The following is a 288,358-nucleotide window of genomic DNA, read 5'->3' as shown; positions in this document are numbered from 1 at the left end:
CACTCTCTGGGCTTTCATTCCTCCTTCCTAATTGCCATCCATAGATACTCTTCCCTTCACCTCTTTCCATCTCTACTTTAATTACTGTCCTCCCCCATTATAAGAGAAGTTCTCTGAGGTTTAAACTGCCTTGTTTGCTTGTGTGTTTATCCCAAATGCTTAGAATTTGGCAGCTAGATGGTTTAATGAATAAGAGTGCTGGCCTGGTCAGGAAGACTTAAGGAAATTTTCAGCCTCAGACACTTAATTATTAATTGTGTGACCCTGCTTAAGTCACATAATCAGTTCTGCCTCAGTTTCTTCATCTATAAAATAGGAACAGAAATAGCACTTATTTCCATGGTTGTCATGAGGATAAAATGAGATAATATTTATAAGGCACCTTTCATACCTTAAAAACTATTAGATTATTATTAATTATTATCATAATACTTGAAACACAATAGTTTCAGCTGTTCTATTTATTATTTATCCAAAATTTTAAAATGTATTGTTATTATTACTATAATCTACATATTTATATGATGGGTCAAGGTTTCATATATATGTGTATATAATACCATTATTATGAAACACACACATACACACACATATATATGTAGACACATGTGTGTTTTATAAAGACACATGAAATATTTCATATATTAATCCTCTATCAATAACAATTGATGACACTATTAACAATTATGTGAAGAAATGTATTAACCATTATATGAAGATACATTAATAATAGTGAATACATTATTAATAATTTTTTAAAGTTCTTGATTTGTTAGCTGAAGTCCTAGAGGAAAGAGAACAATAGTATTGGGGAGATGAAATATAAAAAGTACTAACTGAATAAAGATGTGGTTTCAAAGGAAAAGGTGAAATGGAAAAAAAATTAATATGATGTATGGTCTTCCTCCCTAATTGGATATATTCAATGAATATCTTCATTCTCTAAGGGTTCTGAGAGGTAGAATGAAGACTTGGAAGTTAGGCCAAAGATCTTGCTTCAATAGAGAAAAATTGGATAGATTATGAAGGGAATCCTTTAATCAAACTTTACAATTTGCCAGTTTGACCTCTGGTTCATAATAAATTTAGGTTAGGGAAAATATACTGTTTTAGATTGCTAGAATGTCAATAGTTCCATGTTTCATATTCTTGCTCCAATGCTTTACAAGGATTTTTCTATCCATTAATGACTGATGGTCCTACTATCTTCTAAGCTCTATTCACATTGTGGTGATTGCTTAGAACAAAGTACTATATGACTATGCTATACGGAATAGTATACACATTTATTATCTTTTTCCCTCTTTGGGGGGAAAAACAATTTATGTATCTCTTAGTAAAAATCAGATATTTAACTTCATTCTTAGCAAAGTACATTTGGTCCTCATTCATAATTGTTTGTTTTGGGGAATATAAAGTTATCATGGGAAAAGCAAAACATTGGCAAAGTGACTGAGACAGCAGTCAGAATAAAAGATTGCAATCTATTGTTCATTCTATCCCACCCTATTACATAATAGAATGGGATATCAGATAAATATATACAGTGACTTTATTATGAAATACATTGACATTTTTCTTTGTTAGTTTGATTTACTTGAATGTCTCAATTTGTAAACAAGAAGCATTCATTTTTATTCAACCAGATGAAACTGAATAAGTAGGCTAAGATAAATGAAAGAAAAGTTCTGTTTTATTTGAAATGATTCAATAAGCCAAATTTCATCAGAATATCTTTTTGCCTGAAGCAAAAAAGAGATCTATATAGTTACTAAATAGAGGCTATGTTACTGGTTTTCTGAAAGACCATGTATTGTCAGTGCCATTAATGAAATCTTTTTTTTTTTACTTTTTGTCTGAAGTATAGTATAAAGGGGAGATACTGTCCTTCTCAGTAAGCAGTGATGAGTAGATTGAGTAGTGACATTTGTCTAAGCATCTTTGACTTTGAGGTCATTGGCTAATTGTTTCATAATCCTCTTCATTTAAACCAGCAAAGAGGAAACTATCAGTAATATTTCTAGCTTTCTGAAGGTAACTATTAAAAGGGAGTTTTTTGGTAATATACTGTCTTTGTTTTAATATTTTTAATAATTTCATGATACATTCTATTAAATAAAAAAATTAAGCTTCTAATTTTCTGAAAGGAATTGCTGAAGAGAATTTATTTTTGTATGTTCTCTTCTAAGATTTTACTATTTTGTTTGTCTTCAAAATAATCGTATAGTGTTGCAGATTGTGATATAGTTTCACTGTTGTAAAACTTAAAATGTTTTTAAAATTAAAAATGTTAATTTCAAATTTTCTATCTTTAAATGTATATAATATCCCATAACATATAGGCTATTTTCCCAAAGTAAGAATTCTCTACCATAATCATAGATTATGACTAGAAAAGATCTTAAAGAGAATTAGGTCAATCCTAAGTCTCATCCTTTACCATTGAGAGAATTTAGTTAAGCCTATCAAAGGAATGATTTGAACATAGGGCCTCTGGCTCCAAATCTAGCCCCTATCTAATGATGAATTATTTTTATGGATTTTATATATATTTTATCTATATGATATCTGTATTGCTTGCCTCAGTTGATGGATTCCCTACTATTATGGTTTTCAAAAAAGAGAGAGGGGGGAGAGGAAGGGAAGAGAGATGATAAATACTGGCCAAATGCATTATATTAGTGAGTTAGGCTAATGGCTGCAGAAGTCCCTTCGAATTTTAAAAATTCTCTTATTCTTTGAAATAAAATTTGAAAGAGCTAATATGAAAAATTTGGAGGATTTTTCAAATATTTCAAGGTTGACGGATATGCAATACTATGTGACATTAAATATAATGAAAAAGAATAAGAGCAACATGTTTATGTAGGTGATCATTATTTTTCTTGATCTAATCCTTCTTAAATTTCTATGTACTACATATATTTGTTATAGTTCTATGTAGTATATACATTTGTTAGTTCCCGCTCAGAGAATTTAAGAATTATATAGTGCCTGGTGGTCACCATGTCAATTATCACTCAGTTACTAAGCATTTATTAAATGCTTACTATGTGCCAGGCACATAGGAGGATATAAAAAGAAACAAAAGACAATCTCTGCCATCAAAGAGCTTACAATCTAATAAGAAGAATAACAAATGAATAGATATAAGCTAAAGAAGAAATAAGAAATAATTAATACAAGGAAGAACTAATAAGGGTTTAGAAAGGATTGTTGTACACTAAGGGATTTTGATAGAGATTTAATTCAGAAAAAAACAATATATGGAGTTGGGAATAGATGGTGTTCCAGACCGTGAGGCAAAACAGAAAAAAAATTCTCTCATCTAAGAAATGGAGTTCCTTGCTTGTGGAATAGCAAGGAGAGCTATGTCATTGGGACAAAGAGCACATATTGGAGAGTAAGGTATAAGAAGAAAAGGAAAGTAGTAGGGAGGTAAATTATGAAGAGTTCTGAATTCCAAGCAGATGATTTTGCATTTCATCTTGGAGGTGATATCATTAAAGTTTATTAATTATTGGGGCGACAGTTGATATTTCATTTCAGGAAAATCACTTTGGTGACTAAATGGAAGATGGATTAGAGTGGAGAGAGACTTCAAGCAGGCAGGCTCATCAGTAGGCTGTGCAATAATATAGACATAAGTGCCTGCATCAGAGGCATTGTCAGAGGAGAGAAATAGGCTTATTTGAGAGATGTTGCAAAGGCAAAAATCAATAGATCTTGGCAACATAATGGGTATGAAGTAGGATGAGATATAGTTGAGAACTGATGACACCAAGGTTGCAAGCTAACTTAGAAGATAATGTTTCTTCCACAAAAGGAAGGTAGGAACAGAGTAGGATTTAGAGGGGAATATAATGAGTTTGCTTTGGGAGAAAGTGGAGAAATAAATTGGTATTCAGCAGAAAAATTAGGGCAGAATAGGTAAATTTGAGAATCCTTGGAATAGAAATCATAATTGAATCCATGGATACTAATGATATCATCAAGTAAATTAGTATAAAGGGAGAAGAGAGAATATAGGATCAAAGCCCTATGATTTTAGGACATGATCTTGATGATAATGCAACAAAGGAACAGTGAGATAGGAAAAGTACAAGGAGAGAGTAGTTTTCCAAAAATTTGAGAGAAGCTGATTATCAAGGAAAATGATCAAGAAAGCCAAGATATAATATACCTTGACTCATATAAAATGATCAAGAAAGTCAAGAATAGTGAGGACTGAGAAATTTGTCAACAAGAGACAATTGGTAACTTTGTAGAGAGGAATTTTGGGGGAATGATGTAGTTGGAAGTCAAATTGTAAGTGTTTAAGAAGAAAATAAGTGTTGTTGGTAGAGTTGTGAACTGATCTAATTGATTAATTGTGAACTGATTCACCCACCATCTTAAAAAACAAAACAAACAAACAAAAAAAAAACCACTGATACAAAGGATTCTATGAGGCAAGCAATCCATATATCATACAGATAAAAATATACCTAACCTCCATACAAATAACTCATTATGGGAAAGGGGCTAAATTTGGAATCAGAGGCCACATGTTCAAATCATGCCTTAATAGCAATCAAACTGTGTGTACCCTTTGATCCAGCAATACCACCACTAAATATGCATCCCAAAGAGAAAACAAAAAAAAAGAGAAAAGAACATATATGTACAAAATATATAGCAATTCTTTTATGGCACCAAAGAAATGAAAACTAAGAGGATGCCCATCAATTGGAGAATGGCTGAACAAGTTGTAGCATATGAGTGCTACATATTGTGTCATTGAGACAAAGAGCACATGTTGGGGAGTAAGGTATAAGAAGAAAGAAAAAGTAGTAGGGAGATAAATTATGAACAGTTCTGAATTCCAAGCAAAGGATTTTGCTTGGAATACTACTGTGGAATAAAAAATGATAAGCAAGTAGATATCAGGGGAAAACAACCTGGAAAGACTTATACTAACTGATGGAAAGTGAAATTAACAGAACCATGAGAACATTGCATACAAAAGCAGAAACATATGGTGATAACCAATGATTGACTTAGTTCTTCTCATCAATAAAAAAGATTTAAGACTATTTTAAAAGATTCATGATGAAAATGATAGAAAAAGAACTGATAGCCTGAATGCAGATTGAAGCATAATATTTTTTTTTACTTTCTTCCTTTTTTCCGGTCTTAAAAACTTTTGTTCTCTTTCTTTTTTCTCAGCATGAATAATATGGAAATATGTTACACGATTGTACATACATACATATTTCAAATTAATTACCGTCTTAGAGAGATGAGAAAAGAATGTGAAAGAAAATTTGAAATTTTATTTTAAAATGAATTGCAAATATCTGTATATTTAATTAGAAAAAGAAACTATTTCAGAATCTCAACAGCAACAACAAAAGGAGTGAGAAAAGAGAAAGTGGAAGCATCTATTATAGAAGGCATTTTCTAGGAGTTAGTTGCAAAGGGTAGAAGAAATAATAAGAAAATAGTGGAGACAGAAACATCAAAAGAGATTTTTTTGAGGAAAGAGATATTTGTAAGAAGCAGAGAATGGATCAGTAAAGAGGGAGAGATTACAAATAAATTATAAAAGGAACAAGTTGTTGGGTGAGAGAAGATGGAATAGGATTACTTAAACAGATACAGTGGTTTAGGATTGGTAAAGAGTAAGATCAATTCACTACATGAGAAAGATATAAAGGAGATAGCAGCAAAAGACACATGAGTAATGTGTAATAAAGAATAGGGAAGAAGTACATAGCAAAGGACTGTGGAAAATTTCTCAGCTAAGAGAGAAAGAGATTTGAGGAGGGGAAGAAAATGTATGGAAGAGTTATTGTGAAAAGTGACATAGTAAAGAGATTAGAGAGGTTTAATAGTATTGCCTAGAAGCAGCAAGGGCTCAATTGAGGTTGTATAACCTAAATGTTCTGTGATTTTCTCAACCATCTTTCAGCACTCTGTGTATAGAAGCAAAGGTAATGAATGCTGTTTAAATGAAAGAAGGTTATGGACTTAAGAGAAGATGACATTGTATAATTGGATGGGTTCATCAAGAAGAGAAGTTGCTAGAAATAAAAGAGAATAGTGAAGGGAAAAGGGAGAGAATTGAAGGATCAAAGGAGTCTAGGTCACAGTGTGGATGAAAAGTAGGATTGATTGGGTAAGAAAAGGCAGTGGAAGAGATTAAGAATCAATACAACATGGCCAGATAAGAGAATTCAGAAAGCATCCACATAGAGGGGTGTGTGTGTGTGTGTGTGTGTGTGTGTGTGTGTGTGTGTGTGTGTGTTTTATTGACATAAGGTGTAAGAGTATGTTAAGGGAAGTGGTTTGAGAAACTTGGAATTAGGGTGTTTGGGTAATTATCTAGGTTTAAAAGTAAAAATGAAGTGTGAGGGAGAAAAATGACCAGATATATATGAGATATCACAAAAAATAGAAGATACAGAAAAGCATAGAAGATTATTTCTTTATCAATAATCAGGGTAAGTAAATCATAGAAAAGTTTGTGTAATAAGCATAGGAATGATAAAGGCCAAGATCCCTATACACAGAAAAATGAGTATAGTAAGCAAACTAGCGATCTTAATGCAAGGAAATAATTGTAACTTAAAACACAATTTAATGGTATGGTTTAATGATATAAGACCCATTTTCTACTATATCTATGTAAGGACAGATCTTATGAAAAGAGAAAAGAAGATATAAAAGAGAAATTGGAAGATACTATATAGCAATACTTTTTTATGTAAAGAAATCTATAAATTAGAGAGGGGAAAGGTAGGAAAAAGCCTTTAAGTGGATATCATTGGAGACCCCTCTGCTCCACATTTTTTAATTATCATCTTTACAGTGAAAATAAAATGAAACAAATGTGGGTATGGTATTCATGAAAAAGAAATATTAATATGCTTTAGTTCATGAATTGGAGTAGGTACATATAATACTGAAACAAACTTTCATTGTGACTAATGGCCTTTGTTCTGTCCCCTTATTTTTCTGAATAGAGTGATTTTTAAAAGTTTCTTTTCTTCTAACCACTCATAAAATTAAAGCATATCACAGAATTCTAGTTGGGGCTCATGTTTTATTATGAAAATATAGTAAATAGTATCAGATACTATAGGTTAGAATAAGCCAAGGTTGAAAATGAATAAGTAACCATTCAACAAAAACAACAAGGCTTTTTTGAAAGGAAGCAAGAAGGGCAAGATTAAGAAATAATCATTTGGTATTATAAGGTAATGAGAACACAAGGGATAATTATACTGGATGACCAAGAGAAGGAAGAACTATCCGATTTTTTCTTTTTTTCTTTTTTAAGCAAAACAACATTTGAACTGGAAAAGATTGTGAAAATGTCTGATAGCAAGTTAAAATCCAGAATATGTGAAGAAAAGGATCAAAAAGACAGGGTAGCCTTCTGTAAATAAAGTGAATAAAATAGACACCCACCCCATAAATCTGTAAATTCCAAGCAATTTTTGTTTCATTTAATGCCTGAAATCTCTGTCCTATTTTAGAATATGCTCTCATAATATGACAAAAGCCAGAAGGAATCCCAATAATTTGTCCCATTGTAAACTGTTGATCCTATTTTGTCATATTATTTAAGATGTCAGAATTCAGTTCAGATACATGGGGAGCCTCTTTTTTTCCCTAATCATCTCCTACAAGAGTACATGTTTCCTCCCATTAAATAGTTTGTATTGTTTTATTCTGCTTCTCCCTTTGCTCTCACTTTGAGTTTTCTTATCTTAATCTCCATTTGTTTCCTTATGATACTGCAAAGCTCAGCTCAGCTCTCCTGATTTCTTGAAAAAAAAATCAAAACATCTCTATTCTACTCTTTCTTTCACATAAAAAATTGGGGACATTGACACTTATCTTATTATTCTGTAAGTTCCTTTCCTGAAATTCAGTGATGTAATTTGTAACAACAATAATGAGATTGTAATAAATTAGTTTTTTTCTATACTTTTACTAGACATTTCAGTAAATAAATGGTTTCTATTATCCTGAAAGTATACAACCCATAGGGAACAATTACACTTTCCTCCTCCACACAGCTTATATACCTATAAAGGTTTAGTTTAAATAATAAATAGAAATATTAAAGTAAAAATTATATACTGTTAGTAGAATACAAATACTCTATCTATGATATATAAAGGATATATTTTGTGTGGGAAAGAAATAATACATTTATTTCCTTGAAAACAGTCACATTGGGAAGCAAGATATACATTTCCATAATGCCACCATGTATTTCTCAAACCATTTTAGAAAGACCTTTTCTGAAATTGCTTTCAGAAGGGTCATTCTTTTGAATGAAATAAATCTTTATCATCAACAATGGGATATTTTCGTCCTTTGAAGGTAGATTTGCTTCTCTGGATATAACCAAATATTATTCAGTCATGCATGTTGAATACTATAGAGGAGGATTATCTCAATGGAGACTTGAGATGGAACAGGTTCATAGTACTAAACAGACTTTCATGTGTGAATCATGGTCTTTGTCTAAAAAGTTGTTTCCTCAAATAATGAGAGTTCATAAATCTCTTGAACAATGATCACAGCATCTGAACAAATACCAAATCTTCAATGAAAGACATGTGGTGAATTATCACTGACTGGAGGTCTTCAAGGAGAGGCAAGATGAGAGATTATTATGATTGAGATAGAATTATTCTTTAGGCATGGATTGAACTAGAAGGACACTGAAATATCTTTCAACTTAGAGATTCTATGACAATAATTTGTAAATTCTGGAATATGTGTCCTATTTTTAAAAATGTGTCTAATTATGTAATTGTTACATTTTGTACTTTGATATCAGATTTCATCATCCCCTAGTTCTAATTGTCACTAATCCTATTTAGTTTTGGTAGTTTACTATGGACAATTCACATAGTAATTTATTCAGTGCCACATCTTCTCACATGAGCCTCATTCAATTCAGCAAGTTATCCTTACACAGCAGCAATAGAACCCCAAACAAACAAACACCACCAATAACCAAAAACACATACATGATTTGTTTTAAGACACGTGTTCAAAGTTTTCCTAGCTTGATTAGCTTAGAGGGCTTAAATTCCATTGGTACCACACAGAATTGTTTCTAGCCCAAGACAAAGTAATTGAGTCAGATGTTACTGGAGTTTGTACCTTAGATGAGTTGAAATTTTATATGACTGAATTTTTTACACTTTCTAACTTATAATTTTAACCCTCCAATGAGATTTTTAGCTACCTATCTAAACTTATATCTTCCTATCTATAATTATATCTTTTAAATGGATTTCCAATTTTAACTGAATTATCGCTATCTTTTGCTGTCTTTCTGTATAACCTGAATAGTCCACATAAGTTCTCCCTGGGCCTTAGTTTCTTCATTAATAAAATGAGAAAGTTGGATACTACAATGTTTTATTTACTCTGCAATGAAGAATTGGATTTGGAATTGTTACAAAAACAAACAAACAAACAAACAAAAACCTCTCTTTTACATCTGACTCAATGAAATGAATAGGACCAGAAGATCATTGTATATTTCAACAACAATACTATTTGATGATCAATTCTGATGGATGTGGCCATTTTCAACAATGAAATGAACCAAATCAGTTCCAATAGAGCAGTAATGAACTGAACCAGCTACACCCAACAAAAGAACTCTGGGAGATGACTATGAATCACTACATAGAATTCCCAATCCTTCTAATTTTGTCTGCCTGTATTTTGGATTTTCTTTCACAGACTAATTGCACACTATTTCAAAGTCCGATTCTTTTTGTACATCAAAACAACTGTTTGGACATGTATACATATATTGTATTTAATTTATACTTTAACATATTGAACATGTATTGGTCAACTTGCCATCTTGGGAGGGAAGGAGGGGAAAAAATCAGAACAAAAGGTTTGGCACTTTGTCAATGTTGTAAAATTACCCATGCATATATCTGGTAAATAAAAACTATTAAAATAAAAAAAATAATAATAATAAAGTAATATAAACAAAAATAAAGATATTTTATTAATTTCACTTAAGAAAATTCAAGGTATAAAGGGTTTGCTAAAATGTTTGATTTGTGGCAAAAAAGACTTCATAGATATGTAAGATCCTTGAATCATAGAGGTTCTCTAATTTTATTCATCTCTTTTATCAGTTCCCTGTCAATTTGTCATCAATCCATGGCATACTTTCTACTTATAGTGAAGTTATATGAGTTTATTATAACTCATTACCGCTATAGGAAGCTGTTCCATTTTTGGACAATAATGAAGATTATCTTTGAGAGTTCCAGTCATGCAGTAGAAACAAAGATTGTCAAAGCAACCAATTCCTCGATCTCTCCACCTCCTAACAAAAGAATGGAGCTAGAAATCCTAAAGGTAAATGAATAAGTACTATGGGGAAGAGAAGAGAAAAAAGGATGGAAAACAAAAATTGAGAATAATATCTTAGATAAAGAAAAACATGATCAGAAGGGAAACAATCCTCATGAAAATAAACAAATATTATGAGTTTAAAATATCTCAAAGCATAATCAATAAAATGGAATTTAATTTAATTAATGTCAAGAAAATGCTGTAGATTAAAATTGGCTAAAATTGCACAAAAAATATCAAATTAAATAAAAAGCACTTTGAAGGTAAGAAAGGAGTTTCAATGTCAACACAGAAAGATCTGACTTTTTTAAAAGTCTATCATTAAAACAGAACAAAGCAATCTAATTAAAAAATCCACAATATTAAAAAGATATACAAAACTTTCATATGTAATAGTCAGAAGTGACAATGTTCTGAAAATCGATCCATCTTATAGGCTTCACTCTTCTATAAGCAAACATGATAAAATTAGAATATAGTGCTCAAAGAAACCTATCAAGTTGTATTTGTGGCTTCTATTTTTTTTAACATAACTGAAATTTGCTGATATGTACTTTTACTGAACCCTCCCTTATAATAAGGTGTTAAGCAAAATCAGAAGTAAAAAATTTGTCCAACAGTCTATTCTCTAATTTTTACTTCCATAGAAGGGAGGCATATTTTACCATATTTCAAGATGATCATTGAAATTAGTCTGAGTTTGGCAAAAATTTTAATGTATTATTATAGGCATAGTGGTAGTTTTGTATCTATTTTTTCTTCTTGCTCTATGTACTTCATTTTGTATTAGTTCATACAAACTCTCTCCTATTTATTGGGATATTACACGTTTGTTGGCTGTTTTTTTTATTTTCTAAAATACCATTTCATCATTCTATCATAATTTATTCAATCATTTCACAAATGTGGATTTCCATCTTTTTCTATTTTAAGACTGTTAAGAATATTTTATTGTATTATGAATGAATTTTCTTCCAAAGAAAGAATATGAATAAAGAACCCCAACCTGTATTTTCTAAAGAATTGCATAATAAAAAAATTTCATAGTAAGACCAGCTGAAAATATGGATTGGTACAATTCATTGGAGTGATAGAATTCACAATAGTCTTTCATGAAGAAATGTCAAATTCAACTCACTTAGAAACAATATTGACAGCTCTAGAGTTTTATTGAACACGACATAATTTTGTAAGCAGTTTAAAAAGAGCAATTATCACATATCAAGAGATCAGAATAAATTGTACAAGATGATTCCTCCAACATGAGGAAAGAGTCAGATATAAAATTATTTGCCAAAAAGAGAAATTGGAATTTACCTCCAATTCATTTAACCATCTCATTTCAGTGCTTCAAATGTATCTATGATTTAAGCATTGTGGATATTCCCTTCTGTTATATGAATTACAATTCTTCTTTGCTCTCCCATCTTGTAAGACTCAATATCTTATTTTTTTTATCAGCACAGAGAGCACACAAAAGAGGCCTTTACAGATGTTCTAACTTAATCCAACCTGACCAAACAATATTTTATACCAATATATAGACAGTATATGGGTATCATTTGGAGAATGCGCAATACATTAGAAACAATAAAAAAGTTAAAGAAAAGCTTCCCATAGGAAATAGGACAAAACCTAACCATAATTATGGATAGATATATCAAAGAGGTAGAGATTAAGATAAAGAATATTTAAAGCATGAAAGACAAAAGATACAGTTTGTGCCAAGATAATAAATTAGGAGATTGAGTGCCAACTTCAAAGACTCAGAAGCAGGCTTATTTGGTTAGAATGTAGAATGCATAAAGGGGAATATAGTACAATTGCCCTGAAAGTGTAGGATTGAGACAGTAAGTAGCAAAAGACCTTGGATGACCATCTGATGAGTTTATTTATTTTATTTTAGACATATTTGAAAGTCAGTGAAGTTCTTGAGCCAAGGGATTACATGAGTAGGCTCAGGCTTTAGGAAGAAGAGTTTAGTGCTTTGTGGAGGAAAGATGGAAGATGGGAAATAATTAAGCCATTTTTTTTCTTTTCTGACACTTTGACTCTTTTGATCACTATACTATCTCTTCCTGAAAACTTCTTCCTGTATTTCCACAGCACTGCTCTCTCCAAGTTCTTTTGGCAATTGTCTGAATATTCTTCATCACACACACACACACACATAGACAGAGAGGAAGAAAAAAGAGCAAGTGTGTGTGAGTGTGTGTGTGTATGTGGGAGAGAGAGAGAGAGAGAGAGAGAGAGAGAGAGAGAGAGAGAGAGAGAGAGAGAGAGAGAGAGAGAGTATATGTGTGTGTGTGTGTGTGTGTGTGTGTGTGTGTGTATTAGAGAGAGTGTGGGAGAGAGTAATCATGTGCATATGATGGTAACTATATCAAGAAGAAGTGATGGATCAACACAAAAGTAAACCTAGTAGAAAAAGAAGAAGAAACCTGGGGATAGAGGCTGAAGAAAAAAGCAACATTTAGAGGGCAGAATTTAAATGATGGTTCAAGAAAGACTGATGAAGAATATTCAGACAATTGCCAAAAGAACTTGGAGAGAGCAGTGCTGTGGAAATACAGGAAGAAGTTTTCAGGAAGAGATAGTATAGTGATCAAAAGAGTCAAAGTGTCAGAAAAGAAAAAAAAATAAAGTATCAAATAAGCCAAAATGATGCCACTTTTCATTAATCTTTGGCTCACCCACACCTTTAATTTTTTAGAGACTAAGATATAAAATTATCTAAAGCAATATAGTAAAACTAAAAATAAATACCAATAATGCTAAAATATATATTTGCATTTTATAGAGAATCTATATAAAAATATCACATAATTTCTCAAATTCAATCTAGGTCAGACACATTTAAATTCTGTCTGTACAAAATATGTGTAAAGCTAGATCAGGTCTATAAGTTGTCTATCAAAATACATTATATTGTCTACTTATTATTCATTCATTTATTTTTTGCTGTGTTACTACTTAAGCCAAATTATTTTTTACTATTAACTATACATCTTAGAATGTCTTGAAATAATCTGGAGCTTCACAAAGTAGGTATCTACATGGCTCAGTGGATAGAGTACTGGACATTGAGTCAGAAGGACCTGGGTTTAAATCTGGCTCATAAACTTACTAACTATGTGATGCTGAGAAAGTCACTTAACCTTTGCCTTAATCCACTGAAGAAGGAAATGGCAAATCACTCCATATCTTTGCCAAGAAAACCCCATAGACACTATGATTCATAAGGTAATGAAGCATGACTGAACAAGTGACCAGCAACTCACAAAATTACCAGATCATCTATAAACTAGAATACTGAAAGAATTTTTCCATCTAAAACAAAAGTTTTTAACTGGTAATCCATTACAAAATTTCAGGAATTCCATGAGTTTGTATGGAACAATATTACATTTTTTATATCCATTAACCTTTTACTGAAATCTAGTATTGACTACAATTGTGAATTAAAAAAACACACACACACATACATACATACAACTAATAATTATTCTGAAAAAAAGTTTTTGTAGTCTTCATCTGTCTGCCAAAGGAGTCCAACACCACCAAAAAATGTTTAAGACTAATCTATTAATCAGGAACTCTGCTTTCATTTATAATTTGCAATGGATCTCCTCCTTATAGATGAGCAAACATCTTCCTCTTTTATACAGTATATAGTTGACAACAATATTTGTTATCTTTTCCAAGAACTTTATAATAATTTAATATAATCATTCAAGTCCTCCTATTTTTAAGATGGTATTTTGCTCTACAGATTCAAATGCTTTTTTGCATTAATAAACAATACGGATGGAAACATTTTCTATTCAATGCAATTCTGTCACTAAAGATTTTCTCTAGGATATCTTTGTGAACAATTTTCTATCTTTTAGGCAAGAGTACCCTCTATGCACATGTGTAATATCTTCATAAGGATTTAAGGCTCAGTGACATCTTGATAGTATTGCAATTATTTTTTGTTAGTAAAAACTCTCATATTTTTTCAGAGGTTTTAATATTCTCTCTTCAGTATCTTGAAAATACATCCCTTAATGCAATATATTTCTCATAAACACTTTTCTTACAGACAGAGTTCCATTACTCTCAGGTGCCACAGTTTGTTTAGATATTTGCCAATTAAAAGGCACTTACTTTATTTTCAGTTTTTAGATATCACCCCCAAAAAGTATAGCTATACATATTTTGGCATATGTGGGATATATTCGGAGTATATTTTTATTATAACTTCTTTGGGAAATAATCTCAGTAATAGCATTTCTAGTTCACAAGGTATGAATATTTGATCACTTTATTTGCATAAGTCCAAACTGCCTTCCAGAATGTTTGTATCATTCACAGCTCTAACACTAGTATGCATATCTTTCTACAACTCCTGCAACATTGACTACATTTTTATGTCATTTTTTGCCAATTTTAAAAATGTGAGGTGAAACCTAAGGATTATTTTGATTTACACTTATATTGTTATCAGCTATTTGAAGCACTTTTCATGTAGTTATGAATACTTTGAAGTATTTTGGGGAGTTTTATTCATATATTTTAATCATTTATTTATTGAAGAATAGCTCTAATAGCTAAATATTTTAAATACACATATATACATGTATATACACTTATATTATCAATTCATACACTCAATTATTTTCTTTATATAGCTTGTGTATATAACACTTATCAGAGAAATGGTATATATATATATTTTTTTTTCCCTATTTGATCACTTCCCTTCTTATCCTATGTGTATCAATGTTGTCTCTACAGAAGCTTTTAATTTTAAAAACACGTAGGCAGAGTATTATGCTCCTTTTCTTATTTCACTTTAATTTTTTTAAGTTAGCCTTGTTATTTCTTGTTCTCTTCAGCTTATTCCCCATTCCCACTTTCCCACTTCTTGTTTTATATTTCCCCATCATCTCCTCACTTAAGCTTGTCCTGTTCCTCAGTTTTTAAATTTCATTTGTATTACTCAAGTTTTTCTATTCTGTTCATTATTTCTTTTTCTGGGAAGGACATAAATTTTGCTCTTAGAATTATTTTTCTCTTTTAAACCACCTAACCTAGAAATAGTCTGTTATATTTCCTCATTCTCACATTCCAGAGGTTCTTCAGTCTCATGAAGTATCGGGTTATTTTCCCTGATTTATTCATAGATGCCCAATCTTGTTTACTAGATCTTGTAGGCTATATTTCTTTCTATTGTTATAGTTGTGTTCAAAGTCTTTAAGTTTTCTTCTTCCTGAAATCTTGGAAACTTTCAGTCGTTTTTTTTTTTTTTTTTGTTTGTTTGTTTTTTTCCTTTTCAACCTTAGCACTTGTACAGGTGTTTTGTTTTGTTCCACTCTATTTGTATGATTTTTTTTTTTTTTTAGTTCTCTAGCCCAGCACTGGAAGTTTAAGGCTGCTTTTCCTGACATGTTCACATCAAAGCCTTATAATACTTTGGGTTGTAGTCCTAGGCTTTTGCACCTGTAGAATTATGGCCAATGTTATCAAAGTCCAAGCAAATTTTAGAAACCTGGAGCCATGATTTCAAAAGCAATGGAAAGAGAAATAGGGCTGTACAAAGATGATGTAAAGCTCTGTCATGACCTTGGATTTGCTAGCACAGCTTTTCTTGCTATTAGTATGGCAGGTCAGGGAAAGATGTTGGGTGGACTTAGGTCCAATGACCATCAGTTTCTGGGGTATTTTTGCCTATTTCCTTTTGCATTTTTGTGTTCTCGACTACAGAGAGAGGTAAGGTTTTCTTTTTAAATCTTTGGAGCATAATTTCTATTTAGGAGAAGCTTTAGAAGTCATAGGGATAAGAGGAAATGTTCACTAATAGCTTGTTTAAATAGGACAGGTAATAGTGATTTTAATTGAATGATAAATATTACTGTCTTTTATTTCTTTTAATTTCATATTGATTATTAATTCTCAGCATAAAAAATTAATGCTCTGTCTATACATAACTAATTCAGAAATAACTTGCATATATGTAATCATTTATTTCCTAAGATAATCAATTTAAGTTTTATACTATTATGTGCTGCTTTCAAAATTGTTTTGCTTGGAGAAAGTATTCATTTCAGGGGCAGCTAGGTGCCGTAGTGATAGAGCACCAGCCCTGAATTCAGGAGGACCAGAGTTCAAATGTGATCTCAGACACTTGGCACTTCCTAGCTGTGTGACCCTGGGCAAGTCACTTAACCCCAGCCTCAGAGGGAAAAAAAAAAAAAAAAAAAAAAAAAAAAAAAATATATATATATATATATATATATATATATATATATATATATATATACACACACTTTATCTAGGTCTGTGTCTCTGGAGTGTTCTGCAAGTTTGAATCTTCTTGTTTCTTATGTCTGAATAACATATTCCAACATCTATTTTGCTATTTTCCCCATTTTCATTTTTGTATTGGCATTTGCCAAGTAAAAAAAGACTTGTTGATTCACTTTAAACAGTTTCATCCAGTTCTTAAAAAATAAGTGTTGTTCTTCAAACAATAATTATTTTGATGCTGGTCTTTTCAAAAAGTTTTGTCATGTGATCGGATATCACTACTGCTTATCTTAAGAAAAAATCAATTCAATCAACTCTTTTTCTGTGTTTTCATAGGGAACCTGTCAATCATTCTTCTACTAAATGGGACTTAATTTTGCCTTTTTGATATCATTCATAGTTGAAATGGCAAGACTGATATGATTACATTCCTCCTATAATTTGTCAACATATTCATTGGCCACTGATCAAGGTAATCATAATTCACACACTGGCAGTTGTTGCTTTAAATAATATTTAAACATTGTTTTGACATTATGCAATTCTTGCATCCATTGTTTCCTTTTCTTTCACCCTCCTACTATCATGAAAAACATAGGAGAGAGATACACAAAACTAAACCTAACTTTATATACTTTTTTTAAACTGAGTGTTTCCATACATACGTACTGATAATTTGTGCCACAGGTAGTTTTTTTTGGACTTTGAAACTTCTTGAAGATGGCAGCATGGAAGCAGACAGCTGCTTGAGCTCCTCGTTTTCTCTCAGAACTTACTTCATGACAAGCCTCTGACTTAATGCTTGACCCAGAAAGAAATCTACAAATAATCACCAAGAGAAGACATCCTTGAAAGTCGCCAGAAAAGGTCTGTGTTTGCTCAGGGGAGGGTCAATCAGACTGGGCACAGACTGAGGGCAGGCAGCCAGAGCAAGACAGGCAGCTCACACAGCTCAGACCAGAGGGGGAGGGGTGTGATCTCTGCCGTTTATGTGAAAGGGCTTTTGCCCCAGTGTGGATGCTCCGTCTTGGCAGCAAGCCAGGAGCAGCGGAGAGGGTATAAACACCGGAGGTGAAGATTAAAACCCCAGAAAGCCAGCGTCTCCCAGAGCTCGGCCACCCCCAACCCCCACCTGGACTGACTCAGTGCGTTCTCAGAGCCTCAGAGTGCAGACTCAGTACAGTCATTGCTGTTCTGTTAGTGGCTCTCTGCTGCCCTACCCCCAGTCTGTAGAGGAAGCCCATTAATACCATCCAGCCCCATCCCCCGCAAAACAGACCAATTGTTTCTCTTGTCAGTTTGTTTTCTTTGATTCCTACTCTGACAAAATGAACAAAAAATTCAAAAGGGCTCTAACCATTGACAGCTTCTGTGTGGAGAGGGAGCAGACTTCAAATGCTGAGGAGACTAGGAACAGACTGTCCCCAGATGTATCCCCTGGGAGGGATACAAGCTGCTCCTCAATGCAAAAGAACCTCATAGAGGAAATCAAAAAGGCTCTCACAAGAGAGCTGGAAGAGAAATGGGAAAAGGAAAGGGAAGCTTGGCAAGAGAGCCTGGAGAAGTCATCCCATGCATTCAAAGACAGAGTGATTAAAGAAATCAAATCATTGAGAAACAAGATTAGTGAGCTGGAAAAGGTAAACAAATCCAAGGAAAACAGGATTAGTGAGCTGGAAAAGGTAAACAACTCCAAGGAAAACAGGATTAGTGAGCTGGAAAAAGAAATCAGCTCTCTAAAAAATAAAATGGATAAAATGGAAAAAAATTCCATAGAAGATAAAAACTCATTTGGACAATTACAAAGAGATATAAAAAAAGTGAGTGAAGAAAATACATCATTGAAAATTAGACTGGAACAAGTAGAAATGAATGACTCAAGGAGAAACCAAGAGTTAGTCAAGCAAAACCAGAGAAATGAAACAATTGAAAAGAATGTCAAGTACCTTACCAGAAAGACAACAGACCTGGAAAACAGATCCAGGAGAGACAATTTGAGAATAATCGGACTCCCTGAAAAATGGGAGGAAAAAAAGAGCTTGGACACCATTTTCGAGGAAATTATCAAAGAGAACTGCCCAGATGTTTTGGAAACAGAGGGTAAAATAGACATTGAGAAAATTCATCGATCACCTACTGAAAGGGACCCTAAAATCAAAACGCCAAGAAATATAGTGGCCAAGTTCAAGAACCATCAGACAAAGGAAAAGATATTGGAAGCTGCTAGAAAAAAAACAATTCAGATATGGAGGATCCACAATAAGGATAACCCAGGATCTAGCAGCATCCACATTAAAAGAACGCAGGGCATGGAACATGATATTCCGAAAGGCTAAGGAACTTGGTATGCAGCCAAGAATAACTTACCCAGCAAGAATGAGCATCGTTTTCCAGGGAAGAAGATGGACATTTAACGAAATAAATGAATTCCATCTATTTTTGATGAAAAAACCAGACCTACATAAAAGGTTTGATCTTCAAATACAGAACTCAAGAGATTTCTAAAAAGGTAAAAAGAAATCTTGAGAACTATACTTCTGTCAAAAAAATATGTAAAGAACATATGTACAATTTGTCTTAGAAACTAGAGGTGGAAAGGAGATTATATCATAAAAACGTGTAAAGTGGTGGTACTACATCTCATGAAGAGGCAAAGGTAACCTAATATATCTGAGAGAAAGAAAGGAGGGAGATGAACATAGCGTGTATCAATAGGCATATTCGATTTATGGTGAAACTTCTTCCACTTCATTGAAAAGTGAAAGGGAAGGAGTAAGCTAAGGGGAAGGGTGTAACGTGCTCTCCTGGCAGTTACAATTACTAGTCTGTCCTAGACCCACCAGAGTACCTTTGACCACTGTCCTTTGCAGTGTGAACTCTACCCGGCTCGCCTCCTCTGAGGCCTTCTAAGGTCTCTGGCCACAATCTCTTGAATCTATAGCTTAATAACCGGTAGCGCACTCAAGAACAACCACGTGTAATCTTAAAAGCCTTTATTATACCTACTCACATAATGCCTTAACTGATGCCCTGACTTGTTGGTTCCCGAGTGAACACCTGGTCAGAAGACCCACGTGTTCACTACCAAAATCCTTACCTCTTTCGGCTACCCATCTTGGCTTGGCCACCCAGGCTGGGGAGCCAGGGTGAACAGCATGAGGTTAAAGAGGGCAGTTGCTGCCTGCAGTGGGCTTATATAGGGCCTGTGAGGTCACACACACAGCCAATCAGCGAGAGAGTCACCCATTACAAAACTATCTCAATATGGCCAGGATCCCGCCCAAGGGCAGTCCTAATATCCACAGAAATTACTTCTGGGCCTCAATCTCCCGATGCACTGTGTCTGCCCATTTAAAGGGCCCTTACAATTCCCTTTCTCTTGTTTTGCGGGAACCGCACATCTCACCAAGCTAAACTTTTAGCACCAGCTATAGTTCACTTGATCCATGAGATGACAGAGTGTTATGCCCAAGGAGGAACAAAGCAGCAGATCAGTAAACAGAAGTATGACAATGAGAATCAGGCTCAACAGTGGCCCAAGTGTTCAACCCATTCATCAAAGTCATACTCGAGATAATAGGCCAAAGAGGTTGGATGCCAATGAGGTAGGATGTCAACACTGAGGTGGGAAGTCAACAAGGTAAAACATCACAATTCTAGTTAACAAATATTAGTAGGTAGGTTGTCACAATTCTAGTTACATTTATCACAGTTCTAGACCAATTCTAGTTTCTTACAATTTTCTGTTGCACTTTTCACACTCCTAGAAAAAATTCTAGCTTATCACAATTCTCAATTGCACTTGTCACAATTCTAGAACAATTCTAGCTTATCACAATTCTCTATTGCACTTTTCACAATTCTAGAACAATTCTAGCTTATCACAATTCTCAATTGCACTTGTCACAATCCTAGAACAATTCTAGTTTATCACAATTCTCAATTGCACTTTTTCACAATTCTAGAACAATTTAGCTTATCACAATTCTCATTGCACTTTTCACAATCCTAGAACAATTCTAGTTTCACAGGTGCACATAAGCAAAGTCATGTCCAGTAACATTGTCTCAATAACAACGGCAGGTGGGTGTGTTGGTTTTTCACCCACTAATTTAAAAGCATAGTCCTTCAATAGAAAGCATAGGGCAAAGCCTCTTCCCAGGCCACCATATGGCAAGTGGCCACGGGAGAAGCAAGCAGGCCCATTGTCCATTTACAGTCTTTATATTGCGTATCACCCAAAACAGTCCATTTCAGCTGCAATACTGGAACTGTGTCTGGTGTCTCTGGTCACGGTCAGGAGGGGCATCGCTGCCATCAGCGTCTGAAGGGCTGCTGACATCTGGCTGGTCTCTCTGGACTGTTGTCTGGTCCTTCTCTTGGATCCCCAGGTTACAAATGTCTCTGGTGGGGATGAACTCTGCTGCTGGATCTGCACCTAGGAAGGAATGTCCCCGGGGCCCAACTTGGGCCTTTCCAAATGCCATCCAGGCCTTTCCACATCACAGTGGAAACAAAGTTGTTGTCAAAAAGATTAACAAAAGTCAGACAAAAGTTAGTCAGTCTGTCACTTAGCTGCACTTTCTGTGTATGCCCGAAGTGCATTGCTAAGGTAAAAGGCAAAGAATTTAAAAATGTAAAACCAAAATAGATTAAAAATATAAAACCAAAATAACTTTAAAATGTAAAATCAAAATACTTTGAAGATGTAAAATCAAAAATGTTTAAAAATGTAAAATCAAAATTTAAAAATTGTAAGCAATCACATATCCCAAAATTCCCTTCTCTTGTTTAGAAGAGAAGATCTTGGGGATAGTCTGTGCAGTAATGACTTTACTAGAACACTCGGCTATATCCCTGAATTCTTTTGCCTAAAAATCAAAGTTTGAGTTTCTGATACCGAATTGTACTCCAGTAGTGTGAATCAATAAATCTGATATTTTCCTCCTGGGTCAAAGATCACACACTGTCTATTTATTCTAGTGATTAAAATAGCAATTTTCCAACCCATTCTAAACATAAACACTGTTTTATAAATACCCGTAGGGGGTTGGGAAATCAAGCTCACCTGTGGAAGTGGAAAATCCACGAGGTAAGAAAAGAGGAGTTCCAACTCTCCAAAGACGATCCTAGCAGTTTTACAAGTATAAAATTCCACTCTCTCTAACTGCAAGATCTTATCCCTGTAAGGTTTCTTAGAAATTAACTGAACTGTATTTTCAAAACTTTTCTGATTATACTCAATACCCCACAATTCCTTTTTGCCTTGGGGCATAAAGCCTACTCCTGTCCTTTGAAATGAAGACACAGGAGTTTTAAATGGATTAATGGGCAGTGCTGATGATATTATCGCCCTTCCTTTTCCTCCTCCCCCTTCTCCCTTGGCCCAAGAAGGTGAGGCAGAGGGAAGAAGAATTGGAAAATTCCCCAAAGGCTGATTTAAAATCAAACCTGAGCTTTGCACATAAAAAGAACTAAACTTCTTCTCAATGAAAGAGTAATCAATAAATTCCTTAAAACAACAATGCACAAGGTAAACCAACAAAACGCTAAGAAGAATTTCTACAACTGAAGTCCATGTGATTCGTTTATTTCCTTCCTTAGTTTCTGCCACTGGTTTGAACTCTTCCTGTTCTATCTGTAGTAACCTAGCTTTTTCTTCTTTCTCTATCTCCATCTGTAGTTTAACCTGCAATTCCAGCAACTCTTGCTGTGGCATTTTATACTCTATACTGTCATACATACGCATTAGCTCTAGGTTGCTCCCTCTCCGAGCTATATCTAATAGGTGTGGGGATAGCCTTTGTGGAGCTTGATTACAAGCTTCCTGCTGTTCTTCAGTGGTGATCTTTGTTAAAAGATCTTCCATCTGGCTCTTTAACCTCTTGATATAAGCATTATGTTCAGCTGTGTCCTTGAGTCTGATCCCAGATTTACCTGGGTCCATATTGCTTCTCTGTCTTCCCTCTTAAGTGGCGTTTCTACCGGATCTTTCAGAATCTTAATTCTGAATATTAAATATTTTCAAAACCTGATAATTCCTGATGCGTCCACGTTGAGCACCATTTGTAACGTGCTCTCCTGGCAGTTACAATTACTAGTCTGTCCTAGACCCACCAGAGTACCTTTGACCACTGTCCTTTGCAGTGTGAACTCTACCCGGCTCGCCTCCTCTGAGGCCTTCTAAGGTCTCTGGCCACAATCTCTTGAATCTATAGCTTAATAACCGGTAGCGCACTCAAGAACAACCACGTGTAATCTTAAAAGCCTTTATTATACCTACTCACATAATGCCTTAACTGATGCCCTGACTTGTTGGTTCCCGAGTGAACACCTGGTCAGAAGACCCACGTGTTCACTACCAAAATCCTTACCTCTTTCGGCTACCCATCTTGGCTTGGCCACCCAGGCTGGGGAGCCAGGGTGAACAGCATGAGGTTAAAGAGGGCAGTTGCTGCCTGCAGTGGGCTTATATAGGGCCTGTGAGGTCACACACACAGCCAATCAGCGAGAGAGTCACCCATTACAAAACTATCTCAATATGGCCAGGATCCCGCCCAAGGGCAGTCCTAATATCCACAGAAATTACTTCTGGGCCTCAATCTCCCGATGCACTGTGTCCGCCCATTTAAAGGGCCCTTACAGAAGGGAATACAGTAATTTCGAGGAAAAGGGGTAAAATAAGGGGAGGATCTTTAAGGTGGGGGAGGGATCCTAAAAAGGGAGGGCTGTGAAAAGCAAGTGGTGTTTACCAGTTTAATACTGGATAGGAGGGTAAAAGGGAAGGAAAGGGGGAAAAGCATAAGCAGGGGTTAATAGGATGGCAAGCAATATAGAATTAGTCCTTCTAACCATAAATGTGAATGGGGCAAACTGCCTCATAAAGAGGAAGCAGTTAGCAGACTGGATTAAAAGTCAGAATCCTACTATATGTTGTTTACAGGAAACACACTTGAAACAGGGTGAGACATTCAAACTAAAAGTAAAAGGGTGGAGCAGAATCTATTATGCTTCAGGCAAAACCAAAAAAGCAGGAGTAGCCATCCTCATCTCAGATCAAGCAAAAACAAAAATTGATCTAATTAAAAGAGATAAGGAACGGCATTATATCCTGCTAAAGGATAGTATTGATAATAAAGCAGTATCAATATTAAACATATATGCACCAAGTGGTGCAGCATCTAAATTCTTAAAAGAGAAATTAAGAGAGCTGCAAGAGGAAATAGATAGCAAAACTATAATAGCAGGAGATCTCAACCTTGCACTCTCAGAATTAGATAAATCAAACCACAAAATAAATAAGAAAGAAGTCAAAGAGGTAAATAGAATACTAGAAAAGTTTGATATGATAGATCTTTGGCAAAAGCTAAATGGAGACAGAAAGGAATATACTTTCTTCTCAGCAGTTCATGGAACCTATACAAAAATTGATCATATACTAGGGCATAAAAACCTCAAAATCAAATGCAGTAAGGCAGAAATAGTAAATGCATCCTTTTCAGACCATAATGCAATCAAAATAACATTTAATAAAATGCCAGGGGAAAATAGACCAAAAAATAATTGGAAACTAAATAATCTTATACTAAAGAATGATTGGGTAAAACAGCAAATCATAGACATAATTAATAACTTCACCCAAGAAAATGACAATAATGAGACATCATACCAAAATGTGTGGGATACAGCCAAAGCAGTAATAAGGGGAAGTTTTATATCTCTACAGGCCTACTTGCATAAAATAGAGAAAGAGAGGGCCAACGAATTGGGCTTACAACTAAAATTGCTAGAAAAGGAACAAATTAAAAACCCCCAGACAAACACAAAACTTGAAATTCAAAAAATAAAAGGTGAGATTAATAAAATTGAAAGTAAAAAAACTATTGAATTAATTAATAAAACTAAGAGTTGGTTTTATGAAAAAACCAACAAAATAGACAAACCCTTAGTAAACCTGATTAAAAAAAGGAAAAAGCAAATTGATAGTCTTGAAAATGAAAAGGGTGAACTCACCACTAATGAAGAGGAAATTAGAACAATAGTTAGGAGCTACTTTGCTCAACTTTATGCCGATAAATTCGATAACTTAAATGAAATGGAAAAATACCTTCAAAAATATAGCTTGCCCAGATTAACAGAGGAAGAAGTAAGTAGTCTAAATAGTCCCATCTCAGAAAAAAAAAATAGACCAAGCTATTAACCAACTTCCTAAGAAAAAGTCCCCAGGACCAGATGGATTTACAGGTGAATTCTACCAAACATTTAAAGAACAACTAACTACAATGCTATGTAAACTATTTGAAAAAATAGATATTGAAGGAGTCCTACCAAATTCCTTCTATGACACAGACATGGTACTGATACCTAAACCAGGTAGATCGAAAACTGAGAAAGAAAACTATAGACCAATTTCCTTAATGAATATTGATGCTAAAATCTTAAATAAGATATTAGCAAATAGATTTCAGAAAATCCTCCCCAGGATAATACACTATGACCAAGTGGGATTTATACCAGGAATGCAGAGCTGGTTTAATATTAGGAAAACTATTAGTATAATTGACCATATTAATAATCAAATTAATAAAAACCATATGATCATCTCAATAGATGCAGAAAAAGCATTTGATAAAATCCAACATCCATTCCTACTAAAAACGCTTGAGAGTATAGGAATAAATGGACTATTCCTTAAAATAATAAAGAGCATATATTTAAAACCTTCAGTAAACATAATATGTAATGGTGATAAACTAGAACCTTTCCCTGTAAGATCAGGAGTGAAACAAGGTTGCCCACTATCACCATTCCTATTCAATATAGTACTAGAAACTCTAGCCTTGGCAATAAGAGCCGAGAAAGAGATTCAAGGAATTAGAGTAGGAAATGAAGAAATCAAATTGTCACTTTTCGCAGATGACATGATGGTATATTTAGAGAACCCCAAAGACTCTGCTAAAAAGCTATTAGAAATAATTCAGAATTTTAGCAAAGTCGCAGGATACAAAATAAATCCACATAAATCCTCAGCATTTTTATACATTACCAACACAATCCAACAGCAAGAGATACAAAGAGAAATTCCATTCAAAATAACAGTTGATAGTATAAAATATTTGGGAATATATCTACCAAAGGAGAGTCAGGAATTATATGAGCAAAATTACAAAACACTTGCCACAAAAATAAAGTCAGATTTAAATAATTGGAAAGACATTCAGTGCTCTTGGATAGGCCGAGCAAATATAATAAAGATGACAATACTCCCCAAACTAATCTATTTATTTAGTGCTATACCAATCAGACTCCCAAGAAACTATTTTAATGACCTAGAAAAATAACAACAAAATTCATATGGAAGAATAAAAGGTCGAGAATTGCAAGGGAACTAATGAAAAAAAAGTCAGAGGAAGGTGGTCTAAGTGTACCTGATTTAAAGCTATATTATAAAGCAACAGTCACCAAAACCATTTGGTATTGGCTAAGAAATAGACTAGTTGATCAGTGGCATAGGTTAGGTTCACAGGGCAAGATAGTGAATAAAAATAGCAATCTAATCTTTGACAAACCCAAAGATCCCAAATTTTGGGATAAGAATTCACTATTTGACAAAAACTGCTGGGAAAACTGGAAATTAGTATGGCAGAAACTAGGCATGGACCCACATTTAACACCACATACTAAGATTAGATCAAAATGGGTCCAAGATTTAGGCATAAAGAACGAAATCATAAATAAATTGGAGGAACATGGGATGGTTTACCTCTCAGACTTGTGGAGGAGGAAGGAGTTTGTGTCCAAGGGAGAACTAGAGACCATTATTGATCACAAAATAGAACATTTTGATTACACCAAATTAAAACGTTTCTGCACAAACAAAACTAATGCAAACAAGATTAGAAGGGAAGTAACAAATTGGGAAAACATTTTTACAGTTAAAGGTTCTGATAAAGGCCTCATCTCCAAAATATACAGAGAATTGACTTTAATTTATAAGAAATCAAGCCATTCTCCAATTGATAAATGGTCAAAGGATATGAACAGACAATTTTCAGATGATGAAATTAAAACCATTTCCACTCATATGAAAGAGTGTTCCAAATCACTATTGATCAGAGAAATGCAAATTAAGACAACTCTGAGGTATCATTACACACCTGTCAGATTGGCTAAGATGACAGGAACAAATAACGATGAATGTTGGAGGGGCTGTGGGAAAACTGGGATACTGATGCATTGTTGGTGGAGTTGTGAAAGAATCCAACCATTCTGGAGAGCAATCTGGAATTATGCCCCAAAAGTTATCAAAATGTGCATACCCTTTGACCCAGCCATACTACTACTGGGCTTATACCCCAAGGAACTACTAAAGAAGGGAAAGGGACCTGTATGTGCCAAAATGTTTGTGGCAGCCCTTTTCATAGTGGCTAGAAGCTGGAAGATGAATGGATGCCCATCAATTGGAGAATGGTTGGGTAAACTATGGTATATGAATGTTATGGAATATTATTGTTCTATAAGAAATGACCAACAGGAGAAATACAGAGAGGCTTGGAGAGACTTACATCAACTGATGCTGAGTGAAACGAGCAGAACCAGAAGATCATTATACACTTCAACAATGATACTGTACGAGGATGTATGCTGATGGAAGTGGATTTCTTCAACATAGAGAAGAGCTAATCCAATTCCAATTGATTAATGATGGACAGAACCAGCTACATCCAGAAAAGGAACACTGGGAAATGAATGTAAACTGTTATTTTTACCTTCTGAATCCAATTCTTCCTGTGCAACAAAAAATTTGGTTCTACACACATATATTGTATCTAGAATATACTGTAATATATTTAACATATATAAGACTGCTTGCCATCTGGGGGAGGGGGTTGGGGGAGGAAGGGGAAAAATCTGAATAGAAGTAAGTGCAAGGGATAATGTTGTAAAAAATTACCCATGCATATGTACTGTCAAAAAATGTTATAATTATAAAATAAAATAAAAATTAAAAAAAAAAAGAAACTTCTGTTACATAATATCTACTTAGCATCAAAATAAATTACCCTTCCAGTGGTATAGTTACCATTCTATCTGGTATAGTTACTCAGAGTGCAATCTCAGAATAAACTACCAGACAGTGCTCTGAGCTTTGTCTATTAGATGTAAGTCTTGATCACACATGTGGAAATTTAAGTTATTAGCCTAGATTTCTGCACATGCGCTCAAAAGTATTCCTCATTTCTCAGTTGATTGCTGGTATTCATGGATCACTCTAATGCCTAAATATAAAATCATTATTATAAAGTAGAACATACATTTATACAAGTTATTATTTTTTCCATATCTCATTTAAAAACATTCCTATTCTTATTCTAAATAACCAATAGGATAATATGTTCATATTAGATATTTTTTGGTATAAAACTAGAAATGAAAAATACAAGATTAAAAATCTTGGCTCCTCCCTTTTTCAATAATGATCTGAAGGACAAACCTATTTTCCTCCACTCACTAGGAGATTACTCAGCTGAGTTCCATTCCCAGTAACCTTTTTTTGGAAACTCATTTTCAACTATACCTTCAAAGATTTTTTTTTTTTTGTATCTAATTATGTCATAGTTCAAAATATTGATGAAAACACTAAAAATGCAGAGACAAGGTATCTGGGAAACTCCACTGGAGAACTTCTAAGAAAATGTTGATACATTAATGACAACGTTTTGGTTCTGGCAAAGTCAGTGATGACAAGGAATAGATAATCTGATTCCACTTCATAGCATTCCAATTACACAGACAATCAGAAGCTTTATTGTTGGTATCTATTTCAGTCTTTTCTCGGGGATCAAAATTTGTCTTCCCTTGGAGTTTCTGCTTAGTTAATTGACATAACATTCCTATTTTCTTGTTTTGCTAGGCTCTTCAAGCTTTTAGGAAGCTGTGACCCTCCAAACCTGTTCATTCATGTAAGACAGAGTTGGTGAGCCTCCAAATGAATAGGGAGACTAATAATTGATTGGCCCACTGTAAACTCTGTCTTTTCAATTTCTATCTGCAGTGTTTCTTATGGTGTTCAAACATGATTATTAAAAACGACAACAACATTAGGGGTATATTTTGATTTTAATCTTCCCCTATGACAATTTCCTCTCAGAAATTTCCTTGGTTTAACATATTGTGCATTTCCTTTCCCTATCTAGCAAATTTCTGAGAGAAAACTCTAGGACAATGTGAAGAGAAAGACAAATCTGTCTTTCTTGTTTCAAAGACTGCAACAGCCATAATATTCATTTCTAAGAGGTAATAAGCTTCAATATACTTAGCTAGACCGCTTCTAAAGAGGCATAGGTTGGTACTAGGACCATTTTCATAGTCTTTTCAGTGTGGTGGAAGCTGCCAGAGATTGTGTTCCAATGGCATGACTTCAAGAATCCAGGGTCATTCCATGTCACAATGAGAAATCAGTTAGACTTTCACAGAGTTCTATCCAACTATACTAGGAACAACATTTGAAGCTTAAAAAAATATACTTCTTATTCCCCAAAATTTTTGGGTGATGCCATCATAAAAACAGAAAACGATGCTTTGATATACAAATATGCCCAGATACTAATCTCTAGGCACTTACCAGTAGGGATATTTGATTTCCAGATTTGATCTTGCAACTTTAAAACTTAGAATCACTAAAAGGGTATTTGAACAAATATTATGAAGTATTAACAAAACAATAATTTGGGTTGGGGTAATATGTAATTATCATAAGAGCTCAAAGTTCAGAGTAGAAAAGGGCCATTATATTTTAAAAGAATGATTAGTGAATATCTCAGAAATGAAGAGGTTATCACACAAAAAAACAATAAGAACATATTAGAATAAGTTATGCTACTATAAATCCCACGCATACCTTTTGAAAGAGTTACTTTATTATTAGATCAAGGAACTACAGTTCTACACATTGTGTAGAATAAATATTTATTGACTGACTATGAATATTATTTATCTGGATGTTACCAAAGTATTTGAAAAATTTTTATCTTTCTAGCCTTATAGAGAAGATAAAGAAACATGGAATAGAAAATTATATAAATTTAGCTGTATTTAAAACTGGTTGAATAGCTATACCAAAACAATAATGATTCAGAGTCAAATTAGAAGGTTTCTAATGCAATGTCTCTGATGTCTGTTCTTGGCCCAGTGCTTTTTAAATATTTTGACCAAAGATTTCAACAGAAATTGTTGACATCATTGTAAGATTTTTTAAATGAGACAAAGATAGAAAAGATAGTTAATATGCTGGTTGAGAGAGATACGATAAAAGAAAAGATCTTTAAAGGTTAAAATTCTGAGTAAAATAAATAAAATAAAATTTAATGGGAAAATGAAAAGTCTTCAATTTGAATTTTTAAAATCACTATAAAAATGGAAATAAAGTAACTAGGCCATGATCACCTGAAAAAAAAAAAAAAAAGGATCTTCAAGCTTTAAAATACTTTGATCTCATTCTAAGTAAAGAATTGGATATCATCTAAGAAAGGGAATGTAATTTTGGACTGCACTAATAAAGATACAAAAGAAGATTCTATGCTCTATCTCTGTCAGGCCACATCTGGAATCTTGTGTTTACTTCTTGACATCACATTTTAACAATGAAATTATACCAGTGAAGGTAAACAGGGTTATTAAGTGCTTTGAGTTCATTTCATGTGATGGCTGATCAAAGGAATTTGGAATATTTTTAATGGAGAAAGAAAAACTTAGAGGGCAATGATATGACACCATCTTAAGTATTTGAACAGTTCTCATGTGAAAGAGATATTAGGCTTAGTCTTTTTTCCCCTGCCAATAAGAATGGCTTTCAAATGGGGAGGATTGTAAAAATGATTCAAAAGGATTTGAAACAGCATAAATAAAGTGATAATTTTAAAAAGGGAGAGGCAGTGTGCAGTGGTGCCAAGAAAGTAGGATTCAGAATCAAGATGACCCAGGTTCAAGTCTGCCTCTGATATTTCATGGGTGAGAGACATTGGGTATATCTCAAATTCTTCTTTCTCCTTTACTCCCATTGGTTACTGATGAAGATACATTTAATAAGAGTTTACATTTTCTTTAGTAGAGGAAATTTCCTTATAGGAATTCACTAAATAGATGAAATCACATAACTAGACCAGAAGCAAAGCAAATCATAGAGGGGAGCATTAAGCTGCTTAACTGCAACCAATTATTGCAAGTTATCAGGTCAAGAGAAACTACTTAGCAGCAAAAGAACTGAGGAAGAACTGGCAGATGTAGTTGTAATAAGTGATGATAAAAAATGACAGAATTGCCATGAATTGGAGAATGGAAAATATTCTAATTTTTAAAAAGACAAGGTGAGGAAATGAAGAAGACAAAATATTTGATACAATCTGCCTGGAATAGATATAATAGTGTAAATAGTTAAGTAGTTTTAAAAGAAGTTGCATGAAGGGTCGTGAAATATAATAGTTGACACATTCTTAAAAAATTGGAACTAGATATATAGTGAAGTACCTCAGGGTACTTTGTATTTTGCCATTAAAATATATTTCTTAAATTAATTATTTGAATGAAAGCTAATGATATTTTTACCAGTTTTTAGATTGCCCAAAGTTATGAGGATAGTAAACCAGCTGAAGTATAAAATTAGAATTTTAAAAATCCAAGGAGATGATAAAGATTAATTCAATACTGTGAGACATAAAACAAAAGATATAAATGTAAAGTAAATTTGGATTTTAAAAATATCAACTTCACTAGTATTAGAGAAGTGAATGGAGAAGTTCCATCAAAAGATCCTGGATTTAAGTTGAATTCAAGTCAATAAATTTAACACAATATCTTGTCAATAAGTGGTTGCTAAACAAATGTTTATTAGGTTGAATTGAGTACTCGTTTTGAATATTCAACAAAGTTAATATGATTTTAGGATTTCTTTTAAAAATATTTAATACAAAACCAAAAATGATTATTTCCATGTACACATTACAACATAAAAATAGGATTCAATGTAAAACCATACATTTCTATTCCACACTGTTTAGTATTTTATAAAAACTGTGTAATAAGTACTACACATTATTTTCAAAGCTACCCTACTTTTCAGTAGCTTCTTTGAAATTTTATTTTGTTCTTTGCTATACATTAATTTTTTTCTCCTCTCCATACTCTGCTCTACAAAAGAAAAAAAGTTAGACTCAAATATGTAAAATTATTGTGCACATATATGTATATACATATAATCTGTATATATGTGTATATTCATATATGTATGTAAAACTATATGATACTTTTTTTTAGCATTTCTTTCTCTGGATATGAATAGCATCTTCATTCATAGGTCATTTTCCTGTTATAAATCCCACTTGGCCATAATGTATATTTTGTTATATATTGTTATAGTCATTTATATAGCTGAAATACTACATCTAATAATTTGTTTAGGATTTTTGCTGCATATTCATTGATGAAATTAGTCTATAATTTTCATTCTGTTTTTGCTCATCCTCTTTATTTATTTTGTGATAGCTTTTTTATTTTTCAAAGTACATGCAAAGTTAGTTTTCAGCATTCACCCCTGCAAAATTTTGTGGTCCAAGACATCACTCCTTCACTCTCTACCATTTTCATCTCTTAGACTGCAAGCTCTTCCTTATTTAGGTATAGATCCATACCATATTTATTTCATAGATAGAGTTTGGTAAAATTCCTTCTTAATGTATTATTCTTAATAATTTATTTAATATTGGGATTAGTGGATCTCTAAATGTTTGGTAGAATTCACTTATAAATCTACTGGGTACTGGTGTTTTGTTTTGTTTTTTTCTTCTCTTGGGAACTCCCTAAAAGGGACTATTGAATTTCTTTTTCTAAAGCATGTTTATTTAGATGTTCTATTTCCTTTTCTGTTAATCAGGTTATATTTCTGTAACATATATTAAATTAAATTTAAATAAAATTAAATTTAATTATTTAAATTGTTAAATTTATTGACATATAATTAGGCAAAATAATTCTTTATAATTGTTTGATGTCATCTTCATTAGTGGTGCATTGTTCCTTTTCATTTTCAGTAATATGGATTTCATTTTCTCTTTTTAAAAAACAATATTAATAATTTATGTACTTCAGCAAAACAACTGTTTGGACATGTATACATATATTGTATTTAATTTCTACTCTAACATATTTAACATGTATTGATCAACCTGCCATCTGGGGGCGAGAGGGAAGGAGGGGACAAATTAGAACAAAAGGTTTGGCAATTGTCACTGTTGTAAAATTACCCATGCATATATTTGGTAAATAAAATTTTTAAAATATTTTTTAAAAATAATACTTTATGTACTCTTTTTTTCATAAACTTAACTCCTAGTTTTATTTGTTAATGCAATGTTTTTGTTTACATTCAAACTTATTAATTTTACCTTTAAGTTTTAATATTCCCTATTTGTTGTTTATTTGGGCACTTTTTTGGTTCATTTTCTAGTTTATTATTTAATAAATTAATGAGTTCTTTTTTCTCTATATCATTTCATGGATTATTATATATTTTTATTTGATATTTATTGATAAAATATTTGCATATATAAATATTCTCTATGCTTTTGCTGTATCCCGTAATTTTTGGTATGTTGTCTCATTATTGATATTCTGTTTTTATCGTTAATATTATTCTTTTGTTTATTATTCTTTTTAATGTAGTATTGATTCTTCTCTGTCATTTAACTGATTCATTTTTTATCCTTAGGTTGTTTAATCTCTAATTTTTAATCTATGTTTTCATGGTCCCTTCATATTTTATTTCATTTTGATCTCAATAAAATGTATATAATATTTCTGTCTATTTGCATAAATATAAATTATAAAGTATAAATTTTTTATGACTTAATAGTCAACTTTGTAAAAGTACCATGTGCTGCTGACATATCAGAAAGTGTCTAGGAATGTAAAATCCCCCACTATTATGGTATTAGTATCTATTTCTACCTGTAATTAATTTAACTTTTTCTTTAAATTTTTAGATGGTATAACTTTGGGGTACATACATTTGGAGTTTTTAATTGATATTATTTCATTTTCTATAATACCTTCTATAATACCTTTTATCATACTTTATTTATCTCTGTTAACCAAGTCTATTTTATCTCCCCCTTTATCTCAAATCATGACAGTTTTTTTTTTTTACTTCATCTAAAGCATAATAAATTCTACTTCAGCATTTGATTTTAACTCTGTGGGTATCTATCCTTTGAAAATGTGTGTGTATATATATATATATATATATTTTTTTTCTTGTAAACAACAAATTGTGAGGTTTTAATTTTTAATCTATTCTGTTATCCATTTGTGTTTTATGGATGAAATCATCTCATTCATATTCAAAATTATAAGGACTAGTTTTACAGTTTCCTTCCATCTTCCCTTCCCCCCTCTTTTGTCCCTCTCATTCACTCTTTTTACCCTATCCTCCTCACAATCTGATTTGTCTTTAACCAATACCTCTTCAATCTGTACCCTTTTTTAAAAATCCTTCCCTTTTTTCTAGCCCAAACTCCGACTTCTTGAATTATCTATTTTATTCAAGTCGCTCCCTTTTCCTGTCTGCTGATTGTCCCATTTCTATTTATTTATTCATTCATTTATCTATCTATCTATCTATCTATCTATCTGTTTGTTTGTTTGTTTGCTGAGGCTATTGGGGTTAAGTGACTTGTCCAAGATCACACAGCTAAGAAGTGTCAAGTCCTCCTGACTTCAAGGCTGGTGCTCCCATTTCTTTATAAATTGAAAATACCAAGTGTCAAGCCAAGATTACAGGGATTAGACAGGTTTTTGTCTGAGATCTTCCTGGCTTCTCTCAGATCAACACCAGATCAAGTCTCTGAATTGGTTTTGGAGTGACAGAACAAACAAATATTTGTAATGTAACAAATATCCAGCATAAGCTATTTTGAAAGAACTTTAGGAATGGTCTGCTTTAATTGGGCATGGGATTGGTGTGGGGAAGACGGTAGAAGGGAAACAGTGGCCCAGTGCAAGTGCAGCCCAGGGAGACCCAGGTCAGCCCAGGGAGGAGAGGACTCCATGCATTGAGAGAATCTACTAGGACACATTTAGCCAAAATATAGAAACCTTGGCTACTCTGTCCTGGTTCAGAAGCCAGTAGATCAGCAGACTAGCTATTAGATATCTCATACAACCATAGAAGCAAATAGTGGGTTCATGAATCCCAGAATACTATGGCATTTAGCCACATATATTCATCACAGGAAGAAGCTAGCAGCACTGCCCCATGACAACATGAAGCCAATGTCACTTGTAGAAGAAGTTAGGGAAAATCACCCCTTTCTCCTAAAAGCAGAAGTCAACCTTTAAGAAATGAGCAAAAAAGCAAAAAAAAGGGGCTATGACTATAGATAATTTTTATGGAGGCAGAAGAATGTCCTCAAACCATGAGGACATTAAAGGCAAATCATTTCCAGATAAAGTTTCAAAGGATGATATGAGTTGTTATCCATCTCAGAAGATCCTCTTGGAAGAAATAAAAAAATAATAATCTTAAAAGAGAGTTAGGAGAAAAGAAATGAGAACTTTGAAGGAGAGTTTGGAAAGGGAAACACAGAAATTATCTGAAGAAAAGTCCTTACTATTAGATTTGATGAAATGGAAAAAGAAAACAACTCCTTGAAAAATAGAATTTGTGAAATGGAAAAAAAAATCAATGAATAAAACAATTCATATGAAAGTTCAATTGGCCAAATGCAAAAGAAGAATTGTAAAAAGCTAACTGAAGAAAACTATTCACTAAAAATTAAAATTGAACAAATGGAAGAGAATGACTCAATAAGACATGAATAATCAAAAGCCAAAAAAATGGGAAAAAAATGAAAATTACCTTATCAGAACAACTGGTATAGAAAATAAATCCAGGAGATATAAGAACCTTAAAATTACTGGACTACCTGAAAACCATGATGAAAAAAACATCCTAGATAACATCTTTCAAGATTTATAGCATTTTTCAATATAAATGTAATATAAATATAAAATGTAATATAAAAATTACTTTTCAAGATTACACTTTTCAAAATATTTTACAAGAGAAACAAGATTAAAAGGGATATAAAACACTTGGAAAACATCTATATAGTATAGTATTTCTGATAAAAGCCTTATTTTTAAAATATATAAAGAACTTTGTCAAATTTATAAGAATGTAAGTCATTCTCTCATTGATAAGTGGTCAAAGAATATGACCACATAATTTTCAGATGATGAAATTAATCATCTATAGTTATATGAAAAATGCTTTAAATCATTGTTGATTAAAGAAGTACAAATTAAAACAACTCAGATACCACCTCATTTCTCAGATTGGCTAAAATGACAGAAAAAGATAATGATAAATGTTAGAGGAGATGTAAAAAAACTAAGACACTAATGCATTATTGGGGGAGTTGTCAAATGATCCAACCATTCTGGAGTGCAATCTGGAATTATGCCTAAAGGGCTATGAAATTGTTCATACACTTTGACTTAGCAATCCTCTTACTGGATCTATATCCCAAAGAACTCATAAAAGATGGCAAAAAATCTTCATATGCAAAAATGTTTTTAACATATTTTTGTGGTAGCAAAGAATTGGATTGCCTAACAATTGGGGAATGGGTGAAAAGTTGTAGTATATTAAGGTAATAGAATATTGCTGTTCTATAAAAAATGATGAACAAGCTGATTATAGAAAGGCCTGGAAAGATTTACATGAACTGATGCTAAGCAAAATAAGCAAAACCAGGAATACATTGTATATAATAATAGCAAGAATATGTGATGATCAACTATTAAAAGCTTGGTTCTTCTCAGCAGTTCGGTGATTCAAAGCAATCCCAAAAGACTTTGTACAGAATATGCCATCTGCAACCAGAAAAAGAACTATGGTGACTGAATGTAAATAAATACATTCTATGTTTACTTTTTTTCTGTTTTTTTTTAATCTCTCCCATAGTTTTTTCCCTTTTGCTCTAATTTCTCTCTTTCACCATGATTCATAAAGCAAAGCATATCAAAAATAAATTTTAAAAACTAAAAAAGAAATTTATTTAAAAGGAATGATAGGCTATTCTTTGCTCTTGCAATTAGCTTATACTATCTCTCAAAACTGGAAAAGTATGGAATTTGTGGCCAAAGAACTAGAATACATTGTGAAAGAAAAATGTATAATTTTTATTATATTAAGTTTAAAAAAAATCTGAACAAGCAAAACCAATGTCAACAACATTAGATGGAAACAGAAAACTGGGGGAAATTTTTAGATCCAAGGATTCTGATTGATAAAGGTCTCATTTCTAAAATATATAGGAAATTGACTTAAATTTATAAGAATTTAAGCCATTTTCCAATTAATACATTGTCAAAGGATATGAACATAGAATTTTCAGATGAAGAAATTGAAATAATTTCTAGTCATATTAAATTGCTCTTAACCACTATTGATCAGAGAAACACAAATTAACACAAATCTGAGGTTCTATTAAACACCTCTCAGGTTGTTTAAGATGACAAAAAACAATAATGACAAGTGTTGGAGGGGGTGTGGGAAAACTGGGACATTAATGCATTGTTTGTGTGTGAGAAAATGATCCAGCCATTCCGGAAAGCAATCTGGAACTATACCCAAAGGGATATAAAATTTTGTGTACCTTTTGACCCAGCAGTACTATGGGGTCTGTATCACAAGAAAATCTTAAAAAAGGAAAAAGTTAATGACCTAGAAAAAATAACAACAAAATTAATGTGGAAGAACAAAAGATCAAGAATTTCAAGGGAAGTAATGAAAAAAAAAATCAAATGAAGGTGGCCTAGCGGTACCTGATCTAAAACTATATTATAAAGCAGCAATCACCAAAACCATTTGCTATTGGCTAAGAAATAGACTAGTTGATCAGTGGAATAGGTTAGGTTCACAGGACAAGATAGTGAATAAAAATAGCAATCTAGTGTTTGACAAACCCAAAGATCCCAACTTTGGGGATAAGAATTCATTATTTGACAAAAGCTGCTGGGAAAACTGGAAATTAGTATGGCATTAGTATGGACCCACACTTAACACCACATACTAAGATAACATCAAAATGGGTCCATGATTTAGGCATAAAGAACGAGATCATAAATAAATTGGAGGAACATAGGATAGTTTACCTCTCAGACTTGTGGAGAAGGAAGGAATTTGTGACCAAAGGAGAATTAGAGATCATTATTGATCACAAAATAGAAATTTTTGATTACATCAAATTAAGAAGCTTTTGTACAAACAAAACTAATGCAAACAAGATTAGAAGGGAAGTAACAAATTGGGAAAACATTTTTACAGTTAAAGCTTCTGATAAAGGCCTCATCTCCAAAATATACAGAGAATTGACTTTAATTTATAAGAAATCAAGCCATTCTCCAATTGGTAAATGGTCAAAGGATATGAACAGACAATTTTCAGATGATGAAATTGAAACTATTTCCACTCATATGAAAGAGTGTTCCAAATCACTATTGATCAGAGAAATGCAAATTAAGACAACTCTGAGATACCACTACATACCTGTCAGATTGGCTAAGATGACAGGAACAAATAATGATGAATGTTGGAGGGGATGTGGGAAAACTGGGACACTGATGCATTGTTGGTGGAGTTGTGAAAAAATCCAACCATTCTGGAGAGCAATCTGGAATTATGCACAAAAAGTTATCAAACTGTGCATATCCTTTGATCCAGCAGTTCTACTTCTGGGCTTATATCCCAAAGAAATATTAAAGAAGGGAAAGGGCCTTTGTAAGGGAAAGGCCTTGTAGCAGCCTTTTTTGTAGTGGTTAGAAACTGGAAAATGAATGGAAGCCCATCAATTGTAGAATGTTTGGGTAAATTATGGTATATGAATGTTATGGAATGTTATTGTTCTGTAAGAAATGACCAACAGGAGGAATACAGAGAGGCTTGGAGAGACTTACATCAACTGATACTGAGTGAAACGAGCAGAACTAGGAGATCATTATACACTTCAACAATGATACTGTATGAGGATGTATTCTAATGGAAGTGGATATCTTCAACATAGAGAAGAGCTAATCCAATGTCAATTGATCAATGATGGACAGAATCAGCTACACCCAGAAAAGGAACACTGGGAAATGAGTGTAAACTGTTAGCATTTTTTGTTTTTCTCCCTAGATTATTTTTACCTTCCGACTCCAATTCTTCCTTTGCAACAACAACAACAACAACAAAATTTGGTTCTGCACATAAATATTGTACCTACAATATAGTATAACATATTTAATATGTATGGGAATGCCTGCCATCTAGGGAAGAGGGTAGAGGGAAGGAGGGGAAAAATTTGGAACAGAAGGGAGTACAAGGGATAATGTTGTAAAAAATTACCTATGCATATGTACTGTCAAAAAAGTTATAATTATAAAATTAATAAAACAAAGAAAAGAAGATATTATATATCTCAAAAAATAAATAAAATGGGTTATATGTAAGAAACTTTATGAAGGTAAATGCAACAGGTTTTAGAAAGATATTAACCATAGGAGCTGAGAGAGAGAGTGAAGAGTACAGGGTGACACTTAGGTTTTTGAACCTAATTTATTGAAAGCATAGTGTTAACCTTGATATATTTTAGGAAGACAGAACAGTTTCAGGAAAAGAATAATGAGTTTAGATATGGATGTGCTGAATTTAAGATGTCTACATGACATCTAATTCAAAGAAGTTTAATAGGAAATTGGAAATATGACACTAGAGATTAACAGAGAATGTAGGACTGGATAAGTAGACTTGAGATCATAAACATAAATTTAATTGAATATATGGGAATAGATGACAACATCAAGTGAAGTTGTATATAACAATAGTGTCGTGTTCAAATAGAAATGAGAATAACAGTGGAATTCTTGGGTTGGAGCCAGGATGACAGAGTAAAGCCAGGAAGCTGCTCCAGCTTTCCCAATACAGGAAACCAAGCCACTGAACAGAATTTGATGGAAGAAAATCACTCTCCCACTCAAGACAGACTGTAAAAACTTCAAGAAAAGTTAGTCTCACTGGGGTAAAAAGGAGGTTTAATCCAGTTCACTCAGATTCTGGAAAAGCTGGTGAAAGGGCCTTAATGAAAGCAAATGAACATCTAAGACCCTTGGTCCTGCATCAGAAAAAGATTCCAGCAGATCAGTGGGCAGCCTGCAATTTCAACTCAGAAAACAAATCCTTCGAAAGCAGACTGTCTTATTACTGGGTCTCTATCCCAAGGAAATCATAAAGAAGGGGAAAAGATCTACATGTGCAAAAATGTTTGTAGCTGCTCTTTTTGTGGTAGCAAAGAGTTCTAAAAGGAGTGGATGACCATCAATTGGGGAATGACTGAACAAGTTGTGGTAAATGAAGGTTTATTGTTCTATAAAAAAAATAATGACTTTGAATTCCATATTCTCTCCTTTCTTTACTCCCTACCCCTCCCCTTTGAAATATAAACAATTCAGTATAGGTTATTCATCTGTAATCATGTAAAACATTTCAATAATAGTCATGTGGTAAAAGAAAATTTACACCCACAAAGAATAAAAAGCTCTCAAGAAAAAGAGTTTTTAAAAATGCTCTAATCTGCATTTAGTCATTATCACTTCTTTCTCTGGGTATGAATAGCATTTTTCATCATAACTCACAGTTGTCTTGGATGATTGTAAAGCTGAGAATTGTTATGTCATTCATATCTGATCATCTTATAATACAGCAGATTCTTTGTATATAGTACATTTCACTTTGCATCAATTCATGGAAGACTTTTTAGGCTTTTCTGAGAACATCCTGCTCACCATTATACAATAATATTCCATCATAATAATATATCATAATTTATTCAACCATTCCTCAATTGATGGGCATTTCCTCAGTTTCCAGATTGTTTCCCTAAAAAAAGAGCAATTTACATATATATATATATATATATATATATATGTGTGTGTGTGTGTGTGTGTGTGTGTGTGTGTGTGTATACATACTTCATAGAGTTGTTTTTTTTTTTTTTTTATTTCATTTGGTGTACTGATCTAGTACTGGCATTTCTAGGTCAAAGGATATGTATGCCTTTATACCCCTTTGGGCATAATTCAAAATTCCTCCACAGAACAGATAAATCAGTTTACAACTCCACCAATAGTGCATTAATGTTTCATTTTTCCCAATCCTCTCCATCATTTGTAATTTTCTTTTTCTGTCCTATAAGCCAATCCAATAGCTATGTGGTAATACTTCAAAGTTGTTTTAATTTGCATGTCTCCAATCAGTACTTTATTAAAACATTTTTATGTGGCAATAGATAGCTATGATTACTTCATCTGAAAACTTCATATATTTGATTATTTATCAATTTGAGAATGGCTCTTAGTTTTATGTTTGATAAATGGAGCCTTTGTTAGGAAAAACTGCTTCCACTTTTTTGTCACAATTGTTCTTGTTAATTTTATTTCCCCACTTTTTATTCTATTCTTTCTCTCCTTTCATCATGTCTCTCCTTCCCTTTTTTCCATCACCAACCATACCCTTTCCCTCCTACTATCCTGTAGGGTAAGATACATTTTTGTATCCCATTGAGTGTGTATATTATTTCCTCTTTTAGCCAGTTCTGACAAAAGTAAGTTTCATTCATTTCCCTTTCACTTTAAAAGTTTGTCTTGACTTTTTTGTGGGAGGTTTTCATTTCATTTGTATCTTTTAGGAGATGATCAGTGGATTCTTTCAAGTTCTATTTTACCATTCTAGTTCCAGAATATCAGCACAGTTTTCCTTGACAATTTCTTAAAAGGTGATGTCTAGGGTGTTTTCTTTAAGATCCTGGCTTTCAGGTAGTTTAAGTATTTTAAAATCATCTCCCCTGGATCTATTTTCAAGATTTGTTGTTTTTCCAATGAAATATTTCACATTGTCTTCTATTTGTTCATTCTTTTGGTTTTAAACATTTCCTAATTTCTTATTAAGTCACTAACTTCTATTTGTTTAATTCTAATTTTTAAAGAATTATTTTCTTCATTGGGCTTTTATACCTTCTTTTCCATTTGACCAATTTTACTTTTTGAATTTTTTTTCTTCAGTAAATTTTTGTGCCTCTCTTCCTATTTGTCTTTCTTTTTGATCAATTCTTCTTTTTTTTAGGTATTTTTCTCATTAGCTTTTTGTACCACTTTTACCATTGGCTTAGTTCATTTTAAAGATATTATTTTCTTCAGTGTTTGTGTGTATGTGTGTCTCCTTTACCAAACTATTAACTTGTTTTTCATAATTTTATTGTATTAGTTTAATTTCTCTTCCAGATCTTTCCTCTACCTCTTTTACTTGATTTTCAAAATCCTTCTTGAGCTTTTCCATGGCCTCAGACTATGGAGACTTTTAATATAGGTGTTTTGACCTTGTTGTCTTTTTTAATGTGTTTTTTTTTTGAGTGTTTTTATCTTTCCTGTTACCATAGTAATTTTCAGTCAGAATTTTTTTCTTTTGTTCATCACTTTTCTAGCCTATTACTTGGCTTTTAACACTTTGTTAAAATAAGGGTGGAAGTTGTATTGTACCAATCTTCAAGATTTTTTACAGCTGTTTTCAGAGATACTTCCAGGATTTGTAAGTTTTCAGTTCTTCATGTGTGTGTTTACACATTATGGAGATGTATTTGCAACTCTCCTGGCCACACATGCACTGATGTGTGCATGATCATAAGCCCTTTGTTTCTGCTTTGGGACTGCTATCCAGAAAATTATATGAGAGTATGAGAAAAGCAAAAGAGTTCTACCTCAGCGCTAGAAAGAGATTCATGTAATCTCCTTTTGACCAATTGTTGTACTGCTTACTCTGTGAAATGGGAGTTCTGGAAGCAGCACTGCTGATTCAGTGGCTCCCAAGACCTGCTCCTGGTTTCTGGGACTGGAGCTGTGTTGGTGGAGTGTGTGCCAGACTGGGCTCCATTCTTACTCAGATGTGACAAACCTGTCCTGTTGACCTTCTAAGTTGTCTATTAAATATGTGAACTACAAGGTTTGAAAATGGCCACTACTATCACTAATTCAATTGTCCCATGGCCTGCTCCTGCTATGCTGGGCAGGTCTGCATTGGCCTGGTCTGTCCTGAACTCCCCTCCACTTTTATTCTGATGAAACAGACCTTTCTTGCTGACCTTTCAGTTGTCTTGTGCTGAAAAAAATTGTTTCACCCCATCTTTTTTGTGCATCATGCTGCTCAAAAAAAATAGAGTAATTATTTAAAGGTATTTGGAGAGGTTTGGGGGAGATTCTGGACAAGTCTTTGCCATCTTGACTCTATACCCCCAATTTTCTTTTTTGAAAGATGTATCTATTTTAAATATTCTTTTTTTCTAAATATTGAGTTCCAAGTTAACTCCTTCCTTTCTTCCCTGCCAATCCTCCCCAAGCTACTGAAAATACATTCAAAATGATATCAGTTATACATGTGAAATCATGCAAAACATATTCCCATGTCAAAATTAAAATCAATATGAATAATGTGAGATGTGAGACATGTGCAGAAAATGTTTGTAGCCGGCCTTTTTTTAGTGGTAAGGAACTGGAAACTCAATGGTTGCCTATCAGTTGTGGAACGGCTGAATAAGTTATGGTATATGAATGTTATAGTATATTATTGCTCTATAAGAAATGATCAGCAGGATAATTGCAAGAAAGGCCTGGAGAGACTTACATGAGCTGATGTTAAGTGAAGTGAGTAGAACCAAGAAATCATTATACAGAGCAACAATAAGTTGTGTGATGATCAATTCTGATGAACCTTTTCAACAATGAGATGATTCAAGCCATTTCCAATAGACTTGTGTTGGAGAGAGCCATCTGCATCCAGAAAGAGGACTGTTGGGACTGAATATGGATCACAATATAGCTTTTTCACTTGTTGTTTGCTTTTTTTTTTCCATTTTTTTTCTTTTTTGATCTGATTTTTTTTTGGTACAACATCATAAATGTGGAAATATGTATAAAATAACAGTACATGTTTAACATATATTGAATTACTTGCTATCTAGGGTGAATGTTCAAATATTCAAATATATATTTTTGTATATATTTTAAAAATAAAAGCTATTATTACAATTTAAATAAAAATTTAGTTGTTAAAATAAAAACAATATGAGAAGACTACACTTCAATTTTTCTTCAGAGTTCATTAATTTTCTTTCTGGGGGGTAGTTAGAATTTTTCATCATGACGCCTTTGGATCATTGTATCAATCAGGGTAATTGTATCTTTCTCAATCAATCATTATTTCAACATTTCTGTTACAAAATTATTTCCTAGTTCTTCGTACTTCACTTTGCATACTTTATATAGGTGTTACCATATTTTCCTACAACCACTCCCCTTGTCTTTTCTTATAACACAAGAGTGTTTTATCACAATTATATGCCAGAACTTGTTCAGCCATTTCCCAATCTATAAATATCTTCTCAATTCAATTATTTGCCAGCATTAAAAGATCTGCTATAAATGTATTTGTACATATGGTACCTTTTTGGTAATATTCTGTGTTAAAAGGTTTTCAAAATTGTATGTCCTATGGGCATAGTTCCAAATTATACTGTGGAATAATTACACCAGCTCACAACTATGCCAATAATTTATTAGTCTACCTAATTTTTTCTCCTCCAGTATTTTTTCATTTCTGAAAGGTACACAGTACTTCATGATGCTTCAGAATAAGTTGCAGATCTCTAATTAGAAGTTGTTTTGAGCATTTTTCTCATATGATTATAGACAGCTTTGGTTTCTTTTAAAACCTGCTTGATTATATCTTTTGACCATTTATCAATTATGGCGTGACTTTCTTTCTTTTTATTTTTGTAACTTTCACTCAGTTCTTATATATTTGAGAGATGACTTTTTTCCCATAGAAATGTACACTCATTTTTTCTTATATTACTTTGTTGCAAATGTTACATTTTGGCAAAAGGCAGATACTTGTTTATCTTTTAAAATTACACACACACACACACACACACACACACACACATTGTTTTTACTTTGTTTGAGATCAAGTTTGATACTTTTTCTTTTTTCATATCAGTTGAAACATAATAGATTCTGCTCTATCCTAAAGTCTTTGTGTTTAGGAGTGTTTCTTGTAAATTGCTTATTGTTGGATTCTGGTTTCTAATCCATTTTGCTTCTACTTTATGTGTGAGCTCATAATATTCACATTCAGTTATGAATGCTAACTTTGTATTTTCCTTTATTATAGTTTCTTCTGTTTATCATTCTCTTTCTTTTTGTCTTGTCTCTCCTCCAAATTCTGTTTTGGTTCTGACTATTGCTTCCATTAATCTATCCTCTCTTTTATCATTCTTCCTGCACCCATATATCTTTCCCTCCTATTCACATAATGGTTAAGAATGATTTCTTCCCCCCTCCTACACACAAACACAAAAGTATTTTATTTGTCTAAAATATATGTAAAGTTAGTTTTTGAATTTAATTTTGTAAGATTTTGTGATCTAGTTTTTTTTTTCTTTGTCTCATCCTTTCCTCTCCCCAAAATAGCAAGCAATCTGATATAGGTTATACATATACACTTATTTTAAACACATTTCTATATTAGTCATATTGCAAAAGAAAAATTAGAATAAAAGGGAAACACCAGGAAAAAACAAATAAACAACAAAAGGTGAAAATGTTAGCTTCAATCCACATTCACTCTCCATAATTCTCTCTCTGGATGCATAAGGCATTTCTCTATTGACATTGTATTGTTGAGAAGAGCTAACTCTATCACAGGTGATCATGACATAATTTTACTGTGTTAATATTACTGTGTAGAATGTTCTCCTGTTTCTGCTCACTTCACTCAGCATTAGTTCATATAAGTCTTTCCAGATTTTTCTAAAATCAGACTACCCATTATTTGTTACAGAACAATAGTATTCCATTACTTTTATGTACCATAACATGTTTAGCAGTTCCCCAATTCATGGATATTCATTCAATTTCCAGTTCCTTGCCACCAAAGAAAGAATTGCTACAAACATTGTGCATATGTAAGTCTTTGGGATATAGAGTCAATAGTGGCACTGCTAGATCAACATTATGTTTTTTGGACACTGTTCAAAATCCAGAATGCTAATACTAAGTAACAACTTCACAAACAATTCATTAGTGTCCCAGTTTTCTCATATGCCTTCCAACATTTATTATTATCTTTTCTTGTCATCTTAGCCAGTCTGAAAAATGTGAGGTGGTACCTCAGAGTTGTAATTTGCATTTCTCTAGTTTATAGTGATTTGAAGCATTTTTTCATATGACTGTAGATGATTTTAATTTCATGTAATGTGTCTGTTCATATCTTTTCATCACTTATCAATTGGAAAATGGCCTGTACTCTTATACATTTGACAAAGTAAGCACCTTTAATCTTGCTCTGTAGAAACAGCAGAAGGGGAACTCTAGGGCTAGTTAGTTCAGAGATATTTACAGCCCAAACCACAGGAACTTTCACCTCCTGAACGGTGTGGGGAGTAAAGGAGTTGAGTCTGGGAAGACTGAGGGAACCTCAGCTGATTAGGAATATCAGTCCCAGCAGTTCTGATGAGTTTTAGCCCTGGGCAAGAAGGAACAAGCACACCTCATGAGTGCAAAAGCAGAAGGATACAAGTTCTTATAGGAGAATGGGGTTCTTTGTTTACCATTACAGACCAGAAGGAAAACTGAAGTGAAGTCAGAAATACCATCTATTCCACCTCAGGACTAGAAGTGGTTACACTGAAAAGATTTTTTTTTTTTTGAGCAGGCAAAGGAGAAAGAACCCAACCACAGAAACTTGTTATGGCAGTATTGAAGATTGGGATTCATCTGAAGCTAAAAAAAAAAAGAGTCTCATACCATAAAGAGAAATATCATATGACTGTCTGCCTAGAGAATTTATAGAATTCAAAAGAGACTTTAAACACTCAATGAGAGAATGATAAAACAAAACAAAAGAAAACAAACAAACAAAAAAAAACTTTAAAAAATTATCCAAGAAAAAGATTAGGAAAAGAACATTACCCTACATGAACTAATGCTGAATGAAGTGAGTAGAAGTAGGAAAAGATTGTACAGAGCAACAGCAAGATTATGTGATGATCAGTTTTGACAAACATGATTCAGAGCAGTCCCAATGGTCTTGTGATGAAGAGAGCCATCTGCACCCAGAAGAAAGATTGTGGGGTGTAGCGAGCTGTCGTCTCCAGAAGCTGCCGGATCGCTCTCTGGGAAGAGATCTGCTGTGTCTACTCAAATCTCTCAGACAGATTCTTCTTCCTGTAGGGAACCATTGTCTCCAGGCAGTTGCTGTTAACTCTTGTCCAGAGAAGTGACTTCCCTTCCTGCAGAGAGCCCCGTCAAGCCTGATGTAATGCAGAGACTTCTTTCATCTCTGGAGTGGTGTCCTCTTTTATCCTCCCAGAGAATGGGCGTGGGATAATGCAAGGGCTTCTGGGAAGAAGTACTCCAACCAATGAGCTTGCTCCTTCTAGGATTCCTAAGGTGTAAACTCCCTTTACAGGTCTGAGCCAGAGAACTGTCAAGTCAACCTGAGTTCTCACCTTGTAATTGTCCAGACAACCTGAGTTCTCACCTAGTAATCCTAACAGTGGGGACTGAGTATGAATAGTATTTTCACTTTTTTATCATAGATTTTTTGCGTTTTTTTCTCATTTTTTTTTCCTTTTTGCGATGGTCCAGTCTAGCTCCTCTGAAGGGCTTGGAATAAGTCCTTGTCAGGATAAGCAAAAGTCCTTGCCCCACGTTGTGGACACCAATTGTAACGTGCTGTTGTCTCCAGAAGCTGCCGATCGCTCCTGGGAGGAAATCTGCTGTGTCAACTCAAATCTCTCAGACAGATTCTTCTTCTTGTAGAGAACTGTTGTCTCCAGACAGTTGCCATGAACTCTGTCCAGAGAAGCGATTTCCCTTCCTGCAGAGAGCAGACTCAACTCTGGCCTAGAGTAGAGACTGACTTTTTTCCTCTAGAACTGCCCTCTTTATCCTCCCAGAGAATGGGCGTGGGATAATGCAAGGGCTTCTGGGAAGAACCACTTCAACCAATGAACTTGCTCCTCCCAAGCACGCAAGCTCTTCCCCAGGAATTCACAAGTCAAACTCCCAGGAAAGACTGCAACTAGAAAATTGTCAAGTACCGACTTAGCACTTAGTAAGAACCTAACATCTCATTATCTCATTAGCACTTAGTAAGAACCTAACACTTTTTGATTTGATTTTTTTGTGTGTGCACAGCATAATTGTGGAAATATGTATAGAAATAATTCACATGTTTAACTTCACCCTGATTAAACCCGATCCTGGGGTCTTTCCTTAGGTCTTTTTGCATTGTCCCAGGAAGACACCTGTTTTACCCCAAGTCATTTTTTTCATCATTCTATGTGTATTTCTCTTCCCCCCATTTCATCAATTCTGTTTTTAAGGAGCTGTTCTTGATTATATACCTATAGCTATCAATATGTATATGTGTGTATGTGTGTATTGCACTTTGCCCAAATGACTTTTTAAAGAGTTAATTCTTTTTGACTTGTTTTGTGTATAACACACACACATACACACATACACACACACACACACACACACACACACACACACACACACACACACACACACATTTTCCCTCATTTCTCCAACTCTATTTTTAAGGAGTTGTTTTCTTCAATATATTTCCCCCCATTTCATTGCCAAACACTAGTCTGTGTGGTGGCTAAGAGTATCCCACTAGATTTCCCATACTACACCTTAATTGGGCTGTGCTCTTCTTTTGCCAAAATGAGACAGACTTTTTCTGAAGTCCTTCCAAAGTATCTTAAGCTAAAAAAAAGTTTTACTACAAATTTTTGTGAGTTCTGTCACTCCAGAATCCACTTAGAGGCTTGATTTATAGTTGTTTCCAAGAGAAAATGGATAGAGCTCAGGCAACTTCCTGGCTTCTCTACACCAAATTGATTCTGCCCTCCCTAAGATGGATTCAATACTCAAATAAGTGTAGAGATATGTGTATGTATGTGCATGTGTGTGCATGTATATATGTATATAACATGTATATTATTTCCACTTTTAAACAATCCTAATGCATGTAAGGTTTGAGCATTAGCTACCACAGTTCCCCCTCCACTGTGAAACTTCTTCCTTTTGGGCCTCTTTCATGTAAAATTTTTTTTTCCCCTAATTTTATCTCTTTTTTTCATCTTCTCCAAGTGACTCTTTCCTATCCCTTTTTTAAAAAAAATATCATCTTAACATAATTAATTCCCTTCTTATAGCCTTTCTCTCTCTCTCTTTGTGTGTATATATATATATATATATATATATATATATATATATATATATATATATATATATATATATATATATTCCTTCTAACTGCATGAAAAATAATATTCTTAGGAGTAACATTGTAGCGAGCTGTCGTCTCCAGAAGCTGCTGGATCGCTCTCTGGGAAGAGATCTGCTGTGTCTTCTACTCAAATCTCTCAGACAGATTCTTCTTCCTGTAACGAACCGTTGTCTCCAGGCAGTTGCTGTTAACTCTTGTCCAGAGAAGTGACTTCCCTTCCTGCAGAGAGCCCCGTCAAGCCTGATGCAATGCAGAGTCTTCTTCTTGAATCCTGGCTCTGAATCTCCTCCAGCTCTTACCCTTCTCCAGGCCGATCTGCTCTCTGGGCCCAATGCTGTCTCTTTTATCCTCCCAGAGAATGGGCATGGGATAATGCAAGGGCTTCTGGGAAGAACCACCCCAGCCAATGAGCTTGCCCCCTCTATCAAGTCAACCTGAGTTCTCACCTTGTAACCGTCCAGAAAACCTGAATTCTCACCTTGTCACTGTCCAGACAACCCGAGTTCTCACCTAGTAATCCTAACATCTCCCCCTTTCTTTTGATTTAGAACACAGGACAGTCATGATCTTGAAACATAAATCCATCAATATGTGAAGTATTACACATAATTACATAAATTACATAAGCACATAGTAACATGCTAGAAGTATATGACAAATAGCATAATCAAATAATCATAAATTGAAAATTTATAAATGTCCATAAGTCCATTGTCCATTAGTCTCATCTTATGTGAGGAAGTCCAATGATTCCTGCTGGTTTTAAAGTTCTTTAACAGTCTTTTAATTAGCCATGCTCTTTCGGTGTAAGATGTTTCTTAGATCTTCTTTATTTTGAGGTCTTTCTCTTTTTCTGTCTCTCTCTGATGGACAAGGCGAATACGACTCGTTGGCACCCATCTGATTCCTTCTCCTGCTGAAGAAATACAAGCAAACCCTCTCCCCCAGGCAGTTAACCTATCTGGTCCCTTCCATTCACCACTTTCTGGATCTCTCCACATCACCTGGCGATTATCTAAGGACAGTGGAGATGCTCGCACTGGACACTGCCCTTCTGGTGGGTTATAAAACCTGTCTGCCGGAGCCAGTGCATCTTTGTCAAAAATTAGAAAATTAATGGTATAGAGAACTAAATTTAGAAGTTCCCTAGGGCTACCTGTGGCTCCCCCTTTCTTTTGTTTTTGGAGGAGTGTCTTAATATCTCTGTTTCTTCTCTCTACTATTGCCTGCCCTTGAGGATTAAAGGGTATGCCCGTGGTATGTAAAATCTTATACTGTGCACAAAAGTGTGTAAAATGTTTGGACATATATACAGGTCCATTGTCTGTTTTTATTGCTTGTGGCACACCCATAATTGCAAAAGCTTGTATAAGGAATTCAGTGACCACTCGGGCTGTCTCTTTTGCTGCTGGCATTGCAAATGTGAATCCTGAAAAGGTGTCTACCACGACATGAATAAAAGATGAATAAAAGATAATCCTAACATAACATGTATTGTCTTACTATATAAGAATATTAACTGTTTAATTTTGTCTTATTTTTACTCGTTCATGTTTACATTTTATGTTTTTCCGAGTCTTGTGTAAGTACCAGATTTTTAGATTTAACATTTTTTTAAAAATCAGGAATGCTTGAAAGTTGTCTATTTCATTAAATAACATTTTATTGGTGAAGGATTATATTTAATTTTGGTACATGGATTATTTTTTGTTTTAATCCTAGCTATTTTGCCATTGATAATTTTGTGTTTGAATTCCTCCAAACCTTTAATGTAGAAGCTGTTAAATCTTGTGTGATCCTGACTATGGCACTATGATATTTGAATTGTTTCTTTTTAGTTGCTTAAAGTATTTTTTTCCTTAAGCTGGATGGCCTGGATTTTAGTTATAATTTTGCAAAATAAAAACTTTGTAATCTCTTTCAGCATGTGGCCAGTGGGTTCTTTCAATTTCTATTTTATCCTCTGAATCTAAAATATTTGAATAGTTTTTCTTAATACTTTCCTGGAAGATTATATCTTGGAGGTTGTTGTTTTTTTAATCATGGCTTTCAGATAATTCAAAAATTTCTAAATTCACTCTCTTTGACATCTTTTATGGATCTTTTTTGCTGATGATTTTTTTTTTCTGTCTCCTCTATTTTATTTTATTCTTTTGACTTTTCTGTTCTTTCATATCTTATGGAGTAATTAGTTTCCACTTCCTCAATTCTATTTTTTAAGGAATTTTATTCTTCAATGAATTTTTGTATCTCTTTTACTAGTTGGACTATTCTGTGTTTAAGGTATTATTTTCTTCAGTATTTTTGTGCCTGTTTTATCATGCCATTAATTCTCTTTTTATAATATTTTTACTCAATTCTCATTTCTCTTCCCAAATTTTCTTCTATTTCTTTAAGGCTCCTATGAATTATTTTTGTATTTGGGTTTAATTAGCATTTTTGAGACTTTGCTTTCAGATGTTCTTACATTATGGTCTTCTTCTGAGTTGATTTTTCTTGTCTTGATTTTTCCTGCTACCATAGTAGCATTTTATGGTCAAGTTTTTTTTTTTGGTGGTTTTTGCTTGCTTGTTTTTTCAATCTATTTCTTGTTTTTAAATGTTATGTTATAGTTGGATTTAGCTCACCTTGAAGGTGGGAAGGCATTGTCCCCAGCTGTAGGCCTTTTTGTGATGGTGTTTTCAGAGCTAATTCTGGGGATTTATAAGCTTTTAGCGTTTTTAGCATTTTCAGAGTATGATCTTGGTAGAGTAGTAGTCACTACTTTTATGGTCTGTAGTTTGAGCTTTACCTTTCTCCATGTAGTCAGTGCTCCTCTAGGCTTTGAAACTGAGAGAAGGTCCATTGTTCTTTTGCAGCCACAAATCCTAGTGCTTTTTTTTTTTTTTTTTTTTCTTTTTGCCGTGCAAATGGAACCACACCTTGACCATAAACTGTCCTCTAAATCCTGGAACTACAACTCAGGATGAGTTGTCTATCTGTGCCATTTGAGCCAATGTCAGTGTTATGTTTTTTTATCAGTTTTCCCATCCTCACTCCCTTATCATCTCTGGGGTAAAAATCTCCTAATTTCTGCTGATTCATAGTTACCCCAAAAACCCTCTACAGGTGCTGCTACTGCAATCTGAGTTGACTCCCACACCAATGTTTCAAACCTTTTCCACCAAACTCCTTAAGTTGGAAAAATGTCTCACTTGTGCCCCTCCAACATTTGATTTGAAGAGTTATTTTAAAGTTATTTGGATGGGAATGTTGGGAAAATTCAGCTACAGTTTCCTTTAGTTTATCATCTTAACATCTACCCTCTTTCTTTCCTTCTCCCCAAATCCCTAAGCATTTTCACTGGTGATATCTTCAAACTTAGAACTCTTTCCCCCTTCATTTCTGCCTCTTGGCTTTTTTGACTTTAAGTCTTATCTAAAATCCCATCTTCTACAGAAATCTTTTCTGCTCCCCTTAAATCTAATGCCTTCCCTCTGTTGATTATTTCCAATTTATATCACATCTATTTTGTTCATAGATCAATAGTTTTGTTTTGTTTTGTTTTCTTTTCTTTTGCATGCTATCTCCCATTAGACTGAGTTCTTGAGAACTTTTCTTTGTTTTTCCAGAGTTTAATATAATACCTGGGCTATAGGTAAATAAATGTTTATTGACTGGTTGACTGATATAGATAACAAATAGTATAATTAGCATATATAGTGACATTCTATATAACAGAGTAAATATTTTCATAATCATAGTTAATTGAAATAATATTGATATTATGCCCACATTTAAACTTGCAGATTATGAATATCTAATAAATGGTAATAACAAAATAATAATAGCATTTGTATAGCATTTTTTAGATTTTTTAAAAAATGGCTTACAAACATTTCATTTTTATACTCACAGGAACCTTTAGAAGAAGGAGCTATTTCCCCCATTTTTTAAATGAGAAAATTGAAGCAGACAGAGGTGGTGACTTGCACAGTGTTATACAGGTAGAAAATGTTTGAGATTTTAACTCAGATCTTCCTTACTCCAGGTCCAGTCCTCTATCACCTTTGGTTTCATTTTGCAGAAAACATTAACCTCTAATATAATTACCAAATGGAATAAATGGTATCCCATTCCCTTTTTTTTTTTTTTGAAGGAAAAACATTTTGAAATAGATCATACAGTGAACCTGGTATACATGTGGTTGAAGCAGTTATGTCATGGATAGCTTTCTTTTTACTTCCTCTTAGAGAAAATTGACTTTGCCTTAGTCATCCCTGTAGAAGAATCCTATGTTGAGGACAGTTTAAATCCTCAGGGTCTCTTCATTGAAGAAAGAAAGAAAAAGGGGGAAATAAGTTATATATGTAATATATATAAGTAATATATATATATGTATATATATATATATGTAATATATATATATATATATATATATATATATAAAAGGCCTTCCTACTACTAGGCTTAGTACTCTATTCCCTGTGCCATCTAACTGCTTCCAGCCAGAATTTGCTTGGGGAGAGTAAAATAGTGAACTACGTACAGAATTCCTTGAGAAAAAAGGGAGAATAATAGAGGGACAGCTTATAACTGCTATAAGTGTCTGGATAGGCTGGACAAGCTAAACTATCTGTATAGAGCAAAACTCAAAAAAAGAAGTTGTTTAGTGATGGTGGAAATAAGACTGTCATGAGGTAAAAACGAGGAGAAAAAACGTATTTACTATTTCTCTCTATCAAGTTTGTCAGGGTCATAAGTGAATATACTTCTAAAACTGGAAAGCATTCCAAGGGATGCAATATTTTCTGAGAAGAGAAATTTTTTCTTTACTATTTTAAGAAGAATAAACTTGAGAAGAATTGGACTAAGAAGGATTTGTTAATAATAGTACAGAGATTTCAGAAAGCATTATAGAAAGGCAAGTTAAAGAGAATCTATAGAAACATGACAGTGATGATGCTGTCATAGATTGGTATAAGGGATCATTGATCTAAAAATTCAAATTATAGATTGCAATTGTGAATCATGGGAATTTTTATTTAGCTACTGGGTAATTGTTGATGGTTATGCCCTTCAAAATAACATTACCATTGATGATCTCAAAGTAGGAAGTAAAATAGAATGGAGTGGGATATTATTTAATGGGAAACTGTTAGTTGAGTCCCATTAGATGGAAAACAAATGCACAGTAAAAAACAAACAAAGAAACAAACATATATTTACCTGCTAACACACATATACATTATTAAACACACATATAGAGACTCACATGTAGGAGACATTGGGGACATAGTTCGCTGTTTTTTTTTTTTTTTCAATGACAGTTGTAATCAATTAAAACAGCATTTAAAAATACTTTTGTGGGAAGAACTATTGCATTCATCTAGTAAATAAAATCCTGACTAGGATAAGGCAAATTGTTCCTTATTCAGAGCTTCTGGTATCCAGTTATTTTCTTAACTGACTCTGGTCATTGTACCCTAAATTTCAAGGGTGTCCAAATTTTTTTTTTTATTTTTGTTGCTTTGTTTGTTTTTTGACCATGTCTCAAAGGGCAGGGTGGGAAATAATAATCTTAAAAGATGAAATCAAGATCTCATGCAACTTTTCAGCTCAAATTTCCTTAATTATTTCTTATCATCAATGACAATTTCTGTCATTTCTGAGTTCTGTAATTGGATTCTTTGAATTTAAAGGTCATGACCTTTTAAAATAGATGGGAGAAGTTAAAAGCTGTACACAGAGGAGTTAAGCTTTTTATGGACTCAGTACAGCTGGGGATTGTTAGCAGTAATCATGGGTCAGATTAAAAGACAGTGGGAATCTCTGGGTGGGGCAAATTTCCATGTTTTCCAGATGGTTTCTACAGTCCCAGTCTGTCATATTTAAAGTCTAATGATGACCATGCTTAAAAACAAAACAAAAAATAAACAAACAAACAAGAAAGATCTTACTAAAAACCATTGATCTCTGAGCATGTGAAAAAATGTTTCCTTAAGTTCCTAAAGTCACTCATTGTACTCACATCCTTTTTTAGAGATCACTTTTACTTATGAAACTGTAGGATGTTGAGAAGAATATTGAATTTGGAATCAGAAGGTGTGATTTTGAATCTTTAGACCATCTGTTTACCAGCTGTGTGATGTCAAGGAATTCACCTAACTTCTCCAAGATAGACTTTATCTATAATATGAGGGAATTATAATTCTGAAATGGAGTGATATTGAGGCCTTACTTTAAAGAGGGAAAGAACAAGGTGATAAGAGTCTTTTTTAGCCAGCATCATTAGTTTGTCCCCATAACTAGTTGTCCATTCCAATGCTAAATAGATTTCTAATCAAAAAAATAAAATTATTCTTCAAAACTCTCACTTGAAATTTACTGTTCTGCCATGATCTCATGCCCAAAAGAAAATCCTGCCAAAGGTGTTAGGAAACTAAGGGAATATAGAGTAAGCAGAACTACTGAATGGTACCTTTGAGTCTAGATCAGCACCCTCATTTCAAGAATTCTGTGTCTTTATGTTTTAATAATGAAATAACTAGATAGAAAATTGAAATAATCTCTCCCTGGCTAGTCTCATGACCATATGAGCTCAGGTTATAATTGATGCCAAAAGTGCAATATCAGAGCCAAAATTATGTCAGTTCTTTTGCCAGGTCTATGAGAAACCAGGGGCCCCAACAAGGCTTTAAAAGCTGTTATAAATTGTCAAAAAACAACAAAAAAACAAAAACAAAAACAAAACACAAACAAACAAAAAAAAATATATTGATTGATAATAAAAATTTAACAAAGACCATGAGAGGTCTTTATGAAAAAAAGAATATATAGAACAAATTAAGGAGCAAATAGATTTCAGCTTTATCCCAGTGGATAAAGGATTGGATCAACAGTCTGGAAGACCTGGGTTCAAATCAGCCTCAGGTCACTAGTTGTGTGACCCTATATGCATGGCACTTTCCTTTCCTGGGTCTCAGTTTCTTCAAAATGGAGATAATAATACCCTAGCTCATTGTATTGTTGTGAGGATCAGATGAGATAATGTGAAGAGCTTAGCAAAGTTTCATTCCCTTGTACCAGGTATACAAATGCTCATTCCCTTTCCCTCAATGAAGATTATATATATATATATATATATATATATATATATATATATATGTGATAATATACCAATCTCTTAAAAAAAAAAAAAAGAAAGAGAGAAAGAAAAACAAAAGAAAAAAAGATTTCTATAATAATAAATAATAGTTCACTCTTATTTGGCTCTTTGGCAACCTGTGAAATGTATGCTATTATTATCCTCATTTGCATATTTGCCCTCTAAGGAGGGAAAATAACTTGCCTAAATCTCGAAGTTATGTATTGAAAGACTAAGGATGCCCAATTGCTAATTAAATACTTTACAGAACATTCTGCTTTTTTCCTTTTCCTTTGTTCTTTTGAAACAGCAAGCTGCCGTGCTAGGTTTTTTAAAACAGATTCATCATTGAGAACTATAATTGAAAAATATGAGAGGGAAACATAATAACAGATTAAAAGGCAAAAAGTTATCTTGCATAAATCTTTTCAGCAACTCCCAGTCTGAAGATTTAATATCTGTTCTTTGTAGCCCTCTTCCAGACTTTTTGGCTGAACCCCAACTTCCACATCATATTCACTGATCCAAATCTACTAGAAGTACCTCAGAGCACATTCTGCAGCCAATATATTCAGTTACCAAAAGCATAGGTGTTTTACTTTAAAACTCATATCTTAGTTCTTTGAATTTGGAAGTCCCTATTGAGATAGTCAACTCTTGAACTCGTGTGTGTGTGTGTGTGTGTGTGTGTGTGTGTGTGTGTGTGTGTGCGTGCGCGCGCACGCGCGCGCGCGCGCGTATTTTCAGCCTGAGGGGTAAGATCTTTCTTAACCACTGAGCCTATCCCAGGGGGAAAAGCCATGCCTGCCCAGTTCGCTGAAATGAGAGAAATTACTTTTTTCTTCTTCTGTACCCAGAATTTCCCATACTTTATTCTTTAGAGTCAGTATATAAATGAAAGTGGAATAATATGATAATACAATTAGAGCTGGAATAGAAAGCTTAAATTTAAATTCTTCCACAGATAAAAATAATTTAAGCAAAATCATTTAAACTTTATAGACCTTTTTACCTCACCTGTAAAATGAGATTATGCTTAATGACTCCTGAGGTTCCTTTTAATTCTAATTCTATGATCTTTATCCAAATGTTTTCTGAACTATTATTCTTTTCTTCTGCATTTATGACAAGATGTTGTCCATCTATGAGAACGCCTCCAATGATAATGAATATATAATCATATGAAATAACATATTCCATTTTTGGAGGTCTCTAGTTTTAACTTGTCAATGTATTTTCCAGACCTGACTACAGTACTCCAAATAGAGTCTGTCAGAGACAATTACATTATTGGACCATTTTCTGGTTTTGGATATTAATAGATCATAATTCTATTCCTGCAATAGCATTTTGCTTTGGCTTTAAAGAGCTATTAGTAGTTAAGGTAAAATTAAAATCCATATCTTTCCCCTTCATTTCCAGTGCTTTTGCAATGCAATCCCAATGTATGATTCTAATAATTTGATGAGTGAAAGCATTTAGTTGATGAGCTATAATGATTGAAAATGAAACAGAGTTGTTTAGATAAAATCATTAGGGAAATTATAATAGAAAACATGGTGATCATCATTCAAAGAACAGAGAAACTCATTAGAAGAAATTATCAGTCACAAAATAATTTCTGGTTACTTACATATGTAGAAGAGGATTTTGCATGAACCATATGAAAATGATTGTCCTACAATAATCAACAAAATTTGCATCTACTTATGCCATGAACATTCAATGATAAAAAAATAAGACAAAACTTGCCCTCAAAGAGCTTACATATAATATGTCTAGGTGTAAGCAGATGTAGGATACAATGTAATTTTAAAAGGGTTCTTATAAGTGGGAAAATGGGGGGAGGACTCTTAAGAAGATGGACATAGAGCCTTTAAAGAAAACTTGGAATTCCAAGAAGCATTAGGAACATTCTAGATTTGGAGAATAATCTTGTAAAGATAAGGAGGTAGGACATGAAATATTTGAGAACAGCAAAAATGTGAGCTTTATTTCTGTTGGCTATCCAGTTTAACAATGAGCATTGAAGTGAATTTATTGAGTCCAAAGAAAAATGATTTGGTAAAATTTGATTATTGATGCTTGACTGTTCAGAGTACTATTATTTTAGATGCAGTTTTCCTAGGTGTAATAGAGGCATTCATAAAAATAAGTAGAAAAGCTCTTGCTTATAATGGAATAAAATCACTGCCTGAAAGTTTTAAGGACATTAAATGGAAGTAGAGGACCATGTGAATGAGTAAATAATGTGCAAGGACAAGGAGAGATTTTCATTTGAATATCTGGGTTTAGAAGTAATTGTAGGGAGTGCCGGGAGTAGAGCCAAGGTGGCACAGTAAAGTCAGGAAGCTCCTCCAGCTTTCCTAGTTTCCCTTGAAAAATACTTGAAACCAAGACTCTGAACAGAATCAGGTGGAATGAAAACACTCTCCTGCCCAAGATAGAGTGAAAAAACTTCAAAAAAGGTCAGTATCACTTGGGTAAAAAAGGTGTTCAGCCCAGCTCAGATTGATGTTGAGAAAGCTAGTGAGAGAGTCTTAATCACAGAAAATCACAAACTAAGAGCCTGATTCAGTAGAAGAGCAAATCAGGAGAGCAGCTTCCAGTCCTAGCTCAGAAGACAAATTTGGGAAACCAGACTGTTTCCTGAAAAGAACAGGCAAAACTATGCCCTTCAAACACAAGGGGCTCCTTTTCTTAAAGCCAAGGCTTAGGATTGCACAGGAAGCTTGGGACAGTGCCACTTTTACCCCAGGAACAGAGTTCCACCTTAAAATTTAAAAGGAGGTAATACCAAAAGAAAAGTAAAGAAAATGAGCAAGAAACAAAAAAGAACCTTGACCATATAAAGCCACTATGGTGGCAAAAAGACCAAAACACAAACTCAGAAGAGGGCAGAATGTCCACAGAAGAAATCTCAGAGTAAGATAAATTGGTCTCAGGGCCAAAGAGGCTTTTTGGAAATGCTCATAAAAAGACTTCAAAAGGCAAATAAGAGATGTAGAAGAAAAAAATGAGGAAAGAAGTGAGAGGTATGCATGAGAAAGTCAACAGTTTGGAAAAAGGAGGGGAAAATTATCTTAAAACAATTCCTTAAAAATGTAGAATAAACCAAATGGAAAAAGAAATACAAAAGATAACTAAAGAAAATCACACATTAAAAACTAGAACAGGGCAAATGGAAGATAATGTTTGTGAGACAGAAAAAATCAATGAAACAAACTAAAAAGAATGCAAACATGGGAGAAAATGTGAAATATCTCATTAGAAAAACAGCCAACCTGGAAAATAGATCCAGAAGAGGTGATTTAAAAATTATTGGCCTACTTGGAAGCCATGACCAAAATAAGAGCCTAGATAGCATTCTATAGGAGATCATTAAGGAAAACTGCCCAATATTCTAGAAATAGAGGGGAAGATAATCATTGAAAGAATACATTGATTATCTCTGCAAGGAGATCCCACAAGGAAAACCCCAAGGAACATTGTTGCAAAACTCCAAAACTATAATCTTAAAGAAAAAAATATAGCAAGCAGCCAGACAAAAACAATTCAAATATCAAATAACAACTATAACAGTTATACCGGATCTGGCAGTTTCTACAATAAAGGATCAGAAGTCCTGGAATAGTGTATTTTGGAAAGCAAAGGACCTGGGATTACAACAAGAATTAACTAAACAGCAAGTTTCAAAATCAACTTTCAAGGGAGAAGATGGATCTTCAATGAAGTAAGAGACTTTCAATCGTTTCTATTGAAAAAAACAGAGCTCAACAGGTAGTTTAATATATAAAAACAAGACTCAAGAGAATCAAGGAAGGTAAACAGGAGGGAAATATATATTTAAAGGGTTAAATTGTTTATATCCCTAAATGGGAAAATGATATCTATAACTTTTGCAAACTGTATTTGACAGTGGGGCAGACAAAGGGGAGCATGACATGGAGTGAGGGTATGGTTGTGAATGGACTCTGATGACATCAAAGAAAAAGACCTTAAGGGGTAGGAAATAGTCTGTACTAGAAAAAGAGGAAAGAGGAGGTATAACAAGACAGTTAGTTCACATGAAGAAGTGCAAAAGACCTATTATGATCAAGATAAAGAAGGGAGGGGGATAAGCATTGTCTGAAGCTTCATCTCATTAGTTTTGGGTTTAAGAGGGATTAGCTTCATCATTCAGTTGAGTATACAAATTCATCTAACTCTGTAAAGAAGTAGAAAGAGGGCGGAGCCAAGATGGCGGAGAAGAAACACACGACTCTGTGAACGTCCTCACTCCCTCACAACCAATTAGATAAATCAGCATCAGAATAAGCCCAGGACTGATAGATACCACAAGGACTGGAAGCACTACTTACCAGCTGAAGAGAATCTGGAGTTTCAACAGACAAGGTCAGTCCCCAGGGGAGGAAGAAGAGAGGCCAGCACAGACAGCTGGGTGCTCGCATACTGCGCCCATTGCGCTGGGAAGGCTCTGGGATCAGAGAAGCCACTGAGGTAAAGGAATCTGGCACAGGCTGTTAGCTCTTCTCTGCTAATTATTTAGCAGTTCAGAAGAGAAAGCCAAAATATTTTAAAATTCAGATTAGATTTTCCCCGGACCCTGGAGGTGATTCAGCAGATCTCGGGAACCAGGGGGCGTGGCCTCAGCTACCACCTGAGAATAGTTAAGAGATTGACAAGTGGGTGGATACGGCCCAAGGCAACAAACACTGCCTAGCTTAGCTGGAGGGAGTGGAACTCAGCTCCAGGAAGTGCCAGAGAAGTGGAACCTTTGAACTAGGGACCGCGGTTTCTGGCAGACACTTCCAGTTTGAGCACAGGGGCTTTTCATGTCACCTGCTGCAGACATCCACTCCCCACCCGGACACATAGGCTGGGCTTTGTGCTGTCTTTACTATTCAACGCCCTCGAAGCACAGCAGTGCTAATCACCTCTGAGGCACCTCCAGGGAGGGGGTGGGGAATTCTCTCCCAGAGCTCTATCTTAGCTGAGGCGCAGGAGCCGCTGCATCCATCTGGTCTGGGAGGAAGCTGGTAAAGAAGTAAATAAATAATTTCCTACCCCAGGGACAGACCCCAAAAGATTTTTTAAATATGAGCAAAAAAGCCAGAAAAACTATAGATTCCTTCTATACAGAGAAAGAGCGGGTATCCAACCCCGAAGAAGTTAACAGCAGGGAGACAGCAGATATCAACCTAAAGGGGAACAATTCCTGCCCCCCATCACATAACTCTCTCCTAGAAGAAACTCTTAAAAAATTAAGGGAGATTGAAGAAAAATGGGGAAAGGAAAGGGAAGCTATGATAGAGAATAACAACGTCCTGAAATTGGAGGTGGAAAAAATAAAGAATTCACAGGAGATGCAGGGAAACAAAATTTATGAATTAGAAAAGGTTAAAAAAACACAGGAAAGTAGGATTTCTGAATTGGAAAAGATAAAAAAGTCTCAAGAAAATAGAATTTCTGAATTGGAAAAAGAAAATAATTCTCAAAAAAAAAATTAGGGAAATGGAAAAAATTCAACAGAGCAAAATAATTCATTTAAAAACGAAATTGGGCATTTACAAAAAGAACTAAAAACTGTGAAAGAAGAAAATAACTACTTAAAAGTCAGGATGGAACAAATAGAAATGAATGATTCACAGAGAACCCAAGAATCAGTCAAACAAAACAAAAAAAAAATGAGAAGCTGGAGAACAACGTCAAATACTTACTGGGAAAATCTATAGACCTGGAAAATAGATCTAGGAGAGATAATCTGCGGATCATTGGACTTCCAGAAAACTATGACCAAAAAAAGAGCCTAGATTCTATTTTACAGGAAATTATCAAAGAGAACTGTCCAGAGATAATAGAAACAGAAGGGAAAGTAGATGTGGAAAGAATTCATCAAACTCCTTCTGAAATAGACCCTAAAAAAAGAACACCACGGAATATAGTGGCTAAGCTGCAGAATTACCACACAAAGGAGAAAATCCTGCAAGCAGCTAGAAAAAAACAATTTAAATACCAAGGTGCCACAATAAGGGTCACCCAAGATCTGGCTGCCTCCACATTAAAAGATAGAAGGGCCTGGAACCTGATATTCCGTAAGGCAAAAGATCAAGGACTGCAACCAAGAATGAACTACCCAGCTAAGTTTAGCATCTTTTTCCATGGAAGAAGAAGGTCATTCAATGAAACAGAGGAATTCTATATGTTTCTAAGAAAAAAACCAGACTTAAACAAAAAATTTGATCTACATCCACAAGACTGAAGAGAAACAGAAAAAGGTACACAGAACCCTTGAGAACTGTAACTCTATTGTGGGTATATAAAAAATACTCAAGGATAATTTGATTTTACTGATATAAAAGAAAAAAAGGGGGGTGTAGTAAAGGGAAGGAGGTCGGTTCAGAAAAAGGGGAAGGAATGATAAAAAGAGGGAAACTACATCCCAGGAAGAGGCATAGAAAATACACCATATCTGAGGGAACTTAGTGAGGGGGAGAATCATTGTGTGAATCTTACTCTCATCAGGAGAGGCTCAAAGAGTAAATAATTAACATATTTGTTTTTCAGAGAATTTTCTCTCACCTCATTAAAAGGGGGGAGAGGAAAAGGGAAAAGGAAAAGGAGAATAAGTGAAGGGACTTGGAGGGAGGGGGGTGGGATCCCAAAAAAAAAAAAAAAAAAAGAGGGAGGGTTGCGCGTCACAAGGGGGGTCTGTAAATTAAATATCGGGGAGGGGGATCAGGGGGGTCAAGGGAAAAAAGCATAATCTGGGGATACAGAATTAGTAATTTTAACTGTAAATGTAAATGGGATGAACGATCCCATCAAACGGAGACGGATAGCAGATTGGATCAAAAAGCAGAACCCTACAATATGTTGTCTACAGGAAACACACTTAAAGCAGGGAGATACATACAGAGTAAAGGTAAATGGTTGGAACAGAGCCTATTATGCTTCAGGTAAAGCCAAAAAAGCAGGGGTAGCTATCCTTATCTCAGATCAAGCAAAAGCAGAAGTAGATCTCGTTAAAAAAGATAAGGAAGGAAACTATATCCTGCTGAAAGGTAGCATAAATAATGAAGCCATATCGATACTAAACATATATGCACCAAGTGGTATAGCATCTAACTTTCTAAAGGAAAAGTTAAGAGAGTTGCAAGAAGAAATAGACAGTAAAACCATAATAGTGGGAGATCTCAACCTTGCACTCTCAGATTTAGACAAATCAAACCACAAAACAAACAAGAAAGAAATTAAAAAAGTAAATAGAACATTAGAAAAACTAGGTATGATAGACCTTTGGAGAAAACTGAATGGCAATAGAAAGGAATATACTTTCTTCTCAGCAGTTCATGGATCCTATACAAAAATAGACCATATATTAGGACATAAAGATCTCAAAATTAAATGTAGGAAGGCAGAAATAATAAATGCCTTCTTCTCAGATCACAATGCAATAAAAGCTACATTCAGTAAAAAGTTAGGGGTAAATAGACCAAAAAGTAATTGGAAACTGAATAATCTCATCTTAAAGAATGACTGGGTGAAAGAGCAAATTATAGATACAATTAACAATTTCACCCAAGATAATGACAATGATAAGACATCATACCAAAATCTTTGGGATGCAGCTAAAGCAGTAATAAGGGGAAATTTTATATCTTTAGAGGCTTATTTGAAGAAAATAGAGAAAGAGAAGATTAACGAATTGGGCTTACAACTTAAAAGGCTAGAAAAAGACCAAATTATAAACCCCCAACCAAAAATTAAACTTGAAATACAAAAATTAAAAGGAGAAATCAATAATATTGAAAGTAAAAAAACTATTGAATTAATAAATAAAACCAAGAGTTGGTTTTATGAAAAAGCCAATAAAATAGATAAACCTTTGGTAAATTTGATCAAAAAAAAAAAGAAAGAGGAAAATCAAATTGATAGTCTTACAAATGAAAAGGGGGATCTTTCCACCAATGAAGAGGAAATTAGAGAAATAATAAGGAGTTACTTTGCCCAACTTTATGCCAATAAATTTGATAACTTAAGTGAAATGGATGACTTCCTCCAAAAATATAGGCTCCCTAGATTAACAGAGGAGGAGATAAATTTTGCTTAAATAGTCCCATTTCAGAAAAAGAAATAGAACAAGCTATTAATCAACTCCCCAGGAAAAAATCCCCAGGGCCAGATGGATTCACATGTGAATTCTACCAAACATTTAAAGAACAATTAGCCCCAATGTTATATAAATTATTTAAAAAATAGGAGATGAAGGAGTCCTACCAAACTCCTTTTATGACACAGACATGGTACTGATACCTATACCAGGTAGATCGAAAACTGAGAAAGAAAATTATAGACCAATCTCCTTAATGAATATTGATGCTAAAATCTTAAATAAGATATTAGCAAAAAGACTTCAGAAAATCATCTCCAAGATAATACACTATGATCAAGTAGGATTTATTCCAGGAATGCAGGGCTGGTTTAATATTAGGAAAACTGTAGCGAGCTGTCGTCTCCAGAAGCTGCTGGATCGCTCTCTGGGAAGAGATCTGCTGTGTCTACTCAAATCTCTCAGACAGATTCTTCTTCCTGTAACGAACCGTTGTCTCCAGGCAGTTGCTGTTAACTCTTGTCCAAAGAAGTGACTTCCCTTCCTGCAGAGAGCCCCGTCAGGCCTGATGTAATGTAGAGAGTCTTCTTCTTTCTCTGAGAGTCCTCTCTTTTATTCTCCCAGAGAATGGGCGTGGGATAATGCAAGGGCTTCTGGGAAGAACCACCCCAGCCAATGAGCTTGCCCCCTCTATCAAGTCAACCTGAGTTCTCACCTTGTAACCGTCCAGAAAACCTGAGTTCTCACCCAGTAATCCTAACATCTCCCCCTTTCTTTTGATTTAGAACATAGGACAGTCATGACCTTGAAACATAAATCCATCAATATGGGAAGTATTACAGATAATTACATAAATGACCTTGAAACATAAATCCATCAATATGGGAAGTATTACAGATAATTACATAAATTACATAAGCACATAGTAACATAGTAACGTAACACATGCTAGAAGTATATAACATAATCATAAATTGAAAATTTATAAATGTCCATAAGTCCATTGTCCATTAGTCTCATCTTGTGTGAGGAAGTCCAATGATTCCTGCTGGTTTTTAAAGTTCTTTAACAGTCTTCTTATTATCCATGCTCTTTCAGTGTCAGATGTTTCTTAGATCTTCTCCTTTATTTTGAGATCTTTCTCTTTTTCTGTCTCTCTCTGATGGACAAGGCGAATATGACTCGTTGGCACCCATCTGATTCCTTCTCCTGCTGAAGAAATACAAGCAAACCCTCTCTCCCAGGCAGTTAACCTATCTAATTTCCTTCTATTTACCACTTTCTAAATCTCTTCTCATCATCTGACAATTACATTGGAGTTGTTTGCACTGGACACAGCCCTGTTGGTTTAAAAGGCCTGTATTCTCCCCAAGTGTAATCCATTTTTGCAATCTGATTGCCTTTTGGTTGACTGATTGGGTAATCCCTTTCTGCCATGTGATTGCTTCTCTGCTGATTGATTAAATCAGAGTCCTGGCCTTCTAAAGGTTCTTTGGGTGCAACATCAGCTGCCATCATGCCCCAAGTCTTTTTTGCCTGGGGCTCTGGACCTGGGCCCCTCATCCCATTTCCCTGAATTATTCTACACTCTGATGCCCAATGGAGTCCTCTGTTGCATTTTGGACATGGGGTTTTAGGTCTTCTCTCACCCTGTCTTCTCACTGTATCTCCATACCTACACTGAGCTCTTAGATGTCCAATTTTTCCACATTGAAAACATCGCCGAGTTTCTCTAGAAGGCCCTTGCCAGGAGGGACCCTGTCTTTCCACATTCATCATTGTCCGGGTGTAAAAAGCATTTGTTCCCACTGTAGCACAGCGTCTTATGATCTCCTCTAAAGGAGCATCTTTGTCTAATCCCCATATAATTCTTTTGCAAATCTCGTTGGCATTTTCCTTAGCCAGATGTCTGGTCATTATTTCTGTAGCTGCATTTTCTCCAATAGTTCTTTTGACAGCAGTTTGCAAACGTCCCACAAAATCTGCAAAAGGTTCATTGGGACCTTGCTGTATTTTAGTGAAAGCCTCTCCACGATCTTTCTGTCCAGGAAGGACACCCCAAGCTTTTATTGCAGCCTTAGCAATTTGTTCATATATTGTCATGGTATAATTAATCTGTTCCGAATTCTCTCCATACTGACCTTCACCAGCTAAGTGCTCAAAAGTGAATTGTGTGTTAACTCCTATTTCCAAATTGCATCTGACTTGAATTTTACATAATTCATGAAATTCCGAAAGCCATAATAAATTTTCTCCAGGTTCCAGGCATATCCTTGCTATGGATTTCCAATCATTTGGGGTTAAGACTTCATAAGACAAACCATCTAGTAACATTTTGACATAAGCTGATGTAGCCCCATAAAGGGTACAACCTTTTTTCAAATCCTTAATTTTATTCAAATCTAAAGGTGCATATCTTCTCCTTTTTTTACCTACAGAGTCAGTATTTTCAATCACAGGATATGCATGTATAAAATCACTTATATCCTGTCCTTCTCTCTTAGCTTTAACCAATGCTTTTTCTAATCTTGTCATAGGCTTAGGCTGCTTCACAGGCAATTCTGTTTGTGTTTCTGCCTCTTCCTCTCCTCCTTCTTGCTCCACCCCTGAAGGGTTAATTGAGGGAGGAGATGGGAGGTGCTCCTGTTGCTGTTGCTCAGAATTGTACTTAACTTCATTGTTATCTGATTCATCCTTTTCACCTAGTTTAGTTGACACTTCCCCATTTTGCTCCTTCATCTCTTCCTTTAGAATAACATTTTTTAAAGCTAAGAGAGAAGGACAGGATATAAGTGATTTTATACATGCATATCCTGTGATTGAAAATACCCCACGTTGGGCGCCAATTGTAGCGAGCTGTCGTCTCCAGAAGCTGCTGGATCGCTCTCTGGGAAGAGATCTGCTGTGTCTACTCAAATCTCTCAGACAGATTCTTCTTCCTGTAACGAACCGTTGTCTCCAGGCAGTTGCTGTTAACTCTTGTCCAAAGAAGTGACTTCCCTTCCTGCAGAGAGCCCCGTCAGGCCTGATGTAATGTAGAGAGTCTTCTTCTTTCTCTGAGAGTCCTCTCTTTTATTCTCCCAGAGAATGGGCGTGGGATAATGCAAGGGCTTCTGGGAAGAACCACCCCAGCCAATGAGCTTGCCCCCTCTATCAAGTCAACCTGAGTTCTCACCTTGTAACCATCCAGAAAACCTGAGTTCTCACCCAGTAATCCTAACAGAAAACTATTAATATAATTGACCATATTAATAATCAAATTAATAAGAACTATATGATCATCTCAATAGATGCAGAAAAAGCATTTGACAAAATCCAACATCCATTCCTACTAAAAACTCTTGAGAGTATAGGAATAAATGGACTATTCCTTAGAATAATCAGGAGCATATATTTAAGACCGTCAGTAAGCATAATATGCAATAGAAATAAACTGCAACCTTTCCCAGTAAGATCAGGAGTGAAACAAGGTTGCCCACTATCACCATTACTATTCAATATAGTACTAGAAACACTAGCCTCGGCAATAAGAGCTGAGAAAGAGATTCAAGGAATTAGAGTAGGAAATGAGGAAATTAAACTATCACTTTTTGCAGATGACATGATGGTTTACTTAGAGAACCCCAAAGACTCTGCTAAAAAGCTACTAGAAATAATTCAAAATTTCAGCAAAGTGGCAGGATACAAAATAAATCCACATAAATCCTCGGCATTTTTATATATCACTAACAAAATGCAACAGCAAGAGATACAAAGAGAAATTCCATTCCAAACAAATGTTGAGAGTATAAAGTATTTGGGAATCCATCTACCAAAGAAAAGTCAGGAATTATATGAGAAAAATTACAAAACACTTGCCACAAAAATAAAGTCAGATTTAAATAATTGGAAAGACATTCAGTGCTCTTGGATAGGCCGAGCGAATATAATAAAGATGACAATACTCCCCAAACTAATCTATTTATTTAGTGCTATACCAATCAGACTCCCAAGAAACTATTTCAATGACCTAGAAAAAATAACAACAAAATTCATATGGAAGAATAAAAGGTCGAGAATTGCAAGGGAACTAATGAAAAAAAACTCAGAGGAAGGTGGTCTAAGTGTACCTGATCTAAAGCTATATTATATAGCAGCAGTCACCAAAACCATTTGGTATTGGCTAAGAAACAGACCGGTAGATCAGTGGAACAGATTAGATACAAAGGACAAAAAAGGATACATATATAGCAACCTAATCTTTGACAAACCCAAAGATCCCAACATTAGGGATAAAAATTTATTATTCGGAAAAAACTGTTGAGAAAACTGGAAATTAGTATGGCAGAAATTAGATATAGATCCACACTTAACACCATATACCAAGATAAGATCAAAATGGATCCATGATTTAGGCATAAAGAGGGAGATAATAAATAGATTAGAGGAACAGAGGATAATCTACCTCTCAGACTTGTGGAGGAGGAAGGAATTTATGACCAGAGGAGAACTAGAGATCATTATTGATCACAAAATAGAAGATTTTGATTACATCAAACTAAAAAGTTTCTGTACAAATAATACTAATGCAAACAAGATTAGAAGGGAAGTAACAAATTGGTAAAATATTTTTAAAAACAAAGGTTCTGACAAAGGTCTCATTTCCAAAATATATAGAGAACTGACCCTAATTTATAAGAAACCGAACCATTCTCCAATTGATAAATGGTCATGGGATATGAACAGACAATTCTCAGATGATGAAATTGAAACTATTTCCACTCATATGAAAGAGTGTTCCAAATCACTACTGATCAGAGAAATGCAAATTAAGACCACTCTGAGATACCACTACACACCTGTCAGATTGGCTAAGATGACAGGAACAAATAATGATGAATGTTGGAGGGGATGTGGGGAAACTGTGACACTAATACATTGCTGTTGGAGTTGCAAAAGAATCCAGCCATTCTGGAGAGCAATCTGGAATTATGCCCAAAAAGTTATCAAACTGTGCATACCCTTTGACCCAGCAGTGCTACTACTGGGATTATATCCCAAAGAAATACTAAAGAGCGGAAAGAGACATATATGTGCCAAAATGTTTGTGGCAGCTCTTTTTGTTGTAGCTAGAAACTGGAAGATGAATGGATGTCCATCAGTTGGAGAATGGTTGGGTAAATTGTGTTATATGAAGGTTATGGAATATTATTGCTCTGTAAGAAATGACCAGCAGGAGGAATACAGAGAGGCCTGGAGAGACTTAAATCAACTGATGCTAAGTGAAATGAGCAGAACCAGAAGATCACTGTACACTTCAACAACAATACTGTATGAGGATGTATTCTGATGGAAGTGGAAATCTTCAACATAAAGAAGATCCAACTCACTTCCAGTTGATCAATGATGGACAGAGGTAGCTACACTCAGAGAAGAAACACTGGGAAGTGAATGTAAATTGTTAGCACTAATATCTGTCTGCCCAGGTTGCATGTACCTTCGGATTCTAATGTTTATTGTGCAACAAGAAAATGATATGCACACACATGTATTGTACCTAGACTATATTGTAACACATGTAAAATGTATGGGATTGCCTGTCATCGGGGGGAGGGAATAGAAGGAGGGGGGGATAATTTGGAAAAATGAATACAAGGATAATATTATAAAAAATATATATATAATAAAAAATTAAAAAAAAAAGAAGTAGAAAGAGAAAGAGGAAAAGAAAAGGGAGGGATAGGATAGAAGGGATGGCCAAAACACTAAGGAAAAGGGTAGGAGAAGGGAGGAAGGGCTGATAGAAGATAAAGTAGTGAGTTGAATGGATTTTAAAAAGAAACAATTAAAAGAAGGGAGGAGGCATAATAGGAGATAAGGTAGTTGGTGGGGTGGGTGGAAAACACTAGTAAGAGAAGGGAGTAGTGGGGTAGGAGATAAGATGATGAGTGGGGTGGGTAAGAAACCATACAACTAAGGACAGGGTGGAAAGAGAGCACACAAGTATATAAAGGAGACAAAATAGAATGGAGAGAAATACAGAGCTAGTATTCATGGCTGTTAATGTGAAGAGGATGAACTCTCCCACAAAATGGAATCAAATAGCAGAGTTGATTAAAAATTAAAATCTTACAATATGTTGTTTACAAGAGACACACTTGACACAGAAAGACACATACAAAGGAAAGGTATTAAAACAGAATTTATCATGCTTCAGGAGAAAAAAAAAGCAGGGATAGAAATTCTTGTCTCAAATAAAGCAAAAGTAAAAATGGATAGTATTAAAAGAGATAAGGAGGGAAAGTACATCTTAATAAAATAAATAGTGAATTAATAATGATACTAAATGTATATGCACTAAATGATAGAGAGGCAAATTTCTAGAGAAGATTTTAAGCCAGTTATAGGAAGAAATAGACAGCAAAACTATTCTAGTGGGGACCTCAACCTTCCCCTCATCTCCAAAATATACAGAGAATTGACTTTAATTTATAAGAAATCAAGCCATTCTCCAATTGATAAATGGTCAAAGGATCTGAACAGACAATTTTCAGATGATGAACTTGAAACTATTTCCATTCATATGAAAGTGTTCCAAATCACTATTGATCAGAGAAATGCAAATTAAGACAATTCTGAGATACCACTACACACCTGTCAGATTAGCAAAGATGACAGGAAAAAATAATGATGAATGTTGGAGGAGCTGTGGGAAAACTGAGACACTGATACATTGTTGGTGGAGTTGTGAAAGAATCCAACCATTCTGGAGAGCAATTTGGAATTATGCTCAAAAAGTTATCAAACTGTGATTCAAGAGTGTTATTACTGGGCTTATATCCCAAAGAAATGCTAAAGAAGGAAAAGGGACCTGTATGTGCCGAAATGTTTGTGGCAACCCTTTTTTAGTGACTAGAAACTATAAATTTTTTTTTTGCTCTTGGATTACTCAGTTTTTAATTATTATTAGTGCAATCATTCCTTTTTTTTCATCTAATATTTTTTTATGATTTCATATTAATATTTTTCAACTGTTATCATTATAAGATTTTGAGTTCCAAAATGTTTTTCTTCCTCCCTCTCCATCTCCCTTGCCCAAAGCACCAAACACCATGTTGATTGATTATGCAGGTACAACCAGGATAAACACTTTCCATATAGCCATGTTGTAAAAGAAGAATCAGAAACAAGGGAAAAGCCATGAAGAAAAAAAAAAACAACAACAAAAAAGTCAAAATAGTCTGCTTTGATCTCTCTTCAGACTGTAGTTCTCTCTATGTATGTGGACAGCATTTTCCATCTAGAGTCTTTTGTAATTGTCTTGGATCATTGTATTGTTTTTTATTTTTTTTTTTTATAATTTAATTTTTATTTTATTTTATAATTATAACTTTTTTTTGACAGTACATATGCATGGGTAATTTTTTACAACATTATCCCTTGCACTTACTTCTATTCAGATTTTTTCCCTTCCTCCCCCAACCCCCTCCCCCAGATGACAGGCAGTCTTATACATGTTAAATATATTACAGTATATTCTAGATACAATATATGTGTGTAGAACCGAAATTTTTGTTGCACAGGAAGAATTGGATTCAGAAGGTAAAAATAACAGTTTACACTCATTTCCCAGTGTTCCTTTTCTGGATGTAGCTGATTCTGTCCATCATTGATCAATTGGAATTGGATTAGTTCTTCTCTATGTTGAAGATATCCACTTCCATCAGCATACATCCTCGTACAGTATCATTGTTGAAGTGTATAATGATCTTCTGGTTCTGCTCGTTTACTTAGCATCAGTTGATGTAAGTCTCTCCAGGCCTCTCTGTATTTCTCCTGTTGGTCATTTCTTATAGAAAAATAATATTCCATAACATTCATATACCATAGTTTACCCAACCATTCTCCAATTGATGGACATCCATTCATCTTCCAGCTTCTAGCCACTATGAAAAGGGCTGCCACAAACATTTTGGCACATACAGGTCCCTTTCCCTTCTTTAGTAGTTCCTTGGGATATAAGCCCAGTGTAGTATGGCTGGGTCAAAGGGTATGCACATTTTGATAACTTTTTGGGCATAATTCCAGATTACTCTCCAGAATGGTTGGATTCTTTCACAACTCCACCAACAATGCATCAGTGTCCCAGTTTTCCCACAGCCCCTCCAACATTCATTGTTATTTGTTCCTGTCATCTTAGCCAATCTGACAGGTGTGTAATGATACCTCAGAGTTGTCTTAATTTGCATTTCTCTGATCAATAGTGATTTGGAATACTCTTTCATATGAGTGGAAATAGTTTTAATTTCATCATCTGAAAATTGTCTGTTCATATCCTTTGACCATTTATCAATTGGAGAATGGCTTGATTTCTTATAAATTAAAGTCAATTCTCTGTATATTTTGGAGATGAGGCCTTTATCAGAACCTTTAACTGTAAAAATGTTTTCCCAATTTGTTACTTCCCTTCTAATCTTGTTTGCATTAGTTTTGTTTGTGCAGAAACGTTTTAATTTGGTGTAATCAAAATGTTCTATTTTGTGATCAATAATGGTCTCTAGTTCTCCCTTGGACACAAACTCCTTCCTCCTCCACAAGTCTGAGAGGTAAACCATCCCATGTTCCTCCAATTTATTTATGATTTCGTTCTTTATGCCTAAATCTTGGACCCATTTTGATCTAATCTTAGTATGTGGTGTTAAATGTGGGTCCATGCCTAGTTTCTGCCATACTAATTTCCAGTTTTCCCAGCAGTTTTTGTCAAATAGTGAATTCTTATCCCAAAATTTGGGATCTTTGAGTTTGTCAAAGATTAGATTGCTATTTTTATTCACTATCTTGCCCTGTGAACCTAACCTATGCCACTGATCAACTAGTCTATTTCTTAGCCAATACCAAATGGTTTTGGTGACTGTTGCTTTATAATATAGCTTTAAATCAGGTACACTTAGACCACCTTCCTCTGACTTTTTTTTCATTAGTTCCCTTGCAATTCTCGACCTTTTATTCTTCCATATGAATTTTGTTGTTATTTTTTCTAGGTCATTAAAATAGTTTCTTGGGAGTCTGATTGGTATAGCACTAAATAAATAGATTAGTTTGGGGAGTATTGTTATCTTTATTATATTTGCTCAGCCTATCCAAGAGCACTGAATGTCTTTCCAATTATTTAAATCTGACTTTATTTTTGTGGCAAGTGTTTTGTAATTTTGCTCATATAATTCCTGACTCTCCTTTGGTAGATATATTCCCAAATATTTTATACTATCAACTGTTATTTTGAATGGAATTTCTCTTTGTATCTCTTGCTGTTGGATTGTGTTGGTAATGTATAAAAATGCTGAGGATTTATGTGGATTTATTTTGTATCCTGCAACTTTGCTAAAATTCTGAATTATTTCTAATAGCTTTTTAGCAGAGTCTTTGGGGTTCTCTAAGTATACCATCATGTCATCTGTGAAAAGTGATAATTTGATTTCCTCATTTCCTACTCTAATTCCTTGAATCTCTTTCTCGGCTCTTATTGCCGAGGCTAGAGTTTCTAGTACTATATTGAATAGTAATGGTGATAGTGGGCAACCTTGTTTCACTCCTGATCTTACAGGGAAAGGTTCTAGTTTATCACCATTACATATGATATTTACTGAAGGTTTTAAATATATGCTCCTTATTATTTTAAGGAATAGTCCATTTATTCCTATACTTTCAAGCGTTTTTAATAGGAATGGATGTTGGATTTTATCAAATGCTTTTTCTGCAGAAACTATAAAATGAATGGATGCCCATCAATTGGAGAATGGTTGGATAGATTTTGGTATATGAATGTTATGGAATATTATTGTTCTGTAAGAAATGACCAGTAGGATGAATACAGAGAGGTTTGGAGAGACTTACATGAACTGATGCTGAGTGAAATGAGCAGAACCAGGAGATCATTACACACTTCAACAACAATACTATATGAGGATATATTCTGATGGAAGTGGATATCTTCAACATAGAGAAGAGGTAATTCAGTTCCAGTTGATCAATGATGGACAGAATCAGCTACACCCAGAGAAGAAACACTGGGAAATTAGTGTAAACTGTTTGTACTTTTGTCTTTCTTCCCAGGTTATTTTTACCTTCTGAATCCAATTCTTCCTGTGAAACAAGAAATTTGCTTCTGCACACATATATTGTACCTAGGATATACTGTAACACATTTAACATGTATGGGACTGCTTGTTATCTAGGGGAGGGAGTGGAGGGAAGGAGGGAAAAATTCAGAATAGAAGTGAATATAAGGGATAATATTGTAAAAAATTACCCATGCATATGTACTGGCAAAATTATAATTATAAAATTAATTTTAAAAAAAGGAAAAAGAAGTTTTACAAGTCATCAATGAATAATGTATACAATGAGGCTCTGTTTACTTCACTTTGCATTAGTTGATATAGCTCTTCACATGCAACTCTAAATCCCCACTCCCCAATATTTCTTGTAGCACAGTATTATTTTACAATTATACACCACAATTTATTTAGCCATTTTTCAATTTAGGAGTATCTCCTCAGTTTCCATTTCTTTGCCACCACACACACACACACACACACACACACACACACAGCTATTGTAAATATTTTTGTACAAGCATGGCCCTTTGTTTTTTCTTTGATCTCTTCAGAATATAGGTCTAGAAACAGCAGTTTTATAGCCCTTTGGGCATAGTCCAAAATTATTCTCCAGAATGGCTGAACCAATTCATAGTTCCACCAACAATAAATGAATATCATTTTCTACAATCTCCAAATTTAAATGTAAGGTAATATTTCAGAGTTGTTTTAATTTGTATTTCTCTAATTGTTAGTGATTTAGAGCATTGTATGTGAATATTGATACTTTTGATTTCTTCTGAAAACTGTCTATTCATAACTTCTCATGTAAATTTAGATCAATTCCCTACATATTTGAGAAATAAGACCGTTATCAAAGAAAATTGATGTAAAAATAATTCTCTTCTGTTTCTTGATTTTCTTCTAATTTTAGTAGCATTAATTATATTTGCATGGAAACATTTTAATTTTATATGATTAAAATTATCCATTTTAGCTCCCATGTTTCTTTACCTTCTCCTTGGTTATGAAATCTTCTCTTATTCATAGATCTGATTTTTATTTTTTTCCATGTTTCTCTGATTTTCTTATTAATTTTTTTGTTTAAATTTTATGTAAGCACTCCTCATTTTATTATGATTTACCTTACTGTGTCTTGTAGATACTGTGCTTTTTACAAACTGAATGTGGCAATCCTGCATCAATCAAGTCTTTTTGTGCCATTTTTCCAACAGTAGATGCTTGCATCATGCTTCTGCATCACATTTTGATAAATCTTGCAATATTTTAAAATTTTTCACTATTATTAAATCATTTATAATGATTTGTAATCTGTGATCTTTGATGTTATTATTGTAATTGTTTTGGGCTACCACAAATTTTGCCTATATAAGACAATGAGATTAATAAATGTTGGGTGTATTCTGATTGCTCTACTAACCAGTTTGTCATTTCTTTTCCTCTGTTTGGCCTTTTTATTCCCTAGGACTCAACAATATAGAAATTAATATAGTTAATTACTCTACAATGTCCTATAATGGAAATAATCAATCAATGAAGAAAATTTCATTGTCTTATTTTAAGAAAGCATCACAGCTGCTTCAGTCTTCAGCAACCACTTCCCTGATTAGTCAACAGCCATCAACATTGAAGACCTTCTAACACCAAAAAGATTGAGATCTGCTGAAGATTCAGATGATGGTTAGAGTTTTTAAGGAATAAGATAAAATATATAAAATATTTTAAATTAAGGTATATGCATTTTTAAGATATAATGCTGTACAATTAATAGACATATTGCATAGTACAAAGACAAATGTTATATGCACTGGGAAAACAAAACAAAATTTGTAACTCATTTTATTGTAAGATTAACTTTATTGTGGTATTCCAGAACTGTACCCATAATATTTCAGGGGCATGCCTATACTCATTATGGAAACTATCTTAGTATATGATATAAAGTGTTAGTCTATGGCCAATGTATTGCACATAGTTTTCTTTTTTTTTTTTTCCCTAGTTGTGAGTTCTTTCCCTTAAAGCTTAGATATTTAAGTTTATCAAGCACTATTTTACCTTTCTATGTTGTATAATCACTCCCACTAACCAATCACTCTTTTTCTTATCTAGTACTAGACTGTTTTGATGATTGCTGATTTCTTACATAATCTGAAATCTGATAGTGTTGGGCTACCTGTATTCATATTTTATTAATTGATTCTCTTGACTAACTTGACTTTTTGTTCTTCCAAATGAAATTTATTGTCACTTTTTCTATTGCTATATAATAACTCTTGGATATTTGATTAGTTTGTCACACACACACACACACACACACACACATATATATATATATATTAATTTAAGTAGGGTGCTCATTTTTATTATATTGATTCAATCTAACCATGAGCCATAAATATTTCTGCAATTTTAAAATCTGTATTTATTGGTATGAAACATATTTTAAATTATGTTCATATAATTCTTGGATGTGTCATGGCAGGTTATCTCCCAAATATGTTATGCTATCTGCAGTTATTATTATCCTTCCTAAACCTAAATGACTCATCTTCTGATCACTGGGAATATAGTAATTATAATAGCAGAAAATAAATGAAAATGGAATCATGAGTAGTCTGCAAACACGTAAACTTAGATGATGGCGCCAACAACTGACCTTACACAAGATATTTCTATGACAAACATTGGTGATTATATTTTTCTTCTGTTTCTTTTTATCATAATCATTAAGGGTTAATCACTGAAGTTGAATCTTTGTTTATAATTTTTACATGGTATTTTATTTCTTCCATGTTATTTATTTTTCCAGGTTCTTCTGAGAGCATCCTGTTCATTATTTCTTGTAACACAATAGTATTTCATCAAAGTTACAAAAAGCAAGTTGATCAATCATTTCCCCACTGAAGAATATAAACGTCCAATTTTTGTCCCCAGAAAAGTGTTAATTATATAAATATTTTTTTTACATAGAGGTCATTTTTCTTTTCTTTTCTTTTTAATCTATTTTTTAAACAGGCCTAGTAATGGTATTGCTAGGTCAAAGAGTAAGAATATTTCCAAATTACTCTACAGAATGTTTGAATCAGTTCATAACTCCACCAACAATGCATTAATGTCTCATTTCCCCATATGCTCTTCATCATTTGTCATTTTCATTTTTTGTGCTATTAGCTGATTTTAATTTGCATTTATCCAACCATAGTGGATTAGAATATTGTTTTCACTTGGTGGTGGTTGTCCTTTATCCTATGAGTGGACCAAAATGGCATTACTATGTGAGATTTGAGTTATAGTATGTTCAACTGTGGCTGATCAGACCAGTATAACTCAGAATGATCTATCATAGGTTGGACACAAATAATCCCTATGAATATTTTGAGTGGTCTTTAACTTTGCACATCTCTCAGTTCTTTTGAGCTAATTCAATTTTGCTTTGCTTATAATACACAGCATCTTCTCTGACGAAGGCATGTCATGCTGGGCAGTCCTGTGCCAATGTCTCCCAGATCATACAATGAATTTTAAAGTTCTTCAGTGAGGCCCTAAGAGTATCCTTTTCTCACTTTGACCACCTTGACCAACTCTGACCACTATTGACCACCTTGTGAGCGCTTGCCCTCTCTGGGTTCTCCACAAAATAATCTTTTTGGCAAGCATACATTTGATATTCACCCAATGTGGCCAGTCCAAGGGAGTTGTGTTCTCTGCAGTAGAGTTGAAATGCTTGGCAATTTAGTTCAAGAAAGGACCTCAGTGTCCAGTGTCTTATTCTGTCAGGTGATCTTCAGAGGCTTCTTAAGACAATTCAAATGAAAGCAATTCAGATTTCTGCCATAGCACTGGTATACTAGATTTCACAGGAATACAAATGAGGTCAGCACAACTGCCCTATAATCCTTCAGTTTGGTAATGAGTCCAATACCTCTCTTCTCCCACCTGTCCTTTGAAACTCCCAAACACTGAACTAGCTCTGGCAATGTGTGTATGTGTGTGAATTTCATTATCAATGTGGACATACCTGGAAAGTATCGTCAAGGTAAGAGATATTATCCACAGCATTCAAACTTCAGCATTTGCTGTTACTGCTAGTTCCACATATGGATGATGTGGTGCAGGGTGATGGAACACATGTGTTTTCTTGATATTAATTGTTATGCCAAAATTAGCACAAACAGCAGAGAATCAATCCATCCTTTGCTGCATCTCAGCTTTAGAGCTGCATTCTGCAAACATAATCTGGAAACAAACAAAAAAAAATTCTACCCACTCTCTTCACTTTGGTTTTGTCTTGTAGCCTTTTCAAATTGAAGAATTTACCATCAGTAATTTCATATTTGTTCTCATTGACATGACAACATGGCTGAAAACATCATGCTAGAGGGCAGACTCTTGCTTTTGCAATCATACATTCCACCATACTTTTCACCATCTTCTTTAGTGCCTAGCCTTACTTTGGAATCACCAAGTATTAGTATTTCTGCAATTGGGAGGATTTTTTCAAGTTCTTTGAATATATACCCTTGCCCTTCATCCTCTCTAATAAATATCAGGATATGCCATTATCTTAATTATGATATGAATTGGCTTATGCTCATCATTAGCCTCACAAAATGAGATGAACAGTGGTTTATGGCAGAACTTATTAAATTTTTTTCCACTCGGGATACCTTTTTACTTAAGAAATTTTGTATGACCCCTGGTAAGTAGGTATATAAAATCGGTTTACAAATCAAACATTTACTGATAATAAGTCATAATTTCACAACCCCTACATTTAGTTATAAGATACCATATGAGGTTATGAACTGTAATTTTAGAAACTAGGGTCTATTATATGATATGTCTTTGCTTTTTTGGAATATAATGGAACCAATTCCTTTCACTCCCTTTCCAGGAATTTCCATTTCTCTCCTGATTTTATTTATCACAAGAATGTTATTATTTATGGGATTTAGTATTTTAAAAAGTATGTTACTTCAATGTCATCAAATAAGGATTCTATATTTACAATAGCTTTAATTACTTAAACATATATAAATAGCTCAAAAATTTCTCCACCATAACCTACTGGCAATGAAGTTATGTTTTTATTTTATTTTACTTTATTTTTTGGTCCTTGGATAATAGGCTTGTTCTAGTGCAGTGATTCTATTCAAAGTTCTAGCACAGTAAAGTTTCCAGGACTTAATCTTCTTTAACATGGCTTTGAGAACCCAGGTTTAGTTTTGTACCACAAGAAATTATGATAGGGCTTTCTAAAGATCTGTGAATACATCTAAAAATGTGACATGCATAATCTATAAGATACTGGCACAAATTTCTAAGGATAAGGTTAATTTCAAATGGTCAAAAGTTATGAAGAGGAATGAGAGAAATAGAACTTGTCAACACTCACTTAAAAAAGTTTATTAATTTATGATCCTTGAACGTTTTGATAACTATTTAACAATCAAATTTATCTCCTTTGTAATATTGTGCATATTATTTAATGCAATGTAAAAACATCTTTTTAGAAGATATCTGTAAGTCCTTTTAGACTGCAAAAAAGATCCATAATACCAAATAATAAAAAAAAAGGTTAAGAATGTCTAACTTAAATGCATTTTTAAAGCTCTCTACTAACCTGAAAAATACAAATTAAAATGACCTGATAGCATCCTATAAATGCTGAATATTTAAAAATAACTTAAAACTATATATTTGATATTGGCATTGCTGGGGATAATTAGTTATATAATTAAAATATTGATGAATCTTTTTGGAAAGCCATCACATCATCAATCAGTCCAGTGGCACCCACTCAGTGGCAGCATATGAAGTACTAACCCCAGCTCCACCCAGGGACAGGTCCAGGGAGAACAGTACAACATGTCCTATAATTGGTATTGAGGCCAACATTTATACTGTAATAACCTTTCTCAACCATGCATTGTCTTAAGCTGTCAATGAGCTACTAAATTTCCCACCCACTTTTGCTCCTCTCTTTTTGCAGCTTAATTGTAAATTTCCTTGTAGTGCTTTATAGTAAATTCCTTTTAGAGTGTTTAAAAGTAGGTTATTTAGGTTGAAGGATGGGGTATAGTCAAGGAAACACCTATGTTCTTCCCCCTTAAGGGAATCTGTAGTAAATAAAACTCCCAGGAAACTTGAGAAACTCAAAGGGGCTTCACAGAGTTGAACCTTGGGCTACTAGGAAACTAGAGATGATGAGTCACAGGATACAGGAAGCATGTTGTATTATTCGACTCCCTAACTACATTTTTAAATGTGAGCACTTCTTGAATCTTATTAATAACATTTTAAATTCTGTATACAGTGTCCAAAGTTAACTAATGAGAATTCTTCAAATGTGGGATTCAATCATCTTTAAAAAGAAAGTTTCTGCGGTCTTACAATGAATGTGTTCCATAGTTACTTAAGCTTGAAGTATAGAGAATTGGAAAGTCAAACAAGCAAATAATTAAATGATTACCTAACTTTTTTCAAGGAATGTTTTTCTCTTTATCCAAGAGTATATAGTTTTAAATTAAATCAGAAAAGTATTGAAAAAGCCAGAATCATACATAAATTCTGAGTGGGCCACTTTCTGGCCCAGTTAAATTCATCAGGCAGCTGTGAGAAAAAAAAAAATTAATAGCTCTTTTGTTTGCTGAATGGGGATCTTGGCTCTGGAGGTATGCATGAGGCACTAATAGGAAAATATGTAGACTCAGAAAATATCTGAGACCAAAAAAAAATTATAGTCAAATACTGTCAGCCAACAACTAAAAAATTTTCTCAGCCAGACTACAAGAGACGTGCCATAGCAGAATGAGCTTCTGTTGCAAGTGTTATTCAAGAATGTAGTAGATGAATATCATGGGAATTGGGAAGACTGTATCCTAAATGGTGTACCAATTTGACTCGATGACCCCCAAGGGCTTTTCTGTTCTTGCATGGGAATGTGCTTCTGTCTTCTTTCTTTAAGGAAGTTCTACAGTCTTTTGTCATAACAAAAAGTTATTGTAGCCATAACTCAAAATCTAAGGAATGACACTGAGAAATGTGAAATCTAATGAAATTTTTAAGTAGAAAAATCATTTTCATTTAAAAAAATGTAGATAAGCAATTATAACTTGCACTTAAATCCCAGTAAATGTATTTATAAAACTGAATGTGTTGCTACATCCCCAAATATTAAAAATGAAGTTGAAGATTTTTTGTTACATACCAATTACATAAAATTGAAACCTCATTCAGCATTATTTTAGTGCATATATTCTCTAACTAATACAACTACTTTTTTAAAAGATTCTAAACATCATTAAGGTCTCCCACAACTTCTCAACATGGTGTAGAAACAGCCCAGATTTGGAAGCAAAAAAAAAACAAAAAACAAAAACAAAACAACAACAACAAAAAACTGTCATTTATCATTGTGTGATCCTGGGCAAATCATTTGAGTATTATGAATCTCAAGTTCCTGACCTGGGAAATTTGGATTGTGATACAGATATTACCAAGTTAAAAGGGATTTAGGGGAGGGATAGGATTTAGTTCAGAAAATGATTCCTAAGCTTTGTGGATGGGTTTAGAAAAATAGTGGTCAATATCTGTCAGGGGCAATGTGACCTTGGGAAAGTATTTTAGCTTTGGAGTACCCTAGGTAATCCTCAAATAGTCTATCAGACAAAAATCATGTATTAAGCATCTATTGTGTCTCAGGAATTGGATCATAAAATAAGTCAAAAGATAGTCTTTGCTAGAGGTTAGATGGAGTAGACAAAATGTGAATAGCTATGTACAAACAATTTATAACTTTGATGAATAAGAAATTATCTGTATGTTGCAGTCAAAATATTGATCTACTGTTTGCCATTCCTTTCCATTATGAATAACATCCAAGGAATAGCAGACAGTTAGGTAACATAATAGATAGATGAATGGAACTACTAGAGTCAGCAAAAAGAGTTTAAATTCTATCCCATTTGTTTGAAACAATTCAGGAATTCATTTAATTGCTACTTAACTCAGTTTCCTCATCTGAAATAAGGGGATAATAATGGCCTTATCTCCCAGGATTGTTGTAAGGCTCAAACAAGATTATAGTGATGGGGGTTGAGGTCCTTTTAAGATTCCTCTCTGACTGCCCAACCCCCATGGCTAACTTTGATTCACAAATCCTGGTCAAAAGCACCCTTTTGAATATCTGGGCCCAGCCCCCACTATCAGCTCAGCTTCCCCCAACCCCCACCAGATCTGAGCTTTCTGAAAAGCCTGCCAAGAACTTGGGGGAACTGCCCACAATCCCCTTCTAGGTATAAAAGAGCCAAGCTGGAGCTCTCTCCTTGCAGGAGCCCTCCCCCCAACACATGGTATCCTTCTGGCCATGTAAGGGTTCCTGTCCGCCCAGCAGCCACCTCTGGCCCTAGCGGCTTTCTACCTGAACTTTACTTCCAAATTCCTACAATAAAACTTATATTTATTAATCTAGGTTTTCGGGCCTGTAAATTCATTTACAGGGGACACTGCGCCTCATGGGATTATCTTACTATCTATGCTCCGACAAATGGGGTTCCCCCTTTCCTTTCCCTCATCATTTGGTGGCGCGTACAAGGACCCTGAAAATTGTTACCCAGAAAACTAATCTTAACCTTTTCAGATCTCTCAGAACCAATCTTCATGCTTAGCAGTTCAAGCAGCTTCTGGGAAGAATATCTGTGTTCCTATCCTTGTCTCACTCTATCTGTAAAACATTGGGCACCTGGATCAGGTTTGGGCTGCAAGCAAAAGTCTCAGGTGGAGACCACTTGCTTTTCAGGCAAAAAAAGTCCTCTTTTTGTCTTACTCTGTCTCTAAAGGCAGCTTCTAGAGACAAAAGACCTTCTTTTCCAAGGCATTTCTAATCCCTTTATCTTGCCAGAAAAGCCTGCCCTCAGGCCGGGACTCCAACACTCAGGAGAAAGTGTCTCTTCTTCACCCCTCCCCTCACCACATGGCCATTCTAAGGACCCCAACTCTCTCAGGTCCCAGGCCAGCAGTCTCCTTGATCTCTTCTAGGGGAGAAATCTATGTTTGAACCCCTCTTGCACTCCACTGTAGTGTCAGGCTGTAGCCACGAGGAGATGGTCAATGGATCGGGGTGAACTTGGAGATGTGTCTCTACCGACCATGTGAGCCTTCACCTTCGCCACCGGAGAAGCACTGGGTAAGATAACATCTCACCCTTCCCCCATCCTCTCTCTTTTCCAACCTCTCCTATTTGGCTTGGCAACCTACCATTCAAATGCTCCCATCCTGTCCCCTTCTTGGGGTACAGTGGGGAGATTTGGGGACTCTTTAAGATCTCTAGAAAAGTCTCCCATTCACTTTTAAAAAGGTTCTCTGCTGCAACTCTGAATGCCCCTCCCATAGCTTTTACCTGGCCCTTAAAGGAGCCAAGTCTTTCAGCCCTCTCAGAGAACTAGCTTGTCCCATACATTTTAAAATGAGACTCAGTTTCCTAATTTAGTCATCCTGCATTAGAACATACTCTCTAGGCTGGATATAGGATTTTCTAAGCCTCAGGGCATACTTATCTGCTCTCTAAAGCCTAGACAGAGAATTTAAACTGCTCAAGCCTTTTTCTGTCTCAGTAGCTCCTAGCTCACTGTCCTATTTTTCTCGATTTGCATTTTATGCCCCATATGCCAACAATTAAAAGATGTCCTTTTTAATTCTAGTCCCGGCCAGCCTAAAACTTCAGAAAGAAGATCTTTGTAATTTTGGCTGGGGAACAAAATTATGAATCCAGGCAAATTAATTGTTAAGAGAGTGAGAATAGTTTCTTTTGATTTCTCCTTTTTTTCCCCCCATACTGACTGCAGACAGACAGAAATGAATTAAAAAGAGAGATTGAAACTATTTAAAACAACACTCCTTAACTACTTTTAATTTGGCGCCTCTCTAGAATCTTTCTCTGTTCTGACAATTCTCTTTTACTGCTTCAGTTTCCTTAAACTGTATGTCTCTTGCCTCAACTTCTATGGCATTTCAATCCACAGAAGTCCAGGGATATAAAATAAGAATAGATTCTCCCTCAAGCTGCCTTTTAGAGAATGGCTAAATTAACACCTGAATTCTATATAGAATTCCAATCTCTCTCTCTACTCACCCAACTCCCAACTTTCTTTTCAGGAGTCCCTTATTTCCAATTAGGGTCTGACTTTTCTAAATGCACCTAATGACCCCACACCCTACTCACTAAAGGGATGGGTGGGATTGGATCTTTTGTCTTCTACTCAACCGCAATTCTCTACATCAAGTACCTCAGCCTGAGGTAAATGCTAGCTGCCTTCCCCTCCCCCTGCCTCTTCTAACAGAGTAGGGAGGGACCACATGGGATTTTTCCATACCCACCTTCCAAAGAGCAGGTTCTGAGATAGGCCCGATTTCAAATTAATCAATCTATTTTTTAAAGACTCGTTAAAACTGGGGGACTTGCTAAAACTGATTATTGCTCTGTATGAGAAAAACTTTAACTATTGTTGTATAAACCTGTTTAACTATTGCTGCATAAAACTGTAACTATTGCTGTTTCAGGAAATTTACTAGTCTATTATGCATGATCTGATAATTTCTGTAAATAGGGGAGGAAGGAAACTGAGATTTCAGCTGGTCAAGAAATTGGGAGAAAGTGACGTCTTATTTCAATAAGTTCAGGCTGAATTGGAAACTATTTTACTCTTTTCTTAAATTTTGCTAAACTATGATTTGCCAAGTTATGTTTTAACTTTGAAATTCCTTATTTAGTCTTTGGGATTATTCTTTAGAAATAACCAAAAATCAGACACCTGTCCTGGGACTGGCAGCCTCTCCGATCTGTTTATCCACTCCTGTTACCCCAGTTCCTTAATATTATTTCAGCATTTCGATATCAGGACTCTAATGATTTGAAGTGGCCTATCTAGGTCTAATTGCATAATTTGCTCTTATTCTATTGAGAGAGAACAGATGGAGCTACTCCAGATCCCATTTTTCCTCTTGGGGAGCCCTCTTAGGGCAGCAGGACTGCCTTGACCACTGCTACACAGCAGAGGCTGAGTTAAATGCACAAATGACCACAGACCTAAAGACTGTCCATCTCTGGCTGAGATGCCCCCCCAATTGCAGAGATTCGAACAGGGAGACTTGTGTCTCTCTGAATAAGAAGTGGTGTTCTATGCTAATAATTCTGGAGTTATCAGGGAGAAACTGGTCCTTGCCACAAGTCCTTGCATTTTCTAGTTTTATTCTGGTTTATTATTGTCCTGACTCAGTTTCCCTAATTATCCTGATTCAGTCCTGCCTCAGTTTCCCTGCCTCTTAGTTCTGCAAAACCTCCCTCTGCCTCTTTATCAGAATATTTGATAAGATCTTATGTTTCAGAATAGCAGAATGTCTCTCCCATCCCAAGATATGGGAATCTCTTATTAAGATGCTGTCTCCACTGATTATGTCATCTCTCTAGAGACCTACTCCAATATTGCTATTGCCTCTATTTCAGTCTTCCTGATTTACTGTTCATGAGGTAACACAAACCACCCACACTCTCTGACTCCTGTCACCCTCCCCCATAAAGAGTGGGGAAACTAGGAAGGAAAAGATTCAGGATCTTTGCTTATTGAATAACCAACTCTCTTCAAGAAAAACAGCACAGTTTTTCCAAGATTTCCAAGACCTCAAACTGTATTCTTATCTTGATCTGCAGCCCTGACAATTGGGGATACATACCCATCCCTAGACCCTGCCTTACAAAAGAGCAGTGGTTCATTAAATCTACTAGATATCAAGGCCTCTTGCTTCCCCTTACTTCTGAGTCCACACTCTTTAATCCCAACCCCAGGAGAAATTAGCTTTCCTGGAAATTAAGGGTAAAAGAGCTAGGCTACAAATAATCTTTTCTCTCAGCATTTTCTCCTATTTCTCTTTGATAATTAGATGGGCCATCAGACAAGCAGCTACAGAAGGGACCTGATACATTTCTTGCTAAAGGCCCTATTCTCCTAAATGCCACCATCTCCACCCTGGATGACACCCCACTTTTAATTTGTTCCTGAGATCTGTTTCCTCTAGGCTTCATACTTTGGATTCTCAGCTGGCCTTTCAGCCTGCCTGGAGACAACTGATTGGGGACAACTGACCGGGACACCCCCTCGATGCCCTGATGCTATCCCCCACACCTCACACCTCACCTCCTGGCATGAAACCCCAAATCTCTACCCTTGTCAGCTCAAAGCAATTAAGAGGAGATTGATGCTCCTTTTCCCACATGCATCTGGAGGTGACGATTTGAGGGAGGAACAAGATGAGGGGACCCCACTACTCTGAAGATCTTTGGAAAAAATCTTCAACCTTGCCTTAAATGAAGGACACTGCCCCAAATTTTTTTCTTAAATGAATTTAATTGTCATCTGTTTAAGGGGGGAAATGATGGAGGTTGAGATCCCTTTAAGATTCCTCTCTGAGGAATCTGACTGCCCACCCCCATGGCTGACCTTGATTCACAAATCCTGGTCAAAACCACACTTTTGAATATCTGGGCCCAGCCCCCACTATCAGCTCAGCTTCCCCCAGCCCCCACCAGATCTGAGCTATCTGAAAAGCCCGCCAAGAACTTGGGGGTATTGCCCATAATCCCCTTCTAGGAATAAAAGAGCCAAGTTGGAGCTCTCCCCTTGCAGGCCCAACACATAGTATCCTTCTGGCTATGTAAAGGTTCCTATCTGCCCAGCAGCCATCTTTGGCCCTGGCATCTTTCTAACTGAACTTTAATTCCAAATTCCTACAATAAACCTTTTATTTATTAATCTAGGTTTTCGGGCCTGTAAATTCATTTACAGGGGACACTGCGCCTCATGGAATTATTTTACTATCTATGCGCCGACAAACAAGGTTCTCCCTTTCCTTTCCCTCATCAATTGGTTTAAAGTGCTTAGCACAGAGGCAGGTACATAGTAAGAATCATATATTTCTGATGAGTTCCTTCTGTTTTTTGGTAGTTTGATGGGTTTTACAGGGAGAAAGCCTCAATTTTATAGCCAAGCTGCTCTTGAGGCAAACAGAGAGGAGCACTAATTATCTTGATCTTTTGATATGAATTAGGCTTTTTGTTATTTGTTATAAATAAGAACCCGCTTGTAACTGAATCCTTTGCTAATTTTTTTTTTTTTTTTTTTTTTTTTTTTTTTTTTTTTTTTTTTTAGGAATTTAGCCTGCCTTATGGCATAGAAAGTTCATTAGAAATTTAACATACTTTAATTGTGAGCCCTGCTAGGGAATTTAGCCCTCTCTTTCCCCTTGTTAATTGGCTAAAAATCCCATATGAATGTAGCCCTTCTTTGGCAGCATAATAAAAATCTTTGCCTCCTGATTTAAAGATAATCTAAGACTTCAAATTCTCTTGAGAGTCCTCAGGATACAAGCCTATAACCCCAATATATTTTTGGGGTCCAACATTCCCTTATTCCAACATTTGGTGTTAATCCTCTCATGGTAGCTTTGGCAAGAACAGAATTTGAACATTAGCCTAGATGCCTGAAAGAGGGTCTTATAATACAAATTGCTTTGAGATAGCTGGGAACTCTCAGCATACTGTGGTGTAATATTAACTTTATTTTTATGCTTGGCTCCAAAACCAGTCTGTTGTAGTCTTCCCTTATTTCCTATTCCTCCATCCATCTCCTCTGTATTTCTTATCTACTCTATAAAATTTCACTGACTGACCTTTTAGAGTGTTTTAGTATTTATAATATTCTATTTGCTAATTGCCTATGCTTTTATTATGCCATTAAATGGCATTCCCAACTACTTCTACAACATAAAGATATTTGCATATTTTAATTATTCCCATCATGTTTATATATTTCTATGTATCAATAGCTCAATCCAGAATAGTTACCTTAGATTATTAAGTATAATGTATGAAAATACTTGACCTTGATAGAGAATAATAAATACTTTCAGATTAGGAAGAGAAAAGGAGGAATTTTTCCTAAAGGAAATTTTACTTGAGGCGTTTTACCCCAAGGAGATGAATTCACTTTTAAATAACCCTCAGAGCATTTTGCCCAATTTAACATTTCCTGTATCTTGTTCATTATCTATCTGGAAGGATAAAACATCTGTCTAATGGACACCAGCCACAGATAGTGAATTTGAACCATTATTATTTAGATGTTCCTCAGCCTACGACATATTTTAAAAACAATTGTGAAACAAAAACAAACCTACTGTGGAAATTGTGAAATAATGCAACTGCAATTTTAAAGAGGATGACTATATAATATTACAGATGAACACATCTTCCCAGGGGAAGATTTTTCTTTGAACTTTTGTGTTGTAACACACAGTCCTCTCCAGAGACTACTAAAAATTGTAATCACTATGGTCTTTTATTCTGAGATTGTTTTTAAATGATTAAAATTGTTTTCAATATTTTAAATTACTGAAAGATACATAATATCTTTTATTATAATTTGGATGAAAGCATTTAAACTTATAATTAGTCAATGCCACAAAACAAAATATCTTCAAGCTCTTATTTTTTCTTAACAGTGACATAAAATTGAGTTGTTAGTCTTGGTTTTCTAAACATTACCAATTTTTGTCTATTATCTTTATCTATTTCTCACCCATTTTATAATTAGATATTGGGGATGTGTAACCATTTCTAATAAAAGTGATTTGCAAAAAGATCACTTTCTTTTTAAATATTGCTCTTATATATAAATAAAAGATTTAAATTTTTAATATTAATATTTTTAATATTAAATTTAAAATATAGTGAATATATGTATATATATTCACTATATTTTTTAAAAAGCACAGTGGAGATCCATTTTGAAAGAAAGGTATTGATTTGAAAAGACAAGATTGGGGGGAAAGGTGGTAAAAATTAATTTTTCTTTCATCTCAACATTTTTCTGATGACAAGAGGCTACTGATAAATTTACTTTAATTTCTTTTTAAGTGGGGCGAATAAAACACCCAAATTTGTTCATCAATATGAAACTAGATACACAAAAACCTATTCTATGCAATCCGATTTACTTTTGGGGTCTTGATCTAGCATGTCCTCTAAATGATTTCCAAAAATAATTTTAAAATTTGTATCTGAACAAGAACTTCACCTTTTAAAGCAAATATAAGCATTGTCCCCATCTAAAGGTTTTTTTCTTTTTGTGCTTTTTTGGGGCAAAAGTTCACAAAAAGCATGACTCTTCCATCTGTTTGCAAGCTGTTGAGCACCAATTCAATTCAGAGTAATTCTATTTTCTTTTGGAAAAGTGAAAAAAATCTGGTAATACTTGAAAAGACTTATGGTGAACCAAAAGCAAATCGGGACATAAGAGAAAACAGCATTATCCTAATCTAATAGCTAAGATTGAAATATTATGACTACTTAAAATAAATGGAAAATTTTGCATACTCATTACCTAAGCAAGTAGTTTGTTGAAGATTTTTTAATATTACCAAAATTTTGACTAGAAAAGATTAAAAAAATTCTCAAAGTAACCTAACAATCCTATCCTGATGCATCATAAAAATTCAATTGCCATACTGATGTATTTTAAAATAGATATTGCTTATTCTATATATTTTTTTCTTTTTTTTTTTTCCATAGTGGAAATACTCTTTTTTTTTAGGGCTGACTTTATTCCATTGTTTATGAATACCAGGATATGAATCACTCTAAAAATAGCTTTTCTCCAGTATAAAGTGTCAGAACAAAAATAGTCTGTTTTTGTGGTGTTCAGGAAAATCTAGAGACCTTGTATGAGTTCTCAAAAAAAAAAAAAAGACCTTACAAGTTTTCAAAGCTTTCTTCTCTATGTATAAATTTTTCTTTTCTTTTGAATGATTATCTATCTTACTATTTTAAGTACTTCATAACATTAATGTATTGTAGTGATATTATATTTATATAATTTTAAATAATGCTTTTATATTGATAAATCATTTCCCCTTGTCACTTTTTGATGTTAAAATGTTTTGATTTGAACAATAAGTATGTGCTGATTGCATCTCCCATCTGAAATTCCTACCACCTAAAATTCCACAGCATACTACAGACACATTTTTTTCTCCATGATCACTGTATATGCTATAAAATTTGAAGTCATACCATTCAATGAATTTTCTATAAAATTGAATGATAATTTGATAGGCAGGAAAGTAATGTAAAACCAAAATGAAATCATGGAAAGATAAATAAAATAGTATTTGTTTTTCTTAATTGCTTTGCTTTTAACAAGATTGTGTAGAATTTTACATTATTTAAAAGAGAGAGAGAGAGACTTTTTAATGTTCTCTTCTGATTCATGACTTTCTTTAGAGATATCATCCATGAACTCACATACCCTCTTACTATCCCTCCCCTCCAGATCTCTCCCCCCCATCCAAAGTTATTCATTATAAATCTTTCGAGAGACTGAATAAGAATGCAAAAGGTTCTGGGACAATTGCTTTTTAAAAATGACTTCTCAACTCCTTATCTTTTAAATGAATTTATTTATGAGTCTCTTTTAAATAAGCAAAATAATTTCATTAAGAGTTGAAATTGCTAGCAATGAATAATATAAATCTACCAGTCGTTAACAAGATAATGGTGTCTTCAAATTATTTTTGAAAGTTTTTTTTCCTCCATAAAGTTTACTTTAGTTTACTTTAAAGTTCCCTAAAGTCATTTTAGTTAAGATGTTGCATGAATGTTAATGCAATAATTCATATTATTGAATGCCAACATGTTGGCATACCAGGAGGAACTTATGTGGAACCCCCTAGATTTATTGGAGGTTAAACGTTATAAAACACTCCTTGAAGACTCATCAATTTATCCCCCACTAATTTCTCTTTCCCTCACCTTCTCAAGGGACTTTCTTTTCATTAATTTACATTAGTGCACAGTGACATGCAAAAACAAAGAGCTACCTTTAGGGGTGGGCCAAGTGTTGTTATATATTAAAAGAACTGAAGATTTCCCCAGCTCCCTTTTCTTTGCCAAGGGTGATGAATATTCATTAAGTGAGGGAAACAGCCAGTTGCAAATCTTTGCAAGGTGCCCTAGTTCCAAAGCCAAAGTTTAAAAAAAAAAAAAAAGTTAAATAAGATCTCTTTTATAGATACATATTATAAAAGTTAAAAAATATATCATTGAAAATATTCTTAATAAGAAGCTTTCTAGATTTCAACATTTATCATTTAGAGGACAGCAGAGATATCTAGCCTTTTTTATTTTACTAGTAAAGAAACTTCAATTTAGAGAGGAGAAGTCACTTGTCTAAGGTCACACAGTAGTAGAGCCAGAATTGAAACCTAAGAACTCTGAATCAGCTGCTAATAAGCCACAGACCTTTCACTTTAGAAGTGCTTTTGTTTTTGTTAATTCTTCATCATGCCTTCCAAAAACACAATATTGTATAGCAAGTGTGCCTGAAAAACATAAGCAATAAATATAAGTAGCTATGAATTATCACCCAAGAGCATTTTTTGGTTCCTAAACATTTAGAGGTATGAGAAATTCCTTGGGTTCAAATTATGAGATGCAAAGTTTGGAAAATTTTAAGTTTTAGAATTATTTCAGTTAATATGATTGGATGCTAGTATCAAATAAGGACACTCAAATTCTTTAAATTTTTTTACTACTTGTCATATTTCAATTCAGTTTACTTTATGCAGTGTCTGAATATTACTCTACATTAAGAGAGTTGGAGCTAGCTCATGCTGTCTTTCTCCTTAGCCCTTCCCCATGCCACATAGTATCTCTCCTTACTCCACTATGCTTCCCAATCCCACTTTTCCTCCTTACAGCTAACTCTATTTTAGAGTTAGTCCCTTTCAGGATTCCTCCTGCCAGCTAAGAACATACCCAACCTCATGGAGTGCTCCCTTTCTACTGGATAATTTTAAGTTCCACTGTGATAAGTACTGGGGATACATAGAAAAGCAAATGACACTTCTTGCCTTTTAAGAAGTCACAATATAATGAGGAGACAACATGTAAATAAATAAGCATGAACAAGCTACATAAAGAATAAATGAGAAATAATAGAAATAAAGCACAGAAATCAAGATGATTTAGGAAAAGTTTCAAATATTCAAAAGGCATAGTAGTTATCAAAACTCTACAAGTTGACTTTCTTTTCTTCTTCTTTTTTTTTTGGCATTAACAATATGTAAGATTATATGTTTTTACAACTTTCCTCTACTTCCCATTATTTTATGAAGTGATCCTTTAGCACCCTCACATTTGTGTCAATTTTAGCATAGATTTTTCTCTTGGTATACTTAATCATATTCAGTTACCTTCCTTATGTTTAGTGCCATCTCTGTAAAGAGATCTAAGAATGTTAGAATAAGGGTTCTATTTTCCCTGTGAATAGAGTTTGTTCTTAATATCTTTGCAGATTTTTTTCACTTTTTTTTCTATTGTACTATTTCCATTTTTATCTATAATTCCCTTTGGGATGACATAGATTAGTTGAACCTCTCACCAACTTTTCCTCTCGTCTCTGTGCTTAATAAAATTGTAACCTTTCATTAAATCCTCTATAGGATTTTGCAAATGAACACATATTTCAAATCAATGTTTCTTTAATTGAATGGAGTGGGCTTCAGTGATTTTTATACTTAGTAGTTAAAAGAGGGGGAAAAAGAAGAAATAGTAAAGGAAATCAAAACAGGGGAACCGTAATAGTAAAGAAGGCACAGATGCAAAAGTATCAATAAATTGTGTATATAACCAGTTCAATTCAATTAAATAAACATTTTAAATATTTATTATTTGGATGGTACCTATCAAAGACTCCATTAAAACCAAGGAGGAGACTGAGAGAAAACTGAAAGACTCAATAATAAGATCATTAATATATTTTGGAGAGCTTAGTTCAATAAAAGAGGCATCAAGTCAAATTGCAAGGGTGAGGAGTGAATAAACAGTGAGAAATAGAAGTAACAAATGCAGAAGAATTGGAAGAGTTGGAATCAGAGATACTTCATCCTCTGAGACAAGGGTTCTTACCTCTGAAAGGATCCTCAAAGAGACTTTGGGGGGAATTCATGAATTCTTACATGAAAAAAAATAATATAATTAATTTTCTTTGTAATCTTGCGCATTTTATTTTATGCATTTAAAAACATTATTCTAAGGAGTCAAAAGACTTTACCAGATTGACAATAGTGTCTATTACATACACACACAAATACAAACACACACACACACACACACACACACACACACACACACACACACACTCACACCAGACTAAAGGGAAAATTAGAAAGAGAAGGGAAGGCATAGAGAGATTTTGAAGTATAGACAATGAAAACATGCATAAATGAATGAACAGCATGAATAGAATGAATAAGCTCTTTCTGTGTGACACAGGAGATACAAATACAAAAGCAAAGCCAGGATTACCTTTAAGGAATTTAATTCCATTAGAGAATACAGAAGAAATAAGTTTTTGATTAATTCCCTTCTCTATGCCAAGGACTTCTATATTGAGGATAACAATACACTTTGAGAAGTGATCAGGGAGGGGCATTTAGGTTATGAAAATTATTAAGATGGTTAATGGGAGTGGTTTGACATACTGCATCCAGCAACAATGGCAGGGATTATTTGAAATTAGTGGCTGGTTCCTGAAATAGTAGAGAAGCAAGGAAAAAAGTCTCCAGGGTTGTGGGCCCTTATATTTATAATCAATTATTGAATTAGGACCAGGGTTTGTTTGTTTTTCCCCCCCAAAAAAAAGTTGAAGGTTGTTCAGTCTCTGAAAAACTTTGTTGTTGGATGAAATTCTCCAAATCCCAGGTACATACTTTTCATTACTGGATGGAAGAACACTCAATTAGAAAACCTTGCAAAGAACTTAAGTTTAAATTCTTCTAAGAAGAATTCTAGTTTATTATTGTATCCCACTTAGTCATATCTGAATAGAAGTGGACCCCTTTATGTCTTGTTTGCTCTAAGTTAATGTAGTCTAGATAAGAGATAGTCTTTTTGTCCAAGACAGTGATCAATCATGTCCCCAGCCCCTTTTTAGAATAAGCCCACCCCTCATAATATTCATTGATTGTTAAGAAACCAATGTTGAGTCCCACTCACTCTTCCAAAGGCATATAAGTATTGAGTGAGTTCCATTTTTTGGAGCCTTTGCAAATTTTCAGTTTCTTAATTTTTCTTTAATGAAATATGTAATTTAATTCTAAAATATTTTTGTGCTTGCTCCTGGCAGATGTGCTACTTTTCTTTCACCTTGAATGCTCACATTTTGTAGTAAGACATTATTTTTTAAAAATCATTGTGTAGTCTCATAGTTAAATTACTAGCACCATGTTTTTATTTGCTGCTTAATTTGCTTATGAGTTTATTGGTCCTAATCATAGCAATTTGAAAGATAGCAGCAAAATCAGTATCACATCTTTTTATTTGGACTAGCATTCTATGTTATGTCTACACTTACTTTTTAAAAAATATATATGAAATTTTGGTGTGATTGATTACAATATTTTTGATTGTATTCACCCCAAATACTGTGATATAGATAATTTAATTTCACAAGCATTAATTAGCTAACCTTTATATGGAAAGCACAATGCCAGCTAATGTATTAACAACAAAAATGAAAATTATTCCCATAGAGCTTACATCCTTCTGATTTTCAACATGGAAGGTTTTAAATAAATACTCAGTTAACAGGGTTTGATTTGAGCGTTAGCAGGAATCTTAGAAACTTTGGCTTCCTGTACTCTGTGTGGAGTCAGAGGTCTGAGTCTGGGAAGACTGAATGAACCTTGGCTTATTAGTTAACACTATAATGCAGGGACATGGCCCTGGGCAAAAAAGAGCCAGCACATCTGGTAAGTGCAGAAACAGTGGAATAGGGACATTCCTGGTTGCAGGCATTTGTGAGAAGAGAGAGCTCTTGGTTTAGGGTTCCATCTCAGAGGAGAGAGATGAAGTGAAACTAGAGGCGCCATCTTCCCACTTCATGATAATTTCACTAACACTTTTCATCTCAAAAAAAAAAAAAGTGAATTGGCAAAGAAGAAAGAACACAACTATAGAAACTTACAATGAGAATAGGAAAGACCAGGGTTCATTTTTAGAGGACACTGAAATTTAAAAAAAAAAAAAAAAAGCTGCTTCTTCCCCAAAGAGTAAGTAATGTCAAATGCCCAGCCCAGAGAGAATTCATAAAAAAAAACACAAAAATTTAGACATTGAAAAACTGAAAAAAATTTTATGTGGAAATGTATATCATACATTTTAGATTGATATCAGCAATAGGATAGTTCAAAAGAAAGAGTGGGGCAAAATTAAAGTAAAAAGAGGAATTATATTATACATATATAAGCATATATATAATATAATATATTATATTATACATATCTATGAGGAAGAGGAAGAAGAGACACAGAGACATTATAGGGGAAGAGGACTCATAGTTCTGAAAACTTGCTCATATATGGAATGGATTATAAAGTTTATAAACTACATGTATACTATGAAGAGTATACTACTCTCCAAAATCTATAAAGAAATAAAGAAGGGAAGATGGGTGGAGATGAATGCAAAGGATGGAGGAAGAAAACAAAGGAGAAATCCATGGATGGGGGGAAGTTAAATAATAACAAGGCAAGTTAAGAAGCAGGATTAAAGTAGGAATAGAATATATATAATATACATATACATGTATAAATAAATATATATTTCTGTGTGAGTATATGTAGATATATAAGCATGTTGCTCTATGTAGTTGTATATATACATATGTCCATGTATCTGTGGATGGGTATGAACATATATGTGTATTTATATATATATATATGTAATGTGGGTGTGGGTGTGGGTGTGTGGATGTGTGATCATGTGTGTTTGTATCTGTTTGTTTCTGTGTACATGTGTGTATGTATATATCTATTAAATATATCTGTGCTTAACTGTAGATGCTTGGGGAGAGTGAGAGGGATGAAAGGGATAAAAAAGCATAAAGTTTAAAAAGTACTCAGCAGAAAACAAAATAACAGTCTACAAGGAAGCAAAGAAAAGATGGGAAATCCTGGATATAATTTCTTCTACTATTATTTATCCTTTCTTGAACTGGAAATTTATGGTTATATATTTTTAATCGTCTCTGATGTTCCTCTGGGCACATGACAATATTTTGTTCTGTTTTGTTTTGCTTTATTTTCTTTTTTCCTATTTTCTCTCTTTTTAAAAAAATTTTTATAAAGAATTAACATATTTTAAATACATATTTTAAAAAGAAAAAAATATTAAATTGATGAATTACTCAGAGAACGGTGTGATTCATTAAAATAGGCAGCACCTGAGCAGAGTTATGAAGGAAGCTCATCATTTTATGATGAAGACTTGAGTAAATGTTTTTCATAGAGTAGATATAATCTCTATTTTACAAATGAGAAAACTGAGCTTCTGAGAGATTAAATTACTTTTGGCTAGTCATGAACTTTGAGACATGGATTCTGAACAGTGGGTTGATCTGGAAAATTTGAGGTAAAGAAGTTTTATGAATAATTTAAAGATGAAAACATGTAGACAATCTTTTTACCTCACCAATTTAATGTCAAATTTGTAGGAAATTTTAAAAATATATATATTTTATTCAAACTGTAGAGAATATGATAATCTGAGTACTCAGTATGACATTTAAGGCATGGCTGAATTGTAGAATATTGGAAATAATTACTGTATTATGTATTTGAAGTTTATGTATCTTTATTTTAATGCTTTGTGGGAGATTTCATGAGGTAGATATTCTGTGCGATACATAAAGTACTTTCACAGTTTATGTTAATTTGTGCAATGGTATAAAAGGTATATATATATATATATATATATATATATATATATATTGTCAGGTCTTATCCAGATAATTGTATAATTGTACTACTTACTTAATGGCCTTTAATAAAATTCTGGCCACAAGCACTGGTTAAGGAATAAGGCCTTGGTCTGGTTATGCTGGGAGATTCATCCACTCTATCACACTGTCTCCTTGAAGAAGAACTTCTGTGGGTGCCTCTTTTGTAGCAAAAACTGATATTTCCAAGGATTCTTGAGTTACTTTTTCAACCACATTGGATAAAGCCTGTTCAACTTTTCTCAAAGCCTCTAAGTAAGCTGGGGTGGTGAGTTTAAAGCATTGTTTCCCCTTAAAATGTCATATAATAGTTGTACTTGATAGGAGTCAAGACTAACACTGGATGCATCCTTTGAATATCTCCTATCATTTTTTTTAATTATAGCTTTTTATTTCCAAGATATATGCATGGATAATTTTTCAGCATTGACAACTGCAAAACTTTTTTTCTGGGTGTAGCTGATTCAATCCATTACTGCTCTACTGGAACTTATTTGGTTCATTTCATTGTTGAAGAGGGCCACATCCATCAGAATTGATCATCACATAGTATCGTTATTGAAGTATGTAATGATCTCCTGGTCCTGGTACATCAATTCATGTAAGTCTCTCCAGGCCTTTCTGAAATCATCCTGCTGGTCACTTCTTACAGAATAATAATATTCCATAATATTTATGCAATTTATTTAGCCATTCTCCAATCAATGGGCATCCATTCTGTTTCTAGTTTCTGGCCACAACAAAGAGGCTGCCACAAACAGTCTTGCACATACTGGTTCCTTTCCCTTCTTTAAAATCTCTTTGTGATATAAGCCCAGTAGTAATACTACTGGATCAAAGGATGTGCACAGTTGGAAAACTTTTTGAGCATAGTTCCAAATCACTCTCCAGAATGGCTGGATGTATTCACAATCCCATCAACAATGTATCAGTGTCCCATATTTCCCACATCCCCTCCAACATTCCGCATTTTCTTTCTCTGTCATTCTAGCCAATCTGACAGGTATGTAGTGGTATCTCAGAGTTGTCTTAATTTGAATTTCTCTAATTAATAATGACTTGGAGCATCTTTTTATATGGCTAGAAATACCTTTGACTGTGAAAATGTTTTCCAAGTTTATTGCTTCTCTTCTAATCTTTTCTGCATGAGCTTTGTTTGTACAAAAACTTTTCAATTTGATATAATCAAAATTCAAAATGATCTTTAGTTCTTCTTTGGTTATAAAATCCTTCCATTTCCACAGGTCTGAGAGGAAAACTATTCTAGGTTCTTCTGATTTGTTTATGATCTCGTTCTTTCTGCCTAGGTCTTGAACCCATTTTGACCTTATCTTGGTGTACAATGGTAAGTGTGTGTCAATGCATAGTTTCTGCCATACTAATTTCCAATTTTCTCAGAGGTTTTTGTCAAACAGTGAGTTATCCCAAAACCTGAGGTCTTTAGGTTTGTCAAACACTAGATTGTTAAAGTTATTGACTGTTTTGTCCTTTGGACCTAACCTGTTCCACTGACCAACTAGTCTATTTCTTAGCCAATATCAAATGGTTTTGGTAACCTCTGCTTTATAATATAATTTTAGATCTGGTACAGCGAGGCCACCTTCATTTGATTTTTTTTTTTTCATTAGTGCCCTTGAAATTCTTGACATTTTGTTTTTCCAAATGAACTTTATTGTTATTTTTTTCTAGGTCATTAAAATATTTTTTGGAAGTCTGATTGGAATAGTGCTAAATAAATAGATTAGTTTACGTACTATTGTCATCTTTATTATATTTGCTCGCTCTATCCAAGGTAATTTAATATTTTTCCAATTGGTTAGATCAGATTTTATATGTATATGGAAGTGTTTTGTAGTTTTGCTCATATAGTTCCTGATTTTCTCTTGGCAGATAGATTCCTATTTTATTTTATCAGTAGTTATTTTAAATGGAATTTCTCTTTGTAACTCTAACTGTTGGATTTTGTTAGTGATATATAAGAATGCCGATAACTTATGTGGGCTTATTTTGTATCCTGAAACTTTACTGAAGATGGGAATTATTTCTAATAGCTTTTTAGTAGAGTCTCTGGGGTTCTCTAAGTATACCTTCATATCATTAGCAAAGCATGATAATTTGGTTTCCTTATTATTTACTCTAATTCCTTTCATCTCTTTCTCAACTTGCCAAAGCTTGCATTTCTAATACAAAATTAAATAGTAATAGTAATAGCAGGCAACCTTGTTTAACTCCTGATCTTATTGGGAATGGTTCCTCACATGCTTTATAATATAATCTTAGATCTGGTACAGCTGGGCTACCTTCATTTGATTTTTTTATTATTAATTCTCTTGCAATTCTTGACCTTTTGTTTTTCAATGTAAACTTTGTTGTTGTTTTTTTTTTTTTTTTTTTCTAGGTCATTAAATAGTTTGTTGGGAGTCTCATTTGTATAGCACTAAATAAATACATTAGTTTAAGTAGTGTTATCTTTATTTTATTTGCTCACTCTATCCAAGAGCATTTAATATTTTTTCCAATTGGTTAGAACTGATTTTATTTGTGTGGAAAGTGTTTTGTAGTTTTGCGGATATAATTTCTGATTTTCCCTTGGCAGATAGATTCCTAAATATTTTATACTATCAGTAATTACTTTAAATGGAATTTCTCTTTGTAACTCTAATTGTTAGATTTTGTTAGTGATATATAAGGATGCTGATGAATTATGTAGGTTTATTTTGTATCCTGAAACTTTACTGAAGGTGGGAATTATTTCTAATAGCTTTTTAGTAGAATCTCTGGGGTTCTCTATGTATACCTTAATGTCATCAGCAAAGAGTAATAATTTGGTTTCCTCATTATCTACTCTAATTCCCTTCATCTCTTTTTCAACTCATTGCCAAAGCTAGCATTTCTAATACAACATTGAATAGTAATGGTGATTGTAGGTAACCTTGTTTGACTCCTGATCTTATTGGGAATGGTTCCAGTTTATCCCCATTACATATAGATGCTACTGATTGCTTTAAGGAAAAGTCCATCTATCCCTATACTATCAAGTGTTTTATTAAAAATTCCTATTAAGTAATGGAAGATGGATTTTATCAAATGCTTTTTCTGTATCTATTGAGATGATTTTCCCCTGGCTTTTTATTAAATGTCATTTTCATTGCATTGTGATCTGAAAAGGATGCATTTACTATTTCTGCCTTACTGCATTTGATTTTGAGGTTTTTATGTCCTAGTATATGATTAATTTTTGTATAGGTTCCATGAACTGATGAGAAGAAAGTGTACTCCTTTCTGTCTCCATTTAGCTTTCGCCAAAGATGTATCATATAAACTTTTCTAGTATTTTATTTACCTCTTTGACTTCTTTCTTATTTATTTTGTGGTTTGATTTATCTAATTCTGAGAGTGCAAAGTTGAAATCTCCCACTATTATAGTTTTGCTGTCTATTTCTTCTTGTAGTTCTCTTAATTTTTCTTTTAAGAATTTAGATGCTTCAGCACTTGGTGCATATATGTTTAATATTGATACTGCTTCATTATCCGTGCTATGCTTTAGCAAGATATAGTGCCCTTCCTTATCTCTTTTAATTAGATTAATTTTTGGTTTAGCTTGATCTGAGATAAGGATGGATACCCCTGCTTTTTTGGCTTCACCTGAAGCATAGTAGATTCTGCTCTAACCTTTTTCCTTTATTCTGTATGTATCACCCTGTTTCAGATGTGTTTCTTGTAAACGACATAAAGTAGGATCCTGGCTTTTAATCCAGTCTGCTAACTGCTTCCTCTTTGTGGGGAGTTCACCCCATTCACATTTATGGTTAAAATGACTAATTCTGTATTACTTGCCATCATGTTAGCCCCTGCTTATGCTTTTCTTCTTTCCTTCCCCCTTAGCCCCCTCCTCAGTATTAAACTTGTAAGCACCACTTGTTTCTCACAACCCTCCCTTTTTAGTATCCCTCCCCAACCTTGGAGTTCCTTCCCCTATTTTACCCCTTTTCCTCACAATTGCTGTATTCCCTTCTGCTTAGCTTACTCCTTCCCTTTTCACTTTTCCCCTCCCACTTTTCAATGAAGTGGAAGGTATTTCACCATAAATCAAATATGTCTATATTTTTCTCTTTAAGCCAATTCTAATGATAATATGATACACACTATATTCATCCCCCTCCATTCTTTCTCACAGATATAATAGGTTACCTTTGCCCCTTCTGAGATATAGTACCTCCACTTTACCCTTTTTTCTGATACAATTTCCTTTCACCTCTAGTTTCTAGAACAAATTATACATGTGTTCTTTATATATCTTTATGCCAGAAATATACTTCTCAAGAGTTCTTTTTACCTTTTTAGAAATCTCTTCAGTTCTGTATTTGGAGATTAAACTTTTTGTTTAGATCCAGTTTTTTTCAACAAGAATAGATGGAATTCCTTTATTTCATTGAATATCCATCTTCTTCCCTGGAAAAGGATGCTCATTTTTGCTGGGTAATTATTCTTGGCTGCATACCAAGTTCCTTAGCCTTTTGGAATATCATATTCCAGGCCTTTCCATCCTTTAATGTGGATGCTGCTAGATCCTGGGTAATCCTTATTGTGGCTCCTCATATCTCCTCAATATCTGAATTGATTTTTTTCTAGCAGCTTGCAATATTTTTTCCTTCATCTGATGGTTCTTGAACTTGACCACTATATTTCTTGGCATTTTGATTTTAGGGTCCCTTTCAGTAGGTGATCAATGAATTATTTCAATGTCTATTTTACCCTCTGTTTCTAAAACATCTGGACAGTTCTCTTTGATAATTTTCTGGAAAATAGTGTACAGGCTCTTTTTTTCCTCATTTTTTTAAGGGAGTCCAATTATTCTCAGATTATCTCTCTTAGATCTATTTTCCAGGTATGTTATCTTCCCAAGAAGGTACTTGACATTTTTTTCCATTGCTTCATTTTTTTGGTTTTGCTTGACTGATTCTTGGTGTCTCCTTGAGTCATTCACTTCTATTTGTTTGATTCTGATTTTCAATGATGTATTTTCTTCACTCAATTTTTTTTATATCTTTTTGTAATTGTCCAATTGAGTTTTTAAGTGAGTTGTTTTGTTCTATGGAAGTTTTTTCCATTTTATAAATTTTATTTTTTAGAGTTATTTTGTTTTTCCAATTCACTAATTTTTTTTTCAAGTATTTGATTTCTTTATCCACTCTGTCTTTAAATGTGTGGGATGACTTATCCAGACTCTCTTGCCAAGCTTCCCTTTCCTTTTCCCATTTCTTTTCTAACTCTCTTGTGAGAGTCTTTTTGATTTTTTCTATGACTGTTTTCTGTATTGAGGAGCAGATCATATCCTCCTTTGGGTATTCCTCTGGAGACAGTCTGTTTTTAGTCTTCTCAGGGTTTAAAGTCTGATCCTTATCCATATAGAAGCTATCAATGGTTAAGAGTCCTTTTAAATTTTTTGTTTGTTTTGTCAGAGAAGAATCAAAGAAAACAAATTAATAAGAAAAACAAATGATCTGCTTTTTTGGGAGGTGTGGATGGGGCTGGATGGTGTTATCGGCTTTCTCTAAAGACTGCGGAAGACAGCAGCGAGACACTAGCAGGACAGCAATGGCTGTGTTGTGTCTGTGCTCTGAGATTCTGAGGCTCTAAGAACAATCTGAGTCACTCTGGGTGGGGCTGGGGGTGGCCAGTTCCCAAAAGACTCTAGCTTTTAGTGGTTTTATTCTTTTCCTCCTGTTTTTACAGCCTCTCTGGTGATCCTGGCTTGCTGCCAAGACAGAATATCCACACTGTGGTAAAGGTCATTCCACAGAAACAGCAGAAATCACATCCTCCTCCCTCCTGTCTTCACAGTGTGAGTTGCCTTCAGAGCTCTCCTGTTTGCCCTCAGCCTGCGCCCAATCTTTTTGTCCTCACCCCCAAGTAAAAACAGATCTTTTCTGGTGAATTTCAAGGATGTCATCTGTTGGTATTTGTGAGGGTTTTTTCCCAGTCAAGCATTAATTCTGAAGCTTGTCATAAAATAAATTCTGAGAGAAAACGTGGAACTTAAGCATATGTGTGCATCCTCTCCACCATCTTGGCCAGAAGTCAATTGTGTCTATAATTTGCTCTTTCATCCAATCATTCTTTAAGATGAGATTATTTAGTTTCCAATTACTTTTTGTCTATTTACCCCTACCTTTTTGTTGAATGTAGTTTTTATTGCATCTTGAACTGAAAAGGAAGAATTTACTGTTTCTGCCTTCCTGCATTTAATTTTGAGGTTTTTATGCCCTAACATATGGTCAATTTTTGTATAGATTCCATGAACTGCTGAGAAGAAAATATACTCCTTTCTGTCATCATTTAGTTTTCTCCAAAGATCTGTCATACCTAATTTTTCTAATATTCTATTTACCTCTTTAATTTCTTTCTTATTTCTTTTGTACTTTGATTTATCTAATTCTGAGAGTGCATGGTTGAGATCTCCCACTAGTATAGTTTTGCTGTCAATTTGTTCTTGCAACTCTCTTAACGTCTCCTTTAGGAAGTTAGATGCTATACCACTTGGTGAATATATGTTTAGTATTGATATTGCTTCATTGTCTATGCTACCCTTTAGCAGGATATAGTTTCCTTCCTTATCTCTTTTAATTAGATCAATTTTTGCTTTTGCTTGATCTAAGATAAGGATGACTATCACTGTTTTTGTTTGTTTGTTTTTTTTTTTGTTTTTTTTTTACTTTACCTGAAGCATAATAGATTCTGCTCCAGCCTTTTACCTTTACTCTGTATTTATCTCCCTGCTTTAAATATGTTTCCTATAAATAACATAATGTAGGGTTCTGACTTTTGATCCAGTCTGCTATCCACCTCCACTTTATGGGAGAGTTCATCCCATTCACATTTATGGTTAAAATTACTAATTCTGTATTTCCTGCCATCTTATTATCCCCAGATTATGCTTTTCTTTTTCCTTGCCCCTCTTCTTTGTCCCCTTTCCCAGTATTAATCTTATAGGCACCAATTGCATCACACAGCTCTCCCTCTTTAGGATCCCTCCCACCCTTTTTGAATCCCTTCCCCTTTCTTGTACCCTTCCCTTATTACTCTTTTCCTTTTCCATTTTCCTCTCCCACTTTTTAATGAGGTAAGAGAAGTCTCACTGTAAAACAAATATGTCAATTATTTTCTCTTTGATCCAATTCTGATGAGAGTAAGATTCACACAATGTTTCTCCCTTTCTCTAAATTCCCTCAGATATGATAGGTTTCCTTTGCTTCTATGTTTGATTTAATTTCCCTCTTTTTATCTCTCCTTTTCCCTTTTTCTGACACTATTCCCTTTCCATTTCCACTTCCTTTTTTACGTTATATCAGTAAAATCAAATTATACATTTACTCTTTATGTATATTCGCAACAGAAATACCTTTCTCAAGAGTTCTTTTTACATTTTTCTGCTTCTCTTGACTGCTAAGGTTGGAGATTGAATTTTTTGATTAGTTCTGTTTTTTTCCTTAGAAACAAATAGAATTCATCTATTTCATTAAATGTCCATCTTCTTCCATGGGAAAAAAATGCTCAGCTTAGCTGCATAGTTTATTTTTGGCTGCATTCCAAGTTCTTTTGCATTTCAGAATATCAGATTCCAGGCCCTCCTGATTGTTTAATGTAGAAGCAGCTAGATCTTGAGTGATCATTACTGTGTCACCTAGGTATTTGAATTTTTTTTTTTTTTGGCTGCTTATAATATTTTTTTCTTAGTCTGATAGTTCTGAAATTTAGCCACAATATTCCTTGGAGTTTTTCTTTTAGGGTCTTTTTCAGAAGGTGTTCAATTAATTATTTCAATGCCTATTTTACCTTTTGATTCCATTACAGCTGGGCAGTTCTCTTTGATGATTTCCTGTAAAATAGTATGTAGGCTTTTTTTTTTATCATATTTTTTGGGAAGTCCAATAAGCCTCAGATTATCTCTCCTAGATCTATCTTCAAGGTCTGTTGTTTTTCCAAGTAGATATTTTAGATTTTTTTCTAGTTTTTCTTTTTTTTGGGAGGGGGGGGTTTGTTTGACAGATTCTTGATGTCTCAATGAAGCATTCATTTCTATTTGTTTAGTTCTGATTTTTAATGAGTTATTTTCTTCGTTAGCTTTTTTTTTTACTTCTTTTTGTATATGTCTAATTGAGTTTTTAAATGAACTTTTTGCTCTGTTATTTTTTTTTCCATTTCACAATTTATTTATTTATTTATTTATTTTACTGATTTATTTTATCTTTCCAATTCACAAATCTTACTTTGTTCTTTACCTTTTCCAATTCACAAATTCTGTTTCCCTGCACTTACTGGGATTTCTTTACCTTTTCCAATTCACATTTCAGGAAGTTGTTACTACTCTCTTGCATAGCTTCTCTTTCCTTTTTCCATTTTTCTTCTAGCTCTCTTAAGATTTTTTTTTATTGTTTCTTCTATGAGAGCCTTGTGTGATGGGGACAAGTTTTGTCTGGAGACTGTCTCCTATTAGTCTCTTCAGGGTTGAAAACCTGCTCTCTTTCTGTGTAGAAGCTATTGATAGCCCTTTTGATTTTTTTACTTATTTTTTTTTAAAGCCTTCAGGGCAAGGAGGTCATCAGCTTCCTCTGCAGAGCAGGGATAGATATATGGACAGTAGCTATCCTGCCAATGGGCTGCAAAGAGCAGCTGAGCTGTATTGGTGTTCTGGGAAAAACTTCACACAAGGAAGTGACTCAGGCTTGAGTAGCTTTGAAGTACCCAGGGAAGAATCCTACTGTGTGGATTAGTGACTGCCATGGGGCTAGAGACTGGGTAGCAAATGTGTCACTGCCCCAGGCTAAAGCCCACTATTAGCAGTTGTCCTGCTCTGCACAGTACCGGAAGTATCTCTGCACTGTGGAGCACAGTTGCTGCAGAAATTCTATTACCCCACACCGAGCCCTCATTGTGCAGATTAGAGGCTGCCCATAGCTGCACCTCCTGCCATGCAGAAGTGTGACTTCCCTGAAGGAAAGGTTCGTGCTGCAGAATGCAGCTGCACAGCTATGCTTTGGCCTATGCTGGTTCACTCACTTCAGGTTTTGGGTGAGTATAACCAGATCTTGTCAGGTTCTGGCATTTCTTAGAGTACCCTCTACCTTTGGATTTAATTTCTCTGCTGGTCTACTGCTTTGCAACCAAAGCAGAGTAGTCAACTTATGGTAGAGTCATCTCTGCAAATTTTTCAACCATGAAGGCCACCCCCACTCCTCGTCCGCTCTGGATGCTAGCCTCTGGTTCTATCCCTGCTTGTGCTGGTCTGTTCCTGCTACTCCTAACAAACCTTTTCTGGCGCTCTTCTAGATTATCTTGGGCTGGTAAATTGTTGCATTTCCAGTCTTAGCTAATTTTACCAGTCAAGTACTATTTTTGAGGCTAAATTTAATAATTAGTAGTGAAGGTATGAGAGAAGCTCAGAAAGTTGTTTGTGTCTTCTCTGCCATCTTGACTCTGCCCCACCTCTCCTATCAATTTTTGAAAGGCATGTAAGGTGTTTAGCTTCTTTGTTCTTAAAGAAAGTTTTTAATAATGTAAACCCCTTAGGATATAAAATATCCTAAATATTGAAAAGGAACATGCCTTTGAATTTTTTCTGGAGCTAAATACAATTTGTAGTTCCTTAGTGTTTTTATGTTTTTTTGAAGACATACTTCTAATATTTGCTCCTCAGGTGCACATCCTAAGATATCATCCATGTAATATAAAACATAACTTTTGGAAATGCTTTTTTTTTTTTTTTTTTTTTTTACTGGCACAAGAGCAGTAGGGCTGTTTTTCATTCCCTGTGGCAAGACTCTCCATTCATATCTTTTATGAGGCTCTGATGCATTAATGCTGGGCACTGAAAAGGCAAATCTTTTCATATTCTCCTTATCCAAAGGAATAGAATAGAAATGATCCTTAATGGCTATAACCCAAAGAGGGCATTCTCTAAGCAATTGAGTAGGAAATGGAAGTCCTTGCTGAAGAGTTCTCATAGTTTCCATCTGTTCATTTACTTTTTTAAAATTAGTCAATATCCTCCATTTTCCAGATTTCTTTTTTACAACAAAATACAGGGGAATTCCAAAGACTTAGAGAAGTTGCTTGGTCAAGTTGCTCTTGTACTATATCTAATAAGGCCTGAATTTTTCACTTGCTAAGGGCCACTGATCTACCCACACTGGTATACCAGTTTTCCATTGAATGATAACAGATGAGAGTGGTGGCAGGCCTTCAACAACAGCCCTGCCTATAAAGCTGAAGTACTCAATTGTAATCCTAAGTGTTGTAAGGTGTCTCTTCCCCTTAAATTGATGGGGATTTTCTCAACTACAATAGGAGTAAAACTCCTGTTTTACCTTCAAATATCCATCTCAGAGGGGTAATAGTAACTTTTGCTGCTATTGATCCTCCTATGCCTTAATCTTTGGCCAGTGACTAGGCCAGTTGGCACCTCTAATGATTGTACAATCTTCACCCATGTCTACCAACCCTTTCAATAGTATGCCATTTACATAGATATTGAGCATAGGATGGTCAGCTATAACATATGCAGTCCAGTATATTTCTGGATTCTGTTGTTGGGAGTCAAAATCTCCAAATTGCCTATTGGGAGTCTGTATGAGTAAACCTGATGCTATTACTTCTCCTGGGTGATGTCACACATTGTCTACCTGTATTAATAAGTGGGATATTAGCTACATATTCCCCAGTTTCCCACATCAGTGTATGGATAGACAATGTTTTGTAAGCACTCTCAAGAGGTGAAATGGTCAAGCCTACTGTGCCTGGAGGCAAAGGATCTATAGGCTGGACAGGGACAGATTTCACCCCTCCAGAGGATATCTTAGTAGTCCCAGATGCATACAATTCTATTCTCCCCAGTTGTAATCTCTTTCTCTCAACAGGTTGCTTCTTAGCTGATTGAGCACATTAGCGTTCTGAACTTCTAAAGACTCTCTGTGTGTAACATCAGCTGCCATCTTGTTCCAAGTGTTTTTTGCCTGGGGCCCTGGAGTTACACCCTGCTTCCTGTTTCCCTGAGTCAATCTACATTCTGATATTCAATGGAAGTCTTTATTGCATTTTGGACATGGGGTTTTGGGTCTTGTTCTCCCCCCTACCTTGGTTTTCTTACTTTGTCTCTATGCCAACACTGAGCTTTCAGATGCCCTACTTTACCACATTGAAAGTATTGATGAGTCTCTCTGGAAGTCCATTGCCAAAAGGGACTCCGTCTTCCCATGTTCAGATCTTAAAAAGTCTGCATCATAGTCTGGGTATAAAAGTTATTTATGCCCACTGTGGCCCAGTGTCTTATGATCTTCTCTAAAGGAGCATCCTTGTGTAGTCCTAGTATAATTATTCTACAAACCTTATTAGCATTTTCCTTAACAAGTTTTCTTATCATAATTTCTGTTGCTATATTTTCACCAATAGTTGGTATGACAGCTGTCTGCAGATGTCCCACGGAATCACCAAAGTGTTCATTTGGACTTTGTGCTATTTTTTGTGAAGCTTTCCTTTCTATCTTGTCTTCCTGGGAGGGTGCCCCATGCTTTGATAGCAGCAGTACCAATTTGCTTATATGCTGTTATGGGGCAATTAATCTGTGCTAAAGTATCTGCATAAGGATCTACACCTGTTAGTTGGTCAAAGGTGACTGGTATATTAACTTCAGGCTGCCTATTTCATTGGGTTTGCATTCTAACAAATTTTGTCCAGGTTCTAAACATATCCTTGCTATAGATTTCCAATCATTAGGGGCTAAAATTTCAAAAACCAAATTCTCTAATAACATATTAACATAAGATGATGTAGACCCAAAAGGTGTGCCTTTTTCAGAACTTTGATAATTTTCCAGATTAAAAAAAAAAGTGTATCTTCTTTCTTGACCTAAAGATTCAAATGTTTCAATCACAGGGTATGCTTCTTTTTCAAGTTAGATGATCCTGTCTTTTCTCTTTAGCTTTAACTAATGCATTTTGTAATTGTGTCATGGGGGTGGACAATGCTGCTGCATGGGTGGAGTTGATGATGGCACTTCCCTTCCCACTCCTCCTTCTTCCTCTACCCAAGAAGGCGAAATTGAGGGAAGAGAGTCAGGAGATGGAGAATGCTCTAAGGGTGACTGCTCCACTGCTTGGGTATAAGTGGAAATTAAACTGAGCTATGAAAGTGAGAAACATCACATCCCTTAAGTTCATCAGTTCTATACTTAACTCCTTTCTTGTCCAATTCCTCATGCTTTTCCACTACTTTGTCAGTACCATCTCCTTCCTGCTCTTTCTCCTCACATTTCCTTGTCTGGTTGTCTACTTTAATTTTTTTTTCTTTTTTTAGAACTTGTGGGATTCTTTAAAGCAATTGTATTATATAAGGAATATTTCCTTAGGAACCATAGCTTCATAATATTCAATTAGTTTCTCTCGCACTATTTCCCACATATCTGGCTCTAATTTTTTATTCCTTAGAGAGCCAAGGAGACATGACCTCTAAAATATTTAAGAACTCAGTGATCTGCTTCTGAGTTACCAACAAACCTTGTTTCTCTATTAACCTAACTATGCATGCTACATACTTCCCTTGGGATAGAGGAGACTCTTTTCTTGATATTTGTCCCATTTCAGCTGAAATGCCCTTTCCAAAGTTTCCTGTTTGCCTATTTTTGTACTCACCCTATTTCTGGGTCACAGGAACTAAACTTATGATCCAGTTAGTCAAACTGCTAAGCATAGGTCCTTATGTCCAGAGCCTCAAAATGTAGTGTGATTCTTTCAATGCCCCATTTTGGGTGCCAAAATATAATGTCTGGGCTAACTTTCTGGAGAATCTCTGGACAGGTCTTGGTCTTTAGGTGGAAAAATGATGAAGGCAGGAGAGCCACCACAAGGCTGATCAAAGATGGAGTCCAGAGTCTGGAGTCTGAAGTCTTCTCTGTATGTGTGACTAAGATTTCTGTTCCCAGTCCTCTCAGCCCTTAAATACCTCAGTATGATTACATCACCAGAGCAACTGAGCATATGCCAACTGTAGAAACAATATGTCACTTATCACACTAAGTATATGCCAAATAGAGTGATTACAACATTACATCACATTAAGTATGTTTAGAGAACCATTATCCCATCAATCACACTGAGTAGGTGCTTAATTATAAACACCCTGCTGTACTTGATTCAAGTATACTTTTCCAGGGTTCTTGCCTTCTACAGGGGAATAAGTAGCCCAGTTAGTCAAGACGGCATTTACACTTTTGAATAGTTCTAGAAATAGTTTTACTGGGTCCAATTCAAAGTCACAGGTTTATTGTTAGCAGAATAACTCTAACCTATTCATGGACCTTGTGTCTGTTGATACAGTATAAGATTTTTTTTTTGTTTCTCACATATTGAACTTCCTATTCACTAAAACACCCAGATTTATTTTTTTTTCAGGTAAACTCCTAAATGTCACAATTCCTCCCATTTTGTACTAATGATGATTTCATATTTCATTTCCCTTAAATTTCATCTTATTACTTTGATCCAAATATTTCAGATGGCCATGTCCTTTGTGGATATTAATTCTCTCATCTTTCTTGTTTACTATCCTTCCTAGATCTGTTTGGACTGGAAATTAGATCACCATCTCATCTGTACCTTTATTCAAATAATAAATAATAATTGTAAAGAGGATGAGCCAAGTGTGGACATATATTGTTTTGCATTAGAGAGTTCCTTTCTGCTTAACATGCAAGAGGTGGAGAGAGTGAAAAAAATGCTGAATCTGGAATCAGATGATCTGGAATTGCTCAGGATGTTATCCCTTCGTAGTCTATGTAACCTTGAACAGTTCATTTACTATCACTTTTTTCTTCATTTTTTTAAACAGTGGATAAGAATAACATTTCTCCTTCTTTTTTTTTTTAATGATTCTATGACTATTCTTTGGGTTCAGCCATTCATTCCACCAGCTCTAATTACACCTAATCACCTAGATTATATCTTTGTCCTTTTTCTTCAAGAAAACCATAAAGCACTTCATTAAATGCTTTGCTCAAATCTGGGTTAATAATACCTGAAGCATTTTCCTGAGCTGATAATCTAGCTGACATTAAAAAGAGAGAAGGGTAGTCTTTTGCCATGAGTTCAATTCAAAGTCACTGGCTTTTAGTTAGTGGAAGTCCTGCCTTTTAGAGAACTTGAACATTTTCTATCTTCTAGTCCTGTGTAGCCTTCACAATTTTTCAGAGATCACACTGTAAGTAATTGAACAATCACATCTACCTATTATTCAATTTTAAGATTTAGTTCAGTTAGGCCTAGTGAATTGAATTTTACATAGATAGGTACACAGTAAAGCATTTATTAACATTTGTTATATGTTACACATTCTGCTATACAGTAGAGATTGAAAAGCAAGTAGTTCACAGTCTCTTCCTTCAAAACCATACATTCTAATGGGGAAGATAACATATAAAAAGGAATTGGATGAGAGGAGGAGAGGGCAGGATATGATATCTTTCTAATTCACATGAAGAAAAGAAGAGGAAGCGGTTTGAAGGACTGTTCTAGACAGGATAAAACAAAAGTTAACATCGTATTTGAGGCACACAGGAGTAGTATAAAAGGATTTAAGGGAAGGAAGATGAAGGTGTTGGTTAGATTTAAATATTTAAAATGAGAAGATGGCCTCAGTTGCTTTTCAACTTTCTATTGCTATAGCTATTTCCACCTTCTTTTTCCAGTCCAAAGAACATTCCTTTTTAGCAGAGAAAACAGAAGCAAAGTAAAAGACATCAAACAGGCTTTTTTATCATTATGATACTATTGATCCCAAAAACACATTGTTTGAAGTTCCTTCTTCCCTGAATATTTCTTTTAAAGAAAAGGTCCTTTTATATGCCTTTCTGTTTCCTCCCCAGACACTTAGGAACTTTAACACTCCAGATCCACTTCTTAAAGAGCATGCTGCAGCTTTGTGTTCATCTTCCATTTCCTGCTCTAGCTTTCATCTTTTACACATCTCTGTTTAACTCTTTAAAATCTAAATTGTTCAGTAAGTTCCCTATTAACTTGCATTGTTTTTTTTTTTTTTTTTTTTTAAGAAATTAATCCTTTTTTCTTCTTCCAAGAGTTGGTGTGTGTGTGTGTGTGTGTGTGTGTGTGTGTGTGTGTGTGTATATGTGTGTCTAGAATTTTATTCTAAGATAGAAAATTCTCCTTCCCCCCAGGGCTAAGTTATCCTAGATAATTTTGAGCCAAAGAATGTTATCTATTCTTTTTCTTTTTCTGAACTGTGACATTTACTCTCCTCAAATTTAAGATGTTTATCAGAATAACTCGAAATTTTCTCTTTTTCCCTAATACAAATTATAAGATAAAATTTCCTTCCCAAGTTTGCATAATTTCTACACCTACCAACAGTTTCTCTTTGTTGGTTCAAATTAAAAGAAATTCTCTTTTTGAAGAATGTAATTATTGATGTGAATCAAGATTAGCTGCTCTGCTTTTAACAGAGCTTCATTATGTTTCTGACTAATATCCTGCCTTGTAGTTATGGTCTATCTCTATGCCAGGATAGATACTTTTTTTTTTGTCTTTTTGTATAAGTGTTTATCATATTCTTTGTTGATAATGTTGCTTTTTATTCTATCACTGTAGATTTCCATCTTGAAATCCAAAACCTTTTTTTTTTTTCCTTCTGATTCATGGATTTTCTCATTAGTTGATTTTTTAAATATAAATACGCTATAATGCATGTTTTCTCCTTCTTCCTCCTTAAAATTTACCTTTCCTACTTCTTTTGAATAAGATATACTCTTGCAAAGCCATGTTTAGGATATTTTATGTAATTAGTATAATTGGTATTCATAACATAGAAGCTTTCTCTAAATATTTTGATTTGTTAGATTTGTTATGGATACTAGGATAATGAATAGGTAACTTTGTTATTGCTCAATTTAGACATATAAGTACTATTACATTTATTGTCATTTTCTTGATAATGTTTTTTATTCAATTGTTAATATTGCAAATCATCACTGATAGTATAGCGTAGCATATTTATATCATTGGGCATCTTGCTGTTACATCTCATCTTACTTTAATTCTTTTGGTGATATGTATCCCCTTTCATTTTTATAATCCCTTCCTATAGTCATCTTTTGGCTGCCTTCAGCTTATCCTCTTCTGCTAATGCCTTCCCTCTGTGACTACCTCCAATTTGCCCTATTTTATCTTTTATGAAAAAAATTGTTGTCATGTCATCTCCTTCATTAGAATGTGAGCTCCTTGACAACAGGGATTGTATTTGCCTTTATTTATAGCCTTAATTATATCTACCATTCTTTGGTCTTTTCAGAAGCTACACTGCATCTCAAAGAGATGACCATCTTCTAGGTAAAGGATCAGCCTAAAGAAGACTTTTTATAAGAATCTTGGTAGGAATGATTAAAAGAGATATCCATCTGTGTTTATTATAGGACAATTTATTTTGTTTATCTTTATGTAGATGGACAATGGAGGTATCCTTGAATGGTATGTATGGTGTTTGCTGCCTCAAAATTCAAGGCTATATATATATGTCTACATATGTAGATGTGGATCTATACATGTTTGTAGAAAACATGAAAGTAGATGATAAAGAGATTTTTGAAGATGGTAAGAAGTGACAATTTAAAGAGCAAGTTGCATAAAAAACTAAGAAGGGAAAAGTTTTGGTAGTAATAAATAGGCAAATAACCTTAACCTTTTCTTGTGAGACTTGATCAGTCCCTTCTAAGTACAAATAAAATGAATTGGTCTTATTTTTCTAATAACATTTTAAAAATTCCAATGTGTTAACACTTTAATGATTTTAAATGAAGGTAAAAATTAATGCAATATATTCACTATCATCATTTTCCTTTTTATTATTTAATGCAAATTGTTGTTGATATGCAAATTATTGCATTGTGGGAATAAATGTACCAACCCTGAATCTGAGAGGAAAAATTGATTTTTTTTTCCCCCTCAGTTGCATGTGTATTTGCTTAACTCCCATTGCAAACAGTGGCTGCTAAAGAGCTCAAGCTGTAACTCCTTTAAAGTTGGGAGTGATTCCAACTTGACAAAATGAGCCAGGGAATAAATGAGACTGAAAAAAAAATTAGACAAGTGACATTTGTCTTCATTGCTAATCTTATTTTTTAATATAACATCAGTAAACCTGTGACATTCTTTGTTGGAATGAATTCAATTGTTTAGAAGGAAAGTAATTATAAATATTGCATCCATGCCAGGATAACAACACAGCAATTGTGACCAGCCAAGAAGGTTGGAATTCTCAAGCTGTCTTATATTTATTTATTTTTTAGTGTTGGCTGTTTATCAGGAAGTGACTTCAGTAAAGAAGTGCTGCAATTCATCTATCAGCTCAAGTTTAGAAATCTAAAAGAAAGAAAGAAAGAAAGAAAGAAAGAAAGAAAGAAAGAAAGAAAGAAAGAAAGAAAGAAAGAAAGAAAGAAAGAAAGAAAGAAAGAAAGAAAGAAAGAAAGAAAGAAAGAAAGAAAGAAAGAAAGAAAGAAAGAAAGAAAGAAAGAAAGAAAGAAAAGAAGGAAGGAAGGAAGGAAGAAAGGAAAAAAGGAAGAAAGGAAAAAAGGAAGAAGGAAAGAAGGAAAGAAAGAAAGAAAGAAAGAAAGAGACAGAAAGAAAGAAAGAGAGGAAGGAAGAAAGAAAGGAAGAAAAAAAGAAAGAAGGAAGGAAGGAAGGAAAGAAGGAAGGAAGAGACAGAAAGAAAGAAAGAGAGGAAGGAAGAAAGAAAGGAAGAAAGAAAGAAAGGAAGAAAGAAAGAAAGAAGTTAGGAAGGAAGGAAGGAAGAAAGAGACAGAAAGAAAGAAAGAAAAAGAAAGAAAGAAAGAAAGGATGGCATATAAGATATGTACAAAGACTATGTTTCATAATATTTCTAGACAGTGGTTTAACATAATAGCGTTGCACTTAATTTGGCAAGCTATTCAAATCAGTATAATAAAATAAGTTCATAATAACAGGGGTGATTTAGGATTTGCTTTTGCATCTGAACTTCATTTGTGATCTCAGGCTACTTCCTAGGGTCCAGGTGTCCACAGTGACAAAAAAAAAGAGGAAAAAAAATGGAAAAAAATACCCCTTTAATTTATTCTTGACATAAAGTCTCAGGATTAAATTGGCATAGAATACAAATTACCATCCCAGTCCCCCAAAAAGCAGCATTACACTTCAGGTCAATTTGAATGAACATTGGGCAAGGCTTGGTTGAGATGGATGTGAGAATTGTAGATTGAAAAGCATTTTTGCAGGTATGTGTTAATAGCAGGTAGAAAGTCTTAATTAAAAGCAAATTTCTACTCTCTTCTACCTCTCTCTTTCTCCCTTCTCCCCTCCCCCTTTCTTTTTTTCCCTCTCTGGGTTGTTAAGAAAAACATGAAAAAAAAAAAAAAAGAAAAAGAAAAAAAAATCCCAAACCTCTTTCTCCCCCTCCGTCAGTGGAGGAGTTTTTAACAGCTTTTGATTGGTTTGTTTTGGCTGAAAGGTAAACAATGCTCTTTTTCCTCCTTTCTCATAAAAAAAACAAAAAAACAAAAACAAAACCAAAAAACTATTATGTTAATAATATTTTTACTGCTGATCTTTCTTACCAAGAGAGATGGAGGGAGGGAGGAAGATCTCACACAATTGGCTTAGCTGCCTTTCTTAATTTTAAATTCACAGAGACACATCAGTAAATTAGCAGCAGCATCAGTGCAATGAGATGAGGTCAGTGTGGTTGTTTGATAACACTGTGCCTCTAGCCAGGCAAGTCTGGGTTGAAGTCCAATGCTGTTGTCTTATAAGTATATCCAATGTTCACACCACCACAAAGTACTCATTATCTTGGACAGAAAGAGTAAAGAAAGGGAGGACCCTTGACTTTTTCAGCCCTGCAGAGTTCATTGCACTTATGAACTTTGTACTTTCTTCAGCACAGATAACCATCTGGTAGGATAACCTCATAATTAATATTTTCCAAACCTCCTCCCTTGCCTTCAAATGACTCAAGTTCCCACCTGCTTAGTGGACTCTTTACTAAATTTACTAATACATTATAATTTGTGGTAAACAATGTGCAAATTTCCTTTTAAATTAAGCTATTATAAATAGGAACTTGTTTAGCTTATTAACTGTTATTGTAAATCTCTTAGTAAAAGCTAAACATTCAGGTAATATAAGTTCATAAAAGGTTTGTTTTGAAATACTGATAAATATAAACATTAATCATATATATATGTATGTGAGTACCCACTTATATGTGATAAATGAGAAAGATTAGAGGAAGAAATGGAAGAAAGGAAGGGGAGGTTGCAGAAAAGAGAAATGGGGAGAGAGATGATTTCATTAGAAAAGGAGCTCTTATAAGGAAACTCTTCTCTACCAATCCAGAGCTGTAATTTCTCTGAATATTACTTAGGATGTTGATTGTGAGCTCTGAGAGCTTAAACTAGTATACACAAATATATCAGTGTACTAATGTATGAAAACCATAGTTATCTGGTGACTCTTGAATGAACATAGACTCAGATGGAAAAATGAATAAAATCTCCAAACTTTTGAAGCAGTTGTTGTTATAAAATAAATAATAATAAAGGTTTACTCTGTAGAAAAAAAAAAAAACTTTTAGATTTTTGCTCTGAATCTATTTACTCTTACTTAAGGCAACATTTTAAAAATCTTGGTTTTCTATTTTCTTGGACCCCAAAAAATTAAAAGGGGGCTATTTAGCAACAATATAGGAAGACAGGGAAAACTAAAAAAAAATAAAAAATAAGGATTTTTTCTTTTTTAAAAAATTTGATATTGTTAAAATGACCTATATTTCTCACTATATTTCTCCCCAGAAAGCCATAATGTATGACAAAAAATTTTAAACAGGAAATTTTTTTAATAGCAAAATGAACCTGTACATGTACAAATGAACCTGTTGTTCAACCCATATGCATTTTTCTAGCTCTATAGTCCCTCTCTATTTGTACAAAGAAGGAAGAGGATTCATTCTCATATCTCTTCTTTGAGGACAAATTTGGTAATTAAAATTTCACAAAATAGAGTTTCAACCATTTGTTATATACATTACAGTGTTGCTATCACTGTTTATATTGCTTTCCTGATTCTGTTTACTTCAGTTCACAGCAGTTCATGTAATCTTACCATCCTTACTCTTCATGTTCATCACTTCTTACCATTACATGAGGGCAACCAGAGTGATGAAGGGTATAAGTCCATGATAAAGGAGAATTAGTTGACAGAAATGGGTTTGGAGAAAAAAAAAGTTTTGGTGGTAATGATAGTTTTTAAATTTTAAAAGAAAAGTACTGTTATGTGAAGGATGTATAAAATCCAAATTTGTTCAATTTGGCAACATAGGGCTAGGAGTAATGGGTAGAAGTTGCAAAAAAACTAAATCTAGACTAAATAGCAGGGGGGAAAATCCTTATTAATTAGGCCTTAAAGCAGAGGTGAAATGATTTAGTCAAGAGACATGAGATGATAGGAACTGGGGTGGAGGTGGGTCCCTTATTAGCTATGTATAGCATTGAGAGTTCCAACTCTTCTCAGTCTTTAGGCTAATGCATCATTCTTTGTTTCCCTTCATGATCATTCTCACTTTGACTCAGTCTCAGTTCAGAGTTCTGTTAATTATACCATTCTGACTACCTTAATTCTGCTAAATATCACATCTTTCTTGAGCTAGTCCTGGATGGTATGGATTTATAGGCAGAGAAGGTATAGGCTTGGATTTTAGGCCACTAAGCTTAATTCAGAATCTTGAATTTGGGAAGCTAGATATAAGCTTCTAAGATTGGGACCAAAAACCAGAATCAATAGTATAAAATATGCTAAGAATCATTTACTTCCAACTTTGCCATATTCATTTTCCTCCTTCCTTCCCTTTGCCTTTCTTTTTCTTCCTTTTTCTTCTTCCCCTTCCTTTCTTTTTCTCTTCTCTTTCCTTTTATCTCTCAACCTTCTCTTTCCACTTTCCTCTTTTTCTCCTTTCTTTTCCCTTCACTTTGTCTTGTCCCTTTTATCTTCCTCTCTCTGTCCTCTTTCTTATTGTCTTGCTGGGAAAAAGCAGAAATAAAAAAAATTTCTACTGGCATGATTATTTCCCTCTCTGAGGCCATATCTACTGTCAAGAATAATTAAATTCACATCACCCAAGACATATACAGGTATACAGATGTGCACATACACATATACGTGCACACACATTTCAAAAATCTCACATATATCATTAATACATATCCATTGCAGGTGGGGAGGAGCAGATAGTAAATCAAAAACAGTAGACCATGAATATGTTAAAACCAAATATATATATATATATATATATATATATATATTTTTTTTTTTTTTTTTTTTTTTTTTTTTTCTTACTCCTCCCCAAAACCTTAAATTAGTAGGATTCCTAAATTGGGAATTAGAGAACTAACTCAGAGGCAGCTAATCTAATTTAAATAAGAATTAACTTTGAATTTTAAAACAAGTCACAAGAACTTGAATCAATTAGAGATGGAGCCAGTGATCCTTTCCTCTGTCATCACTCCATGGTTGATACCTACAAACCTGGAAGATTCAAACCTTCCCCACCTTTGCCAGGATATATTTTTTTTTCTTTCTAATGCCTGGGGTTGAAGCAAGATGAATTGAATGAACATTCTATCATTACAACAAATCTCTCTGATTGCCAAAAATGTCTGGCTGCCATATGCATTGTAAACTTTGATACACTGAGGTTACATACTCAAATTTGAAAATATTAAAAACAGCTGCATTTATTTGGATTGAAAATCTTGAAAATCAAATCCCGATTTGTTTGAGTTTTTTTTCTTCATTTGTTTTCAATACCTTTTAGAAAATGTTTTAGGTAGGTAGATACAAACATAAATATATTGATATACATTAATATATGTACTCTTGTGTTGAACTTCTAAAGCATTATTATCATTAGGAAGTAAATTTTCTTTCTGTGGTTGAAATTTTGATTAAGTGAATATCTGGCAATATCATTTCATGTCATTTTAAGAGTTTAAGAAGTACTTTTTATGACTTTTAGAATTTGTTCCATTATAACAATCAGATATTAAGAGTTATGGATCATATAGAAATTTGGAATGAAATTATTTATAAGGCTAAAAGATATCCTGAATTATAAATTAGAATCATCCTTATATTCCCAGATAAGGTTAGAATGCATATGAAGTTTTTAAAGAATGAAGCAATTTTTGGCCAGACATATTTTTGAACAACTGAAAAAATCATGTGTGTGATGCTCTGGTAAATATGGTACACTGCAGTCTGATAAAAGGCATATTAATGAGCAGGAAATGAAAAAAATAGATTCTGGGGCTCACAGTACATTCTGTTCTGTCCCAGGGCATCCCATAGTCTAACACCTGTGGCAATTATAAATTATTTGACCTTTTAACTCCTGAAAATTACAAAAAGGGTTATATATATTTTCCTGTCTCAGCTATATAAAGAATTCATATTAATGATCATTTGATTCAGTAAGATTTTCTTATAGCACACTTTTTAGTTCTTTACCATATGCTCTCTTCATTGTAGTAATTGACAGCATGCTTTCCTTTGCAATCATTTGCAAAATCAAGCAAACAGAAGGTTGAGAATCTGTAGCATCTCCTTTGGTTTTGACACTACCATGCATATTTGAGGAAACTGATTTACAAAAATCAAACAAATAGCTCAATTTAGTATATTTAAACAAAGCCAGGATTAGAACTAAACTCCTATAGGCAGCCAATAAGAAGTGGACATAATTTGAGATAGACAATTGGCAATATCAACAATTGGCCAATAATTGGAAATGAATTGGACAAAAAAGGGGGGGGGGAGTGATCTTTTCATTTTCAGCCAATGCTGACAGAGTAACAAAACAAAACAATCCATGGTACAACATCAGTCCACTTCTCTTCATGACTTCATCATTTCATAAATACTCTTTTGCACAAACTGTTCATATCTGATTCACATTTCCAGAAGGCTCTTTTTTTTCTTTTTAAAAAATGAATATTTAAAACTTCTGAACTTAACAAAAAAAGTAAACGAAGACATCCCTAAACAATACAGTATCAGAATAAAGGGTTTATTTTGAAATTGTGTATATTTATTAAATACATTTTATCTTTTCTTTTAATTCTATAATTTAGCATGTAACTTTCAAAGATCTTATTTTCTTCATTTCTTCACATATCTTCTCAATTTTTTTTCATTTAAAAATACTTTAATAATCCTGTTTTCTTTCTTTTTTCTTTTCTTTTTTTTTGGCAGGGAAAGGTAACCTTATCACTAGCTTCTTTTTTTCCTATTTCTCATTTTATTCTTCCCAAATGTCAAAAACAAACAAACTTGGAATAAATATAAATAATCAGGAGCAACATATTCCTATTGTAGCCATGCCAAAAAAAGTTGTCTTATTTTCACCTTTATTTTAACCAGGTCCACAAAATGAAGTTTCTGTTGGCTTTCATCTGCCAGATAACATAAAACATACTAGCACCATTTAGAAGATTTGCTAAAAAAGTTTCTTTTGCTAGATTTTCCTAAAATATATTTATTATATCTCATAATATAGACTATATGATACTATACAAAGAATACTAGCCTCATAGTTGGAAGAGCTAATTTACAGTTTGGTCTCTGTGAATAGAAATTGAAAATGGGATAATAACAAACTCAGGATTGATATAAAGAATAATTCATCTATTGAGTGGTTCATTCGGAGAGCAAAACACTAATAATGACTAGTAGGATTAAAGAGGAGGAAAATTGATAACTTAGCAGTTTAATACATTCTTTCTATATTTTAAGCATCAAAACGCAGTAAATGATCAAATGAGAAAATAATTGTGAAGTACTTAGCACAGTGCTGGGCACCTAGTGGGTACTTAATAAAGACTTGTTCCTTCCTCCCTATCACCATCCCATTTGCAAAACATTATTGACATACTGTGGACAATCTACAGAACTATGAAGAACTTTATGAAAAATATAAGAACTATTGGACTTTGATTTTTAGTCTCAAACTCTTTTCTATTCTCTCCAAGACTCTCAGCTATCATATGCAAATAAGTACTTTGAAGTTAGAAATGTGAAAATTTCTGAGAGGCAAAAGGATAAGTGTGATCAAATAATGGGAAGATGAGAAGATGAAATGGAAAACTGAAAAGCCTATTAGTTTGTGAGTCTTTTTTGAGCCTCATTAATATAATAAAATTAGAGTAGTTCAAAGAAAAAGAGAAGGAAAAAAAAGACATGCATCCTCTGTATAAAACATGATAGGGATAGGTAAGACTTTTCAGGAGAAAACATTTGTGAGAGTCTATACAACAAGGCATGAGGATAACAATTATTTTGCAAAATATTATATTGGGAAGGCCTACTTATGAATTCAATAAAGACAAACCTAAAGTATTTTTCATTGCAATTAATTAAATAACTGGCAATAAGACTTTTGTGACCTTGTGGTTTAAAAGATACTTTACTATATTGACAATTCCAGAAAATTTGCAAAAACATTTGAGATTTGGTACTGTAGAAGGTCAATACCAATTAGCCATCTTTCATATTGTTTCCAGAATCAAGAAAAATAGAGAATATTAAATCTCACTATGTTTATTTATTTTGAAAAATCATTAGAGTAAGTAGGGTATACTTGGACTCTTAAAAACTAAGACAAGACAAGAGACAAGATGGTGGAGGAGTAGAGAAAGCAGCTAAGCCCTTCCAATACTCACCCCAAAATAACTTTAAATTAACCTTTCAAATCAAATTCTGGAATTGCATAGCCAATAAAAGGTCAGAGTGAGGAATTCTTCCCTTCCAAGACAGCATAAAATAAAAACCTCCATATGGATATAATACCAATGATGGGATTTTTCTTAGAATCTTTTGATGTAGCAATTTTGATTTTGTTATCTTCTTCTCAGTGTGTGTTTTGATCTATCTTGTCACCACAGTAACTTCCTGTGGTCTGAATCTTTTTCTATTATTTGCTCAATTTCCCAGCCTACTATTTGACTTTTATCTCTTTATTAAAGTAGGGTTCTGTTTCCAGGATGGAGGGTACAATGTCCCAAACTTCAGAGGTCGTGTGCAACTTTTTGCAGAAATCCTCCTAGGGACATATAAGTTTTCAGTCTTTGCAAGGAGGGTCTTCACTCCACTGTGGCTGTAAGTTCTAGTGTGCTAAAGCAACAGAATCCTTCCTCAAAGCTAGTAAGGAGACCTCCTTCTGACCAGTTTTTGACTCCCTTTACCATTGCTAAGCTGTGGCCTCAGGAAGTTGCCACCCATTGCTGCTTCTGCTGTGGCCATTGTCATTGATACCTCTGATGCCACCTTTGCTGTGGGCACTGTTACCACTGTTGATGGTTTTCCAAGATCCTCTCACTTTAGTGAGACTAACCTTTCCTGCAGATCTTGCAAGTCTTCTTTGGTGTCTCAGGGCTGAAAGGTCTGGAAAGTACCAGTGCTGCCACCAAGACCTGCCTTTCTTTGCTGGTGTTTGGGCTGGGCCAGGGCTATGCTGGACTCTTACCCTAGTGCAATATACCTTTCCTGCTAACCTTCTCAGTTTTCTTCAATTGGAAATTGAAATTGTTCTACATTGCCTTTTTTTCCCCTGAGGCAATTGGGGTTAAGTGACTTCCCTGGGGTCACACAGCTAGGAAATGTTAAGTATCTAATGACAGATTTAAACACAGGTCCTCCTGACTTCAGAGCTGGTTGTCTATCCACTGTGACACTTAGCTGCCCCTTCCACATTGTCTTTTTGTATGTTTTAATGCTCTAAAATTTGTTTGGAGTCATTATATAAAACTATTTGGAGAAGTTAGGGGGAGAGCTCAGACAAGATTTTGCCTTTATTCTGTGATCTTGGTTCCACCTCCTCAGTGAATATTTTGAGGAGTGAAATTGTCATAGCTCTGCCTTAGGAAGAGCTTTCATAGATTATGTGTAGGATGGATTGTAAAGGATGAGAGATGCAAGCAGGGGATCTTTGAAAAGTATATAACAATAGATGAATATAAGAGTTTGGGCTAAAATAACTGCAGTAGGAGAAGTATATGATGTGTTATGGAGGGAGAATCAACAAATCTTGGCAATGAATCAGACATTAGTGAGGAGGAGAAGGAAAAATGAAGAATGACTCAGTATAATAATTTAGGCTAATGGTAGTGCCCTGAACCAAAATAGAAATATTTTGAAGAGGGATAGATTTAAGAAGTGCTATCATCTGGTCAGTGGGGGAACCCAAGGATAAATCTGCAAAGAAACCACATTGGACACATAAGAGGAAAAATTAAATTTAATTCAACTAACATTAACTAATATTATTTGCATATATGTTTATTATTTGTAAGGCAGGGAGCCACCAATTATTGTTTCTTCTTTAGTCTTTATTTTCACTTATTTTTTTCTACTATTCCCAATACTGTGAGTGTACCACCTCACTTAAACTCTTAACTTATACTTTCAAAATGTTCTGTGTATGCCACATATAAGTTGTTTTGTTAATAATATAATCTTTCCATCAATCTCATTGAAGAATCTTGGATAATGAATGTACCAAAAGGAAGTGCCAATATGATTAGTGTACACACTGTTCTGACATTTTCCTGCAGTAAAACCTACCATATCTTATCAGTTTCTGAAGTTAAACTTCCATAGTTTTCTACCCAAGGTACATGAAAACATGAGAAAAAATCCCATCAAGCATTCTATGCTTGCACATGCTTCTGCTCCTCTAAGCCTTGTTGCCTTTTTCTCTGACTGATGCATTGAGTTTTCATTAATATTCATTTTCTAAAAGCCTATCATGTCAGATAGCATAATCTCATTTCCAGTTTTAAGAAACTTTCATGAATATCACATTTCAAATTCAGAGGTGCTATTTTAAAGTAGTTATTCTTACTGGAAATTTATCATGCAATTATGCAGTATAGATTATAGAACACCAAAAAGGCTATTAATTTTGAAGATGAAATAATAAATGAAGTACTATATAAACCTTTATTTATTTTTTTTTACTGCCACAAAATGTGAGCATTCAACCACTTTGAATATAGGTTCTGCTGATTTTCCCACTATCCAGTTTGTGTAAAGCCCAAATATAGCCTTTAATTGTTCTCCAACTGTCCTGAAGTGAGTCAGTAAAACTTTTACAGTAAAAAATAATTACTTTCATGTGGGAATTTTGTGTAATCATTATTCTCTGTATGAAAAAGATGCTGAGGTAGCAAAGAGAAAAGCCAGATTAGAAGGTTACTAAAGTCTAAACAGTAGAGAAAGCAAGAGAGGAAAAATGACTAGAAGTACAACATGAGACCTCACAAATAGCAGGAAAGAATCCCTTCTCTTCACCTTAGGAATTTGGCAGGGATTTGAGTTACTTTTCAAAACCAAGCAATATTATTTAATGTGGAAGGTCTGGAAAACTCCCCCCCCCAAAAAAAAAGATGGTAAAGCCTTTATATTCAAAATGCTGTTTAGGATCCTGCTGACAACTGAGCCCCATGACACAATGAGACATGGCAAGAATGCAAGAAGCAACAATCACTTAAGTCACCCATGAGTTAAGAAGTTATTTAGATTTGAGGTTTTTAACTCCATGTGATATTGAGACTAAAGGAACAAAAAAATTAGTAAACTGCAGAAAATGTACTATATTTGGATTCCTGGCAGTGGCAAATTACATATATATACACACACACACACATACACACATAAGTATTCCTTTTTTTTTTTTTTTTTTTTTTTTTGAGGCTGGGGTTAAGTGACTTGCCCAGGGTCACACAGCTAGGAAGTAAAGTGTTAAGTGTCTGAGACCAGATTTGAACACGGGTCCTCCTGAATTCAAGGCTGGTGCTCTATCTACTGAGCCACCTAGCTGCCCCTACACATAAGTATTCTTATAGGAGGAAGGAGCTGCTTTTTTCTTGAACAATGTTAATGAGAATTAGAATGTATCATAAGTAGAAAGGTCATACATTATATTTCAAAGGGGGAATAGATAGAATGTAATGGTTGTCTATTGGTGAGAAGGTAGAGCGAGGCAACCTCCTTTTTCATAGGTGGAGTACTTTTAGCCAATTATCATTTGGATATTTATAACATCATTTATGGGTAACACAAAATTATCAACTTACAGAACTCAATCATCTGGGATGTTGCTCTACCTCTTTCATACTGAATTAAACTGTGAGGATCAACCTATTACTAAGCACTAGATGACAAAAATGATTTGATGTTTGGCTTATTACAAGAAATTATTAAAGAAAATTTCCCTAGGTCAACAATAAAAAATTAGTAATAGGAAGAATCCACTGATCACCACATGAAAAAAAATCCTCAGAAGAAAATTTACAGACATCTTATAGCTAAGTTTCAAATCCCCAACATAAAGAGAAAACATTGCAAGCAACAAGAGGGAAAAAAAACACTAAAATTTAAATACCATGGAAAAACAAATTTGGATTTCACAAAACTTAGCAGCTTCTACACTAAGTGATTGTAGGTTTTGGAAAATTATATTACAAAAAACAAGGGAGCTGTGATTTCATTGTTGTCTTTGATATTATTGATTCTTTGTTTTTCCAAATGAATTTTGTAATTATTTTTCAAATTCTTATTCACAGTTATAATTACTATTTTTGGATTTACTCTTTTTTGTTAAATTTCATTTTTGATTTATAGAATTTAAATTGTGGAATTATGGATTTTCTGTAAGATAATACAATTAAAAACATTATTGACCATGAAATGCCAAAGCTACTTTATATGATTTGCTATTCCTTTCAAATATTTTATTTCCCTCCATTTCTTCTATTTTCCTTCTTAACTTTTTTCTTCCTATCCCTATTGCTTTAATTTCTCCTATTGCTTTAATTTCTCTCTTCAGATTTATAAATTGTTTTCTCTTTAATCCAAATGAGAGAGTTGGGTTCAATATTTCCAGCTCTCTATATTCCTCCTTCTACATCTTTTTTTTTTTTTTTTTTTTTTTTTTTTTTTTATGAAGTAATTTCTGCTAACCCGTTCCTACCCAATTTTACTTTTTAGAAGCACTTTAATTGATTCAGGCCAGTTCCAATAGACTCAAGATAGAGAGCCATTTACACACAGAAAGAGGATGATGGCTACTGAATGTATATCACAGCATAACATTTTCCCCTTTTTTTAATTGTTATTTAGTGTTAGGTTCTTACTAAGTGTTAGTGAGATAATGAGAAATTAGGTTCTTACTAAGTGCTAAGTCTGTACTTGACAAATCTCTAGTTCTGGCCTTTACTGGGAGTTTTTACTTGTGAATTTCTGGGAAAGAGCTTGCATGCTTAGGAGGAGCAAGTTCATTGGTTGAAGTAATTTTTCCCAGAAGCCCTTGCATTATCCCATGCCCATTCTCTGGGAGGATAAAGGAGGGAAGTCACTACTCTGGAACAGAGTTAACGGCAACTGTCTGGAGACAACGGTTCTCTGCAGGAAGAAAAATCTGTCTGAGAGATTTGAGTTGACACAGTAGATCTCCTCCCAGAGAGCGATCGGCAGCTTCTGGAGACAACAGCATGTTATACTTTAGCTGCTTTTTTTCATTCTCATTTTTCTATTTTTTATGTTTTTTATTTTCTTGTGCAGCATGATAAATATGGAAATATGTTTAGAAGAATTGCACATGATTAATATATATTGAATCATTTGCCATCTAGGGGAGAGTCTGAGGAGAAGGGAGGAAGAAAAATTTGGAGCACAAGGTTTTGCAAAAATGAATGTTGAAAACGATCTTTGCATGTATTTTAAAAATTAAAAGCTATTATTATTTTTTTAATTAAAAAAAAGTCATCTTATCATATACAATTCAGTCTCAATATTTCTTTCAGATGACCTAAGTAATGATAATAGTTTTAAGAATACAATTACTACTACTTATAATTAATTACTGCTATTAATAGTATTTTCATATATCATAAGTACATAGTTTGATTTTAATAATTGTCTTATAATTATCTTTAGTGATCTTATATTTCTTTTGGATCTTTTTTTATAAAATTTAACATTGAGCTTTTTTGTTACAGATGTCTGAAATTCTTTCAGTTCATTAAATTTCCTTCCCCCCTCCCCATTTTGGATTATACTCAACTTTGCTGGATAAGTTATTTAGGACTTTCTGGTTGTTTTCATTTTTCATCAGTTCATTAGTTGTTTTACAAGTTTATAGCTGTACTTTTGATTACTAAATCTCATCTGCATGTAATTGCAACTATTTTATCAAGGAGTCAGATTATTTTCAGAAGTTTCTTAGGATCTGTTAGTATAAAAAAAACACTATTATTTGCAAATATAGATAGCTGAGGCCCAAGTGAAAAAAAAAATCTAACACATAAAATGTAGACTGAAACCATCTCATGATTTGATAAAACTCTGATAAATATGGGAATTTCAGAAACAGTACAATGTCAAGTTACTCTGAGTTAATCTTCCAGCTGCATAGAAGTCCTTAAAGGGAAAAATGGTGTTATATATTGTGTTTCTTTAATGGAAACTAAAGGATTTGTGAGATTTATAGGTATAAATTTTCTAGAGGGACTTTGACACAGGAAAACAAGACAGAGTGATGCCCTAAAAGTCATAGAATATGGGATAAAATCTGGTCTGCCTTTAAGGCAAATCAAATGACTCTTCTGGGCTTTTGTGTTTTAACCTGTAAAATGCAATAGCTGAGTGATATTTTGGATAGAGTGTCTGTCTGGAGTGAGAAAATCAATTTTCCTGGGTTCAAATCTGACCTGAGATACCTACTAGTTGTGTGATCCTGAGCAAGTCACATAATCCCATTTGCCTCAATTCCAAATCTGTAAAGTGAGCTGGAGAGGAAATGGCAGCAAACAAATGGGATCACAAAGGTTCAAACATTTCTGAACAATTAAATGAGAAAATCAAAATAGATGACCTAAGAGACTCTTTTTAGGTCTGATACTATGATCTGATACTCTAATACTATGCCAACTTTTATTCTTTGTATCAGAATGGGACAAAAGATATTATGTGTTTTCCCTGTTAAAATGAGATAATTTGCATCATGTCTGAATGAATGACAGAAATATTTTAATTCTATTTTGTACTCAACCAATATTTACCAAATAAATCCATGGCGAAAATGATCAGAATTTGGAATGCATAAACTATACGATGGGATTTTATAACCTTTAACATTCTTGGAAAAGCATTCTATGCAAACATGTTCAGTTTATATAATATCTTTTATGTACATAGACTGCTTACAATTATCTATCTACCCCACATTCTCAAAGAAATTTCTACCACCATTTTTTCTTTCCCTCTTCCCTCCTTTCTTCCAATTTTTTTCTTCAGTCTCTTAAAATAGCCTTATATAAATGCTAGTGTTTTAAATTGTTATAATTTATGCTTATATTTACATTGTATATATTTTCTGTGTGTGTGTATGTGTGTGTGTGTATGTGTGTGTGTGTGTGTGTGTGTGTGTGTGTGTGTGTGTGTGTGTGTGTGTATCTTTGTATCTTCAGTGTCTAGGATAATGTTTCATTTTTTTTTTCCCATTCAATGTCACAGATTTTTTGCTTTAGGTAAGTCCTGATAAATTTTCCTTTTTTATGATATTTCCATTACCAATGAGAATTTATAGCTTTTCTCCAATTTATATAGTAGTTTTAATTGGCACATTAGGAACTTAAGCAATTTGACTACTCATTGTTAATATGCAAAGCCTACCTACCATTAATACTTTTTATATATAATCTTAAATGTTTTTTTGGTTGATTCTTAGCTTGATTTCTTTTAAAAATGAGAAATTATATAGAGATTTTATAAAAATCAAGACGTAAGTTTGGCTTTGAATCATTATGGGAATTTTCACATGAACAAAAAGGCAATAAGTAAATCACAAAGAATAAATGTATGTATTACTATCTGAATATCTCATCAAAGTATAAACTCTGACTTCAAAATGTGTCTTAAGTACCCAATAAAGCCTTAAATAAACACAATTTAAAAAAAACTTTTATTGTTCAGAATACCTCAACCCTTTCTTATTGGTTGAAAGACATCATGGTTCTTATAAGGATGATGAAAATAGAAAAAAAAAACAACAAAGGTTCACATTTTCATTATTTTAAGCAATAAATACAATGCTATAACTATTATTAATTCTATGTACATAGTTTATATTTGAACGAATGCCCAATACAAATATTTCATGAAATAAATCACTGGTAAATTAATTCTTTAAAAATAAAAACCAAGTCATGACTTTTTGGGGAAGGAATTATCTTTTGCAATATTTTACTATAGTTGTATTACAAAGAGCAATTACTTATCAAGATCATATATATAAAATGATTGAGATAAATACTGTATAGATACAAAAACATTTTTCATTGAGTTTTTTTTTTTGGGGGGGGTGTTAGAGGGATAAATAAAAAAAAAAAGTTTTGTTTTTACCATTCATCATACAATTCTAATTGAATAAGATATACATTTTTTATTTGTCAGAACAGGTCTAACATTTAGAAGCATAACATCTTAGAAGGTAAGTGCACAAAAATATAACTAATTTATTGATTTGATTACACATGAAACTGTTGCAAAAATATTTATTAAAAAAAAACCTAACCATATAACAAATCAGCATGAGGTTCTGATCTAAGCATACTGATAAAAGATCAACAATTGATAGGTCCTCACATAATGCTGTATTTAGAATAAAATACTCTTTGAAAATAGAACATTTTCTGTAGTCATTTTAAGTTCTGTTATGGCAGTATAGCTAAATAGTACACATAAATAGATCTGATATTAAAATATATACAATATATATGTATGTATGTAAAACTGAGCATGGCAGTTCCAGCATTTGAATCTTTTGCAGAAAAGGTTTTGCAAATAAATGAGTTAAACAAAAATAGAAGATTATTTTAATTAACTTTACAAGTTGGAAGGTCAGAATAGCTTGTCTTCATAAATCTGATATCTACTGTCAATTCCTTACACTTGGTATTAGCAAAACATCTGGACAATTTATAATTTATATATTTGCTAACCAGTTCCTTTAGCTAAATGATTTAATTCTAACTAGAAAATTTTCCTAGATTATTTAAAAACAACAAAAATAATAATTATAACAAAAACACTTTTAAATTTAGAAATAACTGAGGACTAAAACATTATGAATGTTGGTAAGCCACCGTAATAGTCAAATAATTAATCATATGCTATTATATTTTAAAATCTTTGTATGACTTTTCAATGACACGATATGATTCTTGTTAAAATATATGTTTAGCAGTTGTGAGGAAGAGATATTATGGCTCCTCTGAAGATAAGGAAGTTTGCTTTTAGTGAAACCAATGCTCTATTACTTAGGAGGTGTTTTAGTTTTGGGGTAAGTTCTTCACATTTTTGCTATTAGTCTAATAGGTTTTCTGTGAAATCAAATTCTCTAATACCGTGTTTCCCCGATAATAAGACCTATCCTGAAAATAAGACACCCACATACTCTTTAATATTCCGCTAAAATAAGCCCTCCCCCGAAAATAAGCCCTATCGAACTTACTATGAAAACGGTCATCATGGTGATCCCCTGCGCTATATGCTGCGTAGCGGTACCTTCAGTAAGCAGCGCCGCCCTCCCCTCCCGGGTGAAACGCACGTCGCGCTCTCAGAGCTGCATCCAATCAGAGCTGCAGCAGTGAGCGCGTCATCCTCTTCTTCTCTGGTGATTTGCTTGCTGGCGCTACTGAGAGCAGCGCCGCGGAGTAGAGCTGAGACAGGACCATCTAAAAACTCGGTAAGTTCAGTAAGCGATGGAGAATAAAATAAGCACTCAGGGGGCATGATGGAGGCTAAAAGGGGCATGATGGAGGCTAAAATGGGCATGATGGAGGATAAAAGGGGCATGATGGAGGATAAAATAAGCCCTCCCCTGAAAATAAGCCCTCTGGTGTTTTTTAGTCCCAAAAAAATAATAAGACAGTGTCTTATTATCGGGGAAACACGGTAATATACACAATTGTTTTTTATTTGTTGTATGTTTATGCAAATTATATTTTATTCAAAATATTATACTTGCTCAGAAACAAAGCATTTTAAAAGATTCATGATTTGTGTCACTCATTTCATTAGGTGGAATACTTTTTAAAACATTGTATTTTTTTCCATATAATCAACTTAACTAGAATGATGTGGTTGTTGGATGTGAAATTAATCAATGTATAAAATATCTTAGCAGCTCTTAACAAACCTAAAATTTTTTATTTCACCCTCATTTTTAGGATTAGGATATAAATTTATATTTGAAATGCATTAAACATATTTAGAACACTCATTCCTTAGGTATAACTTCTGAAAGAAAATGGCAATATTTCTCCCAAATATGCCAACTGCATTCTAAAATTTTCCACTTGATTGACGTTTTGGTCTGTGACAAATATTATCTTTCATTATGATTTTTTTCTTCCCCTTATTATGAAATTTCTGATGCTACCATCCATTTGTGTTCCTAAAATATTTCTAAATGAATTGGCTTAGCATAATTATTCTAGACTCTTATTTTAGCATAATCAGTGATGGCACTTCTTATATTAGAAATTAACCTGCATATACTGTAATATTAATGTATCTACTTCAAGCCTTCTAAGTTCATAGACAAAAAATGCATTAAAATTATTTACAAGCTAGGTTACTGAAAATGGTATATAATTTTCACAAGAAGAGCTTTATACAGGCTCCATAGAAATTAAGAAATCCTTCATCAAATTTCATCATACAGAATGCAATGATGATTGTCTACATAGTAGAAACTCAAAAGGAAAAGTTTCTATTTACATATACTCCTTATTGACCTGACTCCCTCCACCTAGGTTGTGAGGGAGGAAAAATGGTCTACAATCAATTCACATATTCTGCTTGCTGCAGTAAATGCTTTGCAGCCCTGTCCTATGCACACTGCCAGTCCTGTGCATAGCATGCTGAAACAAAGGAACATCGTCCAGAGTGGTATTAGGGTGAGTCAACAAGTGAGCACAGCAGTTTTTGCTCTGTTGATTTTTCTAGGGATGATAGTCATGGGCAGCATAAGTAGCTAGCTCTTCTTCTGACCACTGTGCAGTTGTCGGAAGGGATCATACTATTCACTGATGCATCGAACTAATGCATCAGAAAGGCTCGTCTCCCCTCCATGAAAGGGAGGAAATATATGGTGAACAGTTGTCCAGACCTGAAAAGTAGAATCAAGCTAAATGTGCACATATGTATGTATTCTTACCAACATATGCTTATGTATTTATGGGCTATTTTTGTGGCACTCAAGAGAAACAAGTCCATGTTAGCTAAAAAAATCTTCTGGCCATAGAGTCATGAACACAATCCTTTAGCAATAAGGGTTCAAAGGTGGTAATAAAGTTTGTAATTCTTCTGTAATCAAGCATAAAAATTTTCTGTTTTCAGAACCACATTTTCCATGTCATGGAAGGTTTTTCCATTCAATTGTTCAGTACCAAGGTCATTAGTGTAGCCATGAACATCACTGATGGAAGACACAGTATAAGAAGCTGTCCGAAGGGCATCTGAATTGGAAAAACTGCTCCCAAATTGGATTCTATATTGATTCCAGTGCCTTCTCAAAACTGCTTGAACCTAAACATTCAGACAAAGGAAGAAGAAATACAAATAAACAAAAGAAAATTATTTTGTTGTTGATTGATATTCATTTTTTTAAAAAGATAACATTTTAATGCATTCAGAATATAATCTAGCTTTTTTTGGAAAATCAATACAAAAGCATTTACTAAATGCTTTTCATATGCCAGACACTGAGTATACAAAGTAAAAAACAAAACCCTTTGTGCCCTAAAGAAGCTTACATCTAATAAGGGGAAGAATGATATGTATGTTTGTAAAAGAGCTTAGTAGAATACCTGGTGTAGGCTCTATACTTGATAAATTTCTGTTCTCTTTGGGCAATACACATTGTTATTTTTTCAGTTTTTTAAAACAATAATTATCATTAAAAGTAATAAGATTAACTAGTTTTGGTGGCAGATTTGCACTGCACTTAGGAAGTTAAGAAAAAGTTCATGTAGTAACCAGAAATGGACCTGAGGAATTTTTTTTAAAGAACCTAGGTGTATCCTAAGAGATAGAAGGGAGATGGGAATGTATTCCAAGTATGGGAAGACATCTGAGGGCTAGGTTAGGAACTGTAAATAAGAAAGTCATGGATAAAAATTTTGGAAAGAGTAAAGATTGGTGGTGCCAGATTACAAGGGGCATTAAGTTCCAAAAAGAGGATTACACATATATATATATATATATATATATATATGTATGTATATATAGATATGTATATGTATATATATATGTATATATATATATACATATATATGTATATACACATATAAATGTATATATACACATACATATATGTGTATATATATATACACATATATATTTAAGAACAATATGTATTTACTAATTTTTTTGTTTGTTTTTAAGCTAAGGCATGTCAGGCAAATCCTTGTTCTAAAACACATCTCTTTGGCAGCTGTGTGGAAAAAGGTTCTAAGATGGGAGAGATGTGAGAAAGGAAGATCATTTGGATAGCTTCTGTAATTATCCAGAAGATAAGGTTAGAGAGAGAACTTACTATATAAGAACACAGAGAATGGAAGGTTGATAAGGAGATTTTGGAGGTACTACTGGAAAGAAGTGGCACCTGAGTAGAAATGAGGGGAGGGATATTGAGGGAAAATGAAAATTAGGGCATGAATCTGAAACTGTGAACATAGGTGACTGTGAGAATGGTAGTTCCCTTCAACAGTAATAGGGAAATTCAGAAGAGAGATAGGTTTGGATAAAAGATAATTATATCTTTTTAGACACATCAAAATTGAGATACTTATGGAAACTTTTGTTTGGAAATTTTCAAAATGGAGGCCCACAAAATAATATCAAATTTGAAATCAGGAGAGATATGAGATTGTATATGTAGATGTGGGAATCTTCTAAAAAGATGATCATTAGAACCATAGAAGCTGATGAAATCATCATAAGGGTATTCAAAGGGAGATTTTTTTTTTTTTTGTTTATTACAGATGTTGTTACTAGTATACTTGAACTGAAAAGATATATAATAATTATTTAGATATTCCTTTTAACTTTCATTTTTCAACATGTAAACAAGTTTATATTGACATCTAATGTAGACAGCATTATGGGCTTTCAAGCACTACATAAAAATTAATCAATTACATAGATGATTTTAAATATTCAAATGTTTGGTGTCTTATTTTTAAAAAAAAAGCCTAAGTGGTTGAATAGTATGGTTGTCATTGTTCTGAAAGTTCTATTAAATTTTGATAAATTCATACTTTTATCCTGATTTCTATGGAGTCAAATAATAAATCCTGGGAAACTATTGTGATTACAGAATAAAATAATTTATTTCCATTCAAAATTTCTGTGACAGGCATGACTTTTGAAGAACAATGCATATATATTGATCCAATATTTTTTGTAATATTCACTATAATAACATGGGATCCAGAACTCTGATGTCATAGGTGTAGGAAATTCCAAATGAATAAGTGCTTTCAAATGTAGATCAGAAACTAGTCTATAGCATCTAGTCTGAGAATTTCCTGTCTTGAGAATGATTTGCTTAAAATTACACAACTACTGTGTGTCAGGGATTGGACTTGAACACATAACTTTTTGACTCAGAGATAAATTCTCTGACAATGAGGTTGTTATTCTTTGTTTGGAAATGTATTCTCAAGCATTTTGCCAGAAAATCTGCTCCAAGTTAAAAATTTAAATTAAACATAATTAAAAGATTAAAGTGGAAATTCAATTGGCAAAAAAAAAAACAACAAATAGTATCTCAGTGCTTCAGTCTAAACATTTAAGGCATTTATTCATTAATTTAAAATGTCCCAGAATTAAGTCCAACATACATTGGAAAAGTTATTTGGATACGTCAACAATTTAATTATTTTTCATCATTTCTCTGAATATTTGGACTAAATAAAAATAACTTTATTGGACTTTTTTTTAAAACTTCATTTCTTTGTATTTGTTTTTTGTGACAGCTAGAAACAACTTTTTTAGAATTCTGTTATTAGTTCAAAGTAAATAGAATTATTTATTATATTTATATTATAAATTGCTTTTTATATTTTTATATGTGTTCTTATGTTTGCCTTCTGGAATTTTTCCCTGATAGAATGTAAATTCTTGAAGATTAGGACTATTTCTTTTTTGTAATTGAATTTCTACTACCTAAGATTGCATGACATAAACACATGCTTAATCACTATTTATTGATTGATTTTTCAAAAATATACCAGATAGACAATTGGTCTTGAAAAGAAAAATCAGTCTAAATGGAAAATATTTAGAGCAGAGATGTAAAATATATGAATGAAGACTGCACCAGATTAAGATGTAGTTGCTATCTTATTTTATAATTTAGTTTCTATTTGATTTTAATGTGTTAATATATTAATAAGAAAGCAATATATATAAGTGTATTTTTGTAAGTCAACATGCAGCCTGTATAGATTCTTATTTATGGTTTAATCGCCCATTTCTATATAAGTTTGTCATGACTCACTGCGAGTAATCAAAGCTTGAATTCAAGTATTAAAGCCAAAATGAATTTAAAACATTTGATTGTTTATTCTTAGACTATTTTCTTTTTTTAAGTTCACCATCCCATCTTATACTTGCATCTGAGCCATTAGAAAAATAATGGAAAAGCAATTTCCTGAACTGTCTTCAGGGGTTTTATTTACTCATATTTGTAATAAAAGAACTAGAATATTTTTGGTTTTGTTTGTTTAGCTTATTCATTCTAAGGATGTTATGTTTTAAATTTATTTCCTTTAAGATATTGTCCCACCTGTTCCACAGAAGATTATGTTTATATGATGTTTATAGGGGAATGTTTCCTTTATTTATTTTCTAATCAGGGTAGCTTGAAGCTACTCTGTTATCATTCATAAGAAACATTTTTAGTTTTATATAGATATGCCATGTCTCTCATAAAGCATGTACCAAATCTTTAGAAAAAGCTTATTAGCCATGTGCATTCTGAATTTGAGATAAAACCTAGAGTTTCTTGGGATTGTCCAATATACAATAAAAATAGACACATAATGCAAAAAATTGTCATTCAGATGTGCAATTAGTCAACATATTTACAAATTCTGAGCTAGCATTATATAATTTACTTAATAAAAGAAAGCACACAGGGAGTGTATGATTAAATAATCTTAAAACATGTAGAAAAATGTTTATATTTCTACATGTTTTCTACATGTTACAAGATTAAATCATTTGAATGTACTTCCTGGTACACAGTAGCCACACCTACTATATGCTATATTTATTTATTTTTTTCCTTCCCCTTCCTACATAAAAGGTGAAGCAACTCAGAATAGTAAAGTGATTAAAATAAAGATATGGGAAGATGTAGTTAATCATTTGGAAAGAGGATGAAAGAGGTGAGGGTACAAATTTTATTTGGATATACAAAAGTTTAGATATACGACTTATTGAGATATAAATGGAAAATCTAGTAGATAGATTAATCTTAATATTGAGTTGTTTAATATTTAACATGTATTCGTCAACCTGCCATTTGGATGGAGGAGAAGGAGGGGAAAAATAGAACAAAAGGTTTGGCAATTGTCAATGTTGTAATTGCATATATCTGGTAAAAAAAAAAAAAACTGTTAAAAATTTAAAAAAATAATATATTGTGTTGTTTATTTATGCCATATTGATCATCTTAATAGAATGTAAGTGTCCTGAGGACAAGGGACAATTTTTTCAGGTCCTTAGTATCTAATATAGTGCCTGACATATATAATGAGCAGATAATAAATTTTAATTAATCGATTTTATAACTCTTAGTACCTAGAATAGTAACTCTTAAATAGTAGGAAATAGAGAAGTATTTGTTGAGTTCATCAATGAGCTTAAAGAGGAAGGTTTGTAGGTCATAAGTGATGATAAAGAAGTCAAAGATAATGAACATGTATAAGGTACAGGGATAGAGCAGGAAAATAGGTAAAATGTTCATATATTTGAGCCTTTTCACTTGATCAGATGGTAGCTGACAAGGAGCAGGTATGCTTATTACACTAATTTCTACATGGATAAAATCTTTGGAACAGACTTATATTCCTTGTTAAAGACCAACATGCCTTAGATTGAGAGCTGGTTTTATAATCAAAGGGTCTAGGTTCAATTTCCTGATACATGCTGGCTCCATGACTTCTTGCAATTAATTTAACATTTCAGTGTCCTTGATTATTTTATATAACTCTAAGCAGCTGACTTACTTTGGTACTGGGAATTCACCAGAATAAAATCACTTATTTGGTGGGGGTGGAGGGGAAAGAAAGGGAGGGGAAGAATAAAAGAGAAATGAAAAAGGACTTACCTATTAGATAGGTATTTTGATAGAAAGAAAAGTGAAAGAAAGAAAGAAGGAAGGAAAGAAAAAAGGAAGGAAGGAGGAAAGGAAGGAAGGAAGGAAGGAAGGAAGGAAGGAAGGAAGGAAGGAAGGAAGGAAGGAAGGAAGGAAGGAAGGAAGGAAGGAAGGAAGGAAGGAAGGAAGGAAGGAAGGAAGGAAGGAAGGAAGAAAAAAGAAAGAAAAAGGTAGATGGATGGATGGGCTAGATAAATAGGGAAAGTAAACCTTAAAAAGGAAAAGGACTATTGAACTAAACGTTAGATAGCAGGTTATAAGATATAAAGTAAAAGGTTATGAGCAGGTTTTTCATGCAAAGGAATGACATGATCACAGTAGTATCAAATGAATCTGGCAGTTATGCCTTCATGTTACAGGAGAAAGATAAGAACCAATGAGGTCATCAAAATTAAGAATGACATGCACAAATTTGGATTTTTATCTATAGAGATTAAGAGGACAGACTTTATGAGATGTAAAGAACTGAAGACTATGCCAGCAGCTTCACTCAAAAATTTATATAGTATTGCAATTTTCAAAGTCCAGATTTATTTAGGATATGCTAAAAATCAGTATTTTTGGCTTCTTTTTTTCCTTGGATATAGGAAAAAATCTTAGGGGATTTTAAAATAAAGCAATTTGGGATTTGAGTCACCATTATTTAAAAATATATATTCTAATATGCAGTTAGATATAATGATTGGTGATGGTATATATCTATATCTATATCTATCTATCTCGCTCTATATATGTATACTAACATTTTATTTGTTAAAATACTGTTAAGTAAATGTGTTTATTAAATTTTAAATAAAATGAAAAGACCCCCTGGATTAAAAAAGGTAATGTCCACATAATTATATATCTAATATTTTATCATATGAAAATATAAGATAAATATTTGCATCTTGGCAGAATTATCTGTTTGTATTTCATAGTTGTGTACAATTTTCCATGTTTACACATTTGCCTTCTAATTTGTTTGATTACTTTCAGTTTTCATTTCTGATAAGCCAGTGCCCTTATTATCCTTACTTTCAATAACTTTATGAATGTTTACTAAACATAATTTGAACTTTGTTTAGAAAAAGACACATAAACAAGTCTTGTTTTTACCAGTCATATTCTATATCTATCCTTTTCATTTACTACACTTAGACTGATAGGTTTTGACTACTTTGCTGAGTCTGCATATAGGAAACAGCATAAAGCCAAGTGATCTGATGTGATGCATCAGAAAGTATTAAGTTTGACAGCTTGTATGTCCCCTATGCTTTCTTTTAGCATCTAAAAGAGAATACATGCATAATACATCCATGAGCACAGATGCATATAAATCATAATCCTAACATACAAGTATTTAATAGCCTTTATACATATATGTATAACACAGTATAACTCTCATGTATACAAATATAACATATATCATATGTTTAAACACATGTATCAGTGTTTGCCCAGATATTTATAAATATAGGTTATATTATGGGTGTATATTTATGATTTACATGTGTGTACAAGGGTTATGTGAGTATGTATATATATACACATTTGTGTATATATAAAGTGCATGTCTCTATACTGTTCAATAAATTCCAGTGGCTACCTTTAAGTCTAAGATCAATATAGAATTCTTTCTTTATAATAGATAACCTTTCACAATCTAACCACAATTTATCATTCAAAGTTTATTTTATATGATTTCCCTCTATACAATCTGCAATTCATCCAAACTTATCATCTTGATGTTCCTCACAATATTCCATATCCTAATTCTGTCTCTTTGCACAAGTTGTGTTCTATATCTGACATCTTCTCCCTCCTCACCTCTGCCTCTTGTCTTCACAGTATAGATTGGGACAATTTTTATGTGAGATCTTTTCTTATTCCATCATCTAGTATCACCTTTTTACATAGTTATTTATTATATATTTTAATTGGTTGGTTGTTCTTCATTCTTGAAGAGGACCAAAATGACATCACTATATTAGAGTACAGTTTTGGTGTGTCCAATTAAGGTTGGTCAGACCAATACCAGTTTAGAAGACTGACACAAGTCAGATACAAATAGTTCCTTTGAACATTTGAGGTGGATTATCTAGCTTTGTATATCTCATGTTTCTTCTGAGCTAATTCAATTTTGTTTTGCTCATAAGGTGCAAAGTGCATATCACTGCACCTTCCCTGATGAATTTATAGACATAACATATTTTTGCACATCACCTTCCCCCGTGAAAAAAGGGATTACTCCCTCCTTTTATGTCTTTGTATATCTAGCACCCAGAACTGCACATAGTAATCACTTAATAAATATGCTGATTTTTTTCTTTTTCTTTATGGCTAGGGGTCTGAAAAGTTGGAAGTTGACTATGTCTTTCTTGACCATCAAAATTCATGGTGCTAGAAACACTACTCTTACTATAAATAAAAAAAGTTTAAAGATAGTTACAACTACCCAAAAAAAATTATATATATATATATATATATATATATATATATATATATATATATATATAACTTTCTGTGTGTCTTTCTTTTAGCTTAGAATGGGAAAATGCCCAACTCTTGCCCTTTATTCCCTATTTCCAGGAGAAGATAATCTGTCCTGTAGTATGACTCAAATGATTTGTTTTCAACAGAGCAAGCAAAGAAATCCTATCCATTTATGTGCATCTGGACTCTTGGCTACCCCAGTGTAAGTCTTCACTTATATCTTTTTTGTAAGAATGCTTTTATTTCTTTATTTTTTAAAAATAACATGATGCTTCCTTTAGAATTCCTGATTGACAGCAAAGTTGTTCACAGTAAAAGGCAAAGGTTTCTTATTTAATTGAAACATTTTCTGTTTCAGAATGTATGTACATGCTGTCCAATTAATTTTTAAAAGGATACATTTTTAATTTTTTCTTTGGAAAAGTGAAAATTAGAATCTTTTTCATCCAAGATCTTAAGAACTGATTTTTAGGAATGATATTTGGGAGATTGTGGCCTTCAAGTTTTTAAGAGAGCTGTTTTAAAAAAATAATTTTGTATTCCTTTACATAAAAAGTGATTATTGGAAATTGTTTATACTGTACCTCTCCATTAAAGAAGCAGAAAATTGTGGAGACCAAAAGACCCTGTAAAATTAAAAAAAAAAAGTTTATTTTAAATTTTATTAATGATAAAATAGAGAAATGTGGAAAAATATAAAATATATAAATGATACATTAAAATGGGAAGTTTCTTAATGTAACAAGTATATGAAGTCATAATCTAATTGAATTAGAAATATGATCAGTTGTACAAAAAATATTTAGGGTAGGGTATTTTTGTGGTAGCTAAGAACTGAAATTGAAGGATACTCATCACTTGCTGTGGTTAAATAAGCTGTAGTATATGATTGTAATGGGATATTATTCCAGGAATAATCCAGCAAGAGGATTTCAGAAAAAAAAACAAAAACCAACACTAACTGATGCAAGTGAAGTGAACAGAATCAAGAAAATTAATACACAATATTGATGAAGAATAGCTAATTCTTGGCAATACAATGATCCAAGACAATCCAAAAGATCAATGATTAGGCATATTAAGTGTCTCCTGTTAAGGACCCCACATAAGTGTGAAGGGGCAGGTAAACTCAAGCCCCCACAGCTGTGAATCATAACACATTTGAAGGAATTGCAAATTACCCTTTACTGACTCAGACTTGCTTGTGAATTGGAAATGAAATAAAGAGGAGGTAAGAGGGTAGAGGAATAGAGGTCAGAGACTACAACTGCTTTTTAGTCTCCTTGTATCATGATCATCACTCTACCTGAAGGGATTCTATTCTGCTGGTCAGAATGAGATTTCCAGCAGCCACTAGAAAACGAACACAGATAACAAAAATGCAGCAGCACTTGAGAGCTGTTCATGAGTAGGATCCTCCTAGGAGAGTTCCTTTGGTAGCCCACAGGGAAGGAAAGGGAAAAAAGACCCAGTAAGACTTTTTCAGTAGGGATAATTAAAATGGGCCAAGATATCAAAGCGCTGATCCGGGAAACTAATGAAGAACTTAGGAAAAATGTATACACTGACTATAGTCCTACTTGTCCATTTATCAGAAAGTTTGTCTCCCTGACATCTCACAAGATTCAACACCTGCTATAGTGTCTCACCCTGCAACCACCCAGAAGAAAAGGACTGAAAAGATTTTGATAGTGCTGTTTGTATTCCTCAGCACATAGATTCAGATAACAGACACTTCACAATACTGCACAAACTTACTGACCATAATGTTGGGAGAAAAATAATTGTGTTTCCATAAAACAAAAAAGCAGGATTTGTTAAGGACCATGCCTAAGTGTGAAGGGGCATGTCACTTCTCAAAAAGCCCCCCCCAGGTGTGAATCCTAACACACTTGAAGGAATGGCAAATTTACTGACACAGATGTGGCTTATGAATTGGAAATGAAATAAATGGGAGGCAAGAGGGAAGAGGAGAGAGGTCAGAGAATGCAACTGCTTCTCAGTCTGCTTGTATCATTATCATCCTTGTATATGAAAATCTGTTCTGTTGGTCAGAATTAGATCCCAAGTATCCACTACCAGTTGGCTCCTGTAACACCCAGCATCCACTAGAAGGTTGTGCCCATAACAGTCTCCAAAGAAAGAAATATTTTTGAATACAGACTTAAGCATGTTGTTGTTCATTTTCTTTCTTTCTTTCTTTTTATTTTATTTGAATCTTCTTGTACAAAATGAGTAATTTGGAAATGATTTACAAAATTGTACCTATATTTGATTACTTACTGTCTCAGGGAGGTAGGAGGAGAGGGAGAAAAAGGATAAATTTTGGAACTCAAAACTAAATAAAATGTTAAAATTTGTTTAATCATATAACTAGGAGTGAAATTTGTATACACATAAATAGAGCTGATACTCCTTCTAAAAATAAATTTAATATCATTAACTATACTGTATCTAATACATTAGAAAATCCATGATTTTATTGGGGTAAATAATTATTATAGCTAGAATTTTATATAGCACTTTAAGGTTTACAAACCACTTTACATGTTATTTATGTGCTCTCTCTACATTTGCAGATTACAATCTTTCATTTTTTAATACATTGTCTCCAAAAGTAGCTGTGGCCAAAATATTTCAAATTTTAGTGGCCAACCTTCTTGGAACAGGCCTTTCTAAAGTGGATGATCTTGGCTCTCTATGACAGATGTCCCTGATATAACGCATGATGCCTTTCTAGCTAGGAGAAACCCACCAAAACTGGTTTTCTCCTGGTGTTTTCTCTAAGCACCTAAAGTCAACTCACATCATGGTGAGACACTGGGAAATTTAAATATAAGGTCAGTAATTTAAAAATGAGGCAACATTTTAAATGCTTTAAAAGCAGACTTACCAGGGTAATTCTGTCTGCTTCTGAAGATATAAGGTATATAAAGCTCCCCAAATAGTTAAATAATGTAAAAGCTATAGAAAAGTCTCCAATCTTTAAATAGTATTACACACACACACATACACACACACATATATATATATATATATATATATATATATATAAACACACACATGTCAAACACACACACATACATATATATACCAATAATATCAATAAATCTATTCTTAAACTTAGAGAGTAAGAATATGAACATAAGTCATAGAGGAGAGGAAAATAACTCTGATTGTTGTAATCTTCTTTAATGTCACTAAATTAGAGAAATCACATAAATATGAAAGTCCCAGTTGAAGGTTTTGAAATATAGATCCATGTAGGGATTTGAGCTGAGGTTGCCTAGAGAGCTCATAGACTCGGGTATTCCCTTGAAAATAAAATGGTATCCTACCACTTGTCTCATTCCTAAAACCTATATTCTTATTCTATATGATTCTAAGTGGCAATGAATTTTATTGAGTTTTATAGTAAATACTGATTCTTTTAATTGGCCTTCTAAACCAAGGATACAATGTGGGAAGGGGAAGAGTGAGTTTGACCTTTCTTCTATTTTACAGAAAAGCTAATCCATAAAACAAAAGGGAAAATTCATAATAACAATACTGCTGAACAAAATGAAATGATTGAAAAAAAGCAAATAGGCTTAAATATACATTTTCACAGAAGGCAAAATACTACAAATGAATGAAAATTACAAATATATGGTATTCATGAGTAATTGTACTAAACTATTCTGTAAAAGGGATGTTAATAAATCTCCCAATTGCCTCATACCTGGTAATGCATGAGGATGTGCATAATATAGTCATATATTTCTTCAGCAATTAGTCCTCCTGGTCTCCAAGGAATTAGCACAAATTCAATACCAAGCAGGGGTACAAGAATGAGGGTTGCTCTTACTGCTTTCATGTACAGATTTGACTCTGCTTGGTGAGTGACTTTTAACTTGGTAATGAGGACACGTACAATATTCAACAGGAAGAAGAGATTTACCTAGAAGAAGAAAAATGAAATTTTGATATGATCTAGAACATCATAGGCATGTTATTTCTTAACTCACGTTAAACTGATTTTACATATGGAAGACGATGGTTCTATTATATAATGCATACTTATTTTGCCCCATAAATGAGCATGTATCAGGTCCAAGGATTCCATGCAGTGACATGAATATGTAAACTAAAAGTCCATCAACAAGAACAACAGCAACAATAAAGGAATATGAAATTTTGGTATGAAATAAACATCTAAAATTTTTCCTTTAAACGGCACCATTTTTCAGATTCTTTTCAGTTGTTTCAGTTGAGGTTATATGATCTGCAGTCATCTAAAATCCTAAATTTTGGGGTATATGCAGATCAAACCATACAAACTGAACTTTGCTGGACATAAACAAATTTCTTTCAATTAGAAATATATCTCATAATTATAAAACAATGTTTAATCACTAGTGTTAATGAGTAGCTATTGAGGCAATTTTGTGTGACACTGTGCCATTTGCCCCACACCTCTTCTACCAGAAATTCTCGCTTTCTCTTCCTGTCTCCAATAAGTTTTTCTATTCTCACTTCTAATTTAATCCCTATTTGATTATTTCCAATGCCTTCTATGTATCACTGAGATGCCCAATCACAATACTAAAGGGCTAATCAATTGTATAATATATAAAAATGTAGGAATATTACATCCATACAGTAATTTGTTTTTTTTTTTTAATTTAATAGTTTTTATTTACCAGATATATGCATGGGTAATTTTACAACATTAACAATTGCCAAACCTTTTGTTCTAATTTTTCCCTTCCTCCCCCCCCCCCCATGGCAGGTTGACCAATACATGTTCAATATGCTAAAGTATAAATTAAATACAATATATGTATACGTGTCCAGACAGTTGTTTTGCTGTACAAAAAGAATTGGACTTTGAAATATTGTACAATTAGCCTATGAAGGAAATCCAAAATGAAGACAGACAAAAAAAGAGGGATTAGGGATTCTATGGAGTGGTTCATAGTTGTCTCCCAGAGTTCTATCCCTGAATGTAGCTGGTTCAGTTCATTTCTGCTCTATTGGAACTGATTTGGTTCATCTCAATGTTGAAGATGGCCACGTCCATCAGAATTAATCATCATATAGTATTGTTGTTGAAGTATACAATATTCTCCTGGTCCGGCTCATTTCACTCAGCATACAATAATTTGGAAAACTACCATGATAATTTTTAATGTAATATGCGAAACAGCTATATGAAATGTAACGTGATAGTGTAGAAAATATTCTTGGCATTAGATAGTCTGGGTTTAAATTCTGCCTCATAATTTGTCTATATGATTGCTGGCTGATCAATGTCTTGATGATCTTTCTTATTTGTAAAATAGATTAAAAATATTTGTGCTAATGATATCAACAGTTTTCTGTGAAGAAAACCACTTCAGATACTCAAAAAATCTATATAAATGTGCCTAACTTTACAAAAGATGAAACTAAGAGGCTTGAGACTTCCTATTCCTGAAATTTTCAAATTAAAAAAATAGCTTATCCTCAGTAAACCTAAGGTAGAATACATAAGCAATAGATCTCAGTGTGATTGCCATTATGAAAAGTTGAAGGCTTATAAATATAGGCATATTACTTCTAAACACAAAAGGAGAATGAGTCCTTAAGAAAACTGAAAGAATTAAAAATATTCTCATATCAGCTGCTCTCTCTCTCATCACTTTCAATTAATTACCTTTTCTAAACATCAACAAGTTGATGTTTTTTTTTTTAATGGAAAATACTATCCACAAGATAAAGGATAGAAGAGACAGTGATATCATATATGAACTTATAAATAAGCAAAAGCAGAAAAATAAACTTGGAACACATTATGTAAGTGCCTTAGCTACTATCCTTTATTAAGACAATATAAGAAAGACAAAATTAAATTGATTTGCAGATCCATATTCTCAGTTAAGAATTATTTTTAAAGAATATGGGATTACAGGTAAAGATAACAGACAAGTTTATTATAGAATCAATATTTTCTTTTTAGTTATAAATCAGTATACTGTATTTAGACTGAAAATAGTTCTTCTGATAATCTCTATGTAATGTCATTTTTAATATGTCAATAAAATTCACTTTATACTCTGTAAAAGCACCTCTACTTTAAAAAAATGAAGAAACAGAAGCAGAAATGTAATTTCAAAAGAAATGCATTCAAGTAAACATATATTTGAGTACAAGAATCAGTGGAAGATGAAAGTTAACAGAACAGCAGGAACAGAGAAAATAAATAACCTTTATGGTAATGTTTGTTATATTATATTTTTCATGCAAAAGCATGAAAGCAACTTAATATTTGAAACTTGACTTATTCATATGACATCTCTAAACTTTTCAATATTTTTAATAGAGAAAAGAAGCCCCCACATAATTTTCTGCCATAGTGACAATCAGTTCCACCTAATCAAACTCTCCAGTTTTTTTTTTTTTTTTTGATCTCTCCAATCAGTACATTAAAACAAAGATGTAGATGTAGGATGGAGCAAATTTTTTTTCATATAAAGGAACATTTCCCACCCTACCCTGACCCCCATAGACAACTGCACTTGAAGGAAACTATGACTTTACTGCTCTTAGAAGCTATCCTATGAACTTCCTTCTTCTGTTATGGATTTGCAACCATTCTGAAACATATAGTCTTATTCCAGTTGCCTGGAATACTGAAAGATTGAGTGATTTATTTGTCATCACTTAGATGTGTTACATAAAGCTCTGCTCTCTATCCCCATTACCATGCTGTCATATTTCTCCTTTATATGCCTAAATTATTTACTCTCTTGAAAAAAAAGCCTCAGAAAACTCATATATAATTACATTACTTTGTCATATTATTCATTATTAAAATTTTATATCTCCCTTACTTTCTGGACATTGGAGCTTAAAACTCATCATAATTAATGGATAGCATTTTGCTCTCACAAAAGAATTCCTTAGAATTACTCAAGCCTTCAAAAAGTTTACAATCCCACTTCTTTTCCTGTCAGTATAATATTGTATTCTTTGGTAAGAAAAACCAGGCCATGTTTAATGGGGTGTGAAAAATCTGAATTGGCAAGCTAACTGCCTGAACAGACAATTACCAAAAAAAAAAAAAAAATCATCTTTCATTTTCATTGTATATGTGCCTTTTTCGATAAACAAAGAAAAGCACACTTTTTTTTTGTTTCAGTTCTCAGAAAATCTCCCCAATTTAATGTCAGATTCATCATGCATAAACAGAGAAATATATCATCCTAGGCAAATGGTCAACAAGCCAAGCCTAGCAAAGTTGGATGCAAAGGAAAAGTAGACTCATAAGCTGAGAAAGTGATTGTCTTATAGGCATGTCAATATACATATATATTTCCTTCAATGTGAGGAAGATTGTTTTCTTTATCTTGATAAATATTAATATTGATAAATATTAATAAAAACTATTCTTTTCCTGTTACCATTATCATCATCATAAATGTTTATATTGTGCTTTATGATTTGCAAAGCATTGTATGCACACACATACATACACATTTTCTCATTTGATCCTCACAAAAACCCTGCAAAGTTGGTGCTATTATTATTTACTTTTTATAGAAGAGGAAAGGAAGAGTTGAATAAAATGTCCAAGTCCCCACAGCTGATAGAGCTGTTCTATGTTCATTTTTGTTATTCAAGCTGAACAAATCCTGGAGGAAGGTGATTGGGGATATTTGGGACTGAGAAAGGAAGTTGTCTATAAAGATCAAGTAAAGCTAATGGCATTATAAATTATATTTTTTATCTTAACTATCTACTTTAGTCTTTAATCACATACTTTGCATTGTTACTGATTTCATGAGTGTGTCTTAAATCTCTAACTATTTTGCAAGTTCTTGAAGGTCTAGGACTATTCCTCATATATCTTCTCCATTAAGCTCAGTGTATACCTTATACGTAATAGTACTTTATAGATATTAATTGAGTGAGTTAATATTTTACCTTTCTGGTCCTAAGTTTATCTGTAAAACTGTCAGGGCTTCTTAAACTTTTTCCACTCACAGCCCTGTTTTGCCCAAAACGTTTTTACATGATCCCAGGTATATAAAATAGGTGTGTAAATCAAATATTTACTGATAATAAATCACAATTTTGGCATTCCCCCCATTCAGGAATGAGACCCTATACAGGATTGTGAATTATAGTTTAAGAAGCTATGTATTAGGTCATCTTTGAGATTCCTTCTCAATTTAGATTTTTGGTATTATGAATTCAGTTACATTTCATTAGGGACTATACTAGTGAGCTATATTAGAATATTTCCTTTGTAAGTGGGCAAGTGAGTAGTAGACATCTGGGCACTGATCACCCTTTCTACACTTTCAGCCTAAAAAATAGTATTCTATCCATGATTACCTATCTATGTGACATATATATATATATATATGTATGTACAAATACATGTGTGTGACTTACATATGTGTGTATCTATATCTATATATCTTACATGGTTATTATTGCATCATGGTGTGTGGAAAGAGAGAGTTTGATTTAGAGTCAATAGCTTGCATATGAATTCTAACATTGACACTAGCTTACTTACCTATGTGTCACTTCTTTGTGATTCAATCTTCTCATTTGTAAACTAGGGATATTAATTCTTATGCTTCTGAATTTGTAGAGTTATTATTAGAAAAATGATTTATAAACATTAAAAAGTATGTGAAATAGTAGTCTTTATTCATGAGGGCTATCATGCTACATTTTTATGGATCCATGATGTTATTCAATTACTTTTTAAAGATTGTGATTGATTTAAATGTAGACCCTCTTGTTAAATGTCAAATATCCATAGAAGAAATCATTCTTGGATTTTTCAAATTTTGTTATTTAAATACCTCATTTTTTTGGTTATTTGAAACCCCATATCTCTTTCAATACAATTAATGTTTTTATATCTCATAATTATAGTTCTTTCTGTGATATCCATGTATAAAATACTAATTATACCTGAATTGTAGGTGCTTTACAAAGTGAAAAAAGATTATAAAATATAACCAAGCTTTCTTCCCACATATAAGTGTAAAATTAAGAGATTGATTTTTATTTAACTATTTAATGCCATAATTCTAAATTGAGGAATAATTTTGTTGATTTTAAACATAATTTTCAAAATTACTGGTGAACTTTCTTTAGTAAATTGCTCTAAGTATATAGAAATATAGTATAATGGCTAGAAAACTGAGTCAAATAAATTGAAAATTCAAACATGTTTTTGTTAAATAAGATATGAAATGTCAAATAAGACATACCAATAAAGCTGCACAAATTGGACCATGTATGATGTACAGGAGATGAGTATCAGAACTGATCCAGCAGCTAAGGAGAAAAAGAGAAACGAATGCTAAAGATTCATTTTTGTAGATTCACAATAAAAATCTGAAAGGAACTTTGCCTTACTTGTCATTGTAGTATAAACTTCTTGCAATAGCATGTAAACAAGCAGGTATCAAAGGAAATCCTGTCAAAATAAAAGAAAGAAAAAAATTAAAGAGATGATTTTTCACCTGAATTTACTTTCTAAAAGGCATATTTCCATAAATTAATGCTAATTTATAGAACATACTAATGGAATACAAATGACATTTGTTCAATGTCTAATATTCATATCAGTCAGTGATCTGATAACTATTACTGTACTGTTTTATGGAAGTGGTTTTCATTTTACATACTTATGCTTTAGCCCAGAGCAGATATCTCCTCATCTACTACCTGGCTACATTATTTTTGGGCTTCTTTAATGTTCTTTTTTCCTATTTTATTTTATTGTTTTCTTTTTTTACTGGCAATATATGTACATTAATTTTTAAATACACATTTCTTTATGAATCATGTTGGGAGAGAAACATTAGAACTAAAGGGAAAAACTTATGAGAGAAGAAAAAAAAGAGAAAGAAAAGGAAAAAAAGTAAACATATAATGTATTCATTTATATTCATTTTCTATACTCCTCTCTTTGAATGCAGTTAGTATTTTCTATCCAAGGTTTATCGGAATTTCCTTGGATCACTGAACTGCTGAGAAAAACCAAGTCTTTCATAAATGATCATTGTATAATCATGCTGTTACTATGTACAATGTATTACTGGTTCTGCTTGTTTCTCTCAACATCAATTCATGTAAATTTTTCCAGGCTTTTCTAAAATCAGCTTATCATTTTTATTAAATAATATTTCATTACTTTCATATACCATAACTAATTCAGCCATGTCCCAATTGATGGGTATTTACTTATTTTCCAATTCTTTGCCAACAAAATAGAGCTGCTACAAAAATTTTTGCATATATGGTCCTTTTTTCCTCCTTTATGATTTCCTTGGGATACAGACATAGTAATGACATTGCTGGATCAAAGGGTATGCACAGTTTTAAAGCTTCTTTGGCATATTTCCAAATTGCTCTCCAGAGTGGTTGGATCATTTCACAACTCCAAACAATACATTAGTGTACCAGTTTCCCCACATTCCCTCCAATATATCTATCATTATCTTTTCCTGTCATCCTAGCCAATCTAAGAGGTAGGATGTGGTACCTTAGAGTTGTTTTAATTTGCATTTCTCTAATCAATAGTGATTTAAAGCATTTTTTCATGTGACTATAGATGGCTTTAATTTCATCACCTGAAAATTGTTTTCATATTCTATAACCATTTATCAATTGGGAAATTACTTTTATTCCTATAATTTGACACAGTTCTTCATATATTTTAGAAAATGAGGCCTTGATCAGGAACACTAGCTGTAAAAATTTTTTCCCAGCTCTGCATTTCCCTTTGAATTTTGTGTTGATTTTGTTTGTGCAAAACCTTTTTAATTTAATGTAATCAATGTTGCCCATTTTGCATTTCTTAAAGTTCTCTTTTTCTTCCTTGCTCTTAAATTTCTCCATTCTTCAAAGACTTGATAGGTAAACTATCCATTTATACTCAAATTATGTACCTATTTCAACCTTATTTTGGTGTGAGTGTGAGATGTAAGTCTGTGTTGAGTTTTTGATATATTGTTTTCTAGTTTCCCCAGCAATTTTTGTGAAACAGTAAGTTCTTATCCCAGAAGCTGGTATTTTGACATTTATCAAATACTAGATTACTGTAGTCATTGATTATTATGCCATGTATATCTAACCTATTCCACTGATCCACCACTCTTTCATAGCTATAACCAAATGATTTTGATGACTGCTGCTTTATAATAGTTTTAGTTCTTGTACTGCTAGACCACCATCCTTTGTATTTTTTCCTATTAATTGCCTTGATATTCTGCCACTTTTATTCTTCCAGATGAATTTTGTTATTTTTTTTTCTAGCTCCATAAAATCATTTTTGGCAGTTTGATTGGTATGACACTGAACTTTATTATAATGCTTTTATTGAGAGATAAAGCTAACATCTCTATAGTCTGTTGACATTGTAAAAAAAAAAAATCACTAAAGCTGGTTGTAGTTCAATAGGGGTTTTCCTTTGATACAAAAATGGTCACGTAGGGGAAAGAATGCTATCCTTGGAATCAAGACTAATTGAGATTCAAATTCTGTTGCTTCTGCTTACTAGATAAATAATTAAGGATTGTCACTTAACCTGATGCTCAGATTCCTTATCTGCAAAAGGAAGCAAGTTGCTCTAAATCCTTGAGAGTTATTGTGATGACAAAATGAGACATACTTTGGTAAGTACTTTGCCATGGATGGTCATGGTAAGAAAGAAGGCCATGAGGGACTAAGCCTGCCACAGTAACTTTTGGAACTCCTTTAAGCATAGGTGGGATTGGGTTTTGCCTCAGTTGGGAGGGGGGATCCTTCTCCCCTCTTCCCATGCCTCTTAGAATAATAAGCCTTATTGCTGAGAAGGGGATACAAAGAATTGTGAAACATATATTCTGGGCTTAAGGAACTTATAGTATCATCAGAATTCTAAGGGAGCCATTCAATAAAAATTTATTAAAAAACCATTATTTGCCAGAAATTGTGCTAAAAGCTGAAGATGCAAATATGAAAAAAAGAGTGTACTTGTCCTCAAGGAACTTTCAATCCAATAAAGAAAGCCAAAACAGAAAAATAAATTGAAAAAAAAACTTTTTAAAAATAAAATCTTTTATTTAAATATCACAATATTCAAATCTTTAAAACTGCACTAAGACTTTTGGGACACCATGTATAACCTTTGGTATTGCCAATGTTTCTTAATTGAATTTGCCTGAAAACAACAACAACAACAACAACAACAACAACAACACACACACACACACACACACACACACACACACCACACTTCAGATAGCTAGTTCACTTATTCACTTTTCCACCATTGTGTTTAAGGGTAACTAAATTAATTATATATTTTCATTACTATACTTATGTAATAGGTATTAAAGTTTCAAATCTGCACTAAAACTTTGGGTACACCCTGAATAATAACTGACATTTGATAGCAGCTTAAATAAAATTCACCAAGTACTTTGCAAATTGTATCTCATTTTGTCATAACAATAACATTAAAATGAATATAATTCCAAGCACAAAAGTTGCTGAAGATCTTATGCAGATAATATTCAGATTGAAATTATGCTTTGTGGGGTAGTACCCAAAGCACCTTAACTGTTTCAGGAATAACAGTCTCAACATTATAAAATATTTAATTATTATTTCTAGTTTTTAAAATGCCAACACTATATTTTTATCTTTTAGCAGTATAGGGTAAGCATAATTTAGGAATATTAAATATTTTCTTTCTTCAATTCTTTTTCAACTTTGTTGCTCCCGAATCATTCAAAGAAATGCCTGACTTTTTAAAAAACAAGTGTCTATTGATTCAAGAATTTCATATGAGGAGAGTAATCTTTGAGTTTATTTAGTTCAATCTTTTTATTACTCATTTTATAAATATGGAAACATTTCCCCTACAGGTTAGGTGACTTGTTCAAGTTCACCAACCAGTCAATAGGAGAGGGACTATATAATTCATGTGTTCTGATGACCAATGATTTTTTTAAATTTTATTTTATTACAAAGTCTATAGAAAATGAAGCAGAACTGCCTTAATGCATTATACAACAAATATTTTTAATAAAAACAATTCCTTGGTTCTCTAAGCCAGCAATATTCAATTCAGCAAAGATAAACCAATATACCTACCCTGTAATAAAAGAAGCTGTTATTCACTATTTTCTAACTATGTAAGAAAATTAGTAACAAGAAACACTTTTGTTATGGTTTAGACTAAGTGGCACAGAGGACAGTGTCAGACGTGGAGTCTGTGTTCAAATTTGGCTTCAGATAGGAAATATCTGAATATACTTCCTAGCTGTGTGACCCTCCCTTACTTAATTCAAATGTAAAAATTATCTTAATAAGGGAACACCTAATCACTCCAGTAGTTTTGCCAAGAAAACTCCCAAAATAATCTGAAAGAATCAGATATGACTAAAACAATTCAAAGATAAGATTAGATGGCCTCTGGATTCGAATATTGAGATTACATGATTGTGTGTCTAGATCAAAGTGCTTTTATTTACCAACATAAACCAAGAGAAACAAATTGAATAATTTCCTTAATACATACATACATATACACACATAAACATATATAAACATACATATGAATATATATACCCATACACACACCTATGTTTTGTTAATTTGTTTGTCACTATATATGTGTATACACACACATAATGACAAACAAATTGACAAAACAATGCATAATGGGGAGGGCAAACAGGAAAATGGGTATATGTGTACACTGATACCTACCCCAGCCAAGAAGATAATACCAGAGCAAGTGTTGCTTCTCTGCAAACACAGCCACTACGATGAGTGTGTGTAGATAGATGCCTTCACAAAGCATCCAAAAATAATTGCATCCCAACAAATAAAGGTGAATAAATTGGGATATTTTGCAACTTACCTATGTGAAAAAGAAATATATCACTTAATTACGTCATATAATTATTTATTCATTAAAATTATCTAGACATGTATATATAGGGATTGAAAACTACATATTTTTCCATCTACATAAGAGGATTATCTAATTTCAGATTTGAGATCGCTAATGTACTAATCCACTAGCTTCCTTATGTGTCATATTCTTCATGTAAATTTGTTAGCCATTATTATGTACTATTGTACTCATAAATAGCACTTATATAATACTAAAACATATGTAGTAGGTTAGTATAGTATTACATAAAAGCATACTATAGCATACTAAAGGACTATGTAAGTACTCATATTAAATATTTATACTTAGTATGGTGTTATATTAAGCATCATACATAGTTATTATAGTATATATATGCATAGCAATTAATATATTTGATTATTATTATCATAGATCATTCTATAGGTAAAGGGTTTTTTATTTAATCCTCAAGAGCAGAGCCTATATCAACTCAGACCACCAAGTACTTCTAGTGGAAAATTTTATGAATTTCTAGTTTCAAAACCTTCTGGAGTCTAAATAGGTAACAATCTTCTATAGATTAAGCTAAATTAATCCTCAGATGATAACTATACGGTCTGTCACTGGGTTCATATTCACTACTGAGATACCAGAATGAACTTCCCATTAGTTAGTGTTTCCCTTTCTTATAAATCGATTTAGTAATATTTCTGTATTTCATATAAATATATTTTAACATTAAATTTAATCATATTGATGTTGAAAGACATCTTGATTTAGTGGATGGAGAGCTGAGAGCAGAACTAGAAAGATTTTTTGCTTTGAGATCTTGAACACATCACTGAACTTCTCAGTGCTCTAGTGCAATCTTTTATAAATTGTAGAGAAAGTGCCAAGATGCATTGGTAGGTAGAAGTTTCTCCCTTGAAAGTATTCGGGCTACTAATAAAATAAAAAGTCTAGTCCCTATCTCCATTCCATTTTGATATATTAATAGCTGATTTCTTGTTTTGGAAGATACATCATTGAGACGATTTTAAAAGAATTTTAATAATTATCATTTGACCATGATGATAGGCATGATCCATCAAAGTTATTAGAATAATTTCAAAATCAAATAACACAAATGTTGCATTTTAGAGAATGATTACAGCTATGCTCATATGAAACTGAAAATAATAAAGAGTTAAAATGTCTATCTAAAATAGCATGTCATCTCAACAATATGTCAAAAATGTTTTTGACTGTTTTAAAATAGATTATAGTTAGTTTATGAATATACATATTTACTCTAATTTACTCCATGATTCTAGGAATGAATTACAAACTACCATTAGTGTGTTTGTGAGCTACAACTTTTTTATTCATTTAGTTAACTTCTTGATTCCCAAAAGTCCATTCCCCAATACAAACATGTAACTTCTAGACAAGAAAATTGCTTGATTCATTCTGAAAATGTATCACATAGCTCAAAGAACAGTATTAAACCTAAGACTCCTGATTCCAAGGCTCTTCCTTAATCTAATACACTTTATAGTTGCTTTTTAGTGTTGAATGTGTTATAAAAATAATATTACAATTCTAAAATCTAAAGTAGTAACAATACATATAAATATTCAGATAATTAAGATAATGGTGGGTTTTTTCATTTGACTATTTTAAATAATTATATCAATGTTCAACTTTACTTTCAAGCAAGTACTTGTCCTTATACTGTTGGCAAATAGAAATATTCTATGTACCTTAGGATTTAAAATGTACACACATTTAAATATATGCGTAGTTATCTATATACATATCCATAATTTCTCCCCATAAATAAAATACCCAAATTTTACTTACAGGATTTGTTGCAACTAATGCCTGATTGTTGGCCACAGCTGTAAGCCAGATGATTGTGACAATAGAATTACAAACAAAAGAAAAGAACAAATTTTTATGTAGAGTAATCCTTTGGCAGCTCAAACTCCTAAATCAAGAAAAAAAATAGTATTTTTCATTCATATTCATATATACTTTAATTCTTACTAACAGACCCCTTCTAAAGAGGCAATTCATATCCTATCTTTGCTACTTATTTGTGGGACCCTGTACAACTTATTTAAACCAGTGAGATACTCATTTAAAAAGCCTTAATTTCCTCATCTGGAAAACAAAAGTTACCTCTCATCTCTAGATGTATGATCCTAAAAATCAAATATTTAAAATCCATCTTTAGATGTTTAAAGGAAATTTGTGTACGTGTACTATAAAGTAAATCAAAAATCTGATGTCCTTCTACTGAGAAAAATGAGCTAGGAATACATATATACACATTCATATGTTTTATATATATATATATATATATATATATATATATATATATATATATATATATATATAAAGAGATATATATATATATATAGAGAGAGAGAGAGAGAGAGAAACTATGAGAGACAGACAGACAGATAGATGGAGAGATGGAATAAAGAGACAGAGATAGAGACAGTGACACAGAGACACACATACAAAATATAATAAATAGAGTTTGGGTGCTAGGTACAGTACTGACTACTCATTAAATATAATAGTATCTAAATGCAAACTTCTTTGTCTTCATAAATAAATATTGTTAAAGTACAAATTCTAAGAGGGCATGGACAATTTCATTTTTATTTGTTTTTTTTTTCTATATGAATCACCTAGCAGAGTATTTTTTAATCAATCAACAAATATTTATTAAGAGCTTACTAAATATCAGCCATTATACTAAGTGCTTTGAATACAAAGATAAAAATAATAATTATTTCTTTAGGAAACTTACATGCTAATAAAGACAAAGGTACATACTCATAGGAAACATATGCAAACCAAACATAAGGTAAGTTGGGATGGGAAGGCACTTGCAATAGAGTAAATAGGCCTAAGAATGACTCTAGATCAGGGGTTCAAGCTCACTATGAACTTGTTTTAAAGTACTTGATAACTTTATTTTTAACACGAGTTTCCTTTGTAATCTTTGTATTTTATTTTATACAATTAGAAATGTCATTATGAGAAGGATTCCATGGACTTTACCAAACTTCCAGATGGGGTGCATGGCACAAAAAAGCTGAAGAATCTGTGCTCTAAACATTGTACACAGTAATAGCAAGATTATAAGATGATGAGCCACAATAGATATAGCTCCTCTAAACAATATGGTGATCCTGGACAATGCCAATAAACTTGGGATGGAAAATGCCATCTGTATCCAGAGAGAATGAGAACTATGGAGACTATGGATTGAAGCATAATGATTTCACTCTTTAATGTTTGTTTGCTCGCATGATTCTATTTTTTTTTTTACCATTCTAGTAAATTTACTTATTTTTAATACACATTGCTTTATGAATCAGAGCAAAAGGGAAAAAACCATGGGAGAGGTAAAAAAAAAAAAAAAGTAGAGAACATAACATGTTGATTTACATTCAGTGTCCTCAGTTCTTTTTCTGGATGCAGATGGCACCTTCTGTCCAAAGTCCACTGGTATTGCTTTGGATCACTTAACTACCAAATAAGAACCAATTCTTCCATAGTTGATTATCAAATGTTTTTGCTATTACTATCCATAATATATTCCTGGTTCTGTTTGTTTTGTTCAGAATCAGTTCATGTAAATCTTTGCAGGCCTTTCTAAAATCAGTTTGTTCATCATTTTTTAAAGAAGAATAGTATTCCATTCATATACCTTCATATGCAACAACTTGGTCAGCCATTCACCAATTGATGGGCATCAACTCATTTTCCAATTCTTTGCTATTACAAAAAAGAGCTCTAGCAGAGTATCTTATACATAATAGGTATCAAATAAATGCTAGTTGAATCGAATTTAGTAGAACTCATGGATAAAAATGAAAAATTAATTAGACAGATATTTTGTCTACACAATTTTTCTCTCTCTTGTGGGTATATGTATGTGTATATATGTGTGTACATTATTCTGGCAATACACAGTGATGATGGATAAGACTTTTGATGCAACCTACAAATGGTAACATTCAGAACAAATGCTAAATCTGCTAATTGATCAAACATGGACAGGTTTTATTAAATTTTCCTTTCTATTTTGTCAAATATCTTATCTTTATGTCATTTTAACAAACTAAAATTAGTAGCTTTTAAATTATGATGAAAATATTTGAAAGTATTTAGGGAACTTTTGGTCTCAAAACTAACTTCATAAAATTAGTATATAGATACCTATAGGAAAAGATAATAGGAAAGTGGTACTTGTATTTCTATGTAAATATATATTGATATGCATTTCAGTTCACATCAAATATAAAAGCTCAAGGAGACCAGACCTAGTTTTGTTCTTGCTCTCAGATCCCAAAGGTGTCTATCATTTAAACAGGATCTTAAAAGTAGATCAAGGAGAGGAGAAATTGATCCTCTTTCCTGCCATTTTTATATCCTTTTACAGAGTGAAGTACCACAAAGAATAGATGAACAGAATAACAATGAATAGAGGAGATTGTATGAAGGTGAACTTGACAATGGAGTGATTGCATTTCGTTTTGAAACTATTTAAGCCATTTTAGTGTGGGATTTGTAGATAGAAGGAATTATTAAATTCAGTGCCCTGCTGCATTTTAATAAATTAATAATGTTCAAGAAATTACATGATTTCCTTCATGTCTCCCAGTAAATCCATTGCAGAGACTAGATTTGAATATTACTCTATTTTTGGTTAGTCTTATATTTTCTGTCAGAGTTCCTGGAACATATTAGATATTTAATAAATGCTTCTTGACTTCACTCAATAATTCCTTGGAATTTATATCATCCAGCTAAAATAAAAAAAAATAAAACTCTTATGGAATAATTCTTTATTACTTTGGTATTTAATAATTGGGGTCATGATCAAGAATTTCTTTTTCAATTTCATGATTATGAAAGTATTAACAGCATAAGGAAGGGTAAAATTATTGAACCTGTGGTCAAAATATATGAGTTTAGGAAAAAAACAAAAAACAAAACTATACCATTTCCTAGTGGTGGGAACTTGGCTATATCACAACCTCTATGAGAACCTAGCTTCCTTATCTGTAAAATAGAAATATTAGTAAATCCCCTAATTTTTACACCCTAGAATGTATAATAATTTGACTAAAGATTCACAATAAATCAATGGATGAACTATGGACTTAAATCTAATTCTTCTGAATCCCAACACAATACTCTTCTCTTTTCATGTCATGGACTCTATTACCCCCACAATAATGCTATGAGAGGCAAATGAGAATTTATTTCAGAATACTTTGTTATATGAATATATTATTTAGATTTATATTTATTTGTTGAATAGTTAATTAGATTTAATTTACCTTGACATTGGTTTATTTTAATAATTAAGATGACTTAAATTTCAGTAATATAGGCCTCTCTTTAACTTAAAACTTAGGATAAGTGATATGTCTTGGGCCAAATTATTTCTCTCTCTTCTTCTGTTCAAGAAAGACTTTTAAATAAATATCTGCATATTATTAAAAAACATTTCCAATTTAACATATTGTTTATGTGAAAAAAGATGATGCCAGGGTATAAAAATATTTAGATTTCCCATAAATATATAGTTACCCCCAAATTCTGAATTATTTATTTTTTAGCAAATATTTTCATTAAAGAAAACACAAAGGTATATTTTAGCTCAATCCAGATTGAACCAAGAATTATGTACTCTAAAGGTTATAACACATCATGCTTTATAGTATCATACATATTTTATATCATTATGTTATAAATGTGCTGACCTCTATAATGCATACTCTAACTGATTTCAATAAATAAAAAGCCATTTGAATTAAATTTTGTACTACAAATTAATAATGCACTTCTTTAAGCCACTTGCCTATGCTGGATGGTTATCTTGATAGACAATTTTCAAATGAGCATTTTTATGTCAATTTTGTTTTCAGACTAATACAGTAATTTTATGTCTATGTTAAATAAATATTATATTTCTTATGGTAGAAGAATGTCCAGAGTAGCATAGAACAGACAGGCATGGATAGGTTTGCTGAATCATTGGAAAAGGTACCAGAGATCACTGAAATTGCAGATTGTTGGAAATAAAATTCTCTCTGCCTCTGCCTCTCTTCTTCTCTTCTTCCTGCTGCCTCTCTTCTTCCCTCTCCTTTTCCCTCTCTCCTTCCTTCTGCCTCCCTCTCCTTCTCTTTCTCTCTCTCTCTCTCTCTCTCTCTCTCTCTCTCTCTCTCTCTCTCTCTCTCTCTATATATATATATATATATATATATATATATATGTATGTATACATCTCAGCTGTATGTTCATTTATAATGATATATTTTTTGATTTGAGTACCTAAAATTAGTTATTCATTTTACCCTGTAAGGGAATGATCACTACTAGGTGTTAATACTTAAAAAAAATAGTAATTACTTTCATTCAAAATGATGATATTGAATTTAGATGATAAAGAAACTTTAGCGATCTTTTTATCCAGCCCTCATATTTTACAAATGAGAAATTTACACCCACAGATTTAAGTGACTCTTGCCCAAGTGATATTTAAATAACACACAGGTAGTCAAAATCAGAACCAGTTTTTGAACTCATATCTCTTGATTTGTGTGTCCTATCCACCAATGCCATATATTCTTCCAGCACATGTTAATAAGGCAAATAAAAGTAGAAATTTGAAACTGTTTTGGTTCTAACAAAAGAAACAAAATAAAATCCAGGTGTAACAACTTTTAATATTGTTTGATTAAAATGCAATGGAAACCTAAAATTTAAAAGACAAGATGTAATAATACAATTATTTCAAAATAACAAGAAGCATATCCATAATCAATAAACTCCAGTGATTTTCTATTACCTCTATTAGTAAATATAAATCCTGTTTATTTTTCAAAACCCCTCAGAATTTGGCCTTTTCCTACTTTGCCAGTCTTATATCTCACTAATTTCCATATACTTTGTGTGTTCCAGTGAGCCTGGCATCTTTTCTGTCTCATACAAAATACTGCACTCACTGACTCCAGACAGATTAATTTTTTTGTCCGTCATGTTTATAGCATTTTATCTTCATCTTTGCCACCTGGTTTCCCTGGCCTCCTTCAAGTCTCAGTTAAAGTTTCACTTTTGCAAGAAGCCTTTCCCAGTCTTCCTTAATTTTAATGTCTCCCCTTTGAGATTATCTCCAATTTTTCATACACAAACACACACACACACACACACACACTTAAATTGTGTGTGCTTATATCTGCACAGATAAGCACTCATCCACACATACACAAACACATACTTTTGCCTTAGTGTGTATTTTCTTGCTCTTTAAACTTCTCTAAGATCACATAGTCAAGTGTCAAAAGCAGAATTTGATCTTCCTGAGTTGGAGACCAGACCTCTATCCACTTATCTACACTGCCAGTCCTAAAAAGGGAACCTATTGGCAGTTTTTATTACTTGTTGCAGAGTACTGGTGAATATTTTTACTTTAATGACAGGTAGAAGCTCCCTGGGTAGATAGGTGGCAGAGAGGATATTATGCAGTGCCTAGAGTCAGGAAGACTCATCTTCCTGATTTCAAATCTGGCCTCATACCTTTATTAGCTATATGACTCTGGACAAATCACTTAACCCTATGTGCTTTAGTTTCTTCATCTATAAAATGAGCTGAAGAATGGCATAGCAAAACACTCCAATATCTTTGTCAAGAATTGCAAATGGATTCATAAAGAGTTGAACATGATTGAAAAAAAAACAAAATAAGTTATGTCCTTTAAAAAAACTATGTTAATTACTCACAAGTAAGAATGGAAATATAGTATTTTCTGTTGCTTCATTTTGAATATATAGACAAAAATGCCAAAATCTCAATCACAGATGCTGTTAAAACAGACTTGATAATCATTTTAAATGTATTGTCTTTTTAAAATCTCCTGTTATAAGTGATTAAGTAAAATGACGTTTGGGAAATTTAATATAGAGTCTCATGCAGAAAAACAAATAATTTTCTTATTTATTATAGGATTGTGAAGAAGCTGACTTTTGGGTACCATGTAGTGCCCAAACACTAACACAGCAATGACCTGATTACTTTTGTTTTTATTTTATTTGTCCATTTAGAAGTATTGTGATGTGGTGGACAGCATGACAGACTTGAAGCTGGGACCTGAGTTCAAATACCAGGTTTTGCAATGATTAGCAAGTCACATAACTTTAAATGGACCTTGATCTACCTTCATATTGTAAATTGAAAGGTTTAGACCTCTCAATTATAAGACGTACAATTTCTTCTGTCTCTCACAACATATATTATAAGAAAGCAAGTAAAGACATACATAAGCAAAATTTCAATCATACTATGATATTGCCAAATTACTTTAGAATTGCTTATACACTTTAATGAAATTTTGTGTAAACTATAATTTTATGATAGATAATTATGATAGTTGTATTAAGATTTTGTCCTAAGATTTATTTGCCTTGCATTCACTATAAATGTATGTGCATTCATATATATGAAAGTTACGAACTATTTTCTGAATAGGCTACTGTACATTGAAACATATATTTATTCTTCTATAATCTATATCTATCAACTATCTATCTAATTGACCAATATGACACAGATAGGCCATGAATTTCATTTGACTTGTCTTGCATTCCGTCTAGGTCTATATGAGGGACACAAATTATTTTATTAACAATAGGCTCTTGCTCCCAAACTATCTTGTATATGACTTCTTTGTATATTTATGTATATATAGTTCAAATAAAAATATAAAACATAGTTAACTACAAATGTGTGTCTAACTCTATGCTTTATGTGGATATTTATGTAAATATGAAATATACATATTTGTACTAGTATTCTCAACTTCTAAGCAAATACTGTGCTCAGAGTTGGAGCTTAATAAATACTTGTTCATTGACTGATTGCATATGCACAAGGTAAAATTGAAAGTTCAAGTAACCATTGAGTTACTTTCATTTTTGTTGATGATTAAAATGGATAACAAGCCCCAAGTTTATAATATGATGCTTAAATCCTCCAGTTAGGCTATTACATTTTGATGTAACAAATTGAGTAATTGTCAAATTGGTCCACTTCATATTATGTAATTAAAGATCCAGTACCTTGTCTGTCAATCTATTGCTCTATCCTATTTTAATGCCTGTCTTCAAGCATTACTATAACCCAGAAGATCCTAAACAGATGGATATCTGTCATCTGTCATATGGTTTGTATCAATTACTATTTATACAAATGGCTCAGATTGTCTAGCAATGCATATTGTTTCCTAATGAGTACATTCATTAACACATATCAGTAGACTGGTACAGACTAGATTAAATTAAGTGATTGTGGTAAACACTGATTTGTCTAAACCAAAGCTTAAAATATATTTGTAAAAAGTTTCAACCTGCAACTAATTTAACCTCCTCTGAAACTTGTACTTAATTACTTAAATCTTCAGATGCCCTTAATTTGAATCAAAGTGTTAAGGAAAAATTTGTGTATATATTCCATGAAAATGTTTGAAGAAAAAAAAAATCTCTTTGCTCCTTTTAAATTTAATAATTTCATTCTATGTCTTAGCATAACCACAGAATAGAAAATGTGGTCTGCGGGTCTGGATTGCTTCCATGTTGTGTTTTTAGGATCCATCTTTTCATAAAACTGTCTAGGTCAAAGACTTTGACTAAATGAATCCTTTGGCTTTTTTGATGGGTGTAGTGGCAAAAGTGTTATTTAACTGGTCCTGTTTAAGTATTCTTTTGGACAAATCAATTGCAGTTAGTTGAAAATGTGGTAAAATAATGCCAGACTGAAAGTTATAGAATGCTTCAATGATTTGATATCAATATGACATTACAGCTAGCTTCAGAAACAGATGACTAACATTTGATATTTTCAACATTTTACTAATGTAGCTAATTTTCACTGCATGTAATTCTGGGTGGGAATATACTCTTTCCTGACACAGATAGACTACTTGTCTTTAAAATGGAACCTTAAAAAACTAGCTGGAAGGATATGTAGCTGGTACAATGGATTGAACATTGAACCTGCAGTCAAAAAGATCTGAGTTCAAATTTGGTCACAGATATTTACCTGCCTTTGTGACCCTGGGCAAATCACTTAATCCCAATTGCCTCCTCTGGAGCAAAAGAGGATTAAATGATTGGTTCAAAACTACTAAATGTCAGAGATAGGATTAGAACAAAGTTCTTTCTAATTCCATAGTTCACTCTACATTTTATCACATTCCCCCTTTTAACATCATATTGGATAGGCTTTCATTATTTCGAGCCAGAATTTACTCTAAAAATATCACAATTTGACAAGGAACCTCTTTACAATTCAACTTCTTGAAAAGAATGGTCTGTCCATTAATTAAGTTCCCCCACACTGGATATCATAAAAACAAGATGGGCATTTAGTAGGTGGGTGGTACAAATAATTTTCATTCTGGTATGGACTAAGAGAGGTAGTTTAAAGTCACTTTAGAAAATTCATTATTGCCTTGAATAAATTAAGTTTGCTTTTTGTTTTTCTTTGTTACTTTTATTTAGCCTGGACTGTCAAATGTGAAAACCCCATCAGAGTAAATTGCTCTTTTAATACAATGTTACTTCAATAGTTTGGTCTTATCAATAGTGGGCATTACCTCTGTGAATACACATCAGAGTCTGTTTGTGCTATGATCTTATCTTATATAATTTATCTTCATGATCTTCCATAGGTACTCCTTGGAAAAGATACCTAGTAATGCAGAAAACTTCTAGACTGTCTGTCTCTATCTCTGTGTGTATGTAAATAAATGGATAGATAGATAGATAGATATAGACATCACCTGTATCATCTGTATTTCTACTACCCATCTGAGTAGTCAACCTCTATTTCTGATAAAATATTTCTTTGCTATTTGCCATTATGCTATTTGTAAAAATGACAACAACAACTAGAATTTATAGAGTCCTTTAAGGTTTTGCATACTTTTATATCATAACAAGAAATATATTTGCTTGTACTCACAATATCAATGTAAGTCAACCAAAACTTGAATTTTTGGGAGATCATGGTGTTCTAAGATTGATACACTAATAGAACATTTATGTTGAAAAGAAGGGGTTTTATTTACAGGAGATAAAGGGATTATTTTTTAAACTGCTTTACTTCCCCAAAGTAACCATCTTAACATTCTTCCTATTAAATATTATGTCTAAATCATTGTCCATTTGTAGAATTGTTATTTACTCCAACCCATTAATTTTATTCATGATCTAAGAAGCAAATATATTAAGTGATTTGGTAAAAATCACACCAGTAATCAATGGAAGAATTAAGATTTGAAATCAAGTCTCAGAACTTCAAGATGCTTTTTGTGGTCTCAGCAAGTTCTTTTGGAATCTACACACCAACTTAGAAACTAGGAAAGAAGAATTGCTTAAATATCATTTTTTAATGAATAACTATAGCCAACAACAATGACAAAATTAATTTATTTATTTTAGGATTTTTTAAAAGAGTTTTCATAGATGACTTGTCATTATTAAATAATCAACAACAGCTGCTTAATATATAATTTCATTTCTTTAAAATTATTTTTCTCCTAGTGATGAAGGACACTATATAAAATTTAAGAAAGACATAATTTTGATATTGGGCATGAGGGTATAAATAACTTCTAATATATTGCCAGAAATAATACACACACAAAAATTGGTGTAAGAAATATTACTCAGGTATATGTGATTGTAGGGGAAAATAGTCAGTCATATTTAGTTTGAGGGGGAAAACAGCCCAAATGCTTCATTGCTATCCATGAAATGTTAGATTGTACCAAAAAAAAGTTTTCAATAAATGAGATTTTTATAGAAAATTCATAGGGGGAGATAGGACAAAAATCACAAAGAATGAGAAGTCAGGGAAGGTTTATAATCTGCATCACGAAAGGCAGTTTATTGATTTATAAAAATTGAGTATCAAGGTCAGGAAAAGAGTATTAAAAAGTGAGACTTTTTTTTATCACCAGAATAGTGTCAGGAACATTAAAAGCTCAGAGTAAGCTTATTTTAATGATGAACAATAAGTATTCAAGCTATTTTTTGTTCAAGAGAAAGATCAAAGAATGGAAAAAGCTTAAGGTGGATGATATAATGATAATGGCTGATGGTTTTCAAAAAGGAAGAAATAGCCAATTCTTATTTTGGTTCTGTTTTTCTTTCAAGGACATGGTTATAGTGAGTTGATATGAAAGATAAGTTAAAGGGATGATAAGAATACTCAAAATATGTTCTATCCAACTACATCCTAAGGTACCAAAAACTTTTCTAAGATATATCTATAATTTCTGAAAGATCAAAAATAATGAAAGATAAGGAGATGGTCATATGCTGTAACAATAATTACTATAGACCAATGAGTGAGTCTGACATTTTTTCCTGAAAAATTCTATAACCCATGATTAAAGTGATAGCTTTTTAAAATTTAGAAATAGAAACAGATATTATTAAAAGCCAGCAGGACTTAATCTATAGCAGATCATACTAGACTCACTTCATTTCCTCTCTTGATAGGATAGAGTTTGGTAGATTTAGTATATTTAGACAGCAGTGAATCATTTGGCATAATCATCCAAACTATTCTTGTAGACAATATAGAGATATATGGGCTAGATTGACTTGGATTTGGAAGTAGTTGAAAGAGCAGACTTTAAAAAATATTTATTATTGAGTTAAGGGAAACTTAAAGGATGTATTTCTTGTCAATTGCCCCAGGGATCTGTCCTTAGTCCTCTTCTGGGAATTACTTGCATGAAGGTAAAAAAAAGTAATGTATATGAAACATATAGATGACACAAAGCCCAGAACAGTTAAAATGTATATTAGATGACATGATGGGATCTAGATAAATGGTGATGAAATATTTGTAAGATTCTACATGGATTAAAAAAAATCAGATTTGTTAGATGAAGTGATATATCTGGACAATAGTGCTTCAAAAAATTTTTTTGATTCACTTAGTCACCACTGTGATATGGAAACAAATACATACATATAGAACATATGTCCACATATATGCACACATGCATATGTATGTATACATATATATATATATATACATTCATACATACACACATGTGGGCATATCTATATTTATTTGAAAGGAGTGGGATTATTTAATTTATGTTGCTTAGGGTCATTCAGTAAGTATCTGAGTCAGAGTTTGAAGTCAAGTCTTCAAAACTAAAAATTTGATGTCATGGCTGCTATACCAGGCTGCCTTTTTTTCAATAGATACAAATGTAATGTTAATTTAGCTGAGAATACAGGTCTTTTTAAAGCAGAATTAGAAAGTAATTCTGAAAAGATTTAAAGTTCTTTCCCTGTTAGTGCAGGACAAATGCATTAGTTATTTCTGTTTCACTTCCTGCTTTACCCAATCTTTATCCTTCCTGTTTTTTTTATATTTATTTTTAATTGACTTTAATATAGAACTCAATTTTATTTTTTTTTTAATTTCTGAAATATTTGTCAAAAAATTCAATGTTTGTTCAATAATGAATCATTCTATTTATTGAATGGAATATTTTTTCTAATGTTTAAGGTATAGTATAACTCTCCCTTGGGAAGTATTTGTTAGTGGTATTCAATAGCAAAATTGTTCCTAAAAAATTTGTATAGAGACAATCTATAAATTAACTATTTCTTATTTTGCTATGGAGTAAACAAATGCAACAAAGGGCTTAACTCTTTTAAGGAAAAATATCAGATTTCTAGATATATTCCCCACTAATAATATTATTCCCCACTTATAATAAAATGTTTCTGGCTGTCAAACAAGATTGTAAAACATATTTGTAGACCTGAAAAATTAATTATTGGGGATAATCTGGGATTTCTTAAAGATAAGTAGAAGATTAAAAGATCTTAAGTACATAAATTCCTTTTTTATCTATTTTTATGATATGAAGAAAAATACATATTTGTTTCTCTATGTCATTTTAAAAAATCTTATTCACAGAATTCAGAAAATGTTATTCAAGCAATGAAAATAGCCCTACACTTGCAGTGAGAAGGCCCAGATTCTATTTAGGTTTTGTGTGATTTTGGACAAAGAAAGTTCCTGAGAAGGCAATGTAGTATGACAGAAAAAGAACACTTTATTTGGAGTCAAAGACCCAGGGTTAAAAATCTTGGCTCTGGTATAAATTGCCTGTGTAACTCTGGGCAATTCAGCAAACTTGTCACTGACTAAATGTTCTCACTTACAAAATGAAGGTAACTTATTAGATAAATTTTGAGATCCCCACCAGCTCTAAATCTATAAGCTTTTGTTATTATGCTCTCTCTGGATCTTAGTTTTCTCATCAATAAAATGATGAGTCAAATAACATGAGTTTCAAAGTCCCTTACAATTCTATAATTCTCTGTTCTATGACTATACTGATGATCTTAATTCTGTGTGTGTGTGTGTGTGTGTGCATGTGCATGTGTATACATTGCATACAGTTGCTTAATGAATATGTGCTTTTGTATACATGCCACATAACTGCTTAATGAATACCTTTTGAATGAATAAATGCATGTCTGCATATGATGCCTGTATTAAAGCATCAGCATGATTGCTGTAGTCTTTTAAAAGGACCTATCAGATCAAGCCTACAGCAAGAGCTGCCAGAATCATGATGGAAAGATTCTTATTATTTTAATGCAGTAAACAGAATGAGCAATTGAACCATTAGCAGAGACAATGTCATTAATTCACAACTTTTATTATTCTCCCATTTAGGGGCCAAAATCCATATTCCTCATGTTGGCAAAACTCCTGCTGGCTTCAATGCCTTTTGCCTGTGTAGCTGGAGCAGAGCATTGGGCCCCAAGGGATATGTATAATGTTTTCCATAACATATTCAGGGGAAACTTAGAATTAAAAAGGTTGCATTTGTTTTAAAACGTGATGTTTTCTTGGTTTCAAAAGTACCCCTCCCCAAATTTGTAAATTTAAAAAAAAATGTGGGAATGCTGATGGAAGGGAGAAGTTTGCAATTATTCATCTGTTTACAAGTTCATATGCTAACTGGTAGGGCAAGATAGTGAATAAGGAACAATTTTAGAAGAGACAAGTAAATAGATTTTGCTACCAAAAATTATGCTTTTATAAATCATTTTCCATATGTTTGCCCAAATGTGTCCACTAAGTAATGATTATGATAACTCACTTTTTATGGGGGAGTTTTGGGAGGAAGGGGATTTAAAAGTGCTTTCCCTATAATAAAGTAGTGCATGCATAATTATTTCCAATTCATAGATGAATACACTGGGATTCATGGTTGCGAGTTGTGCACACACAGAATTAGTTGATATTGCAAGCAGAATCTTGGTTTATATCTATCTCTTTATGACTTAATCCATTGTTCTTATACTGACAAAACTATACTGATGTTCTCCCATCAAGTACAACCAAGGGGCAAAAAGATGGATATTTTAAGAAAAGATTTCTTATATATAATATGAAGTATTAAATCTAACTTTTTTCACAAATGGAGCTATACATCAAGTGGCAAAAGAGGAAAAAATATTCTAGTTTTGAAATGAATGTTCTTAAATGTATATATTGAAACAAGATATTTTTTCTTTGTCCAAGAAGGCCCTTTTGAAAGAAACATTAACTCATCCGTTTATTTCATTAAGCTAAGTATGTACTAGATTAACTCCTAGTATGACCCATTCCAAAGAATCTCTCCTACAGAGATTAACTATATTTTGAAGGAGGAAAAAACTAAGAGTTACAGTTGTGATTTATTCTAATATTATCTATTATCTAATAAGTGATCTATTATCACAGAAGGTATATGAGTTTACTTTTAATCTATGGAGATCTGTGAGACAAATTATGTTGACTACAGAGAAAAAAAGTAAGGATAAACCTCTTTATAATTAGATCTACTATAGCCTATTTTATGAAGAGACATAAGGAGGATTTTAAGATGCATGAGTCTGGAGAAAGAGTTAAGAATGATGCTTTAGGAAAAGTTGAAGACACTGTTTGATTATTACAGCTCAATAGATGCTAAAGAAAACCGTAAAAAAGATATTATAACCTTCATAAATCTACTATAACTTCTCTTTTCTTGTGAAGAGGGAGAAGGCTATTCCTATGATGAAGCTTTAGTTATCTAGTATTATCTAAAGTGAATTAAATTGTGTGGAACTATTATCAGAAATAAAAAGAAAAAGATGTCAATTGTAGTTACTATTAAGGTTTGAGATCATTAGTGATTAATTTACTCCTAATAGATTAAGGATTTATCTAATAAGAATAATAGATATATAAAGACATCAAATGTACAACTATTGGAATAAGAAATTTTTCCAGTTCATTAAAAGTAACATTTTTGAAATGAAGTCTCTAAGCTCAGTTGACCAAATATGGGACATATTGAGATAGTCACTAATTTTTTTATTATTGAGAATTATATAAATGAATCCTTGATTACCCTAGAGTTCAGATAAAATTAAATATTAAAATAAAGTGAAATATTAAATAAACAAGAAATAAGAGTGAAAGCTCCAGACCCACTATAACAAGGGTTTCTATACAAGGATTCATCTTGCTTATCCTTATTATACTATAATAAAATTACAACTCATCAAAGAAGTTGTGATATAATTATATTGTTTGGGATTTTATTCGATTGACTGTGTTCTGTGATACAACTATAAAGTTCCTTCAAAGTTGACATCAGGTCATTAAGCATCTTTAGAGGACCTTTGAAGTACCCCTATGGGATTATCTGCTTTGGAAAACATTTGATTTATTTGTTTAATAAATATGATATCTTTCCAGTTATCTTTTTAAAGAAAATATTAAAGGTTTTTTTTCTATTTCTGGTTATAAAGATGAGTTGTTATTTTACAGTATGACTGAATGAGTTGATTTAAAGCCAAAAAACAATGGTTCTTTCATGCTATATGATTTCTGCAATTGATTTTCCTGCTTGAAACTTTCTTATTTTTCCAAAAGACTTTTAAATAAAATATTTTTTTAAAAAATGAAATAGTTATGTAAATGATATCAAATTATAGAATATAAAGTATATGGTTTGAGATCTGAAATTCTAAGGAAATTCATCTTGACATATTTAGGTCTCTTGCTTTTCCAGAAGGAAGGGGTTTATATTTTCAAATGTAGATTCATTTTTATTAGAATAAAACAACATAAAAAGGAGGTTTTATACAATTGCATCATGTTAAAGTAGCTAAAGGTATGGAGATAATTTTCTTTACTGTTTTCAATTTCTATATTCTTATATAATCCTTGATTTTAGAACATTTTAGACAATTTAGTCAGTCATGCTGTATTTAGTTAGTAAAATAAAAATATCACGATGAGTTTGCCTGAATTTCAGAATATGGGCCCACTTCCATTTCTTTTAAATAGATAATAAAGACATTGGGAATTGTCATTTACCAAAAAAAAATTGTGAGCTCAATTTATTTAAAGAGAAAAATTTATGAAGAAATTAACTAGCTTTTGAAGTTAGCAAAAGACAAAATTTCAATATGATTCAATAATTATTGATTGATTATAATATGCTAGATACTGTATTAGTTCTTTACAATTATCTCATTTATTTCTTACAATAATCCTGCAGAGTATGTGCTATCTTTATCTACATATCACAGATGAGGAAACAGAGGCAAACAGGTTAACTGATTTCTTCAATGTCACAGAACTACTAAGTGCTTGAAGCATAATTTTTAACTTGGGTCTTCCTGACTTCTAACTTGGTTCTTCTCTATCTAATGTTCTGCCTAGCTTTCCTACTATATGTGAATGTAATGGAATGCATTTCTCTTATGTAACTATTTGATATAATGTGGATGCTGGGACAAGATTTAAAATAAAGAGACTATGAAGGTAGTGTAATCTGAATATTAAAATTCAATTAACATTTTCCACTATTCAACTGTAAGTAAAAATTGATATTTTAATAATTTCCAAATCAAGCTACATCAGGCTAAATGTTGCATTGCTATTACATGCTGATGTTGAAAAGAGTTTGTAATAAAACTATTTTTACCTCTGTTCATCTTATTTTTATTTGCTGTTTTATCAATGTCATCTTTATATGTCCTTGTGATAACAATGATAATTTTGATGCAATGATAATCACAATCTCCGACTGGCCTTTCCCATAAGATTTTGCAGACAAGCATTATATATGTTTTTAGTGTGTGTGATAAAATTTATCCTTTCATTTCCAGTTGAGGAAATTCCTTTATCAAAATAGACCAATATCTTCTTAGTTTTATGAGGCACTAAAAGATATTATGATTTTTCTCAGAGGTCATATGAACAAAATTTAGAAGCCTCAGAATTTGAAACTAAGTTTCCTAACTTGAGACTAACTTAATATTCATTCTGAATTTCCTCTCATTTTAAGATTTTGGGCATTACTTGTAATGCATGGCAAATTATTAAAACTGGTTAATTTTTTGTTTGTTTTTATTTGTAATTGAAGCCTGTGATCTTGTTTCTAACTTCTCATTATGAAGCTGTTGAAATATATCAAGTTAAAATTATTTTAATTATATGTAGTATATTTTAATTATGTTTGTCTTTCTAGGACATTTAACATTTGCTATAGGTTGTTTATTCTATGTTAGAATAGTTTATTTTCTCTTAAAAACAAGATCAATTTCAGTTTTGTGATATAACTTGGTGCTTGCCATGTCCCTAGCCTCCTAAAATTTTAAACAGAGTATTCAGGATATATTTTCATGAGGCTTTTACAGAATCTAAGATTTTGCCTTTTCCACTTCTTTATTCCTCAATCATATCATCCAATACATTTGTAATAATATAGGTAGATGTTATCTGGACCAGTGTGTCAAACTTTACTCACAATAATTAAGATATGGAGGTTATTCCAATTCTTCCCTCTCCTCTTATGTACTATATAAATCAATAATTATCAGATGCAAAGAAGTAGTTGATCAGCTGATCAAAGCCCCAATAAACATGCTTTTGACTATAAATCATAGGATTTTTAAATTTTTAGTAGCAAAGAGGTTATCTACTTCATTGACTACATTTTACAGATAAGAAAACTAAAAACTTCAGGATTAAAGAGACTTCCCCAAAAGCACTCTATTAGTAAGTCAGACTCCAAGTATATATTTTTGTTATTGTTGTTGTTATTACTGAGGCAATTGGGGTTAAGTGACTTGCCCAGGGTCACATAGCTAGGAAGTGTTAAGTGTTTAAGGCCAGATTTAAACTCTGATCCTCCAGACTTCAGGGCTGGCGTTCTATCCATTCCACCACCTAGCTGCCCCTCAAGTATGTATTTTTTACATTCTATCATGCTGCCTCTTAGAGAGGTCATCATGCATTTAATTTCTTAGCTTTGGACTTCTCTGTCTATGAGCTATAAAACTGACGGATTTATAGAATTTTGTAGCTGGAAAGGGCTTAGAAATCATCTAGCCTAAGCTTCACATTTTATAGAGAGAAAACTGCCAGCAATGGCAGTGTACTCCTGAGAGTTAATTTACTAGTGAGTGACGTTGAGACCTAGAAAACCAGTGTTTTGGTTTACCATATAATTTGTTGAAGGTGGTAAGATTAAGAAAAGGTCAAAAACAGTGGAAGTAGAGGAAGGAAAGGCAGAATATTCTAGATAAAACTGAGAAAACTAAATATTCCTAAACTGCTCGGGACCTTATACTTTTCCCTGACTTTGTGCCCTCCAGACTGCTGATTTACTTGTATATCCTAGTGATATCTAGGCCTTGTTGCACATCTTTAATATTTCTGGGCCATTCTATTTTGTTAATTAACTTCCTTTTATATTTTGTTTAATCCAATTAATATATAACCTTCTTGAGAGTAAGAACTGTTTCAATTTTTCTATTTGTTTGCATAGGGCTTGGTACATAGCACCTAATAAAGGTTTTTTAGTCATATATTCCTTCAAACTGTGACTAATGATAAGTCTAACATGGAAATGTTACACAAAGTCAAAAAGGTCACCAACATATAAAAAATAATATGTTGCTACTGTCAATCTCCATAAATTATGTTAGTTAGGTAACTCTCTGTTCAGAGAAGCACTAAGAAGACAACATAGTTTAAAAGTACAAATGTCCTAGTTCACTAGGCAAAGTACAGTTCTAAAAAAAACCCCTCAAAATCAAATAAATAAACAAATCCAACTAAACTAAAATAGCTGAAAGTTCATACACAATAAGAACTATCTTGGGGTCCTTGTGATGACAAAAATGAAATTTATTTAAAAGGCTATTAATTTACCTCTCATCTCTCTTAGTCTCTTGAGGAATTCTATCAGTAACACACATGAGTTATTCTGAATCTCAAATGTTATATAAGAGCAGTATTTTCTTTTTTCTTTTTTTGGCTGCATCTAAATATATATATATATTTTCTATTTTTTTCCCAATATATGCAGAGCACAGTTATTTTTCAACAGAAAATGACCACAATGCCCTCAAATATACAAATAGGATATACCCTTACTTACTTGAAATAAAAAAATATCCCAAGAGAGATCAGCAGTGATGCAATCGATAATCCATGTCCAATGATAGTAAGATAAAACAAATTCAATGCTGTCTGTAATTTTTGGGGAAAACATTTAAAAAGCAAAAAGAAAATTTTAGTTCATAGTAAAATGCTTTGGGTTACATACAATTCTATACATATCAATTATGTTCCTGAAAATTCTAATTTAATTAATTAAATCAATATAAAATACAAAGTATATCACCTTATAGCCCCTCAATTCTTATGAATCCCATTATAAAGTTAAGTATAGTAATTTAAGGAGGAAAAGAGGAAAATTTTCTGGTAACAATTAGCATGTAAACTGAGTCTTAAAAGACATGAAGTATTCTAAGAGGCAGAGATGAGGAGCAAGGGCTTACCAAATATGAGAATAGATTATATGTTTATTTTCTTTTCTTTTTTTTTCTTTAAATATGAGCATAGATATGGCCAATTGACAATTATAATTGCATCTCTCTAATAAACATAGACTTTCTGAATCTCTACAATAATTCTCTTCAAAACCAATTTGCAAAGTCTATTTTATATTGATAAAATCACACTAAATTTAAGACCCGAAAGGGGAAATGCATACATGAAAGGGATGCTAATGATAATATAGTTGAGAAATGGCCATTCAAGACTTTCAAAGTAGGGAACTCCAATACTCCTCTAAGAAGTTCATACTAATTTTGGACAGCTTTAATAGGAAATTTATGCCATCATAGAATCTAGATTTGTCCCTTTGCAACTTGTCTTTGCAACTTATTCTTGTCTTTGCTGTCTGGGATTATCAGAATAAAAGATATCAGAGAAGAAAAACCCAGTCTTTTTTTTTTATCTCATGGTCTTTGATTCTCATGCATTTCAAAAACAAGTTGTTGTTGTTGTTGTTGTTGTTGTTTTTTCTCATACACAGTAATTTCTTGAGAAAGACCATCTCCTTACTTGAAAATTCAAAAATTCTTTCTTCAAATAATTTCCTTTTTATTGTTTTTCTCATACATCTTTTTTGCAGAAACATTAAAAAAAAACCCATCAGATCTGAAAATAAAGATGTGTTCTACTCATGGAAATAATTTTTCTTAGAGATAGAATGCTGAAGGAGACTGCAAATGGGGATATAGAACTGAGGAACCAACATGTTACTATAATTAAACTCATTCTGAATGGCAATGTATCTCTGTATTATATACCTGTACTTTCAAATGGGTATGGATATTACATCGGGTATAATTTGTCCAGGTCCTGTTACTCTCTGGGTGTTTAAACCAATTTCCATTTGGATCACATATTTTTGTAACTTTTTCTGTGAATGAAAAAAAACAAACAAACAAACAAATGAAAGCCACAATGAAGCAGTTTTTCCTTCCACATACACATTGCATAGATAATTCATAGAAGAGATTTTTCTATTAAGTATGTTTATATGTATAGGCACAGTTGTACACATATAGACATAGCATTAAAGACATGATAAATATTATATTTATTTATTTACCAGAAGGGTCAAAATCCAGAAAATAGTCAGGACAGTGTTGCATTGATTCAGTCCCTGCAGCAACATCATTCCAACATAGCCAGCCATCCCACGTCCTGTTGCAGTATGGTCCTAAGGAATTAAATAGAGAAATCATAAAATGATAGAATTAGAGCTACAAGGAATCTAAAAGGCATCTAATTATAACAGGCTAAGGGAAATGAAAAGACTTCAAAATCATGAGAGTAAGAATAGCTAATATTTGAACACAAGACTGCCGAGTCAAGAGTCAGTAAATAGCTTTTCTGTGGCTCCACACATGATTCATAATATAAGACCTTATGGTTTCATGCACCCATTATCTAATTAATGCTGTTTGTGAAGCACACTGAAAACCAGAAATAGAAACTAAAGGTAGCCTTTTAAAATCATCCTTATTATGTCACTATTTCAAAAGGTTTTGCTTCTGTTATTTCTAAGACGTTAATAACATAGAAATAAGATATTTTACATGTAAAATTTTAATTTATGCTTTAAAATAATAAAACACAATAATTCTCAGAGTTTAGGAGTTTTGCTGATTAGCTTCAAGATATATGTATATGTATTAATGCTTCTATACTGTATTCGAACTCACAGGAAAGATTACTAAATGAAGAACTGTGGGTAAAGAGTACCAAGTAGGTTAAGAAATTGTAGAAATGAAACTTATACTCTGTTCATAACATAGAATATTTCTATGTTTAAATCAAATGATGATTATTAAATTCAATCATATAAATATAACACATACAGTAATAGTAATCTGATATTGGATTAATTTAGGGAAGTCATTCACAATATTTGTAACCAAGAGATACTGGGAAGGGTTGTCAGTATAAAAATTGTCTCAGATTTATCTTCTTAACATTACTTTATTTACTTAATTAAACTTTGGTTTTCAAGATTGCTTTAATACATTTAATAATTGACTTACACTAATTTATTATTTTTGAAATACAATTGTACTTGAATTAAAAAATCCATCTCCTTTTTACTAACTGGGCTGACATATAACATTTTTTAAAGCAAATCAATACGCTACATTGTATTTTTCATTCTATCACAAGTGAAATAACTATCCTTTTAAGTAAATTATACTACTAGACAAGCAATTTTATTTTTTGGACTTTGTTTCTTCAACTCTAAAATAAAGAGGTCAGAGAAGATGATCTCTATAGTTTCTTCCAGTTTGAAACCAATAAAGCTTGGATGTCCACACTGATATATTCAGATGTTAAAATTATGATCATGATTATTATATGAGATAACTAGGATTGAGATAATTATTTTAATGTAAAAGCATGAATCAACAAAGAATAACTGACTGCCAAACATTTATATTCATAATGATATTTGTAAACAACAGAGAAGAGAAAAATTCCACAAATTGAATTACAATTATATTATTAATTTATTTGTTTTATGTAATAATTCCTTCTGGTTAACCTTAAAAAATTATTTTAAAAACTACCCAATCCAAAAAATCATTCAATCCCAAATAAGAAAATTTTCTTCTTGAGATTGATTTAATGTGTAGGGTTGGTTTAGTTAATTAATAATCACGCCTTGCAATTTAAAATAAATGATAAATCACTATGCCCTGATATCTTTATCAGGCAAAGGGGGGAAAATCAGCTGAAGTATGAATTAAATGCCCAAATAGTCTAAATAGTATATAGCCTATGACTAATTCCTAAATGAAAAAAAATTTCTAAAATAATTTAAACTTCCTTGAAAGCCACTGGATGATCTGTGGTAATGTTGCCCAGAATGTTTTCAGCCTGATTGTAAAAATTTGGTCATATGTTGTGCTTTATTTATAAGAGGCCCTTTTGGGCCTCAAGGATTTTAGTGTATGTAGGATAAAACAATAACATACAGTCATAACCCTGAGAAGAAATTAGCTGTGGAGGAAGAAGAAGAGAAGAGAAGTAGATTTAGCTTAGCCTCAGTTTCATCTTGGCCAGAAAAGGATTTTGTAAACTTTTTTAAAAAATGGAACTTTTTCATCAACATATTATCAGTATCCTCAAAATAAAAGTATCTGGGGACAGGGTATGAATCAGAAACCAAGCATATGCTAAACAAGGTGAGAAAAGGCAGATTCAAATCTACCAGGAGAAAAAAGTTAAAGCATGCCTAAGGGAAATAATCCAGAGTTCCATTAAAAGGAATTCTGGTAGCTGTGAGTTACCCTTAATCATTCAGAGGTTATACGTGTGAATTCACTTTCTTCTGTATTCTATGTGTATTCAAATCTACCAGGAGAAAAAAGTTAAAGCATGCCTAAGGGAAATAATCCAGAGTTCCATTAAAAGGAATTCTGGTAGCTGTGAATTACCCTTAATCATTCAGAGGTGATACATGTGAATTCACTTTCTTCTGTATTCTATGTGTATTCATAGGGACTGGGTATAAAAGAATTTTGTGTGTGTGGTGTTTTGTGCCAACTATTCTTACCATTAATCCCAGTAAGTATCTTTCTCTAAAAACTAATTAAATTTGGCTAGCTGATTGATCAAAATAATAATAATCAAAAGTTGAGGGATAACTTAAGATAATATATTAGTAATATGGGATATCCCAATCCCTCAAGGGACTTTTTAGAGGAAAAGAAGTAACTGAGCAACTTTAAGGACCCAGATGGTCAGTGACATTGGGGAAATAAAATATCAAAGTGTTCTCCAATATGAGATACCATTAATTTTCCAAAATATTTTCCAGAGAGTAGAAAAAGATCTAAAAGAAAATACCTAACAAACTTTAAGCAACTTTCCTTTCTAATTGATGAGATAAAAGGTATTTTATTTTAGGTTTAAGTCCAAGAATAAATAGCTGTAGACATTTTTAAAATAAAATCATTGTAGATCCATTAATATGAAAGCCAGGAGAAATTCTGGTGGCTGAAAGCCAGAATAATTTAAAGAATGGCCCTAAAGGGATCAGTATTATCTTACTTTTTATTACCTTATTTTCCTCTGGGAAAATTTGATTTATATTTTATATATTATAGGAGGCAATTATGTTGTAATACAGAAAAATTCTATGTAGTAATCAATGTAGTGTAGTAAAACTTCGCTCTATTTATTACTGCATGTATGCATGAACTTGGAAATAGAATTTAATATTTTTGAAGTTTATTTTTATTCTATAAAATTAAGAGTTTAACTAGGTAGTTTTAAATGTTCATTGTATCTCTGAAGTATGTGATCTTATGACAGAAAGCAGTTCTGACATGGTCACATAGCATCTTATAGTAATACTATCTTTCTATGGAAATAAACTGATAAAGATTGTAGGTAAGAATATAGAGAACCACAGGCTCTAAATAGTTTATTCTTAAATATTTAGTATGAAAATTTATACTTCAGAAATCAGCAAACATTGAAAATTGAGGTTTGATTTCTTTATTTTTTGTTGATTATCTAGATTTAATGATATAAAATGATATAAAAATATAGTGCAGAATAAACTTATACATGTGCTGTGTATTTTTGGAGAGTTCACATTTGCTAGCATATGTCTAGAGATTGGTGACATCTTTTCTGTTTTTCCATGTTTGTACCAGAAATGTACATATTAATTTTTTCAGAAACCTAAAATATTAACATTATTCCACAAAGTAATATGGTAAAATGAAAATATTTACCTTCTGTCCTGTGAATAGGTTCTTGCATGATTTTTTGGTAACATTCATACTGGGCTGTCATAATCTTATTTCGAGTAACACCCAACTGAGATGGCTCTCCAGAAAAATTTTGTCCTCCTTCTGGTTCAGCCATGGCCAAAGGCTAAAAATCAAAGAAGAACTTCATAATTTCTACATAGAATCTTTATTAATGTAGGATGTTGTGTTTATATTAGGAATGATATAATTACATATGTTTGAACTGTACAAATGTCTATTTTTTTCTGATAACCTGACCTCTGATTTCATTGTCAGAGAGAATTTCTGGAGGGAGCTACTAAGTAGTATAGTAGATAAAGCACTGCTCCTAGAGTCAAAATAATCTGAGTGCAAATCTGGCCTCAACTACTTCCTAATTGTGTGAAACTGATCAAGTTATTCTATCTCTGGCTACTTCATTTTACTAAACAGTAAAACAGAGAGAATAAAAACATCTAGTTACTAGGGTTGTTGTGAGGATAAAATGAAATTTATTTGAAAAGCATTTTTTGAATCTGTGCTGTTATTATTTTATTTTTATTATTACATATTATATGGCAACATTTACTCTATCATTTATAGTCTTATGTCACTGTCTGGGATGTAGAGATACTGCTAGATTAAATAACTTGCCCAAAGTCACTAGTCTCAGACATAGATTTTTTGGTCATTTTTTCTGACTTTGAAGATCTTCCTTCCTCTTACCCATTATGCTGTCATCATATGTTCATTAATATCAATATTTTTATCATTTCATTAGTGTAGGTATTCTCTCTAATGATATTGGTAAAACTGCGAGATGTTAGCTTTGGTAGTTTGAGAGATATAAGGGCTAAAAAATAAAATGATCACTCTAGAATCAGTTTTGCACTAATGTTGATTCTCAAATGAAAGAGATGTAATAACTCTTTTTGAGCTTTTCCAGACTTATGGGGTGTACTAGAACTTATGTTATTCAAGCATAATAGAATAACTTCCATCCTTAATAATGTAGGGAACTTTTAGTGGACAATTAATATATTTATGCAGAAAAGTATGGGGACTTTTTTTTTAGTTTTTTTATTAATTTTTATAATTATAACTTTTTTTGACAGTACATATGCATAGGTAATTTTTTTTACATTATCCCTTGTACTCCCTTCTGTTCTGAATTTTTCTCCTCCTTCCCTCCACCCCCTCACCTAGATGGCAGGCATTCCCATACATATTAAATATCTTATAGTATATCCAAGGTACAATATATATGTGCAGAACCGAATTTTGTTGTTGTTATTGTTGCAAAGGAAGAATTGTATTCGGAAAAGTATGGGGACTTGACCTATGAATTCATCAGCATTTAGATGCCCAACCTATTGAGCTTGTGCATAAGTAGGTACAATTAGGAGAGACAGTAGGGTCGCCTAGTAACATCATAAAAAACTCCATTGCTAATAATGAGGGCATCAATATTTTCCTCTATTATGTACTTTTCTAATAGCTCTAATTAAATAAGAAGCTGGCCACTCATTTGCTTGCCAAAGGAATAGCAGTGAAGGTATTAAGATAATAAAGCCCCTATCTTAACAGGCTAGCTCAAGTAATCATTGTGAAAATTTATTTTTGTTGCCGTAGCTGCACTCTCATTGAAAAATGATGAAGACTTAAAATAATATGCAGTGTTTAATTTAACTGATTTTTTTTAAGATCCTGACAAAATATAATGTTCTTGAGAAGGAAAACCGATTTTTAGCTTTTTTGTTGTTTTTATTTTTATTTCTAATGCCTTTCACAGAAACTAGCAGTGTTAAAGAGATAAGATTTCAATCAACTAGGTGTGCACTGAATTAAACTATTACACAAAACATCTCTGCACAACAGTACATCAAGAGCACCATTCATTTGTTTTACTAGCACCATTAAACTAAACACAAACATGTAATTGTGCTTGAATTATGAAAATATTACCTTCAAAATAGTCAAGAGAAGTAGAAACACGAGGATCCACCTTTGTTCCATAATTAAAATTGACTTTTAAAATTAGACCCTTCTGTAACAAAGAAATTAAAATAATGTGATGTGTATATTTAACCTAAATTTTAAAAAATGCCTCAGTTTATATCAGTTTTAAAATATATAACTATACATATTACATATACATATATGCAAACATATAGATACATATAAATTTGAATATACAGACACAAATTTTAATTTTAAGATGACAGAAGAACAATTTTAGATAGAAATTAATAATGACACTTGTATATTCAAAGAACAAAAGTATTTATATTCAAGAAACAAAAGTACCAATATCTAGCATAATTTGAGAACATGCCATTTTGTCCCAAAGTGCCTTCTATTTGCTTTATACACAAGGAAATTTTCTTGGCTTCTTTACTTCCTCTATATTCTATTTATATATTTTTCTTAGTAATAATATGCTTATTAAGCTTCTTTCATTTGAAAGTTATATACTTTATTATAACTGAACTATAAAATATATTTTACATCCACTTAAGAATATGAAAATTTGATAGTAAATCATTCTAGATGAAATTTATCTTTCTTCATCTTTTTAATGGCAGATATTTAATTTATTGATATCTGAGTAATTTAGAAAAATCTATTACTTTAATTAATTTTCCCCATAAACTTCTCCATTTCGTATCACTTATATGCCTTCTATAACAATCTCCTTCAGTCCTCATGGTAATGCTATATGATGACATTTCTACTTACTTCTGCATTTCTTTACCTGCATAGGGGTTCCTATTCCATTCTATTTCTTCCAATAGATTGCTCCTTCTGGCTTCCCTGTACTATTTCTCATTTTCAGCACCTCCCTATATACCAGCTCATTCTCCAGTATATGTAAACATCCCAATGTCTCTCCTCTGTCTTCATAAACTTTCATTGGATTCTTCTATCCTTTTCAATTATCATCTTTTATTACTTTTCCTTTTGTAGTTAAACTCTTTGAAAAGGCTAAAAATGCTTCCTCTTTTTTTCTCGCTTTCTTTTTTTACAATTTGATTTCCAACTTCATTTTTCCACTGAAATTTCTCTCCAAGTTATTGTCTCTCTTCTTTCTGCTGAGACAATTGGGATTAACTGACTTGCCCAGAGCCACACAGTTAGGAAGTGTCAAATGTCCGAGGTCACATTTGAACTCAGGTCCTCCTGACTTCAGGACTGATGCTCTATTCACTGTGTCACCTAGCTGTCCCAATAGTCTCTTAAATGCCAAATCCAATAACCTTTCAAACTTCATTCTCTTTGATGTTTCTTTGTAATATTTGACAGTATTGATCACCCTCTCCTCCTTGATACTTTTTCTTTCTAGGTTTTTATGACAACACTAGCTCAGATTTTTCCTAGCAGACAACTTCCCATCTCTACCCTTCATCCATTATCTTCTTCTATATTATGCCCTCTACCTATAAGTATTCCATAGGGTTCTGTTCTGTGTCTTTTCTTTTCCCTCTATCCTAATTCACTTGAAGATTGCATCTATCCTGTGGATTTAATTACTATCTCTATGCTGAGCATTCTTAAATCTACCTATCTTGTTCTACTCCCTCTGTTAAACTCCAATCTCACCTGTAATTGCTTTTCAGACATCTCAAATAAGTTACCTGATAAGCATCTTAAACCCAACATGTTCAACACCAAATTCATTATTATTGTTTATTATTATTATTATTATTATTATTATTATTATTATTATTAATTTTGATCTAAACCCTGCTTCCCTCCTAACTTCCTTTTTGCTGTCAAGGGCATCATCATTCTCCCACTCCTTCAGGTTCACAATGTCAGTGTCATTATTGACTCCTCATTATTTCTCACCCTCTATATCCAATCTGTTGACAAGATCTATTGATTAAAACTTTGCAAGAGCTCTCAAATATGCTTTCTTCACTCCTCTGACACATGTCTCTGCTACATGTCTCCACATCTCATGCATGGCACTATTTTAATAGCCTACTGTTGGATTTGTTTGCCTTGAATCTCTCCCCAGTTCAATCTGTTCTCCATTCAGTCATCAATGCACAGGTCCATCAATGCACAATTATGTCCACACAAAATGACCTTCTAAATATTCATCATATTCCAGTAGCTATCTATTTTCTCCAGGGTTAAATACAAAATCCTCTGTTCAAGACCCTTCCTAACTGAATCCTCCTACACTTTTCTAGTCTTCTCACACTTTTCAAATATTCTTTTGTCCAATGGCATTGGCTTCCTTGTTATCCTAAACAAGATATATATTCTCCAATGTATTGCCCTCTCTAGATCCCTAAACTCTCTCTTATTTTCAACATCTCTCTATTAGCTCATTCACCAATTTTTGACTACCCCTTTTCATCTCTACCAAATGTCATGTTCAACAAGATCTCTTTCCTAGTCCCACTAATTCTAATGCCTTCACTCTCTTTTTGATTTATTTATATTATATATAGCTTGCTTTTACATATTTGTTTGTGCCTCCCCCACAAGATTGTGAATTTTGCTTCTGGCATTCCCAGTGTTTAGTACAGTGCCTGACACATAGTAAGAATTTAATACATGTTTATTGACTGATTTCTCTATAAATTATATGAGTAAATGGGGTAATATATTTTGTTTTAGAATTTTTATGAGTCATGAATTTATCTATATTTACATAAGATCAAGTGGAAGAAAATTGTACGTTATTAACATCATTACAGTTAAATGGGTAACAAGTTAATTCTTAATACATATCATTAGGACTGACTACTTAGGATAGACAAAGAGATCTCAGAATCAACTAGGATCACATTTGAGAAATTTCAAATGTATCTGATCAGTTTCTTGGATAAAAGCCCATTAAAACAACTACAAAATTACTTTCTGAGAAGTTAGAAATCATAAAATAACTGGATCTCAGAAAAATCATAATTATGAGTGATCCAAAGAACAATGGATATATGCTTGGGCATATGTAATCTAGAACTATTATTAAGGGCAGATGAGTTATTATTAAGGGCAGATGAGTGGCTTGGAAAGGGGAGATTATACATTCATATACTCTTTACTATTTGCCAGGCAACATGCTAAGCACTTTTCAAAAATTATCTCTTTAATCCTCAAAATGAACTTGTGAAGTATGCACTGTTATTAGCCCCATTTTACAGTTAAGAAAACTGAGGGAAACAGAAGTTAAATATATTGCCCAAGGTGATCGATAGATCTATCTATCTATCTATCTATCTATCTATCTATCTATCTATCTAATTAAGTATCAGGGCATATTTGAACTTAGGTCATCTTGAATCTAACCCAGCATTCTATAAACATGCTACTTGATTTCCCACATTAGTCACTGCATGTACTGAAAAGAAAAGTTGGGCCTGTCATGTGGTGAGAGTGAAGGAGAAAAAAATGGACATTATTGGTACAAATGTATTTCACATAAAAACTCAAGGGAACTATTAATATCTTCCTGTGTTGTATAAATCTTCTATGAAGAATTTATAAAAAATTATGTCAATCCTTCATACTACTATCCACCTCTATACTCTCTTTCCTTCCTTCCTTCCTTCCTTCCTTCCTTCCTTCCTTCCTTCCTTCCTTCCTTCCTTCCTTCCTTCCTTCCTTCCTTCCTTCCTTCCTTCCTTCCTTCCTTTTCTTTCTTTCTTTTTTTTCCTTTTTTCTTCCTTCTTCCCTTCCACCCATCTCTGTTGCTATCTCCTTGTATGTCTCTCTATTTGTTTCTCTGTCTGTCTGCCTATCTCTCCCATCCCCCTCCCCCTCCCCCATTTCTCTCTGTCTCTGTTACACTCTCTTCCCTCTCTCTCCTAGTACAGCACCTGAAATTTAGTGAAATCTTGTTTAAAAATAGATCATAATTTCAGGGAAAACCAAAATAGTTTGAGTTCCCTGCATAGAGTATCCTAGTCAAAGAGAGTATGGATCATTCTATTAAACTAAAAATATCTGATATTTATACTTATCTATATTTAGCATATCTATATATTGAATTCAATACTATAAGCATTTATTAAATGCTAATTATTTTCAAGTTACTTTGATAAATATTGAGGATTCAAAACAAAAAAAAAATCACTGACATAACATAAACTGAGGAAGAAGTGAGTATTAATATTAGAAGAACAAGGGAAAGCTTGCCAAGGAATGGCATCTCAATTGAGTCAGTATAAATGTACAAGAAAGAAGAAAATATTATCTAGGAAAGATATCTGTTACTAGCCACTGGGCTATATAAAATTCAAACCAATTCCTATCATGCAACCTGTTATTAGTGTTGCTATGGGGACAGTATTAGTAGAACATGTAGTTAAATTGTTTTTCCACATTTATATATTATATTGCTTTCATCATCTCTTGCAATGACAGCACAGTATTAATGAATAGGAAAAAAAATGTCACTGACCTACTGAAGGTCCTTATCTTCTAATGTTGGTAATTGTTCAAATGAGAAAAGTTTTTTCTTCCTTTTTCTTCTATCAGCAATATTTGTTTTGGTCCTTTTAATATAGAGATTGAGCTAAGCTAAAAGAGTCAGGAAATCATATAAAAATGTAAAAATAATGCAACAAAAATCAAACACATGCTTTTACAGGAGAATATAATAAAATGATATTTTTGCAATTCAGTATTTTAATAGGTTGCTGTTACTTTATCTTACATTTTACTCTGTAGTTACTTAGTTTTCTCATACTTACAGTTGTCTCCAGATTCAGACCATATCTTTCCTTGGGTCTCCTTGAAGCTGCTTTGAAGATATGTTTTTAACCAACAGTCATGACCTAAAATGATATATATATATAATGTTTTGAAAATTTTAAAGCACAATAAAGGTTACTTTTATCATTATTTTACTATTATCATTAAAATATTGACTACTGTATATATGATATATTGTTTTAATCTATCAGCTTTATTTTCATTTATAACAAAATGCTAGTATATAATTATTGAGTCTAGCTTCCTTCTAAATTTTAACTTCCTTCAAGTTTTTATTTTCAATTCTAGTTTCAATTTCAATTATCTGTTTGGCACAGTACTTACATCTGATTTTTATAGGGTATTAGATATGCTGTCCCAAAAGAAAATTTTAATTATGTAGCAAGAAATTTATAGATAAGAATTCATCATATATATATAATCTAACAAATCATGATTACAATAAAAAAAAAAAACTTTGCATATTATCCTGAATCACTAAGTTTAAAGTTTAACTCCTTTTTCCTAATCTTTATAATCATCAAACCCTATTATTCATAATTACTATGGAAGATACAAAGTATGCTAGCAAAATATTTAGTCAGAAAATCTCTGTTCTATTTCTGGCTCTACCATTTATTATGTGTAAGCTTGATGAAATAATTTTGGTTCCTTCTGTGTTATTTTACCCATCATCATTATGAATGTGTTGAATGTTCTTTTATCACATGCATGGAATTTTAAACTCTAATATATATGGGACCTGTTAAATCTTCTCCCTGACAAAAATCCCTTTCAATATATTCCTAACTGATATTCATCCAGGTTCTGCTTGAAGACCTCTAAGTCTCAAAGAAAGCTAGATTTTGAATGAGTTGATGTGAATTTTACTCCTGGATCTTCAGTTCACTACTAGTCACTTAACTTCATAGGTCTGTTTTATTCTTTTAAAATAAGAGGTTATACTTTATAGCTGCTGGAGTCCCTTTAAATTTAAAATCCAACTGCTTATCATCTTATAGTGAAAAAGGATCCACTGTTTCCCATGTCAGGTCAGACCACATTTAAATAGTTTTAAATGTACATTCTCTACAGCCCAGTTTCTTAAACTGTGGGTTGAAACCCCGTATGTAGTCTCATAACTGAATGTGGGGGTCGTGAATTTATGATTTATTATCAGTAAATGTTTGAATTGCATGCCAGCCACTGTGATATATCTTTATATCCAGGGTCATATAAAAATTTCTTGGCAAAAAAAAAAAAAAAAAAAGAGTAGGAAAAGTCTTGCTCTATAGAAACCATCCCAGTTCTTTGAATTCTCAGTTTCTCTGATCCACTTTGTCTAATAGATTGACACTCATAGCAGTAGATTTGGCTACTGGCTATAATATCTACTTTATTAACATTTTTCCATTGTTTTCTGCATAGATTTTGTTTCTTCACTAAGCCTTTACTTTTACCCCAATTAGACTTCCATGAGTTATTGCTATAATTCTTAACAGTGATAGGCATCAGACATTTTAACTTTCATTACATATTTTGAGAACAATTCAGAAGTTTCTATTTTATAGTTCAATTCAGTTAGCATTTATTAAGCTCTTCTATTTATACGGCATGAGATAAATTCAAATGACACAAAAGTTTATACTTTAATGGGGTAACTAAGAAATATAAACAAATGACTATAATGCAAGGTATAATGGTCTGAAGTATTTGAGGAGGGAGATATTATGGGAATAATTAGAGCAAAGAAAGTAAAACCTTTTTTTTTTCCTGAGGAAATCAGGATAACTCCTCATTGAGGAGTTGACATTTGAAGATCCCAATTGTTAAATAGGATTTCAACTGGTTTAATGTGGAGGATAATAAAGTCTCTTTATCCAAGTCATACTAGTACATTTCCAGGACCCTTGAAATCTTGTGAATATACTTAATACCTCAAGTTGCCTTCAAATTTTATTTGATACCCTTGATCTAGTCTGTTATAACTATGTAAAATGTCTGGTATAGCTTTCTGGAGGACCTTAGCATCAGCTCAAGTCCTTGGTCTTAGTGGAGGAGTCATAAAGGCAGGAGACTCAGGCAGATGCTCAAAGATGAGTCCAGAGTCTTTTCTGTGTCTGTGGCTGATAGGCCAATTCCCAGTTCTCCCAGCCCTTAAATACTTCAGTTCCATTACTACAACACACTGAGCATACTGTTATCACATTAAGTATATGTTTAAAGAACCATTTTCTGACAGTGAGTAGGTGCTTAACTATAAGTTCCCTGCTGAGATTCAAGTACACCTTTTCAGAGTTCTGGCCCTCACAACTACATCCTGAATCTTTTTAAACTTATCAACTTTTTTTTTTAAAGACATCAGTTCCTAGAATACAATGTTATTAATGCCCATTGATCACAATTTATTTTTTATTGTCCGATAAAGGAAAAAATTTCAATTTATCCAAAATGATTGGGGAGTAAAATATATCAAATAGTTGGACATTTTTATTCTTAACATATTTCAAAGACACATAATAAAATAATTAGCATAAAACCAGGGCAAATTTTAACTTTTCCCCAATGATTAAGATGCTATTTCAAGCTCTTGAATGCAAGTATAAAGATCCTTTAGAAATAACAATCAGTGTTTTTATACAATTGACATAGGAGGTATAAGATAGCAGGAATTTATCTCTCTGCAAAGAACTCCAAAATCTACATACCCAACCTTCATTTATCTATTGAGATTAGGTCCTGTATCTTTTAATGACTAATGGGCCTTAGGCATATCAAAACAAATATTTTCAAAACATGACTTATTTCCCCCCATAATTCTATTTTCCTAATCCTAGCACTTCTTCTGTATTCCCTTTTCCTAGACAGAACAGTGCTATTTTTATACTTCAGTGAGGTTCAAAACCCAGAAATTATCATTCATACTTCATTTACATCCCTATTTCCCATTCATTGCTAAATCTTGTTGATTTTAATACTTAACATCTCATTTGTTTGTCTATTTTCTTCATTCATACTCATCATTTCTGGCCTGAACAAATTATTACAAATGTGTCTTACATGATTTGCCTGCCTAGAGTTTCCCAGTCTTTATTTTTTTTTCCAAGCTGATCCCAATTTTTTATTCTTGAAGTATAATTGCATCACATCATTCTCTAGCTCAAAAACTTTCATTAGTTTTTCACTGTCATTTGGACAAAATACAAAACTTCTAAATTTGTCTTTTCAAGGTTTTTACAATCTAACTCCAGAGTACCTTTACTTTTATTTTATTTTTAATGCTTTGTTTGCTTTTAGCAGCCAGAATTAACCTTCTCTTTCTCCCATTCCACCCTTTCCTGATGGAGAACACAAGTAAAAAAAATGTCATAAACATATAATTAAAGCAAATTTCCATGTTGGCTATCTTCAAAACAATCTTTTTATGTCATTCTAAATTCTGAGTTCCTTACCTTTCTAATGGGTTAATGACATTTTCAATTGTGAAATCATATGTAATTTTTCAATATTTAGAAAAAGAAATTTAGAAAAACCTATAAAACTATTTAGATAACAAATAGTTATGCTATGATGAGTTCTACATATGTTACTTTAAAACATGAGGATTAAATTTCCCTTAATATGCACATGGATTTAATTTAAAATAAAAAGAAAAGTGGTTTATAAAACATGTACGGGGATTTCCTATGAATCATAAAATACAATTAACAGACATTAGAGACTGTCTAATCTACCCCATTTTTTTTTTATTATGTATACACATTTATACAATTATCTTGTTGCACAAGAAAAATCAGATCAAGAAGGAAGAAAAAGAAAAACTGAAAAAGAAAACAAAATGTAAGCAAATAACAGCAGAGAGAGTAAGAATGCTAGATTGTGTTCCACACTCTGTTCCTATGGTTCTCTCTCTGGGTGTAGATGACTCTTTTCATCACTGCACAAAGGGAACTGGTTTGAATTATCTCAATGTTGAAGAGATTCACGTCCATCAGAATTAATCATTGTATAGTCTTGTTGTTGCCATTTATAGTGATCTCCTAGTTTTCACATAGCATCAGTTCATGTAGGTCTCTCTACACCTCTCTAAAGTCAACTTCTGGTCATTTCTTATAGAACAATAGTATTCCATAGCATTCATATACCATAATTTATTCAGCCATTCTCCAATTGATGGGCATCCATTCAGTTTCCAGTTTCTAGCCACTACAAAAAGGGCTGCCACAAACATTTTAGCATATGTGGGTCCCTTTCCCTCCTTTAAGATCTTGTTGGGATATAATCCCAGTAAAAACACTGCTGGATCAAAGAGTATGCACAGTTTGTTAACTTTTTGAGCATAGTTCCAAATTGCTCTCCAGAATGGTTGGATCCGTTCACAGTTCTACCAGCAATGTATCAGTTTTCCAGTTTTCCCACATCCCCTCCAACATTCATCATTATCTTTTCCTGTAATCTTAACCAATCTGACAGATGTGTAGTGATATTTCAGAATTGTTTTAATTTGCAATTCTCTGATCAATAGTTATTTGGAGCATTTATTCATGTGGCTACAAATAGTTTCAATGTCTTAATCTGAAAATTGTCTATTCATGTCCTTTGACCATTTAGCAATTGAAGAATGGCTTGAACTATTATAAATTTGAGTCAATTCTCTATACATTTTAGAAATGAAACCTTTATCAGATCCTTTGGGTATAAAAATGTTTTCCCAGTTTATTGCTTCCCTTCTAATCTTCTCTGCATTAGTTTTGTTTGTACAAAAACTTTTTAACTTAATATAATCAAAAGTATCTATTATAGATAATGATCTCTATTTCTTCTTTGGTCATAAATTCCTTCCTCCACAAATCCTATGTTCTTCTGATTTGTTTATAGTATCATTCTTTATATATAGACCACGAATCCATTTTGACCTTATCTTGGTACACAGTGTTAAGTATGGGTCTATGCCTACTTTCTGCCATACTAGTTTTCAATTTTCTTGATAAGTAAAGGGACTAAGAACTTGAACTTACTTGCTTGTAAAATGAATAACTGGCAAGGATTTGAAGACCATTTTGATACATTTACCTGTTCATAAACTGACTTCTTAATACCTTAATTTGCCTAATCATCTAAAAGTTATTTTTATTAACTAAAATCCTTGGAAATCAGCAACATGTACCAGACTCCAATGCAAGGAATATTGGCCTTGTCATGAACCCTTTCCCCAGCCCTTCAAATGAGCCACATATACTACAGACTTTGTTATCAACTGTCCTTTATTATTTGTTGACCTGACAAGTTCAAGTTCCATAGGTGCCTGGTTGGTCCATTGTAATTCATGAAATGGGGAAGAGGAAAGGAGAGGTACTGCGTTAAAGACAATAAGTGATTGATTGAGGAAGAGGCAATATTTTTTTAGGTTATTAGAGCCAAGGAGAGTTGACTTATGCTTCTGTTTCACTAAGGCTTTTTGTTGGAAGACAACCAATGTTAAATCTCATCTTGACTTCCAGAAATAAAAAGGCCATAGGTGACACTTGAAAAAGGTAAAGTATAATGACTAGATATATTCCTATGTGAGCAGACTGATAAACAGACTATCAAGTGAGAAAATGCCCTCTGTAAAACAGGTCATTAGTTATAGTTTATCGTCTTAGGCTTTTGATTTGAACACAGCTAGTTTATATCAGTGGAGCCTTGAATCAAGATCTTCTGGATGCCAAAGCCAGCTCTCTATTTCTCATTTGTTTTTAAAGAAATACCTTCATTAATTACATCTTTCAGTATTTTAAAACACACAAAAAATTCTGCTTTCTGAGTCCTTTACTTCTCTATCAAGTTTATGATTTTTTATTTTTCAATTTTGAATTCAATTTTGAAAGTTATGTAACTTTTGAAGTCTTTGAAAAAGAACCAAAAAGAAAAAAACAACAACTATAAAACCATTTAGACAACAAATGGTTCTTCCAAACAATGCTATGTTGATGTCTACAAATGTAACTTTAAAACATGAGGATGTTTCAATATAATAGTATATTGCTAATTATTGGTGAAATTGTAAACTATTCCAACCAATTTTGATTTTATTTAAACAAATGCCACTTTTTGCGCCTGGTGTCCAACACCGTTCAGGATGGGTAACGTGAATCACCACATGTACTCAATACATTAATTGATCTCTTAAGTCTTTCAAAGTTGTTTTTCAGATCAGTGCTGAACATTTTTGAGAACAATTTTCAATAATACACAAAGGGCTAGAAAAGATAGTATTATGCCATTTCCTTCTCCCATTCATTTTACAAATGAAGAAACTGGGGCAAAGAGGGTTAAGTGACTTGCCCAGGGTCATACAGCTAATGTCTGAAGGCAGTTTTGAACCCAGAAATATGAGTCTTCCTGACTCCAGGACCAACACTTTATCCACTGTGCCATCTAATTACCCAAGCCTCTCTATGCATGCTATGCAAAATTTGAAGAAAGACTGTTAAGCAAGATCTCTTACCTTTACATTCTCTATGTTGTGCATTATTAACAAAGATAGGGCTTTGAAAGCAAAGTGGAAAACACATGTATAAAAATTCTCCCATCCATTCAGTGGCTATCAATACTAGTTCTGCTCTGTCTGCTTTTGATGTTGGACTTCATAAAACTTTTCCAATGGAGGGATTACATTGTGGTATATTATGTATTCTCTAACTAGAGAAGGCTATATGAGAAGGGATAGCATTATGGTACATCATTTATTTTCAGTATTTCTAAACTTAAGGGAAATTTCTTCAAAATATTGCCATTGGAGAAATAATAATTTTCATTTCTATCTTTTTTTCAGGTTCCTGGTTTTTTGGTTCATTCCCTCCTAACAAGCAGTTTTTAATTGTATCATTTTGCACTTTGCTTCTCCCATTTTTAGTTTGTTCCACATTTGGAACATGAATATATTTGCTATCCCTCAACTCTTTCATTGTTAATTCTCTAAAATCTGGTTAAATTATTATCTTCTCACAGCAAGGTTTCAGAGAATACTTTGTGAAATTCAAAAGCTACAATTGAATCTCAAGGTGAAATTTAGGTAATAATGAGACAGACTGAAGTCAGGACATTGATGCTACTTAACTGGAGTACTCAGTGTCCTCAGTTGAATTGGCTTAGCCAAGAAACTGACATCTTAATAAGGTAAAAGCTTCCCTTACTCCCAGAAGTGATTTATTTTTTTTGTTCCATATCAGTGGTTGTAATACTTATTTGTCATTTTATCTCCCTACATGTCAGCCTCATGAATCATATAAACATTATTATAGTTTTGTTTCCTCAAAATAGAATCAAGTAGCAGGTTTTTTTTTTTTAATTTTGTTTTGTTTTGTTTTAATTTCTATCTTAGTTAAGTTGCAGTTAAAGTTCTATTTGATGTTAAAATAGAGCATGAGAGAACTTGTTTTAAATTTTCTCTTTATTCTTAAAATGGAACCACAAGGTTTAAGAAAATTGGAAAATATCTTACGTTTTTAAACTTCTCTGCAACTATGAAACTATTATAATAATTCAAGGTTCAGGCATGCATAAAGCATACCAAGATTTGACCTGTTCTTTCATTGTCCTTAAAAAAGATAGAACTTTTATATATGATGAAAATTTTGTAGCATATAAATTCAGAAGAGATAATAATGATATACAATCACATCTACATCAAAATTATGATCTTTAATCTACATTAAAATTATAGTGACATAGTTACATAAATACTAATATTTTGACCATCACATAAATCAAACTGCTTGCAATTTACTAATCTGCTTCTTAATTCCCCAAACTCATAATTTTTAAAAATCTTGATTCTTGATTTTTAACCAAATCCCTTACTCAGAAATCACCATATATACCTGGAACTCAGATTTAGGAAACTTTCTTTGTTAATGATTGCTTTGTTTTCCTTTTCTCAAAGTAAATTATACTTTTACAGGTCCTCAGGCTTTAATGATCATTAGCCCAGTCAACTTTTTCCTGATTTTCACAGATGATTAATGGTTTCCAGCTCTCACAGAGATTTTTTCCCTCATTTGGTCTACCCTTCCTTTTCCTGAGCACAGAAGAAATTTCCTTTTTTTAATGGCTCAGTTCCTTCTAAATCTATATCTTTAGAGCTTATGAGAATAAAGCAATTATTTGTGTATGATTTTTGAGGAAAAATTCAAATTTAGGAATCATTTTAAGACAATATTTTGTTATATCAAAATTTGACTATAAATTCTAACTTTATTAAAATGATAAATTTTAATTGTGTCCTTTATTCATGTAAACATTTGTCCTTTCCTCCTTACATAGAGCACAAGGAAAGATAGGGAAAAAAAAAATCACCTTTTTGAATAGTGAAAAAATCCCATCTTATTCTTTTATATTTAGGCTTTGAAAGAATATTGAAGGGAATATACTTTCTTTTTTTTCTTTTTTTTTCCTCTCAATCTTCTCCCCTCTATAAAGAGCAATTTAAAAAAGACTTTCTCATTTTAGTATATGTACTGTTCTGGTTGGTTCTTCAGAGATCTTTTGACCAGCCTTTATTTCAGCAGAGTAATCACCATGAGAATAGCCAGAGATAAAGCCCCAAAATATTTTATTGTCTCCTTCACAGTCTGTTTCCTTGCCTGAGGCCTGGGCTAGCTTTCTGGAGATCCTCCAGAATGTGTCTTGATTTCTGTGGGGGAGGCAGGAGGACCATCATGCTAGTCTTTGTCTTGAAATCTGTCTTAGTCCTTGACCTTGTGCTCCAGCCTCTACTCCTGTGTTTTCCTTGAGTCTGGTGTGAGTCCCTCACAGTGGTGGGAGATGGAATAATGTCTGAGTTGGAGGGCTTGTGGTCCAGCCTTCAGCCACCATAAAGGTGGGAGATGGAATGAATGTCTCTGGCTGAGTTTGTCCCAGCTTATATACTCTATTATAATTGCATCATCATGGGTGTGAATCTTGTAGAATAGGTTTCAATCTTGTAGAACTATATTAAGTACTAAGTACATATACTGAACTAGAAAACTATTAATTACCATGCTAAACTAGCTAGTCATTGTCTTATCATGTCCCCCGAGTTAATACCATGTAAGAATTCTTGTTTCAGAGTTCTGGCCCATTACAAGTATATTTCTTTATGTCTTTTTTTGTTTGTTTGTTTGTTTGTTTGTTTTTCCTTTTCCTTGAGACAATTGGGGTTAAGTGACTTGTCCAGGATCACACAGCTGGAAGCGTTAAATATCTAAGATCTCATTTGAACTCTGGTCCTCCTGACTTCAGGGGCTAGTACTCTATCCACTGCACCACCTAGCTAGCTGCCCCACATTTTAGTACATTCTATCTGGACACCAATCCTTTCATGCATTCCATAACTGTATACCACAATTTCATCAGGTGGTAGGCTCTGACACCACTATAAACAGATATATGATGCAGCCTAACTTTTCATGTGTTAATAGTTTTGTTGAATTTGAGAGAAAAAATGGTTTTCATTCTGTTCTGGCACACTTTATAGTCATCTAAGATGCTATGATTTTCTTTCTTTTTCTTTCTTCTTTTTTTTTTTTGTTTGTTTTTGCTCCTTCCTTCCTTCCTTCTTCCTTCCTTCCTTCCTTCCTTCTTTCCTTCCTTCCTTCCTTCCTTCGTTCCTTCTTTCCTTCCTTCCTTCTTTCCTTTCTTCCTTCCTTAACTTCCTTCCTTCTTGTCTCTCTCTAAGATTCCTTCTCTCTTTCTCTTCCTCCTTCTACTTCATCTTCTTCCTTTTGTGGAAGACAGTAAGCATTTATTAAGTTTCTATTAATGCATTTGTGGTCGTTCATTCTTTTTAGTTGTGTCCTACTCTTTGTGACCCCATTTGAAATTTTCTTGGCAAAGATAACTGAATGGTTTGCCATTTCTTTCTCTAAATTATTTTATAGATAAGGAAATTGTAACAAACAAAGTTAAATGACTTGTCCAGGGCATAACAAATATTATCTCATTTAATTCTTATAAAAACTTTAGAAAGTTGTTTCTTTTAATATTCCCCATATACAACTGAGTTAAGTGATTTACCGGGATCACACAGCTCCTAAGTATGTCTAAGGCTGAATTTCAACTCAGGTCTTCATGACTTTAGAACCAGTTATCTATCTACAGTTCTCCCTAGCTATCTCTGGAGACACTAGAAACCAGGTATGTGAACCTAGAGTAAGTGTTTCTGTTCCTTATGGTAAGGCATTAGAAACCAAACAAGTCTAAAAGGAATTTTTCTTGAAAATCTCTCATTGTATTAAAGTCTCGATAACCAAAAATTACTGGAAGAATAAGGAAAATAAGGGGAAAATACCCCATCTGCGGGGATGAAATAGCATATAATAACTAATTTAAGTCATTCTTAATGAACAACACAATGAGATCTTCAATATATAAATAAATGTTAATTTATATTTGGCTTATCATAAATATTTGCAAAAATAGTAAATAGAAACACCAGGCAGAATGGATGGTAGAATGGGCTTAACACTAGAAAAACCTACTTTCAAGCCTAATTTTAAAACATACTAATTATATAAATAGGGGCAAATTATATAATGTCTCAGTGCCCACATACAAACTCTCTGAAAATATAAGTTGCCAAAAATTGTTGTACTGCTTTGGTATAGAGGATTTCCTCTCCCAGAATCCTCTACATCACAAGTGTCAAACACATAACCCATAACCCATCCCCCCACCTCCACATATAGCCCAAACAGAATTAAAATGTAATTATATATTTAAAAAATAAATGAAAATACAATAAACCATATATAAGATTACATTTTAAATCAAAGTCAATATGAAACCAAAAGAGAACTTTATATATGGATTGGTGGCTCCACTTTTATTTGAGTTTGACACCACTGAAGAAATCACAAGAGTATGGGTATGAAGTGTTTATCTTTAGGGATCAAACTATTAACATGTAAGTCTTCTTAGCATAAGACCATATTGAACCATCTTATATATAGATAATAATGTTTCCCAATTTTTAGATTTATACAATTAGCAGTAGAAAAAGGAGTCACACTGTTAGGAAAATCTTCCACAAAACAAGCCTATATAACCCCTTTATTTCTTCACAGGAGAAAAAAACCTTCTACTTCATAATAGTTATGCAGTATATAGTATTAATCAGTCTTTTTGATTAAACTAATTCTTTTCTTTTACTATCTATCTAACAATTCTATTATTTTGAATGAATTTTCTTATAATACTTCTGCCCATTCTTCATACAGTCACTTTATAGAGTCCAGAATTCTAGAAAATGTCTGACTCATGCTGCATACAATATATGGGTTATCTCATGGCTTGTGAATAATCTTCCGTCAGTTGTATATTTGAGGATTGCTCTAAGTTTTTAGAATTATAAAAACATTATTGTAGAATTACTATTCAGAAATTATCAAATATAACTACTAGAGTCTTCTGCCAAGTTTGTACAATCATTCCTTTTTTTTTATCTAATGACAAGGTATTTTTAAATCAATTATTCCATTTAGTAATATTATTTCAAATGCTTATCCTACCCCTCTTCAGTCTGGTGCCATAGATTCACTTTATTCTATCAATCTAATAAAGAGTGTTTCAGGATAATCAAGGATATATACTTTTATATAGCTATAAAGATGTTTTATATTGGTCACAGATTTTTAAATATTTTTTTTTCTAAAACAAGCTTTATAGTAATCTTTTGGATACAAGTATTATCATCTACATTTTTCATATAAGAAAATTTATATTGAGAAACTAAGGATAACTTATCCAATGGTATAACCACAGTAAATAGCAGAACCAAAACTTAACCTCAGATGTTTTTACAAGCCCTCTTTGGTACCTGTTGACTTGAATTGAAAATTACAACATCCCTCCTTCAATAATTTTTATATTTGTTTTAACACAACTCAACTGCCTATAGTGAATTTCTTGGGATCCTTCTGTGATAAAAATAAAATACCCATTTTTCTGGAATCAAACATCAAAATGATAGAATTCAAATAAATATAAAATTCCCTAAATTCTGTAGCTTGAGGATGACTAAAATCAGCTTTTCCAATACTGCTCTGGAAAGAACATATTCCTGGTATGGTTATGTGCTTATCTAATAAATGTTCTCAGTTGAGAAAATGAATAAATATTAAAGAGATATAATTTCAAGATAAAAGTTTGGATTTCATTTAGCATTCGAGTGCTTAACCTTAGAAGCAATTTTCCCATTGTGGGCATAATTATCCAATTTCCGGTGCTGTTGGTCACTTTCCTTTTATTTGAAAGAGGCAAGTGGCCAAGCTGTAGTCCAATTAGCAAAAAAGTGGGAGGGAACCTGAAACACCCTTTGAAATTTCAGCTATTGAACTCTATCTTTATAGGATCTAATGTGGAAAGAATTCATTGCTCAGTGTAATGCAGAAATAAAACATAGCTCCAATTAATCTGAACTATGAGCTTTAAAGCTTTCCCACATACAAAACTGGAAATAGACTTCACTATGTAAAAGTTCATTCCTCCTATCACACAGGACACCAACAGAATGTCAAAATGCTTTCATCATTTTGCAATATGCTTTTGTTAAATGTTTTTAATGAAGGGATTACCAAATGGAGTACAAAATTTTTGTATCTGTATGCATGTATGTGCATGTGTGTGATAATAGAGATTTTGGTTTTAACAGTATTGGATATGAGGATGCCTAAGATAATTTCTAAGTAGAATAACACAGACTGATATTAAGGGTGTGCTATTATAAAATGCTTATATGCTAAGGTGTTATAATGGAGGGAAGTTTGAAATTAGAAGCTTCTAGTTGTAACTCTGCCACTAACTTGCTTTGTGACAATAGCAAGTTATTAATGTGTCTTGATTTTATAAGCTTTAAAAAGAGTGTGTTGGATTTACCTTTTAAGTTACCTAGCAGTATTAGAATGATATCATTGTTCCCATATTCCCCTCAAGTGACCCCTCCTTGGCTCTCATAATCAGTCTGCTGATAAGTTTTCTTAATTCTACCTTCACACTCTTTTTATCTAAATTGGCCTTTATTACCTCTCTCCAGGACTATAGAAATAATTAGCCTCCATGCTTCACATCTCTCTCTTCTTGAACCCATCTCCTATAGAGTTGTTAAATTAATTTTCCTAACATAATAAGTCTGATAATACTCCTTTACTCAAGCATCTTCAATAGATCAATATTATTGCTAATGCAAAATATAAACTTCTTAGACTAACAATTTAAGTCCACTGCAATTGGATTCTTATCTACTTTAAAAAAAATCTATTATCCCCCTTCATACTGCAGCCATAGACTTCTTCCAAACTACAAAATCTACTTATTTTTCTCTTCTTTCTCTTTGAGTTCCTAATTTTGAACAAGGCTCAGTTCAAACGATACATTTACAGGAAGCCTTTTCTACCCTGACTAATTTTTTCCACATATTTTCTTTATTGTTAAAATTCTTCCCATATTGTTTTTCTTTATTAGTAGATATATTGTATGTCACCAATAAAATGTAAGCTTTGTGAAGACAAAATGTTTTTATATGTTTATTTTTAGTAATGCCAAGCATGGTACCATACATAATTGGTCTTTAATGAAACCTTGTTAAAATTAAATTGAATATTAATTTATATGAAGCTAGCAATGTTGCCTCTTTAAATTTAGATTTGATTGTCAAAAACATGTCTTGTTTTTCAAATATCTTAAAATTCTATGTATCATTAAAGATACCATGAAATTGTTAAACTAACTAGAATATGTCATGTACCTATTCTTCCAACTCAATGGATTGTTTTACACAGTATATATAAAAGCAGTAATCAGATTTATATTTATACTTGGCAAAATGATTTAAATTTTAGCATTCAGTATATTTTTATAAAGTTATCTCCAAACATCTACTGCTCATTTTCAGTTTAAAAAGTTATTGATCTCCAATAAGAGCTCAATTTCATTTTTTTGGCAAAACAAACAAAACAACATGTTGATTAGGTTCAGCCAAAACGATCGCCATTTAAGCTTAGCTATAGGAAAGAGCATAGGAGATGATATGTCACTATTCTATTTGTGTAAAGAGTTGCATTTGGAGAGTAGTAAGAGACAAAGTTGGATCACTATTTTGAGGAAATAAGCATGCTATTCTTTGGTGCACTTCATGAACTATTTTAATTTTGCACATGTCAAATAGAATTTATTTTTAATTATTTACTCCAGTGACTAAGTCTAGGCTATGGTTTAAAAATAGATTTTCCAGTGCAAGGAAAAAAAAATCTCAGGAAGAAGCTTCTGGCTGCTTTATGCAGTGCTTAAGTGAGAACTGCACCTTGAGGACAACACGTTCTCTGTGAAAAAAAGATGGCATATCCATTTTAGTGGCTGTAATTTTTACAGAGTGCTATTATCAACTCAATTGTATGTTTTTTCCTGTTTCAAAAACATGTTCCCAAATGACTTCTAAAATAGCTTTCTTTCCTGTTAAATCTTTATGCCAAGCACCTTTTCCCTACTACTTCTAAACTCTGGCTAGACCAAAATTTCTTTAAGAAGGAATGCACTGTCATGTTTGACATAGTTTTTGTTTTTTGTTTTTTTAAACAGGAATTAATAAAAAGAATAATAATACAAGTTTTTAACATAATGTTTCACTCCTTATATTTTAAGGCAATGCATTTTATTTGGCTCACAGACTAAAAAAAGCAAGGGATGGGGGTAAGTGTCTTCTAAAGAATTATAGGTTTCAAATAAAGTTCTCTCACTTTAAAAATTATAATCATCATTAGAAGAACTCTTACTGAAGACAATGCTAACCTAGCATGAAAAGGAAACGTAGTACACAGGAGTATTTTGATATAATCTAAACACCTACTGGAGAAGAAATAAGACTTCCATATTTTAATGCTTCCTTAAGTAGGTAGCAAGTCAGTTTCTAGTGGTAAACAAATAACTACAGTACATTGTCCTTTAGAACAGTTGTAACTTTCAGCCTACTTCCACCTACTATTGTGCTCAGTTCTCAAACAACACTCATAATAGTTCATTTTCTGTTTCTAAGGACAAATATCACTTTAGAACCAGTGTTTGTTGTTTATTTGTTTGTTTGTTTGTGTTTTCCTAGAAGTAATAAAAGTGGCTTTCACTGAAAGAAAATGATAAAGTAAAAAACTGAAGTGATGGTCCTTTGTGGTTGTACTATGGCTGCAAAATCACATGGACCTTCTAGAGCAAAGGTAAGTGAGATTCTGCTTATTGCCTCTGAGAGTACCTAATAGAGGAAAGCATTAAGAGAAAAACAAAGAAGTAGAATAAGGAACTCTATTCAGAATATTCCTCACATCACTGAATTTTATAGGAATAGCTGAGAAAATGAATGTGTCACCTTCACTACCTCTCTCTACAAAAGAAATCCACTGGAAATTGCCCAAGTGCTTTTAGTGAATGGATAGGCAAAACTGTGAACAGGCAGAGAGAATAACTGAATTTTTTCACAGCCAAAAATTATTTATTTAGATTGCAAATCATAAGCCCTTAAAAATATAAAGTTTAGTCTATAATCAAATTTAAGCTGATCATTATTTAAAACAATTAGAGAATAATGGTATTACAAGGATTATGAACCCAATGTTACAGGATTCTAAAATTCACCAATTCTTTATTTGTCAAAAGTTCCCTGTAATTTTTAATATAAAATATTATTAATAACCACACTCCTCATAAGAAGATGAATTTTGACAAATTGGTGCATATTAATATGAGCTAGTTGAATTTAATAAAATTGTATCTCAGAAAACAAATATTTTTATATATGCAAATAAGAAGCATTGATAAAAAATATGGATCTTAGCCATTAAAAATTAACTATAAAGCATTGCAAGTTCAATGTTTCTAATTTTCACCATATTTTGTGTACATTCTATATGTTGAAGTTGAAAGGTGAATTTTTTCTGGAATCAGCATTAAAATATAAAAGATAAGTAGATATGAATTCATTCAGAATGCAAGGAAGTTTATTTTGGATAGAATATTTGAAGGTTTTTTTTTTCCCTCTCTCATATCTTCTTTGCATGCTATGAATTGGATCACAAGGGATGTAACCACCTCAGTTGTTCTTTATTCAGATTTCTCTAACTGATTCACTTTACTCAGGAAGGATAAGAACATCAGATTTCCTTCAGAAAAAAGTATATCATGTCACTTCTAGTGAATCTTTTAAAAAGCAAGTAATTTTATTTCTAATTCACTGAAAAACTTCAGTATATAAAATAATACCTTCCTACCCGCTTATTCCCTTTCCTGCCATCCCCAAATAAAGTAAATTTGGTGAATAGTAGAATTTTAGGATTCTTAGTTTATAAGTACACATACCCATATGTATATATAAATGTTTATTATGTACACACAAACATAAATATAAATATTTATTATGTATCCATACATACATATGGATTCTATAGTAAGTCAGCATGGGTTATTACTTATAAAAATCTTTGAAAAAAACAGAATTGCTAAGCAAGTTCTAAAAATTCAAATTACCAAATGATATTGTGTTGCCAATAAAGCCTTAAATTCCCTTCTGTAAATTACAATTTTTATTTAAAATGTGATTGATTTCTTTGACTAATATCACAAAACAAGCATAGTTTCCTTAGACATGAACAAAAAATGATTAAATATTGAAATATATTTTAAATAGTAACTACAAAAGAAAAAGTTGATATGTGAAAGATATCAAGTTAATTTATTTAGATCAGATGAGTAGCAATCTGTACCACTATGTGATTACCCTCATTCATGAGATGATATATACCTTAAAATACTGAGGAATTGAAAAGTAAATCATGAAGATTCAGCAAAAAGAATATTTATGTGTTCATTCATTTAGTAAATGTAAGTAATTTCTACATCCAAGCCAGTATCTTAGGCCTTGGAGATTAAAAATAGCAAAGTCCCTACCTTCAAGAAGTTTATAGTGTAAAAGTAGGTTAGGACATGTAAATAATTATAATTTGGACTGAAAAAATATATACTTTTCTTATCTTAAAACTTTATGAAAGATGGAGTTTTCAAAAAGGAATAATGGGGGAGATAGGGTCTGGGATAATCACTGAAGAATGATATTCACATGTGTGGAAGAGGGAAAGTCTTTATGGTCATGGAAAACAATCTAAATAAATTAATGAGATGATTGGGGTATAAAAATTTAAGGTAACACTGGAAGGACAATAAAATAACACTTTGGGGGGGATAGGGTGATTAAAAGTGGGGAGATAGTTGCTTTATTCATGGCACTCAATTTCATTACTATAGGGAACTCCAATGGGGAAATTCCATCATTTGACACAAATTAGTATATTGGTTGTAATGTATAATCTTAGAATGCTACCTATATGCCATTCTAATAGTGTTATAGTCATTGCCCCATGTTATACTGCAAGTGTGTAACCAAGACAAGGTTTGAACCCAGGACTTATCAACTACAAGGCTAGCCTCCTATCTATTACACCATCACTTACATTACAATACTTAATTCAGAGGAGTACATTAAGTGTAGTTTCTCTAATATCACATATGACTTTGAACTAATTTATTTTTTATATATTTAGACTGTTCTCTACCTTCTCATCTTAAGTGAAAAGTCCATCTGGGTTTATTAAATGGGCATTGTTATTATTATTATTTATTATTATTATTATTAAATTATGATGCCCCCTGCTGAGGGCTGCTCTAAAATATTGTTTAGAACTAAATGTTATGTGGACTAATGCATGGCTAACACTAGGATTCTTTTTGTGCTTAGGCAAAATATCTACAATCTAATTTTAATATGGAATATTACTAATTGTTTTTCACTGAGCAGGAGAGATGGAAAGTATGATATTTAAAGTGGGAATATTGCAAAGCAAATATTTGGCAACCTGCAAAGATTGTCACGTTAAATAAATAGTCCTATGCAGCCTCTTCCCCATAATCTTTTTCAAAATTCTAGTGTTTAGAGTGTGACAGTGGGAAAGTCCATTATATTATAACTGTACTCATGCCCAGAAGCCTAATTAATATTCCTTTGTGTCTATGCACAATTTTCCATTCCTATTCATGATTCCACTCTGTCACATACACAAACAAGGAATCATCTTTGAGAATGATAAAACAGTTAAGAAATGTTATCATTTTATAGAACTTTTTTCTTCTTATAGGTGGCATATCATTTGAAACCTCCTTTAACCTACTTGGTACTTAAATGGGAATCAAACTCACAAAAAAACGTCAAAACACAATCTATTTCCCCCCCCCCTAAGAATTGGGCAAGAAATTCCATAAGTTAGCATAATGTGATTTCCTAGTAAAACTCAATTTAATATGCATCAGCTTCAGAGATTAGCTAAGCAAAGACCTTATTTTTCAGAAAAGATAAATAGTAATGAATAAAATTACAAACAAAAATAAATACTTATATAAATATGGTTTTGGAATCAAAACTTAGAGTGGAAAATGTTTCATGCAATTAAAAAGAGACAGAATTATTCCCATTTAAGTTAAAAGAATGCATTGAGTATAATTTCACATATCAAAAAAGTAAGGAGGTTGGAGGAAATTTCAATTCAGCCATTTGATAGTAAACATGTGATTGGTGTTTAATGTAACAATTTACTATCCTCTATAATAAGCTCTTTGTTTCCAACTTTTCTTTCCTTTAGAATTATATATTCTATTAAAAAGTCCAAATTTTTTGTCTATACAAGGGTTAGGAGCTAATTTAGAGGTGCAGAGTAGTAGATGATTTCTAAATTATCAAGCTTGGGAGACATAAACATATTCTGATGAAACCCATTTTTGAATTTTTTTTCTATCATGCAGAGGCAAATAATTAGCTGAAATACTTCATTGGTGGCTAGTTAATCAAGGCACCTTTGGCTGCTAATCATAAATTCCTATATTCCTGCATTCTTATCTCAAAATAGAAGCAATTGAGTAACTAACAATTAAGGATTCTTAATTTTCTTAAGATAATTTGAAATTAGGAGAAAATTTTATGTTCATTTTTATTGCTCTGGTCAAGTGCTTACCAAAAATAGGAGTTGAAGTAATGATTAAACATTATGATACAGTGGAAAGGAACATTGGATTAATATTCAGGTCTTTGCTTTTGCCACAAATTAGTTCTGTGGCCATATCAACTCTCAGCTTCTCTGGGTCCAAATTCTGCTGCCCCCCACCATTTCTCATTTCATTTGTAAAATGATGAGCTTAGAAGGATAAGGAACAAGTAGAAGTTACCTACTATATAACAGGCATTGTGTAATTAGATTCTTGCTGTTCATGAAAACTGACAATTCATGTAAGTGCTCTGGATATTTTCAAAGATGTCCCAAATTCCTGGAATGTTTTCCTCCTCATCTTTGACTCCTGCATTCCCTACCTTCCTTCAGTCTCAAAGTCTTCTTTGCAAGAAAACCTTCTGCAAGAAACCTTTTAAGATCTCCCTTAATGCTTGTCCCTTCCTTTGAGATTTTTTCTAATTATATATACATCTTGTTTGTACATAGTTATTTCAGTGTTCACTCTCCCATCAGATAAGTTTATATAAAATACATATGAATGAGATAATTGGGTAGGAAGGTGTGACAAAGTCATCATATCAAAGGTAAAACGAGTTGAGTCTTGAAAGAAACAAATGATCAAATAAACACTCAATTATCAGATGGGATGATCTCATTAATTTAGTAGTTCTTTCCAGTAATGCAGTTTGCAACCCATCCATGCTTCCCTATCCTCTTGAGTTATGGTCCACATCCTCCCAAAACCTTTGCCATAGGAAATTCACACAACATTTGGGGGACCTTCCTTGCTTTCTCCATGCTCAGTGAGTATGTTAATGTAGAACTCTGTTCATTCCTCTTTCTACCTAATAACTCTTGGATAATATTTTTCACAAATTTCAAAGCTATTTGTGAGTGTTAGCTATTACTAGTTATCTTTATTATTGATAAAGCAGAAATTCTAAGAATCAGGGGTATGAAAGGAATACAGTTCTGGCCAAGGTAAATAGTGCAAACCAAGGAGATGAGACAAAGAATAAGCAACATTTGTCAATTTGGCTATATCATGATGTGTGTTAACAATAATAATTTATAAAAATGAAAAGATACACAAACTAAATTTGAAGAATTTTAAATAAATTTTAAAAAATTAAAAATAAGTGGAAGTTTATATTAGATGAGAATGGTAAAAAAGAAACCACTGAAAGTTACTGAGTACGAGCTTGTGTTTTAGGAAAATCACTTTGAGAGCTGTGTGAAGAATGATTTTAAGAGAGTAGATATATGAGTTAAGAAGACCAATCAGGTGGCTACTATAATAGTCTAGGAAAGAGATAATTAATGTCTGGTCTAGAGTGGTAACTCAATGAATGGAGGGAAAGATGTTATAGAAGTAAAAATGGAAAGATAGATACTGTTACCTAAATTTAATGATTTTGGGGGGGCTCAAAAGAAAAAAAAAGGAATATTGATCAAATTCTCATTTATCATGTAATATATAAAATCCACTGAGAATAAAGAGTGATGTAATGAAAGAAACTGTATTTGGAATTTAAAAAAATCTGGGTTTGAAACATATGACCTTGGGTAATTTCACATTTAAATGTTACTGAAGAGAAATTGCAGAAGATGACCTCCAAGGTCTATTCTGCTTTAAGTCTTTGAAGTTATAATTAAATTCAATCTAATTGAATTCCACAAACATCTATTAAGTATCTAATATGCAAAAGGTCTGGGAACATAAAATTGAAAACAGAAGGCATTCTCTGCCATCAAGGAGCTACTATTCTGCTTAGGGATTGAATCCTATCGTTTCTTGCTATAAAGGTTTGAAATGCTTGAGAAATAGAGTAATATGTTAATGACCATAGTAATTTAATCTGTATCTAGTAAAATTAATAATAGGCCTATCCCCTATTGACTTCCTTAATATTAATAAAAAAGGCAATTCCTCAACACTTTCTAGTTAGGATTTCAGTTTATAAATTGTAATTGTTCATGTTCCAGGACTTTATACATTCTCAGAGTGCAAAAATGTTAGCCTATCAGCAGATTATCATTATTTAATTTACTAGTTGGTAGCTTCTCTGTGTAAGAAAATGTGATGAAAGTCCAAATTAATAAATCCAAGTACCAACCAATTCTGGTAGCTGAGAAAAAAATAGATTATTATAAATTTGACTTTATTCTCTTTAGTAAATTTTTGCCATCCTGACTCAGTTTCGTGAGATACTCCTCCATGGCAACATTTAGACTATGAACTAAAATACTTCATTTCGGTATTCTGTAAATGGAGTTAACTTTATTGCACTTTAGGTCCCTTCCTGTTTTAAATTTTTAAATATGGGATCCTATGAAATTTGATACTGAAATCTGCCACAGAATTTGAAATTAAGAGAAAAGTATAAAAAAGGCATTGGAGCAATATGCTCTGGCATGCCTTTCTTGTCTTTTGCTGTGCATGTATGTGTGTGTGTGTGTGTGTGTGTGTGTGTGTGTGTGTGTGTAGTATATATATATATATATATATGTGTGTGTGTGTGTGTATATGTATATACATATACATGTGCAATGTATATATACTTAATATGTATTCATAACTGAAATATATTTTACAATGTGTGATTTCTACATGTTATTTAATGAAATGAATTTGATTTAATCTCTCATATCCCTCTAATAAATAATAGATATCTCAGGATAGTAGCTGTAACTCATACAAAGCCCATCGTTTTTAATGTATTGCTTTGTGTTGTATGCACCACTGACAATTAAGTATTAGAATCACAATATGTGAGGTTTGGCAAAAATTATTATATTTTTACTTTCTAATTAATAGATACAATTAGGTCATTTTTTGAAGAAATTTTGAAACAAATTGTTTTTCTTGTCTGTGCTAGATAAAATGTAGCATTCATTTAGCTCACCAAACATCATACAATCTATTGTATAAGAAGTATAAGAACTAAAAGAAAAGAGAAATTACAGAATAACAGAATCTCAGATTTGTAAGTGACTTCAGGTCTAAACAGAATTAGGATTCATAGACAAGTATCCTAGACATAAAACTCTCTACAAATTGTCATTCAGCTTTTAATGATATTTAGTGAGGGAAAACCCACTAGTTCCTCAAGTATCCTACTCCATTTTGGTACAGCTTTAATTATTAGAAAGTTTTTCTTACACCAGGGCTAAATTTATTCCTTTGTAACTTCAATCCAGTCTGTTACTTCTGCCCTCTGGAGCCAAAAAGAAAACTAGTGCCTCTTTCACACAACAATATATTTGAAGACAACTATCCAGTTCCTATAAATTCAACAAATTATAGGAGGAAATGAGGGAGGAAGAGAAAGGGAAGGGAGAAATGAGAAAAGGAAGCAAAGAAAAGGGGAGAATGGAGAAAGAAGAGATGGGGAGAGCAAGGGGAAGAGAGAGTAAATACTTTTTCTAGTACAAAATAATACAGAGTTGGATACCTGAGCTAAACAGCATGTAAGCAGAAGTGAAGGGACTAGAGAAAGGTTAGGAGGATAAGAGTTTTCATTGAGTGGAGAAATACAATCTGTCAGTAAATCTAGCATATACATGTAGCCCTGGGACTTTGTTCCAGCTACTGTTTAGCTCAGTATAAAGATGAACATAAAAATGTGTTGAAACTGGGCGAGAGTTCCAGTAGGGTACTGCCAAAAGGAAGTCAACAAGGAGCACTTACAGCTTAATTGGGAGTCTCATTAAATTCTTGAGGCGATAACATGAGCACACATTTTAGGAATACAGAGTGTTGTAAGACTGGTGGGACAACTGCAGGTCGCAAAGCTGCAAAGAAGAAAGGATGTAATGACTGGAAGTAGGGACAAGATTAAGCAGGTATGTGTATGTGTGTAGGAAGTATATCAGAAGATGGAATAAGAAAAATTCTTTGCAATCTAATCTTTACTAATTAGCAAACTTGGACAAGCAGATACTATTCTTTAGGTCTTTAAAATATTCAAATTGATCTATAATCCAGCCTATGTGGTGATTTCATTTAGTGATGCAAATCATAACCCTTTATTGCCTATGCCTAAGGTATTGTGAAAAATAATGAGCTAATGTTTTTGAAGCCTTTTGCAAATTTACAGTGAAAAAAAAAAACAACAAAAACATGAGAGTCTGAATTGTCATTATTATCAGTGGATCTCAGAATATTAGTTTGTCAATCATGTCAGGAACAACCTACATGAATTTACATGTTTCTTCTCTTATACTGAACCACCCATACCTGGAATAGAGTAATCCCTGAAGTTACAGAGAACATATTAAGACCTCCCATGTAGATGGAGTTATATCCATTTTTTACCCAACTAAAAGTAATTTTCCTAGAAAAGCTTCTATTCCTCTTGGCTACAACTAAGTTGATATAAAATGAAATCAATTTTACTGTATCAGTTAAGCAGTATATTTTTAAAACCCTATAATTTGGAACAAATTGAGACTAATTAATGCTTCCATATCAGTTAAATCTTTAACCTACACTGGCAATTATACTACAAAAAATTATATTTAAAGATAGATGTCCTCAAAATATTCTCAAACTCTTTGAGGCATTAATCAAAAATGTCCAACTAAAATAATTTATAATTCAAGAAAAGGAAAATGTGGAAGAGTATATTTTAAATTTCATAACAGTTGAAAGTAGATGAACTACATAATTTAAAGAGTACTTATGTATTACTACTACCAAGTAAAACTATTTGACCTGAATGAATAGGCATTTACTAAGCACTGATGATGTGTTGTGCTCTGAAGATACTCTTACAAAAGAGAGATTATCCAGGTCTTTAAGAGATTTATATCTACTGGGGAAGGAGGGAGCTGAGAGAAGAGGGGAGTGGTTAAGGAATTTGATCTCAGATAAGTAAATACAAAGTGATGGGGGGAAAGTGTACTAACAACTGTCAGAATCAGGAAAAGCTTTTCAAAGACTGTTATATTTGAACTGAGGAATGAAATTGGAGATTCCAAGTGACAGAGCTGCAGAGGGAGAACATTGAACACATGTGAGCAGTCTTTTTCTAGGCCCGGAGGTTAAAGATAGGATGTCTTGTTAGTGTAACAACAAATAGGTCAGTGTAGCTGTAGCTTAGACTCTTTGAGAGCAAATAACCAGTAATCAGCCTGGAAAGAAAAGCAAGAGTCTAGAACAAGATTATGAAGTGTTTTAAATGCCAAACAGAGGAGTGGATATTTTATACCTAAAAGCTACAGTGATCATCTAGCATCTATGAAGGATATAGATATGGCAAAAGATGATTCACAACGCCTGTTACACAACTCCTTTAAGTTCTTTCTCTTTTTGTAAAGTACTCATCCCACTCCCTTGGCTGCATTATCTCTGCTACACAGGCTACTCATCTGGGCTGCCTGGCTCTGCTGTTTTCTGGGTTCTGTTGCTGACTTACTTTTCTTCTTGTGAAAGATCATAATTTTGAAGCTATTTCCTCCTTGAAGCTATTTCCTCTTTTAAGCAAATGTCTCTCTGTATCCATGTCTGTCATTGTGTACCTGTCTCAGCTAGATGCACTGTCATAACAAAGAACTAGAAAAAAGGCTGTTCTTATCACCAGGAAGACCTGACAAAATACTAGCTATGTGACCTCTCTTCCCAACCCCCTCCAATCAGCCTCCTAAAGGAAAGCTAAGGCAATGGGAAGAGTGAAAAAGAAAATAAATTACGAAACGCTTCCCTCCCTCCTTCTCTAAGAAATGTATATCTATACACACACACACACACACACACATATATATAAAGAGAGAGAGAGACAGAGAGAGAGAGACAGAGAGGGACAGAGAGAGACAGAGAGAGAAAGAGAGAGAGGGACAGAGAGAGACAGAGAGAGAGAGAGAGAGAGAGAGAGAGAGAGAGAGAGATCCACAGGGTATGACTGATTCCCTTAGCCAGTCTCAAGATGTTTCCTGTGTGATATGAAATGTCACTAAGGCTCTATCATTCTATCATATTGATCAAGCAATTATTCACACATTATTGTAGGATTATAGAAAAGTTAGTTAACATCTACTTTTCAGTTGTTATTAAATTTTGGCTTTTCTTTGACTACATAAATTGAGATGGAGAATAGAAGTCACTTCTTTAACCTGATTATAATCCTAGGCCTTCTGTGATTATATTATTAGAAGTGGGAGGAAAACTCCCTCTCTTATATTCATAAATAATTTTAAAGGTCACATGAATTAGAGGAAATTTATACTTTGTTCTTGCTTATATATTCAATACACAAGGGTAAAACAGAATTACAAATTTTCTAGAAGAGTATGTGCATGCAAAATATGTGCTATAAGTATGTAATTTGGATCTATTAATTAATGGTTTAATTAATTAGATTAATCAGTGAACATTTAATTATGAAAAGGAACATTTTCACTTGAGTTTAGCATAATCATTGTACTTAATACTAGTGTGTAGTATAATTTTAACTGGAATGTGTACTTTAATTGTATTTAATTTGAAATGTAAAATTTTTTGGAGGAACCAATATTAATATCCTGAAGTAACAACATTTCCTCACACACAGAGAAAAAAAGAAGCTGATTATATCCATATGTAAAAACTTGCTTATTATTCTTGGTTCTATAGGAAAGTCATTTTAATAAGTGCCATATATTTACACAAATGTACATGTACAGTATTTGTCGATATGTGTGTATATTTATATACATATGTGTGTATGTATGTGTGTGCATACATACATCCAGATACAGAGACAGAGAACAAGGTAGGGTATAGCTGACTATGAATCACTTCTTAGTTCAAATTCACCTCAGCCACTTATTGGCTAAGGATAAGTAACTTAATTTTTCTCAGATTCAATTTCCTCATACATAAAATAGGGATAATAGCACCTATCCTATAGAGTTGTGGGAATCAGAGAGATAGGTAAATGTCTTTGAAAAATCTAAATTTCTTGTTCTGTCCCTTTTCATATATAATACACATACAAAATGAATGGGAAAACACTCTAGATTAAGTAGTCAAAAATTTAATGAAAACCAGTTAAATTTCATGAACACATATGTGTATATAGATTGAAATGGCCAACAATGTAAATTACATAGGTTGGCTTAATTATTACCCACTGTTATTAATCATAATATGACTACTTGTCTATATATATATATATATATATATATATATATATATATGTATCTATATCTGTATATTTTTCATTACCTCTTTTTACTCATTAGAATGTAATCTCCTTGGGGACAGGGATTATTTCCCTCCTTTTCTTTGTAATCTGAGCATTTAACACTTAGTGCCTCTTAGAAATCACTTGATAAATGCTTGCTTTTGTCAATACTCTGATGATTTATGATCCCATTTCTCTTAAAAAAAATTATGTCCCACCGTTCTATTCTATTTTTTCTTGCTTTTTCCATATTAATTTTATGCTCAGTGCTTTACAGATATCTAATATGAGATGAGAAAAACAATACTGATAGGTACTATAAGTATTTCCATTTTGCTTTCAGGGAAATTGAGTTCAGTGCAGATTAAGTGGCTTTCAGGGCCACTCAGCTAGTCAAGTAGTCTGATTTGTACTCAGAGATTTCTGACTTTCAGTATTGTGACAACTAGTTTTCCTCTCAAAACTTATCCATACCAAAATTTAACCTGATTTTGGTTGTATTTCATGAATATCCAGGTTTCAAATAAATAACAGCTAACTAATACGCTAATTCAAGCTATTCTGTGTGAATATGTTACTTTTCCAGATAGTAGGAATGTTAAGAGGAAACCTTCTGAATTTAGTACTTCAGTCCTTTAAAGACACTAGAAGTAGCTCATTAATGGGTATTTCAAGTAACACTGGAGACTATCAAATATGATATCAGCAGGAAGTTTGTATTTTTATATCATCTTAAAGTTGTGCCATAATTACAAAGAATATGCTACAGCTAAGTAGATATTATGTTTATCACAAATGTCCATATTCAAGTAAACTTACCTAATAAATGAAATTTTAAAAATATATTCACATATGACCATAAAGATTTGGGATGACTAAATCCCCAATAAACAGATGCACAGAAAATCAACATAACTTCAATTGGATTTATAACACTATTAATGATATGCAGAGATAAATGGCTTTTTCTAATCTAAAATCACATTAATTAACCCTTCTAAATATTACTAAAAAAAATCTGATTTTAATTAGACTTTGATGAAAATCTATGCTTAACCTTTAGATGTTCAGGCATTCCTCAATCAACTCTCCTACATTATAGACACACAAATTAAATTGCTTTACTCTTTATAACTTAATATTTGGTAATGAATACACTTCATTTTTCTCATTATACTCAAAATAAGCACATTCCTTTAAGTTCCCTCCCAAAGAATAATAGCAGCAGTGTAGTTGTTGAAGTATTTTTCTAAGTATCTGTCTTTAGAAAATCTATTTGTCTATAACCTCAATTCCACTAAAAGAATTTGAATTACTACACTGAAATGGATCAATACCTTTAAAAAATTATGGAAATGCTTTATGACCAATCTCAAAAGATCATTGTAAAGGATAATTATTTATTTGTGTATTTATGTGATAAGATTAAATCTTTTGTTTGAGAAAACGTTACCCTATTTCAGGTGGCACAGAGAATAATTCAATCCAGCTGGAGCCAAAAAAAATTTATCTTCCTGAATTCAAACCTAGCCCCAGATACTTAGTAGCTATGTGACCTTGAGTTAGTCTTTAATCTTATTTTCCTCAGTTTCTTCATCTGTAAAATGAGCTGGGGAACGAAATGGCAAACCACTTGAATATCTTTGCCAAGAAAAACCCAAATGAAGTAACAAAGAGGTATATACAACTGAAGAAGGACTGAACAAACCCTGCTTTAACTACTCATTCTAGTAATGGAAATTGCTATTTTGTCAGGAGAGAAAATTATTGATAGGGATTCATTGTACGTGTGTGTGTATGTATGTGTGTGTATGTGTGTGTGGTGGAGTGTATATATATCTCTGTATCTCCTTCTCTTTACATATATACATACTCATACACGGAATGCATAGATGACAGGTAAAAGGGAGACAAAGAGACAGAGAAGGAGAAGGAAGAAGGGAGGGAAGGAGACATGCATTTTAATATCCTGTTAGAGATAGAATTGAGGATCATGTGAGTGCCATTCTTCAGATCACTCATTCATTATCCTACATCTTTGAAAAAATTAAGATGATAAACTGAAAAATATTCAAATTAGTCAATCTCAGATCATTTGCAATTATATTTTAACATGAATAAAGGATATTGCAAGTGTGAACCTGAAGAACATCTGTACCACATGTACCAGAATTAAAATAAAACATGAATTTAAATAATTTTTCTTTTAATTTTATTGATATATAAAAATATTTCAATTTTGGGTGTCATATATTAAAGAAGGATTGATAAAGCAATAGATTGGCAGCATTGATTAATAGATGAATATTTTCAGACTCTCTTCTCTGACAATCTCTGGATTTCTCTATATCTTAACTCTAGCTTTGTCCATTTCTTTGTCTTTGTCTATCTGCCTCTCTCTTTCTCACTCTGCCTCCCCACTATTTCTAAATCCAGTGCTCTTTCCATTTCTCCATGTAGTTTTGGCCAAATAATAAGGAAGGGGACATTTCCCCTCTGTTGAACTCTACTGGTCACTACTAGTGTATCTTTTCATTGTATAGGAATTCCCCATTTAAAAAAAAAAAAAAAAAATCTTGTCATGTCACATGATGATAATTTACTATTGTTCCATTCACCTTTATTTGTATTTCCCAAGGCCTTTTGTAGACTTCCGGATTCTTTGTCTATCCTATCTGGGGGCCTTTCAAGGACCATATCAATTTTGACAAAGTCTTTCCTCTTCCTGAAGGATACAAAATAATAGCAAGGGTCCCAAGTGTGTATTTTTTTAAATCAAAAGTTTCTATGAAGTTCATAGAAGACTTAAGTTATCTCCATGTATGTAATCAGACAGCTGTCTGATTTTTCTTATCATTGACTATCCTTTAAAGTAATCACCATAATTGTCTAGCATCATTTCCCACTATCTCTATCTACTCTGTTTTACCTCATTTTGTCAGCCACAGACAGACATTGATGGTCCAATTAATAGAATTTTACTTTGTGATTCTTTTTGTTAAGTAGCAGCGTGTGACACTACTTTTTCTATTTTTTTAAATCACCTATTCTTATATTCCCTACTCTGAGCCAGTTGCTTTATATATTTTTCTCCATGTTCTTTCACACACAAACAAAAACACATGCCATTTCCTGACTCCTGTCAAAAATGACTAATTTGCCACTGAAAATATTTGGAGAAATGTCTAAGACAAATTAAGAAACAAAGGGAGTGGCTTCTGTAGGAAGGACACTCATTTACTGTATTTTTACAAAGCACTTCCTGCTTGGGTTCTATGTCCTTTGTTCTCATAGACCACGAATATAATAAAACAAAGGAAAACCAAGAGCAAATACTTGTAGCATCCAATATGCTGATGCTGAAGATTTGCTGCCAATGAGAAACAGACCCTTGTTTTATAGGGGAAATAAGACCATGACTCAACAACGTTGGCAAATAGATCTGCCAACAATTAGTTAACCCAAGCAAGTCTGTGGATTCATTCTGTTTCTATTTTTTATTTTAAGGTTGCAACTACATGAAACTGAAACATGCAGATGGGAAGTGAAAAATTAGTTGTTCTTCCAGATGTCTTCTTTGTTCATTGCCAAACATCTGGACATTTGGAAGTATCTTCTAGTCTTTCTTTTTAGCGTATATATGGTGAGCATCATGGAGACAAGACATTCACATAAGTGACTTAATTTTTCTTCTTTTTCAAAATTGGTTAGAAAAGAAATATAGTAGAAGGAATACTTGATTTGGAATCAGAGGACCTGGGTTCAAAACTTATGTCTGCCAATTACTGCTTACTTTCTATCTTAAAATAATTTTCAATATCTTTGAGTCTGTGTACCTTCCACATTTTTTTTTCAGAGAATGCTCCTCAACAACTCTTCCTTTTTACCCTTCACTATACACAAAGAGATTTTAATTAAGAGGAGAGGCTCTCTATAGCAAGATGTGCCTAACTAAAGAATTACTCATCCCAGGTACCTGTATAATTTTGGATATCCAAAGGAGAAAAAAGTAATTCAAACTGTATAAACTTATTGGCTGTGAATTAGTGATATGACTATTACTATATATTTGAGTCATAAATTAGCTAGCTGGTCAACTGGATGAAGCAATGAACTTGGAGTTAGGAAGAATTGAGTTCTAATCCTGCCTCAAATATCTATTAGCTGTAAGACATGGGACAATTTATTAAGTTTAATCGGCCCCTGTCTCAAACCTCTTTTAAGAACACATGACAAAATGCCACGTTCTTTTCCAAACCCTAAAATACTATGTACACGTTACCTATTATTTTCTTACTACTTCTCCTCTCCTGAAGACACGCCAGGATTGGGAGGTCTTACTAAAGGGAAAAAAGATCAAGGTTATTGAATAACCAAACAACCTATTTTACACTTTTTAGTGCAAAATTCTCTTGAAAAGGTTATGAATAGCCATTATCTTTGTTTAATATCTAAAAATAAAATCCAAACAGATTCAGAAGTTTCATAATACTCACTTTTACCTAATTAAGGACTTGCTAGAAGCAAGATTTGCAACCCAAATTTTTTGGGTTCAAATTCAGTGCTCTTTTCATTGCAGAGGAATTGTCATGTGCATAATTCTTATAGTTGCATTACTTTAAAGGATTTAACTTTGTTTACAAAAATGTATCAACATGGAGATAAGAAGATGAGTGGCTTATAAAGAAAATAAAGCTAAAAAGTTATTAAAGAAGGAAAAACGATTACTTTCTCAGGTGAGAATGAAAAGAAGAGTGTTATGATACTAGAGAATGACTTAGAGAAGTAAAATAATATGGAAAACAGAATAATATAGAAGACCATGAGGTTAAAATACATTTGGCATGTGGTAAACTAAAAGAGAAAATGCCTTAAATGTTTTCTAGAGGAAAATATAGAGACTTCATGATGCAATAGAAGAAACAATCAGTTTAATTGAACATTGAGTTTTATATCAAGTACTTTTAGTCTGTGGGCATAGAAATGAGAAGGCAGGACTAAATGACTAAAATTTCTTCTATCTCTTTTCTGTACATATGAAAGTGAAAAATGTTGATCAATAGTATGTAAAACCTAATAGGACAGCTACATCTGCAGGGTAAAAAGGCATATACTCAATCTCTCAGTAATAAAGGTGGCTAAATAGTAAATTCCAGTTCCTTAGTTACATAAGAACTAAAGCAGAGTGCTAATGAGGTCAAAGTCCCACATTCTAGTTGTTTAAAGATTAGTTAGCTTCCTTTTGCTCTATGACAACTAAATGTGACTGATTCACACATCTCTCTCAAAACTGGTCAAAATAACACAGTCTACAGAATTAAATAAGAATAAATAGCTTTATCTCAGTATATAAAGGACAGGATATTTATTATTACTGCCTCAACAATTGATAAATGCTACCACTGTATGTCCATGGCATTGGATGAGACAGCAAAACATGGATGTCTTTAATTCATGGGTTAAATTTCTTAATAAATAATTCATAAAAATAGATCCCTCCAAACTCTGGAGACAGCCAGTTCTGTCCATTGTCCAGAGTTGAAAAGAATTTCTGAGGACATCCAGTTTATCCCAGATTCTCTACAGCATCCTTGACAAGTGATATTCAGCATGAACTTGAATATGGTATAAGAAGTCTTTGGATTTACCAGAGAGCTTTTTCCAAAGAATTACAGAATTCAAGAGATGGAAACACCTCCTAAACAGATATTTTTACTACAGAATCTATAACACAGGGTCATTGAGCCTTCATTTTTAGTGATAAGGTAATCATTATCTACCCAGATTGTTCATTCCATTTCTAGACAGTTTAAATTATCAGAAAAGTATGTCCTTCTTTCCTTTGCCCACCCCTGTATTAAAAAAAAAATCAGGATATCTGCCTCTCTACTGCCTCGTATTTCTAGTTCTTCCTACTGGGGCCAAGTCTTCAAAGAAGTTATAAAGAACACAACCAGCCCTATGCCCCTTCCTTGTGCCATAGTATAGTATTTTCTCTTGAGCTTCCCATTTAGCAATAACTGAAATTCAAAATGTAAAGTTATCCATAATATCAACTTCAAAATATAAAATTATGATGTTTAGACTCAGTTCACATATAGCCACAAAGTCTCAAATTAATCACCTTTGGATTGCTATATATCATTTAAAGTTTCATTGAGGAATTAGATATTTATGGACCTTCTGCTTGACATACCTTTCTAAAATCCATTGATAAACGAAAGATTAATTCTTTGTGGGGAAAAATAAAATAATAGCATGAAGAGGTGTATTAAATTTTTTTAAAATAATAATTATGGTCACAGAAGTCAAAATAATGTTAACTATTTTATTGATAGAAATATTAGGTATAAATTAGAAAATATTAAGTCTTCTTATTTTCCTTTTTAAATTAAATAATCCTTTCTTAGAAACAATTAAAAAATACTGAAGTAAAGATACTTTAAAAATCTTTCAGATTTGGTCCTAATTTAAAGAATCAGAATTAAAATTAAAGAATTTTTAAACAATAAAAGTTCACGTGTAATTGACACTGACTTTAAATTCATGTGAATAGTCTCACTTCATTCTGTTCTATAGAAAGTGACCACATGTTTTAGGATTCTTTGAAGGACTGATAATCTACATAAAAATTTATGAAGTACACTAAATAGCACTAGGATATAGCTTCATCAGACTAGGAATCTTTATTGACTTCCTACTAACTGTATTACACTGATTTTGTTATTAAATGAAATATAAAAGATTAAGAAATACTTTCTCTTGCAGTGTCTAAAAAAGAATGCAAAAACCGATTGCTATTTGTTACTAATATTTGTTATAGTATTTATAGTATATATTATAATATATATATTTATAGTATATATTATATTATATTATATATATTATATTATATATAATATTATATTATATATACACATATTATATATAATATTATATCATATGTATTATATATATTATAGTATATATATTATATATATAGTATATATTATAAATAATATTTGTTAGTAATATGTTACTAACAAGCATATGTGTACTATCTTGTTTTAGTCTATTAATATGGCAAGCTGGAGAAGGAGACAGGAATAGTTGGGAATAGAAAGAGGCTTTATGCTTAGATATAGGCCATGAGAATTCCATATTCTATGTCACATTCTTATGGGTCAAATGCATTTCAGAATAATTTGAAAGAATGCCTTAGATGGTCAAAAGATCTGAACAGGCCATTCTCAGAAGAAGAAATTAAAACTACTAATATTCATATAAGAAAAATTGCTTTAAATGACTACTAATTAAAAATGCATATTAAAACAACTCTGAGGTACCATCAGATTTGCTTATGTGACAGAAAAAGAAAATCATGAATATTAAAGAAAATTGGGCACTCACTCTGGAGTTCTGAATTGATCCTTTTATAGAGCAATTTGAAATTATGTCAAAAGAACCATAAAACTCTGCATACTCTTTGACTGAACAATACCCATAAAGAGATCAAAGATAAAGGAAATATAGACACAAGTATTTATGGCAGCTCTTTTTTGAGAGCAAGGAATTAGAAATTGAGGGGATATTTATTGATTGAGAAAAGGCTGAACAAATTGTAGTACATGATTTTGATGGAATACTTGTGTGCTATAAAAATGCTGAGCAAGATGCTTTCAAAAAATCTGGGAAGACTTTTATAAACTGATGAAAAGTGAACTGAACAAAGTCAGGATATCATCCTGACTATTGTATATTCATAATCCTGACATATTGTATATTCATATTGTATATACATATTATATATTCATTGTATATGTTAGCAGCAATATTATATGATGAATTCTGAATAACTGCTATTTTCAGCAATACAATGAAGTAAAACAGTTCTGAAGGATTTATGATGAAAAACGGTAAAGGAGACACCTAAAAAATACCGAAGAAAGTAGAATCTTAAAAAATAGGAAGGCCAAATTGCAAAGGAGACATAAAAATCCACTTAGGAGTAAGATGCCTTAAAAAGCAGAACTAGGTAAATGAAAATTAAGGGACAGAAATTCACTGAAGGAAAAAAAAATACTCCTTAAAAATTAGAATTGGTCAAATGGAAAACAAAGCACAAAAGTTCACTGAAGAAATTAATTCCTCAAAAATTAGAATTGAGCAAATGGAACCTAATGATTAGATGAGAAATCAATGCAAACAAAACCAAAAGAATGAAAAAATAGAAGGCAATATGAAATATTTCATTGGAAAAATAACCCACTTGGAAAATAGATCCAAAATAATTAATTTTAAAATTATTGGACTTCCTGAAAGCCATGATCAAAAAAGAGCTTAGACATCATCTTTCAAGAAATTATCAAGGAAAATTGCTTTGATGTTCTGGAACCAGAGGGTAAAAGAGAAATTGAAAGAATCCACCAATCATCTCCTGAAAGAGATCTCAGAACAAAAATTCCAAAGAATATTATAGCCAAATTCCAGAGTTTTCAAGTGAAGGAGAAAATACCACAAATAACAAGAGAGAAACAATTCAGGAATTGTGTAGCCATACTCAGAATAACACAAGTTTAAAGATCTATATTAAAAGATAGAACTACTTGGAATATAATATACTGGAGGGCAAAGGATGTAGGATTACAGCCAAAAATCACCTACCCATAAAAACTGAGTATAATTCTACAAGTGAAAAAATGAATATTAAATGAAATAGAGAACTTTCAAATATTTTTGATAAAAATACCAGAACTGAATAGAAAATCTGACTTTCAAACTGAAGACTCAAGAAAAGCACAAAAAAGTAAATAGGAGAGGGAAATCCTAATGGACTTAATCCAGTTAAACTGTTCCTACATGGAAAGATGATACTTGTAACTCATAAAAATTTCTCATTGTTAGGGACAGTTAAAAGGTATGTGTGTGAGTGTGTGTGTGTGTGTGTAGACAGAACTCACAGTTATATGTTGACTATAAAGGGATGATATGTAAAAAATAAAATTAAGGGGTGAGAGAGGAATGTACTGGGAAAAAGGGAAAAAGAGAATAGAATGAGGTAACTTATCTCACATAAAAGAAGCAAGAAAAATATTTTATAGTGGAGTAGAAAAGGGAGGATATAAGAAGAATGAGTGAACCTTACTCTTCATGAGAATTGGCTCAAATAGGGAATGAAATAAAAATCAAGTGGATATAAAAATCTACCATAATCTAAAGGAAAAGAGGATAGGAAGAAGAAAAATGAATAGGGGTGATGATAGGAGGAAAGATAGATTATGGGAGGGAATACTGAGAAGCAAAATACTTTTGAGAAGGGTTTAAAGGAAAGAGAGAAAATAAATGAGTTGAGGAATAGGATGGAGGGAAATATGGTTGGCAATAGTAACTGAAAAGCAATTTGAAGTACGTTTCTTAGATAAAGATCTCATTTCTCTAACATGTATAGAACTGAGTCATTCCCTAATTGATAAATGGCCAAAATATATGAAGAGTTTTCAGATGAAGTAATTAAAGCTATCTAAAGAAATAGGGAAAATGTTCTAATTCATAATTGATTGGAGAAATGAAAATTAAAACAATTTTGTGGTATTACCACATATTTATTGGATTGGCTAATAGAACACAAGAAGAAGGTAATGGGTGTTGAAGGGGATATGGGGAAAATAAAACATGAATGTACTGTTGGTGAATTTGAAAACTGATTTAACCATTATGTAGAGAAATTTGAGTTTATAACCAAAGGTCTATAAAACCATGCATATACTCTAACCTAACAATAGTGGAAATAGAAAACCAAAAAGAGTAAGCACCCACATGTACAAAAATATTTATAGCAGATCTTTTCTGGTGGCAAAGAATTGTAAATTGAGAGGATGCCCACCAATTGGGGAATGGGTGAACAAACTGTATGTGATTATGATGAAATACTATTGTACATGATACTCCCAGAAAAATCTGGAAAAATTCTATGAGTTGAAGGATAGTAAAATGTATTGTGTACAAAGTAACAATATTGTAAGAAGATTAGCTGTGAATAACTTAGCTATTCTTATCAATACAATGATTCAAGACACTTATGAAGGATTTATGAGGACTACTAACAGTTTCCTCAAAAAACAAATGAAACCAATCCTCTGGACAGTCTTACAGAATAAAATCTTTCTCCAGCTCAAGATAGACTGAAAAAACTTCAAAAAATGTCAGTCTTACTGGGGTTGAAAAGGGTGTTCAACCCAGCTCAGATAGGTTCTGGAAAAGCCAGTGAGAGGGTTTTAATCATAGCAAAACAGCAGCTAAGACCCTAAATCTGGTTCAGTAGAGGAGCAAATCAATGGGGCAGCTTCCAGTCCCAGCTCAAAAGTTAAATAAACTCTGGGAAACCAGGCTGTTTCATGGACAGAGCAGGCAAAGCTACCCCTGCAAACACAAGGGAGAGTTGTGCTCAAAGCCAAGGGTCAGAGATATACAGGAAACTTGGGACAGTGTCCACTTTACTCCAGGAACAGAACTCAACCATAAAATTAGGAAAAAAAAAAAAAAAAAAAGAGGAAATAGCAAAAGAAAAGGAAAGAAAATGAGCAAGAAATAGAAAAGAACTTTGACCATAGAAAGCTATTACATTGACATGACAGGCCAAAACAAAAACTCAGATGAGGTCAGAATGTCCACAGGAGAACTCTCAGAGTGATATGATTTGGTAACAAGCCCAAAGAGGCTTTTTGGAAAAGCTCATAAAAGACTTCAAAAGACAAATAAGAGAGGTAGAAGAAAAAGTGAGAAAGGAAATGAGAGGTATGCATGAGAGAGTCAACAGCTTGGAAAAGGAAGGAAAAAACATATATCTGAAGAAAACAACTCCTTAAACAGTAATCAAATGTAAAAAAAAAAAAAAAAAAAAAAAAAAAAAAAAAAAAAAGATAAAAAAGGAAACTGAATAAAACCAGACATTAAAAACTAGAACAGAGAAAATAGAAGCTAATGACTTTGTGAGACAGCAAGAATCAGTCAAACAAATGAAAAAAAATTAAATAAAAAAATATAAAATAACTCATTGGAGACCTGGAAAGCTGACCTGGAAAATAGATCCAGAAGAGACAATTTAAAAATTATTAATCTACCTGAAAGCCATGACCCAAAAGAGAACTTAGATAGCATTCTACAAGAGATCATTAAGGAAAACTGCTCTGATAGTCTAGAAACGGGGAAATACTCATTGAAAAATTCATCTATCACCTCTAAAAAGAGATTCCACAAGAAAAACCCCAAGGAACATTTCTCAAGGAAAAAATACTGTAAGCTGCCAGACAAAAAAACAATTCAAATATCAAGGAACTAAAGTTAATATTATCAAGAATATGGCAGTTTCTACAATAAAGAATCAGAGAGCCTAGAATATCATCATCCAGAAGGCAAAATACCTGGGGTTACAACCAAGAATTAACTATATAGCAAGACTCACCATCATCTTTGAGGGGACGCAATGGAGCTTCAAGAAAGGAAAAGACTTTCAACCATTGCTATTGAAAAAAAAAAAAATCAGAACTAAATAGAAAATTTAACCTGCAAAGACAGGATTTGAGAGAAGCATAAAAAGGTAAGTAGGGGGAAAATATGTTATTTAAAATTTAAAATGTTTAAATTCTAGAAGGGAAAATATCTATAACTCTCTGGAACGTATCTGTAACTAGGGCAGGCAGAGAGAGACATTGCATGGACTGAAGGTGTGGCTGTCAATGGACTCTAATGTGAAGACATTAAAGAAAAATACAATAAAGAGTAGGAAAAAATCTGTGCTGAAAAAAAGAAGAAAAGGGAGGAATAATGGGAAAATTAGTTCACAAGAAGTGCAAAAGAGCTATTACAATGAAGGGAAAGAAGGGTGGATTATGGGCATTATGTGAAGCTTGATTTCAACAGTTTTGGCTCTAAGAGGAATAGTTTAATCATTCAGTTGGATAGAGAAATTTTTCTAACCCTATAAAGAAGTAGGAGAAAGAGGAAAAAGGGAGGCACAGGATAGAAAGGAGGATAGAAATGCTAGGGAAAAAGGCAAGAGAAGGGGGGAATTGGTGATATAAAATAAGGTAGTGGGTGAAGTGAATTAAAACACACACACACACACACACACACACACACACACACACACACACACACTACTAAGAGAAAGGGAAGGGTGTAATGCCCAGACTAGCTCTCTGAAGGGCCTTAGCATCAGCCAGAGTCAGTATCAAAGTCCTTGGTCTGTAGTGGGAGAAGTGAAGGAGGCAGGCAAGCTGCTACAAGGCTTGCCAAAGATGAATCCTGAACTCTGGAGTCCGGGGCCTGAAGTCTCTCTCCTCCTCATGCTGTGGCAGAGCGACTCTGACTTCTCTCCCTCAGCTCTCCAATCCCTGCTTATGATTACTTCACCACCACACATTCAGCAAGCACCAAAGGTGAGACTAGCCATCACATCATCATCTCATCTAAATATATGTGTATAGAACCATTATCTCACATTGAATAGGTAATTAGCCTTAAGTGCTCTGCTGTCTCAGATTCAAACACACCTTTTCAGAGTTTCATCCCTCTACAGGAAGGAGTTATTGGAGATAAGACAGTATGGGGTGGCTAAAAAATAAAACAAAACACATGACTAAAGACAAGGTGGAAAGAGAGAACAAAAGTAAATACTTGAGTGAAAATAGGATGGAGGGAAATACAGGTTGGTAATCATAAGTGTGAATGTAAATGGGAATGAACTCTTCCATAAAACAGAATTAAATAGCAGAGTAGATTGTAGATTAAAAAACAGAATCCTATAATATGTTGTTTAAAAGAAACTCATTTGCCATAGAGAGACACATATAAAGTAAAGCTAAAAAGCTAGACAGAATTTATTATGCTTGAGCTTATGTTAAAAAAAAAAAAAAGCAGGGATATCAGTTCTGATCTCAGATTCTCAGATAAAGCAAAAGTAGATATTATATAAAGAGATTAAAAAATGAAAATACATCTTGATAAAAAGGACCATAAATAATGAAGCAGCAATAATAGTGAATATGTATACACCAAGTGATGCAGTAAGAAAATCCTTTAGGAAATTTTAAGCCAGTTACAGGAAGAAACAGACAGCAAAACTATTCTAGTGGGGGACCTCAACCTTCTCCTCTCAGAATCAGAAAAATTTAACCACAAAATAAGCAAAAAAATTAAAATAAAAAAAAAAAAAACAACTAGGGAAGTTAATAGGATCCTACAAAACCCAGATATGATAGAACTTGGAAGAAAACTGAATAGGGACACAAAGGAACACACCATTTTTATTCATTTATTTATTTATTTATTTATTTATTTATTTATTTATTTATTTATTTATTTATTTATGGCAATACATGGAACCTACACAAAAATTGACCATGTATAAGGGAACAAAAATCTCACAATAATTGTAAAAGGCAGAAATATTAAATGTTTCCTTTTCAGACCACAATGCAATAAAAATTATATTTAATAAAGGGACAAGGAAAGAAACTTAGACTAAAAAACAATTAGAAATTAAATAATGTAATTCTAAAGAATGAGTGGGTCTATGTGCAAAAATGTTTGGGGCAGCCCCTTTTTGTAGTGGCAAGAAACTATGTGGATGCCCCTCAATTGGAGAATGGCTGATTAACTTATGGTATATGAAGATTATGAAATATTATTGTTACATTAGAAACAATCAGAGAGGCCTGGATAGACTTACAGGATGTGATGCTAAGTGAAATGAACAGAACCAAGAGATCATTGTACATGGCAACAGCAAGACTATACAATGATCAATTCTGATGGACATGATTCTTCTCAACAATAAGATGATTGAGGCCAATTCGAATGATCTTGTGATGATGAGAGCCATCTACACTCAGAGAGAAGACTATGGGAATGGAGTGTGGATCATAAAAGCATTTTCACTTCTTTTGTTATTGTTTGCTTGAATTTTATTTTCTTTCTCATTTGTTTCCCTTTTTAATATGATTTTTCTTATGCAGCAAGATAATGGTATAAATATGCCTATTTTGGGTTTACATATATATATTTTACCATGTTTAACATATATTAGATTAATGGCTAGGGGAGGGGCTAGGGAGAAGGGGGACAGGAAACTTGAATGCAAGATTTTGTAAGGGTCAATACTGAAAAATTATTGTTGCATATGTTTTGAAAATAAAAAGCTTCAATAAAAAATAAGAATGGGTGGGTCAAAAAAACAAATCACAGAAACAATCCATAATTTCATCCAAGAGAAGAACAATAATGATACAATATACCAAAACATATGGGATAGAGCCAAAGCAGTTCTTAGGGGAAATTTTATATCTTTAAATAGCTACTTAATAAAACAGAGAAAGAGGAAACGAATGAATTAGGCATGCAACTAAAAAAGTTAGGAAAAGGACAAATTAAAAACCCCCAATTAAATACCAAATTTGAAATTGTGAAATGCAAAGAAAAGATTAATAAAATAGAAACTAAGAAAATTATTGAACTAATAAATAAATTTAAGTTGGATTTATGAAAAAACCAACACAATAGATAAACATTTGGTTAATCAGATCAGAAAGAGGAAAGAAAAAAAAAATCACCACCATCAAAAATGAAAAGATTGAATGTACCACTAATAAAAAAATAATAATAATAAATCAATAATTAGAAGCTATTTTGCCCAACTTCATGGCAGTAAGTTTGACAATCTAACCGAAATGGATGAATATTTACAAAAATATAAATTGCCCCAGTTAACAAAAGAGGAAATAGATTATTTAAATAGTCAAATTTTAGAAAGTGAAATTGAACAAGTCATTAATGAACTTCCTAAGAAAATATCTCCAGGCCCAGATGAATTCACAAATGAATTCTAACATACATGTAAAGAACAATTACTTCCAATACTATGTAAACTATTTGGAAAAATAGGTAAAGAAGAAATACTGCCACATTCCTTCTATGACACAACTATGACACTAACACCTAAACCAAGAAGGGCCAAAATAGAGACACAAAATTACAGAATAATCTCTCTAAAGAATATTGATATAAAATTGTAAATAAAATATTAGCAAAGAGATTAAAGAAACTTATCAGGAGGATAATAGTTTATGACCAAGTAGGATTAATACCAGAAATGCAGGGTTGGTTTAACATCAGGAAAATTATTACCATAACTGATTGTAACAATAATCAAACCAATAGAAATGATATCATAATCTCAATAGATGCAGAAAAAAGTTTTTAACAAAATACAGCACCTATTTCTATTAAAAATACTAAAGAGCATGGACATAAAGGGAAGCTTTCCTTCAAGTAATAAGCAGTATCTATCTAAAACCTACAACAATCATTACTGGATAAAATATATAGAGAAAAATAAATATATAGAGAAAATATATGGAGAAAAATAAATATATGGAGAAAAGCTGGATAAATATATGGAGAAAAGCTGGATGCATTTCCAATAAGATCGGTGGTAAAAGAGGGATGCCCATTATTACCTCTATTATTCAACATTGTACTAGAAATGTTGGCTTTAGCAATAAGAAAAGGAAAAGAAATTAAAGGCATTAAAATAGGCAATGAGTATATAAAACTATCACTCTTTGCAGATAATATGGTGATATACTTAGAGAGTCCTAGAAAATCATCCAAAATTCTACTGGAAACAATCCACAGCTTTAGCAAAGTTGCAGGATAAACAATAAACCCACCCAACTCATCAGCATTTCTGTTACTGACAAAAACAAGAGATATATAGAGAAATTCCATTTAAAATTGCTTTAGACAAAATACAATACTTGGGTGTCTACCTGATAAGACACACACAAGATCTATATGAACAAAATTACAAAACATTTTTCATACAAATAAAGTCAGATCTAAACAATTGAAAAAGTATCAATTTTTCATGGCGAGACTGAGCTAATACAATAAAAATAGCAATTCTTCCTAAATGTGTTTATTCAGTACCATACCAATCAAACTGCCAAATCATTATTTTATAGAACTAAAAAAAAACAATACAAAATTCATATAGAAATACCAAAGTCAAGAATATTAAGGGAATCACTGAAAAAAAAAATACAAGGAATGGTGGTTTAGCAGTACCAAACCTAAAACTATATTAAAAAGCAGCAGTAATCAAAACTATTTGATACTGGCTAAGAAATAGAATGGTAGATCAGTGGAATAGATGACACAATAATCAAGGGCTATAGTAATTTAATATTTGATAAACCCCAAACTACCACTTCTGGAATAAGAACTCAGTATTTGACAAAAATTTCTGGGATTACTAGAAAATAATATGTCAGAAATTTGGGATAGTTCTACATTTCATTTCCCATACCAAAATAAGAAAAAAAAATATATATATATATACATGATTTGGGCATAAAGGATAATACCATAAACAAATTAGGAGAACAAGGGATAATTTGCCTATCAAATTTTTGGAGAAGGGAGGAATTTATAACCGAAGAAGAACTAGAGAACCATATGAAAAGCAAAAGGGACAATTTTGGTTACATTAAAGTCAAAAGTTTTTGCACACAAAAAAAACTAATGGAAATAAGATTAAAAGGGAACTACAAATCTGGGGGGGAAATCTTGACAGCTAGTATTTCTGATAAAGATCTCATTTCTAAAATATACAAAGAACTGTGTCAAATTTATAATACAAGTCCTTTCCCAATTGATAAATGGCCAAATGATATGAACAGACAATTTTCAGATGATGAAATTAAAGCCATTTATAGGTATATGAAAAAATGCTCTAAATCATCATTGTTAAGTGGAATGCAAATTAAAACAACTCACACTTTACACTTCTGAAATTGGCTAAGCTGACAGGAAAAAAATAACGATAACTGTTGGAGGGCATGTGGGAAAACTGGGGCACTAATGGGTTCATGGTAGAGTTGTGAAATGATCCAACCATTCTGGAGAGCAATCTGGAACTATGCACAAAGAGCTATAAAATGTACATACCCCTTGTCCCAAGAGTGTCATTACTAGGTCTGTATCCCAAGGAAATCATAAAGAAGCAAAAAGTACTCATATGTGCAAAAAAGCTTGTAGCAATTCTTCTTGTGGTAGCAAAGAATTGGAAAATGAGGAGATCTTATCAATTGGGGAATGACTAAAGAAAGTTGTGGTACATATAATGGAATATTATTCTATTAAAAATGATGAATAAGGGGCAGCTAGGTGTTGCAGTGGATAGAGCACCAGCCCTGAAGCCAGAAGGACCTGAGTTCAAAGCTGGCTTCAGAGACAACACCTCCTAGCTGTGACACTGGGCAAGCCACTTAATCCCAATTGCCTCAGGGGAAAAAATGATGAACATTATAGAAAGGACTAGACAGATTTACATGAACTGATGCTGAGCAAAACAAGCAGAACCAGGATATCATATATACAATAACAACAAGAATGTGCAATGATCAACTATGAACGACTTAGTTTTTCTAAGTGGTTCAGTGATCCAAAGCAATCCTAATAAACTTTGAACAAAACATGCCATCTGCATACAGAAAAAGAACTATGGAGATTGAATGTAAATAAATACACACTACATACTATGTTCACTTCTTTTTTTTTTTTTTTCTTCTCTCCCATGGTTTTTTCCCTTTTTTTCTGTTTTTTTTTCTCTTCCAACGTAATTCACAAAGCATTGTATATTAAAATAAATTAATAAATACATTTAAAAAAAGAAATCCCAAAATGAAAATTCCCAGGAATAGTATAGCCAAATTCCAGAGCACCTAGGTCAAGGAAAAATATTTATAAGTAGCCACATAGAAACTATTAAAAATTTGGAACCACATTCATGGAGCTTATAAGTCTTAGCAACTTCCTCATAAAAGTAATGGAAGTTTGGAATATAATATTTGGAAAAGCAAAGCACAATGCAACAAAAAATTCAACAAAATAATCAAAACTGTATTTAATCTTTCAAAGGAAAAATTTCAATTCAACACAATAGTGATCTTTAGTGCCTACCAGATGAAAAGACTGTAGTTGAAGAGTTCAAGTACGTTCAAGTACAAGATTCAAGAGAATTATAAAAATATAAATACGAATGAAAAATAAGGGACTTAATGTAGCTGAAATATTTACCTTCTTATGTGGAAAATGATACATGAAATTCTTAAGTTCTTTATTTGATTAAGGCACTTAAAAGAATATTCACAGACAGAAGATCATGGTGTGGCTTGACTATGATGGGATGATCTCCCCCCAAAAAGAAGAAGTGAATAAGAAGCTTGGGAAGGAACCTATTATGTAAGAAAAGAAAATAATAAATCCTGGAAGGGATATACAAAATAAGGGCATTTAGTGCACTGATGGTGGAGTTGTGAAGTAATCCAACCTCTCTGGGAAAGAATTTGGAACTATAAAACTATTGTCACTTTTTAATGACCCAACCATACTTCTACTAGAAATATACTCCAAAGAGATCAAAGAAAAATAAGAAGTATTTATATGCATAAAATGATAAAAAAGATTTAGAGCAGCTCTTTTTGTGGCAGAAAAGAATTGGAAATGGAGGCATGCTCATCAATTTGGAGAATGCTTGAAGAAGTTGTAGTGTACTTGATCACAATGTAATACTATTTTGCTATAAGAAATGATAATTTGTATGTTTCAGAAAATCTGAAAAACATATATGAATTGCTATAAAGAGAAGTTGGAAGAACACAATAGCAAACATTTGTAAAGATAGTAAAAGATTTAACTACTCCAAACAACACAATGAATGATCCAGTAACTTCCAAAGGACCTATAATAAAAAATAATATCTACCATAAGAGTGAGATTAGAACCACGAGAACAAATTGAAATCTCATTTTTTAATATCTGGGAAAGAACCCTGGATCTGGGATAAGAGCACCTCTTCCGAGGACTTTAGGCAGGGTATTTCATCTCCTTCAGTATCCCTGTTATAAAATGAGGAATTTGACATCTAAGGAAACCTCTACATGTAAATATATGCCTCTACTTATGGTTAAATGTTTTTAGGGAGGGCATCACCTTTATCATTTCTTCTCAAAAACCCAAGAGAACAGGAACACAATTCAGTAATTTTTGGGGGTGTGCTAGCTCAGATCTATACTGACTGATTATAAAATAAATTTTACTCAGTATTTTAGTATTTATAAAACATTTTACATGTCACTTGACCCTCACTGGGAAGTATATACTATGATTATTCCCATTTTTCAAATTAGGAAACTGAAGATATAATAATAATTATAATGAATTATAACTTTATTTAAATAAATGCATTTCATATAATATTATTTATTGTGACATAATAGCTTAAGAATTCTTATTTTGTTATATATGATGAGTGATAAAATTATTATTGATAATATAAAAGCCAATTTTATACATTACTTTAAGTTTTGCAAAGTGGTATATACATATTATTTAATTTGATCCTCAGAGTCCTATAAAGTAGGTGTTATTACTATTTCTCTTTTACAGATGTGGAAACTGAGATTAAGATAAATTAAGTTAGTTCACTAGGATTCTACATCTTGTGCCATAAAGAGGTTGAACGCCAATACATAATTATCTTGTCTGAGGTAAAATTTGAATCCAGATCTCCATTTAACCAAATCAAGCTGCCTTGGTATTTTCCTTGATCTCCTTTTAACTTGGATAATAGGGGGGGAAAGAGGGCAGTGGAGAATTTTTGCAGAGAGAAGTGAACAGAATGGAAAAAATGAGTCAAATTGCAAAGCTGGAGATGTTGAAATTAGAAGCAGTATCTGAAAAAAAATACAATCAACCAACAACCCAAGAAGGCTAAGGGGGAGCCAATTAGGTACAGTTTGGAGTTGGGGGTTCAAGGTTTGGTGCCAGTGAAAGGAAAGGTTTGAATTAAACATAAGAATGGTGTTCATCTTTCATATATACCAGATTCACAGGTGCATTGAAGTTTTCAGACCCATTGTGCTAGGTTAAAACCTCTTTCCCAGATTCTCTTTAGTACCCTACATTACTTTTTCCTAATATGACCACAATTCACCAGAACTTCTGCAGCAACTACACAGAAGTAGGCAGTACCTCTTAAAATCAGGGGTGGAAATTTCTAGAACTTAAAGATCAAATGCAATTTTATTTCTTTAATCCATTTTGCTTCTTAATGTTCAACAACAAACAAACACAAATAGTTTTTAGAAACTAGCTTAGGGAAGAATGGAAACAGTTGAATTGTACCCTATTAGAGGGAGGAATGAAAAGACACTTTTAACAACAGATTGATAGTCTACATTATTGAAGAATTTGTTCTGTCATTCCATTATTGCTTTCTTTTAAAAATAAGCTGTACATTATTAACACTTTGAAGTCTTGATCTTATCTATTGATTATATTGAGAGGTAGTACACAGAGAATAAAAACACTCAAGGATTTGTGAAATCAGGTGAGATAACAATATAATTTTAAAGCAGCAAATCATAGAGTTGGAAGGAATAATAGAGTGTAGGTTATTAGGGAGGTAGATGGTATAGTGCTAACAGCACTAAATATGGAATCAGGAAGATCTAAGTTTAAATCTGAACTCAGATATTTATTAGCTGTGTGACCAACAGTTCCCAGTCTCAGTTTCTTCATGTATAAAATGAGGATAATACTAGCACTCACTTCTCAGAATTATGGTGAGGACCAAATAAGAAAATATTTATAAAGTACTTATCATATTGCCTAGTGTATAATAAACATTCAATAAATGCTTATTTCCTTCCTTACCCAAACTTTTCATTTTACTTAAGAGGAAACTAGGTATCAAAGAGATTCAATGACTTGCCCAAGATAAGATAGAGACTGTTAAGAGTCTGGATCCAAATCTTGTTCCTTCAATTCCAGATTCAACACTTTTAATTTTACCATATTTTCTCATTTTTATAAATCAAGACTATTATTTCATATTTTTTATTTGTAATGGTGTTCAGATAGAATATTCCTGGGTTAAGTAGCTATCTTGCTATTTATCATAATATTATATAAACTATTGAAGAAGTTGATAAATTACCATCATCAACAAATTATTATTATTAATATATAAATATACAATATTGAGAACTTTCCATATCTGGGTATTTAAGAACATTTTATTATGGGTGGGAAAGTTGTGAATCATTCTTTTTATTTGTTTATCAAACTTTATCAAAGACAGAAAATAAAAATACAATTATTGTGGCCAAGAGAATGATCTTAGAATAGATTCTTGTTTAAGTTAAGAATTATACCAAAAATATATATATTTTTTGTCCTGAAACAATTTCAAATACTTATTACATTTAATCTAGAAAATTATCATGAGCTATGGCATTTTATCAGCACATGAAATTAATTAAGTTCAATATTAGAATAAAATCAGATCATATATAAGTAAATATTTGACTAAAAATTCAAAATAATTTTTCAATACCAGCATTATGTTGCTTAACATACTGATTGCTCTTGGCCTTCTCTTGATAAGGAGTGTTTGAAATTTTAAAATATGTTTGAAAGGAAGAATCTTACTGACACCAACGCTTGTAAGCTGCTTGAAAGTATTTGTAGTAGATCAGCAGCACCTTGCATGATGCCTGGAAGTGTAATGTATTAAATATAATAAATTCTTGTGGCTTTATTATATGTCTGTCTATAAAGCTCTTTCTTCCTTTTAAAGAAGACTCCTTAAGAGCCCACAGTGAAACCAAAAAAAAAAAAAAAAAAAAGAGCCAATTTTCTTTAAACAACACTGCATAAAGTCATTGACAAAAAAAAAAAAAAAACAAAAAACAAAAAAAAACAACACAAACCAACCACTGTAGAAGCAAATTTCGAAACCACATAAAAGGAACATTTTTGAGGAAGAACAGTATGTTTTATGACAGGTAAGTTTGTGAGAAATAACTTACATTAAACTTAAGAAAGGAAATAAAAATTCTGATGAAGAAAAAAAATGAAACATGAGGGAAGTGAATCTCTGTTAAATAGAAGTGAAACTGATGCTGATTTCTAAAAGATAATATGTTTCTAAAATATCAAAGTGAGAAATTCTGGAAAGGTTAAAATAAACTATGTCTATTGTTGCAATGCAATTTTTCCAAACTAGGAACCTTAAATAAATGATTTTCTTTATGCAACAAAATTTACAAAATTCATTAAGTACAATATAGCATGGTGAAAAATAAAAACTTCTAACTTTGAAACAAGAGATTCTATGTTGAAATCCTACTCTGTTATGTATTCTATGACCAAGACTTCCCATATCTGTACTGTTTCCATTAATAAAATCAATGGGATGATAAATAAAGGAATGAAAAAGCATTTATTAAAACCTAGCTACGTGCCAAGTCAGGTGCTAAATGAAAGCTATACAAATAAAAAAAGCCAGCTGTTTCTCCTTTCAAGGAGTTCATGTTCTAATTGGGAGAGACAACACATAAGGAAAAGATGAACTACCAAGGAGATGGAGAAGCCTGGAATTTCTAAGGGTGAAAGGTTGGGAGGCATATAAGTCCTTAGATTTACATGAGTAGGGCAGATGCTATTAGAGGGAGTGCACAGGATATGGAGATTGGGCAAATTGTAAGTCTTGGAGGACTTAATGCATACTCAAGAAGTCTAAATAAGTCTTAGCTTTTCCAGGGCTATGAAAGGCAATATGAAAGGGAATAGAGGGCATATCCAATGGTGCTATTTTAGCTCTATGATCCCATTATGTATAAACAACAAGTGATTTAAAAAACAACAACAACAACAAAACACAACAACCTCTAATTATTAATGTTAGAGGTGTAGGAGATTTTTGGCTGATATCCAAGAGAGTGTAACCATTATCAAAAGGATAAATATATATTTATTACCATATATTTTTGTAACTAAGAAACAAATAACTTTAATTGGGAGCTAAATATGTTACAGGAAAGAGGAGGATTGGTCCTCCTTCATCATTATAGCCATAAACTCTGTAATAAATATCAAAGTGTTCAAAACTGTCTTGAATCTGGTAACAAATTTGAAACATCTAATTTTTAAGGAGAAATTTAATTCATTTCCCATAACATTTTGCTCCTGAGCCAGAACCTTTAAAAAGCCTGAAAATCTACTTTAATTGAGAATGGTGATGATGTGGGGAGGGGATCACTTTAAAATGAGCCAACCTAACTTGAAACTTGGCTTTGTTTAACTGGAGTGTTGATGAGCTTAGTCATTTTATAACATTTCACAGCCAAACCATAGGAGAATTATGGCAAAGTTAAATAAAATGTCATTGTTGGTGGGCTCTCATATTGGTCAACCATGTGTACAAATGATTTATAATGCACCAAACAAAATGAATATTTGAATTCTAATTCAAGATTTTTACTACAGATAGCTAACAGGTTTCTCTCAGTTAATTGTGCTATACTCTAGACCCCAACTTCTTAAACAATGATTCTTCACAACCCCTCTCATAACTGACTGTGGGGGTCTTCCTCCCCTGGAATAACCTTCTGTCCCTGAAACTCTCATTGGTAGGTTCCTTTTCAGGCTGTCATTTTGGGGAGGCTTTCAGGCCAGCTTTTTTAATTTCTCTCCTGGCTTTGCTTCTGACTCTCTAGTCTGTCAGCATTGTAATTTCCTTTCAGTTTTTCAGCTTCCTTTTAGGTATTCTCTCATTAGGATGTAATCTCCTTGAGGTACAACTTGTCTTTCTTTTTATTCTATCTTTCATGTCTAGTATATAGTGCCTAGAAGAGTGCCTTCAACATGATATTTAATAAATGTTTGAGGACTAACACATTCATTAGATACCCAAGATTAGGCAGTACCAGTCTTTATGCTACAACACCCCAGGGAAGGTACCTTAAGGAAGCAAACAAAAGGACATGGAACCAGTATGCATTAGTTCCAGCTTCCTTGAAGAGAAAACAATGAAGTAGGAGGAAAATATGCAAAGCTATGTGGTATTATATGGAATTTACTTTTCTTCTATGCAGTCATAGAAGTTTCTAAATGAAATTTTGATTCTCAGATTCCCAACGGAATATCCGAATTAGCTAGGAAAGAGGATTACATCCAGATCTTGGTAAATTAATACTCTTAAATGTTTTTGCTCTTGATTTTGAACCTTCTCAATTTCTACAATATAATAGCCTGTGACTTCTTTTATTTCCTTAAAATAGTAACAAATGTTCAAAATATAGCTTTATAGTGTCTTAAAATTAAAAAGGAGAAAACATTTATCTTTGGAATGATGCATTCTTTCCAATTTTATTTAGTTAGCAGGCTAAGATATAAGATGATGAGTATTCAAACCAATTCATGGAATTTTAAATGTCATTAATTCTGTTAGTAATGATAATACATAACAAAAAGATGGAAAAGTGGCATGTGCATTGTCAGCCACGGATGATTAAGAATTATGTCTTCTGATTTTAGGCTTGCACCCTCAGGTAATAAAATCTGATAATTACCATAATTTTAAAAGGGTAGTGATTTCTACTTCCCATATAGAAACTATTGTTCATATATGACAGATTTTGTTTCTAAAATTTTTGATAGTTCTTTGCATTAAGATTGCATCTTGTTTTCAAAAAAAAAAAAGATTTTTTTTTTTTTGCTTGAGCAAAATTATTTAGCTATTTCAGTTTCAGATCATAGGAGATATATATAGAATATTTAATGGATCACCCTATATGTACAGATAGTGAGTCTATTTCAGGGCAGGAATTATTTCTTACCTATATATGGCAATATGCCTGTATTTAGAAAAGGATGAATGTAATTTTTTTTAATACAAACTATTTCTAAGCATTGAAATAATAACAGGGAGTACAAAGTTATTTCACTTGGGATTAATCCAAATGAACCCAGCCTAGGGCAACATAGCAAAATCCTCAGTTTTCTGTCCTATTCAGACTACATTTAGAATACTCTTTTTAGTTTTCAGTTTTCCTGAAACATATTGATGTGGCAGAAATCATCTAGACAGAAGCTACTAAGGGGATGCTTGAGGTCTTGCCCAATTAGAATCAACTTTTTTTTTTAAATGGAGATGTTTAACACAGAGAAGAAATTTATGGGGGATGTGATAGTTATATTCATTTATTTGAAATACTATCAAGTAGAAGATAGATTAGTTATTTTTTTCAGTTCTAGAGGTAAAAACTAGGACCAGTGGAAAGAGGAAAAATTATATTTGGTGTAAAAAAAATTTGGTATTTAGATATGGGTAAATCAGAATAAAAGCAGCCAGATGGCAAAGGAAATAGAGGACTGGATGTCTCATCAGAAAGACTCATCTTCCTGAGTTCAAATCTGGTATCAGACATTTAGAAGCTATGTGACCTTAGGCAAATCATTTAACCCTATATGCCTCAATTTCCTTATCTGTCAAATGAGTTGGAGAAGGAAATGGCAAATTACTCCAGTAGCTTTTGCAAGAAAAACTCCAAAGGATCAGAGAGTGAATAACACTACAACAAAATTGAAATGGATTGCCCCAGAAAATGGCAAGTTTCTTTTTACTTGAGGGCTTCAAGCAAAGGTTGGATGAACATTAGTCAGAAATGTTGTAAAAAATATTCTTATTGAGATAGAGGTTAAACTAAATGGTTTCAGAGATCTCTTCTAAAGTTGAGATTTATTTCTTTATGAAGAGAGATTTCTTCACTCTAAATAGTCATTCACAAACAATATTCTTGTCAACTCCTTTGGGAAAATCAGATTTTTCTATTTTGAAGCATTTCCATAAGTACTGTCCCAGCTATTCCAGAATTGAAATATGCCTGCATTTCTTTTTTTCAAAGCTAGTTGGGGCATAATAAACCAGAAAGTGCCAGTGTTTCTGAGCCAGGTTGCTTAGAGAACATATACTCAGTTTTGTTTGTTTGTTTTGTTTTTTTAGGAAGCCAATTGGAGCGGTAGTGTTTTTTGAGTATCAACATGCTAAAATAAGTCAAATGTAGACTAAGCACTGCCATGTCTTTTGGGAAAAATAATTTAAATGTTTAGATGCCCTTTTAAAGGGTTTAATATTAATTATTTATATAATGTAAGTTTATATAATAATAGTTTTATTTGTAGTGCATGACTTTTAGTAATTTTCCATATTGACAGAAGCCAGAAAATTAGGGGTGAGAGAAGGTTAGCAGTAAGGAAGGCAAGTAGATAGAAAAAGGCATGTTGGACATTATTTATTTTGGACAAATTGTTAGCTATTTTGCTCAAATACATTTGTTGCTCATAATTATAAGCCTTTCATTTATATAAGAAAAAAATTATATGGTAGTCCCCTTAATAGAGCATAGAACAGCTTTACATGTTTCCTCTTTTCACTTCTTCTTTCTAAACATTATGGACATGTTTTGAGATTAAGGATTATATAAGGCCAATGTTCTACCTCAGCACTTCTCTTTGGAAAGAAAAATACCCAAATTTATCTCTGGTCTAAGAAGAATGATATTTCTTAATAAGAGAGAATGTATTCTATTTTTAAAGAGATATAAATGAAAGAGATCTCCACCCAACTGAATGCTTTCAGCGGAGATATATCTTTTCTAACTCCATGTTATTTTTACTAGACTTATGACTTCATTTATACAGAGAGCTTCTCAGAAAAAAATAGGCTATCCAGATCTACATTTGCTCTATAATTTACAGTCTTAGAAAGTGAATTGGTGAGACAAAATGACTAATAGACATATTGGTCACAGAGCCAGTATAAGTCAGAAAATGGGACTTGACCTCAAGCTCTCCTTTCTCTAAGACCTGTTCTTGTTGTTTTGCCATTATACCTTTTCAATCCTCCTATTTTATAGATGAGAGAATCAAATCTCAGGAGGGTAAAATTACATATCCACAACCACATAGCTTTTTAGTGGCAAAGCCTAAAATAGAAGTTAAATGTCCTAAATCCTATCCCTATGACTTGTGTTCTAATATAGAAATATTAGGATGTAAATTTTATTTTTAATAACTTTTTTTCAAAACACATGAAAATATAGTTTTTAAAATTCATCCTTGCAAAACCTTGTGTTTCAAATTTTTCTCTTTCTCTTTTCCTTTCTTCCTCTCCCCTCAGACAGCAAGAAAGCCAACATAGGTTAAACATATGAAATTCTCCTAAATATATTTCTACATTTATCATACTGCACAAGAAAAGTAAGACCAAGAAGGAAAAAAAAAAGAAATTAAAAAAAGCAAGCAAACAACAAAAATACTGTGTTGTGATGCCCATTCAATCCTCACATTTCTCTTTCTAGATGCAGATAGTTCTCTTCATCACAAGTCTATTGGAATTGTCCTGAATCACCTCCTTGTTGCAAAGAACCAAGTCCATCATAATTGATCATCACATAATCTTGTTCTCTGGGTTCTACTCACTCCACTCAGCATCAGTTCATGTAAATCCTTCTAGACTTTTCTGAAATCAGCCTGCTCATTATTCCTTATAGAACAATAATATTCCATTATATCCATATCCATAACTTATTCAGTCATTCCCCAACTGATGGGCATCCACTCAGTTTCCAGTTCCTTACCACCACAAATAGGATTGCTACAAATATTTTTGTACATGTAGATCCTTTTCTTTTTTTATGATCTCTGTGGAATACAGGACCAGTAGATACACTGCTAGATCAAAGGTTATGCACAGTTTGATAGCCCTTTGAGTATAGTTCCAAATTGCTCTAGGATCTCAATTTTAAAAGTTACTTAGGGGAAAAAAGGGACTGGAATGTAATGGTTTAATATGATAGATAGAAATGGACATATTGGGAAAAGATCCATGAATGAATTCTGCATTTATAAATATATATATATATATATATATATATATATATATATATATATTTCTTTTTGTTTTTTCTCATTTCAACTTCCTTTTTCACTTTAGTGAAGAAAAGATATTTTAAAATATGGGATTGTGAAAAATGATATTAATAGTTTAAAATCCATAAGTCTAATTCATCTAGAAGTCTTGTATTGTTTGATAAATATACCCCAAGCAACTCAGGAAACTGTAATGAAGCAAACCCATAACTTACCACATTGAGTAAGGTAAGATATGATTCTAATGCCCGAACAGGTCAACTTGACTATCTTATATGAACATTTTTTAATTGGCTTACTAACTTTCATAGGTCACAAGTACATTCTTTTAGATACCTTAGTAGTTTTGTATAGAAAGGCAATAATAATAGACTTTAAATTTTTGTAGGGAGCAAAGAGTTGGCAAGTCTGCCAGTTTCAACAAGTATTCCCTGCCAATTTAAGCCATTCTTCTGTTATGTTGTGGAAGGCTTCTACAATCTAATTTAAATTAGTAAGCAACCTTCTCACTCATCCTATTTCAAAAGGTCACTTCTTAGAATTCACTGAAAGTAGAAACATGATTCTAATGAAACTATGCAAATATTTTAATACAAATATATTAAAAATACTATCAGATATTATTAAGATTTATTATTTTTCAAATAACTAAGAAATATAATTATATTATCATATATTTGTATTTCTTAAATATTTGAGAGATGAGATAATAAATCTAGTTTAAGTATAATGCAGTGGTAATTAGCATTGCAAATATTTTCTCCCTAGGGATGACCAATTTTTCTTATCCTGATCTTTGAATTTCAGTTTTAGAGGTTACTACATAGAGACACTTATATCCCATATCAAGGAAAACTAATGTTCAATTTTCTATTAAAATGGGGGAAAACATATATATCATAATTAAAGTAAATCCAAACCTTTATATCAGGCAATAATTTGAGCCTTCCATCAATATTTTTAAACAAAATCTACAATGGAAGCTAAATATCTTTTTTTTTTTTTGTCTCAGATTGAATTTTCAGAGAAGTTATAAACTCAAAAAGGTAAGAAGAATAAAATTCAAAGTTTTATTTTGTCATATATAATGCTACCTAGGGGTGAAGAGAGGAATGTTAGACTTGAAGTATGAAAGATAAATTTAAAACCTACCTCAGACACCAAGCTATGCAACCTTGTGCAGAACACAACCTTTCTTACCCTCAAATACTCAATCTGTAAAATGGAGATAGTAATAGTACCAATTTCACAGTGTTTATGAAGGTCAATAAGCCATCTATCTCTATCTCTATTTAATTTACTTATACATACGAAAACTTCATTAACAATAAATAAATGCCTTTCCAATGTAGATATTAGCTAGCTATTCATTGAGGTCTGTTTAAATTATTCTCATGCCTCTTAATAGCATTAAAAGAAACCTTGCCAGGTAAAGAAAAATGAAAGAAACTGAAGCAGTATATAGTACAATGGAAAGATCATTGGACTGAGAATAAAATAAATTTGTGTTAAAATCCCACCTGCTATCCTTACTACTCCTAACTTGAACAAATCTGTTATCTTTTTAAAATTTTAGTTTTCTCTTAAATGGTGATGGAGATATATTTAATGCCTACTTCATAAGGTTGTGACTAGCTAGACAGCCAGCCCCTCAATAAGGAAAAGCTGGATATAATTTGTAATAGGTAACATTCAACTTTAGATCAACTCTAATTTAAATTCTAAAATGAATAAGTAGTGTTAATTACTTAGTACATTGTACTTTTGTTAAGGACATCTGCATAACAATTCTGGTTGTTAGTAAATCCGGATAGCTAGGCATATGAATACAGAAGTTGGATCTTTATGAATGGGGGGGGGGGGAATGGAAAAATCTAAATGTCAATAAATGTATGCTACCTGGTAGTCAGAAACATAATTTTTTAACCAATGAATCTGTGAGTAGATTTCATGAATGTGGATGGTAAAAATAAAACAAAATTATTTCAGTGTAATTGGTTTCTACATATTTAATTTCATGCATTTTAAAAGGTTATTCTAAGACAAATCCATAGAAATAAATATATAATCAAAGATACACATACATGCACAGTACTCCTAAATAATAAAAACAAAAACTCTAATACATCAGTGAAAGTAAATATGGAAAATTGTGTAGGTATAAACATAGAAAAAGATATTTAAACATTGTATGCAATAAAAATATAAAAGATGATATGATGATATTTTGATATGTTCATGAAATATGCCGTGCATGAACTGGACAAGTTTATCTTTAAATGGTATGAAACAATCAGAATCCTATGAATTTATTTGTCTAAAACATTGCTGAGAAACTTACATGAAGTAATTAATTTAAATACAGGTCAGAACTGGAACCCAGCTTCTTCATTTTAAAAGTCAAATATAGTGTATTATTTTCCAAATATGCTAGTTATTCTTTTAGGATATAAATGAAATCAATAAGTAAAACAACTCATTAACATTTAAGGTCTTGACCTGAATCATCATTCTCATATCTGACAAGGATGTTTCAATTTTCTACTCAACCATATTACAATAACAAGTTATATACTCTGTCATCTAAAACTAATAAAATCTGACTATTGCATTATGAGATCTCCCAAATTTCCCAGCCACTGAGATTTTCTTTCTTTATATTTTATCTGCATGTTCTGCCTAATTTTTTTAAACTTTTGTCTGCTTATAAATTGTATTCAAATACATAAACATACACATGTGAGCATATTTCTTTTTCCATAATAGAACTTTCAAAAACCATTACTATATTTTCTATAATCAGGTTCTTAAGAGATATATTAAAAAGACCAGAATAAAATTGGGAAAGATATATATATAGAGAGAGAGACTTTGTGGATATTTCAATTCCTTAAAAAAAAGTTACTTTCTAAAATCAAATAGTGATAGTCAATTGCATCATTGTTCTCAAAATAAGTCAGCTAATATAAAAAGTAGCATGTTTTTGATTTAAAAACAAATTTTATCATTTTAATTATAGTTACCTCAATCTTATAACTTTACTGTGATATTCTAACCTAATATCTTATTGCTTTTATAGAACTGGTTCTCTTCCAAGCACATTATCTCAAATACTTACTCCTGGAAAGAAAATGCACTTCAAAATATCACTTAATCATAGAGCTCAAAGGAGGTGTTAACAATCTGTCATTAAAACAAGGGTTTGCCCAGCTGTAAACTCCAATATTCCTTACAAACTTGTGCCACAATGAGTTCCATTTTATATTCACACTAAAATAAATGTGTTGGCCCTCCCTATACTAGATCTTTTTAGTCATAAATTACACACCTAGGGAATTTCCTTTAACTCTTTCAAAGGATTAAAAAGCTATATTTGCCAGTCTACTGTTCCATGCAATTTCTTAAGGTTTTTAATTTCTAATTTAACACCAATTTAGACCTTATATAATCTTGCCTAATGAAAATAAATATTTTACTCACCATTTTAAAAATCAGAAAATTTATAAATTTAAAATAATACTCTAGAAGGCTTTGGAGATATTTTTGAGTTTTTTTACAAACTTGTTAGTGGCAAAGTTAACTATTAAATATTTGCTGTTACAAAGAGTAGGCTAGAAGCTAGTTGATATATAGAATTATTTCAAATTTCCTATCTAAAGCATCCACAGAATCATGGGGAAAGCTGATGAATCACTCATAGGCTTTAGTGACTCCAAAAAATACCAAGAGATTGAGAGGATGATCCCATGTCCACTGGGTCCCTTCCTGGCCTCCTCCAACCTCAGAAGGACTTACAAAAAACATGAACAAATGTCACTAAAGAAGGGAATCCTCTGCCTACCACTAAATCCAAAAAGATCAGTCTAGCTATCATCCTGACAGTTCCTCTACCCTAACCACTGGCAAGATAAATAAATAAAATTAGCTTCAAAGAGATCCTTTTTGTAAACCTACCAAGTGACAATTTCCTAGATGAAATGCAGCCAGAGAAAAAAATTCAATATCATTTTCTTAAAATAATGTTTAAAAGATAATGATTTTGACAGCATTGCTTAAAATGCTATAGAGACTGCCAATGAATAGATTTTGACATGGGTTGTAGAAGTGGTAGTTAGGAGGCAATTTATTTTATCCCACTGCCTTCAGTAAAAATGGTTCTTCCATTGTAAAAGGACTAGACAATTCTTATTTTTTTTAAATTCTCCACTTTTCACACTGAATATCTATCAGAATGTTTATTTTAATTATAAAGTATATTGGGGAGTGTCAGAAAAAAGATGAGAATTATATTAGTTAAGAAGAGTGGTTTTAGAAAGATTAATTATGGAGAGTGTTATGCTTCAACCAAAAAAAAAACAAAAACAAAAACAATCTAACAGCTTTTATTATGCATCTATGTGTAAAGCATTGTTCTAGGTATAAGGGATGGAGGGGGGAGTGGGTTGATAAAAATGCAAGATCTCCAACTGCAAAGGCAGTTTTCATTCAAAGATAATTTCTATCAAAAATATAGTTGAGAGAAGTCTCATTCCTTATTAGGATCAAAATGAACTGGATTGCAGTTTGATTTTCTACCTTGTATAGCAAATGAAGACCCAACTTTAAATGAGCACTTATAAGAGAATTTTGTGGAATATGTGAAAAACTATTTGATTATGTTAGGCATTTGACTTGTATTTAAATGATAGAAACAGAGACTACAGTATGCATATTAATTGCCCAAATATGAAAACTCCTCTCTGGGAATGACATGTACTTCTGACAACTACATTTATTCTTTCTATTCCTTAGGACACCATTCCATGTACTAAAACACATTTATAATTCCATCAGATTATCTGATCCATAAATTTAAGATTATGTGTGCATATACCTGCCCTGATACCACTTCTTGGCACTTGTAGAAAAGTGGAAAATATTGGTTCTTTATGTATTCCCTTTCCTTAAATGTAACCTGATAAATAAAATAGATAGATAAATACAGATACATAAAAAGAACATTTTACCACAATATAGTTTTTCCTCAAATAAATCCTAGAATATTTTTCATGTTATTATGTATGCTTTCTCTAAGAACATGGATGAATTCTTCTAACTTAGGTGAACAAAGTAAACAAAGTTTTGATTAATTTTATAAATTTCTGAGAAGATTGCATAGCCTTTGCTAAAGCATTTGAAAGGTAATCAAGTCTCCAGATTTTCTGTTAGTCCTTTAAAAAAATAAGCTTAATTTTTCTAAAAAGTTCACTTAAGAATTAAAACTATAGAAGACAACATTGTAAAAGTTACTTAAAACCTATTATATAGGCTGATAATGATAATGAAAAATATTACTGTTATCTCAAACAATATTATAAGAAATGTATTCATTAAGGTCAGAGATAATTTATTTTTTGTTTATGATTATCATTACTTCAGCAATTTTATAAAAAGCAAGCAAAAGCATTTTCTGAATGCCTTAAAAAATCTTAAGTGTTTTGCACAAATTCAGACTGAAGAGTGAATGTAAACTGATTTTTAAAAAATAATTTTCACTATTCTAACAGCACAGAGATAATATTTGTGTGTATTGTTACTTCTATACCATATCTCTAAATATATAGAGATACATGAATATGTTTTATACAGATCAAATTTACAACAAATCTAAATAAAAACAAATCCATATATTTATATATTCTATATATGCACTTTCTATATTTAGATATTATATATACATAGATGTAAGTTTCTGTGAATATAGATCTATATTAACTATTTCAGATCATAGTTGTAGTAAACTGTAAAAATATTTTTCCTCTTTTAAATTTCTTAAGTTTACAAGACAGAGATTGATTCAATTACTATGAAAATTATATTCTTCAAGGACCTAAAGGAGCATTTTATTTTTAGTTACAAAAAATCCTATGATTCATCTGAATTTCTTTCCTAAATAAGCATTAAATCACACACATCACCATTACATTTCCATATCATGTTCAAACACAGGAGGCAAATAAATGCAGAGATGAGGGAGAAATTTTTACTTACCCTTCAGATTTCTATCATACACACGCAAACACACACACACACACACACACACACACACACACACACACACACACACCTTCCTTATTTCTGGTGAATTTTGCTTTCTGAAGTGCAGCAGAATAATTTTATAAGATAGCATGAAAGAAGATAAATTACTTCTTCATGGTATGGAATGACAAGGGCATAATAAGTTATTAAAGAGAGCTTTTTTGGGAAAATAGAAACATTCTAGATACTCTAAGGAGAATGATACCAGATTTGAGGAAAAGCTTATTTTACTTCAAAGATTCTACACTTTTAATATTCACTGAAAGTTTGTTTTTGGTTTTGTAATAATAATAAGGGAACTCACTACCTACCACCTTTGGGCACTAAGAGAAGTTTTCACACCAGTTTATAATGGAACAATTTATCTTAACTGACAGGAGAGTTTCTTGGTTTTCTAAACAAAGATTAGATAAAGGATAAAGCTAATGTCTGCAAATATCTTCAAAATGCATTTACTCAAAACAATTTCTTAGGCAATTGGACTTTTTTATTTTTATTTTACCTTAAAATCTTAAGAAAATCGTGCTAAAAATGGGAAAAATAAAATTCAAAATTTGGGACTTGTCAAGAGGCTATTGGCTTATCTTTGTTAGTTAATATGTGAAAAGGCTACATGCTTTCAATAAGTATCCCCAATTCTCTTGTAAGCTGCTTAAGGTAAGGTATATTTACATTTATAAAGTGGTCACTAAATTTCCAGGAAATAATTTAGTTTGCCAAAATGAATTAAATAATAAACACTCAATTTTAAATCAGTCTTTTAGTTTATTGCTTGTCTATGCCACTTTGTTTCCTTCAAAGTTACTTTTGGGAAGTTTCCAATTAAGTCCTAGGAACATTCATAAAGACGGAATTATGGCCAAATAATTCTATTCTTGACACTTTTTATGGCAAAATAGTAAATCTAATGGACACTCTAAATTTTTATTTATTGACTTTAAATGTGGTTAGATAATCAAGGAATTCTTTAGTAAATAATGTAATAGGTACATAGGACATACATACATATGGGTGTATGTATATTTACATATATAAACACGTATACATGTATAAAAGCATGTGCATGTGTGTGCATGCTATAAATTAAAGATTTCTATTTTTCACTGAAAAGTATTTCCACTGAGAATAATGTTGAGATTCTTCAAATTTTAATATTAAATGTATTTGCTCAAGTGAAATTATTATAAAATGATAACCTTGAATCTACTTTGACATAAGCTAAGGAATCTTCTCTTGGAAAAAACTAAAAGCAAATATGCTGATAAAAATGATCATATTGGAACTAGAAATCTGAGCTAGTCTAACAAAGAATACTTTTTTTTTTTGGAAATTATAGTTTACAGTTTACATGTTTACAATTCAATTTTATATCATTTTCTGTTACTTCAAAATTAATTCAAGTTATTTAATGGGTACAAAATAACATGTTTTTCATTTGATATATTTTACTTAGCATCATTATTTTTGAACAATAATATGCTTGAAAAATAGAATAAATAAATCCCGATATTTTCCCAAATCAAGAAATACATTGTAAAATGAAGGAAAACTTGAGCAATTTTTCCAATAATGCATTTTTATTTGGTAGTTTGAATATTTGATTTGAAAGTGTGTTTTCGTTTAAACTGTTATTGCATTGCTCTACTTTCCCATTTCATTGTACATGTATAAACTTGGTTGAGGCACACATGATAAACCCTTGCAGCTAAGTGGGAAATAGCATAAGGAACAAATATGTTTGAGAAAGTAAAATAAATATCTCACTCTACAATCATCAATGGATTCATGAAAGCTATTGATTTTAAAACAAAAAAAAAATTAATTGGGGTTTTTAAGTTATTTTAATTATTGCTTCAATCTCTAGCTCTAGAAGATCAGTATTTCTTGGTTCTTTTTGTACAGTTATTTTTAGATATTAAATTTATGTCATTTCATTTTTAAATATTTAGTGAAAATAATATTAAATGAATATCCCCCCCCAAAAAAATGACCTGGGTATTTGTCACTTTTTTTGTCCTTTTCTTCATACTGTATTATTGTAATATGAAGTATTTAATTAAACACAACTTTGCAAAGAGAGATATAATTTTAACATCTATTCTAAGCACAGTAAAAACAAAACCATTTATGATTTCAACTATGCCTTTCCTAAGCCCCATGCCAGGCATCAAGAGGCTTTCAAATGTACACAAACATCCCCCTCTCTTGCCATTTCTACATTTGTGTACCTCTGATGGCCAAAGAAGTATTCCTAAGTATTATATAAATTAAAAGCAAGAGAATCATTAACTATGCTCTTGTGAAAAGTTATTTAAAAGCATCTGAGGTATTAAATATCCAGGGCAAAACTGCCAAGGAGATATTCCAGATAAGAAAGTAGTCCTTGTAATACATTAAAGTTATGGGTGATCAAGTCCAAAATACCCATAATAGAAGAAAAAACAACAAAAACATAATTTCATTGAAATCAAATTATCTCTTGATCAAGAGATGAATATCAATCAAAAACAACTGTAGTGTCCTTCCCAAAAATAAACAATACTATTTAACAATCTATGATTTAGCTTTACCTACAAATTACAAAGGTATTAAATTGTTGAATTCATTAAGATAATTTGTCTTGCCTGAAGGATCTTAAGTCACTCAAAAAATAATTCCCACCACAGTCAGCAGTGAATATGAATCTAATTATTCTATATATTCTTATTTAAATATTTAGTACACTACAGTACATGCTTTTTATCTATCTATATCAATCTATACATATACATACATACATTTTTTTTTATTTTTCTGGAGATCTCTGTAGCCATACTTCTCTCAACTCCTTTCTAGACACATGCACAGAGAAACAATTGTCAGCAGACTGTAAGTAGTACAATAGGAGGAAATACTGTATTTTCTATGAAGTGACATTAAAAATTGAAATGTACATATCTTTAGAGCTTAAATTATATTTTCTCCTGGACTATTTTCCAACCTTCCACTAATGACTTTCCAACTAGTATCCTACTCTATAAGCTATTCTAATACAATTACTGGAGTTTGGTGAAAGGTTAGTTTGAAAATATAAGAAAAAGAAAAAGAAAAAATGACATTACAATTAATTCAGAAGATATAAGTGACAGAATCAAGTATGATCAATGGGAAAACTAGTGTTTTTGCCCTTAATTGTCTGTTCGATAACAATGCCAGAGAGAGTAAGATACCTCAGGAGTAGAAAGCCCGTATAGTTTTTCATTTATTCTTCCTCTTTCCTAAGAGTCCCAATTGTGCTGAAAGAGTTTAAGAGACCTTTTTTTCTGAAACAATTTCTTTAATATCTTCCAGCTGGCAAAAATAAAACTTGCTTAATATTAGAGCTATAAGAAAATAGTGTATAACCCAAAGCTAATTTTGAAGATCTATCCCCACAAGAGCTCCTTTCAAGTCATTCAACTTTTATTTCTTGTTTACAAAAAAAAAAAAAAAAAAAAAAAAAATCCGGAATATTAGTTTAAATTATAGGACATTTAGTAGTTAACAAGATTTCTATTCTTACTGTTGTACTCTATAGCTTATCTAACATATACAAATAAATGAGAATGTTTTCAGCCTCTAATGCCCACGAAACAATCTCAAGTCAAATGACATTATCATTTACAATACTTAGATATGTTTTAATATGTACTTACCCAGCTCAGTTCCTGAGGAATTTTTTTGGTAAAATAGTCTTAGATGCAATTTGATTTTTCTGAAATTCTGCAGAAGAGATTCTCCCCCTCAGGCAAGGTGAGGAAACAGCAAAAGATTTGCAATTTGATCCTGCAAACTGGGTGTAATCCAGTTATCAGAGCCTGGTGATCTTAATGGAAGAGGTTAGACTGCTCTACAGTGGAGAGAGGGCTTGTTCTGAGTAGAATTGGAAGTGTTGTCAGATTGTAAGTGATCAGCAGCAGAAGGGAAACATCAGAGCTTCCTGTTACATCACTCTGACCCCGCCTGCATTTAGTGTTAGATTACTTTCTTGCTCAAATAGCACACCCCAGGAAAGCTGTGCTCCTCTTCTCAGGCAGGAGCAAGAAGCAGCCTGAGCAGAAACAGTTCCTAAAGTCATGAATATATTGTTACTAGTAAAGACTGGCTGGCTTGCATCTTCCTTGTGTTCTGTTAGGACTTGTCAAGCAGATACATCAGTGACTTGAATAAAGTTGATGTGAAAATAATACTCTATTTAAAGGAGTTGAATTAGGCACATGGGATTGGATTGCCTATCAATATGAACACTCACAATGTGACATACAATCCTTTAAAGAGTTTCCAGAAGGGGAAAAAAATAAACCAGTGCCTAAACTCAGATTTACTCAGAAGTGAACAATGAGAAAGATTAGCTGCATTCCTCTATGCTAATTCTGTAATCTGACTCCAGCCCATATAAATTCTGATATATACATATATATCACAGACCATACTTTATAGACAGTCTTAGAAATGTTGCTTTTATGATCTTCTTTAAAACATTTGATATATTTATGACTAGTACTAGTTTTAAATAACTTAGAGACAGGATAGTTTGCAAATAGAATACTGTATTTCTCTCTCAAAACTCCAAATAAATTTATCAGTCAGTTAAACTCTTACAGAGTACTCACAGGTGTCAGCTGCATGTGGACAACAGATCCAGTCTCTGAGATTACAAATCTTTGTGTGGAAGTATTGCAGATGGCTTACATTTTCTACAATCCATGTCTACATGGAAATCTTTAGCTATAGAAAATGAAGGAAAACTTAAGGAAACTGGAACTGAAATCTGTAGTTATCAGTAGTCCTATGTTTGAATCGAATTAAAACATCACCACCTCCTATAAGTAAACTATAAATAAAAATGTCATGTTACTAAAACATAAACCTAAATAAATCAGAACAAAATGAAAGGAGGGCAAGTGGAAAAGAACTTTGTCTCTCTTTCCTGTTACTCTCTGCCTCTGTCTCTGTCTCTGTCTTTCTGTCTCTCTCATAATTCAAACTTTATGTGACTTTATATCAAATATTCAAATGAAAAAGTTAATCAATCATCCTGATGTTTCCAAATGGTTTGACTAAGATTTTATATCAAGACTATCCAGATGATTCATGAGGTTTTTTTATTTTCACTGAAGTAATTGGTATATGGAATCAATCCAAATCTAATTGTGGCCTCAGTCTCTAAATTTGGGCACTCCATATGTATACACATTTAATTAATGTATGAAATTTTTTAACATGAAAAGAAAGTTTGAAAAATAATTTAAAAAACATTTTTAAAAAAGCTTTATCAAAAAGTAAAACAATTTTTCCAGATATGTTTTAAGCATTGAAAAGTTCCAGAAAAATATTGTGGCTATAAATGAAAAGCTGATTCAGAACATTCATGTCATTGTAATTACTGGAATTTGAAAGTGGCTTGAAGTTACTGAGTCTTAAGTTTTGTTTTGTTTTGTTTTTTCCATTTATCATCTTTACAAAATAATTTCCCTATGAGTTATAACTTATAATCCATTATGCTGTGAATGTAGTTAAGTTCAAAGATAAATAAAAATGAATATTTTAAGATGTAGTGCAGTCAATTTGTGCTAATATAATCTGAGAGTACAGAAATTGAGGACTGGGTGAACTTTCCGAATTAAGGAACAATTCAAACGTTTTAAATGCCATGAGTCTTACATGACATTCTGTGAAACATCAGCCACTGCACATAAATCTTGAAGAACTGAGTTGCTAAAAGAAGCCCATGAATCTATATATGAGGAGCTGAGATGAATCCTGTACAGCATCATCAGTAGCTACAAATCATGATCTTTTGATCTGAGTTGAATAAAACACACACACACACACACACACACACACACACACACATACACACACACACATAGAGTTCATTTTAATGCAACTAAATATATAGAAGGAACTACATATGAAAAGTAGGGCAGGCAATGATTCCAAAAAATTTAAGTAATGGAAGAGATAACTATTGGAAACTGAATAACATGAAGTTTGAGTGATGAAAAATAGCATATATTCTGAAGTATAACTTTTCTTGTTTAAAGATGTGGTATTTAAGAACAAATGGTTAGTTCTGTCAACAAATGGTTAGTCTGTCTGTTAGGGGCAACCACAGCAGGCTAATCAACTTCTCATTGATTACAAGGAACCCTTTAATCTCTAAAGTAAAGAGGAAAGGCTACAGATAGTTATAGACTCTAGAGAGAGGGGCTATGGAAATTTATTGTCAGCTAGACTTTACACATAAAATTAAAAGTAGAGGTTCTCATTTCATCTCCACTGAGGAAATTATTTAACTTTTTATGGTTTCCTATTTATGTCTATAAAGAGAGGCAATTTGACTAAATGATTTCAAAGATTTCTTCTAGTTTTGATAAGATTTGTATTCATTTAATGGGAAATTGAATAAAAGTAACATTTCTTTCACAACATGAAGAGGAAAAATAAATAATGGAAAGGTTTCATGTAAAACAATTCTTTTTGGTGGATGGAAGACACTTGAACAGTTTACAAAATGCTTTCATATACACAAAAAGGTCATTTAATTCACGTAACTATTCCATAAATTTGGCAGGGATTATCATCTGCATTTTAGAGATATGGAAAATGGACTTCAAGGAAGTAAAATAATATGCCTTGCACAGAGACTAATAGTGGAATATACTTTGAAAATGAAGTCTTCTGGTGGCCTTTTTCTCTAAACCCAGGAGGGTGCTGGTAAAGATTGAACAACTGGATCTCCAGGAATACACACACACATACACACACACACACACACACGCACACATGCACATATGTATGTGTGCCTCTTTAATGAGTTTCCACAAGGGGGAGATGACAAATTAGTGCCTAACTCAGATTTTACTCTGAAGTAAATAAGGAGAAAGATTAGCTGTATTCCTCTATGTTGATCCTGTAATTCAAATCCACTTCCTTATTAATTCTCATAATGCATGCATGCCCTAGATTACACTTTCTAAAAAGAGGCAGATAAATTTCACCTTTATGATCTTTCCTTTGAGGTGTTATGTATTGTATGACTAGTTTATGGGGCACGAGTTTTAATAGTTTATGCTGCATTAAAATTTCCTTTATTACATTTTTAAGTCTAGCCAATCTACAAAATAGTAAATCATGTTTCATTTTGTAACATTTGCTGATTTCCAAGGTGCAGTCACTCATACTGAAAATTTTCCATTCTGATATTGCAACCCAATATGAGCTGGGTTCCAACATAGGCCTGCCTATATCTTACATGCAGGACTCTAACAGTAAAATCCTAATTTCCTAGTTTAGTTTTCTATTTGTGATTTGAAGTTAATTGATGGAATTTAGAGACATTTCATTAAGATTCAAGAAGAGTTTTCTGAGTAAAGCTGCTGAATGCCAAAAAGTGAATCTAAGAACCAGCCCTTGCACACATTTTAGTATCAGAAATAGAGTAGAATTTTCTTTGACACAGATCTGCTAAAGAGCCACAGGTGTAGAAATTAGATTACAGAATGATTTCTAATTTAGGACTATGAAATTATTTAAATATAATGGGCAAAAGAAATTTGATAACAACATACTGAGTCCTAGGTACAAACACAAAGCTAGAGAGATACTAGAGTGGAGAATATCATTCAGAGAGGGGATGGTGCCTAAAAGAGAAAAAAACACTAGACTAGCCATGAGTGATGATGTAGTTACCTTGAGTACAAGTAATAATTTGAATTGCAAACTTAATGATAGTAATTGACATTTGTAAAGCATGATGAAATTTGTAATGTAACTTCCCCAAATCACCCTGAAAAGTGGATAACATAAGTATTATTAGAGACAACTAAAAAATACATTGGATAAAACACACAGGACTTGAAATCAAAGAGACCTGAATTCAAATTCTGCCTCAGGCACTTAGTAGAACTGTGATTTTAGGTCAATCATTTAACCTCCATTTCCTTCAGTGTTCCCATCTGCAAAATACGGATACTAGTACTTACCTCATAGGGGTTTTCTGAAGATCAAATGAGATAATATGTAAAGTATTTTATAAATTTTACATAAGTTATGTAAATGCTAGCTATTGTTATTATTATAACCATGTAGCTTATGAAGAAATTTAAGTTCAGAAAAATTAATTAACTTGTATGGAGTCATACAGCTACTATATTTCAGAGTCAACCTCTGAAATTGAGCTTCCTGATGATAAACCTGCATTCTTTTAAAAATATATCCCATGTTTTTTTTTTCAATCAGATGTGTTTTATATAATAATATATAATAATTATTAATAACTAATTTTATATAGCACTTTAAGGTTTCAAATTTCTTTATTTTTTAATTTCATTTGATCCCCACAACAACCTACAAGGGAGGTATCATTATTATTTCCATTTTGTAAATGAGAAACTGAGGCTGATATATACACATATTTAATTTTAAAGAAATAGATGAACATATATGCATGTCTTTGTATAATATAAATATGTATATACACATACATATTTCATTTAGAATATATGATTGATCATAATACATCAATTCTTTTAAATGTGCATACATATATAGATATCTATTTATCCATATACTTGAAAGCAAGCTTTCCATTCAGATGATAGTGAGGATTCTTATGGAAAGAGTCTCACCAAACCCAGAGGTTTTCTTTGTTACAGTTGCTCACTGTGTTAAGTACTTAGTCAGAAAAAGGATGTTAAAATAAGGACAACAACACAAAATTATATCCTTAGAGTAAGAACTGTGTGCCTTGAGTAGATTATTCACTTAAAAAAATGTTTGCAAGAATTACGCTAGATTTATTTTGACATTGCCCAGAGTCACATGGGCTTGAACTTAAGAACAGTACTTTGAGTGACTATTTTGTTCACCACTGAATTTAAGGAATAAAATGGTCTTTCTAGTTTTCATTGACACAACATTAGTTGAATTCAATTAGATAAACATTTATTAAATATTTCTTATGAGTAAAATGTTCTTCTCAGTGTTGAAGATGTGAAAATAATAATTAAATAATCCCATCTTCAAGAAGCTTACATTCTGCAATACTATACATAGTTCACAATATTACCATCAACGAATTATTATTTTTACTTATACTGTGTGACAAGTGATGTTACAGAACACTTATCTATATGAATTGATGAAGGGAGTTTCCAAACTGGGTGTTCCTCACATTTATTAAATTGCATGTCTTTTTCTAAAATTCTCCTCTCTTTATTATTTGAGTAACTTACATACTGGAAAAAAATTTACTAACTCAATAAAAGCATGCCTTTTTACTTTAAAATATAATATACTTTATTTACAGAAACAAAATGCTTGAGATTCTACTTTTATTTCTTTGCTGAATTATTTAGTTTATTTAAAAGTATTTATTTATTTAAAAGGCCTTTAAAATTTTTGCCCAAGTATTTGATTCCTTTCAAATCATTCTACTGAAGCTTAGAGTGGCCATCTATGGAAAGATTTTTATTTCAGGGCTACTGAAACTTAGGCTATTATTTATGTTAGTAGAGTGTTCACCTAATTGTTTAGTTAAATGAGCCATCTTTTCATTCTGATTAAGTACATAATCTAGCAATTATCCTAACAGAAATCATAATAACATCATCCTTTAAAAATATTAAAAGGTGAATATGTTTAAACATAAGGTACCTAGAAATAATTCTTATATATTCCTGAAGAAAATACTGCTTTTAAACATCTGTACTGGGTTGATAATTTGCATCTATGATGCAAATTAGTTCCTTCTAACTAGGGCCTAAAGAAATCTTAGTGCTCAAAAAGAGTCCAAAAAGAGACCCAAAACAAAGTGACCACAATCTATCTCTTCAATCATCTTTTGTTCAATTCTGATGGGAACTTTAATCTGTGAAGGAACTCAGGATATTTATTTATTTTTTTATTTTTTTTTTTACAGGAAGGCTAGTTCATTCTCATAGTTGGGTGGGCCTAGAAGAAGAGTGGCTGTGGCTAGAATAGGAAATAACGATTTATTCAATAAGAGTGGGTTCAATTTAAATGGTATGTACATGTGAAAATGAAATTTAGAGTTTTAATTGCAAAGTTCTGTATGTGATAAAAAGCTTAATATTTGCACAAGAGAGCAATGCTGGCTATAGAATGATTTTGCTGAGCACAAATGTTCTAAGACAATGATATGGTCTTATATGGCAAATTATACCAACCCTGTCCCTAAAAGCTAATTTTAAAAATAGTTGCTCTTCTTTCCCTGGTGATCTAAATAAGTTCTTTTTTGGTAGTATAGTTCAGTTGTTAGATGACTGTATTATGTAATTATTTTGATAACCTAATTGTATGCTTGGAATGTTTTGTTTTGTTTTTAGTTGCTAATTATCACACTAGTGATGTCTTATATTTAGACCTGGAAGGGGCTGTCGAGCTCATCAAATCCATTCCCTTCAATTTATTGATGATGAAACTGAAACTGAGGAGATTTGTTTAAAACCTTGTAAATAGTGCTATTATTCAGTCCTAAATTCATATTATGATTCTAGGTAAAGGAATCAGGATTTTAACACAGGGTGTTTGATTTCAGTTATGGTGCTACTTATGATATTTTGCAAATAGTGAAGTTGAAGCCATCTTGCTTTTAGCTGTAGAATTCCATAATTGTATGAATTATTAATTTCACAGAAGGAAATATTTCAATTGTGTAATTATAAAGGTTTTGTATAAATAAACACTTGAAATATAATTACTAAATAGTAAACCAATTATGTTAAAATATAGGAAGATAATGTACAATTAACTAATTTTTAAATTATTGGACTATTTTAAACAGAAATAATCTGCAACTATATGCAACTATAAAATGGTAGAAAATAAAGTATGCTAATGTTTTTGTATTTAACACAAATCCATGATTTTATACAAAAGTGTGTACTATATAGCAAGATGAGATGGTTACACAAACATGTATGCATGTCATAATTAATCCATTGTTTAATTATGGATCTATAAATTCTTTCACAGACCTTTATAGTATATGGTATAGTATTAAATATTAGTAGTCTTATGCTGCCATCTAGTGTTAATCTCTTTGTGACTTTCAACAAAATCTCTTTTCTAGCATGAATAAAAAATGAAAGTTGTATTCTCTGTCTTTCTGTGCAATGCAAGTTTCCATTATCAAGGTTTGATTCTTATCCACATGACATTAGCTTTTGAATGTACAATTACTTAACGATAAACTTAAAGAAACAACTATTTAGAAAACAGTAATTAAGAATTCTATTTCTCACTCTCTCTCCCTCCAACCATGTCTCTCTGTGTATCTGTGTTTCCCTTTGTCTCTATTACAAATGTCTGTCTTTTACTGTTTGGTCTCTTTCTGTTTCTCTAACTTTCTTTGTCTGTCTCCATCTCTTTTCTCTATCTCTTCCTATCTCTCAATCTCTGTTTCTATTTCTTTCTGTCTGTCTTTATTATTATAACCTTTGTAAATAATACCAAGATAAGTTCACCTGTGCCAAAAGGCCTATTTCTATACAATGCTGCAATATCTAGTTAGCCTAGTCAAAAATGCAGTCAGTTTAGTGGAAAAGATCTGACACAGGGGAATTTTATATAGTCACTACTGAGTTGATTTAATAACATTTATTTTTTTGCTTTAAAAAAGCTGGTTATTCAACAAAAAAAAATGCAGTTCTGCACACATATATTGTATCTAGAATATACTATAGCATATTTAATATGTAAGGGAATGCCTGCCATCTAGGGTAGGGGGTGGAGGGAAGGAGGGGAAAATTTGTAACAGAAGGGAGTGCAAGGGATAATGTTGTAAAAACAAAATTATCTATGCATATGTACTGTCAAAAAAAAGTTATAATTATAAAATTAATAAAAAAAGAAAAAACTGGTTATTTAAATATCTTTCTTTTTTTTCTTTTTTTAAAAACCTTTTCTAAGTGTGTGACTGCACAGGTAATATTTGCCAAAAAAAAAATTTGCTAGACATGATTCCTTTAAAATGGACCACAAATGTGGTCTACTCCACCACTAAAATAGGACATGCTTAATACCCACAAATTACACGCTGATCTGTCTAGCAACTTTACAAAACTTTTCTTCAAGATGCTATATAATATAACATTCAAAATAAGATTCAGAAGGAATTATTCTCCTATTTGTCACCAATTGAGCAAGAAACACTCATTAAGTAACTATGATATGTCAAATGAGGTGCCAAGAGCTAAGGATGCAAGGAGAGGAAAAAGACAGTCCCTGTCTTTTAGTAACTTACATCTAATGAGGGAAATCACATGCAAATAAATATATACAAAGCAATCTATATATAGGAAAAATGAATTAATTAACAGAGGAAAAGCTCTGGAATTAATAAAGTTTGTAAAAGGCTTCCTAAAGATTTCATTTGGTTACCATTTTTATGTGATTCAACACATTAGGATAACAACAGCTCATTTATTGCATCTATGTATCCATCCTGATTTTTTTATTTAATAGTTGAATTTGGGTAGCTAGATAGTATAATGCATAAAGTGTTGGGCCTGAAGACAAGACAGATACCAGTTGTGTGACTCTGGACAAGTAACTTAACTCTTGTTAATAGCACCTACCCCCCAGGATTGTTGTGAGGATCAAATGAGATAACAATTGTAAAGTAGTTAACAGATAATAAGTACTATATGAATGTTAAATATTATTATTATTGATTCAAAGCACAGACCCAGATGCTCAAAACAGGTGCTACATGCTATTCTTTATGAAGCCTTGTTATTTAAAAATGGTTCGCAGTTATCATTGTTTTATACTTTTACCTGGAGTTTTACATTTTTGTCATATATAAAATTTTTCCCTAAGTATTTTAAGTTCTGTTTTACTAAATACTGGGATATAGTGTTCACTTCATTTGGAGTCTTTCTTATCTTTTTTTATTTCAATTATCTTAAACTTACATGTAGTGAGGGACAGATTCAGAGTCAAATAGTAGGCTTGTAACTCCCTGCCCAATAGATAGAACGTGGTCTCAGTTCCAACTGCTGCCCTACTCTGAAACCTGAAGAAAAATAGCTAAGTGAGCAAATACCAGAAAAAGAGAAGCCTACAATTCTATTCCTCTGAAAGAACAGAGCTTTTCAATTGATAGTGGTGAAGTTCTTCAGTGATATATTGAAAAGCCAAAGGAGGAAAGATCATGAACATGTTCCTCAGGTCCAAGCCTAAACAAGCAACTTAAGGAGCTCCAGCCAGCAATTGAACTTGACCATTTTGGGGAAATGGAAAGGTTGTAGGTTGCCAAAATGACCTGTCCCTGAGATCTTAGAATAACATAATACCCAATGCTTCCAAGAAACTAATAGCAAAATTGCCCTAGCACTCCCTTTATAAATATGTATAACCTGATCCTAATAAAAAGTCAGAAATTAGAAAGTAGGCTGAAAGAGTACACAGACAAAAAAGAAAAAATAGAATCCTATCATAAAAAGCTTTTGGGGGTTACAGAGATGCTTAAGACACAAATTCAGAAGAATAGAATTTCTCCAATATATTTACAAACAAAGCCCCAAAGAAAAACAGAACTTGAACACAAATTCAATTTCATCTCTTTCTGGAAGAAATGAAGCAAGAGTTTCAAGAGGAGTTTCGAAATGTTTTTATAAATGAAATAAAAGCACTAGGGGAGAAACAAGAAAAACAGGAATTCATAGTTTGGCTCAAAAGAAAGCATATCTTCCTTTTGTAACATACTCCAAGAGCATTAGAATAAGCCAAATAGAAACCTCATGAAATAAAGAGAAAGATCTAAACAAAATCAAATGTCTGAAAGAATAGAAGAAAATATCATCTATATTATAGCAAAATCAACTGCCCTGTAAAACAGAGGAGGGAAAAATTAAGGATCAATGAACTATTTTAAAAATCATGATGAAAAAGCCTAGACTCTTAGAAACACAATTATTTCTTTGAAATAATCCACCAGTCACTTCCTGAAGGGAATCTCAAATTAACTCCCAAGAACCCTATAATCAAAATTTGAAGCTGCTAAGTCAAAGAGAAATTACTACAGTCAAAAAGAAAAAAAAAATCAAATACAAAAAACTCACAGAAAATTCACACATAATTTAGAAACTAATGACTCTAAAAGACCAGAGAAGTTAGAATATATTATGCTAGAAGGTAAAGGATATAGATTAAAAACAACAATAATTAACAGAAGAGGAAATAAATTACTTATGTAATGCAATTTTAGAAAAAAAAATTAATGTTATTAATGAACTCCCCATGAAAATATCTCCAGTACCAGATGGATTCTCAAGTGAATTCTAGCAAACATTTAAAGAACAGTAAATTCCAATACTATGTAAACTATTTGGAAAAATAGATAAAGAAGTAGTACTGCCAAATTCCATCTATGATACAAATATGGAACTGATACCTAAACTAGGAAAAGCCAAAACACAGAAAGAAAATTACTGACCAATCTTCCTAACAAAAACAGGGGGTAAAGACTACAACCCCAAAATACTAGAGCAGGGGTTCTCAAACTACAGCCCAAGGGCCAGATGCAACCTGCTGAGGACGTTTATGTGGCCTGCCAGGTTATGGCAAATGGGCTGAGGGGTGGAGACAGAGTGTGAGTTTTTGTTTTTATTATAGTCCGGCCTTCCATCAGTCTGAGGGACAGTGAACTGGCCCCCTATTTAAAAAGTTTGAGGGCCACTGCACTAGAGTATCTTGGGACCTGGCAGATCTCAGTGTAGATGCTAAGCCCAGCACAGCCACTGCTGTCCCACTACCGCTTCACTGCTAATTCCTGTTGTCTGTTGAGGAAATTGCCCCAAAAGCAGACTGCAGTTTTGTTTTTTGTTTTATGTTGTTGTTAAAATGAGTAAAAAGGCAAGGTGCACTCTAACTATTGATAGCTTCTATACTGAAAGAAAGTAGACTTCAAACCCCGAGGAGACTAAAAGCAAATTGTCTCCAGATGAAGACCTGGATGATGATAGAACCTGTCCCCATCACATGAGGCTTTCATAGAAAAAAAATTAAAAGACTCTTAAAAGAGAGCTAGAAGAAAAATAGGGAAAGGAAAGAGAAGTTTTGGAAGAGGATGTAGATAAGTCATGTTATTCATTAAAAGATAGAGTGGAGAAAGAAATTAATTCTTTTGAAAACAGAATTAGTGAATTGGAAAAAGAAAAGAGCTCCTTAAAAAATAAAATTGGCAAAAATGGCAAAAAAAAAAATCCATAGAACAAAACAACTCATTAAAAATCTCAATTGGATAATTACAAAAAATAAATTTAAAAAGTAAATGAAGAACATAATTTATTAAAAATCAGAATTGAACCAATGGAAATGAATGACTCGAGACACCAAGAATCAGTTAAGAAAACCCCCCAAAAATGAAAAAAAAAAAAAAGTTCAGTGCCTACTTGGGAAAATAATAGAATTAGGAGAAATGATCTAAGGATTATTGGACTCCCTGAAAATCATGATGAAAAAAAGAGCCTAGACACTATTTTTAGGAAATCATCAAAGACAACTTTCCAGATATTATAGAAAGAGAAGGTATAATAGGTATTGAAAGAATTCATCAATCACCTACTGAAAGAGATCCAAAATTCAAAACTCCAAAAAATATTGTGGCTAAATTCCAGAACTATCTGACTATCCGACCAAGGAAAAAATACTACAAGCAGCTAAAAAAAAAAAAAAAAAAAAAAATCAAATACAGAGGAGCCACAAGAAAGATTACTCAGTATCTAGCAGTGTCCATATAGGAATGAAGGGCCTGGAATCTTATGTTCTGAAAGGCTAAGGAACTTGGTATGCAGACAAGAAAAACTTGCCCAGCCAAACTGAGCATTTTTCTTCCAGGGAAGAAAATGACATTCAATAAAATAGGCAAATTCCATTTATTTCTGATGAAAAGACCAGAAGTAAACAAAAAGTTTTACCTCCAAATATAGGACTCAAGAGAAGCATAAAAAGGTAAAAAAACAAAACAAAACAAAACAAACAAACAAACAAACAAAAAACCTTGGGAAATATATTTCTATTATAAATATACATAAAAAGTAGCTGTATAATTTGGTTTTACTGTTATAATATAAAAAAGCATTTAGAGGTGGAAAAGAAAGTATACCAGAAAAAGGGAAAAGTGGTGATTCTACATCTCATGAAGAGGCAAAGGAAACCTATTATATCTGAGGGAAAGAAGGGAGGGGGATTAACATTGTGTGTGAATCTTACTCTCATCAGAATTGGCTCAAAAAGAAAATATTAGACATATTTTATTTACAGAGAAATTTCACCCATCCCATTGAAAAGTGGGAAGGGAAAATCAAAAAGGGAAAGAGTAGGCTAAATAGAAGGGAATAGAGAAATTGTGAGGAAAAGGTTTAAGAAAATGAGAGGAACTCTAAGGCAGAGGAACTTAAAGAGGGAGGGCTGCATGAGGCAACTGGTGCTCACAAGTTTAATATGGGGGAGAGGGAGAAAAGAAAGAGAAAAGCATAATCTGGGGTTAACAAGATGGCATGATTTATAGAATTAGTATTTTTAACCCCAAATGTGAATGGGATAAAGTCCCCTATGAAGTAGATTAAAATATATATGCACCAAGTGGTGAAGTATCTAAATTCCTAAAGGAGCATTTAAGAGAGCTGCAAGAAGAAATAGCAAAACTATAACAGTGAGAGATCTCAATCTTGCTCATTCAGAACTAGATAAATCAAACCACAAAATGAATAAGAAAGAAGTAAAAGAGATAAATAGAACACTAGAAAAGTTAGGTATGATAGATCCTTAGAGAAAACTAAATGGAGACAGAGAGAAGTATACTTTCTTTTCGGCAGTTCATGGAACCAATACAAAAATCGACTATTAAGACATAAAGAGCTCAAATCTAAATGCAGAAAGACAGAAATAGTAAATGCATCCTTTTTCAAATCACAATGCAATAAAAATTACATTCAATGAAAAGGCAGAGGAAAACAGACCAAAAAGTAAGTGGAAAATAAATAATCTCATCCTAAAGAATGAATGGGTGAAACAGTAAATCAAAGACACAATTAATAATTTCACCCAAGAGAATGACAATAATGAGATGACATTCCAAAATGTGTGGGATACAGCCAAAGCAGTAATATGGGGAATTTTTTTTAAGTTTTATTTTATTTTTCTCAGTTACACCTAAAATATTTTAACATTATTTTTCTTCTTTTTTATTAATTTTTATAATTATAACATTTTTTGACAGTACATATGCATAGGTAATTTTTTTTTTAAACATTATCCCTTGTACGCCCTTCTGTTCCGAATTTTTCCCCTCCTTCCCTCCACCCCCTCCCCTAGATGGCAGGCATTCCCATACTTATTAAATATCTTATAGTATATCCTAGGTACAATATATATGTGCAGAACCAAATTTTGTTGTTGTTATTGTTGCAAAGGAAGAATTGGATTCAGAAGGTAAAAATAATCTGGGAAGAAATAATAATAATAATAATAATGCTCACAGTCTACACTCATTTCCCAGTGTTCCTTTTCTGGATGTAGCTGATTCTGTCCATCATTGATCAATTGGAATTAGATTAGCTCTTCCCTATGTTGAAGATATCCACTTACATCAGAATACATCCTCAAACAGTATCATTGTTGAAGTATATAATGATCCCCTAGTTCTACTCGTTTCACTCAGTATCAGTTGATGTCTCTCCAAGCCTCTTTGTATTCCTCCTGTTGGTCATTTCTTACAGAACAATAATATTCCATAACATTCATATACCATAATTTACCCAGCCATTCTCCAATTGATGGGCATCCATTCTTTTTCCAGTTTCTAGCCACTACAAAAAGGGCTATCACAAACATTTTGGCACATACAGGTCCCTTTCCCTTCTTTAGTATTTCCTTGGGATATAAGCCCAGTAGTAGCACTGTTGGGTCAAAGGGTATGCACATTTTGATAACTTTTTGGGCATAATTCCAGATTGATTGCACAGATTGATGCCTTTTGGGGCATAATTCCAGATTGCTCTCCAGAATGGCTGTATTTGTTCAAACTCTACCAACAATGCATCAGTGTCCCAGTTTTCCCACATCCCCTCCAACATTCATCATTATTTGTTCCTATCATCTTAGCCAATCTGACAGGTGTGTAATGTTATCTCAGAGTTGTCTTAATTTGCATTTCTCTGATCAATAGTGATTTGGAACACTCTTTCATATGAGTGGAAATAGTTTTAATTTCATCATCTGAAAATTGTCTGTTCATATCCTTTGACCATTTATCAATTGGAGAATGGCTTGATTTCTTATAAATTAAAGTCAATTTTCTGTATATTTTGGAGATGAGGCCTTTATCAGAACCTTTAACTGTAAAAATGTTTTCCCAATTTGTTATTTCCCTTCTAATCTTGTTTGCATTACTTTTGATTTTGCAGAAACTTTTTAATTTGGTGTAATCAAAATTTTCTATTTTGTGATCAATAATGTTCTCTAGTTCTCCTTTGGACAAAAAGTCCTTCCTCCTCCACAATTCTGAGAGGTAAACTATCCCATGTTCCTCCAATTTATTTATGATTTTATTCTTTATGCCTAAATCTTGGACCCATTTTGATCTAATCTTAGTATGTGGTGTTAAATGTGGGTCCATGCCTAGTTTTTGCCAGACTAATTTGCAGTTTTCCCATCAGTTTTTGTCAAACAATGAATTATTATCCCAAAAGTTGAGATCTTTGGGTTTGTCAAACACTAGATTGCTAAAGTTATTCACTATCTTGCCCTGTGAACCTACCCTATTCCACTGATCAACTAGTCTATTTCTTAGCCAATACCAGATGGTTTTGGTGACTGTTGCTTTATAATATAGTTCTAGATCAGGTACAGCAAGACCACCTTCTTTTAATTTTTTTTTTTTTTCATTACTTCCCTTGAAATTCTCGACCTTTTGTTGTTCCATATGAATTCTGTTGTTATTTCTTCTAGGTCATTAAAATAGTTTCTTGGGAGTCTGATTGGTATAGCACCAAATAAATAGATTAGTTTAAGGAGTATTGTCATCTTAATTATATTCGCTCAGCTTATCCAAGAGCACTCAATGTCTTTCCAATTATTTAAATCTGACTTTATTTTTGTGGCAATTGTTTCATAATTTTGCTCATATAATTCCTGACCTTCCTTTGGTAGATATATTCCCAAATATTTTATACTATCGACAGTTGTTTTGAATGGAATTTCTCTTTCTATCTCTTGCTCTTGGATTGTGTTGTTAATGTATAAAAATGCTGAGGATTTATGTAGATTTATTTTGTATCTAGCAACTTTGATAAAGTTCTGAATTATTTCTAATAGCTTTTTAGCAGAGTCTTTGGGGTTCTCTAAGTATACCATCATGTCATCTGCAAAGAGTGATAGTTTGATTTCCTCATTTCCTATTCTAATTCCTTGAATCTCTTTCTCGGCTCTTATTGCCAAGTACATTTCTAGTACTATATTGAATAGTTATGGTGATAGTGGGCAACCTTGTTTCACTCCTGATCTTGCAGGGAAAGATTCTAGTTTATCGCCATTACATATGATGTTTACTGAAGGTTTTAAATATATGCTCGTTATTATTTTAAGGAATAGTCCATTTATTCCTATACTCTCAAGCATTTTTAGTAGGAATGGATGTTGGATTTTATCAAATACTTTTTCTGCATCTATTGAGATGATCATATGGTTTTTATTAATTTGATTATTAATATGGTTAATTATACTAATAGTTTTGCTAATATTAAACCATCCCTGCATTACTGGGATAAATCCTACTTGATCATAGTGTATTATCCTGGGGATGATTTTCTGAAGTCTGTTTGCTAATATCTTATTTAAGATTTTAGCATCAATATTCATTAAGGAGATTGGTCTATAGTTTTCTTTCTCAGTTTTCGATCTACCTGGTTTAGGTATCAGTACCATTTCTGTGTCATAAAGGGAATTTGGTTGGACTCCTTCAATCCCCATTTTTTCAAATAGTTTATATAGTATTGGAGTTATTTGTTCTTTAAATGTTTGGTAGAATTCACATGTAAATCCATCTGGTCCTGGGGATTTTTTCTTAGGGAGTTGGTTAATAGCTTGTTCTATTTCTTTTTCTGAGATGGGACTATTTAGACTACTTACTTCTTCCTCTGTTAATCTGGGCAAGCTATATTTTTGAATGTATTCTTCCATTTCATTTAAGTTATTGAATTTATTGGCATAAAGTTGAGCAAAGTAGCTCCTAACTATTGTTCTAATTTCCTCTTCATTAGTGGTGAGTTCTCCCTTTTCATTTTCAAGACTAACAATTTGATTTTTCTCTTTCCTTTTTTAAACCAGGTTTACTAAGGGTTTGTCTATTTTGTTGGTTTTTTCATAGAACCAACTCTTAGTTTTATTAATTCAATAGTTTTTTTTTTTTACTTTCAATTTTATTAATCACACCTTTTATTTTTTAGAATTTCAAGTTTCGTGTTTGTCTGGGGGTTTTTAATTTGTTCTTTTTCTAGCAATTTTAGTTGTAGGCCCAATTCGTTGACCCTCTCTTTCTTTATTTTATGCAAGTAGGTCTCTAGAGATATAGAACTTCCCCTTATTACTGCTTTGGCTGTATCCCACACATTTTGGTATGATGTTTCATTATTGTCCTTTTCTTGGGTGAAGTTATTAATTATGACTATGATTTACTGTTTTACCCAATCATTCTTTAGTATAAGATTATTTAGTTTCCAATTATTTGTTGGTCTATTTTCCCCTGACCTTTTATTAAATGTAATTTTAATTGCATTGTGGTCTGAAAAGGATGTATTTACTATTTCTGCCTTACTGCATTTGATTTTGAGGTTTTTCTGCCCTAGTATAAGATCAATTTTTGTATAGGTTCCATGAACTGCTGAGAAGAAAGCATACTCCTTTCTGTCTCCTTTTAGCTTTCGCCAAAGATCTATCATATCAAACTTTTCTAGTATTCTATTTACCTCTTTGACTTCTTTCTTATTTATTCTGTGGTTTGATTTATCTAATTCTGAGAGTGCAAGGTTGAGGTCTCCCACTATTATGGTTTTGATGTCTATTTCTTCTTGCAACTCTCTTAATTTCTCTTTTAAGAATTTAGATGCTAGACCACTTGGTGCATATATGTTTAATATTGATACTGCTTCATTATTCATGCTACCCTTTAGCAGGATATAATGCCCATCCTTATCTTTTTTAATTAGATCAATTTTTGTTTTTGTTTGATCTGAGATAAGGATGGCTACCCCTGCTTTTTTGGCTTTGCCTGAAGCATAGTAGATTCTGCTCCACCCTTTTACTTTTAGTTTGAATGTATCACCCTGTTTCAAGTATGTTTCCTGTAAACAACACATAGTAGGATTCTGACTTTTAATCCAGTCTGCAAACTGCTTCCTCTTTATGAGGCAGTTTACTTCCTTGACATTTATGGTTAGAATGACTAATTCTTTATTGCTTGCCATCCTGTTAACCCCTGCTTATGCTTTTCTCCTTTCCTTCCCTTTTACCCCCCTACCCAGTATAAAAGTTGTGAACACCAGTTGCTTTTCACAGCCCTCCCTTTTTAGTATCCCTCCCTCATCTTAAAGTTCCTCCCCTTATTTTATCCCTTTTCCTCAAAATTTCTGTTTTCCCTTCCCCTTAGCTTACTCCTACCCTCTCACTTTTCAATGAAGTGGAAGAAGTTTCACCATAAATCAAAGATGAGTATTGATACACACTATGTTCATGTCCCTCCTTTCTTTCTCTCATATATAATAGGTTACCTTCGCCTCTTCATGAGATGTAGTACCACCACTTTACTCTTTTTTGTGATATAATTTCCTTTCTACCTCTAGTTTCTAGGACAAATTATACATGTGTTCTTTACATATCTTTATGTCAGAAATATAGTTCTCAAGATTTCTTTTTACCTATTTAGAAATCTCTTGAGTTCTGTATTTGAAGATCAAACATTTTGTGTAGGTCTGTGTTTTTCATCAAGAATAGATGTAATTCATTTATTTCGTTAAATGTCCATCTTCTTCCCTGGAAAATGATGCTCATTTTTGCTGGGTAAGTTATTCTTGTCTGTATACCACATTCCTTAGCCTTTTGGAATATCATGTTCCAGGCCCTTTGTTCTTTTAATGTGGACGCTGCTAGATCCTGGGTTATCCTTATTGTGGCTCCTCCATATCTGAATTGCTTTATTTCTAGCAGCTTCCAGTATTTTTTCCTTTGTCTGATGGTTCTTGAACTTGGCCAATATATTTCTTGACATTTTGATTTTAGGGTCCTTTTCAGTAGGTGATTGATTAATTTTTTCAATGTCTATTTTACCCTCCATTTCCAAAACATCTGAGCAGTTCTATTTGATAATTTCCTGGAAAATATTGCCCAGGCTCTTTTTTTTTTCACTCATATTTTTCAGGGAGTCTAATTATTCTCAAATTGTCTCTCCTGGATCTGTTTTCCAGGTCTGTAATCTTTCTAATAAGGTACTTGACATTCTTTTCAATTGTTTCATTTTTCTGGTTTTGCTTTACTACTTCTTGGTTTCTCCTTGAGTCATTCATTTCTACTTGTTCTAGTCTAATTTTCAATGATGTGTTTTCTTCATTCACTTTTTTATATCTTTTTTTAATTGTCCAATTGAGTTTTTATCTTCTATGGAATTTTTTTCCATTTTATCCATTTTTTTTTTTTTAAAGAACTGTTTTCTTTTTCCAGCTTACTAATCCTGTTTTTTTTAGAGTTGTTTACCTTTTCTAATTCACTAATTTTATTTCTCAGTGATTTGATCTCTTTATCCACTCTGGATAACTTCTCCAGGCTCTCTTACCAAGCTTCCCTTTCCTTTTCCCATTTCTCTTCTAGCTCTCTTGTGAGAGCCTTTTTGATTTCCTCTATGAGAGTCTTATGTGTTGAGGAGCAGCTCATATCCCCCTTAGGGGATTCCTCTGGACACAATCTTCTTTTAGTGTCCTCAGTATTTGAAGTCTGCTCTCTCTCCATACAGAAGTTGTCGAGGGTTAGAGCCCTTTTAAAATTTTTGTTCATTTTGTCAGAGCTGGAAATTGAAGACAACAAATTGACAAGAGAAACAATTGGTCTGTTTCTGGGGGCTGGGGCTGGATGGTGTTACCAGGCTTCCTCTACAGATTGAGGGAGACAGCGGCTAGGTACTAACAGGACCATGATGTCTGTGCTGAGTCTGCACTCTGAGGCTCTGAGAATGCACTGAGTCACTCCGGGTGGGTGTGGGGGTGGTCGGGTTCTGAGAGACGCTGGCTTTCTGGGGTTTTGTTCTTCTCCTCTGGTGTTTACACCCTCTCCACTGCTCCTGGCTTGTTGCCAAGACAGAATATCCACACTGGGATAAAAGTCTTTTTTCCGCAGAAATGGAAGAGAACATACCTCTCCCCCTTCAGGTCTGAGCTGTGTGAGCTGCCTGTCTTGCTCTGGCTTGCCTGCCCTCAGTTTGTGCCCAGTCTTTTCGACCCTCCCCTGAGCAAACACAGACCTTCTCTGGCGAATTTCAAGGATGTCTTCTGTTGGTGATTATTTGTGGGTTTCTTTTCCGGTCAAGCATTAACTCTGAGGCTTGTCATGAAGTAAGTCCTGAGAGAAAATGCGGAGCTCAAGCAGCTGTCTGCCTCCGTGCCGCCATCTTGGCCTGAAGTCCCAATATGGGGAAATTTTATATCTCTAGAGGCCTACTTGCATTAAATGAAGAAAAAGAAAATCAATGATTTAGGCTTGCAACTAAAAAAGGTAGAAAAAGAGCAAATTCAAACCCCTCAATTAAATACTAAATTTGAAATTCAAAAAATAAAAGGAGAGATTAATAAAATTGAAATTGAATTAATTGAGTTAATAAATAAAACAATTGCTTCCATGAAAAAACCAACAAAATAAATAAACCCTTGGTAAATTTGATTAGTAAAAGGAATGAGTGAAATCAAATTGTTAGTTTTAAAAATGAAAAGGGAGAACTTACCACTAATGAAGAAGAAATTAGAGCACTAATTAGGAGTTATTTTGCCATAATATAGGGCAATAAATTTGATAACTTAAATGAAATGTATGAATACCTTCAAAAATATAGCTTGCCCCGATTAACAGAAGAAATAAATTGATTAAATATTCCCATTTTAGAAAAAGAAATAGAACAAGCTATTAATCAACACCCTTAAAAAATACTCCCTAAAAATATCCCCAGGACCAGATGGATGTATATGTGAATTTTACCAAACATTTAAAGAACAATTGACTCCAATGCCATATAAACTTTTTCAAAAAATAGGGATTGAAGGAGTTTTACCAAATTCCTTTTATGACATAGACATGGGACTAAATCAGGTAGGTTGAAAACAGAGAAATAAAACTGTAGATCAATCTTCCTATGGAACATTGATGCAAAACTCTTAAATAAAATATTAGGGAAAAAAATTACAGAAAATCATCCCCAAAACAATACTATATGAGCAAATAAGATTTATACCAGGAATGCAGGGCTGCTTCAATATTAGGAAAACTATTAACATAATGGACTATATAAATAATCAATTAACAAAAACCATATGATCATCTCAATAGATGCAGTAAAAACATTTGATAAAATCCAGCTCCCATTGCTATTAAAAACACTAGAGAGTATAGGAATAAATGGACTTTCCCTTAAAATAGTCAATAGCATCTATTTAAAAGCATTCATAAATATCATATGTAACTGTGATAAACTGGAACCATTTCCAATAAAATCAGGAGTGAAACAAGGTTGTCCACTATCCCCATTACTATTCAATATTGTATTAGAAATGCTAGCTTCGGCAATAAGAGATAAATGAGAGATTATAGGAATTAGAGTAGGTAATGAGGAAACCAAATTATCACTCTTTGCTGATGATATGATGGTATACTTAGAGAACCCCAGAGATTCTACTAAAAAGCTATTAGAAATAATCCACAACTTTAGCAGTTGTAGGATACAAACTAAATCCACATAAATCCTTAGCAATTTTATACTCCACTAACAAAATCCAACAGCAAGAGATACAAAGAGAAATTCCATTTAAAATTAAATGTCAATAGTATAAAATATTTGGAAATCAATCTGCCAAAGGAAAGTCAGGAAATATATGAGCAAAACTACAAAACACTTTCCACACAGTACTAAGTGCTCTTGGTTAGGTCAAGCAAATATAATAAAGATTTATTTATTTAAAAATTCTATTTATTTAATGCTATATCAATCAGACTCCCAAGAAACTATTTTAATGACCTAGAAAAAATAACAAAATTCATCTGGAAGAACAAAAAGTCAAGAATTTCAAGGGAACTCATAAAAAAAAAAAAAAAAAAAAAAAAAAAAAAAGTCAAATGAGAATGGCCTAGCTGTACCTGATCTATATTATAGAGCAGTTGTCACCAAAACCATTTGGTATTGGGTAAGAAATAGACTAGTTGATGAATGGAATAGGTTAAGCTCACGGGACTAAATAGTCAATAACTATAGCAATCTAGTGTTTGACAAACCCAAAGACCCCAACTTTTGTAATAAGAATGTGCTATTTGACAAAAATTGCTGGGATAATTGGAAATTAGTATAGCAGAAACTAGGTACTGACTGACACTTAACACTGTACACCAAGATATGATCAAAATGGGCTCATGATGTTGGCATAAAGAATGAGATTATAAATAAATTAGAAGAACATAGGATAGTTTACTTCTCAGACTTGTGGAGGAGGAAATAATTTGTTATCAAAGAAGAATTAGAGATCATTATTGATCACAAAATAGAAAATTTTGATTATATCAAGTTAAAAAGCTTTTGTACAAACAAACCTAATGCACTCAAGATTAGAAGGGAAACAATAAGTTGGGAAAACATTTTTACAGTTAAATGTTCTGAAAAAGACCTCATTTCTAAAATATATAGAGAATTGACTCTACTTTATAAGAAATCAAGCTATTCTGAAATTAATAAATGGTCAAAGGATATGAACAGCAAATTTTCAGATGATAAAATTGAAAGTATTTCCACTCATATGAAAGAGTGTTCCAAATCATTGATCAGAGAAATGTAAATTAAAACAACTATGAGATACCACTACGCATCTGTCATATTGGCTAAGATGACAGAAAAGATAATGACAAATGTTGGAGGGGATGTGGGAAAACTGTGATACTGAGGCATTGTTGGTGGAGTTGTGAACAGATCCAACCATTCGGGAGAGCAATTTAGAACTATATTCAAAAAGTTATCAAACTCTGCATACTCTTTGGTCCAGAAGTGTTACTACTAGGCTTATATCCCAAAGAGAGGGAAAGGGATCTGTACGTGCAAAAAATGTTTTCAGCAGCCCTTTTTGTAGTGTCTAGAAACTGGAAATTGAATGAATAACCATCAATTGGAGAATGACTGAGTAAATTATGATATATGAATGTTATGGAATATTTTTGTTCTGTAAGAAATGACCAGCAGGATGAATACAGAGAGGCTTGAAGAGACCTAAATGAACTGATGCTAAGTGAAATGAGTAGAACCAGGTGATCATTATACACTTCAACAACAGTCCTATATGATGGTCAATTCTGATGGAAGTGTCTATTTTTGGCAACGAGGGGATCCAGCTCAGTTCCTATTGATCAGTGATGAACAGAAACAGCTATATCCAATGAAAGAACACTGGGAAATGAGTGTGGACCACAACATAGCATTTGCACTTTTTCTGTTGTTTTCTTGCATTTTTGTGTTTTCCTGTCATGTTATGTTTACCTTTCTAAATCTGATTTTTCTTGTGCAACAAGAAAACTGTATAAATATTTTATTTAACATATATGTTTATATGTTTAATATGTATGGGACTGTCTGCCATTTAGGGGAGGGGTTGGAGGCAAGGAGGGGGAAAGTTGGAACAGAAGTGTTTTCAAGGGCCAAAGTTGAAAAATTACCCATGCATATGTTTTGTCAATAAAAAGATACAATAATAATAAAAAAAGAAATAGTTGTAGGTAAGTGGAAGAGAAGAGATACACATGACATAATAGTAAAGATTTTTGCAGAAACTAAATCAACAGAAAAAAAGACTAAAAGGGAAATACAAAGCTGGGGAAAATTCTTTATAATCAGTGTTTCTTGTAAAGGTCTCATTTCTAAAATAGTAAAGAACTCTTTCAAATTTATTAGAATACAAGTAATTCCCCAATTGGTCAGTCATCAAAGGATATGAACAGACAATTTTCAGATGATGAAATTAAACTACCTATAGTTGTATGGAAAAATGCTCTAAATTACCATTGATTAGAGAAATGAAAATTAAAACAACTCTGAGCTACCACTTCATACTTCTCAGATTGGCTAGGATGACAGGAAAAGATAATGATAAATGTTGGAGTGTATGGGAAAACTAGGACACTAATGCATGGTTGGTGGTGTTGTGAAGTGATTCAACCATTCTGGAGAACAATTTTGAACTATGCCCAAAGGACTATAAAAATGTGCATATCTTTTGACCCAGCAGTGCTATTATTGGGTCTATATCCCAAGGAAATCATAAAGGAGGGAAAGGGACCCATATATGCAAAAGTGTAGCAGCTCTTTTTGTGGTAGCAAAATATTGGAAAATGAATAGATGTCCATTATTTGTGGAATGGCTGAATAAATTATGGCATATTAAAGTAATGGAATATTACGGTTCTGTAAAAATTATGAACAAGTTGATTTTAGAAAGGCCTGGAAATATTTTCATGAACTGATGCTGAGTGAAACCAGCACAACTACTAATACATTGTACACAATAGCAGCAAGAATGTGTGAGGATCTATTATGAAAGACTTGATTCTTCTTGGTGATTCACAGAATTTTCAATAGCCTTGGGACAGAAAATGCCTTCTGCATTCAGAAAAAAGAACTGAAGAGACTGATTATAAATAAGTACATGCTATATTCACTTTTTTTTTCCATTTTTAAAAAAAATCTCTTTCATGGTTTTCCCTTTTGTCCCAATATGGTTCATGAAGCATTGTGTATTAAAAATAAATAATTTTATTAGAAAAAAAATAATGATAATTAAATTAGAGAAATAAAGAAGAAATTAGCTTATGGACCTAAGGAGGAAAATTCATGACTAAACAAATGATAAACATAATTATTCTATCAATAATCATTTGTTACATGCCTATGTTATGCCAGTACCATGCCATGCACTGAAATCACATGAAAAGGACAATTTTGACTGAGTAAAATTTTAAAAATATTTTACAAAACAAGTATTGCAAAAATTATAGGAAAAAATAACTGGAGGAAAATCTTTGTATCAACTTTTTCTGTGTTCACCTCACATATAAGCAACTGGTTCAAATATGCATGGATAAAATCCCTACCTTAATTAATAAATTATCAAAGGATTTGAACAGATAGCATTCAAAACAAAAACAACAAAAAATCTAATCTATCAACAATTCTATCAGAAAATACTCTAAATCATTAATTAGAGACATTCAAATTTGTTTCTGTTGTAATAGTTCTCTTTGTCTTCTATTGGAATTTTATTTTTATGAAATCACTCAGCCTCTTCAATTTGTTGAGAGTCTGTCAGTTTATCTACCCTTCCTCCCCATTCTTTTGTTTTTCTGCTGGACCTTTGTATTATTAACACTAATCATAACTAGCACATGCATTAACATCTACCATATACTTTATAAGTATTATCTAATTTGCTCCTTACAACACCCTTGATAAGCATATACTTTTATTATCTCCATGTTACAGTTGACAAAATTCTGACAAATTGTGAAGAAATGATTTGCCCAAAGTCACACAAGCTGAAGCTTCATTTGAACCCAAGGCCTTCCAAACTCTAAGACCTCAATCCACCATATGATTGAACTGCTCCATTATAACACATAAACATTTATTAAGCTACTACTATGGGTTAAGCATTTTACTAAGCCCTGGGGATACAAATAAGAAAAAGAAATATAGATCATTTCATCAAAGAGTTTACAATTTAATGAAATAAGGTAATAAACAAAGGAAACTGAAAAGGTGGTTATGGAAAAGAGTATTCAGTGTGAGGAAAAGACATTCATAGAATTGAGAATAAGCAGAACAGTCGTTGAGATATGAAGAGGTGGCTCAAAATTCCAAGCTCACTTGTGATAAGATTATCATTTTAGGGAAGCATAATGATGGACTAAAATGAAGCATTTTGCTTCCAAAGAGATTTTTACTTCTTATATTATTAGTGATTTGGAGAATTCTTTCATAAACTTACTAATATTTTTAATTTTTTTATTGAGAAGTGTAATGTTCTTTTCTCTAAAAATATAAATGTTCTCTTGGAGCAGGTTTCTTGGAGGGCTTCTAGAAGTTTAAATTCAGTTCAATAATCCCAAATGTAGCTAGGAGTTAAAGTCCAGATCCTTTATTGTGTCCTTCAAAGTCCTGAATCTTTTCCTGGACTCGCTTAGCTTTAATAGAGGCATATCTGTCTCCTTGGTTCCAAGAACTCCCTCTGAATCTCTCCAGTCAGCCTCTCATCCTCCCAATGTCTCCATCCAGCACAAAGGTGGAAGTTGGAATGAATCTTGACTCTTCCTCCCAGAGAGTGGGCTTCTGGGTTCTCCCGGGGCTTGTGGGAGCTCCTTAAATGTATGCTCTCTTAAAGGTGTGAATCTTGTGGAATTCTAGTTAAGTACATTACTGAACTAGAGAACTGTTAAGTACCATGCCAAATTAGATAATTATTGTCTCTATCCAATCCAGTGACCTTGTAAGAATCCTAACATCTCCCCCTTTCTTTTGATTTAGAATATAGGGTGGTCATGACCTTCCTGACTTCTCAAGGAGGTAAGAACCCCAAAAAAGAAGGTGATCACTCCTTCCCTGACTGCTCAAAAAAGAAGCGAAAACATCATAAAAAGGACATGGTCACACCCTCCCTGACTTCTCAGGGAGATGAAAATGTCAAAGTAAATGGGAAATTAAATCATATTAGCGGGTTTCTGAAGGTGCTCACTTGAAACAAGTATACATAAATCCATCAATATGGGATGTATTACACATAATTACATACATTACATAAACACATAGTAACATAACACATGAGGAATTATACATATCCAAAAGTCCTAGAAATAATCCAAAAGGAATCCATTGTCCATTAGTTCAAGTGCCAGGAATCCAATAATTCCTGCAAGTTTTGAAGTCCTATAATAGTCTCATCTTGTGTTAGGGAATCCAATGATTCCTGTTGGTGTTCAAGTCCCGCAACAGTCTCATCTTGTGTTAGGGAATCCAATGATTTCTGATGATTTTCAAGTCTTGCAATGGTCTAAACTTGTGTTAGGGAATCCAATGATTCCTGATGGTTTTCAAGTCCTGCAACAGTCTTTATCATCAGTGCTATTTCAGTGTCAGATGTTTCTTAGATCTTCTCCTTTGTTTGGAGGTTTTTCTTTTTTCTGTCTCTCTCTGATGGACAAGGTGAATATGGCTTATTGGCACCCATCTGATTCCTTCTCCATCTGTCTCCTTCTCTGTAAATATAAATACAAGAAAACCCTCTTTCCCAGGCAGTTAACCTATCTAATTCCCTTCTATTTGCCACTTTCTAAATCTCTCCTCATCATCTGGCAATTACATTGGAGCTGTTTGCACTGGACACTGCCCTGCTGGTTTAAACATCCTGTATTCTCTTCAGTTGTAAACCCTTCTGTTATCTGATTGTTTTTCTGTTGCTTGATCATGTAATCCCTTTCTGACATGTGATTGCTTTTTGGCTGATTGATCACATCAGAGTCCTGACCTAAAGAATTGCTGGGTGTAAACTCAGCTGCCATCATGGCCCACCTATCTTTTGATGTCTTGGAGCTGAGCCCCATCTCTTATTTCCCTGGGTCAATCTACATTCTGAGGCTCAGTGGAAGCCCTTGTGACATTTTGGACATGGGGTTTTAGGTCTTCTCTCAGCCTGTCTTCTCACCCTATCTCTATATCTATACTGAGCTCTTAGATGTCCTAGTTTTCCACATTGAAAACATCGACGAGTTTCTCTAGAAGTCCCTTGCCAAGAGGGACTCTGTCTTCCCATGTTCATCATAATCTGGGTATAAAAAGTATTTGTGTCCACTGGGGAAAAAGGAATATCTTTGTGTAGTCCCCATATAATTCTTTTGCAAATCTCATGGCATTTTCCTTAGCCAAATATCTGGTCATTATTTCTGTAGCTGCATTTTCTCCAATGGTTCTTTTTACAGCTGTTTGCAAATGTCCCACAAAATCTACAAAGGGTTCATTGGTACCTTGCTCTATTTTTGTGAAAGCTTCATCTCCATTTTTCTGTCTGCAGAGGGAACCCCAAGCGTTTATTGCAGCCTTAGAAATTTGCTCATACATTGTTATGGGGTAATAAATCTGTTCTGAATTCTCTCCATATTGATCTTCACCTGCTAGTTGGTCAAAAGTGACTTGTACATTAACTTATGTTTGCCTATTGCATTGGGCTTGAATCCTACATAATTCATGATACTCTGAAAGCCACAACAAGTTTTGTCCAGGTTCTAAACATGTTCTTGCTATGGATTTCCAGGGATTCAGGTTTAGGATTTCATAAGCCAAATTATCTAGTAACATTTTAACATAAGAAGATGTAGCCCCATAAATAGTGCAACCTTTTTTCAAATCCTTAATTTTATTCAAATCAAAAGGAGTGTATCTTTTCCTTTTTTGACCTGAAGAGTCAACCTCTTCAATTACAGGGTATGCATCTATAAAATCAGATATATCCTCTCCTTCATTTTTTCCCTCAACCCATGCTTTTTCTAATTTTGTTATAGGCTGCTTAATAAGTGGTTCTAATTGCATTACTGCCTCTCCCTCCACCCATGAAGGCTTAATTGAGGAAGGTAAGTCAGGGATTGTAAATGATCTAATTTCTCCTGCTATGAATTCTTATCTGATTCTTCATCCTTTTCACCTAATTTAGTTGGTACCTCCCCCTCCTGCTCTTTCTTCTTTTTCCTTATTCTATAACTTATATAATTTCCTAAAGCCAGTTGTATTAAGTTGTATGTATTAAGTGTGTCTTTGGAAATTGAGTCAGGTCCATTTTTGTTGTAGTATTGACAAAGTTGCTCTACTACTAATTTCCATTCCTTTAGATCCAATTCTTTTCCCATAGAGAACCAAGGAGCTATGTACTATACAGTTTCTAAAAATTCAGATCTGTTCCAAAATTATAATCAAACCTTGGCTTTTCATAACCCTGACAATGCTCTCTACACATTTTCCTTGAAGAGAAACAGAAGGCTGTTTTCTAAACATCTGTTCCATTTCAACTGAAATATTACTTTAGTTCTTTAACAAAATGTCCTTGTTGTACTCACCCTAATTTCTGGATCAGAGAGATGTTTCCACTGAAATCAGGATCAGAGACTTTTCCACTGAAATCAGGATCCTATTTGTCCCACATTTGGGTGCCAAAAATGTAATTTTTTTTTCTCTAAAAATATAATTGTTCTTTTGGAGCAGGTTTTTTAGAGGGCTTCTGAAAGTAGCCTTAGTTTCTGTTCAGCTCAATAATCCCAAATGCAGCCAGGAGTTAAAGTCCAGATCATTTATTGTGTTCTTCAAAGTCCTGAATCTTTTCCTGGGCCTGGTTAGCTTTAATAGAGGTCTATCTGTCTCCTTGGTTCCAAGAGCTCCCTCTGAATCTCTCCATCTAGCTTCAGTCCAGCTAGCACAAAGGTGGAAGTCGGAATGAATTTTGACTCTTCCTCCCAGAAAGTGGGCTTCTGGATTCTCTCTGAACTTTTGAGAGCTCCTTAAAAGTATGCTCTCTTAAAGGTGTGAACCTTGTGGAATTCTAGTAAGTTCATTACTGAACTAGAGAACTGTTAAGTGCCATGCTAAATTAGATAATTATTGTCTCTATCCAATCCAGTGACCTTGTAAGAATCCTAACAGAGAAGTCTTTCACATCCTTTTACTAAATGTATATTAAGAAATGGCTTTTGACTGAATATAAAAAGGTGTTTCCCAATGGATAATTAACATTCATGAATATGCATATATGTATATTAGGCATATAATACACAATATACACATTTACTTTATTAGCTAAACAAATAAATATAATAAACATATAAATAGTTATAGATTGAGGTAGATCTAAGATGGCATAGTAAAGGCAGGAGGAACTCACCTAACATCTCCCAGAGCCACTCCAAATTTCTTTAAATAATAACTTTAAACAAATCTTAGAACTTCAGAACACCCACAACGACAGAGTAGAACATTTTCTAGCTTAAGCCAAGTTAGAAGGTCAACAGAAAGATTCTGTGACACCAGAGTGGGAGTCCAGTATGCAGTTCTAATACAGGCCACACAGGACCTGACTCCAGGCCTTATCTCTGAATCAGCAGGGATAGTGGTGAGTTCTAGGTCTCTTAGACCACAGAGACTAAAGAAGATTTGGAATGTCAGCAGAAAAGATTTGTGAAACCAGGGTAAGAGCTCAGCTTGTAATTTCAGAACCCACATTGGCCAGGCACCAGCCTAGGATCCCAGCATCTGGAAGATAAGATCTTTAAATCTGAATCAGCAGCAGTGCTTGTGACTTCCCAACCTTTTGGCCTGTTGACATCAGGGAGGACTTGGAAAGTAAGCAGAGAGGGTCATTTGTTAGTGGGATGGTAATTGGGTGCTCAGTCTCTCCATAGGCCTCATCAGTGTGACACTAGTTCCAGATTCAGCAAAACAGGATTATGTTGTTTTAGCACACCAGATCTTATAATTACAGTGATTAGGTAAGGAGGAAACCAAATTATCACTCTTTGCAGATAATATGATACTATATTTAGAGAACCCTAGAAAATCAATTAAAATTTTACTATAATTCACAACTTTAACAAAGATGCAGGATACAAAATAAATCCACATAAATCATCAGGATTTTTATATATTACCAAAAAAGGCCAGCAGCAAGAAATAGAAATTCCATTTAAAATAATTATGGATAATATAAAATATTTGGGAATCTATCTGCCAAAACAAAGTCAGGGACTTATGAACACAACTACAAAACACTTTCCACACAAATAAAGTCATATTTAATCAATTTGAAAAATATCAAGTGCTCATGGGTAGGCCAAGCAAATATAATAAAAATGACAATACTACTTAAATTAATCTATTTATTTAGTGCCATGCCAATCAAACTCCTAAGAAATTATTTTATAGAGCTAGAAAAAATAATTAAAAGTTCATTTGGAAGAAGAAAAAGTCAAGAATTTAAAGAGAATTAATGAAAAAAAAAAATTGCCAGTGAAGGTACTTTGCTGTGCCAGACCTAAAACTATTATAAAGCTGCAGTCATCAAAACCATTTGGTACTGGCTAAGAAATAGTACTTGATCAGTGGAATAAGTTAGGGTCACAGGACAGTAAATTATTACAATAATCTAGTATTTGACAAAACCAAAGACCCCAGCTTTTGGGAGAAGAACTCACTATTTAACAAAAACTACAGGGAAAATTGGAAATTAGTATGACAGAAACTAGGCATAAATGCACAGGATAATCCATGAATAATCTAACAGCATATACTTGGATATGGTCAAATTAGTTTCATGATTTAGACACAAAGACTGATATTATAAGCAAATTAAAAGAACATAGAATAGTTTACCTCTCAGAAGGAATTTGTGTCCAAAGAAGACCTGGAGTACATTGCAGTACACAGAATGGATAATTTTGATTATATTAAATTAAATGTTTTTGTAAAAACAAAACCAATGCAGACAAGATTAGAAGGGAAACAATAAACTGGGAAATTTTGTTTTTTACCTTTAAGGGTTTTTATCAGAACCCTCATTTATAAAATATATAGAGAACTGAATCAAATTATAAGCATTCAAGCCATTATCCAATTGAGAATTGGTCAAAGGATATGAGCAGATAAATTTCAAATGAAGAAATATAGTCATATGATAAGGTGCTATAAATCATTATTGATCAAAGAAATGCAAATTAAGATAACTCTGGGGTACCATTGCACCCCTCTTTAATTGACTAAGATGACAGGGAAAGATAAATGATGAATGTTGGAAGGGATGTGGGAAAACTGGGACACTGATACATTGTTGGTGGAACTGTGAATAAACCCAACCATTTTGGAGAGCAATTTGGAACTATGCCTAAAGAGTTATCAAATTGTGTATGCCCTTTGATCCAGCAGTTTTTCTACTAGGCTTATATCACAAAGAGATTTTAAAAGAAGGGAAGGGACCCACAAAAATGTGGCAGCCCTTTTTTTAGTGGCAAGAAATTGCAAACTGAGTGGATGTCCATCAGATGGCTGAATAAGTTATGGTATATGAATATTATGGAATATTATTGTTCTATAGAAACGACCAGCAGGATGATTTCAGATAGGCCTGGAGAGACTTACATGAACTGATGCTAAGTGAAATGAGCAGAATCAGGAGATCATTGTACATGGCAACAAGATCGTACCATGATCAATTCTGATGGCTATGGCTCTCTTCAACAATGAAATGATTCAGAGCAGTTCCAAATGTTTAGTGATGAAGAGAGTCATCTACACCCAAAGAGAGGATCGTGGGAACCAAGTTCGGCTCACAACATAGTATTTTTACTCATTTTGTTGTTGTTTGCTTGCATTTTATTTTTCTTTTCATTGTTTTTTCTACTTTGATTTGATTTTTCTTGTGCGGCAAGATAATTGTGTAAATATGTATGCATATATTGGATTTAACTTATTTCTACCATGTTTAACATATATTGGGCTACTTGCCATCCAGGAGAGGGGGTAGGGGAAGGAAAGAAAATGTTGGAACACCAGGTTTTGCAAAGGCTAATGTTGAAGAATGTCTATATATGTTTTGAAAAATAAAAAAGCTTCAATAAAGGGAGAGAAAAGGAATGAAAGAAAAAAAACAAACACACAAACAAAACTGTGCATACACTTTTATCCAGCAAAGTTTCTAGTGGGCTTGTCTCCCAAAGAGATTATAAAGGAGGGAAAGGGACCAACATGTTCAAAAAATGTGGCAGCCCATGTAGTAGTGGCAAGATACTAGAAACTGAGTTGATGCCAATAAATTGGAGAATATTTGAATGTGCTATTTTATATGAAAATTATGGAATTTTATTGTTCTATAAAAATGATCAGCAGGATGATTTCAGAGAGTACTAGAGAGACTTAGATGTACTGATGGTAAGTGAAGTTAACAGAACCAAAAGATCATTGTACAAAGGAACAAGATTATACAATAATCAATTCTTATTCCATGGCTCTTTTTCACAGTGAGATGATGCAGGCCAGTTCCTATGGTGTTATGATGAAGAAATCCATCTGCACCATAGAGATGACTGTGGGAACTGAGTGTGGGTCACAACATTGTATTTTTACTCTTTTTGTTGTTGTTTGCTTGCAATTCATTCTTTCCTCTCTCTTTTTTTTTTCCCTTTTTGATCTGATTTTTCTTCTGCAACGTGATAATTGTGTAAATATGTATAGAAGAATTGAATGTATTTAATTACCTATATTGGATTAGTTGCCATCTAGATGATGGGGTGAGGGAAAGGAAGAAAAAAAATTGGAATGCAAGATTTTGCAAGGGTGAATATTGAAGTTTATCCATACATATATTTTGAAAATAAAAAGCTTTAATAAAACAAACAAAAAAAACTTAATCAATATTTATATTTGGCACAAAAAAGACCAGCATCAAGAGACATTTCATTTAAAATTACTTTAGATAATATATAATATTTGGGAGTTTACTTGGAAAGGCAAAGTCAGGAAGTATATGAATACAATAACAAAATACATTCCACACAAATAAAACCAAATCTAAACAATTGAAAAAATACCAAGTACTCATTGGTAGGTTGTCCTTAATTCTTCCCTGGTTTAGATATTAGGACTACACTTTAAAAAAATCATATGTTGGGGTAAATTTTTTTCAATTTTAAAATAATTTGTATAGTATTAGTATTAAATGTTTTTTCAACATCTGCTAAAATTATCTTTTAAATCTTTCAGAAACAGGAGTTTTCTTTCTATTTCTCTTTGAGAATTCCTTTATAGGGAACAATATTTTTATGATTTTAGTTTGGATATTTTCCAAAATGTTCCTATATTCCTTTTATGAATTAGTCTTATTAGCATATAATTGCATATAGGTTCTCATAACTCTTTATTTCTTCTAGTTTTGTTGAAATTTCCATTACTATATTTGCTATTCTTATTGACTTTATATTCTGCCTTCTTTAGTCAGATTATCTAAATATATTTTCAGTTTTATTTTTTTTAATAACTCACTTATAGTTTTTATCTTTTTAATACCTCTGGGTTTGCATTTTACCTCATTTTTCTAATTTTTATTATATCTTTTTTATGCTTATTTTACTTTGATTGTATTTTTATTTTCTTCAAAAATACTTATTCTTTCAATTAACCCGCTTTCTGAATTTTGTTAATGTAAATTTGTAGGGATATATATATATATATATATATATATATATATATATATATATATATATATATATATATACATATATATATATATATATGCTTATGTGTGTATAAACACATATATAAATATCTGTGTGTGTGTCCCTGAGAGCTGTTTTAACTGCATCCCAGAAATTTTGCTTTGTAGTTTTATCAAGATTTTTTCTTTTACATCATTTGTTGATTGTTTATAGAGTAGGTTCTGTGATCAATTCATTATTTAGTATTTCTTTATTAATTCTCCATTTGAATCTGTTTCTTTTGTTCATTGACTCTGATTTGATGACAATTCTCACTGTAATTATGGCCTGTAAGTTGTGTTTTCTATTTCTTACTTCCTACATTTGTTTGCAATATCTATGTGCCATAATACCTTGTCAATTTGTAGCACCTATTGATGCTATAAAATGCATATATATCTTTAATAGATGAATTTAGAAGATGCCACAAAATTTTAACTTTATTTTCTCTAGTAAATTGTACAATTTAATTCAATTCAGTATTTTTCCATTTGCTTATTTTTCTGTAAGATTTTTCTGAAGCTTAAAAAGGGATAACTCATTCATTCTTGATGAAATCTGACAGTCTGTTTTTAGAGAAAAATAATAAATTTGAGATAGTCTTAAAGTTTCCTAAGTGTAGAATGCCTTGATTTAAATAATAATCATAAGCACATGGATTGATTTCTTTCCAGATGCATAAGATTGTAAACTGGAAGAATTAAATATTTGGAAGAAAAATGCTTGGAATTTGAATTAGTCATAAATGTTTATGGCATTTATAAGCTCAATGTTAGATATGAGTATCCAGATATAAAGATAATAACAGCTTTTGCTATGCTCATTAAAACTTCTAACATTTGAGGTGGAGATATACTTTCTCATAATTAAAAAGCTATCAAAAAGTGAAATGGGATAATTAAATAATAGATTCCAATATGTTTTTTAAGGATATTTTGAATTGATCTAAATTATCTCTCAGTCATCTTTCAAATCTGAGATTATTATTTTGCATTGTGTTCAATTTGGGTTGTCACATTTAAAGAAGGACATTGACAAAATAGACCATATCTGGTAGAAAGTAAGGATACTAGAAAAATGAAGGAATCCTTATAAAAAGTGTGATGATAAAAAGTGAGGAGATATATTCAAATAACCCAAGGATTGGTATATATTAGAGACTGGTCATTTTCTGCTTAGCAGTTAGTTGGTTCTTTAGTACTGAACTCAGATTAATAAATGAAAGTTGAAGAAGAGCAGATATGATTTGCTCTAAAGATGAATATTTTAACAATTATAGATATACAATTGAATGAACTGTTTTGGATGATGATGGGTTCCCTTTCACTAATGTATTTCAAGAGAAGGCTCCATATCTACTTCTTAAAGACATTGTTTAAGGAAGTCTGATTATAACTGGATGAGCTAATCTCTGAATTCTCTTCCAGTTCTGAAATTATATTCTACTATCAAATGAATATTATATCACAGATCTATCTTTCACTGAGTTATGAATGCTTTGTGTTGTGTCCTCTGTATCCCAACATGTGAGTCATGTGAGTTTTGTTGATTTTCTCATTATCAGAAGGATCTATGGGTCGTTTTCTTTTGATAATCTACAGGTAAAATATATGGTTTTTGTTTTAGGAAGAAATGATCCTTTAATGCTCAGTAATTCCATCTGTCAAAGTAGTTGAATTTATAAACATTTATATTGTGAAATTTTGCTCATTTTTCCAACTCCCCCACTGGGACAACTGCTCTGAAGTAAATATAGTTTCAACTATCTACTGCCTCAACTATACCTAAGCAAAGTAGGACTTAAAGGCAATGTATTATTTATTCATTTTATTATTTTTTAGGTTCTTATATATAATACATTCCATATTCCTGTACATTTAGAATAACTGCTCTAAACACCCAGGTATATTTATTGCATGAAACTCATGTAAATATCCCTTTATTTATTTAAATTAATTAAAACATTTTCAGTGCTTTAGCATATTTAATTATATCTTAATGGGGAAAGGTATCATTAACCTTTATAATGAAACTTTATGAAACTGTTATATTAGAAAATATTTTACTTAAAAACAAATACATACAAAAAGAAATAATAACATTTTTCCTTTGGGAGAAAGAAAAACTCTGGGTATCCAGGAAAATATTTTTGTTGTCTTTTTTCAGAGTTAGTGTCTCTCAGCTACAAAATTTTAAGATGTATTGATTTATTTTTTGTGGACTAAACAGAAGAGATTCACAGGAAAAATCTTTACAAATTAATATATTTTATTTCTTAAATGTAAATAAAATATTGTCACATTTTTTAATTTCAGAAAGGAATGAAGAACATGCAAAACAATATATAGTTTAAATGCTATAACCTTTAGTAATTCACAGTTAAATTTATTTAGATAATATAAAATAAAAGTGGAAAAATGACAATTTTGGAAAAAAATATTAGTAAAAAATTATAGTGGTAGAAATCTGAGTCTACAGTGTAAATATATTTACATATACATATATAATATGAACACATGCACAAACATCTTGAGTAGGCTCATGGAGGACAACTGACTAGTTCAAGGTCTCAAAGTCAGTGCTAGATGCAGGAGTTAAACCCAGATTTTTTGCTTCCATAAATAAAACTCTGGATCAAGTTCCAGAATTCTGAAATTCCTCACTTTATAAGATTGAAGACAAATTAATGGCTGAAATTATGAAGGAGAATTAGTGAAGCATAATGTTTTCCATTTCTATTTTTGTTTTATTTAAAATTTGTTTTCAGTATACTCATTAATTTTCATTAATAAGTAGCAATGTGTTCAGATTCTGCAATTGTGTTCAAAATCTGCAAAAAAAATTCAAATGTTTCTAATTGTTTCAAAGAAACTTTGGCAAACAATCATTTTTGCTGATTTTTTTTTTTTTTTTTTTTTGAGGAAGGACATCATAATCACATAGATGAATTATCTTTCACAACTGAAATGTAATCAGTTTAAATATATCTATAGGGAAATATCTTCTAGACATTGCAAATGATAGAAGTATCAATTCTAATCTTACCTTCTCTCTCTTTCTCAGTGTTCATATGTGTTTTGGTGCATATGCAATATGCATGTATCTATGAAATATATGTCTACATCATTGTGAAATATGAGCATTATAGATAGTTAGTGCTATATAAATAAGGTCAACAAACCAGCAAAAGGGCTCAGGAGAGCATTGAGAGCTGAGCTTAAAAGGATAACAATGATTCTATTAAGTGTAAAGTCAAAGAAAGAGCATTCTGGATTAGAGAAATTATATGAACAAAGGTAAAGAAAGATAGTATTCACGTCTTGTTTTAGAATTGTTTAGAGTAGGTTTGTTCATTTATTTCTTAACTGAATTTGATGATTTATGTAGAGAAAAGTAAGAAAAACTGTTTAAAAGGTTGCTTGAGCAAATTGTGGAGGACCTAGGAAACTGGGCCTTTTTAATCTGAGATATATATAATCCACTGAAACATCTGGAGCAGAGGAGTCACATGGCAAAAGTGAATTTTACATTTTTTTCTGTGATAGTGGTATGCAAATATATTACAGATAGTCTAATCAAGGAGACCAATTCTGAGGTTATGAGAGTTAGAATGAGATATCATAGGTATGAATAAACTGTCAGTGAGAATAAAAAAGATAGATATAACTGATATTGCAATTGAAAAAGGCAAGAATAGAGGATCAATTCAGTATAAAGGAAGAAAAAGCAATAGTTGACTCATGTTTGAAGTTTGGGTAATTATAAGAATTATAATAACATAAGACAATTAAATGTGGAATGAGAAAATTAAAATGTGGAATCATTTTTGGAGGAAAATGAGAAG

General features: G+C 32.6%; 1 protein-coding gene across 1 annotated transcript; it reads right to left on the bottom strand.

Moving 5' to 3' along the window:
* Positions 1-129,446: 129,446 nt before the first annotated feature.
* CALCRL (calcitonin receptor like receptor) lies at positions 129,447-250,705 on the bottom strand. The gene is made up of 17 exons (XM_074302909.1): positions 250,584-250,705; positions 249,687-249,740; positions 186,791-186,874; positions 186,499-186,617; positions 182,046-182,127; positions 180,084-180,225; positions 176,414-176,524; positions 176,109-176,221; positions 174,890-174,981; positions 156,183-156,309; positions 154,190-154,343; positions 149,843-149,903; positions 149,695-149,761; positions 144,159-144,377; positions 141,022-141,063; positions 131,463-133,101; positions 129,447-130,906 (listed from the first exon to the last, which is right to left on the bottom strand). Exons 5-16 carry the CDS (start codon positions 182,094-182,096, stop codon positions 132,886-132,888), a joined length of 1,395 nt encoding a protein of 464 aa, XP_074159010.1. The 5' UTR covers positions 182,097-182,127; positions 186,499-186,617; positions 186,791-186,874; positions 249,687-249,740; positions 250,584-250,705; the 3' UTR covers positions 129,447-130,906; positions 131,463-132,885.
* Positions 250,706-288,358: the final 37,653 nt, after the last annotated feature.

The sequence above is a fragment of the Sminthopsis crassicaudata genome, chromosome 3 (assembly GCF_048593235.1).
Source record: "Sminthopsis crassicaudata isolate SCR6 chromosome 3, ASM4859323v1, whole genome shotgun sequence".
NCBI classification, from domain to species: domain Eukaryota; kingdom Metazoa; phylum Chordata; class Mammalia; order Dasyuromorphia; family Dasyuridae; genus Sminthopsis; species Sminthopsis crassicaudata.
This window is presented reverse-complemented; position numbering and strand designations above follow the sequence as displayed.

Coding starts and splice junctions, on each gene's coding strand:
- CALCRL (XM_074302909.1), bottom strand. CDS start 182,096: ATGGAACAAAGGTGGATCCTCGTGTTTCTACTTCTCTTGACTATTTTG. Junction 149,904..154,189: donor GTATTATCTTCTTGGCTGGG/GTAGGTATCAGT, acceptor TTATTTTGACAG/GATTTCCTTTGATACCTGCT. Junction 141,064..144,158: donor ACATCCTCATGCATTACCAG/GTATGAGGCAAT, acceptor TTAATTTTACAG/GGTCTTTTGGTCTCCACAAT.